The 288,358-nt window shown below is 42.6% G+C and overlaps 1 protein-coding gene and 1 long non-coding RNA gene across 9 annotated transcripts; both read left to right on the top strand.

Annotated features, from left to right (window-relative positions):
- The first annotated feature begins 34,027 nt into the window (after positions 1-34,027).
- On the top strand, positions 34,028-37,603 carry LOC119858226. Its single transcript, XR_005293831.2, has 3 exons — positions 34,028-34,110; positions 36,082-36,239; positions 37,492-37,603. It is a non-coding gene; the product is annotated as an uncharacterized LOC119858226 (long non-coding RNA).
- Positions 37,604-71,571: 33,968 nt separating this feature from the next.
- Positions 71,572-286,898, top strand: TMCC1 (transmembrane and coiled-coil domain family 1). 8 transcript variants are annotated; one of them, XM_043519811.1, is made up of 6 exons: positions 71,572-71,725; positions 79,928-80,173; positions 110,400-110,457; positions 265,871-266,796; positions 278,577-278,712; positions 282,619-286,898. In XM_043519811.1, the coding sequence occupies exons 3-6, from the start codon at positions 110,452-110,454 to the stop codon at positions 282,931-282,933; spliced, it is 1,383 nt and encodes a 460-aa protein (XP_043375746.1). In that variant the 5' UTR covers positions 71,572-71,725; positions 79,928-80,173; positions 110,400-110,451; the 3' UTR covers positions 282,934-286,898. The 8 variants fall into 8 exon arrangements, with proteins under 8 accessions (XP_043375746.1, XP_043375747.1, XP_038266237.1 ...); XM_043519812.1 differs by having other exon boundaries at positions 71,594-71,725; positions 79,931-80,173; XM_038410309.2 differs by lacking the exon at positions 79,928-80,173 and having other exon boundaries at positions 71,601-71,725.
- The last annotated feature ends 1,460 nt before the right edge of the window (positions 286,899-288,358 follow it).

The raw sequence follows: 288,358 nt of genomic DNA, 5'->3' as shown, positions 1-288,358 counted from the left end.
TCAAAATATAGGAGAAATTAGCTGGTTTAAGCATGCTCAAAATATCGTTACCTCATTCTTCCTTCCCCCACAGACCATATTGATCAGATTCAGGCAGCTATTGCAACTTGCCATTAATGGGGATTCTCTATATCCTAGTAAAAAGGAGAGGATAGAAGTTGATAAAATACAGGTAGGAACTGAAGAGAAACAGTCAAATGAAAAAGAGTCCCAGTCAGTTACATCACATGAGGTCAGACAACTAAAAAGTGACAAATTTGATAAGTGTTTGTATACAAATGCTAGAAGTCTAACTAATAAGATAGGTGAGTTTGAGTGCCTGGTATTAAATGAGGATATTGATATAATAGGCATCATAGAAACTTGGTGGAATGATGATAATGGTAATACTAGGGTAAAAAATATATAGGAATGACAGAGAATGCCATGCTTGTGGGGGAGTGGCATTATATATGAACAAAAGCATAGAGTCAAATATAGTAAAAATCTTAAATGAATCAAACTGTACTGTACAATCTCTATGGATAGAAATTCCATGCTGGAATAATAAGAGAATGGCAGTAGGGATATACTACCAACCACCTGACCAGGATGGTGATTGTGAAATGCTCTGGGAGATTAGAGAGAGAAAAATAGAAAGCTCAATAATAATGGGGGATTTCAACTATGCCCATATTGACTGGGTACCTGTCAATTAAGTGCGGGATGCAGAAATAAAGTTTCTAGACACCTTTAATGGAGCAGTTAGTCCTGAATCCCACAAGGAGAGAGGCAATTCTTGATTTAGTCCTAAGTGGAGCACAGGATCTGGTCCAACGGGTGAATGTAGCTGAACTGTTAGGTAATTGCGACCATAATATAATTAAATGGAACATCCTTGGAGGAGGTGGGGAATACAAAAGAAGCCCACCAGAGTAGCATTTAACTTCAGAAAGGGGAACTACACAAAAACAAGGGAACAGCAACAGCTGTACTTTGCTGTGGGATTATCAAAGCCCTGATTTTTCTTTAAAAGCGGCAAAGAGTCCTGTGGCACCTTAACCGAAAATTAAAAGGAGCAGTCACAAGAGTAAAATGCCTTCAAGCTGCATGGAAACTTCTTAAAACAACATAATAGAGGCTCAAAGTAAATGTATACCCCAAATTAAAAAGAGGACCAAAAAAAGGCCTCCATGGCTGAATAACAGAGTAGAAGAAGAGTTAGAGGCAAAAAGGACATCCTTTAAAAATTGGAAGTCAAATCCTACTGATGCAAATAGAAAGGTGCATAAACTCTGGCAAGTCAAGTGTAAAAGTATAAAAAAATTCCACTCCTTTTCACTAGTTGACCTGTTGTCCAGTCAGACTTACACAAAAGTATAGTAAGGTAGGCCAAGAAAGAATATGAAGAGCAACTAAGGCTTTGTCTACACTGGCAAGTGAACAACAAAACTACACTGTGGGCTACACTGTGCGCCTTTTAGCGACACAGCCGTGTCGCTAAAAGCTGCGTAGTGTAGACATAACCTAACTAAAGACACAGGGGAAAAATGTAAGTACATCAGAAGCAAGAAGCCTGCCAAACAATCAGTGGAGCCAACTGAGGTGCTAAAGGAACACTCAAGGAAGACAAGGCCATTGCAGAGAAGTTAAATTAATTCTTTGCATGTGTCTTGACTGCAGAGGTGGTGAGGGAGAGTCCCACACCTGAGCCATTCTTTTTAAGTGACAAATCTGAGGAACTGTCCCAGACTGAGGTATCAGTAGAGGAGCTTTTGGAACAAATTGATAAAGTAAACAGTAATAAGTCACCAGGGCCAGATGGTATTCACCCAAGGGTTCTGAAGGAGCTCATATATGAAATTGCAAAACAACTAACTGTAGTATATAACCTTAAATCAGCCTCTGTACCAGATGACTGGAGGATAGTTAATATGACCAATTTTTAAAGAAGGCTCCAGAAGCAATCCCAGCAATTACAGGCCAGTAAGCCTAACTTCAGTACCAGGCAAATTGGTTGAAATTTTAGTAAAGAACAGAATTATCATACACATAAATGAACACGATTTGTTGGGGAAGAGTCACATTGGTTTTTGTAAAGGGAAATCAATGGGAGTCAGGCACCTAAATAACTTTGAGGATCTGGGGATCATAGTCCAGATCCTGGGAGTTCATGCAGGTTATTCCCTAGCATGTTACTGAGTACTATATCTAGCAGAGCTTTAAATGCCTCCAGGGAATCGAGCTTCCCCTACTTCCACTGGGGCACATTCTAATAGACTTCACCATGAAAAAGTTTTTTCTTATCCACTCTAACTGACCATATGCAGAATGGAGAAAGGTTTTCTAATGCAACAGGCTGATCAATGTGAGATACAAATCTTGGAACAGCAACAGCTGTACTTTGCTGTGGGATTATCAAAGCCCTGATTTTTCTTTAAAAGCGACAAAGAGTCCTGTGGCACCTTATAGACTAACAGACATATTGGAGCATAAGCTTGTTCCAATACGTCTGTTAATCTATAAGGTGCCACAGGACTCTTTGCCACTTTTACAGATCCAGACTAACATGGCTACCCTTCTGAAACCTGATTTTTCTTTCAGAGTAGCAGCCGTGTTAGTCTGTATTCGCAAAAAGAAAAGGAGTACTTTTCTTTTTGCGAATACAGACAGGGTGGTATTTATGTGACCATCGCTTCACTGACTTCCTGAAGAAACTACAGTCCATTGGTGATCTTCCTAAAAACACCATCCTAGCCACTATGGATGTAGAAGCCTCTACACCAACATTCCACACAAAGATGGACTACAAGCCGTCAGGAACAGTATCCCCGATAATGTCATGGCTAACCTGGTGGCTGAACTTTGTGACTTTGTCCTCACCCATAACTATTTCACATTTGGGGACAATGTATACCTTCAAATCAGCGGCACTGCGATGGGTACCCACATGGCCCCACAGTATGCCAACATTTTTATGGCTGACTTAGAACAACGCTTCCTCAGCTCTCGTCCCCTAATGCCCCTACTCTACTTGCGCTACATTGATGACATCTTCATCATCTGGACCCATGGAAAAGAAGCCCTTGAGGAATTCCACCAGGATTTCAACAATTTCCATCCCACCATCAACTTCAGCCTGGACCAGTCCACACAAGAGATCCACTTCCTGGACACTACGGTGCTAATAAGTGATGGTCACATAAACACCACCCTATATCGGAAACCTACTGACCGCTATTCCTACCTACCTGCCTCTAGCTTTCATCCAGATCATACCACTCGATCCATTGTCTACAGCCAAGCTCTACGATATAACCGCATTTGCTCCAACCCCTCAGACAGAGACAAACACCTACAAGATCTCTATCATGCATTCCTACAACTACAATACCCACCTGCTGAAGTGAAGAAACAGATTGACAGAGCCAGAAGAGTACCCAGAAGTCACCTACTACAGGACAGGCCCAACAAAGAAAATAACAGGACGCCACTAGCCATCACCTTCAGCCCCCAACTAAAATCTCTCCAACACATCATCAAGGATCTACAACCTATCCTGAAGGACGACCCATCACTCTCACAGATCTTGGGAGACAGGCCAGTACTTGCTTACAGACAGACCCCCAATCTGAAGCAAATACTCACCAGCAACCACACACCACACAACAGAACCACTAACCCAGGAACCTATCCTTGCAACAAAGCCCGTTGCCAACTCTGTCCACATATCTATTCAGGAGACACCATCATAGGGCCTAATCACATCAGCCACATTATCAGAGGCTCGTTCACCTGCGCATCTACCAATGTGATATATGCCATCATGTGCCAGCAATGCCCCTCTGCCATGTACATTGGCCAAACTGGACAGTCTTTACGTAAAAGAATGAATGGACACAAATCAGACGTCAAGAATTATAACATTCAAAAACCAGTTGGAGAACACTTCAATCTCTCTGGTCACTCGATTACAGACCTAAGATTGGCTATTCTTCAACAAAAAAGCTTCAAAAACAGACTCCAACGAGAGACTGCTGAATTGGAATTAATTTGCAAACTGGATACAATTAACTTAGGCTTGAATAGAGACTGGGAATGGATGAGTCATTACACAAAGTAAAACTATTTCCCCATGTTATTTCTCCCCCCCCACCCCACTCCCCACTGTTCCTCAGATATTCTTATTAACTGCTGGAAATAACCTACCTTGCTTGTCACCATGAAAGGTTTTCCTCCTTCCCCCCCCCCGCTGCTGGTGATGGCTTATTTTAAGTGATCACTCTCCTTACATGTGTATGATAAACCCATTGTTTCATGTTCTCTGTGTGTGTATATCAATCTCCCCTCTGTATTTTCCACCAAATGCATCCGATGAAGTGAGCTGTAGCTCACGAAAGCTTATGCTCTAATAAATTTGTTAGTCTCTAAGATGCCACAAGTACTCCTTTTCTTTTTGCTGATTTTTCTTGCGAGTTCATGGTATGTGCCCACACATCGAAAGGAGCTCAAGGCAGAAAGCTCAGTCAGAATGCATGATAAAGATAACACATCGAGTCACTCATGTACAAGAGACTTCCTTAGAAGCAAAATTACTACAGCCACAGAGGGAAATGTGCTCTATTTAGTTTGGAACTGGGAAAGATTTTCAACTTGGTAGCTCAGTGTTCAGTATCTCTAATGTGTATTAAACTCAGAGCAGGAAAATGTGTGAGGCAAGCAGCCCTGTAAGTCACATCATATGGATGACAAAAGATATGGATTTCCTTCTCTGATGACAGGAAGGAATTAAAACAGTTCGGCACAAATGAGTTGCCTTTGGACTTGTGCACACTTTGCCTGCCTGATCTGCACATACATGTGGTGCCTTTCTGCAGTGCTCTCTGTCTGGTACCAGCTTCACTGCTAAAGGCAGGGGCACGTTGTGGAACCACGATTAATGTGATCCATTCCGATTCACTGACACAGATATGAAAGCAAAGCGGCTGCATTTCCCAAGCTTTTAATTAAGCACGGGAATATTCATTGTGGAAATCTTCATACCATTACTCTCTCCTCAAGTTTTCTCTTTCCTTCTTACGTCTACTTGTTCTGACAAGGTTTTACTGCTGTTTAACTGTGTCTCGGCAATGTTGCATCTCCTGTAACAATAATTTCCTGAACAGATTACAGGGGAGATCCTACTCTGTACTGCACAGGTGTGCTGCGATGGGGAGGGGGAGGGGAAACTCTTCCAAGCATGCAGTAGGAAAGAGTCTTTTCCTATGTCTCCAGAAGGGATTGGCTTCTGTTCACAGTCTCAAAGGGGCATGGATAGAAAGCTAGGAGGCGTACCCAACCCCACAGGCACTTCACAGCATTTAGCACTGCCATCAGCGCCTGAATAGAGACACTGTTTTTTTGGCTTATTACAACTGTCTCTATAACCCATTAACCCCACCCTCCAGCTTCTCCCTCTGAGACTGGAGAGCAGTTAATGGGCTATTTCTCCTTGAACGTGCCTTGAAATATGTGTTAATTACTTATGCTAAAAAATTGGTTCCACCTTGTATTTAACTGTGACCCCCTGAGTACATTTCCCAGACCTGAAGAAGAGCTCTGTGTAAGCTGGAAAGCTTGTCTCTCTCACCATGAGAAGTTGATCCAATAAACAATACTACCTCACAAACCTTGTCCCTCTAATATCCTGGGACCAACACAGCTTCAACACCACTGCATACATAAGAACTAAATAGACAGATACTTAGATCAGTACGGATCAAATAGGACCCTGAGTATTTTTATTAAAGAGTTGATGTATCACATTGGGTAAAATCTCTTTTCCAGTGAGATCCCTCAATATAAGAAAGTGTCAGGGACAAGAAAAAGAGAAAAAGAATACAGTAAAGAGGTTAAGCTCAGAAAAACAATAATCTGACCAGTTTCCTTGTCACATTCTCTTATCTAGAGTAACAATTATTCTCCACATATATTGACTGGAACACTGGGTTCACCAGACCGTTGAAGTTTGGTTCTTTTGTTTTAAAGAATGAAGTAATAAAGTTACATTCCTCTTAAATCCTTAAAGGTGAACTTAAAGAAACGTTGCAGGGTATTTGGAAGATACCTGTAACCTGAGTAGCTTTCTTTCCCTCCTCACACCTGAGTGAAAGGACATGCTCATTCTTCCACGGTCCTTTTAGGCTCTTTGAGGCACAGCATAGATGTTATCTATGTTTGTAAAGCACCACATGAATACACAGGTTCTGATTCCCTTATTCACACTGAGCAGCACCTTACTCTGCAAATAGGCTCACTGAAATAAACTGAAAGCTTATGCTCAAATAAATTTGTTAGTCTCTAAGGTGCCACAAGTACTCCTTTTCTTTTTGCGGATACAGATTAACATGGCTGCTACTCTGAAACCTGAAATAAACTTGACCATTTGTGGAGTAAGGTACTACTCAATATGAATAAGGGTCCTAACTATCTTATAATAATAGCTGTATCTCCGCTGAGATTGATAGCGAGGATCTTCACTGTGAGGTGGACATTTGCTCACTGGAGCAACTAACACACTTAACCAAGGCCACCAAAGAGCCATTAGATGGTGAATGTTGATCATTACCAACCCATGCTGGATTCAGACAAGCCATCACACGGTGAAAGGGTCTGTAACCCATTGCCATGCTCCTGAGCCCAATAAGAAGGAGCGTGATTTTGACACACCAATGAGAATTGCTGATCACTATTCTTGTCTTGTATGAATGATGCTAATGTGAAAACAACTGGAATACTTGGACTGATATTTGCAGTGCATTAGCATGCAGCTCTTTTCATACACAAATCATTTTGTAGCAAGTTCCGGTCTGTGTTCTCAATAATGTAGGCACGCTTCCAAAGGGAAGGAAGAAGAAATTAGATAAAGATGACAAGAAACATCAGAACTTGAACAAAAAGATTCCATTATCACCTGCCATCGTCTCACAGCTTTGAATTCTAAGGACTGTATTAGCCAAAAATAGAGCGCTCTTAAAGGTGTAACATTTCTCTAGGACCAAAGAAGTAGCTTTGTAGCAAAGATGAGGATGTTGCACTGTAAGAAAGTCAGAATGTTGAATGGCAGAATTATACCCAACATCTGTCATATTCGTTAGGTGTAGAGCATCTGGCACTGTTGAGTCAAGTGGAGGGGTGTGGCTGCTCAGACCAAAGAGCAGCTTGTGGGGCTTTGGTCTGCAGAGAGCAGATCAGAAAGTGGCAGGTTGTAGCTTACAGCAGGCTTTGGCTTCTGTGTTATGAAATTGTTATTTATTTGCATTGCGGTACTGACAAGGACCTCATGATGCTGGACACTGAACAGACACTGAACAAATGCTTGAATCAAAAGAATATGATTGTTAAATACAAACTATCATTTCAAAGAACAACGCAGACTGTAGCAGGCCAGTGCAGGTATGGGCAGCCCACCTGTTACAGGTCCATAGCCCTTTAAGGCTAGAGTTTGCCGTCAAGTGGGTCACATGACTGAGGGGTCAAGTGACTGGGGATCACATGGCTGCAACTGTGGACTATATAAGGCAAAGCTCTTGGCTCAGGTATAGTTAGAAAGGCTAGAGTTATGGTGGGGAGGGGGCTGTACAATAGCTAGACAAGTGGTCTGGAAATGGAGTCACAAGAGCTTTAGCCTGGGCAGAGTGTAGGAAGGAGTTAAGAGATGATGCTGAGGTCTAAGGAAAGGGCCTCCTGGACAGGGTAGGAAGTAGTCCTGAGGAAACAGCGAAGTAGGGAGGCAAGGTCTGAGCAGGTGGCTCTTTCATTAGTTGACTCCTTGGCAGTGGTGCTGGAACACTTTTAATAGTGGGAGTGCTGAAAGCCAACCCCTTTGCCCCTGTCTGCCCACCTCCTGGGACTGGGGCTGGGAGCAGGGCTGTGTCTCTGAGTGGGGGGGACCTGGATGGGGTAAAAGGGCCGAGGGTGGGGCCACAGCTGAAGGCAGGCGCAGGACTGGCAGCTGGGGCCCCACATATAACCTGGGGATGCTGCAGCATGCCCCGCACTCCTAGTTCCTGTCCCTATGCTCCTTGGGGCTGGTGTCTGGGGGAGGCACTGGGCTCCTTACGCATTTGTTGTGCCCGATACAAGGGTGGAGGACCACTAGCTGCAATCTTGAGTAAGAGGGCTATTGAAAGCTCGTGGTCTGCTGAGCCTGGGGAAGGATGGGAGAGGCTATGGGTGGAATGCACAAAGGGACGTAGGTGTTGCAATGCTGACTTAGGTTTTCCTATCTTTTAGGCACCTAGAAAATCACAGGAACAAGAAAGCAACCCACAAAGCCTGAGTTTAGGCACCCAGCCTCCCTATACAATGAATGGGTTGAGAGAGACACCTTAGACTGATCTACAAAGCCAACACGCTGAGGGGATGGGAACTGCCGAAGCTAGCCAGTGGGAGATGCTAACCAGAAGGGTGTGCTCAGCCCTATCTCTCTCTTGGAGATAGGCACCTAAGTCCAGGCTGCACGGAAACAGCTATCTCTGTTAGTGATACCCAGACTGGGGGAAGGTGCTTGACCATCTAAATTGTATGCAGGACCTGAAACAAACCAGCTGAGGGGAAAAGGAGGACCTCCCTTTTAACCCAGCGATGAGGGTACTCATCCAGGATGTGAGAGACCCCAGTTCAAATCCACCCTCCACCTAAGGACAGAAGGGATTTAAACAGGGATCTACCACCTCTCAGATGATTGCCCTAACCACTAGACTATGGAATATTCTGATGGGGGTCTCCCACAGTCTCTCCATTTTAATTAAACAATGGAATAATGTTATTATAATAATAAATAATGTAATTATAATAATAATTTTTCCTGGAAAAAATTTTGAAGGAGAAATTAGTTAAGGACATTGAAGTCAATGGTAAATGGGACAAAATACAACATGGTTTTACAAAAGGTAGATCGTGCCAAACCAACCTAATCTCCTTTTTTGAAAAAGTAACAGATTTTTTAGATAAAGGAAATGCAGTGGATCTAATTTACCTAGATTTCAGTAAGGCGTTTGATACCGTGCCACATGGGGAATTATTAGTTAAATTGGAGAAGATGGGGATCAATATGAACATCAAAAGGTGGATAAGGAATTGGTTAAAGGGGAGACTGCAACGGGTCCTACTGAAAGGCGAACTGTCAGGTTGGAGGGAGGTTACCAGTGGAGTTCCTCAGGGATCGGTTTTGGGACCAATCTTATTTAATGTTTTTATTACTGACCTTGGCACAAAAAGTGGGAGTGTGCTAATAAAGTTTGCAGATGATACAAAGCTGGGAGGTATTGCCAATTCGGAGAAGGATCGGGATATTATACAGGAGGATCTGGATGACCTTGTAAACTGGAGTAATAGTAATAGGATGAAATTTAATAGTGAGAAGTGTAAGGTTATGCATTTAGGGATTAATAACAAGAATTTTAGTTATAAGTTGGGGACGCATCAATTAGAAGTAACGGAAGAGGAGAAGGACCTTGGAGTATTGGTTGATCATAGGATGACTATGAGCTGCCAATGTGATATGGCTGTGAAAAAAGCTAATGCGGTTTTGGGATGCATCAGGAGAGGCATTTCCAGTAGGGATAAGGAGGTTTTAGTACCATTATACAAGGCACTGGTGAGACCTCACCTAGAATACTGTATGCAGTTCTGGTCTCCCATGTTTAAAAAGGATGAATTCAAACTGGAGCAGGTACAGAGAAGGGCTGCTAGGATGATCCGAGGAATGGAAAACTTGTCTTATGAAAGGAGACTTAAGGAGCTTGGCTTGTTTAGCCTAACTAAAAGAAGGTTGAGGGGAGATATGATTGCTCTCTATAAATATATCAGAGGGATAAATACAGGAGAGGGAGAGGAATTATTTCAGCTCAGCACCAATGTGGACACAAGAACAAATGGGTATAAACTGGCCACCAAGAAGTTTAGACTTGAAATCAGACGAAGGATTTTAACCATCAGAGGAGTGAAGTTTTGGAATAGCCTTCCAAGGGAAGCAGTGGGGGCAAAAGATCTATCTGGTTTTAAGATTCTACTTGATAAGTTTATGGAGGAGATGGTATGATGGGATAATGGGATTTTGGTAAATAATTGATCTTTAAATATTCAGGGTAAATAGGCCAAATCCCCTGAGATGGGATATTAGATGGATGGGATCTGAGTTACCCAGGAAAGAATTTTCTGTAGTATCTGGCTGGTGAATCTTGCCCATATGCTCAGGGTTAGCTGATTGCCATATTTGGGGTCGGGAAGGAATTTTCCTCCAGGGCAGATTGGAGAGGCCCTGGAGGTTTTTCACCTTCCTCTGTAGCATGGGGCATGGTTGACTTGAGGGAGGCTTCTCTGCTCCTTGAAGTCTTTAAACCATGATTTAAGGACTTCAATAGCTCAGACATGGGTGAGGTTTTTCATAGGAGTGGGTGGGTGAGATTCTGTGGCCTGCGCTGTGCAGGAGGTCGGACTAGATGATCAGAATGGTCCCTTCTGACCTTAGTATTTATGAATCTATGAATACCTAAAAATTATTTGGGCCCAAATGAGAGGTAGAAGGACTTTATAGCCTAGTGGTTAGGGCACTCACCTGAGAAAGTGGTAGATCCCTGTTCCAATCCCTTTTCCCACTCAGGAGGAAGGAGGACTTGAACTAGGGGTGAGGACCCTATCCACTTAACTAAAGATGATAAGGGAGGGCCTGCTCCTCCTCTAGCTGTTTTGTGTGAGGGGCCCAATCCAATAGGTGGACTAAGAGATCTAATCTTTCCTGGTTTGTGAATCGCTCTGTGGTTTAGGTGGGAAATAGCTGTCCAGACACCTATCAAGAGTCAGCGGTGTGCATGCTCAGGCAGAAGATAGGTGCCTGGGCACTTAGAGTGAGGGTGCAGTGTGCACACCCCGAGGAAAAAAACTTGAATGTGCCTAAACTCATTCGGCACCTTCCTGGTTAGACGGAAGCCGAGTGGAATTTTGTGGGTTGCAGTGGTGCCTAAAAACAGGACCTAGGCACATAAGTACATTCATGATCATACCCTATTTGCCTTAGATATTTTGTTTGTTGGTTTTGGTGGTGGTTGTTGCTGGATGGTCTTTGTTATGCCTGGAAGAGGAAGCCTCTACTGGAGAGTCAAAAACATCAGCGTGGCAAACAACCCTGTGGAGGACCATTGACTGAGGCATGGAGCATTGGATACTGGCAGGATAAGCTGAGCTCTTACAATCATCTTTATCTATAGAGCTCAAGGTGCTTTACAAAGGCAGGTAAATGCCATTAGCCTTAGTTTACAGATGAGGAAACCGAGACACAGAAAGATAAAGTGAGTTACCTGAGATCACCTACTAGAAGAGCCAGGAACAGAATGCAGGTAGCCTGATTCCTAGTCCAGTTGCCCGATTCACTAAACCACAGTGGCTCACTTGAAAGCTTTTCCTCTAAAAACAGCCATTTTACCAACTTACAATTTTAGATGGAAGAGGTCCCAAACCACAGCAGTTTGATCCAACTCTACCTCTGAAACACTTCCAAAATCCAGGGGTATCTGGCTCTGGGATGGTAGTTTTGCCCCATCATGCAGAGAAAAGGCACTTGGTCTCTGATCTGAAGTTCTCCAGAATTTAAGATTGTTGGGAAGTGAAGCACTGTCTCTAACAAGCAAGAATTACTTTCTAAAACTAGAGACATGTCTACAGAAATGCATAACGGGCTAGGAACTTGTAAGGGTAATGCTGCTAAATGTCCCTGGTGAGAGTAGCTCATCCCAGGTGCCTACAGTGTTCACTGCCATTCAGTGCACTATGAATTTCAGGGAATTATAAACACAGTAGCAAAGATGTAGGACGTACATTGTTAAGTGAGCTGTAGCTCACAAAAGCTTATGCTCAAATAAATTTGTTAGTCTCTAAGGTGCCACAAGTACTCCTTTTCTTTTTGCGAATACAGACTAACACAGCTGCTACTCTGAAACCTGTTAATACAGTTGTTCATTATGAATGGTGAAACACAACCTGATACTTCCTGCCCTGTTATGTTCTAGAAGAAAACACACTAAAAATCATCTGTAATTTCCTCTCATTTAAAAAACTAATTACTTCCGTATAATTTTGGAAGTGAATGTGTCTGAGCTTTTCGGTACAAACTTTCAGAGTCTCAGGAGACAATGGCAACCCATCTATCATTTTAGAGCTAATTTCTAGAGAGCAGCTCTGCAGATCTCAAAATTAGATCCTGGTCTCCCCAAAAATCTTACCATGGTTATCTTTTACCATCTACAAAGAGCAGCCAGATAGTTCTAGTCAGAAGGGCCTTCACGGTAGGCTGAGAACAACAAACTAAGAGATCAGAAGTGAAGTTTCCATATGAGAAAGCAGATACAGGGCATGATTCTCCTGCCTTGAAACTTGCAAAATGACTGCACCTGATCCTCCTCTCACATACACAGGTTTGACACCGGGATTCAATGGAGATACTCCTATCTTACATGAGTGTGACTGAGAGTTCAGGCCCAGCCTCTTCAGTCTTGTGTATTCCACCCAAGTACATCTGACACAAACACTGCATCTGATCTGGGAATAATGAGAGAACACACATAATGAACATTTCCTTTTTTCGAAAGCGACACACGCAAACCTTAACGTTGGAAAAAAATCAATGATCACTTAGCTGCTCCTGACAGTACAAGATGTCTCTAAATTAAGTCTCTCTTCTTCCCTTGCAAGATTTAAAAACAAGAGCTCTCTGCCTTTCTAATTTATTCCACTAGTCAGGTGAAGTGGAAAGTGGTTTTGATCTGTCATCTGGCCAGACAGCAGACCTGTGACCATGTCCAGGGTACTCTGATTAGTCTGGAAAGCATAGCTTGGGAGATCTTTATCCTTTGGGCATCTCTTGCAGCAAAAGAATCTCTTTCATCCTGGAATAGCAATAATAAAATTAAAATAACTGTGACACCTGGCCAGAAAGGGTTAAGCATCCTGCAGGATAAATACCCCAAATTCAACCTCTAGGAACATATTATTAGATAATGTTTGTGTTTTTGTGTTTACATATATACTGTTAGAGGTTAACAATGTAATCAAACAGTTCCTGTCTATGCTGTATTCTGTTAATTCAGAGATCAAAAGAAGATCTTAACATTTAAATGAACTGTAAATATAGTTTTCAGAGTAGCAGCCGTGTTAGTCTGTATCTGCAAAAAGAAAAGGAGGACTTGTGGCATCTTAGAGACTAACAAATTTATTTGAGCATCCAATGAAGTAAACTGTAGCTCACCAAAGCTTATGCTCAAATAAATTTGTTAGTCTCTAAGGTGCCACAAGTCCTCCTTTTCTTTTTGTAAATACAGTGATATCACTGTCTGCATCTCTCTTTGAAGTATATAGGAAATCACGTGCTGGGGAGCAGGGGAATAAGTGCTGAGTGGCCTGGGTGTGGGTCACAGAGATGTGCCTGGGTTGAGAGGACTAAGAACTGTCAACCTGTGAATAGCGCTACATTGGAGATACAATGGACACCCACAACCAGCCCATTAACTTTTAAAGACCACCAGCCAAGGGCACTTTCTGAAATATGAATTGGCGATTACCTGTCTGACCACAACCCTTCCCCTCTCTGAAGGGGGGCAGGGAAGGGGGCAGTATCTGTGAGAACAATGTGATTGGCACTGGAAACAAAGCAGCCAGGTCTTAAAGGGCTTGTATAAGAAATTTGTGGAAGAATCCCATTACCAACGTGGATTGTTGAACAGGGCCTAGGAGGCTGGCTGCAGGCATGGGGGCTGGCCACAGGCATTTAGTCTGTCTGCCAGTAGATGGAAAAGGTGACTATCTGCTCTTAAAGCAGGAATAGAGGTGGGGAAGGTGGTTTTATTCCTCTTCTGAGTTCCCTCTGTTCTGGGGCCAGCCAGGAGCCACATTGACACATCTCTTTCTCCCCTCCTGCTTCCAGCTGCTACTCTAACTTGTGACCAGCACCTGTGGCCCCAGGGAGTTGTTCTGGGAAATAGCCAGACTGCAGCAGTCATACACCCTATCATCTGGCCATGCTCTTGTACTGAGGTGAGGAAGAAAGGCACTACACGGGCTCTGCACCCCCCATGGATTCTCGTTACCCTGGGAAATTCCCCAGTTACCAGCTCTGATGTGTTTACAGCCCCTTTCCACTGGCAAAGTGGCACAAAGGAGCAGCAATGTGAAATACCCAGCACTATTGATTGGATATGGTTACAACCCCTTTGCACACATGTAAAGGATGCCAGGAGCAGGACTGAAGCATCAGCCCAATGGATTTGTTCTGCATTTACCCAGGTGTCATTGAGACCAGACTCTGGCCCAATAATTCCAGGATTTCAATTAATTGCATTTTTCCTTATTAATAAGTGCAAGAGCCATGGATTGTTATTTGCTGATTAAAAGACGTTTCCAACTGTTTATTTAATTAACTGTGGCTGGTGTGCCTTGCAGAACCATTGGGAGAAGGGGCAGCTTTGCCGTGTTCTTAACATGCTGGTTGCAGTTAGTCAGAACATAACTCAATTATATTTAACCATGGGGAGGTGATGAAGCGTGTAATAAATATTATTGTTTCATTAGCGATCCTGCATTTAATTTAGATAAGTTTAATTCCTCACAAACGGAAAAGCTTTGCTCTCTTTGCTGCCATGGCTACATGACAAAATTTGGTCAATGCAAGTTACATTGGCTTCCAGCATCGATGTTTTTATATGGATTGGGCACCTGCACACTTGGGTGCTTGCATCGGCACTGCATATACTCACCAGGAGTGGCTGCATCAACGTACAATGTAGCGTACCACAGGTAGGTATCCCAGTGTGCTCCATGCCACCATCTGGCTCAATGCAGTGTCGGACATTTTTGCAGTTTTGTGGGATAACAGCAATTCACTGTGGGATTTCGGGAAGCCAGGGATTTCTCCCCTTGCTACTTTCTCCATCCCATAATATTTTTCACATCCCATAATTTTTTTAAACTTCTACAGTCCCAGGTGATGCTTTTCAGTCTCCACCATCTCTCTGACACAAGAGTGGATCCTGCAGAACTCAGCACAATTCTCATGAGTGTTGCTAATACAGGACACATGATTCTCCTGTGTTTGCAGAGCTTGACTGAGTAGTACTTCAATCGGGATTAGGATGAGAAAGATATGCAAGCACAATAACTGAATGTTGATGCACACAGTGGAAGAAAAATGCCAGATTGCTGCTGGCATTCATGGAGCAGCTCCATAGAGTGGATTGCCACTTGCAGGCCTGAGAAGCAAGCACTGGTTGGTGGGATTCCATCATAATACAGGCTTGGGGTGACAAGCAGTGGCTGTAGAACTTTTGGATGCAAAAGGCCACATTCCTGGATCTGTGTGCTGAGCTCACCCCAGATCTCCAGTACAGGGAGCACCAAAATGAGAGCTGCATTGACAGTGAAGGAGAAAGTGGCAATCACACTCTTGAAGCTTGCACTGCTGGACTGCTATCGGTCAGTGGGCAATCGGTTTGGAGTTGAAAAATCCATGGCTGGGGGGAAAGGGGGGAATGTTATCCAAGTGTACATGGGCATTAAGTGTCTCCTGCTGCTCAGGGCTGTGACTCCCTGTAACGTACAAGAAATAATGAATGAATTTGCAGCAATGGGGTTCCCAAACTGCAGTGGCATGATAGACAGCATACATGTCCTATTCTGGCACCAGCCCACCTTGCTACTCAGTACATCAACAGCAAGGGAGACTTTTCCATGGTTACACAAGCACTAGTGGATCAACAGGGATGATCCATGTGGGCTGCTCAGGAAATGGGTATGATGCTTAGGATTTCTCAAAAAACTGCAAGCAGAGACATTCTTCCCTGACCAGCAGATTACCCCGGCGATGAGTAAATGCCAGTAGCAATTCCCAGGGACCCAGCCTATCCCTTGCTCACCTGGCTCATGACACCATACACTGGCTTCCTCAACAGTACCAAGGAAAGATTCACCTACAACCTCAACAGGGGCAGAATGAGGGTTGAATGTGCTTTTGGTAGAGTGAAGGGATGCTGGCACTGTTTGCTCACTAGATTAGAGCTCAGTGAGAAAAACATCCCCATGGCTATAGCTGCATGAGGTGTACTGCATAATAGCTGTGAGGCAAAGGGGGGAAAGCTGCCGCCAGGGTGGAGGGACAAAGTGGACCGTCTGCCGCTGAATTTGAACAGACAGACACAAGGGCTATTAGAAGAGCCCGGTGCGGAGCTATGTTGCTGAGGAAAACCTTCAAAGACTATTTGAATGTAGCCCCAATAGTGTTGTCTGAAGTTTTATGGAAGTATCTTGCATGTGTACTTACTGAGATTAAATATTTGTGGGTCTTTGCCTCCTGCTATGAACTCTGTAATGCTTGGTGGAAATTAATGAAGACACTCTGAATTTAAAAAAAAATAGAACTTTATTGTGTGCGAAGAAACAGACAACAAACTCACCAGGTTAAAAAACTTTTACTGATAGTGTAACAGGGTGAACCATACTTGAAAACCCCAAGTAAAAATGTAAGTCAATAGTGACCATTTATATCCATGAGCCTAAAACCTACTATAATGTTATAGGTTGTTGCTACATAGACTCATAGAATATCAGGGTTGGAAGGGACCTCAGGAGATCATCTAGTCCAACCCCCTGCTCAAAGCAGGACCAATCCCCAATTTTTGCCCCAAATCCCTAAATGGCCCCCTCAAGGATTGAACTCACAACCCTGGGTTTAGTAAGCTAATGCTCAAACCACTGAGCTATCCCTCCCCCACATATACAGCAACCTGTGGTTTTCACAGGCGAGTGTGTGTGTAGCTATTGTTCTCCATGTTGTCAGTCATGGAGTGGTAGGGCTAAGGCTGTACACCATGCTGCACCTGGTATGTTGGGGGATGTAGGGAGATGCAATCAGAAGTTCTCTAGGGATGGGCAAGGCTACCGAGTCCAAGGTCCTTGGGCGTGTAGTCAATAAAGCTCTGCAACATCTGAGTTTGTTGCCTGAACAAACTCATGATGTCCTGGTGCATTTCCCGATATACGTCTTGGTCCTTTTGCCTCCCTTGAAGCAAGTGCTCTCTCCAGTCTCGGTCTCTGTGGTCACGTTCAGATGGCCCCTCCAAACCCAGCATTCACAGTCTGAGGCCATGGAGGAGCTTACAGAATATATCCTTGCTAGAGCTCTTCTTTCTCCTCCCGATCAGGGTCAGACATGGAAGGCGCACCACTCAAGGCCACCACCCAGAAGCTGCTTATTGAAACAGACAGCTACACCATTAGATTTCCAGTCACAGTGGAGGGGGGAAAGATAAGTCTCCAAACTCCCTTAGTATCACCCTAAATACCTTTAACAAGAAATGTCAATTGTCACTTTAGCTTTGGAGCAGCCGTTACAGCACTGTTTTGCAGCTCCAACCACGATAAGAACGGCCTGGGGGGAGGTGGAGGGGGTGCTGTTGCATGGAAACTATAGACGCTGGGTGCCTCTTCCTGGGAACAGGTATAGGAGCAGAGCAATGAATCCCAGCACTTGTTGCACAGGCAGTGGTGATTTTGGCTGATATTTTCACTCCTAAGGGTGACAAAGGCAAGAGGACCAAGCTGCTACTGGCATCTTGAGACTCACAAAGCTGCCCAGGCCCCTATGCTATTAGCCTGTTTACTGCAATGGTGGCATCCGAACTCATTGCAGAGGGGTGTGGGAAAGTCTCCTGTCGCAGTGGAAGAAACAAGCCATAATGAAGAACATTAAAATTGCTTAGAGGTGTTTTCTTTGGCTAGATGATGTGCTCCCATGATCATGGGGATACACATAACATCATGAGGATATTTGCTTTTCATGTGAATTTATTGGCCCAGACCCTCAGCTAATTTAAGTCCATGTGGATCCTGTAGTGTTCAGTGATCACTCAGTGCTTCTAGTGTTTGCATAAGCCAAGAGATCCCTTTATTCTATTTTCATTTCCCACTTCAAACTGGCTGGGCATGAGGACAAGAGCATCACAGTGCCCTTCCCAGACACTGTCTGGGAAGCTCAGCCCTTAAAAGCACAGTTCCCAATACTACAGCTTCATTAAATTCACAGACACAAAACAGCCATTGACTGGTAACAAATTTAACTGCTACTTGCCTGCTGTAGACTGAAACTCATGACCTAGATATGAGACGTTCTATGGCCTACCTTCAATGCTGTGTGCCACAGAATTCATGGCAGTAGCATCTATGGGCCAGCCAGACTGGTGTCCTATTGTTCCTGGTGCTGGATAAACATAGTAAATGGCAGTATGTGCCCCCAAAGAGGTTGCAATCTAAACTGATTTCCATTCATAAAATGCTAATTATGATGCCTATATGATAAGCTTCATCTCTCTCTGTTTCACTCAATGGTAACTGCATTTTTTGGTCACTGGCCAGCCAGTGCTGCATTCCCTTAATTAGTGTGCATGTCCTATTGACAGCTCTTTGACCTGCCACAGAAAATGCAAACTTCACTGGAACAAACATTCTGCCAGGCTATAAAATTGGACTTTCTTTTTTTGTTGTTGTTTTATTTGATGGGCCAAGAGTCTGTCTTTCAGCTTTAATTACAAAGTTCCCTTATTAATCAAGTAGATAATAGGACAAGCTGTGCAAGCCTTCCTGGGAGGAGAATGGTGCATACAAATACACTTGCAGGGAGAGAGATTGCAAAACAATTTGTACGGAAGCGACTGGATACCCTGGCACCCCACAGCACACATTTTGCTCTACAAACCCAGCTTAGATCAATGGTCCATCAGATCCAGTATCCTGCCTACAGCAGTGCCCAATACCTGCTGCTTTCTGATTTTATTTACTTTAAAAACACATTAAAAGCACAACAGCATTAGTATTTTCTTCACTATCATGTAGGAATTTCCTATCAGACCTACACAAATCCTACCCACAACAGCCTCAGCCCTCCTTGAATGACTGATCAAAGAGATGGGCTTTGCACCATGTCCCAGAGCTCCACAGATTCCAGCTCTTCTGGGCCAAAAGAGGGAGCATTCCACAGGAGAGGGGACTTTATGGAGAATGTCCTGTCAGCCACCCCTCTCCTTTATAGAGAGGGAGAGCCAGCTTCGATGCCACTGTAGATTGCAACTGCAGCAGGAGAGAGATAGTGCCTTGGGTTGGAGGAGGGTGGCATGGCGTGGCGTGGCATGCAGTTTAGGGCTCGGTAGGTCAAAACTAACACCTTATACTCTATGCTTAGAATAGCAAATGCCTTACATAATGCACCTAGTGCACTATGCAATGCTGTACATAGATCCTGGCTAGCTTTCCAGTGCTGGCATCCACTCCTAGCAGCCTGATTTTCAGCAGGGCCTCAATCCAGCCTCTCTTTTCACAGGCACATCTCTGCACTCAAAATGAACTATAGGTGCAAGTATTAGGAGTTAGAGGTCTAACTACCTCTTGTACCTGCTAGTCAGTTGGGCACCTAACTACTATTGGTTAAGCCCGCAATCCACTGCAGGCATAAAATACTGGTAGCCACAAAATTGTGTAACAAGTCATAGGTGCTGGAACTATGGATGCCGCCACACACCCTGGCTTTGGAGTGGTTTCCATTATACAAAGAGTTTACGGTTTTGTTCAATGGCTCCCTGCAACAGGTTTAGTCTTGTCTGAAAGTGAGGCCCAGAATAATCAAGGATCAGTTGGTGTACACAGCAGGAACTACAGCTTATTTGCTTACTTACTTCTCCATTCCACTTTGGAAGTTACAGTAAAGCAGGACATCTCTAATGCACCTTCCCTCTGCTTGACTGAATAATGTACTCAGGGGAACATGACCAACAGATGCTTTTAATGTTACCTTATTATGAGCCCAATAAATATACCTTCCTGTTTGTACACAATGCATTATTTCTGTGCGCTGGAACCTAACCATTCCCTGAAAAGAATGAAGATGTGTCTGCTTTGAGCCCTTAATAGACAGATCCAGTGACACTTCATATGGAGCAGAAAAGCTCCTGATAAAGTCTTCCTTGGTTTCACATTAAGTAGTAATGTTGTTCTCTCAACATTTGACTAAATCAATGAGAAAGAAGGCTTCTTTTATGGAGCACGAGCATTTTAGCAGTTAACCTTCTAAAACAAAGGCACCAAATGCCATGTCTGTGTGTCTCGGGTTTTGTTGATGGATTCCTATATTATAATACACCAGTTCTTTATGTACACATAGCTGCTGATTCCATAAAGCATCTTAAACGAAACTAAGAAGGTCCTTGCACTGTAAGTACTTTGGGAAAATAATGATAGTCTTAATAATCTTCTTGGACTCTATGCGTGTGTGAATCTATCTATATATAATCACTGCATCATGCAAAATGAGTCATTGTTAAGAAAAGTTATAGGGAATTTTGCAGCTTATTTACCTTACTAGCTTTTTTGTGCAGGGAACAGGGAGAAGAAAACTGGCAAGGTGTAGCACCCCCTAATCAAATGTTTTCCTAGCTGCCTCTACTGAGCCCTGATAGCTACAACTATATGATGATGAATAGGGACTGAGTCCGCTTTTGATCAAGTTCATACTGTCTCTGCATCAGGTATTCTGGCTACCTGGCCCCCTCAGGCATGAAGAATATCTTGTTACAAATCTAGAGCTAGTTAGGAGTTCATGGTTATCTGTCTCTCTCTCCTGCACACTTGCAGGGACAGTGGGGTTGAAGCCAGGATTCCATGACTCCAAATGCAGTCCCCAGCCCCTTGAACTAAGGGAGACGCACTCCTTGCTCTTTCAATTGTCAGGCATGTGACAAACAGCTGAGCCACTCTGATTCTGTACAGAAGAGGGGAGAGCAGTGGGGTATGTATTTTCACAGCACCATGAATAATTTCAATATTGGCCAGTACTTCTGGCCAGGTCATTACAGTACGCTGCCTTTATCTTTTAGTAGCTCTTCTCAAAAACTTTGAGTACAGAAGGTGGGGGCCTGCAAGGATATTAAATATTAATACTTGCCCCTCCAGGCTTGTATTAAACACCCAGGGTTACAGCTTTTCTCTGACCTTGGTTTGGTAAATGCTGCCACCGCCCAAATGCAAAAAATACCCTTTGGACCCAGGAAGGAGCACTTGGGAATTCCTCCCTGTGGGGTACGCTCAAGCCCTTTCAACCTCCCTCCATGGAAGAGCTGAGAAAGAAAACCAAGGAAATTAGCTGTTGCTATCAGCTAATCACACAATGCACAAACCTCTTTAGATCCAAAAATCCAATCGTGTTCTTAAAAATTACCTTTTTTTTTTTTTTTATTAAAAACAAAGGAAAAAACATCTGGAACTTAGGCTTTTGCTAGATTTTAAAAGAGCAATTTCAAAAAGCAAGCACCCAAAATAGCTTTCTTGGGGGTTAGCTTAAAGGTTACAAGCAAACAAAAACATCTGGGGTTAGCACAGAGGAAATCCACAAGCCAAATAAAGAAATAAACCTGATTGCACCTAGCTAAACATTCCTAATTTACATATTTGGGGGGTTTCAAGTAAGTAATTCTAGGTATGATCTGATGAATTTTCAGACCTGGTTCAAGCCTTACACAGCATTCCTGCTTATAGCATTGCTGCTCTGTCTCCTTCTCTGGAGAACAGACAAAGGGAAAGTTTTTCCCAACTTTAAAAAGTTTACCTTCCCAGTGGGCACTCTTTTGGTCAAGTGCCCACTCCTTTTCTTTTACCTGTGGGCTTGTTAACCGTTTACAGGTAAAGCAACCAGACAACAGACACCAAGAGAGATTTTACAGCTAACTGGCTGGCTGGGTGTCCATAAAGGAGCTACCTCCCCCTGACTTTCAGTTATCACATACCCCCCAAAAATCACAGATGGTGCTGGCAGCCTGGTTTAGGTCAGGTCCACACCAGCTGGGATTTCTTTCTGGAGGTTTAGGAAACAGAGTTAAGATACATGCACCTCTCATTTCACTAATAATTATATGAAGAACTAAAGAGTAATTTTTACATTTCAAGGACTACAATGATTAGAATGCAGCGACATTTTTACGCTGCTGATTCTGGGAAACCTTCCCAGGAAAGTGCAGCCATTTTGTTAGAGGCTCCTGAAATGTGTTGTATTTTAAAATCAAAGTCTTGGAGAGCTAAACTCCACCGAAGAAGTTTTTTTTGTTAGTCTCTGACTGTGTGAAGCCACTTCAGTGCAGGATGGTCAGTCTGCAGATGGAACCATCGTCCCCAAATATATGGGCGTAGCTTCTCCAGAGCATACACAATGGCATTACATTCTTTTTTCTGAGACTGACCACTGGCTTTCCCTCTCAGAAAGTTTTTTGCTGAGAAACACAACAGGATGGAATTGTTGATCTGGTCCTTCCATTAAAACAGCTCCCACACGACGCTTGGACGCATCTGTGGTTACGATGAACGGTTGGTTGAAGTTCAGGGCCCTCAGTACAGGGTCAGACGTAAGGGTCGCCTTAAGATGGTTAAAGGCTCCCTGACACTTCAGTCCACTAAACTGCATTTGGTTGTTTTTTCCTGGTCAGGTCTGTCAACGGGGTGGCAATTTGGCTGTAGTTTGGTACAAAATCATCAGAAATACCCAGCCAAGCCCAAGAAGGATTAGACCTGCTTCTTTGACTTAGGGACAGGCCAATTTTGGATAGCATTTACCTTAGCCTATAGGGGGTTGATAGTACCTTGACTCACCTGGTGTCCAAGATACATTACCTGGTTTATGCCTATTTGACACTTTATGGCCTGAACAGTTAATCCTGCCTCCCTTATGTACTGGAAGACAGCTTGGAGGTGTTCTAGGTGTTCTGCCCATGAATCTGAGAATAGAGCCACATCGAGGTAGGCACCTGCAAATTCCCCAAATCCAGCCAGAAAGTTACCTACCCTCTCCAGAAGGTGGCGAGTGCACTTTGCAGTCCGAAAGGGAGCACATTAAATTCATACAGCCCTACATGGATAATGAAGGCTGACCTTTCCTTGGCTGGGTCATCTAGCAGCACTTGCCAGTACCCCTTAGTTAAGTCTAAGGTGGAGATGAACTGGGCATGTCCCAGTTTCTCCAATAGCTCATCTGTGCATGGCATTGGATAGTTTTCTGGGTGAATTACAGCATTTAGCTTATGGTAGCTCACACAAAAGCAGGAATCCCCATCTGGTTTGGGAACCAGAACCACTGGAGAGGCCCATGCACTCTCAGAGGGGCGGATTACACCTATCTGTAACATGTCTTGATCTCCCTTTCTATTACGGTTTTGGCTTTAGGAGCCATCCGGTAGGTTGGGCTCTAATTGGGTGAGCATCACCTGTGTCAATGGAGTGGTACACCCGTTCTGTCCATCTTGGGGTGGATGAAAACATTGGCACGAAGCTGGTGCCCAGCTCCTGGATTTGCTGTCACTGCTTATGCCCAAGGGTCATGGAAAGGCTCACCTCCCCCATGCCACTGTTGCTTTTTCTGTCATAGTAGACTCCTTCAGGCCACTAAGTGTTATCTCTCTCCTGGGCTATAAACTGGAGAACCTTGGTTTCTCAGGAATAAAAGGGCTTTAGAGAATTAACATGGTATATTTTAGGTTTTAGGGTAGGGCCTGGGAATGCTATGATGTAATTAACATCTCCGAGGCGCTCGGTGACCATAAATGGTCCCTCCCATGACGCTTCCATCTTATTGGCCTGGAGTGCTTTCAGGACCGTGACTTAGTCACCTACTCCAAAGGAACGCTCTCTGGCATGTTTCTCATACCAGGCCTTTTGCTCGTTTCATGTGCTGTATATTTATACCTGTTATTGTATTTTCCATGCCATGCATCTGATGAAGGGGGTTATAGCCCATGAAAGCTTATGCCCAAATAAATTTGTTAGTCTCCAAGGTGCCACAAGGACTCTTGGTTTTTACTGATACAGACTAATATGGACTCTTATCTTCCAAGATGCATGCCCACTGAAACAGCAAGTAGTGGCTCTACCTGATTATGCAGCATTTTGCTACAACTCTGCTCATTAAATCAATGTCAAGACCACACAGGATGTTAAGCCAACAATGCTGTTTGGTCGTGCAGTCAGCCGAGATATTTCTCCAAGTCTTCACTGGTGTAGCTGAAGCCAGCCTCTGGCCTACTGGGAGAGGTGAGTGCTCAGCACCTTTTTGGAGTTAGCTCATATAAAAATTGCTCAGAGCCATGAATTTTAGTCATGATTGTGATGAACTCAGTGTTCCTAATTAGTTCCCCTAGGGCAGCTCAGAGCACGTGCTGGTACATGAGGCTTCTGCTCTATGGACTGGCACACAGATGCCACTCAAGCCTTGCCCAAGATTATATGGCAATTCACTAGCTCAGAATGGACTAACATCCAATCAGCTAGCAATCATCTCCAACCAAACTTATAGCCCCACTGTACTTACTCTTGCTGCTCTTGTTAAGGTCACAGCTTCCTATATATTATTTTAGGACTTTATAGCTCCAAAATAAAAATCCCCTCCCCTCCCCACACCAGAGGTTGAAACTTGGCCTTCCAGTTACAGCTAAGATGAAGAGAAGGCAAAGAGAATAAAGATTAAAAACAACAACAACTTCTGGGTTTGACTTGCTCACTTTTTAAGGCAAAACTCTGGAGTCAGTGGAAAACCAGACCACTTGTTTAGGAGCTTAAGTGCGGGATTTAAAAACCCTAACTTTAGGCACCTGGTTTTTTTGGAGAATCTTAGCCATAGTATATAGCATATCAGTCCATACAAATATCATCAACACCACTTCCTGTAGCACATAAATGAGATGACATTTAAAAAGATCTCCTTACTGCTCATTATCTAGAAAACCATGGTCACACCCATAGCCCTATTTTTGCCTTTGAACAATATGGCAGGGGGAGGAGGAGGGCGGCACCCTGCTGTGTTGCAGTCAGTCTGAGCTCTCCCCCACTGAGCCTGTGGGAGAGTTAATTCTCAGTCCGGGAATAATTTGCATCTTAGAGGAAAGACTATTAGGAATTCTCCCAGCAAAATCATGTAGGCTGCATCCACCCTAGACACCTGAAGCACACTGTGCCTGCTCAAAGAAAGGCTAATCCAACCAGTGCTGTGGGGAGCATTTTAGTACATTAATGTGGGGGTGTGTGACAGAACTGTTGGAGGGACAAAGTGGGGATTACAATGCCAAACTTCTCTAGTCATAGACAAGGCTAGACAGAGTGACCGAGGCTTCGTAAGTTGTTCTTATTAAGGCACAGAGAGCTTATATTTAAACACGGAAATTATTTGTATTTAAACATTACATAACACAGCAACGACAGCCTGCTGTAAGTGTTAGCCTGTCAGGCTGTTCCGCCCCTTGCGATTCAGAGCCCCACCTCCTGAAATAGAGGAGGCCCTTTGTTCTCTGCAACTACCCTCCTCACAACAGTGACAGCTATGTAGGAAAGTGCAGATGAGCACCCTCCAATGCAGTTATCACTGTTGTCTCTAAGCTACTTCTGTGCTCTGCTCAGCTGCATATGAAACCTTAACCTTGAGATTCCCCTGCACTTTCACAGTGTCCTCCCAAACCCATGTGTTCTCTTAAGGTCACTCTTGCTGCATGTGTGGGTATCAGAATGGGTCACTTCAAAAAGCTGACAGCAGAGAGGAGTCTTCTCATGAGTACTTTCAGATGTGTATAGCAGAGACCTAGTTTCAACACCCAGTGTCCTGAGGTCCAGAAGGCGCTAGTCTCATGCCTGTCACATGTAATATTTAGCATCAAGCCCTGGCTGAGTCATCAGAGAAGAAAAATGTTCAGATGTAACAAAGGAACAAAATGATGCATCTGGGCTAAAGCTGGACAAATATCTGGTTTTAAGCAAGCGAGTCCTTTTGGTTCAAAGGAAGTTTGGCCTCTTGAAACAGCATCAGTCCTAAAGAGGAGTGAACAGGCCGGGGGTGGGGAGGGTTAAAGCTGAAAAATCCTCCAGAAATTTGGTTAGTTTTTGAACCCAAACTGAATATTTTCAGTTTGAGAAAAATGACACCCCCACCCCAGTCCAAATTTCATTTGAGTCACAACTAACTTTCCAAAGGTAGTTTCAAATCAACAACATCTCACTTTGGAAACATTGGGTAGAAACATGTCAGAATGAAAGGTCCAAAAAAAAAAAAAAAAAAAAAAGTCAGCTGTAACTATTCCCCCAATTCAGTCTGCACTCCTGACTAGTTTTCCTGACTCCCCCCTCCCCCAAAAATACATTTTTTGGCAGATTTACTATTTGCCAAAAAAGAATTGCCCAGCTCTAATCAGTATTAGAGTCCCTTGCCTCTTTCCCTTTTGCACGGAGTCATTGGTGTGCATAATGCTACCCTCACCCAGTGGGAAGATAAAGGACCCACTACATGGCCAGGAAGGCAATAGGTTTTATGCAATGAAGGATCAGTTGTAGTGCCAGTGGTGCGTATGCATATGCAAAGTCTAGATAAATGTGCAGCAAACGGCTGTGTTACATTAGGGCCTGATCCTGAGAAGTACAGAACAGAAGTCAGCTCACTATCTCTTGGGAACGGGCCTTGAATGCTGAGATCTCAGATAAACTTCAAGTTCCTTTTTTTTTTTTTTTAAATATGGATGGAGAGAGATACATTCTTAGGGCTGCTGGCTAGACAGTTGGCGTGCTGGGACTGCTGCTTAATATGCTACTCACAATTGTTTCACTGTTGCCTTGTCCTTGTGTGTTCTAGTCGGCTGTAGTGCCTCATCATATGCAGAGGTTGTACACTTTGGGGGCAGTGGCTCTTTTTATTACATGGGTGTACAATGCCTGGCAAAATGGGGCCAGGAACCTTGTCTGGGGCATCGAGATGCTACCCCAATGCAAATAAAGAGGCACAGTAATTTTGGTTTATGGGTAATGTAGGCTTGTATTTTGCTTCTGTTATCTGCGTGTGAATTCTTCATCCACATACAAATCTGGAATGAACAGTAGGGACACAAGGGTCCTGAGCATCTCATAATAAAGACCACAAACTGACTGGCTAGTCAAGGGCTTTCTTTTCCAAAGAGCCACTAATTTCTTCAAAAGGAGCCCCAAATCTTGCAACTTCAGCATCTCTCCACTAACAATGGCCCCCAAACACCGCACTGTACAGTCAGCTGCTACTATGGAATACTGTCACCTTTTGGTTGACTAAAGATGCTTACAGCAGGAAATTGAACTGGTAATTGAGCTGTGTAAATTGTGTTCCTGTATTCCTGGTGAAGCAAAAGTATGCCAAGTCTCTGAGAAACAACTGATCAAGCTGTAGTTACATATTTAAATCAATCTGCCCCTACGAGCCATCCCATAAACTTTCTATTCACTTTTATGGAGGCTGCATGTAGAGAAGAAAGTCGGGCAAAAGATGCCTGTATTGAAAAATGGAAGCATCATTGCTGCCTCCCTAAAAACCTAGGAAAAGGGGAGTTTAGTCTTGATTACCAGCAAGGAGATGAATTCATTGGGCCACCAAGTCACTCCTGACAAGCTGTCATTTTTAGTATTGATCCCCTCTTCTTGCAGAGGCAGACCCTGCCGGTTGCTCACAGTTCGGTAACTGGATCAATATTCTTTCTCCTGCCCCCCCGCTGTGTGTTCCAGTGATGCCTTGGCAGCTACCAGTCATCTGTTGTTCATCAAGAACTTGGGGGAATAATTTGCAGCGGAGGTGAGAATGCTGCCAGCCGCCTCACATTCATTTAGGTCTCAGCTGGGACCCAGTGTGCTCTGGACCCAATCTTCATCCATAATGAGATTCATTATCAACTTCACATGGTCCCCCATGTTTAGGCTGCAAGATTTTTCTTCATTGTCCTCCTACACCAGATGTAGTGCTGGGAAGAAGCAGAGATGGCTTCATACAGGGAGAAAGTCCTTTAGCTTCACCTGGCTCCCATGATGAGGATAGATTTAAAAGTCCTCCCTGGCTTTCCCCATCTCAAGTAGCTTAGAACAAACTTTTCAGTTTGGTTCAAAGAAAGTTTTGCAGCTGGACAATGTGTTGAATTTCCACAATCACTTATGTGATCTGAATGAAATAGGTAAATTTTGGGATGGAAACTTCAGTCTGCAGCATTTGCAGCCTCATTATCTCAATACATATGGACAAGGCAAGGTGGGCGAGATCTCTTTTATTGGACCAACTTCTGTTAGACAGGGCAGGAATTTGCCCATGGCCCCCTTCATCAGTATGTGTAGCCATGTTCACACCCTACCAGTCAACAAGCTCCCTTCATTAGAAACTGTCTACCTTCTGTGTGCACCTTTCCCACTGAATCTTTATGATGTCACCTGAAGATAACCATGAATCCAAACTCTAGATCCAGTCATCCTGAAACTTCAGAAGGCAAACCCATATCTGGGCCCAAACTTCCATCTCTGCCTTAACCAAACCCCAAACCCTTCCTCCTAATTCTGAGTTGTTCCAAAATCGGTTTCAGATTCTCATTTAGCAAATCGTCCCATCTCTGCTGTCATCGGTGTGGCTTCTTTCCACTCTAATTTCCTTCTGTTTCTCTGTTCTCATTCTCTATTGTTTCAGCCATTTTCCTGCCCTCTGATTGCTGCAGCTCTGCTAATGACTTTTGTCACATTAATTATCTTTCTTTAATTATCTCTCCATGCAAGTTTCTCTATAATGTTAGTTCTGACTTGGTTAGGTTTCCATTCTTTTTTCTTATCTACTCCTTCTATAAAGCTTATGCAGCAGGGATGGAGAGAGGGCAGGATTGTAAAGCAAATATATACAGTAATTGAGTTTGGATCCAGCCCTTCATTCCTTATGCCCTCACTCATTGGCATCCATGGGAGTTTTGGGGGCACAAACAGCAAGACTGGGCTCATGTCACTAATCCAGCTATCAAAAGGTTTGACTGTCACTTCACCTCTCCCACCCTTTGTCTTGTCAGATTGTAAGCATCTCAGGGCTCTTCCTATTGCTATGTCTACAGTAGAGAGCCTATGTGAGCTGTAGCTCATGAAAGCTTATGCTCAAATAAATTTGTTAGTCTCTAAGGTGCCACAAGTACTCCTTTTCTTTTTGCGAATACAGACTAACACGGCTGCTACTCTGAAATATGCCAGCATAGACTCCTAGTGTAGATGCAGCCTACACTGACAGAAGGAGGTTGTTCTGTTGGCACAAAATGACATTAGCTATGCTGACAAAAGCTCTCTGTCAGCACAACTGGGTCTACACTGGCAGGTTTGTCAGCATAACTACATCAGTGAGAGGTGTGGGTTTTTTTTCCCATACTACTGACCAACAGTGCTGTGTCGATATACATTTTAAGGATAGACCAAGCCAACATGTTATATGCTGAATGGTGGTGTGGGGGCACCATGATGCCAATAGGAGTACAGTGTATAAGAAGGTTTGGGACTATTTTGCCAGTAACAAAAATAACCTTTTCATAATTTTTCAGTGAATTGTATCAGAAATTAGAAGCAGAAAACAAGTCACATCCACTAGGGATCAGTGCAGGATTGTTACCTACAGCATATCTTTGAGTGCTCTGTCCAAGCTAATTGTAAATGATTTCTGAAACTTGGTTGTACTGCTTCACATCAGAAATGCCCCATTGTCAGCCACATCCATAACTGGTGTCCTAAACACAGTTTTCATACAAGTATAACTGCCATTTTGGGGTCTGATTTTTTTAAACCAACCATATTTCTACTACTACACCCTCTAGTGTGGCTGTAGTTACACTGGTATAAAGATATACTGGTATAATTTATTCCTGCAGAGACATTTATACTGGTAAACTGCATCCATCCTACAAGTTGGATCACTTTAACTATACCAGTGTGGTTAAAGCAATACCGCTCTTGTGAATAGGCAATGCTGTAGTCCATGGACCCATGCCAGTTTGACACTAGCTCAGGATCTGCCCCTATATTTAAGAATAACAGTTGAAAACTAAATTAGTATTTAACACATGTAAAAAATGTAGATGATTTATTTGATCACCTCACTCAAATATTCTTACCACATTACTACACCCAAGAGATTGCAGAAATACCTGGGTCTGTTCTGAGAACATGAAAATAAATTTCAAGGCAGCCACAGAGAAAAAACCCTACAGAAATTGAGATTTGAAATATCCTCCCCTCCTTTCTATCACATGAAAGGGCAACTGCATCCCTTGATCACAGAGGGGATCAGAGACTACATTTGTAGAAGGATGATTCAGACTTAAAATTTGGTCTGCCAGCATTGTCTGATCCTATGCATGGATCAATGGATGTAAACAAATCCAACATCCTGGATTTCTTGTCTGTAGCTTGCAGTATATTGTATGCATGCAAGATGCTTGTTTTTACACAAAGCAAGCTTATGTTATGTTGCTATCAATCCACCACACTGTCTCATACAGACATGCCAAACTTCCTTTGTAACTCCCCCAGGAGGCAGCAAACTGCCAATGTCTAGCTTGTGGAAGAACAGTGAAGGGAATGCTTTAGATTTAGGAAACAAACTTCCCTCTTACTGATTCTGCTTTTGCAGAGCAAGGGTTCAAATTGCATCAGAACTAGAGTACAAGACTGAGAGGGACTATGCAAAGTTGGGGCCTTGGAACACACTGCAAAGGAGATCCATTTTAACCACTGCTGTTACATGGCCCATGGAGTTAGCTCTTGGTTTTAAATTGATGGTACAGTTATTTCTAAAGGCCAGCATCTATTTTTAGTATTCTAAGTATATGTCCACACTGCAGTTAGATACCTGTGGCTGGCCTGTGCCAGCTGAGTCGAGCCTGCAGGGCTTGGGCTAAGAGGTTGTTTAATTGTGATGTAGAGGTGGGAGGGTCCCAGAGCTCAGGCTGCAACCCGAGTCCTAACATCTGCATCACAAACAAACAGCATCCTAGTCTGAGCCTAAGTCAACTGGCACAGGACAGCCATGGGTGTCTAATTCATAGAATCATAGAATATCAGGGTTGGAAGGGACCCCAGAAGGTCATCTAGTCCAACCCCCTGCTCAAAGCAGGACCAAGTCCCAGTTAAATCATCCCAGCCAGGGCTTTGTCAAGCCTGACCTTAAAAACCTCTAAGGAAGGAGATTCTACCACCTCCCTAGGTAACGCATTCCAGTGTTTCACCACCCTCTTAGTGAAAAAGTTTTTCCTAATATCCAATCTAAACCTCCCCCATTGCAACTTGAGACCATTACTCCTCGTTCTGTCATCTGCTACCATTGAGAACAGTCTAGAGCCATCCTCTTTGAAACCCCCTTTCAGGTAGTTGAAAGCAGCTATCAAATCCCCCCTCATTCTTCTCTTCTGCAGACTAAACAATCCCAGCTCCCTCAGCCTCTCCTCATAAGTCATGTGCTCTAGACCCCTAATCATTTTTGTTGCCCTTCGCTGTACTCTTTCCAATTTATCCACATCCTTCTTGTAGTGTGGGGCCCAAAACTGGACACAGTACTCCAGATGAGGCCTCACCAGTGTCGAATAGAGGGGAACGATCACGTCCCTCGATCTGCTCGCTATGCCCCTACTTATACATCCCAAAATGCCATTGGCCTTCTTGGCAACAAGGGCACACTGCTGACTCATATCCAGCTTCTCGTCCACTGTCACCCCTAGGTCCTTTTCCGCAGAACTGCTGCCGAGCCATTCGGTCCCTAGTCTGTAGCGGTGCATTGGATTCTTCCATCCTAAGTGCAGGACCCTGCACTTATCCTTATTGAACCTCATTAGATTTCTTTTGGCCCAATCTTCCAATTTGTCTAGGTCCTTCTGTATCCTATCCCTCCCCTCCAGCGTATCTACCACTCCTCCCAGTTTAGTATCATCCGCAAATTTGCTGAGAGTGCAATCCACACCATCCTCCAGATCATTTATGAAGATATTGAACAAAACGGGCCCCAGGACCGACCCCTGGGGCACTCCACTTGACACCGGCTGCCAACTAGACATGGAGCCATTGATCACTACCCGTTGAGCCCGACAATCTAGCCAGCTTTCTACCCACCTTATAGTGCATTCATCCAGCCCATACTTCCTTAACTTGCTGACAAGAATGCTGTGGGAGACCGTGTCAAAAGCTTTGCTAAAGTCAAGAAACAATACATCCACTGCTTTCCCTTCATCCACAGAACCAGTAATCTCATCATAAAAGGCGATTAGATTAGTCAGGCATGACCTTCCCTTGGTGAATCCATGCTGACTGTTCCTGATCACTTTCCTCTCCTCTAAGTGCTTCAGGATTGATTCTTTGAGGACCTGCTCCATGATTTTTCCAGGGACTGAGGTGAGGCTGACCGGCCTGTAGTTCCCAGGATCCTCCTTCTTCCCTTTTTTAAAGATGGGCACTACATTAGCCTTTTTCCAGTCATCCGGGACTTCCCCCGTTCGCCACGAGTTTTCAAAGATAATGGCCAAGGGCTCTGCAATCACAGCCGCCAATTCCTTCAGCACTCTCGGATGCAATTCGTCCGGCCCCATGGACTTGTGCACGTCCAGCTTTTCTAAATAGTCCCTAACCACCTCTATCTCTACAGAGTGCTGGCCATCTCTTCCCCGTTTTGTGTTGCCCAGCACAGCAGTCTGGGAGCTGACCTTGTTAGTGAAAACAGAGGCAAAAAAAGCATTGAGTACATTAGCTTTTTCCACATCCTCTGTCACTAGCTTGCCTCCCTCATTCAGTAAGGGGCCCACACTTTCCTTGGCTTTCTTCTTGTTGCCAACATACCTGAAGAAACCCTTCTTGTTACTCTTAATTGTAGTAGAGACATACCCTAAGATGACAGCTTTCGGGTTTGAAACCCCAAAGCAGCTGGGATAAACTGCCTATTCCACTGGAATAAAAGCCATCATCTTTAGAAGCCTATGTCCTGATCCTGAGATGTGCTGAGCTCAGTAGCTGGTCTCATGTCTGTTATGTGACCCAAAAATAACTGTTCTTGCGGAGTCCTACTGCTTGCAGTTTGAGAATTTAGCATGATGCTGAATTGGGGTGCACTGGAGTAATGTTGTCCAACAGGTACTCTTTGGGGGTCCTCTGAAGATGTTCACCTCAGGAGAGGATCCCAGGGAGCCAAACTGTAAAGAAGTATAGGTCTATCCCATCTTGATGAGTGATTTAAAATGAGCCTGAACAGAGACAATGTATGAAATGGGGTCTGAACTCTTCTACAGTTCAGTGATGTTTGGATCCAGGGTTTTGGTTCAGCTAAGGATGGAGATAGGGCCCAGCTGCAAAATTTGGGTGTAGAACCAAACTTCCCTAAAGTTCAAGACAATCCAGAAGTGGTAGGGTCTAGTTCACATCCATCTAATTACTAGCAGAACAGCAGTAGCCCAACCTGTTGATAATAGCTACAAGTCATATCCAAACCCATGACTAGCAATATTTCCTTAGAAAGGGACAATAGTGTACTTACGGAACTGTCTTTGCACGCTTTGATGTTTGTGCCTCTAAACTTTACTTTGTAAAATCTCAGTTAAACATCTATATACACACCTGTTCCCCCCCCCAACTCATAATACAAATTTACAATAAAAAAAGAGGTTGTTCCAACACTTGAGTCTGATACCCAGCTGTTGTGAATCAACATAGTTCCACTGAAGTCAATAGAATTACACCAATTTACACCATCTGAGGATCTGGCCTACTTAGGGCTGATTTTTTTCCCCCAAAAATTACATGCAAACCCTGTACTTACATGTGCACAGCAGATAAATGTCCATCTGGCCATTTGCACTTGCATCTCTAGGATTTGTGCATGGATCTCCCAGTATCTCAAATCCTTTCCACTCTCCCAGTGCATAAGATCAAAATTCATTAGAACTAGTGCAGATCCCCAATGTATAGCGACTCCACACTCCCTGTGCCAAATAGATCTCTGCTCCAGGGGGCCTCTTTTTGCAGCTATGTGATGAAGGATAAAAACGCTGCACCAGTAAGGAAGGGGTTAAGCAGCTGCTCTGGGCCCAGGCAGCCCCACCCTACCACATCAGCAAAGCATGCATGGCTTGCAGGAGGAGCCTAAAAGCAGAACAAACCAGATCACTCTCAGCAGACTGCGGAGGTGAACTGATCTACTCTGAGCTCCTGCTGCAGTGACATGAACAAACCCAAAGGGAAGAGACTTGGAATTCTCCAAAGGTCTGAGACTTTATCTTGATTTCCAGTTATTTAAGGTCTTCACTTGACCCTTTAGGAAAGAGGGGTCTAGTAGGAAGTGATCCAAGGAGGCAGTAGTATAGCACTTTGGTGGTGCAGGACTTAGCCCATCCCTTCCACTAGCTTCCAATCCAGGACCCAGGGCCTGGATTTCCTTATCCACTCCTAGGGGGTGCCAAAGGCAGCAACTGACTCAGATATAGGGAGTCTCAGGGAAAGAAGGATCTGAGGACAGAAGGTCAAGATTCTGAGACCTCAACCCAAGGGGAAACCATAGCCTAACCCACAGGGCTACCCTGTTACTGAACTCATTATATACCCCAAAAAGGGGTGGACATAAAACATGTCCCCTGGCTGGAGGGCTGAGTCACAGAACAGACCACTGTCAGACCAGTGGTTGTCAACAGGGGCCCCAAGAAAGAAGAGGGCCTGCCCTGCCCGGCCACTGGGTGGAGCTGTAGGGAGTAATCAGAGGAAGGTGAATTAGTAGCATGGTGGGATAGATATAGGAGTGGGGATGGGACAATAGCCAGAGGGTCTAACACTACATGATTACAGCCCTCTACTTCCCAGATAGGAGGCATGCAGGCAGGGCTGGTTAAAAGATATAATGTAATTTTTGCAAAAAAAAGAAGCTGAGATAGGTCCAGCACCCCTTTGTGGCAGGGGTGGATGAGGTGTCAGGGCCTCACCACTCATACATCCCTATGCCCAGCCTTTAAGGGCATCCTGATGTGGCCCAATGACTGGTTTCCTTGTGCTCACCCCCCGGTCAGGGTAGCAGGGCCTAACAGCCAGAGTCTATACATTGCACCCCACATATCTGGGCAGTGTGGCCCAGCAGCCAGAGTCTACAGCTCCCCCTCTCAGGCAGGGAAGTGGAGCCCAATGGTCAGAGTGGTAGGGGACCCAGGCCGGCCCTCTCCACCAGGTCCCAACCCAGGGCTCTCCTATTGGCAGGGTTTCCCCTCACACTTAACTCAGCAGGGATCCACCCACAACACACCAGGCATCAGTGCAGCTTTAACACTTCTTGTCTCTAAAGTCCCTCTGGGTCACTTCCTACCTTCACAGTCATGTTCTCCACTCTAGGGGGGGAGAAGAGGGAGAGGCCTCCTGTCAGGACCTCCATCTGGGATGCCAGGTGCATCCCAGCTTGCTGGCCCCTGGAGCATTGGGTGTCCCTCCTCAGGAGCTGGCAATATGCCTCCTTCTCCTCCAGTGGTCAGCCCAGACTGAGCACCTTTGCAGGCTTTTATACCTATTCTCCAGTTGGAGCATGCCAAGCAGGGCTTCGGGGCAGGGTTTCCTCTGCCAGGAAGGAAGCATGAACCCTTGCAGTACCAGTGCGGGGTCACTCTGCCCCATCTCAGAGGCAAAAACTAAAATGTTGCATGTCAATTTTTTCACAAACTTTCCTTTTTTTAGAGATGAAAAACTTCAGAACAATTTTTTGTGTACTTCTGAATTGGGTGGGGGAATTATTTTGTTTTTTCATTATTAAGTTTTGTGGCTTCCCCCACTTTTCAACGCCTCCCTTCTTTTCCAGTGTGTCATGGGGGGTGTGGGATTAAAGTGAGGAAAAAAGAGAAGGAGAGGATGAACCCCAAACCTTTCATTTAAAAAAAGGACAAACACAAATTTTAATTTGAAACAAAGTAAAAATTCATTCATGTTGAATTCTTTAGTTTACTCCTGTCCCCCCACACCCCCAAAAAAGTATTTTTGACCACACCGAAAAATCTGCTTTTGGTTGAAAAGCTATTTTTCATCAACTGCTCTACAAGCTGGAGCCCCAGCATTCCATAAGCCCCTTGGGCTGCACTAATATGAGTGGAATGGCTCTGTGCAAATCCACACTGGGCCCAGTTGATGAGTTTTAGGAAGCCAAATTATTTCCCCTTAGGCCTTCAGAGATCCCTGAATAATATCTGTTTGTTGCCCTCACCTCAGCAAAGCCTGACCATTGAACCCATAAGAAGCTGCTGGTTCCATCCATTCAAGGAGGAAGAGTGGGGACACGTGCAATCAACAAAGATTCCTCCTTTTTACCAATGCTTCATTCTTACATCTATTCCAGAATGCTCCAGGCCAGTGGTTCTCAACCAGGGGTATGTGTATCCTTGGGGGTATGCACTGGTCTACATCAACTCATTTATATATGTGCCTAGTTTTACAACAGGCTACAGAAAAAGCTCTAGCAAGATCAGTACAAACTTAAATTTCATACAATGACTTATTCATAGTGCTCTATATACAATACACTGAAATGTAAGTACAATAGTTATATTCCAATTGATTTGTTTTATAATTGTATGGTAAAAATGGGGAAAGTAAGTAATTTTTCTGTAATAGTGTGCTGTGACATTTTTGTATATTTATATCTGATTTTGTAAGTAAGCAGTTTTTAAGTGAGCTGAAACTTGGGGGTATGCAAGACAAATCAGCCTCCTGAAAGAGGTACAGTAGTCTGGAAAGGTTGAGAGCCACTGCTCCAGGCCACCAGTTTGAGTTTCTTCATTGCTGTAATGAGGGTGTGACACTCAAGAAGGCTGATAAAAGTCCAATTGTTTTCCCCGGCCTAAGTCACATGGCATGAGTCAAAGCTAAGAAGATCACATGCCAGCAACATGGCCAGGATCAGTATCCATTGTTACATTTCTACCCACCACAAGCAGTTAAATCTGGATCCCAGCTTTCTTCCCTTCCCCAAAAGCACATGGGAAGATGTTTGGGTCTCTCCTGTCTGCAGAAGATGAGTGTAGGTTCAAAGAGATGATACAGAATAATATTCACTTTCAGATTTATATAATGCAAATATCTGAAGCGGGGAAATATGGAATTCGTAGGAGATTCATTGAAACAATACGAGATAATGGTGTGTCGTGACCAGTGACACTCTGAAAGGTTAATTACAGAGCCTGGGAATCACAAATTGATAAGTAAGGGCCACCTGTATAATTAAAAACAGTCTAATTACATAGGTTATATAATCTTACTCCTGCTATAGTCCTGAACAATCTCCTGATGCTTTGACTGCCTGGGTGGGATATATAGATCCTATCACTATTAGAATAGAAAACATCTTTGTATAATATTAAAACTAGGAGTTTTGATTTTCCACTACATCAAACTTATGCAGTCCGTGAGCTATGTTCAAACAATGCAAAGAGAGAGGCTGCTATTCAGCTACCATGAAGAAATAATGATCAGATTGCCCCAAAGGATGCAGCCGCTTTACATTAACAGGGTTAGCTCAGTGGCACGAGAGTTTAAAGTAGCAAGCCTCAGAAAGTTTGAGGGCAATGTTCAGAAGCAAATCTTAAGGGAATCTGAGCTAGCGTAACTTGAACCTTCTTGCAGGCTCCTCGAAGTGTATGCTGCAACAACTTGGTCACCTTCTAAATGCCTGAAGTCATATTTACTGAGACTCACACTCATCGACCCATGTGTAACTTACACCACCATCCCTTGCACATCACGTCTGAGTTTGATTCGGTGAGCCTGATTCTCCTGTCACTTACATTGGCTTTACACTTAATTCAGCAAATCTACTCCAGGCAATAAGGTATACACCGGTTTAATAAGAGGGGAATCAGTCCCTAACTCCTAATGGCACCCGCATGGAATATGCTGTTTTGCAGAGCGCGCCGCTCCGCCCCGCCAGTGTCACATCACACAATGACATCCTCCGTGTGGTGTGCTCTATAAAATGACATCCTCTGGGCGGCATGACCTTGCACGCTGGTGGCCAGAAGTGGAAGCTAGACATTCTCAGACTAAAAGCTAATGTGCAATTTTTTAACATTGAAGGTAATTAACCATTAGTACAACTTACCTAGGGAGGTGGTGGGAGTCTTTAAGTCAAGATTGGGTATCCTTATAAAAATATGACCTAGCTCAGCCAGACGTTGTGGCTTGATGCAGAAATTACTTGGTACAACTTTTTGGCCTGTGTCATGAAGGAAGGCAGGCTTGATGATCCTAATGGTTCCTTCTGTCCCTAAAGTCTATGAGCCTATGATGTTACACTAACTTAAATACACTCATATTGGTAAATTGGTGGGAGTAGATTAAAGGGGATTTACATTAGTGCTAGGGGATCTAAGTTACATCATCTTGCAGACGTCACCTCTGAGTTTCAACCTCAGTTTGGTTCTGATAAGTGCCCTAAAACTTGCCATTTCTCCAATCAACCTGGATCAAACTGGGTCTGTAAAATTGGCTTACAAATCTTATTAGCGTGAAAATTCTGGACATTTCTTGCTTCTGCTAAGCCTGGAAATAGCAGGGACATAACCTTTCTCATGCTATTCTAGTAATACCTGACATGTCTCTAGTACCTTTCATCCAAGGGTTTCTACGTGTTTTACAAAGGTAAATATTATTATTGCCAGTTGACACATGGGAAATCTCCGCCACAGAAAAGTGAAGTGACCCATCAGTGGCTGTAGAACTCCAAATGTAATTACAGTCCTGCATCTGAACACCCTAAACTTAGAAGTTTTGTTCCACATCTGAACTTTGCAGCCTAACTTGTATCAGCACCATTCTTTAGCTTGGTCTGTTCTCTGCCTCAGCAACATTCAGTTCTACATGCCAGAGGCTGTGCGTAAAACTGCCCCTTACACCACCAGCCCATCACCTTCCTGCACACAACACACACGCAGTTAAAATGGGCAGTACGCTGAGCAGGCAACATGGGCCTTTGGCCCATGTGTGTGCCATGTGCTCTGGCACAGACACTGAATATTCAGCTCATATAGATACAGCCAGAGTGAAGCCTGCGCACTCAGAAGTCTCTCAGAAACAATTAGGAAATGCGCAATGTACAAGTCTGTTCTTTGCAGTCTGTTCCGTGAACCAGTTCAAGCATCCTTAATTAAATCTAAGGCCTGCTGCTTCCATATCCAGCCCCAGATGTGCTGCATTTCAGTGGAAATAAAGGGATCCCGGGGGATAGTTTGCATTTAATTTTGTAAAGAACTTTTAGATGAAAATCACTGTAGAACTGTAAGGTATTAATAATGGTTGGCTTGTTTATTGATTATTATCTATCCAGCCCCTGAATCTATTTTGGGCCGGGATTGGTTTAGATAAGGCCTCTCTTCACTATCCCAACCCCCTCCTCTCATTCCTGAAATACCTGCCTGCACCTCAGCTCCACACACAGCCCCATACCCACCAAATGACCCCTCCCTGGCTTCCCTCTGTGACTCCTCTCCCCCGGACTGCCCCAGCCCACTCCTAGGGGACATGCCAAAGTGTGATCCAGCACTGGTAGTTGTTAGAATAAGAGATGATAGTGAGGTATGCTCATGGCAGTGAAGTCTCTGAGCTGAAAACAGACATTGATCAAGTTGAGTGAGAATCACTTGTGCAAAGTCAAATTGATGGGTTCTGTGTTCACCTTTGATTAATAAGCATCAGCTGTAATGTAGCCCTGTATCACATTACAGCAACAGGATGAACTCCAGGGAAGGAGGTCTGTACAGTGTCTATCTATTCCATTTCCCCCACCGCAGAGAGAGTGTCTAGTTAACAATAATGGGCCAGGTAGAGTTGCACTGATTTATTCCATCTGAGACTCTGGCCCCAGACAGCATAATCCAAGGGGAAATTATGTCACTTAGCCCTCTTCCCCGTTTACATGGGCTCACTGCAGAATTGCTCTCCTTGCATCATGCAGCTGGGGTTCAGGAGGAGCGTATAGACCCAGGAATCTATAACAGGGCCAAGAATAAGGCGCTGAGTGAAAATCAAGCACCGCCTGCATCTTGACAGGTCCTTTTGTAGAACTGTCACAGGCTTGGACCGATGAGTTGGATAGGGATGGAGATAGTTGAGGGACCTACCTAACCATGTAACACAGACTGTGCAGCAACTTCTGAGCTCCAAAGGGCAAACACGAAGAAATGATTAGTGTGTAACCTCTGTTAATAGTTATGATGTATACTAAACTAACTAAGTTAGATGGTATGTTCTGGCTGTCTTGCATCACTCAGGAACTGAACAGCAACCATAAACCTGGTTTCATCAGCCAGTTTAGCACCAGTGCAAAGCAGCTGTAAACCCATCATAAGAGCCAGAGTGTACTGGTGAATGAGTTACCACTGGGCAGAGATGAAGTTTTACTGCGGAACATAAAGTCTTATCTGTGACACTGCTGCCTCCCTGTGCTTGCAAAGTGTCATTCCTCTCTCTGATATAAATGATGTAGCTCACAAAAGCTTATGCTCAAATAAATTTGTTAGTTTCTAAGGTGCCACAAGTACTCCTTTTCTTTTGGAGCATGAAGCTCGCTCCCTCATACACACACACACACACAATTGAAGTTGTGCAGAAAGGGAAGTGTCAGATCTAACCTTGCTGACACTCCTTGCAATCTCTTTGCTTTGTAGTGTCTGGGGTTTCTGTTTGTTTGTTAGTTGTTTCCCACAAGGATTTGGGGAAGGGTGAGATGGGGGATATGTTGTTGGTGATATAATGGAGTGGGAATGGATTAGGATGACATGGATGGTTGTCAGGGGGCGTTTGCATTTCAGTGTAATTGTGCATTGTTGTGTTTTAGGTATTGGAGGGGGCACTACTAGTGTGGGAGTTTCAAAAGAGCCCAGCATTAATCTAAGGCTATGTCTACACTACAGACCTTACAGCTGTATGGCTGAACTGCTGTAAGGTCTCCCAGCTAGCCACTCTATGCCAACCAGAGAGAGCTCTCCGGTCGGCATGATTAACCTCTTCCAACGAGCAGCGGTAGCTATGTTGGCGAGAGAAAGTCTCCTGCCAACGTAGCGCTGTCGACACTGGGGTTAGCTCAGTATAACTGTGCTGCTCAGGGGTGTGGATCTGTCACATTCCTGAGGGAAGTCGTTATACCGATGTAAGTTTGATGTGTAGATCTGGCCTAAATTTCCTGCCACTGAACTCAGTGGTAAAACTCCCATTGATTTCTATGGGAGCAGCATTAGGCCAACGCTAGGTGCTTTTGAAAATCCGATCACTAGTGCGGGCATTCTGAAATCAGAAAGAAGGAAATTCAAGGTTTGAATTTCCTGGGTATGTCACTGTGGAAATGGATGCAAGCTGGGCAGCTCTGTGGCTTGTGTAGTACCGTGTGGGAGTCCATGGAAAGCTACAAGGACATTGCTATGGCAACAATTGTATGCTTTATAAAATTCTTACCTATGTTATTGTCAGAACAGAAAGAATTTTTACAGATGAGTTGACTTCTCCCCTTTCTTGATCTTTGTTTATTTTTGGCAGCTTGCTCAGCATATGCAGTGAAATTAGACCAGAAATCACTTTGTGTTTCTCACCGGTTAACACAATGCCCAGTGATTGGATTGCAAACTGCAAGAGGACGTTCACTTGTTTTCCCCTTTTCTGATCTGCCAAACAAATCCTTTCCTCTCCTAAATCTGTTCTTATATCATACTCCTGCAAAGCCTCTCAACAGTGACCTGAATGGGAGTCATGTGCTCAGCACTTCACAGGATCGGGCCCTGTGTGAGCAGAAAGCTTCTAAGTAATGTCGCCGTTTTACTACCAAGAATGTGAGAAGCTTGGATGGATGTAAATAGTTTACAAAGCAATAAAATGACCCATTTCCAAGCCAAAGCACCCAGTAAAGAGAGAGTCTGTCGCAGGGTTACTGCAATCAGAGTAGGGCTGGGTGACCACCACAAAGCATGTCATAGCCTTGGAATTAGTACATTAGCCTCATTGCTCTGGCACAAGAGGGTGGGCAGGACAATAGACCAATCGTGCTGATTTCATTTGCGCTGGTGTCAATCTGAAGTCACTCCATGGTGTGATTCCAGATTTACGTTGTTGCAACTAAGATATGAATCTGTCCCACATCACTGAAAAGAAAGAGGGTGGGATGGGGAAATTTGGGTCGTACTAAAAATTTCACCAGAGAAACATCCCCTGGTAATGTTTTTGTAAACTTTGAAGCCCAATGGATTTAGCATCTCCTTCACCCTTTTTCCCACCCCCTGCAACCGTATCTCTCTGAGGCACTGATTTGCTTGTTTCCAGTTGTCTGTCACTCTTGTTTTCTGTATCTGACTGCTATTCAGCCTGCACCTTCAATCTTTCTCCTGACAAGGAAGGGAATATAATTTTTCCCCCTCCTATCTCCCTGTGCATGTGTGTGTGTATGTGCATGTCTCTCATTCTAATATCTGCCTAGGCATGACCTTAAAAATTGTACCAGGCAGTGGAGCTTCTAAAAGGGAGTGAGGTTATGAATAAGTACCAGTAAGTAGGCTTTGCCCCCGCAAGGGAAATTTCTGGAGTTGCCCAAACACAACTAGCACACTGGGGCCAGATCATGGTTTTAGTTACACAAAGGCTCCTAGACATAGACAAGTCACAATTTGCTTGGAAAACTCTTTCCAGTATACACCATAAGGCCATGTCAGCCCTGGGGTAAAGCATCATGTTAACTAACATGAGTTAAACACAACAGACCCTAGTGCTTTCTGCATGGTTGAATGAACTGGCTAATGTGGACAGGCCCCAAACACTCATTCCAGGTCTAGTCTACAATAGAAAAGCCCCATTTCCAAACCCAGCCTGTTTGGGAATAAACGGGAAATAAATAAACGGGAAAGAAGCTACAAACTTTTCCCTGAAAGGTTCTGGAGTTAAAAATGCAGGTGAGGGCACCTCAGTAGGAAGCCATTCATGTGCGTCTGTTGCTCGAATTGAAAGTCTCTTGTAATTACCATGCAAATAAACAAAAAAAATTTTGTCCACTTACGTTCTGTTTGTTTCTAAAGGAGAGTGTTAGTCAGTGGGTGTTTCCCTTCACTGCTGCTGACGGGCACTGAATTGATTGCTATGGAGACGGAGACTCCTCTGTTTTAACCAAGAACAGGTACAGCATGGACAGGAGCAGGTGAAGCTTCCTCTTTACAACCCTTATGATAAGCCTCAGCCCTGACTGGAAGGACTCAGCTCTATGATGAGAGGGGAGAATAGTTTCCATGGCCCCTTCAGTTCTTTGCCCCTCTACTAAGGCATCCAGCAGCAAGAGAGACAATTAGAGCCCACTGTAGTTATTTATTGTTGGTGTTGCCTTAGCACCGAGGAGCCCAAGTGATTGAGGAGAACTTCATTGTGCTAGGTGCTGTACAAACACAGGACAAAAAGATGACCTCTGCTCCAAAGAGCTTTACAATCCAACGAGTTTTTTCATGAAGATACGTCTAAGGAATCGGGCCAAAACTAGCAACTCACTTTACCTGTGCTGCTGACCAGCCACCAGATGATCTGAGTTTGAACCCCAGTAACCTAGACATGAAAAGAGCACTTTAATTGTATGCATATAGAGCAGGGGCTCAATTTTCCCTGCTACTCTGGTGCAACTCGACTGACATCAGTGGAGCTGCATCTCAGGGAGCAAGAGGTGAATTTGGCCCTATAACTGTAAGTGACTGTTCATTACTTTGCCTAATCTGGATACACTTTCAGACATCTAATTCTAGCTAGCCAAAGGGACAGCAAATATTGATAATAGTAATCCTCAGGAAATAGGACTGTCTCTTGGTGAATGCTAGCAATGGTTTGTGTCCAATTAGACACCCTCATTTTATACATTATCTTTGTCCAGTATTCCAGAGTTAGAAGTTTCTAAGTGCTTTCCTTAAATACCCCTATTTCATGGGAAAATGATACAAATTAGCTATGCCTAGAAGAAGGGTCTCCATGATACTGGGCAGAAGGATTAATGGTACAAAGTTGTCTTTTTTCTGACAGTGGTTTGTATGGGACTAAACACTGATCACATGATATGTAGAAGGTGAATCCCCCATCAGCTGGGCTGAGCCCACCAGAATTTCTAATCAAGACCCCAGACACCTGAAGGGGACCAGTCTGTTTCTAAATTTCACTGCTCCTTGGGTCCCTTATGGCTTAATGCTGACAACACAAAGAGTGCCATGTGGAAAGCTGTTATAGAGGCTGTGGGAGTTAGAGGGGACACAAAAGAACCAGAGTCCAGGTGTGCAGTTTGAGGGCAGCCACCCACTGAGACATCACAGTGATAGTCAGTGGGCCAAACTGACAGACCTGTGCATAGGGGAGAGGCTGGGGTGAGGCAGGGAGAAGCCATCAGGAACCTCCACCCTTGCATGTCCTGCACAAGAACCTGTCACAACTATACCCTGGGAATTGTGCCTCCCTGGGGATGGGGTGAGGTAGGGAAAAGAGAGACCCATGCCCTCACCCCCACTGCACCAGCTCACAAATTGCACTGGGCCGCCCATGGGGCACAGGCTGTAACCTCCTATAGAAGACCGAGGAAGGGATTGTGCCTCTCGCTGCTCCCTGGTGTAACTGAGAGCAGCATCAGAGCCTCTGGTTTCATAGATGGTCTTTGCATCCCACTGTCACGAATGCTTTACAGAGAGGTTTAATGGAGAGAAAGGAAAGGTTCACGTTGGAAAAGAGAGCGTGATTTAGTGGCTCAGAGGCAGTGGGGAGGTGAGCTTCACATGCAGGAGACAGAGCAAGTATCTGCATGATTGCTTTTGGGACAGACTCTGCCAGCAGGGTCTCTCATAGATCTAGGTATTGAGGAAGGCTAATGAGATCCAGAGGAGAACAATGTGAGACCAAGGTTGCCATGGCTGTGTTACGTATTCTAGGTATGAAGTGCATAGGAGGGCATTTTATTTTGCCAGGTGATTGCAGAGAATGGGGATTATATAGAGATGAGCCTGAATCACTATGTTTGGATCTGGAATCTGCTCCAAATCTACATCTCTTATGTCTCTCAAACTCAGAGGTATCCAGGGTTCCACTTCAGATCTTTAAACTGATAGGCCAAAGAGTCAGATGTTCCAATCTGGATCTAAACTGCCTCAAAGATTGGGAGCGGGATTAACTATTCTGATTCAGCTCCATCTCTAATGTGAAGTGTCACTGCCTCACAGGATAATATCTAGGTGGAAAGGAACCTATCCCAGAGTGAAGTAGGCCTAGGCTTTCTTCTAGGCCACAAGAATACAGAAATCCTCATTTCATTGCACTGAGGCTGGGAAACTGAAATTTGTCAAAGTTAAAAGTGAGATTGCGAAAGGCATCATGCTCTTCTGATGGACATGGTGGCCATGAGATAGATGGAGATGAAATAAAATGACTTGTTTTATATGGATAGATATTACTCTATCAATTGCTCAAATCTGGAGCAGTATGTCAACAATAAGGGCATCAGTCACTTTTCTCTGACAGACATGGTGTGCCGTGATAATAATTTGTCTCAAATTTCTCCCAGCCATCTATTTTTTGAAAACTTCAATAAATTATATTTTTATACAATTACATATTCTGTATAATTGTATTCCCTTGCCACCATGACACCTTCCTTCTCCAAGGCTAAAAGAAACTCTGTGACCAACACCGGCTATAGATACATTTAATTTCTATGCAAAGTGGCTTTTCTTTTTACTATTCAACAATATCTTACATTTAAATAGAACAGTCTTAAACAGTCCAAGCACTTCTGCCTATACACATTGTTGAATCACTTCACCTCGCACTGAAATGTTGCCACCTCTGGGATGGAGAGCAGCATTCAGGTAGACAAATGGCTCATGGTATTTTCAGAACAGTTTGGAAAAGGGACCTATTTTAGCCAAGACACAAGGGCTAACTCCTACTGCTATAAAAAACGCCTGGATGTCTTTAATGCCCAGGAGGAGCAGATAGGACCTCGGTTTTTAAGGTCTCCGTGTGACCACTGCCCTACTCCACTGCATGGAACTTAATGAATCAATTGTATCTTAGACTGTGTCAGATCTCCCAGCATTTGAAATTATAGTACAGGGAATCTAGGTGTTTCAAACCTAATGCCATTGTCTCATATGCTCATAGGATGACCAGATGTCCAGATTTTATAGGAACAGTCCCAATATTCAGGGCTTTGTCTTATGTAGGCGCCTATTACCCTCCCCACCCCCTGTTCTGATTTTTCACACTTGCTATCTGGTTACCCTACATGTTCACTGGGTAACTAACTAGGGAAATCCAGAGGGATTTAATAGCACTACTAAGCAGAGACCTTGGACGGGCATGGAGCAGCATGCACATTAATTATGTTAGCTGCATTTTTCAAACCAGTAACTGCTAATTACAGCTAAAGTGCGGATCACTTACTGAGTGGGCTCCTTTACCATCCTTTTCTGCTGCCATTTACATACAGGTGCAGTGAATTCATTATGGAGCAGTCCTAGGAGACACAGGTTGTCTTTGTGGCTGTAGGCTCAGGCATGGGCTCCTTAATGGGCTCTTGTCTGCACACCAGACATTTTCCCAGAAGAATTGAAAGGGCATAAACAATCTTCAAGCCAGCAGACTGAGATTAATGGCAAGAAGCCAACAAGATCATCAGTGCCCTTTCGCAGGTAGAGCAGGATGACAGAAGTAGTTTAATAATAATGGCTATGTCATGCAAAAAAGACAAGAGTAACCCAGATTATTTAAGTACCTGCTCCTTTGGAAAAGCGAATGCAATGTAGAATGACAGAAATGTGGGTTTCCAAAGCATGTTTAGCTATAATTTGGAAGCAACCCCCCCAAAAAGAATGATAGAATGAAAAAGAACTGAAACAAGATGTGTAATGTGACTGCACTTCACCTCCGGTTCCACTGAGGCCACTCTTCTCTCCTTGCTGGATCAACTCTTGCAGGAGCAGCACTCTCTCACTGTGCCCTATTTAGCAGCAGGTGCCTGGCAGCAATAAGGAGGGAGGGTTTTCTTTGAAAAATGTGAGAATGCAAAAAATGGGACACACTAGGCCAAATCCATCCCCAGTGTAACTCCACTGAAGGCCAGAGTTACATCCAGGTTGCATTTGTCCCATTGATTATGGAGAAGTTAACCTACTTAACGTTCCAAAAAGAAGGGAACAAGTACGTGATAGTTTCCCTCCTCTGAAGATGTACACAGTAAGGGTAATAATTCTTCAGAATTGGAGACTGACCTCTTTTTCTTTTCTGCTAATGACTTGGTTTAGCACAGAGGAGATATTTCTTTTTCCCTCAGAAAACAATAGCACCCGCTGTTTAGACAGCACCTCCTGTTTGTATAGCACGATGGGGCCCTGATCTAGATCGGTGCCTCCAGGGACTACTGTAAATCAAATAATAAAAGTAGACCTAGTTCTTAGCGATACAATTGCTCCCTGGTGGAACTCTATTGCTGTAAATGGAGTTCCACCAGGCATGGGTTTGGACCCAGGCATACCACTGAAAAACATAGGGGCCCAATTTCGCCCATAAGTGCAACTCCCACAGTGTTATTGGCACCTTCCGTGTACTTTGCATGAAAGCTCTTTGCTTCCCAGGCTAGCCCATGTCCCTTCTTGTTCTTTTTATTCCTCTCTCCCCCTTTTATATGCACATAGAGAGAGAAATCAGAATTAAATGAATCAGGAAAAAGAGGGGTGAAGGAATGCAAAAGGCTTTTATACAAAAGGGATGGGATCACCAGTAACTCTTACAATCAAATCCTGGAAATAGTTCCTCTTATCCTAAGAAGACAGGGGGCTCCTGTGATAAAACTCAAACGGGCCAGGCAAGAGCTAACAAACTGTTCTGGGTTTGAGCAGCCCTGCCCTACCACCTCTGCAAAGGTGCGTCATGGCAGACCTGGAGGAGAGCGAGACTTCAACCCTCAGCTCCTGAAGAGAAGAGTGCTTGCATGACCGCTGCCTATCCGAGTCCCCTGAGGGGAAGATGGGCCTGATGTTGGATGAATACTTTGGAACTGTTACCCAGTGATTCGCATATGTTCACTGTGTAGGGCTATGGCCTGCCAGTGGCTCCCTGGAGGAAGAGAGGCCTACTGTGGGCTTGTGGCAGTTCATTTGTTTTCCCTTTGGATTTCTGACAGCCTGGAAAGGGCTGGACTTCCATTGCCCTCAACTGAAGGGCAGAGTCTCCCACAACCAGACCTGCAATGTCAACTGCCTAGAGACTGAAGACCCAAGGCTGGGTGAGTTCAGAGCCCACTCATGCCCCTGGGAGAGCCCTGGAGACCAACCCTTTGAGAGCTACATATTGGCACACTCTGTGCAGGTGCCCAAGAGAGGAAGGAGGGAACAAGGAACCTTCCCTTCTCTTGCAGCCCTATAGTGGGGTGAGATTTCCAGAGATGCTCAGGGCCAAATTGTCAATCTTAGCTCCCACAATGGGGGCAGAATAGCTCAGTTCCCAGTTGGGCACCTAAATAAGGTCCAGATTTTCAAAAGTTGTGACACAGCTGATATGCCTGCTCAGGTGGAGAGAAATGGAATAAGTAACGTAGTCACAGATGGCTGTGTAACTAAACCAGGCTTGAGGTGGGGGCTGGGATAAAAAATCAGAGGCCTGTAGATGGCCAAGGGAAGGGGGCTGCAGTGGGAAGCTGCAGAAAGAGAAAGTCTCTGGCACTGGTCCCTGAGGAAGGGAGTTGTGGCTGGGTAGAAGGCCCTGGCTGGACTTTCTGCTTTCTTTTTCGGGGGAAGACAAGGAAGGCAGGACAGGCCTTGTGTCTGAAAAGGCAGCACCTTAGAAAGAAAAGGTTGTGCCAGTTTACGGCCCAGGTAAATGACTCTTTTATGGTTTTTTTTTTGAACTTCATATTAATAAACCAGATCCCCAAAAGGGCTGTTATTGGATTTGTGGATGCGTATTGTGAGTATGTGAGAGGTTCAGCAACGGGAATAGAGACAGGGTGCTGCAGAGCCACCCCAGCCATGGAGGGGCTGTTAGAGAGGCGGCTGACCCCGTTACATCTGGAGACCCCCTCCCATCCAGGAGGGATGATGGAGGCAAGAAGCATAGAGGCCTTTTTCAGCAGGGAGTTGTTCACCCTCCCAAGTTGATGTATGGAGGGATGGCAGCAAGCCCAAGAGTGCCCACTGCAGTAGCCACCGGGGGCCACACAACAGAAGCAGCAGGAGGTGCAGCTAGGTGCACTGCTGAAGAGCTACAATGGAACTGAGACGTGTTCTGATCATGTATTGGTTCAGACCCATCTCCTTCTTTCAGTGGTGCTGGAACATTTTTTATAGTAGGGTTGCTGAAGGCAGAAACCATGTATTTTGAGTTGTTATTACTACTTCAAGCCAGGGGGTGCGGCAGGACCCCTAGTACCCCTAGTTCCAGCACCTATGCCTTCCAGTGTTTGCTTCAGTCCAGTCTTAAACTTCCCCTGGGATGGGTCTTCCCCCTCTTCTCTTAGGAAAATTACTGTGGTCGTTAAGGCATATCCGCATCAGGTGTGAAGTACTGTGCGGCTATATTTCCTACAAGCTCCCCAGTTCCTTTGAAATATATAAAGTGTGTTACATTACAGACACCCTAAGCTTTTCTTGGGGGTCAGAGACTTGAAGGTCTGCAATGCATCACTGTAGGGTCAATTGCTCATTCTGATATATTGGATCCAGTCCTGGTCCTATTAAAATCAATGGGAGTTTAGCCTTTACTTTCATTTGGACCAGGACTTAGTCCATTATGTAGTGAATGCTATGAGAATGCAGAGATGAGGGAAGGCAGGCCCCAATGCTGGAATGCCATGATGAGCATTAACACTTTATCTAGCGATACAAGGAGCTTTTTCATTGAGGCAAAATTGCTTTAATTTCTAAATAAGCAACGCTGCTTGGTACTTTGCCATTTGAGCAGTAGGAAGCCAGTAGTGCTAATGATTTACTTTGCAGTAGCCATTCAACTATTTCCGATACCACCATCATGACAGCGTGAGGCAGAGCTTCATTGGGTTTAGTATGCAAAAAAAAAAAAAAAAAGATCTTCGCCACCTTTACTCTTTTCCACTGGCCGGGGAAAGAAACATGAGCATGGCAGATCCATAATGGCCTTCCTTATTCTCTAATGTGGTGACAGTACATGACTTGATCTCCTCTGGTGTGACTCTGCTGAAGTCAATGGATTTACAGCAGCAAAGAATCCAGCCCAGCTGCTCTTTGCTCTGGCAGATGACTTTTGTGCTAGTACAAGAGGGACTAGGTGATAACGGGCATCTGTAAGAACTATACTAGTTTTGTTGGGCACCTAGTTGACTCTTGATATATTCTCTGCTCCCTTAAGGTAGCCGAGTCAAAATCTCAGGTATGAGGGACTGCATAATAGTAGCACCTTAATAAACTGTAGGAATAGGCCCCTATGTGTAATATACAAATAACCCCTGCAAGTCAATAACATAGTAGGCTGTTCACTCTGTACCTCAGGGTCCCCATCTGTAAAATGGAGCTAATCATGTTTTCCTCCCTCACATGCTTGCTATGAGCTTTACTTGTTTGGAGAGCCTCAGATGGAAAGGGTGATATATTTAGTTAATTATATTAATTACTTTTGTTTTATTAATTTTAATGGCAGGGCTGGAGAGCTCACAAGAGACAGAGCACTTTTAAAATAAAAGTGCATTATTTTTCAGCATACTATTGCATTATACGATTATCCAGGGAGTAAAGTGCACCCTTCAGGGTATTACAGGTTATAATTTCATTGAAGGCTTCCTAGGATTTCTGGATCACAAGAGCAAAGCTGCAGCAGTTTAGCCACAGGGACCAGAAAATCAAATTACAGCTCCTCTAGTACCCAACTGGGGATACTCTATTGCTCTGATATACCCCAGCTGGGATTAAGTGCTTTTAATACATTAAGGCAGGATGGATTGTACCTTTTTAAAGGCACTTCAAATCACAATAGCTTCTCAGAGTCATGCCAGACACCAGGACACTTTCCTGGTCCTCTGACATCAAGGTCAGAGCTCAGAGAGTATCTGGTAATGGAAGCTGGTTGGTTGTTCCTGCTTCTCAAGTCCTGTTCAGCTATCCAAAGTATTAGGAATAACAAAGAGAAGAAGAGCTCAGAAGAAATGTTTTCTGGAATGGAAGGCAGCTGCTGATTTCAAGAATAGTGAAAGCAAAGGTTGGCAGTGTTTGGGGGAAGTCTGTTTGCATAAACCTTTTTCAAAAGACTTCACCATGGTTTACATATAGGGTTTCACTCTCCTTGGAGTGCACTGAAGTACACCAGTCTTTTGCTGCACATCCGATGGGTCTAATTCTCACTGCTGTTTGGGGATAATACATAGGTAGAGTAGGCATGAGAGCTAACGTTCAGACCAAAGTTCAGGAGCATTGTCATAGCCAGAGTTTTGACTGATCCCATTTTAGCAACAGAGGGTCAGCTACAAAGTCTGGCTCCAGATTTGTGTGTCTGAGCTTCCTCTAAGTTTGAGGACTTTCAGTTCTGGCATTTTTCTGTCATTCCAAGCATTTACACCAGGCTCAACCAACACCTTGGTATCCAGGGATTAAGTGAGCCACTAAAGAGGCGTTCTCAGTGGTCCGAGGCAACCAGTACCCAGGAAAGGACAGTTACAACTGGTGGACTTCTGGGTTCTGAGCCAAGAATCCTCCCACTTTATCAGTCTGCTACCTCCTACCACTTTGCTCTGGGTTAGGTCTGGCTTCCGGCTACTCAATAGTTTCTCACTTCAGAACACCAAAAACCTTGCAGTTCTGTCTCTTGTAAACCCACCACTGTCCACTTCCTACCACTGACTTTTGAAAAATCAGCTTCAAGTTTACCCATGTTAGGTAGCATCCAGAGATTTCCTGACTAACTAGAGCATTCTATGCTTCCTTTGGCTTCCATCTCTTTCTTTAAGATGCAACCACACAAGTTTTAATTTTTGCTGAAAGAAAACATGATCTCACCACATTACATGCTCTGGCTTGACTGATATCACCCAGACCCTTTGTAGGGCACTAACTGGGACTTCACTTAGCAGGAGACTGTTGCATGTCTCTCTGGATGTTAAGTATTGGTGAGAAGATGAAGGAAATAGAATGATGCTTCTTTTAGCTATGTTTTCCAGTAGAGACACCCATAGATTACAGATTCACCCTAGAACTAATGGGCCACATTGACAGAGCATTTCTGAAAAATGTGATGAATTTGCAGTTCCTACATTTAAAAAAAAGTCTTTAGTTTACATACTTCTAATCTGGGTGTCATAGCTCCGGGCAGGTTGGCACTGTTCAAAACTACCACTTAGTGACAAAGCAGGACCCCAGCCTTCTCAGGCCATGCCTGGTGCATAGACTGTGTCGTCCAGAATCAGTGATTGCAATGGGTACTGGATGAGTTTGCCAGCTTCCATGATTAATAATCTGTAATTGGTACATAATACAGCAGCCAGGACCCTGAGTTATACTAGGGCAGGTCCATCCCATTTTTGACTCACTTGCGTGTGTTACCAGCCAGGCTTCGCATCACTTATAATGTGCTTGGGTTGACTCGTAGGCTCTCCACAAACAGGGGCCAAGTTACATCCCCAAGATCCAAATCTCAGTCCCTGAACAAAGCTGGAGTAAATAGGTTTGTGCAGGTGACCTGTGCAGTGGGAGTGGAGGGATTTGTGAAGGGCTTGTAAAATACCTTGAATGGATGCTGTCATAAATATAAAGGGAAGGGTAAACACCTTTAAATCCCTCCTGGCCAGAGGAAAAACCTTTTCACCTGTAAAGGGTTAAGAAGCTAGGATAACCTCGCTGGCACCTGACCAAAATGACCAATGAGGAGACAAGATACTTTCAAAGCTGGAGGGGGGGAGAAACAAAGGTTCTCTCTGTCTATCTGTTGCTTTTGCCGGGTTCAGAGCAGGAATGCAGGTCAGAACTCCTGTAAAGGGTTAATAAGCAATCTAGTTAGATTCTGTTTTGTTTAAATGGCTGATAAAATAAGTTGTGCTGAATGGAATGTATATTCCTGTTTTTGTGTCTTTTTGTAACTTAAGGTTTTGCCTAGAGGGATTCTCTCTGTTTTGAATCTGATTACCCTGTAAGGTATTTATCATCCTGATTTTACAGAGGTGATTCTTTTACTTCAATTAAAATTCTTCTTTTAAGAACCTGATTGCTTTTTCATTATTCTTAAGATCCAAGGGTTTGGGTCTGTGTTCACCTATGCAAATTGGTGAGGATTTTTATCAAGCCTTCCCCAGGAAAGGGGGTGTAGGGTTTGGGAGGATTTTGGGGGGAAAGACATTTCCAAGCCGGCTCTTTCCCTGTTATATATTTGTTAGACGCTTGGAGGTGGCAGCAATGAAGTCCAAGGGAAAAAGGTAAAATAGTTTGTACCTTGGGGAAGTTTTAACCTAAGCTGGTAAAAATAAGCTTAGGGGGTTTTTCATGCAGGTCCCCACATCTGTACCCTAGAGTTCAGAGTGGGGAAGAAACCTTGACAGATGCCTTGACAGGATAAGGCTCCAGAAAAACTACAGAGTCGGGGCAAATTGGGAAGGGTACGAGTGGGTTCTCTTTGGCTCTTAAGAAATATTTTGGACGAGGTGGAATTGAAACACACATTTGATTCCATCCTGCTTCATATGGTAAGGAAGATATTTTGCTATGTTGCACCATTGTTTGTTCAGGTCACAGTGAGAGCTTTTCCATGGGGCAGTCAATTCTTCAGAGTGAAATCCAATCCCTGGGTTGGTGCTTTACAGTTAGGAAATCTCAATGAACATTCATGTATTATTATCCACCAGAGGGAGCCTCTACAGCATCTCCTAACAGAATCATGTTGAAACTGATGGAGCATTTTAGAATGGCTTAGGTGTTATATAAGGTCCAATAGTATTCAAAGGAAATGCCTCCCCCAATCCCCTGTTCCTACTTTCTGGCATGCATGCAAAACTGCATGAAAATCAGATTTAATTTACCATATTTACAATGTGCTTTGGGAGTTCTGGAGCATGAACAGTACTAAATACAGCACAGCCACACCTTGGTGTTTGTCTTGTTCCGTGGGATTTTCTGCTTCATCAAGAAAAAGATTAAAAACGAACCGGAATGTTTCCTCTCTGGGCATGTGTTCTCCCCTTCTTCCTGCATAGTAACTCACATCACCATAGAGAAGAATTGCAGTGCATGTACCAGTCCATCAGACACCAGGATCATCACCTAACTGCAGATTGCCAGCAACTTGCAAACCTCAGCTCCATAAGAAACCTCTCCCTCTGATTAACAAAATGAACAATCCTGCTAACTGAGCTACTAGGGTGCTATAGAAAAGCACCCGTTTCTGTGGGTCTGACAGCTTTCTTCCTGTGGAAGACAGTGTGCACAGATGTGTATATATATACCAACCTTGTTAAACCATGACTGTCTAACATGTTATAAAACCCAATGCTCTTTCTCTACACTGGTACTAAGTGGTGTTTAATAATGCATTAATTAGCTCACTTTTCCCATTTAAGCAAAGCTCTGCTGAGAGAAGAATTAACCTCTTAGGCAAACCTGCCCTGTTGTCTGGATTGCGCTAGGTGTCCAGACGAGACAGTCTCAGTCTTGTTCTCAGCCTTATTAAGCTAGGCCCAGGTTCGTCGAAGGGTAACGTGTGTCAATCACCCTCAGCATATTTCTTCCGGCAGCCATTTTGTTAACCATTTCTAATTCTTTCTTCCCCCATAACATGGTCTTCCTCGAAGAACAGAAATACACATCTGGTGTCCTTCAGCGAAGCAAAGGGAATAATATCAGGCATATCTGAGAAGAATGTTGGAAGTTATTTGGGGAGGATGGGGAAGGAAGGAGGGAGATGTGTCAGGATTGAGCACTTTCTGCTGAGCCTGTGGATTAGTCACGCTAGCCTCCTGGTTGATTAACAAGGTCAGCTGGGTTGTGGTAGGATCACCTGATTGGCCAAAGGGAGGCCTGCTTTTAAGCTCAGCAGCTGCGGCCCTCCTCCCCCCCCCCACCCGGCTCAGCCCCATTCTAACCAGTGAGCTGTACTGCCAGCACCTGCCCCTGCCAAAATGTGTAGACTGACTAAATGTATCCAGGTTTTCACAGCCAGGTTTTCACAGTTAGGATTGTGCAGGTTATATAAGCAGAGAATCAGTCAGTGCCCATAATCAAGTATTTTTGCACAAGTGTTGGGCACAGGGCACTTGCACGTGACAGTAAACCCTTCACAAATCTATGCATGCAACTGCACATGGCTGGCTTTGAAAATCTGTCTCTCAAAGCTTTGACTGGAAAATTTTAGAGCCTTTAAAGTACTGGCTGCAAAAGCTTCAAGGCTCCAATGAACTGTCTTGTCTTCAGAGATCAGAGGGAATAGGTTGCTGGAGCTTGGTATTTGCAGGGCAGGATTGGAGGGAGCACTCGCTGTTTGTATAATTCTGCCTATGGAAAGCCCTCCCTCCTAAGGCAGGGAGGTCTTGGAAGTGTAGGGTGACCATACGTCCCATTTTGGCCAGGACAGTCCCTTTTCTAAGCCCTGTCCCAGCCATCCAGACATTTTTTGATCAAGTTGCAAGAACAAATGGAACAAATGCTCACTTTTGTCAAAAAAGTGGGGTGTGGAGGAACGTGGGGGGGGGAGGAGAAAACGGCAATGCCAGCCCTGCCGGGAGAGGAGCGGGGGAGCAGGGCTCAAGCAAACAGTGATGCCAGCAAACAGAGCATAGAAGTCTTTCCTTTACAAGCGCTTTTGACAAGCCACAATAGCGGTTTTAGTATTCTCTTCTACCTGCGATTGCTTTCAAAAAACAAACATACCATTATTTTAAAATAGGATTTATTGTGCTATAATGCTTAGAAAGTCCATGGCCAATAGAAACCTTTAAAATAAATGTTATAAATCTAGCCTAAATTTTCAAAATTGTGTAGTGATTTTAGGTGCTCCAACTTGAGACTCCAGAGAGGGGCCTGATTTTCAGAAAGGACTGAACACCCACCTTCTGAAAATCAGGCCCCTTTTAAGGTATCTTAGGTTGGAGCACTAAAACTGGAGATTCCCCAAATCACTAATCACTTTTGAACATGTAGTCCTAACGTATAATCATGTTCACCTGCTCTCCGGGTAAACAGACTCCCAGATAAACTGACGTGGGTCATGATTCATGGTATCAACGCACACCATACATTTCCTCTCTGCAGCATTTCTCTGAAATCCCGTTTCTCCAGGGCCTGCCTTATATGGATGTGTATTATGAGAAGGAAAGCTAATAATGGAGGACACCCAGGAAGACTGAGGTGTTTATGCCTATTGTGCGTCAGTCTTCATTAAAAAGGTTAATTGTGACCAGCTGCTTAACACAACAAGGGGGAAGGGACTGCAAGGACTGAAAGCCAGAACGGTCTGCAAGGAAAGAACAGGTTAAAGAATATTTGGATATGTGAGTTGTATTCAAGTCAGCAGGGCATAACAAAATTCATGGTAGGATACTTAAGGAACTATCAGAAGCAATCGCTGAACCATTAACAATTATGTTTGAGAACTCACAGAAGGCAGGTGAGGTCCTAGAGGACTGGAGAAAGGCAAACATAGTACCTATCTTTAAGGGGGAAGAGGAGAACACGGGGAATTATAGACCAGTCAACTTAACTTTGACACCTTGAAAGAGCAAATATAGTACCCATCTTTAAAAAAGGGAAGAAGGAGAAGACGGGGAACTACAGACCGGTCAGCCTCAACTCAGTCCCTGGAAAAATTGTGGAGCAGGTCCTCAAGGAAACCATTTTGAAGCACTTGGAGGAGAGGAAGGTGATCAGGAACAGTCAACATGGATTCACCAAGGGCAAGTCATGCCTGACCAACCTGATTGCCTTCTATGATGAGATAACTGGCTCTGTGGATATGGGGAAAGCAATGGATGTGATATATCTTGACTTTAGCAAAGCTTTTGATATGGTCTCCCACAGTATTCTTGCCAGAAAGTTAAAAAAAGTATGGATTGGATGAATGGACTATAAGGTGGATAAAAAGCTGGCTAGATTGTCAGGCTCAATGGATAGTGATCAATGGCTCAATGTCTAGTTGGCAGCCAGTATCAAGCGGCATGCCCCAGGGGTCGGTCCTGGGGCTGGTTTTGTTCAACATCTTATTAATGATCTGGATGACGGGATGGATTGCACCCTCAGGAATCAAAGTAGCAGCCATGTTAGTCTGTATTCACAAAAAAAAAGGAGTACTTGTGGCACCTTAGAGACTAACAAATTTATTTGAGCATAAGCTTTCGTGAGCTACAGCTCACTTCATCGGATGCATTCAGTGGAAAATACAATGGGGAGATTTATATACATAGAGAACATGAAACTATGGGTGTTACCATACACACTGTAAGGAGAGTGATCACTTAAGGTGAGCTATTACCAGCAGGAGAGTGGGGGGAATCTTTTGTAGTGATAATCAAGGTGGGCCATTTCCAGCAGTTGACAAGAATGTCTGAGGAACAGTGGCGGGTTAGGGGGTGGAATAAACATGGGAAAATAGTTTTACTTTGTGTAATGACCCATCCACTCCCAGTCTTTTATTCAAGCCTGAATTAATTGTATCCAGTTTGCAAATTAATTCCAATTCAGCAGTCTCTCGTTGGAGTCTGTTTTTGAAGTTTTTTTTGTTGAAGAATTGCCACTTTTAGGTCTGTAATCAAGTGACCAAAGAGATTGAAGTATTCTCCGACTGGTTTTTGAATGTTATAATTCTTGATGTCTGATTTGTGTCCATTTATTCTTTTACGTAGAGACTGTCCAGTTTGACCAATGTACATGGCAGAGGGGCATTGCTGGCACATATCATATTGGTAGATGTGCAAGTGAACGAGCCTCTGATAGGGTGGCTGATGTGATTAGGCCCTATGATGGTGTCCCCTGAATAGATATGTAGACAAAGTTGGCAATGGGCTTTGTTGCAAGGACAGGTTCCTGGGTTAGTGGTTCTGTTGTGTGGTGTGTGGTTGCTGGTGAATATTTGCTTCAGGTTGGGGGGCTGTCTGTAAGCAAGGACTGGCCTGTCTCTCAAGATCTGCGAGAATGATGGGTTGTCCTTCAGGATAGGTTGTAGATCCTTGATGATGCGTTGGAGAGGTTTTAGTTGTGGGCTGAAGGTGATGGCTATTGGCGTTCTGTTATTTTCTTTGTTGGGCCTGTCTTGTAGTAGGTGACTTCTGGGTACTCTTCTGGCTCTGTCAATCTGTTTCTTCACTTCAGCAGGTGGGTATTATAGTTGTAAGAATGCTTGATAGAGATCTTGTAGGTGTTTGTCTCTGAGTGGTTGGAGCAAATGTGGTTATATCGTAGAGCTTGCTGTAGACAATGGATCGTATGGCGTGGTCTCGATCAAAGCTGGAATCATGTAGGTAGGCATTGTGGTCAGTAGGTTTCCGGTATAGGGTGGCGTTTATGTGACCATCACTTATTAGCACCGTAGTATCCAGGAAGTGGATCTCTTGTGTGGACTGGTCCAGGCTGAGGTTGATGGTGGGATGGAAATTGTTGAAATCATGGTGGAATTCCTCAAGGGCTTCTTTTCCATGGGTCCAGATGATGAAGATGTCATCAATGTAGCGCAAGTAGAGTAGGGGTATTAGGGGACATGAGCTGAGGAAGCGTTGTTCTAAGTCAGCCATAAAAATGTTGGCATACTGCGGGTACCCATAGCAGTGCCACTGATTTGAAGGTATACATGACACTAAGATGGGGGGAGAGGTAGATACTCTGGAGGGTAGGGATAGGGTCCAGAGTGACCTAGACAAATTGGAGGATTGAGCCAAAGGAAATCAGATGTGGTTTAACAAGGACAATTGCAGAGTCCTGCACTCAGGAAGGAAGAATCCCATGCACCGCTACAGACTAGGGACCAACTGGCTAAGCGGCAGTTCTTCAGAAGAAGACCTGGATATTACTGTGGATGAGAAGCTAGATATGAGTCAGCAGTGTGCCCTTTTGCCAAGAAGGCTAAGAGCATATTGGGTTGCATTAGTAGGAGCATTGCCAGCAGATCGAGGGAAGTGATTATTCCCCTCTGTTCGGCACTGGTGAGGCCACATCTGGAGTATTGCATCCAGTTTTGGGCCCCCCCACTACAGAAAGGATGTGAACAAATTGGAGAGAGTCCAGTGGAGGGCAACTAAAATGATCAGGGAGCTGGGGCACATGACTTACGAGGAAAGGCTGAGAAAACTGGGCTTGTTTAGTCTGCAGAAGAGAAGAGTGAGGGAGGGATTTGATAGCAGCCTTGAACTACCTGAAGGAGGGTTCCAAAGAGGATGGAGCTAGGCTGGTCTCAGTGGTGGCAGATGACAGAACAAGGAGCAATGGTGTTAAGTTTCAATGGGGGAGGTCTAGGCTGGATATTAGGAAACATTATTTCACCAGGAGGGATTGTGAAGCACTAGAATGGCTTACCTAGGGATGTGGTGGAATCTCCATCCTTAGAGGTTTTTAAGGCCCAGCTTGACAAAGCCCTGGATAAGATGATTTGGTTGGGGTTGGTCCTGGTTTGAGCAAGGGGTTGGACTAGATGACCTCCTGAGATCTCTTTCAATCCTAATCTTCTATGATTCTATAGTGAAACAAATTATTAAGCAATCAGTTAGAAAGCACTTGGAGGATAAAAAGGTGATAAGTAAAAATCAACATGGATTTGTCAAGAACAAATCATGCCAAACCAACCTAATTTCTTTCTTTGATAAGGTTACTGGCCTTGTGGACAGGAGGCCAGTGAGATACCTTGATTTTAGTAAGGCTTTTGACGCAGTCCCACCTGGCATTCTCATAAGCAAACTAGGGAATTGTGGTCTAGATTAATTTAGTGTAAGGTGGGTGCATAACTGGTTGAAAAAATGTACTCAAAGAGTAGTTATCAATGGTTTGCTGTCAAAGTGGGAGGGCGTATCTAGCAGAGTCCTGCAGGGGTCAGTCCTGTGTCTGGTGTTAGTCAACATTTTCATTAATGACTTGGATAAAGGAGTCGAGAGCATGCTTATAAAATTTGTGGATGACACCAAGCTGGGAGGGGTTGCACTTTGGAGGACAGTATTAGAATTCAGAAAAACATTGATAAACTGGAGAATTGGTCTGAATTCAACAAGATGAAATTCAATAAATGCAAGTGCAAAATACTATACTTAGGAAGGAAAAAAAATCAAAGGTACAACTACAACACAAGGAATACCTGGGTAGGTTGTAGAACTGTTGAAAATGTGCTGAGGGTTATAGTGGATCACAAATTGAGTATGTCAACAATGTGATGCAGTTGCAGAAAAAAGCTAATATCATTCTGGGGTGTATTAACAGGATTGTCATGTGTAAGGTATGGGAGGTAATTTTCCACTCTACTCAGCACTGGTGAGGCCTCAACTGGAAAGATGTGGACAAACTGCAGAGAATCAAGAGGATAGCAACAAAAATGATAAAAGGTTTAGAAAACATGAGCTATAAGAAAAGATTTTAAAAAACCTGCTCATTTAGTCTTCAGAAATGAAGACCTGGGGGGGACCTGTTAACAGTTTTTAAATATATTAAGGGCTGTTACTAAGAGGATGGTGATCAATTGTTCTCCATGTCTGAAGATAAGACAAGAAGTAATAGGCTTAATCTTCCACAATGAAGATTTAGGTTAGATATTAGGAAAAAACTTTCTAACTATAAGGATAATTAGGTACTCAAATAGGTTACCAAGGGATATTGTGAAATCCTTATAATTGGAGGTTTTTAAGAACAGATTAGACAAACACCTGTCAGGGATGGTTTAGATTTATGTGGTCCTGCCTCAGCATGGGAGGCTGGACTAGGTGATCTCCCTAGGTTCCTTCCAGCCCTGCATTTCTGTGATTCTATAATTATAGAGAGAAAGGCCAGCTGTAAAGTTCATGTCCAGATCAATATGGTTCTGAGTATCCCCAAAGTTTGGGTGCATTTGGATTCTGGAATTTTGGACTAATCCATTAAAGAGTTCAAAGTTCACATCTGGATCTGAGTCCTACTTGCTTGGATCACTCTTTAGTTCAGGGGTGGGCAAACATTTTAGCCCGAGGACCACATCTGGGTGTGGAAATTGTATGCAGAGACATGAATGTAGGGCTGGGGCAGGGGATTGGGGTGCGGGAGGAAGTACAGGGTGTGGGAGGGGGTGTGGTGTGCAGGAAGGGGCTCAGGGCAAGGGGTTGAGGTGCAGGAAGGGGGCGGAGTGTGGCGGAGGCTCAGGGCAGGGGGTTGGGGGCTCATGGCAGGGGATTGGGGTGCAGGAGGGGGTGCGGAGTACAGGATGGGGCTCAGGGCAGGGGGTTGGGGTGTAGGAAGGGTGCGGGGTACAGCAGGGGGCTCAGGGCAGGGGGTTGGGATACAGGAGGGGGTGTGGAGTACAGGAGGAGGCTCAGGGCAGAGGGTTGGGGTGTAGGAGGGGTGCAGCAGGGAGCCCAAGGCAGGAGGTTAGGGGGCTCAGGGCAGAGGGTTGGGGTGAGGGGGTGCAGGCTCCAGCCTGGCGCCGCTTATTTCAAGTGGCTCCGGGGTGGCAGCAGCACGCAGCATAGCTAAGGTAGGCTCCCTGCCTGCCGTGGCCCCATGCCTCAGGGACGTGGTGCTGGCCCCTTCTGGGAGCTTGCCTTAGCCCCACTGCGCCACAGTGCTGGCAATCCTGCTGAAAGTCCTGATGGGCCAGATCCAGACCGTTGGCTGCAGTTTGCCCTCTCCTGCTCTAGTTCAAATGTCTGTGATTATTGGGTCTATATCTTGGACCCTTTTGAAGTTCGCTCCTCACCAGCTTATAGCGAAAAAGTCTCAAAAAACCTTGGGTCTCATATTATCTAGTCTCTCCAGATTTACCCAATTACTAGGTGTGATTTTGCCATTAAAGTAAGATTATTGCATGCATATTTCTGAAAATCCTCTTAGTGAACTTCTGACCCCCCTCCTGCTTTCTATACTTTCCCAGTGGCTGGCCCATTTTCAGTTAAACCCTGCAGGACACATTTCTTTTTTTGTAATGGTAAGCTTTGCTGCACAGCAGCTTTTGTTCCTGACATAATAACAAAAGCAGCATTATTATGATTGCCGACAGTTTTGCCGGAATGAGAGTGACGGAAGTAAAAAAAAAAAAAAAAAAAGCTCAAGTGATCGCCATTGTGTTTGCTAACAAGGCTGACTGTGCTGCTTTATTTTTAATTTTAAAAGAACAGATTCTGTCCCCGCCTACACTTGAGCAAATGCTGTTAAGGATGGAATCTGTCAAGGGACGCTGATAAAGAAACACGTTTTGCCGGACAAGATTTACATGTGCAATCGTGCATCTAACATTTTTAAAAAATCAGAATGCAACTGCATGCCTAACTTTGTGCATGTATTTAATATATTTGTATAAACAAATTACCAGAACTGTCTATTTATGTATGTCCAAACATTGTGTGGGACTTTGGGAATTGCATGTGTAACCCATATGGTTGCATTGCAGAATTTAGTGGTGTAAATAAGGGAAGAAACAGTGGGAGGATACACACACATATATGAACCTCTGAAATGCAACCACCTCTGGGGTGGAAAGTAGCAGCTGTTTAGTAGCACACAGCAAAACTACACAACAATCATAGACAAAAAGCGGAATCCAGATGAAACCACAGGGGGATGTACAGATACCAAATGTACTAACTCAATTGGATTTAAACCAAGGAACAAAAACTAATAGCCCAGTTCCCAGGGAATCTATATTATTTGCCAGCATCAAGACCTCTGTCTTTTGTATGAGAAATAAAACAGCACCTCAAACAACAAAACACCCCCAGGCATAAGGACTGGGTATTGATTCTGTCTTGACTCTGAAGGAAGAGTGCCATCTGCTGAGGCATCCGTATTACTTCCTGCAGCCTTTGTTTTCCTTACACGTCTCCCAGTTCGGTGCTGATGTTCTTCATTGAGTTTGGGAGATCTGATGAGCTTACAGCCCAAGATGGCAAGGCTGTAGGGATGAGACCAACGTGGGTGCTGGCAGGAGGTTAGTTCATACCAGATATCTGTGTGTTTTTTCTCCAGGATTTTTCAACATGCTGCTGCCTGGTAAAGGAGTTGTGCGGGGGAGTGGAAAGACTCTGAGGTGCCCAAATACTACTGAGGTAGCAAAGCAAGTTCCAGATTCAATAAGCTTTGCTCCATCAAAGCATGCAGTGGGGTCATTCCCCATCTGTACTGTTCTCTCGATATCCCTTGAAGGGAAGGGAAGGAAGAGGTGAACTGGAGTAAGAAGCCAAAGCAAAGATTTGAGAAGAATACACTTACATAGACTGTTTAAGCACTATTATCTGTTCCAGGTACATCTAAGTGCAATCCAGAAGAGACTCCATTCACAAGCTCTGATAAATCCTGCTAGGTGATTTTGTATGTCCTTGGGTTGTACTATGCTGTGTGCATAGTTCTTATCAGGTCTCTTCTATGCAAAGTAAACACTGACTGAGCAGCTAAATGAAATGACTAATTGCCATTCATTGGTTGCCTGCTAAGGCAAAATTCAGGAACATATCTCCTGTACCCTTTATCACACACACTTCAAAAGCAGACCCAAGAGAACAGACCAGACTTCACCAGGGCAAAGGAATTTCCCAATCCCCTAAGCATTAGTTCTGTTTTGATGCAGTTCTTGGGGCAGGTCTACACTTAAAACCCGCAGCGGCACTTCAGTGAAGACACTGCTATGCTGATGGGAAAGCTTCTCCCATTGGCATAGTTAATCCACCTCCCCAAGAGATGGTAGCTATGTCAGCAGGAGAAGCCCTCTTGTCAACACAGCGCTTTCTACACTGGGGATTAGGCTGCCATAACTGCATCCCTCAGAGGTGTATGGATTTTTCACACCCCCGAGCGATATAGTTATACCAGTGTAAGTTTGTAGTGTAGACCTGGCCTTGATATTTTTGTCAATGAGTCATAATATAGAGGAGTTAAAGAGGGACCCAAGCTGTGAAGTCAGGGTGACCATCTTGATTTCAAACCCTTCTACTTCCAAAGTTTGGTAGAGTTCAGATCCCGCGGTTTATGCAATGGATTTCGTCTCAGTCACCGTTTCTGGCAATACAGCTAATGCATGTTGGAGCCTTCAAAACCATAGCCCAGAAGCCATCCAGTGCTAGTTTTTATAGTGACTAAAGAATTAGGGTTTGATTTGAATGCAGTTTATCAACACATTACATTTAACAATAGCTCCTGGTTAGGTAGGGTGACCAGACAGCAAATGTGAAAAATCAGAACAGGCAATGGAGGGTAATAGAAGCCTATATAAGAAAAAGACCCAAAAATCGGGACACTCCATATAAAATTGGGACATCCGGTCACCCTATGGTTAGGTTACTGATGAGAGATTTCAAGTCCCAGTCTACCATCTACTACTCAGGCTCTTCTCAGCAATTTCAGATGTAAGGAAGCACATATAAAAGTATAGTTAAAAAAAGGTAGCGAACAGCAGCAAAGCTTCCAGAGGAAAGAAGAAGTGAGGATGGATCCCGACAGGTACAGGGACACTTATCTTACTGAAGGGCCTGGTTAACAGTTACCCCTGTTACCGACCTGCCTTTATCAAGGTGGCCTGATGAAGGTTAAGCAGAATTGTGCTTAGTACATTTGTGGATTGCAAGTTAGTGGAATGATTCAGCAGCAAAAAGAATAGTCAGTCAGTGAGGTGTTTTCTTCTAGCAAGCCAAGTAAGTAGCAGAAAAGGAAACATCCCAGCTTTGGGCTCAAGCCAGACCCATCACTGGTTGTGCAGACCAGACTTCCAAAGGCATTCTCCCACCTCTGTTTCCCAAGCAGATCCCCTTATAGGGCTTAATTCAACATTGCCTGACATCTTGGACAGTTATTTAGACTTGAAATCAGACGAAGGTTTTTAACCATCAGAGGAGTGAAGTTTTGGAATAACCTTCCAAGGGAAGCAGTGGGGGCAAAAGATCTATCTGGTTTTAAGATTCTACTCGATAAGTTTATGGAGGAGATGGTATGATGGGATAATGGGATTTTGGTAAGTAATTGATCTTTAAATATTCAGGGTAAATAGGCCAAATCCCCTGAGATGGGATATTAGATGGATGGGATCGATTTACTATAGAAAATTCTTTCCTGGGTATCTGGCTGGTGAATCTTGCCCATGTGCTCAGGGTTTGGCTGATTGCCATGTTTGGGGTCGGGAGGGAGTTTTCCTCCAGGGCAGATTGGAGAGGCCCTGGAGGTTTTTTTGCCTTCCTCTGTAGCATGGGGCATGGTTGACTGGAGGGAGGCTTCTCTGCTCCTTGAAGTTTTGAACCATGATTTGAGGACTTCAATAGCTCAGACATGGGTGAGGTTTTTCATAGGAGTGGTGGGTGACATTCTGTGGCCTGCGCTGTGCAGGAGGTCGGACTAGATGATCAGAGTGGTCCCTTCTGACCTTAGTATCTATGAATCTATGAATCTATTTACACCAGAGCAAGGTGCCACCAAATCAGAATAATCTCTTACATTAATTTTGCCCCGGTATCAATGACTGCTCAAGGTGCAGGGCAATGGTGAATCAATCCTCCAGCCTGCTCTCCTACGCACCTATGTAAGGAGAGAGGGAATCTGGTTTTAGGTTAACCACTTGATTACCGGAGACCAGATAGTGCCCGTGAATTCTTTCACATGGATACTTTAGGGTGGTTTCCTAAAACAGAGGATAGTCTAAGGATGTGGCTCCTTGTACACATTTATACACATGCAGATCTAAAAATCTGACCTGTGTGTGCATGTATGTATGTGTATACACATGAACTGGCTTGATTTTTCAAAGGTGTTTCCATTTACTTCAGTAGCTCTGAAAATCAGGCCAATAAATTCATATATCTATCTATATCTATATATATATGTATGTTGGGTGTAGTATAAGAAGCTCCATAAAATAGAACAGAAATATATATATGAAATGCCATCCATATATTACTCAAAAATGATTACTAAGTACTGAAGCTAAACATTTAAAATCAATTTTACTTATTTATAAATGTACTACTTCTTCATAGATGCTGGTTTTGACCTCTTTTAAAACATAAGTAACTATATCAAAACATGCAATATGTGATCCCTTTATATAGGGTCTAGTCATGTTATAATTACTTGCTTGGATGCCTGGTCTGTCATTTTTGCATAACGATTAAAACCACAGATGATCTGGGGGCTTTTGAATTTTTAACAGGATTGTTGGTGATGTTATTCTTAGTCTGGTGTATATAAAAAGCCAAACTGTTGCCTACCTGAGGTCTGACATCAATAAGTTATTGAATGGTACATTTCTTATGAAATGATAAATACAAACAGAAAAAAAAATCTTATCTGCTTCTCACCATTTATATTGTTTGTTTACTTTGTGTATTCCTCTAGTTTTAGGCAATGAAACTGGACACATCAGTTTCACTCTCTGGTTCTTATGCACAGACACAGTATCCTAATGTTTGGGATTTCATTGCCAAAGAGAGATGTTTACAGCCCCATAAATAGTTTACACTGATGTTTTAAAACATGATAAAAACATTCTTGTTAATTTCTAAATTTGTAAAAACAATAAAGGAAAACAACAAAATAAAGCAAAAACACCCCTACCTTTTGTCCCTAAGTTACTTGACATTAGCTCTAGATCAGTGGCTCTCAACCTTTCCAGACTACTGTACCCCTTTAAGGAGTCTAATTTGTCTGGCGTATCCCCAAGTTTCACCTCACTTAAAAAGAACTTGCTTACAAAATAAGACATAAAAATACAAAATTGTCATAGCACACTATTGCTTACTTTCTCCTTTTTACCATATAATTATAAATACTGTACTTACATTTCAGTGTATAGTATACAGAACAGTATAAACAAGTCATTGTGTGAAATTTTAGTTTGTGCTGACTTCGCTAGTGCTTTTTATGTAGCTTGTTATAAAACTAGGCAAATATCCAGATGAGTTGAGGTATCCCCAGAAAACCTTTGTGTACCCCTAGGGGTACATATACCCCTGGTTGAGAACCACTTCTCTGGATCCTACAAATCCTCATGCAGTGCACAGCAGGGAACCTTAGAGGACTAATCATTTATGAAGAAGCATAAGATGTCTTTTGACTACTGAAACTGGCCACTCCTTCACTGGAGCATGAATGGGGTGCTATTAAAGGGTGAAACTCCCACCATAGAATTCTGTTCCACAGCTCAGCAGTGGCATTGTCAATGGTGGGTATTAGCTTTAGCGTGCAAGGATCCTCAGATTTTTTCTTTCCTGCCTTTAGGTTCTTTTGGCATGTCAAGATCCATGTACTTGCTGGTCCTCCTGTGACTATAAATTCAGCTGGCAGTGCTTAAATTCAAAATGCAGCTCATGCCATTCTCCACACCCTAACACAGCATAGTCAGAGTTCTCTTTTTGCCTCCAGCTATATTGGCGTGCTGTGATTTGGTGGGGATAGGGAGGGGGGACAGAGGAATAAGAGTAGAGGGAGGAATATTGGCCAGCGTAGATTAATATATGTGATTTAAGAGGAAATATGAACGTTAACATCAAAAGAAATGGGTATTATTTTTAATTAGTCATATAAATTTCAGACTTTTCCACCATTACTACATTAATTGCATCAGACAAACCCAGATCAAGGCCACTTTTTTCATCAAATCAGCTTCCACACAAAGGACTACAACTTCTAAAAATACACAGTCACAGTCACATTGGATAATGTCACAGATCAGCTGAATGTAATCTCTGTTGGGTTCTGATCTGTGGCATTGTCGTGAAACAAATCCACCATGTTGCTTTCTTTTCTAAAAGGTACATTGTTTGATCCGTGTATCCCTCTAATCAGTACACCCTCTTGGTGGGGTCTACTGTACAGCATTAATAATGCTGCTCCCACTGCAGAAGGATCTCACATCACAAGAAGAGGAGTAGAAGCAAAGTGCCAGAGCTAAAATACTTTGGGCAAGCTACCGTGGGCCAAATTCATTCACTAGGCCTGATTCTCTATTCCAGCTGAGATGTACTCAACACAAAAAAAGGAAGTGGCCATAAGGCAAAGCTAGCACTAAGGTATGGTCTTCTGAGCCAGGCTGTGTGGGGCCTGCTTGGCCCTGATGGAAATCAGACCATATAATTTATTTGACCAGGCTCCCCATTTCCTCCTAGGGACCTTAGCGTTGCTGGCTACTCTGATGGTGTCTGTCCCATCCCCAGCTCCCAGGATCGCCACCACTAACCATCCCACCCTACTACACACCCTTAGCACACCCATCATCTTCAGGCCTGTGACTGATAGCAGTCATTGACACCTTCCAGCATAACAATATGATTCAGGAAGCAGAAATGCAAGTGATTGGGGGCTACATACAAGGATTTTGTGGGTCCTCTGCTTTCCAGCTGGATTAGAGTTTACATTGAGCAGTTATGGCCTTACAGAAACCCACAAAATAGATGGGTTATGCACTACAACTTTGAGCACACTGTCCATTTACTGGAGAGCACAGCACTTGAAGTTACTTTTGCCTGTATCTGCTGCCCTCTTATTCTTCTTTCTCTTCCAAATATAATACCCGTCTCATCTAAAAGGAGGCTGTCCAGAAAGCAGATGCTTCACTGTATTTCAGGGACTGCCCTCAGCTGCCTAAATCAAGATCTTCAGCATAGCTGGACCAGGACAGCAGAGACAAGAGACAGCTATTGAACTGTTTCAATGTGTGTAGCACACAGCACTATACGTCCATTCTTTAGTGAGGGATGGCTAGAGGTCTTCCAGGACTCAATGTAAATTGCCATATATACCCTCCACCCACAGCAAAAGCATAAAAACCGTGTTGGTAGGTACTTCGGGTAAACATTGAAGATCTCATCCCCACCCCACCCAAAAATAGTGCAGACCAACTCTATCACTTCTGGGTTATCCTGAATAAAGATTGAAACCACATGTGCCTGTATGTGTTCCCTGCTCCTGTCTTGTCAATTGCTGGAAATGGCCCACCTTGATTATCACTACAAAAGGTTTTCTTCCTCCCTGCTCCCCTCCTGCTGGTAATAGCTCATCTTAAGTGATCACTCTCCTTACAGTGTGTATGATAACACCCATTGTTTCATGTTCTCTGTGTATATAAATCTCCCCACTGTATTTTCCACTGAATGCATCCGATGAAGTGAGCTGTAGCTCATGAAAGCTTATGCTCAAATAAATTTGTTAGTCTCTAAGGTGCCACAAGTACTCCTTTTCTTTTTGTGAATACAGACTAACATGGCTGCTACTCTGAAACCTGCTCCTGTCTGTGTCACCCCTCCAGAAAAGCTTCAACTGATTTAAAACTCGCTTCAGCTAAGGTGCCCAGGAGTATTGGGGTCATTTGCAGCTGCAGGAGTTGATGATGCTCTGGGTAGGATTGCCAAGTGTCTGGTTTTCGACCAGAACACCTGGTTGAAAAGGGATTCTGGCAGCTCCTGTCAGCACCACTGACAGGGTCATTAGAAGACCGGTTGGCATGGGGCTGGCAGGCGCCCTACCTGGCTCTGCATGGCTCCCTGGAAGCAGACGGCAAGTTCCTGCAGTCTCTTAGGTGGAAGGATGGAAAAGGGGGTTCCACATGTTGCCCCTGCCCAGAACACTGGCTCCGCAGCTCACATTGGCCGGGAACCGCGGCCAATGGGAGATACGGGGGCAGCGCCTGTGGGGAGGCAGTGCGCAGAAGTGGCCACCTGGCCACGCCTGTGCCTAGGAGCTGAGGGGCATGTTGCCATTTCCAGGGAGCCGACTGAAGTAAGCGCCGCCCAGAGCCTGCACCCCTTACCCTCTCCCACACCAGGCCTGAGCCCCGTCCTGCACCCAAACTCCCTCCTGGAGCCTGCACCCCAAATCCCATCCCGCACCCCAATCCCTGCCCCAGCCCAGAGCCCCCTCCCACACCCAAACTCCTTCCTGGATCCAGCATCCTGAACCCCTTCCTGCGCTCCAACCCCTTGCCCCACCTCAGAACCCCCTCCCACACTCCAGACCCCTCGGCCCCAGCCTGGAGCTCCATCCTGTACCCCAAACCCCTCATAGAATCATAGAAGATTAGGGTTGGAAGAAACTGCAGGAGATCATCTAGTCCAACCCCCTGCTCAAACCAGGATCAACCCCAACTAAATCATCTCAGCCAGGGCTTTGTCAAGCTGGGCCTTAAAAACCTCTAAGGATGGAGATTCCACCACCTCCCTAAGTAAGCCATTCCAGTGCTTCACTACCCTCCTAGTGAAATAGTTTTTCCTAATATCCAACCTAGACCTCCCCCACTGAAGCTTGAGACCATTTCTCCTTGTTCTGTCATCTGTCACCACTGAGAACAGCCTAGCTCCATCCTCTTTGGAACCCCCCTTTGGCTGCTATCAAATCCCCCCTCACTCTTCTCTTCTGCAGACTAAATAAGCCCAGTTCCTTCAGCGTCTCCCCCAGCCCCCTAATCATTTTCGTTGTCCTCTGCTGGACTCTTTCCAGTTTGTCCACATCCTTTCTGTAGTAGGGAGCCCAAAACTGGATGCAATACTCCAGATGTGGCCTCACCAGTGCCGAATAGAGGGGAATAATCACTTCCCTCGATCTGCTGGCAATGGTCCTACTAATGCAGCCCAATATGCTGTTAGCCTTCTTGGCAACAAGGGCACACTGTTGACTCACATCCAGCTTCTTGTCCACTGTAATCCCCAGGTCCTTTTCTGCAGAACTGCCGCTTAGCCAGTCAGTCCCCAGCCTGTAGCGGTGCATGGGATTTTTCCATCCTAAGTGAAGAACTCTGCACTTGTCCTTGTTGAACCTCATCAGATTTCTTTTGGCTCAATCCTCCAATTTGTCTAGATCAGTCTGGACCCTATCCCTGCTCTCCAGTTTATATCTCCCCACAGCTTAGTGTCACCCACGAATTTGCTGAGGGTGCAATCCATCCCATCATCCAGCTCATTAATGAAGATGTTGAACAAAATCGGCCCCAGGACTAACCCCTGGGGCACTCCGCTTGATACTGGCTGACAACTAGACATGGAGCTGTTGATTACCACCCGAGGAGCCCGACAATCTAGCCAGCTTTCTATCCACCTTATAGTCCAGACATCCAAGCCATACTTTTTTAACTTGCTGGCAAGAATATTGTGGGCTCACAGTATCATCCCTGGCCCCACCCCAGAGCCCGCACCTCCAGCCGGAGCCCTCACCCCCTCCCGCCCCCTGTGAAAATGAGGGAGTGAGGGTGAGGGAGAGCGAGCGACAGAGGGCGGGGGCTGCAGTGAGCAGGGGCAGGGCCTCGTAGAAGGGGCGGGGCAAGCGCGGGGCAAGGGTGTTCGGTTCTGTGCAATTAGAAAGTTGGCGACCCTTGCGCTGGGCTTGTCCTGGTTGTAGTTTTTAGTCCTTGGCTTCAGTGTTCGATGGCAAGCGACGGCCAGTGACCGCTGACACTTGATGAAAGCTGGCTGCATGGCAGGAGTCCCCCTCCTCGTTCAGTCAGCTGGGGCCAAATTCACATCTGGGAAACCCAAACCCCCGATAAGGGGCAGGGGTTCTCAAAAGGCGGCTCCCATGAGGGGCGGGGCTCGCGCTGATTTGGGGACAGGGCTCCGCCCACTGTGGGGGGGGGGCGTGTCCTGAGCGGGCCCCGCCCGCTGACGTCACAGCGCGCGACCTATCTCGTTGTCTGCGCGGTGACGTAGCGCGTTGCCGTGGGGGCGGGACGGTTGGTAGTGGCGGCCCCGGGAGCCGGGGATGGGGGAGCCGCCGCCAGAGCAGCCGGGGACCGGGTGCCGCTTCCCGCCCCTAAGCCGGTAAGTGGCCCCTTCCCGCCTCCGGCTGCAGGGGCTTCGGCTTCGCTCGCGGCCCCGGGGCCCGAGCTCCCCTTCTGTCCTGCCTGGGGCTTGAGCTCCCCGCTGTGCCCCCCACCACCCTGGGGCCCGAGGTCCCCTTCTCCCCCCCCGCTCCCCTTCCCCAGGTCCCCCCTGGGTCCTGAGCTTCTCCCCGACCCCGCTGGGACCCTTACATCTCCTCCGGGACCCAAGCTCCCTCAGTTCCCCCCGCTCCACTTGTTCCTTGGGGCCCTTCCATCTTCCCCCCCCCGGGGGGCCTGAGCTGCTCTTCTCCCCCCCCCCCCGGGCCTGAGCTCCCCGCCATCTGCCCCCACCACTCCACTTATTCCACAGGGCCTGGAGCCCCTGCTCTGCTCTGTCTCTCTCTGTCACAGAATCCCTCTGCCCTTCCTCCTCCCCAGCTCACACGTTTCTTTTCCCTTTGGGGGTTGATTCTACTTCTTTTCTCTTCCCAGATGGGTGAATTCTTTCCTGGAGGTCACTAATCCCCTTTCCACCTGGTTGTGTTACTAGCCTCCACCCTTGCTTGGACCTAAGGGTCTCTGGTCTCATTGCCCCAGAATAAAGTGTCTGCTCTGGAGTGGGGGAGGAACAGGCCTTCCATCCAGTTGGAGGAGGGGGAGGATGTCGGGGGGGGGGGGAGTAGTGAGTCAAAGGGAGGAAGCAACTTCTCAGTATTGGGGTGGGGGGTTGTGCCCCATCAGCATTATTAATCAGATCCTGGAATAGTTTAATATCGCTGCCTCTTCTCCCTTAAATCTGTTGTCCAAACTGGCTCTTCTAATCCTATCCCACTGTGTTCCCTGCCATTGGAAACAACTTGTCTCTGCTCTTGCTTTCCAGGGTGGAATACCCATCGCAAGAATAGAACGCTTTAAATGGGCAGAGGAAAAAATGGGACTTTGCAAGGTTGTTTTGTCATTAAACATCAACTGAAACTGTATCATCAAGTTTCAGCATAAACGGCTGGGCAGTGACTTTCTTGTTTGTCATCTCCTTTTTTGGGAGGGGTTGTTTTAAAAAAAAAAAAATCTGTGCTTGACACCTTTATGTTTTGGAGCTGTCTTGAATTTTGCAATGAAGGGAGTGAATAAGGCTGGGGGGAGTAGTAGGAGGAGAACTGTGAGTCAGACGCTAGTGTAGGTGCATCTGAGGAAAAGCAAGGGTTCCTTATACTCGGCAGTGGATTATGGATGTGGTTCAGAGAGTGGAAGTAACTGGTGGGGGCAGAGTTTGTGAACTCCACCTTCTCTAGCTAATAGTTGAAAAGTAGTGACCTGTGTGTGTCGAACTGGGCTTTGCTATGTCTCTGTGAAAGATGCTGCTTAAATCTAAATCAGGAAATTTGAATACTTTCAGTGCCTTCGGTGCCTGTGGTGATGCTGTGGTATCTTCAGATACTGTAGCAGCAACAAGAAAAGGAGAACTTGTGTCACCTTAGAGTAACAAATTTATTTGAGCATAAGCTTTCGTGAGCTACAGCTCACTTCATCGGATGCATTTGGTGGAAAATACAGTGGGGAGATTTATATACACACACAGAGAACATGAAACAATGGGTTTTATCATATACACTGTAAGGAGAGTGATCACTTAAGATGAGCCATCACCAGCAGCGGGGGGGGGAAGGAGGAAAACCTTTCATGGTGACAAGCAAGGTAGGCTATTTCCAGCAGTTAACAAGAACATCTGACAGGTTTCAGAGTAGCAGCTGTGTTAGTCTGTATTCTCAAAAAGAAAAGGAGTACTTGTGGCACCTTAGAGACAAATTTATTTGAGCATAAGCTTTCGTGCATCTGATGAAGTGAGCTGTAGCTCACGAAAGCTTATGCTCAAATAAATTTTAGTCTCTAAGGTGCCACAAGTACTCCTTTTCTTTTTAAGAACATCTGAGGAACAGTGGGGGTGGAAATAACATGGGGAAATAGTTTTACTTTGTGTAATGACTCATCCATTCCCAGTCTCTATTCAAGCCTAAGTTAATTGTATCCAGTTTGCAAATTAATTCCAATTCAGCAGTCCCTCCTTGGAGTCTGTTTTTGAGGTTTTTTTGTTGAAGGATAGCCACCCTCAGGTCATTGAAGAACACTTCAATCTCTCCAGTCACTCGATTACAGACTAACACGGCTGCTACTCTGAAACCTGTAGCAGCAACAGTTCTCCAAATACCTAGATAACATGTTTAAGTTTTTTGGCTTTTTTTCCAGCTTCATGACAATTTCTGATTTCACTGGTTTTAGTAAGGGCTAGTCTACACTTGGCAGAGCTTTAATGTGGCTCTAAAAAAAACTCACCTCCATGACTGTGCTCCCAGCGCTGGTGCACCATCTGCACTTGCACTTTACAGTGCTGAAACTTGCTGTGCTCTGGAGGGGTTGGAGGGGGAGTGTTTTTCACACCCCTCAGTGAGAAAGTTGCAGTGCTGTAAAGTGCTGGTTTAGACAACCCCTAATTAAATACTACATGCCAGTATGTCCATTCTCCTCCCCCCAATTAACTATATTTCTTGTATAAGAAGTTGAGTACTGAATGAAGTCTCACTTAAAATATTGGCAGTCATCAAGGAATTTAAAAAATAGGCTGTAATTGTTTTAAAAATCACTTTCAGGGAAGGGATCAAGCATGAAAGACAGGTGTTTCAGAACACTGAGTGTATAAAGATATTAGGAAAAACAACAAGGAGTCCCTGTGGCACCTCCTTGTTGTTTTTGTTGATGCAGACTAACACTGCTACCACTCTGAAATATATTAGGGTTAGAATAGGCTGTTGGCAGCTTTCACTATTGTGTATAGCTGCTATGACGCATGTAACACCAGAAACACATGATGTATCAAGTGTTTTCTGACAGATATGAAAACAAGGTTCCTGCTTCAGAGAGTTTATGGTTCCACAGTCGAAAACAAAACATGGGAGCAACGGATCATATGTAGTAGGTTGAGGAATCATTGGAACTGACAGGCAGCAAAGGGAGAATTTGAGTTTGTGGAGATTTGGAGTAGGAGGAGGCTGCATGGTGGATGGGAAGTAGAAGGCTGTTGCACATACTGTATAGGGTGACTGCATGAGTGAAGATGTGAACACCAGAGTGGAAGCAGATGAAGGGAGAAGGTTAGGAGAAATGCAGAAGAGGAGAGTAACACTATCAGGAATCAAAATATCTGCTTGCTTTGGTAAGTGGGATGCACATACAGAAGGTTAAACTAGCCATTTCAACAGAATGTAAGTTTTAAAAACATTTATAGCTCTTTCAGTTTCTATAACACTCTGAAAGGGAACGAATGTAATAAGGTCTTCCTGAGTCTGTGAACAGATGATAGTGACCTAATGCTGCCGTTGCTGCTTATAGCTCTTTCAGGGCATGTTTACACTTACCTCCGGAACGATTGATCCACCGTGGGTTGATTTATCGCGTCTAGTGAAGACGCGATAAATCAAGTGCTCTCCCGTTGACTCCGGTAATCCACCGGAGTGAGAAGCATAGGCGGAATTGACGGGGGAGCGGCAGCAGTTGACCTACCACAGTGAAGACAGCGTGGTAAGTAGCTCTAAGTACGTTGACTTCAGCTATGCTATTTTCATAGCTTAAGTTGCGTAACTTAGACCGACTTAGCTCACCCTCCCACCCCCAGTTTAGGCCAGGCCTCAAGCTGCTTCAGAGTGCATTAACAAGGTTCATGATAGCATCACAGTTGAGGAGACAGGGAAATTGATACTCATCTCTATCTCACTTTGAGGCAGCTTTGAACAGCATAAAGCTACTCATGTGGGAGTGGGACATAAAAGGAGGTTAACATAGGTTAAGTAGTAGAGACCATGCCATCCACACACAGCTGGCAGCATACACATCCACACAGCAGGGGCATAGAAGCATCCACTTCTCCTTTGGAAAGGTTACAAGGGTCACGAAGGAGCAAATCAACGGACACCATCTACCTTTGCTGTAGCTACCCAACTGATGCTGAATGGTTCTCCTTTTTATTAGTCTGAGGATGGAATGGGGGCTTCCAGTTTATATTGGAAACCTACTGACTAGTGGTTGATATTACCTGGTCGGAATCCCTGTGCCTCTTTTTTGCTGTGGCATAGCCAAATGTTAATGTTCTCTTGTTGGGGTGTTTCTGTTCCCCCTGGGTAGTAGGTTAGTCCCCTGATAGATGTCTTTTTAACTGTCATACAGTTTTGTTTCTGAGCACCTCCTAATGTAATTTCTGTAGTTCACTGAGCCAATATAATCTGGAAGTGACAAATACATGGAACAGGTGGAAGATGATCCTTTTTGTCACTGACGCTCCCTGACTGACTAGGCTTGGTGATGAGTCAAACAGAACTCTTAAGACTTCACACTACTTTAATAATAATTAAAAGGGTGTAAAGTTTCCTATTGCAGTGATGGCTGTACATTTTTCAGGCTATATGTTGTATGTTAATTGTAACTTTTCCAGCTGGAAAAATACACAATATATACTAAAAAATACCCAAACTAACTAGTTTTTAGCAAGTATGCTAAAGTCATATATATTATTTCAATGCTTCATGTTTCAGATCTACAATAGGTGGGAGTGAGTCTCAACTAAGTGTAGTACTTAATTGTTGGATCCTAAGTTACCACTTACATAGGCTGTTGTAGTAACGAAAATGTGCGGGAAGTTTTCCAAACACAGTGGAAGACAAATTCCGAGAGAATTGTTGCACACTATGCAATGCTTACAAATGGGTTAACTGTACTGCTTTGGCTGTCTGTCTCTGAAATTTACACTGTGACTGAGCTTCCTGTTGAAGAGTTCACACTTTAAGTAGTTGAACTTGCTGTGATCATTTACAGAATAGTGTTTGTTAGGTAAGTCACTGCTGAAAATTGAGTTGAAAAGTAAAACGGATCAGCATCCAAAGTTAAAATTCACTACTTAGATTTCTATACTACCTAGGGGTTTCTTCTGATTTCCTAAGGATCTTTTCCTTCTTCCCACTGTTTTCTCTGTCTTGCATATACCCCCTCATTTATGGTCCAATATATACTCTTGGGGGAACTCTGCGCCATTGTGCTTGTACAGAAATCGTGTCCCCTGCAGATTTCTTTGCTTCCACATAGAAAAATGACTTTCTGACAGGGAAGCCGCAAGAGCAGTCATGCACCCCTCCCCTGCAGTGCGGGTGCTTCATTTCAGGTGCCCAGAGCAGCCAGTGTCGAGGTAAATAAATCACTCCGAGGTGGGGAGCCCCCGGCCAGTGGCTCTTACCCTGCACCAGGCTCAGCTGCTAATCCCAGCTGGGCTGGTGGTGGGGGAGGTTAGGATTTCCATTTCCAGGAGCAGCTGGACTGGGGCCAGGTTAGCCCCACCCCCAGAGACCTCCCCCAGCTGCAAAAAGCTCTGCGCACACACCCTGCCCCATCACTCCTCAGCTGTGGGAGAAGAAGGGTCACTGTACGGGAAGCTGCATCCATGTCCACCCAACTCCTGTGCATCTGGACACCGCCCCCCCTTCTCTGCACCCAGACCCTCACTTCTTACATCCAGCACCCCCCTTGATGAGGACCTTTCTGCCAAGCCTCACTCTCCCTACATCTAGACCCCTGCTGAGCCCCCTCACACTCTGCATCCCCAGAACCTCCATGCACCCAGATCCCCCGGCAGAGCCCCACCCCCTGCATCTGGACCTCCACCATGCACCCAGATCACTCCCTGCTGAGCCCCCCAACTTGAACCCTCAACCCACTGAGCCACACCCTCTGCATCCAGAGCCCCCCGCATCCAGACCCCCAACCCCTGCACCCAGACTGCCCCCTGCACTGGACGACTATGATGAGCCCCTTTACTCCCACACCACTGAGCCCTAGCCAGCTACACCTGGAACCCCATCCCACCAAGCCCCACTCTCCCAGTACCCAGACCTCCTGCTTCATGAAACTAATTTTATCCCCATCCTCTAACTTCAACCTTTCCCTTATTCTTTACCACAGTGAAACTTATTAGAAATGTCTTATTTCACATACCTTTGCAGATTCACACACATCAGTTAAATGAATATTTGTTATAAACCCAAGATTTAGTGGCTGGTAAATCAACTATTAGGAAAAAAGTTTAGAGTTGAAAGTTACTGTAAAAGTTTGCAGCCTGGGAACAGTGATGCATGATCCAAAGTAAGCTTCTGCGTCAAGTCTATGGTCTAAATGCTTTGTTTAGTATTAAGAAAAATCTAACCATTTTAAAAAAAACTGGATATTTGTCTCTGTACAAATCTGTTCAACAAAAAATTAAGAATTTTTAATCCTCAAACTTAATCCTCTGGTCAAGTAGATTAATAGGACAGTAATTTATACAAAGAGCATACAGCCAAAGTCTTTCCTGCTTTAGAAAGAAATTTACATCATCAAGCAGTACATAGTAACTCTGTTGTATATTCTTCTTGAGTTATTTTCATTTAACATGCTGCTAGGAAAAAATAAAACCCAAGGAGGTACCTAGATACAGAAATTTGTAAATCTATGGTTCAAAGCCAATGAATTCAGTAACAAGACTGAAATTCTTGAGTACTTTTGTGATATGGCATCATATGCTGAGTCTCAGGTCATATCCATGCTGGAACTGACTTCCATTGTTTACTATTTCACTCAGCAGTATGGACAGTGATTATTTTATAATGTAGTAGGCTACTCCTTAGTATGTAATGAGGCTTTTTATAGTATGATTCTGAGGGATTGTATGGAATGGCTGCCCAAGAGACTGGATCCTTGTTTATGTGGGCACAATCCTTTAGACATGAAGGAGGAAATGCTTTTAAAACAGTGTGCAGAAAGCTTATCTGTATGTCTGCTTAATGGAAATTATACAGCTGAATCTCTCCCTTTCAGGATAACTTTGTTTCAGGTAGATTGTAAATGAGTTTTCTAAAGGGGAACAATTTTTCCAAAGTAAAATATTTCATCCTATATCTGCTAAATCCTGCGGAATATGAACTGAAGCAGTGTTATTTGAGTTGGCACACAGTTCAGTGCCTCAATTGCACGTTCATAGCTTTGTCAGGCTTCAGTGGTCTGAAACTGACAAATCTCTGGTCATTTTCATGACTGCTGTCCAGAACCCTAAGGGCAGTAGTGAAAAATAAGTCTCCAGTCTGCTGGTGTTTGGTAAACCTGATCAGAAAGAGATACTCGGGCTATTCATAGGGGGAGAGACTCCAAAAGTGGAGATGGCAGAAGAGGAAGGATTGGGGAGACACCCCAACAATTAGAAGCATCTGGTATGGTGAGAGGGTGGGGTAAAAGATAGAATAGTCTCCCAACAGTGGTGTGGAGGGAGACTTGAAATTTATCAGACTGGAAAAGATTAAACCCTTGAGCAGAGTTCAGGGCAGTGTGTTAGTAGGAGTCCAGACAACTTAGGTTGAGGACTAAGGGTTGGGCTTTTCACCAGGGTCTCGTAAGCATGGATGAAAGACAAGACATCTCCTTATTGGGCTCTGAGAGGTTTCTGGTAAAACTTTCAAATCTGTAAATGGGGGGAAGGAGAGGACAAACAAGTTGTTCTTACAGGGCAGTCTGATCTGATCTTTCACTTTTAACTTACTCTTTAGGACCAGATTTAAGAAAAAAAAAATAGGTGCACATAATTTACACAAGCAATTACCACAATTACATTTGCAAACAGTATAGTTCTGTGTATTTATGCACATGCAATTATGAAAATTTTGAGCCTTGGATTCCTTGAAGCAGAGACACTTTTTACATGTCTGTGAAACAAGGTAGTCTGTGCTATGATGGTAACACAGTCCGTAATAGTCACAAATTCTTGAAGTTTAAAGAACTTTTATTCTTCACCCCCTACTTCACCATCTCTACATTAACTCAAAGTGACTGGCTTGGGTGTTAATTTTAATGGATCCTTTTCCTGTCTTTGATTTCAAATGTGGTGTTGCTTAATAAGGCATTAAGTATCAGGGGATAGCCATGTTAGTCTGTATCCACAAAAACAACAAGGAGTCCGGTGTTGTTTTTAACAAGGCACTGGCACTTGCGTCAAAAGCTCAGTGTTCCAAGTAATAGTTAATTTTCTTTCCTGTGCATCAGACTTTTTGACTTAGCAGAGCATGAGTATATGTCTGTGAAACAGCAGCAATCGGCCATTAATGATTTTTCTGTTTGTTGTTATGCTTGTTAATTCCAGCAGGTCTTATTCCTGTACAAAGAAGCATTTTTGTCAAGGTTTGCTCTGAAACTGACCTAAAGTACTAACTACAGCTGTCTACAAATCTAGAAGACAAATCACACCCACATCTCAGACTGTATCCTATTTCCTATGGAATTTATCTCCAATTTCTTTTTAAAATGAAACTTTTTTGTAGATTTTTGGATTATAACTGCGAGCACTTCTATGCAAGAAAAGAAGAGTTAGTGTGGTTATTTGTTGGAGGTATGTATGTGTCTTAGCATCATCTATTTTTAAAAAAAAAAGATAGTGTAAGTCCTAAATAATGCATTTTTTTAAAAAGTGGGAAATAAAACGATGGCACTTGGTTACTAGAGCCAGAAACTGGTGGTGTTACCTTGTAGTGTAGGCAGTGAAACACAATTTCAGTTGCCCAGGAATTGGAAAGTAAAGAAGCTCTGTAGTAAATTGTGTTATAGCTGAACAGAAAGCAAACTCTTGAAACTTGGACTCCCCCTTGCTGTAGTTAAGCAATATTTTTATTTGTGTAGTGGAGGAAAATCAAACTAGAAAGAAAATATGTTCTGACAGGCTTTTTTCTTTCCTTGGGAAAAAGAACCCTTGACATGCAGTTCTTAAATATATATTGCTAAAATGTAAAGAATTTTGGAGAATAAATTGGTTGAATGTGCACTGATGCATTGCTAGCACCAGAATATCAGAATTGCATTATATGTAAGATGACCTCATTTGAACCTACTGTAGGAATCTTCTAAAGGTTTCTTTCAAAAAAGCGAGTTATTTATTTTGTAACTGATGTCCTTTATCCACACATTTTCACTCCTTAAGTTCCTTTAGAACTTTTATAGAGCTTTTAATTTTCAGTGTTTTATTAACATAGCTAATCTCTCAGTGCTTCTCTGAGGCAGATGGTATTTTCTCCATTTTATAGATGAAAACACAAGCATAGAGATGAAAAGTCTTGTCCAAAATCAGAAGGTGTCTGCATTAATGGTGACTAGAACTGGGGCATACCTGATTCATATTCCTTGTGCTAATGCCTTGTCTGTTTGTCAACCATTGAGTCAGAAACAAAATTAAAATACTTTCTATTTCATCCCAAGATCTCAAAGTGGTTTACGAACATTAGTAATCTTCGCAGCACTCCTTTGTGAGATAGGTAAATATTATCCTTCTCTTACAGAATTCAACAGGTTCAGAGAAGTAGTAACTTTCCTAAGGTCACAAGTCCATCAGAGTCAGGACTTCCTATCATGTGTGAGCTACAAGACCATCCTTCACATATAACATAATGGGAACAGGAAAAGAAACTTGATTGTCCCATGAAAATGCCTCAGTGCTTGGGGGCTAGAGAGCAGTCAGCAGTTTACCTGACTATTTGCCTTCCAGTTCCATTTAGCTGAGTCTCTTTCTTGTATTAAGAAAAAAAGAACCTGAAATATATTAATTCCATCCATTAGGTTTGTATCTTCAAGCCTTGAGGAATCACTGCGTGTGCAATGATACTACCTACTGTCTTTTCTCCTTATGAATCTTTATAAATACTACCATCTTTTCTCTCCATCTTGGACTTTCATGTTGACATCCGCTAACAGTGGCAGGCAGGAAAATCTACTTTCACCTCACTATGGTGGAATCTAGCCAAGGCAGGTCATTGTTCTAGAAGAGTGTGATGGTTCAACCTCTTTTATTTGTGGGGGGAGGGGGATGAGAGGAAGAGAAAGAAAGAACTTTTAAAGGTTGGTGTGTAACTGAAATACACAACATGCTACATTACCTAGATCATTTTTACACTAATTTAATACATATTACGGAGCATACTTAACATCCTGACATTCAAATGGGGGCAGAGGCAGAAAATTTAAAATGCTGTGGGAATTAATTTCTCTAGCATAGCAGCATTGCTTAGAGTAGGGGAATGGTAGTCAGTAAGGAGACCTGACTTCTGTACCCATTTTTGAGAGGCAAGTTTATGTAAGTATGTAATTTGTAGCAGAAAAGCAAGAACTCATCATTGGGTGCAGATGAACATTGTTTTTAACTAGGAAAATAGCACACATCTATAATAGTAACCAGACAAGTTTGTTAAAAGAAAGTTACTGATATGGTATTAACCACCTGCAGAAATTACATGCATTACAAGGAAATTGCCTTAAAGCAGAGTTGGGATCCTGGGGGGTTGGATGAGGTGGGGAGGTTCCAGGAGGGGGCAGTCGGGACAAGGAGCTGGGGGGGTTGGATGGGGTGGGGGCTCTGAGGGGGCAGTCAGGGGATGGGAAATGGGAGGGGGTGGATAGGGGCCAGGGCCCAGGCTGTTTGGGAAGGCACAGCCTTCCCTGCCCAGCCCTCCATACAGTTTCGGAACCCTGATGTGGCCCTCAGGCCACGAAGTGTTCCCACCTCTGCCTTTTAAAGGCTGGATAGTCTCTTCTAGTTCTTCAGAACTCTTGCATTCCAGTTATAGGGCATTGAAGTGTGGTGAAATAAGTGATGTATCGACACATATTTATAATTTATGTGAATGGTGTCACAAGATGATAAACAGTCTGGATGTCTGTCGGATTATGAAAACACTGCTAGGAAATAAATCCAGCATTCACTGGTTATGTGAACTAATTTGGTCTTTTCTTATTGAATTCTATTTATTATCTTAAGTTTCTTTACGCTAGTTTAGTTGGCCATGATTATTTCAAGAATACATCAAGAACAGCTGCTCCCAAACCAGATTATATGTACAACTGGTGAGTGAAATTTTTGATCTCCTCCAGGTATGGTGGTTTGTAGTGCCCACAATAAGGATTTGAAAATTTGGGATTAATGGAGAACTCTTCTTTGGAGGTTCAAAACATCTTACAAACATTAAGATGCAGCATCTTTGGAAATAGGTATATTTTTGTGTAAAAACAGGAAAAGTGAGGGAGGAATGGTTGTGGCTGTCAAGGATTACACAGCAGGGGTAAGATGGAACTGATTCAAACCCTGATCCTGACTCTCAGACCTTTGTTTTAACAACTATACAACACTGTGTCAGACAGGCAGATTGAGGGCAGGGGGAACGTCCTTTTTTTCAAAATGCAAAGATGGTTTTCTGCCTAAACAAGTGCTTCACTGGGAACATAGTATGTGTATTAAGTTAGCCAGCGTGTTTTAGGACTCTTCTGGGGTTAACTGTTGTGTCTTTGATGGATAAAATAACTACAGGCATGCTAGATGAAGTGTGCATGTTTCAGTGATGTGAAGATTCTCCCCAGTTTTTTTTAGTTGGGTTTGCTGAAGGTGCAAAGGCAGGTGCAAACTTTCATCCAGAGGAAGAGTTCTGGGTGATGGATAATTTAGTGCAGGGGTGGCTAACCTGTGGCTCCGGAGCCGCATGCAGCTCTTCAGAAGTTAATATGCGGCTCCTTGCATAGGAGCTGACTCTGGAGCTGGAGCTACAGGTACCAACTTTCCACTGCTCAACCCCAGGCCTTTACCCCAAGGCCACCGCCCCTTCCTGCCCCCTCCCTGTGCCTGCTGCACCCTTGCTCCTCCCCCCTTCATCCCAGAGCCTCCTGTACAGGGCGAAACAGCTGATCACAGCGGGCAGAAGGCACAGGGAGAGAGGTGGAGGTGCTGATTGGCAAGGCTGCTGATGGGCAGGAGGTGCTGGGGATGGCAGAGTGGGGGTAAGGGGGGGCTGATGGGGGTTGCTAATTTATTTCTGTGACAATGTACATTGGTAAATTCTGACCCTCTTCTCAGGCTCAGGTTGGCCACCCCTGGTTTAGTGAATGAGTTGCCACCTCAAGCATTTCTCATGTTGATGATCTTTCATCCCCTCCCACACCCCAGAGGCAACTGCTCTGCTTCAGCTGCGGACTGTCTTTATATGGGGACGTAAACAGTGCATTGACTCTGGGTGAGCTTTGGCCAGTTTGGCTTACTGAAATTTTACAGGTGCTTGGAGAATATTGGTTGTGGCCCGTGGACTAGATCTGTACACCCTAGGCTTGTAGAATTTTAGAGGAAATAACCAATCCCCTCTAAGGGAAGAGCAAGGTGCCAGTGTCTGTCAAATGGGTGGTGGTTAGGCCCTTGATCAAGAAACATCCTAGATTGTGATCTTGCTAACTATGTGCCTCCCCAAAGCTCAACTTAGGCCTTGTGTACACTGCCACTTTACAGCGCTGCAACTTTCTAGCTCGGGGGGGGGTGAACCCCCCCTTCCCCCGAACGCTGCAAGTTTCAGCGCTGTAAAGTGGCAGTGTAGACAGTTCACCAGCGCTGGGAGCCATGCCCCTGTGGGGGGTGTGTGGTTGTTTTTTTTTTTTGTTTTTGTTTTACAATGCTGGGAGAGCTCTCTCCCAGTGCTGGTGCTGTGACTACACAGCTGTGGCAGCACTTTAATGTTGCTAGTGAAGACGTACCCTTAGGATGAGGTTATTGGGAGGGTCAGGGATAGACTTGCACGCAGTGGCTTTCAACCTTTCCTTCCAAGACCCAGTGTTACAGCAGAAATATTTTCAAGCCCCCTCCTATCTAGCTGTAAAGAAAGGGAGAATGGTCAAATCAGGACCCCCAAAATCTGCTCAGTCCATTGGAGATGGTGGATTACCCGTGCTCTGGCAATATCCCTCCCACTGTGCTTTTCCATATACAGTTTCAGGCCAAAACTCTCTTGGTTTTGTCATTGGTTTTCTGCTAGTGATGGACAAAGGACATTTGTACAGACTGACTCTTAGATCAGTTGACAGCCTTCATTGTTGCTGTTTACTTTTTCAGGCAGTAGAAGTGTAGACTGGATCACTCAAGTGATTGTTCTTCGCTTTTTTTTTTAAGAGCTACCATAGGCACAGATAACCCTAAGGGCTATCTTAGCATTTCATAGCAATGTATTGTCATACCTCCTGTTACGTATTTTGCATGGTTGGCATAGGTAGTAAATTCTAGGTTTCAGAGTAGCAGCCGTGTTAGTCTGTATTCACAAAAAAGAAAAGGAGTATTTGTGGCACCTTAGAGACTAACAAATTTATTTGAGCATAAGCTTTCGTGAGCTGTAGCTCACGAAAGCTTATGCTCAAATAAATTTGTTAGTCTCTAAGGTGCCACAAATACTCCTTTTCTTTTTTGTAGTAAATTCTACAAATCCTTTTTAATTTGATCCAGTGTAATGGCTCTACATTCCCATTGCCTGTCCAGGATAGGCATTTGGATTAGTATGAGCTGGTTGAAGCTTGACACTGGCTTTTAGTGGAGTGGCTTAACAGTAAGGTCGGGGTGGTATGATAATGAAGGGCTTTGCTGCTGCTTTAAGAAGGCTCATGATTTAGGACTTCTCTTGCATTCCCATTTTCTCTTGGTGTTCCAGCTTGCTTCAGTGGCCAAAGTATTTTTCTGTCTGTACTTGGTATGAGTATTATGATCACTTCCCTCAAGTATGGCTCTTTGCTTAGTTATCCCTGCTTTAATGACCTCCAGATTGGATTACAGTGGTGCTAAATGGGGCTACACAAGCAAACTGTCTAATAGCTCACAGCTTAGCAAGGCTGGCGGGAGGGACTCCATTCAAAACATTGCACTAGATAGTGTGCTGTTGACATTTGATGTTTAATAGCTTACCAAGGCTCCATAGGCTGCGCGGGCTGCCTGTTCACTTCTGGATGCAATTTAAGGTGTTGATCTATAAAGTCCTAGGAGGTGAAAGCTAATTGAAACCTGCTTTTCCCTCTTTAGCAGTTAAGGTCAACAGATAGATTCTTGCTAATAGACCTGTGAGAGAAATAACATGTATGGGAATACAGATCTGATACAAACTCTATTTTTATTGTAAATAGGTTTTATCTTAAAGCTTTGCAGTAACTTTTTTCTATCAAGATGGAAACTTCTAAAGATAAACTATTTGATCTAACATCCAGTTCCTAAAAAAAAACTACATTAATTTTAAGACAATGATATCTGGTCACATGTTCAAATGTGTTAATTTTGATTGATGAATGTTGAGTGGCTGTTGCCAGGGTCCTTTAAATTATTTTTGTAGGACTTTGTGTATAACTTTCAATACACTGGTGACAGTCACCTTTTCACTCAGATGGAGGGTTGATAAAAATTTATTTTTAAAATTTACATTAATACAGTGATTTTTAAACTGTTCAAAGTATGAAGTTGACAACCTATGCTGAGGCCTACATGTATAATCTAATATTTTTTGTATTTAATTTAAAGGACTTTAAGCAGTAAATTGCTGCTGAGTTTTAAAGGAATTTGATGTATAAGATTATAAGAGCTGAAGAATTTTGAACCCCCTGTTATCTTGGGCTATATGTGCACTACAAAATTATGTTTACCTAACTTGTGTCGGCTTAGAGCTACCGCAGTTATTAAATCGCTTGCGTGTGCACACTTGACTCCTTTGTCTGCAGTACATGTCTTTACCAGGCGTGCATGTATCAATTGTATTATGATTGTGGGACTGCTCCTGAAAGCCAGTAACAGTTGATGTAAGCAATGCATGCTATGTCTACACTACCACGGTGTGTAGTGTGCTACACAACTCCAGCTATATAAATAACATAGCTGGAGTTGACGTACAGTAGGTCAAGTTACCATGGGGTCTACACCATGGGGGGGTCTACAGGAGAGTTTCTCCTGTTGACTTACCTTACTCTTCTTGTCGGGGGTAGAATACAGGGGTCGACTGGAGAGCGATCTGCTGTCGATTTGGCGGGTCTTTACTGGATCTGCTAAATCAACCGCCAGTGAATGGATCTCACAGCGTCAATCCCGGCTGTAGTGTGGATGTAGCCTGAGTTTCAACACTGACCTGTTGACCTAATTACATAGACTCTACAGCAGTGGTTTTCAACCTGTGGTCCGTGGACCCCTGGCAGTCCACAGACTGATTTCCAAAGCCCTCCATTTGAAAATATTTAGTAGTCCGCAAATGAAAAAAGGTTGAAAACCACTGCTCTACATCATTCGTGGAGGTGGCATTACTAAATCAGCATAGAGAGGCACTTAAATTTGGCTCCCGCTGACCTAAGTGAAGACACTTGCGTAGCTAGGTTAACTCAAGGCACTTTATGTCGACCTAACCGTGTAGTGTAGACCTGGCCTTATTTTTCTGGTTTTGTCCTTGTTAGCTGAGAGGTGTCCCAGCCTTTTTATTCTTTAATTTTAGGGTATGATGGTGTGCATGATCGTGAATGAGCACTTGTAAAGTCCACACATGGAAGGCACCAGAAAATTACCCTAACTTAAATAGCTCTCAACACAGTCTCATAAAGATAGACTATGTGCTATCTTCTGAGAGTCCCAAGAAACTTAAAACTGTCAGCTGTAAACTGCCAAACTGGTTGTCCCACGAGGAAGTTTTGTAACTGGTTCTGAGGTTGTGGTTCCAATATTAGATACTTCTTTTTTTTCCAGTGTTAAAATATTTAACCATTTCCAAGTTCTGATTTGATTCACTTTGGTAAAATTATTTAGTTAATAAATTGACAGCCACCTCCTTAGATGCTTTCTTTAAGATTTATAAGGGTTATTTGTTGTATTATGCTGATAATTAGTCAAATGTAATTTAATATGAATCCAATATTGATGCTAACTCTGATTTCATCTTGATTGGACAATTGTATTGTTTGTTTTTTTAGTTTAGCGTTACAAACAGTAGCCTAGTTTTAGTGATATCTTTGATTTTTATTTTTTGTTTAATAAATTGTTTAAGACGACATTGAGTCACGTTTCTTTCAGTAAGCAATGTGGGTCCAGAATCCTTGAGTGTATATTAGCTGATCAGCCTACAAGCCTGACCAGTTACCCCAATTAAGCCTGAGCTACACTGCGGGGGGGGGATGGGGTGGGTGGGTGTGTGTTTTCGAACTAAGATATGCAACTTCCGCTACGCTATTTGCGTAGCTGAAGTCAAAGTATCTTAGTTCGAGTTACCTGGCTGTCCTCACGGCGGCTAGTCGACCACGGCGGCTCCCCCGTTGACTCTGCTTACTCCTCCTGCCGAGGTGGAGTACAGGTGTCGATTTGGTGATCGATTTATCGCGTCTAGACAAGACACGATAAATCGATCCCCAATAGATCGATCACTACCTGCTGAGCTGGTGGGTAGTGAAAATGTACCTTTAGCCTTTGATTCTGAAAGGCCTTAGATGTGGGCAGAGTGTTTTCTATGGGCTGCCCTTAACTTTGGAGCTTGCTTCCCACATTGGTCAGTAGTCTGATTATCAGGGCATAGTGAAAGCCGATCTGTTTACTCAAGCCTTCAAATGAGTTTGGCAGATGGGGAAAGGTGTGTTCTTTAGAGATGGTTCTAGTTATTGGTTTGAGACATTGCCTCTACATTAATCATTCCTGTTGTAGCTGTAAGCTTGGAGAGTCCTTATAGCTAGTCGTTGGCATCCTAACACTTACAATTATTTATTATTTGTATTACCATAGTGCAAACTGGCTTGTTGTAAATGCACCTAGGGGTTTATGCAATGGACAAATGACAGGCCCAAAGGAGTATATGTTAGTTCTTTTGTACAATCCTCTGTCAGTCTTTAATTGTTCTTATACAGAGGCCTTAAAAATTGTTCTTAGTCCTTCTTGTTCAGGCACATCTACATGCCTGTCTTTAATATGCTAAAACCCAAAAGATTACTCATTAAAAAATGTGCCCAAGTGAGTGGGAAAGTAGATTTTTTTTTTTTTGAAAGGGCAAGTAGTAGCTTTGGGCATGTTTTTTTTTAAAGGTCATCAATCAGATATGTCTTTGGGAAGATAAATAGTGAATTTGAACTCGTACACTGCCTCTGGCTACATGAGCCATTGCAGCTTCATAGCAGAATGCCCTAATCCAGTTATATAGACCTCCTTTCTCCTCTTGTTCCATGGGCCATACACTTGACTGTTTCTAAAGGATGAAGTTCAGTCTTAACAATCACTAAATACTTTTTTCTGAATGTAATTGATCTGCATTTTGTAGTTCACACCTTGCCACTGAGATTGTCCAACATCGTTTTTTAATATCACTATAGACAATAGAAACAAAAGAAATAGAATAGAATTTTATGTATGGTGGCAGGGAGAGAGTCTGAGATCCAGGCTTTTTTCTCTATCTAGTAATATTTAATTTACTAACAGTATATCACTTTGTCTTCAAAATGCTATACAAATTAATTCAGTATCAATAAAATGATGTAGGAATGTCTCCTCAGTTTCTATAATACTGGTTTGTTTGTAGTAACTTGTATGGTAATTTTCCTTCTAGATTTAAGTGTTTCCAATCTCAAAGTGTAGTATTTGGAGATATAGTCATATCATATAACACTCTTTGCATTCCACTAGTATCTCTGGAGGATGTTAAACAGCAGCTGCTAAAGTTAGACATTTTAAAATCAGTAGGTTTAGATAATTTAGCTCCAAAAGTTTTTATAAAGGCAGTTGTGGAGTGGGCTGGACTGTTAATGTTGGGGTTTCAATAAGTGTTGAAACACAGAAGTTCCAGAAGAAAGTTAATGTTGTGCCAATATTTAAAAAGGGGAAACTGGATGACTTGGTATATAGATTTTGGGCAAGATAATGGAGCGGCTGATACACAAGTCGATTAATAAAGAATTAAAGGAGGGTAATATAATTAATGCTAGTCAACATAGATTTCTGAAAAATAGATCCCTGTCAAACTAACTTGATATACTTTTTATGAGATTATAAATAAGGTCATAGTATTGATGTAATATATTTAGATTTCTGTGAGGAGCGTGACTAGGAGGATATAAAATTAACATGACACATGAAATAGAGTAAAAGCTGGCTGATAGGTCTTGCAGTGTAACTAAATGGGGAATAATTGAACTGGTGTATTTCTAGTTGGGGTCCTGCCGCAATCAGTTCTTACCCTCTTCTATTTAACATTTTTTTTCAGTGATCTGTAAGAAAACGGTCATAGCTGATAAAGCTGCAGAGAGAGAAATATTGAGGGAGTGGTAAATAATGAAGAGGAAAGGTCACTGATTTTTGAGAACTTGGGATCATTTACTAAACCGTGCACAAGCAATGTGTTTTAATACAGCTAAATATATGAATATAGGAACAAATGATGTTGGCCATACTTATTGGATGGGGCGCTCTATCCTGGGAAGCAGTAACTCTGAAAAATGTGGGGGTCGTGGTGGGTAATCAGCTGAACATGAGCTTTCAGTGTGACATTGTGGCCGAAAAAGCTAATGCAATCATGGAAAGCATAAACAGGAATCTCAAGTAGGAGCAGAGGTTATTTTACCTCTGTATTTGGCACTGGTGCAGTCACTGGTGTTACACTGTGTCCAGTTCTGGTGCCCACAATTCAAGAAGGAGTACTGATAAATGGGAGAGAGTTCAAAGAAGAGTCACAAATGATTAAAGATTATAAGACATTCTTTATAGTGATAGACATAGTGCTCAATCTGCTTAACCTAACAAAGCGAAGGTTAAAGGAGAGCCTTGATCGCAGTCTAGAAGTATCTACTTAAACAAATATCTTCTAATAGGCTCTTCAGTCTAGCACAGGGGTTGGCAACCTTTCAGAAGTGGTGTGCCAAGTCTTCATTTATTCATCTAATTTAAGGTTTCGCATGCCAGTAATACATTTTAACATGTTTGGAAGGTCTCTTTCTATAAGTCTATAATATATAACTAAACTATTGCTGTATGTAAAGTAAATAAGGTTTTTAAAATGTTTAAGAAGCTTTATTTAAAATTAAATTAAAATGCGGAGGGCCCCGCCCCCACCCCTGGACCAGTGGCCAGGACTCGGGCAGTGTGAGTGCCACTGAAAATCGGCTTACGTGCCGCGCCGGCTTTGGCATTTGTGCCATAGGTTGCCTACCCCTGGTCTAGCAGAAGAAAGGCTGAAAGTTGAAGCTATACAAATTCAGATGGGAAATAAGGCATAAGATGTTAACAGTTAAATGATTCCAGTGGTTAATAACTCTATCAAAGGTTGTGGTGAATTCTCAAGCACACCATTTTTAGAAAAATATCCATTCTTGACTTAAAGATCTGTTCTAGGAATTATTTTGGGGAAGTTCTATGGCGGGTGTTACACAGGAGGCAATCAGACTAGTAGGCGATTGTAATCATCCCTTCTGGCCTTGAAATCTATGAATCTAAATATAAGCCTACTGATGTTTTCATACTGGATTAAAAGAATAGAATGCTCCTAAATGGATTGTGCAATGTATTTTAATCACTTATGTTAGTTTTCCTATGTCCAGACAGCCAGCTGGATTCTCTTCCGAATGCTTTTTTCCTTCCTGCTAGTTGAAGGAATAAACCCAAGTGAGAGAGGGCAGACTCACTTATTCGATATTCATGAACAAGTGACTTGAGGTATCCGCAGCTCTAGTGCGCTCAAACGCTTCAGGGAGGAAGGAACATACACTGATAGCACTATGTATGGTGCAAGACCTCTGAAAAAAGGAAATGGCTTGCAAGTCGTCTCCTTGGGCTCTGCTGACAGGCTTGAAGTCTTCTACACTGGGAGTTTAGAGCAGAATGTCACTGATTCACATTAATGACTAAAGATCCTTTGGGAAATATTGAATTTTGCAAATCACTGAATAATAGAAACCAGATCTTTGAACTGAAGTGCAGGTTCAAGCATACTGTATGGTAGTGTTATCTCTCATGCTGAAATATTATAATGAAAATGAATGTGCCATGATAAATTACCAGGTCCACAAAGACCATAGAGAAAATAAATGAGAATCTAGTCAATTATTCCAAGCAGGGGTTTAGTTAGTAATTTTCAGGTGTATTTGCTGGGCATTTTCCTCCACCTTACCCATACATGCCTACTGCTTACAACATATTTGGCATTTTCCACAGTAGATGTATTGTCCAATATATAACCACAACCCTGTTGTTGTAGTTAGCTGGTGAGTTGTTGCTGTTCTTTACTAAAATATGTGAGGAATCAAATTGTGAGTTGTTAACCATGGCAGATAGCCCCAGATACTTCAGTGGGGGTAATTGCTGATAAACATCAACTTTTTAATGGTGACCACTGTGTATATCCATAGGATACACGTGGTTTGTGTAGTTAATGTGTGCATTCTTCAAACACCCATCAAGACTAGTCACAAGGAAAATTCAGAGGCATAATCCCCACTGTTAAACAAAAAAATCAAATGAACTAAACTATAATTGTATGAAGGCAGATTAAAACACTTAAACTGTACTCAGTTCAGAGTCAGTAATATTCTGAATAGGCAGCTGCCCAAATCCTAGCTTTAGATTTGCAAATAAAGTATTTAACTGGTATAGAAATAAGGCTGATCAGTGATACATACTGTAATATCAGGGCTACAGGCGTATGACTCTCCTTTAAGGAATCCGCTTTGATTCTAGCCCACTTTGGGCTGTAAACCTGAGCCTCTATTCAGTTTTGGATGAATTCGGGCTTCATTTCAAACAAATCCATTATCCCTCCCATTGCTTTTCTTGGGAAGGTATTTATGGTTTAAACTGTGACCTGAAAGTGAGGAAAATATGGTGGTTTTGCATGGAAATATTGGGTGCATGAACACCTGAATCAAAACATTTACAAACATTTTATCAAGCTCACCTTCTGCAAATCAAAATGGACAAGTTAAGCACAGTTCCGGTGTGGCTACTCTTAACAAATAGTCATTCAAAAAGAGCTAGTGTGGGGATGCATGAGAGTTATTCTCAGTAGCCTTGGTTTGTCCATGAAAATCAGTGGCATCACCGGGGGGCTGTATTAGACTTGCAGGAAGAGACGATGGGCCATAGGCCAAAAACAACTCTAAAACTTATCAGAATTTACTTAACAACATTCATTTTTATAGCCTCTGAGCACCATAAACTCAAGATTTGTAGTCATTCATTGCTGTTACAAAACAACCTGTTGGGACCAATCTACTAGATTGCGTCTCTGACCTTGCAGTTAGTTATTTAAAGCTTTCCAAGTGGAGATGCTGAAAAGCTGCAAAGAAAGGTGACCTGATAAAGTACTAAACCTGGATCTGGGTTCACATACATCAGTAACATGCACGTCTGTGTCACCTTCCACCTAAAGACCTCTGATCAGTTTGGAAACAATTGAATAAATATCAGCATCATTGTGATACATGTGAGTATCCCCTTGGTTCAGAAGGCGAAGCTCAGAGGTCAGTTGACTTCCCTGATGTTACAGAAATTCTGTACTATAGTTGGGATAGAACCCATATTGCAAGACTCCTAATTTGTGCTGTAATCATTATTGGCTCTCCATGTTCCTTGGAAGAACTTGGTGCAAGAATAATTCTCTCCACTCCATGAAGCACTGTATAGATTTCTGAAAGGTGTCTGTGTTGTGCTGCTCTTTCCTGACTTAAACTACTTTTTGTATGCAGCACTAGTGGGAGGGATTCCTTCTTAGTAAAATCAATGTAAAAAGTCCAACCCAAAATTAAGATCTCATGTGAAATTAATTTTAAAAACTTTTTTTAGACTAGACCTATTTTAAATGATGCATTCCAGCCTCATAATGAGCAGACAAGCTTCTCTGCTTGGTTTATTTGGGAAAATTTCAGTCAGGAAGGAAATTTTTTCATAGGGCTTGTCTACACTGGCACTTTACAGCGTTGCAACTTTCTTGCTCGGGTATGAAAAAACACCCCCCCACCCCCCAAGCGCAGCAAGTTTCAGCACTGTAAAGCGCCAGTGTATGCAGTGCACCAGCGCTGGGAGCCACGCCTCTCGTGCAGGTGGGTTTTTTTCTCTGCTGCGACTACACAAGCCATGCACTTTAATGTTGCCAGTGTAGACTCTCCCTTAGAGGGAGTGGTTGAGGATTTAAAGTGGGGGCATGAATAGAAGTGTTTCAGATTCAAAAGTCAGTAAAGCAGCGTAAGCCAGACTTCTATATTTGTTTTGCATATTTTGCATCATGTCAGAAGAAATGAAAATACTTTCGAGGTGCTTTTGCTGCCTGCCAATTGCTTTTCAAATGACAGCTCTGTCTTTCACAGAAGAACTTTAAGGTCCATGTCAACAGTTGTAGGGGAACTAACTCTCATTTGGTAGATTCAAAATAATTCTTTTGTATATCTAGCAGGAGAGCCCTTTAGGCGCATATTTCAAAGATAATTCATAAAGCAGAACCAGCTTAGGAACTGAAGAGGTAAAATAAATGAATAATTTGAGTCTGCAGTGGATATCTTTCCATTCTATGGCTGATTAAGAGTTTCTGGTTCACATTCAGTCCTCTAAGCTGTTTCACGTTGAAGTGGAATGGTTCAATTTATTTTACTAAAGCTATACATCAGAGTTTTTGTACATTTTATATTGACTCTGGTGAAGTCGGCAAAATTCTGTGATTCTGCTGAGCTGTGTGGAAATACTACTCTTGGTTTGAAGTGTCTTCTGTTATTGTCCCCATAGGTAAGTCAACTATTGAGCACTGAAAGATCTAGTAGTGATCTAGGGAGAGGATTTTATTACTTCAGGTGTGGATAGTTTGTGTTTTTTTAATCACTTTGTAAATGTGCTTTCCAAAGTGAAGGAATAACAGCACTAGTTTAAATCATTCATAATGTGTGTTTGGTGGTATATGACTCTACACAATTTCTTCCCCGACAGACAATGATTGCTGTCATTTGAAAAGCAGTTGGCAGGCAGCAAAACTACCACCAAAGTGTTTGCATTTCTTCTGACCTGATGCAAAATATGCAAGACATATTTTTGTTGATGAAAAGTAAATAAGACCTATTACTTATGGCTTTTATGAAAGTCTCTTACATTGTCTTGCTGACTTTTGAATCTAAAAAAACTCTATTCGTGCCCCACTTTAAATCCCTCAGTCATTCCCTCTAAGAAAGCAATTTTCTATAAGTTACGCCGGTATACTATACAAGTCTGCCAATGCAACTCACTTTGAGTTTCTCTGATTCTCTTATTCCAGTCCTGGGTATCTTTAGAACTGAAGCAGCTAGTTCATTCCAAATCATATACTGCCATTGTCACATAGCAGATTCATCTAGGGATTAAAATTAGATTCCATCTCCACACTATCATGAGCAGTGCATTTGAGTATTTAACCAATCCCAAATTCTACTTCTATTTTAGTCTGTAGCCTTTTGTCTTCCCTTGGGAAGTGCAGTGAAGTGCCCGTATTTCCACTGTTTTGTGGTTCATGACATTTGAGTCAGCTTTGACACATTGAAAGTGTCAGTGTTGCCTGGCAGAAAGGCAATGAGGATAAGAGCAGTTTTTCTCTTTGTTCTTCTGAAAAGGGATCACCAGAATCCCTGGCATGGCCCAAGGATGTTGTTACTCCAAAGCCTGTAGATTCTACATTCTGTATCCGGATCCAGAGGAGAGGAAAAGTGAATAGCAAAAGGAAACAATGGGAGCCCAGCAGATTGCAGCTGCAGAATTTGAGTTGCCTGAGGAACTGATAAGGACTGTTCAGGCAAACTTATAGGTAGAAGGAGGGCCAAATCGCACCTGGAGCTGCAGCTAGCAAGAGATGTCAAGAGTAACAAGAAGGGTTTCTTCAGGTATGTTGGCAACAAGAAGAAAGCCAAGGAAAGTGTGGGCCCCTTACTGAATGAGGGAGGCAAGCTAGTGACAGAGGATGTGGAAAAAGCTAATGTACTCAATGCTTTTTTTGCCTCTGTTTTCACTAACAAGGTCAGCTCCCAGACTGCTGTGCTGGGCAACACAAAATGGGGAAGAGATGGCCAGCCCTCTGTAGAGATAGAGGTGGTTAGGGACTATTTAGAAAAGCTGGACGTGCACAAGTCCATGGGGCCGGACGAATTGCATCCGAGAGTGCTGAAGGAATTGGCGGCTGTGATTGCAGAGCCCTTGGCCATTATCTTTGAAAACTCGTGGCGAACGGGGGAAGTCCCGGATGACTGGAAAAAGGCTAATGTAGTGCCCATCTTTAAAAAAGGGAAGAAGGAGGATCCTGGGAACTACAGGCCGGTCAGCCTCACCTCAGTCCCTGGAAAAATCATGGAGCAGGTCCTCAAAGAATCAATCCTGAAGCACTTAGAGGAGAGGAAAGTGATCAGGAACAGTCAGCATGGATTCACCAAGGGAAGGTCATGCCTGACTAATCTAATCGCCTTTTATGATGAGATTACTGGTTCTGTGGATGAAGGGAAAGCAGTGGATGTATTGTTTCTTGACTTTAGCAAAGCTTTTGACACGGTCTCCCACAGCATTCTTGTCAGCAAGTTAAGGAAGTATGGGCTGGATGAATGCACTATAAGGTGGGTAGAAAGCTGGCTAGATTGTCGGGCTCAACGGGTAGTGATCAATGGCTCCATGTCTAGTTGGCAGCCGGTGTCAAGTGGAGTGCCCCAGGGGTCGGTCCTGGGGCCCGTTTTGTTCAATATCTTCATAAATGATCTGGAGGATGGTGTGGATTGCACTCTCAGCAAATTTGCGGATGATACTAAACTGGGAGGAGTGGTAGATACGCTGGAGGGGAGGGATAGGATACAGAAGGACCTAGACAAATTGGAAGATTGGGCCAAAAGAAATCTAATGAGGTTCAATAAGGATAAGTGCAGGGTCCTGCACTTAGGATGGAAGAATCCAATGCACCGCTACAGACTAGGGACCGAATGGCTCGGCAGCAGTTCTGCGGAAAAGGACCTAGGGGTGACAGTGGACGAGAAGCTGGATATGAGTCAGCAGTGTGCCCTTGTTGCCAAGAAGGCCAATGGCATTTTGGGATGTATAAGTAGGGGCATAGCGAGCAGATCGAGGGACGTGATCGTTCCCCTCTATTCGACACTGGTGAGGCCTCATCTGGAGTACTGTGTCCAGTTTTGGGCCCCACACTACAAGAAGGATGTGGATAAATTGGAAAGAGTACAGCGAAGGGCAACAAAAATGATTAGGGGTCTAGAGCACATGACTTATGAGGAGAGGCTGAGGGAGCTGGGATTGTTTAGTCTGCAGAAGAGAAGAATGAGGGGGGATTTGATAGCTGCTTTCAACTACCTGAAAGGGGGTTTCAAAGAGGATGGCTCTAGACTGTTCTCAATGGTAGCAGATGACAGAACGAGGAGTAATGGTCTCAAGTTGCAATGGGGGAGGTTTAGATTGGATATTAGGAAAAACTTTTTCACTAAGAGGGTGGTGAAACACTGGAATGCGTTACCTAGGGAGGTGGTAGAATCTCCTTCCTTAGAGGTTTTTAAGGTCAGGCTTGACAAAGCCCTGGCTAGGATGATTTAACTGGGACTTGGTCCTGCTTTGAGCAGGGGGTTGGACTAGATGACCTTCTGGGGTCCCTTCCAACCCTGATATTCTATGATTCTATGATTCCTACTGGTGATCAGCTCTCACTTCACAGTGCTAAAGTCTGCTCATGCCTAATGGAGATGTTGCTATTCCTCATTGGAGAGACTGTTTTTTCTATTATTCTTTATCCTATTTTTTTTTTGTTTGACCTATATATGAAAAGGCATCTTAGTTCTTGGGGGAAGTCCTCTGTTCCTCTTTATGCATCCAGTCCCCACTGATGTCTCAGTTTGAATCAGTTCAGGCAACCTCCTCATTTTTGATATCACCCACTGTGATTTTTAGCTCTGTAAGGAAGTTTTTCGTACTTTTGGAATACTTCTCACCTGTAGATCTCTCAATGCTTTTACAGAGGTAGGTAAGTATTGCGGTTTTACAGAAGGGGAAACTGAGTTGCAGAAGTCAAGTGAGTTGCCTGAGTTAGTACTTGCCAGAGCTGGGATTAGAATTTAGCTCTCCTGCCTTTCTGACTGGAAACTACTACTAGACCATACCAACTCTTGTCTGCAGAGATGTTTCTTACAGATGCCCTGTGCAATAAATAGTTAAACTTAGAAAACACCTTGTATAGTGGACTTTTTTCTAAACAGAATGGTCTGTAATATCTTCCTGTGAGCTGGGTTTTTTCATTTTATTTACATTTTCAAAAGAGTTGGCACCAAAAGTTCTGATGAAAAGCTTAGCTACACAAATAGCTTCAGGGAAGCAAAGAACAGAGACACTTTTGAAAGGAAGTGCTGTAACTGGCTTGGCTGTCACCATTGTTTGATTTTGAGGGAGGAAAGGGGAGAGGAAGTTATGTGGTATATTTTGAAAGCTAGTCACAAAATAGTGTGAATGTTACAAATGTTCAGTGCCAGGTGCGTAGCTGAATCTGTACAGTTCCACAAGGAGGAAGTGAATCTACTGCAGCCTTGCAAAACTCCTTTTGGGTAAATATTTCTGATGGACAAATATAAAATACCAGTAATTTACTACTCAATTATGATGGTAAAAAGTGAGCAAATAGAGTTCATGCCATGCCAGTGAACTTTTTCCTTGTCCAGTTGTAAGGCTAATGCACATGCACTGAATGCATCAAAAGTGTTTACAGTATTAATAAGGGCTTGTTCACATCTTATGTCTTGTAAAATGTGGAAGATTAAATTTATTTGTACTTGGAGATCTTCATAAAAATCCCAGTGGTGCTAAAAAGTGAAGGTAACTTTAGTTCCAGTACTGCTCTTGATGCTAATAAGGGTTCCATGTTGACTCTTCAGGGGTTAAGGGAAACTCTTTATGGCTGGACCAGTCCTTTTTTAAAAAAAAAAACAAAAAACAAAAAACTGCTCAACTGATGGAACTAGTAACTTGCTAAAAATACAATATCACAGGGGTGAGCAAACTTTTTGGGCCGAGGGCCACATTGGGTGGGGAAATAGTATGCAGGGCAGGGAGTTGGGGTGCAGGGTGTGGGAGGGGGTGTGGTGTGCAGGAATGGACTCAGGGCAAGGGATTGGGGCAGAGGAGGGGGTGGGCTGTATGAGGGGGCTCAGGAAAGGAGGTTGGGGTGCAGGAACAGTGTGGGTGTGATGGGGCTCAGGGAAAGGGGATGAGGTGCAGGGTGCTGCAGGGGGCTTAGGGCAGGGAGTTGGGGTGCAGGAGGGGTGTGAGGTGCGGGCAGGGGATTGAGGTGTGGGGTGGAGGAGGGGTTCGAGCTCCAGCCCAGCGCCGCTTACCTAAAGCAACTCCAGTGTGGCAAGCGGTGCGCGCTAGGGCAGGCTGCCTGCCTGCCCTGGCGTCACACCACGCCACGCCCCTCCGAGAAGCGGCCAGCACCATGTCCTTATGCGACCCCTGGGGGAAGGGGGGTGCACAGGGCTCTGCATGCTGCCCTTGCCACACCTCCAGGTACCTCCCCCGAAGCTCCCATTGGTCGCGTTCCCCATTCCTGGCCAATGGGAGCTGCGGGACGGGGGGGCAGTGCCTGGAGACAAAGGCAATGCATGAAGCCCTCTGTCCCCTGCTCCCAGGCTGCTGGGGCGTGGTGCTGGCCACGTTTGAGAGCGGCACGGGATCTGCGGCACCACGGGGGGTAATCCCTGGGCCGTAGTTTGCCCACCCCTGCAATATCATGTAGTCTTTGTGCTGGAAGCAAAGGCTGTATACTCTTAGAATGCCTGAAATCTTTTACTAGTACTGACTAGTCAACAAGTATATACCTTGAAATAATATATTTTTGACTTTAATCTTGCTGCCCCGCCCTGCCCTACTTTGATTTTGACATGATTTTCATCACCAGTATTTTAATTGCTAGTGATTATAGTTGGTATCCCTGCATAGCTACTAGAATGGCTGAAGTCTTGGTTTCTCTTTCTAGCTATGCTCTAGATAGTGACCTCTAAAATCAGGTAGGTATTAAATGTAAAATAAAACAATATGTTCAGGCCTTTAAAATGTGTCTTTATCTACTGAAACAGGGTACAAAACACTGCACATTTGGGTATGTCTACGCTTTGAGCTGGGATTTGATTCCCAGCTCAAGGAGACATACTTATGCTAGCTGTGATTGAGTTTAGCTGCTGCAGCTCAAGTGGCAGGATAGGCTAATCACCCCAAATACATGTCTTGTGTCTTAGATGGGCATATACTCAGAGCAACTAACTCATCCTGCAGCTTGCACTGCTGTGGCTACATTCTATTTTTTGTGCACTAGTCCAATGAGAGCTTAGTGCGAGTACATTGTCTTGAGCCGGGAATCACAACTTGAAATGTAATCGTACCCTTAGTGCACTTTAAGGATCAGTCGGATCTTCAATGCACTGACATTGGATCAGTGATCAGAAAAACAACTTTGATCACTGGTATTTATGGTCATACTTGATCATACCAATAGACCATCTAGCCCATGCTGCCTTCAGACAATGACCAGTGCCAGATGCTTCAGAGGGAATGAACAAAACGTGGCAGTTATCAAAGGATCCATCCTATCTCGTCCTACCCTAGTTTCTGGCAGTCAGAGATTTAAGGACACCCAGAGCCTGGCCACTGATGGACCTATCCTCCATGAACTTACTGAATTCTCCTTTGAACCCAGTTATACGTTTAACCTTATCGACATCCCCTGGCAACAGCTTCCGCAGATTGACTGTGTGTTGCGTGAAGACGTACTTCCTTATGTTTGTTTTAAATCTGCTGTCTATTAATTTCATTTGTTTACACCTGGTTCTTGTGTTATGTGATGGGGTAAATAACACTTTCTCCACTCATGATTTTATAGACTTATTTATGGTGACCAGACGTCCTGTTTTTAAAGGGACAGTTCCATACTTAAGCCCTCCTGCAGGTGTCCTGACCTTTTCTTAAAAACAGGCAAATTGTCCCCATATTTTTGTCTTTTCTCCCCCCCACACACACCCATAACTACTGGCAGGGGGTGGGCGTGGGGTGCAAACCGGATGGCGGGGCGAAGATGCAGTGTACTGGGCCAGCCATTCCCCCTGCAGGTCTGCCAGCACAGCACAGCTCTCAGGCAGCAGGGCCCCGCCCTGTTTCTGGTGGTGGATGGTTACATGTTGCCTCTGCTGCCACGCATTGGCATTGGCCCTTTACATTCTCCCCCCTCCTTGCTTTGCCCCTTTGCCCCCCCAGCCCCACTGCTCCTCCATCTCTCCCCTATTCTCCCCACCCCCCGCACGGAGCATGTCCCACTCCCAGTGCTGGGTGGAGAACCAGCCCCTGGTAAGAGCTCTCAGCTCACCAACACCTGGGCCGGCAGGCTCCTTCCTTCCCCCACTGCCTCTGGCTAGACTGGCGCCCCAGAAAAGCCCAAAACCCTCCAGCCCAGGGTGCTGGCCAGGAGGAGCCAAGCCCTGCATGTGCCAGAGTCCCACACAGCCCTGGCATGGGGAAGCCTCTCTGTCCCTCAGCTAAGCTCTGGAGTGGCAGGGGGAAAGCGATTTCCAGCCTCTTCATGCCCTGAACCTGCAGACTCCACAGAAGCCTTTGTTGCTCTTCTCTGTATTTTTTTCAATTCTAACATGTATATATTTTCAGATGTGGGGACTGGAATTGTATGCAGTATTCAAGGTGTGGATGTACTATGGATTTATATAGTACCATTATCATATTTTCTGTCTTATTATCTATCCCGTTCCTAGTGGTTCCTAACATTCTGTAAGCTTTTTTGACAGGCGCTGCACATTGAACAGATGTTATCTGAGAACTAGCTATGATGATGATACTTATGTTTAAGGTGTACTGTACGCATCTAACCTAATGATAAAATTGCTGTCCTCTATACTAGCAGCGTAATCGGATACCTTTGTGTGGGAAGCTATGGTTTTGAGGCTTTGATGCTATGTATGGACAAAGAGCCTTTTATTCTAGAACGTCAGCGTTAAATAGTTTCTGAAACATTTCTGAAATAGTACAAGCAGTAAGGTGTCTTTCACTCCTATTATGGCAAAAGAGATTGCACAGTAGCTAGTACTCTTTTACTTGAGTAGTTTGTTACTCAAAGCCCAAGCTTCGAGCTTATTAGGTCTTATGGCTATTTGGGCGGTATGTATTGGTCAGCACTATTATTAAATTAAAGTTATAGCCAGAAAATACTTATGCAGGTGTTAGGATTGGGTAAGGGTGGTGGTGAAAAATTAGCTACACTGAGGCACTTTTTGATGAGTCTCTGAACATGCTGCCCCATATAAAGTAGAAGCATGTGAAGAATTAATGGTTGCAAGAATAGAGCTGATGAATACGTTTCCTGTGTACCAAAGTATAAAATGTTGTGCAGGTGAGCCTTTCTAAATATCATCTGTTAATGGGGGTGGTAAAGGGTTAAGGAGAGGTGGCTTCTTCTCTCCCTCACCCCAAAGCATGAAGATGGTTAATACCCTTCCAAATGACTTAAATAATTGCCCTACCAAAACTATAAGCATTCAGCAGATTTGTCCAAAGAAAATTAGGGACAGGTCTCAGGAGATTTTGAAATCTAATCACATGAGTATAACATAGGATTGTGAGCGTTCCAGAACGTGGATTGTCTGCATTATATTTTTACAGGGCTAAACACATCATTGAAACTTAATGTAACTTTATTTCTGGCTTAAATAAAACCTAGTTATTATGTACTTTGCTGATTTATATACACAAATGGCAATCTCTCCCAGCTAGTTCAATAGCATGGTTCTGTAGTAAGATTTTTTTATTCCTGTGACATCAATACTGTCACACAATAAACTAGTGCCTTGCATAATGACAGGTTTCAGAGTAGCAGCCGTGTTAGTTTGTATTCGCAAAAAGAAAAGGAGGATTTGTGGCACCTTAGAGACTAACAAATTTATTTGAGCATAAGCTTTCGTGAGCTACAGCTCACTTCATCGGATGCATTTGGTGAAGTGAGCTGTAGCTCACGAAAGCTTATGCTCAAATAAATTTGTTAGTCTCTAAGGTGCCACAAGTACTCCTTTTCTTTTTACACAATAAACTAGACTACTTTTATACTATAAATAGCCTTCTAATGTAATTTAAAATACATATTGAATTAACAAAGTATATTTTGTGATTACCTTGGTTTTATAATTGTTTACGTGCTAACTTATAAAATTGAGTACTCTCTCATCATAAGTATGAATAATTAACATAGTGATAAGACTTTGTATATATTTATATTGGTTTAAATGGAAATGCTAAATATTTGCTTGGTTACAGAATATTTTATTCAAGTATCTCTACAACTTTAACCTTAACACTCCTCCCCTTGTTTGGAGACCAGTTGAGTTTTCTCATTTTATAGATGGGAAACCCTTAGGTACAGAGGTTGACTTACCCCAGATCTCTTTGGAAGAGTCTATCATTGGTTCAGCCAGTCTTCTGTCCTTTATTCTAATAACTAGGCAGTGTTCCTGCCAAATCTGTGGATATGTCTACACTACTGCCGGATCGACACTCTAGCAGTCGATGTACCGGAGATTGATTTAGCGGGTCTAGTGAAGACCCGCTAAATCGACGGCAGTGTGCTCTCTGTTTGATCTCGGTACTCCACCCAGAATGAGAAGAGTAAAGTAAGTTGAAGGGAGAATGTCGCAGTAAGTTGAGCTGGAGTTGGAATTGCGTAACTTAGGTCGATTTACCACAGTAGTACAGTATAGACATAGCCAGTAACACAGTTCTTTTGTGGTGAGAGGGAGAGAAGGGGCTCTACAAATTCATATGCAGCACTTTCCTAGTTTTCTTACTATTTTGAATAATTTCAAGAATAAGTTAGGCGAATTTAACAATTTATGGTGAAGATTATGGGAAAATAGTCTGGCATGCTAAATACTAATTTCTTCATGTATTCCAATATTTTTTACATTCACAATGTGGAGGTGGTCTGAAAAATATTTTTATTTGGCTTTAGATCCCTTTGCTCTGCTTTCTCTTCTCTGTTCCCATTTAAACTGTGGTTTCTGCTTTCACTATCTTGCATTTTATTGCATTGAATCAGGTATACAATGAGGCCCAGCCCTCCCAACCCCTGACTGGAGCTGGAAATTTAGCCTGGTTGATCCTCCATCCTGACAGAGGGACAGCCAGGCCAAATTTGAGTGGTGCTGAGACTTTGTGTGCCAGGTCACAACGCCCCTTAGTCATATTTGGACTGGCTGCCCCCCTCTCAAAATGGAGGGGCAGCTGGACCAAATTTTGAGTAGTGTTGCAACCCCATGCACCTGTTTGGCCCCTCCTTTGCAGTATTTTTGGCACCTGTGGGCACCAGGCAACACCAGCTCCCAGGGAAGAAGTGGAGCGGGGGGAGGGGGGAATCAGGAACCTCGGGTCCCTAGGAGGATTGCAGAATTGAATCTGGGCATTTGGTTCTTCTGGGGAAGCAGGAAGAAGGTGGAGTTTGGTACTTCCAGAACTACCTGACCTCTAGTAGGGATTGTGCTCTTCAGGCTCATGGACTGCCTCTCTGGGTGAGAGCTTGGGCTGTGTTTGGGGTGCAGAGATCATGGTGCTGGGTGTAGAGGGGAGAGCTCAGAGCTTCGGAGTTGGGGGAAAATGTGAAGCTGGTTGTGGGGCAACAGGAAGGGGGTGTCTGGATATGGGTGCAGGGGGGAAAGAGTGTAGGACCAGGTGCAGAGGTAAGGGATGGGGGTCAAGGAGGTGTGTAGGGGGAGAAAGCTTGGAGCTAGGAGAAGGATGAGAGGGACTGCTTTGGGGCCCCTACCTAGGGGGTGGTACCTGAGCATTAAATGGTATGAGCTCTCTAACCAAGCCACTGTGGATTAGTTCTCTTGATTCCTCGGTGCATACTGGTTTCCCCTTTCTATTTCATCAGATGTAGCCACTCCTGAGATTTTTTACCCACTTCTGAATTTTCAATATGGTACCTAAAAGGAGGTGGGGCACGCATTACTCATGCTGCAGCCAGTTTGTTACCTCTCACATTTACAGTGGTTAGAGTTTACTAAGGCTTTCTGCCTCTGTTCCTTTCATTTAATCCTTAATCCATTTTGGCAGCACTCCCTTTGTTTCTCTCATTCTGAGTAAACTAATCTCAGGTGTCATGACAAAAGTTTATGTGCAACCCAGATTGCTTTTGGGTCCCTGCTTCTCCTGTGTGTTTCACTTGGGTAATTTAAACACTAGACTTCCAGCAAGTCTTGTCTTTTATGAATCTACATGAGGGGTGGTATGTGTCATAGAAACTGTCTTTGCTCAATATATTTCTTACTGACTTCCCCTTTTACCTCTCTCCCATTAACTGTCCCACATTCTTCATACATAGGTAGTAATATTTTTATAATCCTCCCCCTGACCCTTTTCCCATTTAATGTAACTCTCCAATCTGGCTGCCTTCAAATTGTTCTATTGTAGCACTGTGACCAAATACATCTGTTTTGCCAGATATGTAGTCATTTCACTATTTGTTCACACAGGTCAGTTCACTCACAGTTATGCCCATTGCCAACTTCCTCTGAGTGTTCTCCAAACCCCAGCTCTTTAGAACCTTACACCTGTTCTGATTTCTCCCAAATCCTCTTTCTGAAAGGATTACCAGTTTTGTACACACCCATGGTTATGCCTCCTATATTAGTTTGCTGCTTGATTCTGCTAAACAATGAACCCTTTTGTCTTAATCCCTCTTATCAACTGAAGTTGTTTACCAGTGTTCCTATAATACTGTACTTTATTGTAAGTGTCTATGCATTCATACTGCCTTTCCAGCCTCACTTGTTAAGCTTTATGCTTGGTACAGAATCCCTTTTGGACTAGCTTTTTGGAAATAGACTGGGCTTTTTCTTATCCTCCCTTTCATTTCCTAATATTTTCTCTCCCTGGAAGCAACTGAAGTACAGTGCACTGTCTCCAGCCAGGAGACTGGATAAGTAACTTCATAAAATAGCTGCCCAAATCTAGCAGTTTGCAGTAGTATCTGCTGATTTAGAGTGAATATTTTATGTGAGAAGCAAAAATAACAATAGTGTCTTGGCTAATTGAGCTTGGCCATTGCACTATTGAGGGCCCTAATAATACCTAGCATTTGCAACATATGTGACACTACTTCAAAATATTCTGCAAAAATAAGGCAGAATTTTTTATTTTTTCATGTTGAAAATAAAGGAAATTATCTCTTCTCTCTCCTCTTTATCCTGTAGTTCTATAGAGGTCTTGCTCTTAAGCTATTGAGTTATTTGGAATCACCTTAAGCTGTGTTTCAGCTTTTGCTTGCAAGTGTTTATATTTGTGAGAGAAGAGAAATATATTGGGAGTAAAACTTAACCCTCAATGCAGCAAGCTAACAATTAAATCAGAATTTGTTGGATCAAGAAATTTGATCTCTGCAAAATATTTTGCTAATTTAGATCTCAGAAATCTGTCTGACTTTTGATGTAGTGAGCAAAGAATGGAGGGAATGGAATGTTACTCTTCCTCTCCGCAGCAACACGTTGTGTTTTGGAACAGTCATCACCAGAAATATTTGATCTGTTACAGAGAGAAAAAATTGCCTCTGATATGCAACTGTCTGTAGTCTTTATGTTGATCAGATTGAACTGGGACAGGGCATCTCCATTTATGCTCTCCCCCCATCCTCCCCCATTGGCTGAGTTTTTGACTACTTCTCATGAAAGAAACCATCTACAAGCTGAAGCTTTTTATTAAACCAGTCCCTGTGGAGGTTTTTGTTCATGGAAAATGCATGTAGGAGAAAATTTATGGTTTCTAATGGAAACTAGGAAATATGACTTATCCTTACCAGAGTCAAGAAGGGGAAAAGGCGAGCAACTGTCACAATATAAATCTCCAAATCAGTCTTTAGTAGCTGTGGAAAGTGGATTCTATGATGTGAAGGCTGTACACTTTCACTGAGTTGAATCCTAAGATTCTGTCTACCCACTGAGTTCTATAATGACTTAGCATAGCTGTCCAAAGTTTTAATTGGCAAAAACTGTACAGTTTTTATAAGTTATGGTTTGACTTTTTTAAAAAAAACTTAATGGAAGTTGAACTTCAGTGCAAAAAAATAATTTTAAGTTAAAAGGAGTACATGAAAAAAATTTAAGAAAGAGACCTTATATTTGAATAGCAGGTCATGATTAATTTTTATTGGTCAGAATGGTGTAGGAAGCATAGACATTACTCTACTTTCCTGCACATCAGATTTACAAAATTACATTAGTTTTATTTTTTTCAGTCAGGAAACTATATTTAAAAAGAAAAATAGTTATTTGCAGTTCAAGTTCTTCAGCTAAGATTCAGGGAAGGCTGGGTAGCCATATTAGGTGAACATACTGACATTTTAATCTAAAGAATCAGTGAATCTTTCTCTGAAGAAATGTGCTCTACTGCAGGCAAAACATTAAAGCTGGCTAGATCATCGGGCTCAACAGGTAGTGATCAATAGCTCCATGTCTAGTTGACAGCCGGTATCAAGCGGAGTGCCCCAAGGGTCAAACTTGGGACCGGTTTTGTTCAATATCTTCATTAATGATCTGGAGGATGGCGTGGATTGTACCCTTAGCAAGTTTGCAGATGACACTAAACTGGGAGAAGTAGTAGATATGCTGGAGGGTAGGGATAGGATGCAGAGGGACCTAGACAAATTAGAGGATTGGGGAAAAAAGAAATCTGATGTTCAATAAGGACAAGTGCAGAGTCCTGCAGTTAGGACGGAAGAACCCCTTGCATTGCTACAGACTAGGGTCCGAGCAGCTAGGCAGCACTTCTGCACAAAAGGACCTCAGGGTTACAGTGGACGAGAAGCTGGATATGAGTCAACAGTGTGCCCTTGTTGCCAAGAAGGCTAATGGCATTTTGGGCTGTATAAGTAGGGGCATTGCGAGCAGTTCGAGGAACGTGATCATTCCCCTCTATTTGGCATGGGTGAGACCTCATCTGGAGTCCTGTGTCCAGTTTTGGGCAGTGGAGGGCAACAAAAATGATTAGGGGACTGGAGCACATGAATTATGAGGAGAGGCTGAGGGAACTGGGATTATTTAGTTTGCAGAAGAGAAGAATGAGGGGGGGATTTGATAGCTGTTTTCAACTACCTGAAAGGGGTTTCCAAGGAGGATGGATCTAGACTGTTCTCAGTGGTACCAGATGACAGAACAAGGAGTAATGGTCTCAAGTTTCAGTGGGGAAGGTTTAGGTTAGAAATTAGGAAAACCTTTTTCACTAGGAGGGTGGTGAAGCACTGGAATGGATTACCTAGGGAGCTGGTGGAATCTCCTTCCTTAGAGGTTTTTAAGGTCAGGCTTGACAAAGCCCTAACTGGGATGATTTAGTTGGGGATTGGTCCTGCTTTGAGCAGGGGGTTGGACTAGATGACCTGTTGAGGTCCCTCCCAACCCTGATATTCTATGATTCTATTCTATGATTAATTGTAAGACAACTAGTAACTGAAAAATCCAATGGCAAGAATATATATTAGAACTACTTCAAACTGGGGGCCTAATTCTCTACTGTGTAACACTGGTTTTATGCCAATGTAATTCCTTTTAAGTCAAGATGTTTTCCCTGAACCATTTTACTTTTTGAATTGTTCATATTCTCATAATGTTTGTTTTGTTTTTGTTTTTTTTCCCACTTTCTCTCATCCTACTTCAGTGATCCTGGTGATTCTTTTCTTAATTGCCCCATTAGCAATGTGAATCTGAGGTGTGATAAATCAGTGGAGTACCCCCCAATTTTACTACAAGTGCTCTGTCTTTGTAGCCTTCCACTTAGTGCTAATGTATTCCTAGAGCTTGCATAATTTTTCCCTCTAATTATAATGCTTATGGAAAAGTGCATAGTGGAGGGCACTGAGTTTTGAAGTCTTTAGCTGCAGAATAGGTATAGCATAGGTAGCAGTGGTGCTAGTTCCCCCACACTGTCCTGGAAGGGCTACAGGTGAAACAATAATTCACTTTGAAGGTCATTTAATCCTTGACCTCTTTGCCAAGACTGCCAAAAAGAGGCTTTTTGTTGGGATCCTTCATATGAATTTCCTTCCCATTAGCAGTCTGACTGAGGGAACCACATTCAATTCACATACATCTCCAATGAGTTTTAGTATTAGTAACAGTCTTTGTTAGTTACTGATCACGGTTTGATTTGAACTAGTGACCTAGGAATGAAGGGACAGATTTTCAAAAGACCTCCGGTTTGATTTAGACCCCAAAGTAAAGTGGCCAGATTTTCAAAAGTGCATCCAGCCACTCTTGTTCATCTCTAGGTAACTAGTTAAAATGTAGCCCAGATGGGTAGCTACTACATATTTTTAATAATCCTAAAGCTCTTTGGTGACCTAAATGAATTGTCGAGTGATGGTTAGTTAGGTTAGTTTATTTCTTTTTAATTTTATTTTTTGTCAGGTTCCTAATGGACACGTAACCATACACAAAAAATTTCCACAATGATAAATCTCTTTGGTAGTCTTGGAAAAGAGGCCAAGGATTGAATGGGCCATATAGACTGAATTATCCATTCTCCACCTGACAGGGATGCTTGCACCCTTGTTCTCAAAGGACTTGCTGTATGCTGATCACTTTTGAAAACCTGGATGCTTCATGTAGGGGGTCTAGATGTAATCTGAGCTCTCTTGAAAATCTGCTCAGAAAAGCACTACCAGTTCTCTGAGCCACCCAGTCCTCTTTTCAATGCTGTTTTGGTAGCAAACATACATCCTCACATTAGGTTTGTCATTCTTCTTTCACCTGAAAATGGTAAACAGATTATCAATATACTTTTTAATTATTCAGATGTTTGAAAATATACTATCCTTTCTTTCTGAAAGGAAAACAAGGCAGTATTGGCTGCTTGAGATGTAGCAAGTTCCACCAAGTCTGGACCCAAAATCTTGCACCCATTCCATTTTAGGGCTGCCATTCAAGGCTCCATTAGCAAGTCTTTGTAAAGAGGGCTCAAGCTTCATAGTTTAGGCTTTGGCTACATTGCCACTTTACAGCGCTGCAACTTTCTCACTCAGGATGTGGAAAAACAACCCCCCCCCCAAGTGCTGCAAGTTTAAGCGCTGTAAAGTGGCAGTGTAGACCGTGCACCAGCGCTGGGAGCTACTCCGCTCTCCACGTTAAAGTGCTGCTGCTTTTGTCTTTTGTCAGTTTGTGCTTCCATCACTGGAAAAGGTGTGGAGGGAGAGCAACACAGTTTCTGTAGTGGACTTGAAGATATCTGTTGTGATTCAGGGCAAAGCATTGTCATTGGACTTAACAAAATATCAGTTCAGCCAAAGTGACCGGCACACAAGCTTACTTGATAAATGAGCTGAAAAATGGTCTTATTTCAAACGTGCCTACAGTTCTCATTTAATGGCAGGGGAGCCCAAAATAAACACTGAGCAAAGCTGGTTAACTTGTATCCAGAACATTTTAAAAATAAAAAGGGAAAGAAAAATGGCTGCAGACCAGTCTGTTCTTGCAGACTCTAGCTTGAAATCCAGCTATGCTGTGTACACATACCAAAGACCATAAATTCTGAGAAATAGAGAACAGTCCTTCACGTGAACTTCACAATTAATCTTGTAAGACTTAGTTTAAACTTCAGTTATAATTATCTCTCTTGGGCTACTTTGAAACAGTTTTAGAAAGCTCAGCCTGTTCCTGGTGCACTTAATCTATCTTTTAAATTTAGTTTTAGAACATGCTCATTTTATATCATTCTTTCCACATATGTACATTTATCTCTTCTAAGAGCTAGACCTCATGTCCAATTTCTTTTGCAGCTTCTGTTCAATGGAGGGGCTCCTACCAGTCAGCCATGCATAAGGACAAGTGATGGAGGCAAGTATTAAGTGTTTTTTACACTTCTGAGCTATTTTTGCCAACTGCTCAATTTGAGCAGCTTTACTTTGCAAAGCTATTATGAAATAACTGTCCAATTGAAGGAATATTTGAATGCATTTTGAGATGTAATAAGGAAGGTGTTGTAAAGTGCTCAGTCAAGTCTTTGACAGCATATATGGATTTATTACAAAATTAATTTGATATGTTGCCACCTTTCTTCTCTAATTAATTAACCAGATTTGCAGACTTTTGAGAGGGTTTGTATTTAATTTCCTCCCAAAAGGACAATATGAAGGTTGTTAGGTGAAAAATTTGACGTACTTAAGACAAGATCTACAATATAGATGTTATCTAAAGTGTTATGGCTAGAAATGGGTGATCACACTAAACAACACTTCTGAATGTTCAGTCAAATAAAATGCAGTGATTAACTGTGCTGGTATTCACAGTCTTTCATTTGTGTGTGTTTGGGAGAGCAAGTTTTTATTTGTTCTGGGAAAGTGAAGGCTAGCCACAAGTAAATAGTTGTAAGAACAAATGCATGTCTTAACCATTTTGAAAAGGACTTTTTGCCCAACAGTAGATTTATTAAACAAAAATACAAAGTTAGGCCGATAACTTTAAAACAGAAAAAGGGACTTCCTTATGTTTGCCACTAAGGAAGCAGGAACAAGTCAAGGCATTTTAGTAATCCAGTCATAAATGCACATAGAGAATACTTAGTGACCAGTTTGCAAACAGACTGTGTGCAAACAAGCTTTATTCATCAAACTACGTCAAACTATTTTCAAATATAAAAAGGTTAAAATCATCTATTTGTGGTTAGTTTGTAAACAGAAAAAGAGCTACATTAGTCAGGTAAGTGATTTTCACCAAATAATTCATGCACCTCTAGTTATAGGTGTTTTAACTGATCAACAAAGCTACCAGCAGTAAGCTATTAAATGTGCTATGGCAGATGATACAGATATTATTTAGCGAATAAGTTGGCCATCTTTGTTCAACAAGGATTGCCTGAATAATGAATGTTTTGGGAATTCTTAAAGTAAATATGGAGGTATGGATCATATGTCAATTTAGACGTTTAGTATGCCACACATTTTTGGGCTCTCTGTTAACTACTGAGATTTGTTCACTGAACCATTTTGCATGTTGAATGAAATGGAAAATGTTTTCTGGTTTTGTCTTTTCTTCCAAAATTCAGCCTAAATAGAGACATAGATTTGGACTGGGCCAGCTGCAGGAGGGTCCCCTTACGGATGCTCGGCTGCTGCAGGGGTCGCCTGCTGCTGGCTTCAGCAGAGGTTACTGAGCATGTTGAGTTCATGTGAGCATGCTCAGTACACCCTATGTAGCAAATTCAGTCAGATAGCAGTTTTTCACACTACATGGCGGCTGGTCAGCCATGGGGGGCCCCCAATGTCATGGAGGTCCCTGGAAGTCATGGATTCCGTGACTTCTGCGATCTCTGTGACATAATCGTAGCCTTAGTCATAAAGACACAGGTCACTTGGGAATGGTTTTGTTAAGCAGCTAAAGCTAAGCCACTGGGAGTTGGAGCTCCTAGACTTTATTACTAGCTCTGCCACTGAATTACTGTATGAATGTGGTCAAGTCATTAACCTTTCTGTGCCTCAGTCTGCCATTCAGTCTAAAATGGGGTTATACACTTACCCCCAAAGTTTTTGAGGCTTAATGCTTTCAATATGCTTTGAAATCTCCAGATGAAAAGTACAACACAAGAAAGTATTTGTTTCCTATTAAATATTGTACTTCATTTTGCCTCCATCTGCTAAGGCATCCAAGAGGAGGAGTTTGATGCAGCTCATTTGGTTGGTCTTGCTGTGCCGCCTGCTATAATTTTCCTTGGAATGTCAGTTTAACCCATTGTGTTATGTCTAAGGTGCACAAAACTGTGGGAGATCTTTGATCATAATCCCTTCTCAATCCAGCTATGTTAAGATTAAAATGAATGTTCTAATAAATCCTAAATATATGTTGCATTTTTAATAAGATCATGGTTTTTTCATGCTGTCTCCTGCCAAGATTGAGAGCGGACTTCTGTGATTTGGTGTATATATTTATAGAAGCACAATCAAAATCTTCTCCCACAAGAAAACAACCTCCAATTTCTGTGCATGTGATCTCATTAACTATGGCAATAATGTGAACCTTCCCACACTCACTCCATCCCCCATTAAATATTCTGCTTTTAATATTAAAAGATCCTCTGTGCTCCCTTCCTCATCCCCTTGCTGCATTCCTCCTGCAGTGTGTTACCATCTTAGCACTCAACTGCAGTCAGTGTTGTGTGGGCAACTCCCATCTGAAGCAAGGTGGGAGGCAGGGTTGAGACTTTCTGGGAGAAGCTGAACACTTTCTCTTCTCAAATGGCTGAGCTAGAAATGTCTGCTGCTGCCTCTGCCTGTCTAGTCACTTAGTAATCTGCTTTTAGAAAGGCATTTTTTGTTTGCTCAGATACTTTTATAGACCAAATTATACCAGTTACGCCTAAGTAGCTTCCCTGTCCCCACTTGAAGGCAAGCTTTAGCATCCAGTTACCAGTAGCCTTGATGGAGACTAGTAGTAATGAGCTATTCCACGGTGTATTTGATTGGAAATAAACAGCTGTGGTTGGTAATGAGCTGTGGACTCGTTACTCTTTTTTTCCAGTATATCTAAAATAAGATCGGTGTTAGAACAGCTACTACATTTGAAGATCAGATCGTTGATAAGGAAGACAATTAATCTTGCAGTAGGGATTAATCTGTTATGACATAACTTACGTAACTATGAATATTGAATCTCCGTGGCTCAAGTTCTATCAGGTACTGTTCTGGGCTCTATTGCATGCATACCCTGTTTTTCATGAGAAGCATTTTTAACTTTTTTCTCACTTTCCCCAGCTCCACCTCCTGTCCTGGACATTTTCTCATTGATAAAGAATGAGCAGTCCTTTCATAGCCTCTCTGTTCTGCATACCGCATACATGTTTCTAATATAATGGCTGAAGGATGCTTGAACAAAAGAGACTTTAACAGCATGTTTTCTGTATTGATTTTTTTAATCTGCTAGTTTCTGCATGGATGTGTAATATTGGCTCTTTTGTTTAACATTAGATAAGCATGAGACCTCCGTGGCACAGCTGCATGTGTAGTCGCTCTTGAAGCAATTGCACACCTAATTGGCTGACAATCTTGGCATTTAAAAAAAAATACATAAAGACAGGGGACATCTGTGTTTGAGTTGTCAAATAAACGTGTTGGGTGTCATCTAATGGAGCCTTCTGGCAGTGAACAGATCTATGACGACCCTGATCCTGGAAGCAAATCCCAAGATCAAGATACCAAAAAACAAAATGAATCTGAGCAAAAGTTGTCCAAAATTACTCATAATGCTTTGGAGAACATTAATGTGATTGGCCAAGGCTTGAAGCAACTTTTCCAGCACCAGCGCAGGAGGTCTTCAGTGTCTCCACATGATGTGCAACAAACTCAGGCCGATATGGAGCCCGAAATGGATTTGGAAAGCCAAAGCACCTGTACTGAAATTGATGGTGTCTCCACCCACCCCACAGCTCTGAATCGAGTGCTTCAGCAGATCAGAGTGCCACCTAAGATGAAGAGAGGGACAAGCCTCCATAGCAGGCGAGGCAAGTCGGATGCCCCAAAGGGAAGCCCACAGATCAACAGGAAATCTTCCCAAGATATGTATTCAGGCCGGCCCAGGTCTTCCTCCACCACTGATGCTCCTATTAACCTGTCTGTGCTGGAGATGACTTCTGTTTGTGTATCTGGTGAGGAGTCCACAGCAGCGGAGCGGGTAAGTTACCCAAACCGATCTTTATTTATTATCAGTCTACTTGTAGGTTTTGTTAAACCATCTGAATTCTCTTTTAAAGCAAGTTTTTCTCTTGCCATAGACTAGAGCTACTATGTAAAATAGCATCTTCACCAATAGAGCAAGGAGCTTGAAAAGATTCCAACATTACATCTTTTTTTTTCTCAAATGGTGTGTAACTTATTTTATGTGCATTTGATCAGAACTGGAGAGCTACACTTAGTGCATTATATTGGTCATGTTGTGTTCCATACTCAAAGAAGTAATGGTCGTGACAGCAACAGCTGTTCTAGTTCTGCCTCTTGCTAGCATATGTCATTCTAGACTTCTACAGCAAATCTTTATTTAGTAAGTTGGGTAACTCTTTGGCCTTCTTTATATTACAGAAAAATTGACAGTTTCATTTGTGTGAATGGAACTATGGATCTGTCCAAGTAGACTCTGGATGCTGAGAGCCTATCCCAAAACCTGGGTTTTTAGTGAACTCATTGTGGGACTATATTTAAGATGTTTTCACACTGCCATGTAAACTGATTGATCCTGTTTAGATCAGCCAAGAAGCTGAATTATATTAATAGTGTCTTAGTTTACCTAATCCTATGTGGGAAAGTGTTCACAAGAGATGTAGTCTGTCTAGTGGTATCGGTTCCAACATGTGGTTGCAAAGCTATTTCAGTTAGTGGATTGATGGGGGTAAGGTTGAAAAAAGTCCATCTTGCACTTTTTTCTTCTATTCTACATCGATTTACTCGGTACATTTAAAAGTGCTGACTGAGGAAAACAAAAATTCATCTCTGCCTATTAAACTTCCTCCATTTGAAAAATTAGCCTTCTGATTTAACCACGGCTATTGCCCGGAATATATGTGGTGCTATTTATAAAAAGCCTTCATATGTCCAGATAAGTGTTGTAAGAGGGCATACTTTTTATTCACAGGAGAATAAATGTGATAATGAAAGAACATGCTGTGCTGTTAAATATATTCTGATTTTCATGTTCTTTATTAAAGAAACTTATAAGAATCTAGCTCAGAACAAATCAGATGCAGAATTGATGCACTATTGGATTCATGTTTGTACAATGTTGATAAAATTTTAAGAAGTATAGCTTTTGAAGGATTAGGACCCTAATAATCCAATGCATTAGGGACAACAATTTGGAATTAGAGTTTATCGTTAAAGATATAAGGAATACCAGCCACTGCATTACTACATGTTTCATCATGCTTTGTCAAAGATAAAACAAATACTCTAATTAGGACAGTATTTTCAAGTACACAAAACTGATTTCCAAGTCTAATTTGATTTAATATAAATTACTATAATTAACCAGATGGAGAACTGGATTTCTTTAAGAGCTTGAAGCCATTTTAGTAAATACAAAACCTCTCAAATTAATGGTAGTGGAGACTGAGGTTCTTAAATTACAGAATGGATACAGCAGTATTAGTTGAAAGTTTCCTCACCATTGATGAGACTAAACCTTGTTTTGGAGGGGCCACTTGAGAAGTGGAAAGGTAGACCATGAGTTCTCCCTTGAGACTTCCAAGAATGGTAGTAATTGGTACCAGTTGTGTGTGAGACGTTTTGGGTAGTGGTCACTGCTTACATCTGACTGTTCTATGGTGACAGTTGTCAATTGCTACCAGACATCACAGGCTTTGAATTGTTGACTTATTAGTTTACTTTTAAATGTTCCAAATGACAAAAGTGCAACTACTTTCCTTGGACTATTCCACAGTCTGTCTTGCTGTCTATGCTTTCCCTTGTATTTAGCCAAAAATTAGTGCATGATGTTCTGTTTATATATAGGCAGTAATTAAAGTATTAGCATTAATTACAATTTTATTCTAAGGCAGACGTATATCAATAGAATAAAGCTCCGACCTAAGATAGGCAGACTGCTTCAGTTCCTGGAGCGGTATCTGTTTGGGCTTTAATTTCATGACCGAGATTAATCGAATAGCAATAAATCGTAATGTAGAATGCACATCCTTAGAGTGTTGACTTCATACTTGAACTCTACCAAAGATAGCACCTTTTACTGGTTTTAAATGAGTTTACATGGTGGCTCCCTTTTTGTTGAGAGAAGGCTCAGGGCTCATATTTTGTGTGACTTTAGTGGGAGGTAATAGACATGAGAGCTCCTAAGGATCTAATTACCCAAAGCCAAAAACTATAGTAACACTGTTGGTAGTTTGTTAAAGGTTAAGATGACTGACAGCCTATCACTGGGGCTGATCTTAAATAACCATGGCTTTAAACTTATTTATCTGCAGGAGATGTTGCTTGTGCCTTAGAGCATACTTGCTGGGAAATGAAATGTGATTTATAATTTCCAGTGAAAACATCAAACTTCTCATTTTGTTTTTGTGGTATTGTATACTATATTGTATTGTAAAAGCATTGAAATGTATGTGTACCTGGGCCGCCTTGGTACATATTACTTTTGACAATTGAAAGGCAACATTTGTGGCTGCTCTTTCTACTTAAAGGCACCACATATTGAATAGTGCCTGCCACATAAGATGGCTCTTTCACCAGAAGAGATGGCCCTTCTCTTGTCCCTCTGTCTTCCACCCGTCCTACCTCCCTCCAATTAGTTTTCCTCCTGACCTAAGGAGAATGGGGTTCCTCTTCCCATTCTATTTGGCTGATCTTCCTAATCACTGTTTTGGGGGGAAGGGCAGGAAGGAAGGGCAATTGTTGGATTTGAGTGGTGCATACAAGAATCCTGTGTGGTTTTTTTTTAATTTTATTTTTTATTTTAAACTAAATAAACTTAGCTCACCAGCAAATAGGATCCGTTTGAGAAAATACCACCTCTCAAAACATTTGCCACAGACACTTGGAACATTTTAATTTGTTCCAGAAGCATGGCATATTTGGCATATTTTTTCATAATGCCAGATTGTCGGAGTTTGACTTGCAGCCTAAAGGTAAAATTCTTTCAAAATTTATGGTAAGATTTAGACCAACCATGTTATAAGAACATGAGTGTGCTGTTTTTCACACTTTAAGACAATTGTATAGACTTTTATGTGCTTCTATTATAGGCAGGGTATTTGGGCTGAAACTTTCCTTGCTCTGTGTTTGTACCTGATACATAATGGGATACAGACCAGGGTCACTGGATATTGATTATGTATATGATTTATTTGATCCCTAACTGTGCTGTAACCTGCTAACTTTTTTTGCTACTACTGCTAGAATCAGTACCTAGTGTTCAGAGTCTGTATCCTACCTATTTGTATTCTGGTATCACCCAAAGGTTCCAATCAGTATCAGCACCACACTGTTCTGGGTGCTGTACAGATGTATAGTGAGACTGTCCTTGCCCTGAAAAGCTAATCATCCAAAATACTTTTGACTAGTAAGATTTTGCATATTTTAGCATGTTTTAAATGTTTGTTTTGTCATGGTTTTCTCCCTAGTCTGGGAGCCCCATTCCAAAACCACCTGGTTTACTGAGGATTCTTTTTTCCCAGTCTGAAATAGTGATTTGCTTGACATCCACTAACACTGTCAGCTAACTGAGCCTGCTGACTGAAAGTCTCATTTTGATGAGATTTTTTGCTGCTGGGTTGTCATCTGCCTAACATTCACTCTGCTTTTTGAAGTCACTGTGATTATGTTGGAATGTTAATCTATGTCTCTGCAGATTGCTCCATTAGAAGATTAGCATTATCATGAAATACAGGCATTCCATGCACTAGTTTAAAGTGAGGAATCAATATAAGAATCAAGTCAGGTGTTGTGCTGGGTATTTTGGTAGGCATGGGCTGCCTGTAGCAGAGAGAGACAGAACAGACAATGACACTGTTACCGTGCAGTGTGAACCATGAGGAGTGTAGATTTTCCAGTTCCCCAGAGGTAGCAAAAATTTGTCACTGCTACTGTACATTATGGAAAAAAAATGAACTGCTTGGTGACAAGTGAACTATTGCAGCAAACCCCACTGAAAAAAACTATTATTGGGCAATACCGATTGTAGTCAAGAGGTTTAGCAAGTTAAGACTACTGCAGTGTTTAGACTCATGTTACAGGTCTGTGTTTTGCCACCCTTCCTTTATTGAGAATATTTGTGGAGCAGGATGCTACTCTATGAATAAGGGTGGCAGAATGTGGCTCACAGACTCCATTCTGTGTTAGAGGCATAGCAGATTGAAAGTCACATGTTGTACCCAGTAAAATTATAAGTAATGTGTAAGAGGACTACAGCTGAGAAGTTAGCAGGGAAAAAATTCTTATTTTTTTTCAGTTCACTTTGTGCATTTGCCAGCTTTTTACATTTAGTCAGTTTTACTGTTTTGCTTGTATAATCAGCTTCTCATCTGCTGGAAAGGCAGTTAAAATTATCGGGGGAGCAGAAAAAACACACTTTAAAAAAAAAAAAAAGACCTTTTTAAAAAAAAAAAGCTTCATAGAAGGTGATGTATCAGAATCTGCATTTGTTTTTACATTAGTCAGTTTAAAAAAAATATTCAAGTTGATGTGTGCCTTGAGTTTCTCATTTTAGGACGGGGTATTTGTGATGGGTTGGACTGCCCCCTTCTGGGGTGCCACCTGATGTACTGGGATTTCACTGAGCCTCTCTTGGTCAACCAGCCAGGGTTCCCTCTCCCTGCTTTGCTGAATTAGGCTCTCTGGCCTCTTGCAGCGCGCGCACACACAGGACCACACCCCGCTGCAGTCACAGACTGAAGTCAGCTCTGCATGAGAGGCCTCTCCTAGCACTTATGTACATACCCTTTTTGGGAGATAAACCGAAAATAATACGGTCTTGCACTGTATAGAAAAATCTGCACAGCTCAAGCTAATAAAAGTCCACCCTCTTTCTCAGCATGGAGAGATGTGCATGACGTCTTGCCCCCCAGTTAGAAATTACATAAACTGGGTTTTATAATCAACAAGAAATGTTTATTAACTACAAAAGGTGAATGTTAAGTGGCTAAAGGGATAGCAAACAGAACAAAGCAGTTTACCTTAGTAAATAAAAACTGCAGACTGAGCTTAACACACTACATAGGTAGGATACAAATTAACAGATTCTCACCCTGAGTGATAAACAGGCTGGCAGATTCTTAAGGCACAAGTTGCCTTGGCTTTCTCAGGTTTTCTTACACAGGCTAAAGATCTTAGCTTGGGACCATAACTTCTCACAGTTCAGTCTTTGTTCCTCAGGTATGGTGTCGTAGAGAGAGTGAGGACCCCTCATGTTGTCACTGTCACTCTTTTATATCTTCCCCCCCCACTTGCTGGAAAGCTTTTTTGCTGTGACCTGGGTCAAACAGATCCCACTGTATAGAGCTATCTCTGAGAGGTTTCTATTGCACACAATTCCTGCAGTGGAGGTAAGTGGTCTAGGTGAAATGCAGGAAAGATTAACAGTTATATGAAGGGAAATATGCATGTAGACGTTTATTTTTTTTACCCTTGCTCTGCATGCTTTGTACTATTGGGTGAGTAAATAAATAATGCTTTGTTTGAATAAGCTGTGTTGGAGTTCCATTAACCACCTTGCTGGTCATAGCTACCCATAGTGACAAGAGGTGCCAAAACAGAGCTGGCCCAGTTGCGTTAACATGGTTGTGAAATGGGGGCTGCAGCCCGGAGGTTGTCTGAGAGTCATTGCATAGCATGGTTGCACCCAGAGTGAGGTGCAGGAAGCCTGTTCTGTCACCTCCGAGGTGCGCTTGAGAGATTAAAAGAGGTCTAAGGTGCAGTTTGCCCTGTAACCATGACAACAGGATATGTGGTAATTTTCATTTTATATAAATGTCCATCAGAGTCCTCATGCAAAATATAAACAGTTTTTGAACTGAAGTCTTATCCCACTACAAAAGCATGTTCCTTTGCTTTTCTTGCCAAAAATTACTTCTACACTAACCAAACTCTGCAGAAGGCAACAAACCCCATGGTTTCAAAGGCTGCTTCAAATCTACGGTGATGTCTTTTAGTGAAAGACAGGTCATTAATAAGTACTTCAGTTCTAGGTTTCAGAGTAGCAGCTGTGTTAGTCTGTATTCGCAAAAAGAAAAGGAGTACTTGTGGCACCTTAGAGACTAACAAATTTATGAGAGGATAAGCTTTCGTGAGCTACAGCTCACTTCATCGGATGCATTTGGTGGAAAAAACAGATTTACATACACACACAGAGAACATGAAACAATGGGTTTATCATACACACTGTAAGGAGAGTGATCACTTAAGATAAGCCATCACCAGCAGCGGGGGGGGGGGGCGGGGGGAGGAAAACCTTTCATGGTGACAAGCAAGGTAGGCTAATTCCAGCAGTTAACAAGAATATCAGAGGAACAGTGGGGTGGGGGGGAGAAATACCATGGGGAAATAGTTTTACTTTGTGTAATGACTCATCCATTCCCAGTCTCTATTCAAGCCTAAGTTAATTGTATCCAGTTTGCAAATTAATTCCAATTCAGCAGTCTCTCGTTGGAGTCTGTTTTTGAAGCCTTTTTGTTGAAGGATAGCCACTCTCAGGTCTGTAATCGTGTGACCGGAGAGATTGAAGTGTTCTCCGACTGGTTTTTGAATGTTATAATTCTTGACGTCTGATTTGTGTCCATTCATTCTTTTACGTAGAGACTGTCCAGTTTGGCCAATGTACATGGCAGAGGGGCATTGCTGGCACATGATGGCATATATCACATTGGTAGATGCGCAGGTGAACGAGCCTCTGATAGCGTGGCTGATGTGATTAGGCCCCATGATGGTATCCCCTGAAGAGATATGTGGACAGAGTTGGCAACGGGCTTTGTTGCAAGGATAGGTTCCTTGCAACAAAGGTAACTATTAACCATAGGTAACTATTTCACATTTGGTGACAATGTATACCTTCAAATCAGCGGCACTGCGATGGGTACCCGCATGGCCCCACAGTATGCCAACATTTTTATGGCTGACTTAGAACAATGCTTCCTCAGCTCTTGTCCCCTAATGCCCCTACTCTACTTGCGCTACATTGATGACATCTTCATCATCTGGACCCATGGAAAAGAAGCTCTTGAGGAATTCCACCATGATTTCAACAATTTCCATCCCACCATCAACCTCAGCCTGGATCAGTCCACACAAGAGATCCACTTCCTGGACACTACGGTGCTAATAAGCGATGGTCACATGAACACCACCCTATACCGGAAACCTACTGACCGCTATTCCTACCTACATGCCTCTAGCTTTCATCCAGATCATACCACTCGATCCATTGTCTACAGCCAAGCACTACGATATAACCGCATTTGCTCCAACCCCTCAGACAGAGACAAACACCTACAAGATCTCTATCATGCATTCCTACAACTACAATACCCACCTGCTGAAGTGAAGAAACAGATTGACAGAGTCAGAAGAGTACCCAGAAGTCACCTACTACAGGACAGGCCCAACAAAGAAAATAACAGAACGCCACTAGCCATCACCTTCAGCCCCCAACTAAAACCTCTCCAACGCATCATCAAGGATCTACAACCTATCCTGAAGGACGACCCATCACTCTCACAGATCTTGGGAGACAGTCCAGTCCTTGCTTACAGACAGCCCCCCAATCTGAAACAAATACTCACCAGCAACCACACAACAGAACCACTAACCCAGGAACCTATCCTTGCAACAAAGCCCGTTGCCAACTCTGTCCACATATCTCTTCAGGGGATACCATCATAGGGCCTAATCACATCAGCCACACTATCAGAGGCTCGTTCACCTGCGCATCTACCAATGTGATATATGCCATCATGTGCCAGCAATGCCCCTCTGCCATGTACATTGGCCAAACTGGACAGTCTCTACGTAAAAGAATGAATGGACACAAATCAGACGTCAAGAATTTATAACATTCAAAAACCAGTTGGAGAACACTTCAATCTCTCTGGTCACTCGATCACAGACCTGAGAGTGGCTATCCAACAAAAAAGCTTCAAAAACAGACTCCAACGAGAGACTGCTGAATTGGAATTAATTTGCAAACTGGATACAATTAACTTAGGCTTGAATAGAGACTGGGAATGGATGAGTCATTACACAAAGTAAAACTATTTCCCCATGGTATTTCTCTCCCCCACCCCACTGTTCCTCTGATATTCTTGTTAACTGCTGGAATTAGCCTACCTTGCTTGTCACCATGAAAGGTTTTCCTCCTTTTCCCCCCCCCCCTCCTGGTGATGGCTTATCTTAAGTGATCACTCTCCTTACAGTGTGTATGATAAACCCATTGTTTCATGTTCTCTGTGTGTGTATGTAAATCTCTCTGTTTTTTCCACCAAATGCATCCGATGAAGTGAGCTGTAGCTCACGAAAGCTTATGCTCTAATAAATTTGTTAGTCTCTAAGGTGCCACAAGTACTCCTTTTCTTTTTACTTCAGTTCTAGTTACTCTGATCAATTTACCATAACCTTAACTAAGAGGTAATTCTAAAATGGCAATAACTGACAATGTCATTAGTGTTTGGTTTTTTTTGAATACTGTATGTGTTTAGTGACCATTCTTTTTAGGAAAGTAGACACCCTGCCCTACAGAGTGTTTGATTTTTCAATGACAGTCCCCAGTGCCTATCATGAGGGCCTGGCATGTCACATGTTGAAGATCTTCCAGTAGCTGCAGAACATCAGTGAGACATGCGTATGCTTCTGCCTACTCTTATTATGCAGGAGAGAAGACCTGGGCAGAAGAATAAAAGGAATGGAATGCTCTAATCAATCCTCCTCTGTACAGGGGAGAGAAGCAGAAAGTAAAGTCACCTTTTGTAGACCACCTGCAGTATTTTAAATACTTAAATACCATTGTGGTGGGGACACAGTGTAAAAACCAAGAGAGGGAAGTCATTAGTATTTAGATGATGGGCAACTCCCTTTGTCCCTCCCCTGTCTTTTAATCTTTCTCTAAACTTGTTTTCAAATACTAGTAGGGTCACAAGTGAGAGTGAATTTACTGATCCCATTTGATTTATTGGTTGTTGATTATCCACATCATAAAACAAATCCACCATTTGACCTAATTTTCTATGACTGTTGAGAATGGGACCTTGAATTAAAGTTGCTGTGGGTCAGGACTGTGATTCATTGGCAGAAGATGCCATGGTACTTGCCTGTGCAGTTTCTGGCACTGCACATGGCTCTCTTAATGAACAGTAAACTAGTCCACAGGAATAAAATAGGTAGGGAAAGATCTCTAGGAGGAGCAGCTCCTTCTCTCTTCTCTAAACAAATTTTACACATTACAGGTGAGAAGCCCCACTTGCTTCCCCACAGCAGATACCAATGCTGTGTTACAGACTGTCAGGCAGTGGAGGTTGGAAGAGGTATGCAGGTGCTTCATGCTATCTTAATTCTGAGTTTAAAATATCTCTCAAAGGCAGGGTTGAAGATGATCTCTGTATCCCACAGGACTCTAAAAGGTCTATTCCAATAATGCTATGAAATCTGAATAATTTTACTCAGAGGTCTTACTAGACATATGACCTGCCCTTAAAACTAATCTGCATGATGCGGGGGGCGGGGGGGGGGAGATAGCTTCTGTTCCATTGGAAGTTAAGCAGAAATGTTGCCCTATTGGTTGGAATTTCTAAATGAAAAGCAAAAAAGTTTGCTACAGAACTAACAAGTGAGCAACTTGCCTGGGATTTGCATAAAGGGCTATGTTTGCAGAAATGATGTAGGCGTATTGGTTCTGCCTGAAATAAGAATTTTATTGTAATCTGTTCCATAGATTAAGCATGCAGTCTGAAATGTTAAAATTACTTAAAGCTGCAATATTTGGCTAATGTTACAGTATAAATGTGTAGTGCATTTAAAAAAAACCCTACATGTACATTTCAAGTCATTGATATATGTGTACTAGTAGAGTTCATTGCTTTATGATTCAGTACAACCATAATACCATCATTCAGGCCATTAGTCAAATCAGCATTTCAAAATGTGGTGTTTTGCTGTTTTGAAAAATTAATTCAGCATTCAGTCTGCCCCACTGTGGCCATTTAAAGGGATTTTTCTGCAAGAGTCGTGCATGATTTGTATTGCCAAAATTTGGCGCTCACACTTCTTGCTACAATTTATACTGCAGAATTAGTACAACGTAAATTCAAATGATAGCACTGGAAAGGGGTAAAAAGTGTATTTAATGGAGAAAAAGTAAGATAGAATTGAAATAAAGCTAAAAATAGTGAACCCAATAAATTTGTAAAGCCTGTATTTAAATTCTGCATGTCTGATTTTTTTATGTGCAATTCATATTTTTAACATTTAGTTTTTGTAACCCTCTGTCTAGTCTGACTTGAGACTGTAAAAGCATTGCATCTGGAATCATGGTTTACTTTGTGTGAAGTGAATAGGAAACTTAAGGAGAAATAAGTGGTTCTTTTATAACAAGTGGAAGGCAGCGGTTAATCAGATCGGGGGCTCAGAGTTGAGACTCCTGGGTCCTGTTCCAGCCTATGTCAATTGAGTGTACTTTGAATCTTCTAAAATAATTGCAGTCCAAATAAAAGCTACTAGGAGTTCTTGAACACAAAAGGTAAAGCTATTGTGCTATCTTTATTTAAAAAAAAAAAATCAGTAGCAAATTTCAGATTGAGAGTTTCAAGTAAAAAATACTCAGCAATCTTCTGTGGTTTTGTTTAACTGACCATGTTAGCCCTTTGTGGCCTAAACTCTTTAATAATTTTAAAAAGTATTATTAATCCTAGAAATAATACTAATAGTGTTTCACTTTCTTGATACTGAATGGCAGTGTCTGAGGAAAGACTGTGTACTTTCTTCAAGGGATAATTGCATGCAAATAGCAAGTGAAGCTGCCATATGGGGCTAACAAATTTATTTGAGCATAAGCTTTTGTGAGCTACAGCTCACTTCATCGGATGCATCCGATGAAGTGAGCTGTAGCTCACAAAAGCTTATGCTCAAATAAATTCGTTAGTCTCTAAGGTGCCACAAGTACTCCTTTTCTTTTTGCGAATACAGACTAACACGGCTGCTACTCTGAAATATATGGGGCCTGTAATTTAATACTGATGCAATTACATAATAAACAGGAATTTCAGTCAAATAACACTTTTTTTTTTTTTTCCTGGTTTTCATCTTTTCTCCTCAGTTGGGCTCTCACCCACTTCCAGTGGTCACAGGACAACACTTATTTATTGCTTACAATAGAATGTCTGACATTGTGTAGCTCTTCTGTTTCCATCAGATATGTGGAAGACTTGTTTGTATCAGAGTTGTACAATACTGCTGAGGGTTTTTTGTGGGTGGAAGTGTTTGGTTTGGGTTTTTTCTTGCCCAGATCCTTCATGTGTTTCATGTGCTTGGTTTGAAAAAAATCACTTACTCTGCCAACGGACATATCCTCTCTGGATTCCACATCTTAGATATTTTCTTCCAGTTTTCAGATCATTCCCTTTTTCATTTTGGAAGAATAGTTGTGCTTCCTGTTTTTTTCCAAAGATTCTGTAATAACACTTTAACATGTTGAAATAAGTGGCAATTCACCCCTTTATTTACAGAAATACTAATGTTCAGTTAAATATTGCCACAAAGTCCTAATTCTGAGCTGTGAGTTGTAAACATTTTGCTATACTTAGGCCATGTCTACACTACAAACACAAGTTACATGGGCATACAGCTGCCTAAATTTGTATATCGCTCGGGCATGGGCATACTTGGCTGCTTGCATCAGCGATGCACATACTTGCCAGGAAAGTGTGTGTATCTGTAGAGTGATGTGCAGCATGGGAAGGTATCCTTGTGTGCCATGCGCTGCCATCTGTCACATTGCCTTTTGGGATACTTTTGCAATGTTTTGTGGGATAGTAATCATTAGTGCAGGGATTTCTGGGAGGTAAGGGTCAAGTTCCCAGCATGCAATGTTCTCCAGACCAGAATACCTTCCACGTCCCCTATTTTTGTGCCTTTTTAAAACATCCAACACACTCACACAGTGCTTTTCATTATTTGACAGAAGCATGGAGTCCACTGAGCTCAATATTGTTCTTATGAGCATTGTAAATACAGGAGGTAGATCTCCAAGAAATACTGCAACAACTGGGATCACAATGAGGAAGATGAGGATATCTTTGAGGAGAGTTTGTTGGATGGGAGGTGTGGGGGGGTGGATCCAGGTTGCTGGTGATATTCACAGAGCAGCTGCAGACAGTGGAGCACCACTTCAGGGCCTGAGAGAAGCACTGATTGGTGGGTCACATAGTAATCCAGGTTTGGGATGAAGAGTGGTGTCTATAGCACTTTTGGATGCAAAAAACCTCATTGCAGTGCATGAACAGCATAATGGGAGCCATTTTGGCAGTGGAAAAGTGAGTGCTGATCATGCTGTGGAAGCTTGCAAAGTCAGATTGTTACCAGTCAGTGGGAAATAATTTTGAGGTTGGAAAATCCACACTGAGACTCTTGTCAGACAATTGTGTAGGGATAGGGAAAAGTGGATGATGCTTGCATCTTCAGGAACACAGAAGTTTTCAGAAAACTGCATGCAGGGTCACTTCTTTTCCATGTGGCAGATTGCCACTAGCGATATGGAGATGCCCATAGTGATTCTGGGGGTCCCAGCCTACCCCTAGCTCCCTGGCTCATGAACCATACACTGGCCATCTAGACAGTGCCAAAGAAAGATTGAACTACTGACTCAGTAGGTGCAGAATGACTATGAAATGTTCTTTTAGTGGATTGAAGGGTCACTGGCATATTCTCACTGTTAGATCTCTGTGAGGAAAAAATAATTCCAATGGTTATAGCTGCTTGTTGTGTACTGCATAATATATTTGAGGCAAAGGGAGGAAAGCTGCCACCAGGATGGAGGGGCAAGGTGTACTGGCTGTCTGCTGAATTTGAACACACCTCAGGGTTATTCAAAAAGTCCAACATGGAAGTATGCATTTGAAGGAGATTTTAAAGGGTCATTTTCAGTCAGCTACAATAGTGCTCTCTTGCATGGGCAGCAGGTATAATGCGTGGTGGGGTTTGGCAGGGGAAGTTTTTGCTTTATTATGCCCCATGCAGGTTCCAGGGTGGCTGAGGCAGCAGTATGTGCTATTCAGATTCCCAGGTTCATCACCCTGGACTCCAGAGAGATTACTGCTGAACCCAGGAAGCTGAATAGCACACAATACTTCCTCAGCCACCCCAGAACCTGCATGGGGCATATCAAAAGCTTGTTTGGGACAAGAGGCTTTTCCCTGAATCTGCTTGGGGTCTAGTTAGGGTAGTGCAGCTGCAGCTGTCCCGGGGCTTCTCTGGGCAGGTGAGGCTGGGGATTGGGGCTTTGGGTGGTCTGGGGCTCCTCCAGCCAAGGGGGGGCGCTTGGAGTTCTGGCCATGGGGGATCAGGGGTCTCTGGGCTCCAGCCATGGGGTGGGAGGTGGAAGGGGCTGAGCCGGGGGCTAGCCTCCCCAAAGGGAGCTCCACCTGCTACCCATGCTCTTGCTATATTGAGAGTGCCTGTCCTTTGTAATTTAAATCACGTATTTTTTCTTTTTTGCCTGCTGGTATCTAGTCTGTTGGGCCTCCTCACCATCCCTCACTGTTAGGTGAGAGTTTTAAGCACATCAGACTTCTCTGCCAATATCCTCTCCCCAGTGTTTACTTTGTGTCTTCTTCCATGTTGTCCCTTATGCCTGGACCTAATTTCCTTTCTTTATGTGCAAGGCTTAGTTCTCTCCTCTTTCAGCCCCCTGTATAAAACACAATTCCAGGAAGCTAATCAGGGCTAATCACTGCAAAGTATTGCTTCATATATTAGAGAACACTTACAGGTGTTGTAAATCAATCTTCTGGTCTCTGGATGCTTTGTCTATTGATATGTGAGCTTTTGGGGGCAAGTACCCGTATATCCTCCACAATCTATAGAATGCCTAATACAGTGTCAGAACTTATTAAATCAAATGCTATATAAAAGAGAGAGTATTATTGAAGGCAACAAAATTATCTTGATATTTTTGGTACAATGCAGAAGATTCTTCTTACTGTACCAACTAAGGCATACCAAGGATGCTTCTCTGTATCTGCACAGCATGATGATTTTTTAATTTGGGCCAGTGGAGCTGTTCAGATTATATTACAAGGACAGGTGGTCAGACATGCTGAGAAATAAGTCATAAGTTCCATTCAAGATTTTCTTTAGAGAATTGTTTGTCATCTGCTTCACATGTGTTTTTGAAGAATGGATGAGTGTTACAATGGCTAGTTAATGTCGGCTCAACACTTTGAAGATGCAAAGCACTAGATGGGTCCAATTCTGTGTGGTATGGAGAACCCTCAACTCCCATTGGGAATTGAGGACATTGAGTACTTTGCAGTATAAGGCCTTGTAGGTTCTTAATAATCTTCACTATCTGAACTATTTTTATAGTCTCTGCTGTATTGTTCCATTTTTCTGCTCTGTTTACAATTGAAATAGAAGGGTAATATGTCATCACAAAACCACAAATTGGATTTGTTCTGACATCTCCTTTACATAATTTTGCATGTGTAATATTCCTGCTGCATGTTGTCAGGCTCCATGAAAAAATTGACAAATGTGAGTTTCGTAGCATGAAAGATAATGTCTTATGTTAGACATTTCAGTTGCTTTTATATTTTAAGCAGTGTGAATTTAAATATTTTTGCATAAAACTGTCCTCATCATCCTACTGAGCTGAGAAATCAGAATGGTGGTGTCTTAAAAATGATTGGCATGACATACATGGGATTCTTATATTGGTGTATATGCACAGTTCCTATTAGGGATAATGAGTTAGCCATTGAGTGATGGATGCACTGAAGTCGCCCCATCCCAAAACTACGGTATCCAAGTTCACAATTTGTAGAAAGTTTCTGTGGGCTCCATGACCAGAAGTATCCACTCTGAATTCTCTTAGGGCCATGAGGGCAGTGGTAATGCCTGAACCATTGCACATCCTTCACCTGTATGGTGCTTGTTAATTTAAGGCAAAATTCTCTTCTCATATACAGTGGATCTTGACTGATATTCTGCTCTCTCCATACAAGCACAGGTTTCCCGTTAGGAGAGTAATGTACTGGAAATTAAAATCCACCATAGAGCTCCAAAAGGAAAGTTTTACCCTTGGGACCAGATCCTACAAGGAGCTGAGCAGTTCCTGAGATGATCCCCATCCTCAGTTCCCATTAAATGAAATGGGAGTGCAAGGTGCCAGCTCCAGGCACTTTTTATGTAGCAAATATACTGTCCCTGCTCCCCTCTACTCCCCATCAAGGATACTTGCCCTAGGTGCCGTTAACATTTGCCAAATAGGTCTTTCCTGGTGGATATTGGAGTGGGATGCTTTAATGTCTGTTTTTCCTTCTCCCAACGTGAGGTTCGTTATCTCTGCCTAGCTGGTAGTGAGGGCGGGGGGGGGGGGGGAAGTAGTATTAACACAGTGTAGGTGAATGCAAAATATTCTTGAGTCTGGCCAGGCTCCTGAGATTTAGTCATCAGTGGACAAAAGCACTTGGATCACAAAGGAACCAGAGGTGAGGTGAGCAGAGTAAGAATTACTGACTTTGGTCAAAGTTTACTTTTTTTTTTAAATGTTGTTTTTAAACTATTTTTTGGTTAATTCAAAGGAGGGGCCAGAAAAACAGAGGTAACTACTGTCTCTGGAATGATGAGACGACTTAGAGCAAATACTAACATTGGGTGGCTCCATCAGAAAATAGAGGAGAGGATGCTTATGAACTTCTGGTTGTAGATTCTTCCTCTTTGTCTGGTTTTCATTTATTGAGCTGAAACATTAAACAGATGGACACTAGGCCCATGGAAGAAACATTCTGTCTTCACAAAAGAAAAAATGACTGCAAAAGTGCAACAGCTGTTTCTTTCTAAATAAGCTTCTTCCACCAAATTGTCACCTTTTCATCTTCTGTCACCAAGCCTCAGTCCTATGAAAAGGTGTTACTGGTGTGAATTCATTCATTCAGGAAGTGAACACTGCTGTGGACACCCTTGTCCGCCTCAGTTTTGGCAGACCACTTGGTGGAAGCCCTTGGCTGACATCTTCAGATATTGCCAAGATTGACGTGAATTCACCCTAGCACATTTCTCTGCATGACCTACAGCTACTCACAATTCTTTGGAGTTTTTGAATACACTAATTCTGATACAGCTATTTCAAAACTGTCACTTGGTTGCCTTTCTGGTTAAGGAAAAGTGGGGTTAAAACTAATTAACTTTACAATGACAGCTTTCAGAGTAGCAGCCGTGTTAGTCTGTATTCGCAAAAGGAAAAGGAGTACTTGTGGCACCTTAGAGACTAACAAATTTATTTGAGCATAAGTTTTCGTGAGCTACAGCTCACTTCATCGGATGCATTTGGTGGAAAATAGAGTGGGGAGATTTATATATACACACACACAGAGGTTTCATGTTTCATGTTCTCTGTGTGTGCATATAAATCTCCCCATTGTATTTTCCACCAAATGCATCCGATGAAGTGAGCTGTAGCTCACGAAAGCTTATGCTGTAATAAATTTGTTAGTCTCTAAGGTGCCACAAGTACTCCTTTTCTTTTAACTTTACAATGTTGACAAAAGCTTTGCTCATTCTTCTCAAATTGAAATGTTAATGAGATGAGATTCTGGATTAAGATTAGTGAACATTTTGAAGATTTTTATTTGCTTTTGTCAGAAGAGTTGCCATGGATAACTGATACAAATTCTGTAGACAGTAGGACTTCAAAGCCTGTCTGCAAGTGTAGTTGAATGTACTCTCCTGTAGAGAGACCCTGATATGGCAGCTTTCCAACGTACCATTCGTTTCTCTTGCTTCCTGTTAGAATGTTCTGTATTTGGGGACTGTGTCTTAAAAGTTTTGATGGCCATTTATGTGAATGCTTGAAATAGGTTTGGATTTTTGGTTACTAACTTCAGTCGGAAGTTCATTTATATATCAAGTTTATTTACAGGTTTCAGAGTAGCAGCCATGTTAGTCTGAATTCGCAAAAAGAAAAGGAGTACTTGTGGCACCTTAGACTAACAAATTTATTGGAGCATAAGCTTTTGTGAGCTACAGTTCACTTCATCGGATGCATTAGTCTGTGTTTATGTAGTTTTTCCAGAAATGCTCTCATGTATGCTTCTAGAGTAATGACTTTTTTAAAAAAAAAAAATCTGATTGTGCAGTCTTTCAGTGTAATTTTGAGATGGAGGTGAATAGCATAATTTGTTTGCCTACAACTTTAAACAAGCTGATTTCTAAAATGATTAGTATGTAACTTTATAGACCATTTAGCTCTCCCTTTGACCTAACCCCCCTTTGAGTTCCTGGGAACACTGCCTCCTAAAGATTGTGAGGTAGAAATTTGTATTTACTATTGCTAAACTGATATTTGGAAAAGTTAGTGTGCACTATTAAATGTCTTAATACCAAACTACTATTTTTCAGGCTTAACTTGAATCTTGAGATAATGAACATGCTCAAGGTCCTTGCATCAAACTTTTGCTGTAGAGTATAAATACAATACCTTCCCCCCATATCTCTCTCTATCTCTCTATCGGTGTGTTTGTATATGCGCGCACACCACTTCCAGTATGCAGAATGGAGTTTTATTGAAACCAAAGTAACATGTTAGGGTTACAAGTATAATGGAAAGAAGGCTTGTGTTCATTTTGAAGACTTAGGCAATGTATTGGGAGGGGAAGAAACAAGTAGTTTTGTTTATATCCTGACAAGCACTGCAGTATGGAAGCCTTTGATGGATGGATAGGGAGAATTTCAGGACAGTAGCAGGTAACTTTTACCTCAAGCTAGCGGTGTAAGCGCCTAGATTTATGGATATATGCATCCAGCAAACCTAAATAAACAATTGTGCATGTCTTAGCAAAAATCTGACTACCATACTAGACCATGAGTGTTGTTTTTTCTGAATAATTAAAGTGAATGATGTTTGTTCTGAACAATTAAAAAGCCATGACTGGATGTTGATGGTTGAGAGAGTCTGACATCAAGATAGGATAAACAGTCAAATTGCAGCAAATGGCTTAATTGCAGATTTGATAGGTCAAGAGCAGATGGAAGGTTGTTTTACAAGCTTAGAAATTAATCTTTTAGTTCCTGAATTGCAGTGAAAGACCATGGCTGTACCAGGTTCTGCTGTTCCCTGCCTAAATACAGTAACTTTCGTAAAACATAAGAGTGGGAGTTATAAAACTCTGCAATTTTGTTTAACTGCTAATTGTCTGAAATACTCTTTATATGAGAAGAGAGAATAATGCCTGTTAGAATATTTGTGTTTGCAAGACCCTGATTTTATTTTCACTGTCTCTAGACATAAGTAGATTTCATCCAATCCCAGACAGTTGATGACTCTCAGTATTGCTAAATAATTACTTTGGTACATGGTATCTTTTCATTGCAGAAGACCCCAAAGATACAAAAATGCACAGATTTGTTCTCTATCTGTAGAAATAAGATCTGCCCATCCTTCAAGAATGTGGTAGTTATTGTCACTAACTGCTTTTTTAATTGAACTTTTCTCCAGTTGGGGGATTGAGTTCTGCAATATAGAAATGTAAATCCTATGGGAGACTTTAAAGATCCTTTTTAAACCTTCCCCTACTTGTTGGCAGTGGTCTTTCCTTTCAAAACACTGAAGACTCTGATCTTCTCCCTTCCTTCCGTTCCCCTCATATACCAATCACTGAAGGTTCCAAGCTGGAACTACTATCTTTCCAGCTGAGAAGTAGTGGATGGTGACGCTTTGTGGTTTGTCTACACTGTATTTAGATTCCTGTGGCTGGCCTATTCCAGCTGACTCTGGCTCAAGGGTTTTGGGCTAAGGGGCTGTTTAACTGTGGTGTAGACGTTCAGGCTTGGGCTGTGGCCTGAGCTCTGGGACCCTCCCACTTCGTAGGGTCCTAGAGCTCTGGCTCCAGCCCAAGCCTGAACCTTTACACCATAATTCAACAGCCTCAAGAGCCTGATTCAGCTGGCCTGGTTCGACCACAGGTTTTTAATTGCAGCATAGATATACCCAGAGAGGCCTGGAGAAATCTTTGACCAGTGTGAGATGCATTCTTGAATGAGACTGTCTAATGTATCTAAGGGCTTGTCTACACTTGACAGTTGTAGGTTGTGAATTTTTAAAGTGCAATAGCTATTCCTGAATAATTATTCTGAAATAAGAGTGTCCACATATAATTATTAAGTAGTAGTTGTATTTGAATAACTCCCATGAGTATACAACTCTTTAAAGCTTTGCCTATGTGGAGAAATTTACCAGCCCAAGTATACTAGTGTAACTCCTGGTGTGGATACTTCTTATTCTGGGGAGTTGTACAGTATAATTAGCAGTATAACTCTTACAATTATTGTGGTAAATTTCCCCGGTAGACAAACCCCTAGGATTTCAGTCTAGTTCTTATGTATCTGTAATACCAACTACAAGCAATTACATTTCATACCATGAATCTAACCTAAATCTACAGAAGAACTGGATTTAAGGGTTTAGGCTGAAGATCTGGGCTGGTATTTTGGCCTTAACTATCCTCTTGGGTGGAGGGGGTAGAGGGAGGAAGAGGCAGTTTGATTTACAAGCATCCCAAAGTATGTCATTAGAAACAAAAAACATCAACTCCTTGAACTCTTTTTCTCCATGCCACATTTTGAGCTTACAGTAAATTCTTAGTTATAAATCACCCAAAAATAGGATTCTATAATAAAAATGTTGGCAGGTAATTATAGCAAATGTTACTGTACTGCAAAATATCTCCTCAGATTCTCCTTGCCCCTACCACTGCATCAGACTGTTCCTTCCTGCACAGTGACAGTTGTACTGCACAATTAGACTTTACAGCACAGTGAACTAGGAGTCACTAAATACTTAAATTAAATAGCTTATATGATGCATTTTCTTACTTAGCTGCTGATCTTAGCAGGCTTCTTTTTAATAGGATCCAACCCTGGCAGCATTAAATGAAGACATCCAGTGACTCTGGCCCTCTTTAGTTGTTATGGAGTAGGAGGTGAGATAAGAAAGGTCTCTTACTGCTCTTTGTAGGGAAACAGACAAACATCCAGACATGCCTCATCAAACCCTGGAAACCAGTGAGAAACAATGCTGCTTTTGAATAAGCATTAGGGGCATCCACATGAATTAATGAAGATTCTGTTGTAATTTCTTTATATGAGGTTTTCAAAATATATTTTACAAATGTTAAGTAAGCCACACACTGATGTGAAGTAGTAGGTAGGGCATATATGGAACACTTCAGCCACCTCTGTAGAGGAATGCAGCAGCTGTTTAACATCATATATGCTACACAGCAGTTTAGAAGAGGAATTTGAATACCTTGAAATTCCATGGGACATGTCAGTAGACTGATTATTTGAGTTATAATTTGGACAGCACACTGGGATTTCTCATAGAGAAATCGGAGTTCTTCAAAGACCACAAGTTCTCAGTCTCAGTTTTACCTTTTTTTAAAAGATGAAAGCACCTTAATCTAAACTGGATGTTTCATATCTAAAGTCTACTGACCCAGCCTCATTCTACATTATCCTCAGTTTTCACAGAAACAAAACTTTCAGCAAGTCTTATGGCTTCAAGTGAGTAATATTTGACTGCATACATGTCTGCCTTAATAAACAGAGAGAAGTAATACAGAAAATGAGAGGAGTAGAATGGTTTTCTGAGTATATCCATGAAGCATGAGCAACTCTTTAAAACTGTGTGTGCAAAGATTAGCCCCACAGAGATGTAGATAAGTGGTTCTAAAAATAAAATTGAAGTAATTGGGTAATGTGAAGAGTATGTAATGCTCTCTATAGCTGTTAACACCAAGAAATTGATCAGGCAGAAATTTGCAGAAACTAACTTATCCCGTTACCCCAGGCTTGCTGAGTAAGCAATAGGACCTTGTCTAAGTTGAAGCTAGAATGCAATTGGTTGTAGAAATCTGTTTACAGCAGCAGGACTGATAATACAAGCAATTCTATAACCCATTGTACATGTGTATTAATGTATTACTTCCATAAGAATTGGACTCCAAGGGACAGTGAAATCACACTTCTGTTTTTCAGCATGAGTTTAGTTGGCAACAGCTACATGTAAATTATACAGAGAGGTTTGTGGGTTTACAATAAGGAAGAAAAATGCTTAATTAAAATTTGAATTTGTTAGTGCTTAATTCCATTCCAAAGTACTGGAGAGTCAGTTTTGAGCTCCGTGATAGGAGAAGCAAATCTTATTTTATTGAACAATAAAAGGGCCAAAGCAGAGTAAATCAATTAGATTAAACTCCATTAAATCCTCAGCACAATGTATCACATCTAGAATTACTTTACTGAGCTATAGTAATGACATCTTGGCAGTTTAAAAACACCTGGTGATCAAAGCCATACAACGTAAGGAGAGAAGGATTGATTCCCTGTACCCCTAAGCCTCCCTTTTTTCTACATTTAAAGAGTAATTCACACTTCTCAGAAAATGTTAAATGTACTGTTCAGAAACAATAATTTGTATCATTGTCATCTGTCTTCCCTTAGTCTTTATCATTAAGAAACAAAAGCCTTGTTGTGAAAATATCATGACTGGGACATGTATGCAGCGTATTTGTAGCCGCGTATTAGAGAAACAAGGTAGGTGAGGTAATATCTTCTATTGGACCAACTTCTGTTGATAAAAGAGATGAGCTTTCGAGCCACACAGAACTCTTCTTCAGGTCTCTAGCTCGAAAGCTTGTCTTTCTCATCAACAGAAGTTGGTCGAATAAGATATTACCTCATTCACCTTATGTCTCTAATTACTGGGACATGTCAGAATAGGCCTAAAGCTTAACTTTCATAAAATTGAGGTTTTTATGAAATCTAAGATTGACAGAGGTCTGTAGATATTTGAAATTCCTTTTGGCTTTTTTTGGGTTTTATGTGGAGTTTGGGGTTTGGGGTTTTTGGGTTTTTTTTTTTTTGGTTCAGAGCTAATACGCATAGCTTGTAACTTAAATATCTCAGCATTATGTTGGTGCTTGAGAACCAGTGAGTGAAGCAGATTAGCTTTCCATAGAAGTTGGCTGATTTAACAGACCATTAACTGGCTCTTTTCTTGGACCAGTTTTTGTGCTTCGGTGGTCATCTGAAGACCATGTCCTTACTGAATAACTAACCTTATCTCAATATTCCACGTGCTTTTCAGATTACAGCTAATTGTTGCTTTGTGAGAGAGGCTAAAGATACGTTCAGTAAAGAAGTTACTGCTTTTAAGATGGCATTAGTTTTATGGGAAGATAAATAGATTCAGATCTATAATGCTGTAGGTTGAAACCATAGCAGTGGAATTTAGGGGCTTTCAATGGGGCAAATTAATGTGTGGTGCATCTTTTCCTCATGTTTGGTATGTTGGCTTTTACATAAATTCCCTCACCCCTTCCCTTCTCTACCTCCAAAAATAGAATTACCCATGCTTTACTATATTTACCCAATGCTTTATAAGGATTTGTACTACACTGTTTGTTTGTATTATTATCTGCAAGTATTTAATACAATAAATAATAGTGCCACAGACTGAAAAGAAAAGGTCAGGATGATCAAGGGAGCATCACTAGAAATAACAGGATAAAATTCAGACAAAGGAAATCCAGACTGAATAGCCAGAGTGGGGGTGTTTACTGACATGGAGAATTCAAATGGACAAGGCACTAAAAATGTACTGTAGGTAACAATTCTCTATTGGTGAGGAAGTGGATTGGATGACCTAATAGGCTGTTTCTAACTCAAACTTCTCTGTAATATAGTACTATGATTTTTAGCTCAGAGCATATGCTATTTGTAGTTATCACTTCCTCTACAAATGTCACATCATTGCTCAATTATGAAGTTGAAAACTCAATTTTCTATAGGCAGTATTAAAACCCAGCCGTACATCCTTAGCTGAGGCATTTCAGAGGCACAAGAAAGTGAATTGCAGACGCACGTAATCGCTGGTAACAAGACAACTTTCTTGAATGTCTGGCGTTATGGGCAGTTACTTCCACTTCAAAGAACAAAAGACCATCCAAAACCATTCAGGTCCAAAAATTTTTACCAAGAACTAGATTGTACTTAACTATTCAAACTACCTGAAATCTTAATTTCATTTAGGTGAGATTATTTTCTCCATATTGGTATGAACTGTGGTGGCAACAGATACTGTACTTCCGTTTCCCATTGCTTCCAGTGGCAGTACTGGTATATTGTAGCGAACTCACTAACACACACATTTCTGATTTACCATGAAATTTGATCTTCCATGTAGTTCTTGGTAAAGTGTGCCCACCCATCTGATTGTGCGGTATTGTTTTTCTTATACATATACTTTTGTAGCACTCATCAGTCATATTTCAATACTTCTGAGGCACAAAAGTTTTGTAATTGTTGCAACCATTATATAAAGAACCCAGCCTGAATTTTGAAAAGCAGATGTACGTTACACTGTAGTTAAAACGCCAGTAGTCACTGGCACCTTGTCGGCGCTAATTTACCCACCATTACTACCGTTGATAAAGATGCAACTGTGTGGGGTAGGGTGAGGAAATCCTCCAGTATGTTTACCCTAGAAACCTAAGTCAGTTGATTATTAGGTTGACATACAGCCACTGCAGTAATTACTGCAGTGATGCATGTCCACACTACCCTCCTTGAATCTGTAGTGCGTATCCTCTTCAGGAGAACTTCCATCAACCTAAGAGGGGCAGCGTGGGGAGCTGAGAGCCCGGTTTCTGAGCTCTGCTGGCAGCTACCTGCTGGGAGTCTGGCTGCCCCACAGGCTCCCAGAATCCCAGCGAGCTGCCGCTCTCCCCCCGGTTCCCTGTTCCCCGCTGGGAGTGGGGAAGCTACCTCAGGGGGGAAGCTGCCTTGGTTTCTTGCCCCTGGGGAGTGGGTTCCAGTTGCCCCAGCTTCTTGATTCCCCTGCTGAGAGCCAGGCAGCCGTATCAATTTCCTAGTTGAGCCGTTAAATTGACAAGACTGCCAACAAGCCGATGTACGTATGCACTGACTCCACAGAACTGCATTACCCTAATTACACCGACATAAGCCCTACGTCTCTTGTGGAAGGGGAGTTATTTTGTTGGTGTAGTACGGCACTTTAATCTGTGGGAGCAAAGCTGAAGTGTAGAGACTGACTTAATTAGGTTGAAGTAAATTGCCTTAGGTCAACCTAACTGTAGCGTAGACTAGTGGTGCTCAACCTTTCCACACTACTGTATGCCTTTCAAGAATCTGATTTGTCTTGTGTACCCCCAAATTTCATCTCACTTAAACATACAAAATCAGACCTAAAAAGACACAAATGTCACAGCACACTATTACTGAAAAATTGCTGACTCTCATTTTTACCATATAATTATAAAATAAATTAATTGAAATATAAATATTGTACTTACATTTCAGTGTATATTATACAGAGCAGTATAAACAAATCATTTTATGTACCAACTTCATTAGTGCTTTTTATGTAGCCTATTATAAAACTAGGCAAATATCTAGATGAGTTGATGCACCTCCTGGAAGACCTCAAAGTACCCCTAGAGTAAACATACCCCACTGGTTGAGCACCTCTGGTGTAGACCAGACCCTAGTGTAAACATAACATTACTTTCCAGAGAAATCAAGGCACATAGGCTTGCAGCACAACCTTGTGTTTCTTGCATGTTGCTTGCAGCCAGGAGCCTTCAATGAAGAAAATTTGGATCTAAAGTGCAATAAAGAGAATTTAATTTACTGGGACTCATGGTAATAGTGTCTCTTTCAGTGTCTGTTTATAAAGGTGGGGTAGTGGGGATACTATGTTTAGAGATGAGTAAACTGAGAAGGTATAGTGATATGTCTAGGGTCAGTGGCTGGAATAGACCTGGTCTCCTGACTTAAGACATGTCTACACTGCCCTGTAGTTCAGACTATGGGGGTGTAAATAGCAGTGTGCACCAGAGGGCTGTGCTGTAACTCCCCCATGTGGATGCTATGGGCTCAAACTTTTAAGGACTGGGAATGCAATAATGTAATCCTGTTTGAAGAGGAGCTTGTTTGCAATTGCAGCATTCACATGGGGGAGTTATAGCGCAGCACTTTGGTACACTAATTCATACCCATTCCCTCCCACCTCACCCCGTAGTTCAAAATGCAGGGCAATGTAGACATGCTCCAAGTCTATTAACTTAAATCCTCCCTCCCACCATTGGTAGTGACCTCTTAATTTTTTTTAACAGTTTTTAGCAGCAATATGAAAATTCAATGTTTATATCCTGTGAACTGCATTTTTATACAGTTTTGTGTGTAGGGCAGACAAGTTAACAACAAAACAAAACAACCCCACCCACACCCAAAACCAAACCACCTGCGACAGAACAAAATACACTGGGCAGGGAAATCCGAACATCCTAGAGGTGTTCGTATTTTGTTTTGTTTGCATTAGGTTTCTAGTAAAGGAAATAAATGCTAATTTGAGGGAGCTGTGCCTGTTGGTTAAAATTTGAGATGAGGAGGCAAGAGATCTTTTTTTATTCTGTTACTTTTTATGTAAATTTTGGGGAAGTCACTTCTGTACCTTTTTCAGATTAGCAGCTGTGTTAGTCTGTATCCGCAAAAAGAAAAGGAGTACTTGTGGCAACTTAGACTAACTAATTTATTTGAGCATAAGCTCACGAAAGCTTATGCTCAAATGAATTTTAGTCTCTAAGGTGCCATAAGTACTCCTTTTCTTTCTGTACCTTTGTTTGTGACTGACCTGGAAATAACACTACAACACGAAGTGTAAGTAGTGCTAACCGGAGGGTGACTAGAACAAAAATGTTAGTTTTTTTTTCAGTAAGTAAATTGAATCTCTACAGCAACAACACTGTCAGTAGCTGGAATTCTTACTTTACTCCAAGTAAAAGTGTCCTGCAGAGTGGGTTATTTAAACAAAATGGGTTTTTAAAAAAAAAAAAAAAAACAAAATTTTAATTGATGCTTCCAGAATCTATTCTAAAATCAATTCCGCAGCAGCACTTATTTTGCCAAAAGAGGGAGCTGTGGACCTTTTCTGAAAATTCATGACAATATAAATAGTTCACTTTACCATCATTCTAAAAATAAGTTCTTTTGAGCTAATTTGGTATTCAGAGATAAACTATGCTAAATGACTATAGTATAGGTAATATTTTAAAAGTAAAGTTATCTCCCTACAGCAGGTATGGAAATCCATGTACATTTCTCAGCAAATGACTAGTAATTATAAAAAGGATTTAATTTTAAAATGTTAAAAAGAAATTTGTGCAATTATGTTTTGAACAGAACACTGTTTTCCTAAACAAAATGTAACCGTATGTGATATTAATAAATTTAAAATATACAAATTATTGTAACTTTTTTGTAATGTGTATAGGTCTTACATTTCATTGAACTACAGGAAAAGTAAGTATTTTTATGTGAGTATATATTTGATTACATTAAGAAATCTTATCTTTTTACAAAAAGAAAAGGAGTACTTGTGGCACCTTAGAGACTAACAAATTTATTTGAGCATAAGTTTTTGTGAGCTACAGCTCACTTCATCGGATGCATTTGGTGGAAAATACAGTGGGGAGATTTATATACACACACACAGAGGTTTCATGTTTCATGTTCTCTGTGTGTGCATATAAATCTCCCCACTGTATTTTCCACCAAATGCATCCGATGAAGTGAGCTGTAGCTCACGAAAGCTTATGCTCAAATAAATTTGTTAGTCTCTAAGGTGCCACAAGTACTCCTTTTCTTTTTGCGAATACAGACTAACACAACTGCTACTCTGAAACCTATCTTTTTAAAGCCTCTCTGCTTCTTACTCAAATAGAAAGTTACTGTATCTCAAGATTAGCCTGGCCTGTCATCCCACTGCACCATTTTATAACACTTTTTTCCATTAAGATATGGAGCTGTTCATCTGCGTGTTTAGAGATAGTGGTGACTTTGCTTTCTTACCTAAACTACTTGCTACTCTTTTCTAAAGCTAAGAATTGCTGCTTAAAGTATCTGAATTGTGAGGCCAATGCCAATGCAAGTTCCCAGCAGGAGGCAGATTAAGACAGAAAATTCAAGTCTCATTAGAAACATTTGGAAATGTAGTCTAAGGTAAGTTGTGTTTTTAAATCACTATATACAATATAATCTGTCTTCGAGACACCACTGACTTCCTGAGGAAACTACAATCCATCGGTGATCTTCCTGAAAACATCATCCTGGCCACTATGGATGTGGAAGCCTCTACACCAACATTCCACGCAAAGATGGACTACAAGCCGTCAGGAACAGTATCCCCGATTAATGTCACTGCAAACCTGGTGGCTGAACTTTGACTTTATCCTCACCCATAACTATTTCACATTTGGGGACAATGTATACCTTCAAATCAGCAGCACTGAGATGGGTAACCGCATGGTCCCACAGTATGCCAACATTTTTATGGCTGACTTAAAACAACGCTTCATCAGCTCTTGTCCCCTAATTCCCCTACTCTACTTGCGCTACATTGATGACATCTTCATCATCTGGACCCATGGTAAAGAAGCTCTTGAGGAATTCCACCATGATTTCAACATGATTTCCATCCCACCATCAACCTCAGCCTGGACCAGTCCACACAAGAGATCCACTTCCTGGACACTACGGTGCTAATAAGCGATGGTCACATAAACACCACCCTATACCAGAAACCCACTGACCGCTTTCCTACCTACATGCCTCCAGCTTTCACCCAGATCACACCACACAATCCATTGTCTACAGCCAAGCTCTAGGATACAACTGCATTTGCTCCAACCCCTCAGACAGAGACAAACGCCTACAAGATCTCTATCAAGCATTCTTACAAATACAATACCCACCTGCTGAAGTGAAGAAACAGATTGACAGAGCCAGAAGAGTACCCAGAAGTCACCTACTACAGGACAGGCCCAACAAAGAAAATAACAGAACGCCACTAGCCATCACCTTCAGCCCCCAACTAAAACCTCTCCAACGCATCATCAAGGATCTACAACCTATCCTGAAGGACGACCCATCACTCTCACAGATCTTGGGAGACAGGCCAGTCCTTGCTTACAGACAGACCCCCAACCTGAAGCAAATACTCACCAGCAACCACACACACACACACACACGAACCACTAACCCAGGAACCTATCCTTGCAACAAAGCCCATTGCCAACTCTGTCCACATACCTATTCAGGGGACACCATATAGGGCCTAATCACATCGGCCACACTATCAGAGGCTCATTCACCTGCACATCTACTAATGTGATATGTGCCAGCAATGCCCCTTTGCCATGTACATTGGTCAAACTGGACAGTCTCTACATAAAAGAATAAATGGACACGCATCAGACGTCAAGAATTATAACATCCAAAAACCAGTTGGAGAACACTTCAATCTCTTTGGTCACTCAATTACAGACCTAAGAGTGGCTATTCTTCAACAAAAAAAACTTCAAAAACAGACTCCGATGAGAGACTGAATTGGAATTAATTTGCAAACTGGATACAATTAACTTAGGCTTGAATAGAGACTGGGAGTGGATGGGTCATTACACAAAGTAAGGTTTCAGAGTAGCAGCCGTGTTAGTCTGTATTCGCAAAAAGAGTATTTGTGGCACCTTAGAAACTAACAAATTTATTTGAGCATAAGCTTTCGGTTTGTTAGTCTCTAAGGCGCCACAAGTACTCCTTTTTCTTTTTACACAAAGTAAAACTATTTCCCCGTGTTGTTGCCCCTCACTGTTCTTGTCAACTGCTGGAAATGGCACACCTTGATTATCACTACAAAAGGTTTTCTTCTCCCCCGCCCCTCCCCCTCCTGCTGGTAATAGCTCATCTTAAGTGATCACTCTCCTTACAGTGTGTATAACACACATTGTTTCATGTTCTGTGTATATAAATCTCCCCACTGTATTTTCCACTGAATGCATCCGTTGAAGTGAGCTATAGCTCATGAAAGCTTATGCTCAAATAAATTTGTTAGTCTCTAAGGTGCCACTAGTACTCCTTTTTCTTTTTGCGAATACAGACTAACACGGCTGCTACTCTGAAACCTAGAAATATCAAATTTACTTTAAACAACTTTGAAAGTCTCTTCCAGTGGTTTCTACCTAGATCTGAATTTTCTCCTACCTCAGGATATGAATACAAGGACAAACAAACTGGAAGCTGCTTTTTTGACAATCCATTTTAACTTTTTTGATTATATAGAAATTAGAATCTTTTACATTAAATTCCCATTTTCATTTAATGAAATAGTTGAGTGAATTTCTGGCATTGGTGGAGTATTTCTCTAAATTACCACAAGTGGAGTAGTAATGTCCACCCTGAAGAGTAGAAATTATGTATATGGCAGAAAATATATGCTGCTGTTACAAGTCACTGATACATATCAGAAGTGACTGTTAGAAACCAGGTTTCAGAGTAGCAGCCGTGTTAGTCTGTATTTGCAAAAAGAAAAGGAGTACTTGTGGCATCTTAGACTAACAAATTTATTTGAGCATAAGCTTTCGTGAGCTACAGCTCACTTCATCGGATGCATTTGGTGGAAAATACAGTGGGGAGATTTATATACACACACACAGAGAACATGAAACAATAGGTTTTATCATACACACTGTAAGGAGAGTGATCACTTAAGATGAGCCATCACCAGCAGCAGCGGGGGGAAAGGAGGAAAACCTTTCATGGTGACAAGCAAGGTAGGCTATTTCCAGCAGTTAACAAGAACATCTGAGGAACAGTGGGGTGAGGGGGGACAAACAACATGGGGAAATATTTCAGAGTAGCAGCCGTGTTAGTCGGTATTCGCAAAAAGAAAAGGAGTACTTGTGGCACCTTAGAGACTATCAAATTTATTAGAGCATAAGCTTTCGTGAGCTACAGCTCACTTCATGCATCCGATGAAGTGAGCTGTAGCTCACGAAAGTTTATGCTCTAATAAATTTGATAGTCTCTAAGGTGCCACAAGTACTCCGTTTCTTTTCATGGGGAAATAGTTTTACTTTGTGTAATGACTCATCCATTCCCAGTCTCTATTCAAGCCTAAGTTAATTGTATCCAGTTTGCAAATTAATTCCAATTCAGCAGTCTCTCGTTGGAGTCTGTTTTTGAGGTTTTTTTTGTTGAAGGATAGCCACCCTCAGGTCTGTAATTGAGTCACCGGAGAGACTGAAGTGTTCTCTGACTGGTTTTTGAATGTTATAATTCTTGACGTCCGATTTGTGTCCATTTATTCTTTTACATAGAGACTGTCCAGTTTGACCAATGTACATGGCAGAGGGGCATTGCTGGCACATGATGGCATATATCACATTGGTAGGGTCAGCATAGCTGAGGGTACAGCCATAATGGACACTATATGCATGAATCCTGTAAACATAAACATATATATGTTTTAATATGTAAAGTTATGTATGTAAGTGATGACAGGATTGGAGACTCGTTCTTACATGGAAAACATTCAGACACTCCATGATGGGGGAGCAACGTTTCCTTGGTAAGCAGCAAACTGAGGAGAAGGAGAGTGGAGTTTACATTGTTAAAGAGCTGGGTTGTTGTTCCATAGATGGGCTAGTGCACTTTCACTCAAATTGAAAGTTGTACATGACCTATATATAAAGTGCATGTGTATATATGTGGAATCCCGAGGAAGGTACATTAGTGGGGGAAAGTCTGTGACAAAACTGAAAGGAGAAACTCGCTTCTTAAAGGTGTCAGAGTAGCAGCCGTGTTAGTCTATATCCGTAAAACGAAAAAGTACAAATTTTTTAAGAGAAAAGGAGGACTTGTGGCGCCTTAGTCTAACAAATTTATTTGAACATAAGCTTTCGTGAGCTACAGCTCACTTCATCGGATGCATCCCTTTTGCAGATGCACACTAACACGGCTGCTACTCTGAAATTTAAGGTGCCACAAGTACTCCTTTTCTTCTTAAAGGTGGCAGAACATCTAGCCAAAATATTGTGGTTTGGGGTTACCAGTAATTCTCCAGCTTGGTGAGGGAGCTTGGTGACTGATAATGATAGGTATTAGAGTTGTCTGGAAATGGTTCTTCAGTCATTACAAAAATGTAGTTAACTTTTAAAGTAATAACAAAACCCCAACCTAATAATCACCTAAAGCAGGGGTGGCCAACTTGAGCCTGAGAAGGAGTCAAAATTTATCCATGTATGTTTCCAAAGAGCCACAGTAATACATCAGCAGCCCCACATCAGTGCTCCCCCCCCCCACTCCCAGCGCGTCCCACCCACCGGCAGCCCCATCAATCAGCACCTTCCCCCTCCCTCCCTGCACCTCCCGATCAGCTGTTTTGTGGTGTGCAGGAGGCTTTGCGGGGGAGGAGCGAGGGCCTGGCGGGGGAGGGGGCGGGAAGGGGTGGAGTGAAGGCAGGGCCTGTGGCAGAGCCAGGGTTTGAGCAGTGAGCACTCCCAGCTCATTGGAAAGTTGGCACCTGTAGCTTCAGCCCCAGAGTTGGTGCCTATACAAGGAGCCGCATATTAACTTCTGAAGAGCCACGTGTGGCTCCGGAACCACAGGTTGGCCGTCCCTGACCTAAAGCATACTAGATAACTAATGTGTGGTGCTTCAGGTTGTTGAAGGAACTTGGCCTTGTAGCACCATAAGATAATGTTGGTATCTGCTACACCGTATATTGTAATAGGACAAGAGTTCTCAGACTGTGAGTTGGGACCCCAAAGTGGGTTGCGAACCCATTTTAATGGGGTCGCCAAGGCTGGTGTTGGCCCTGGGCCCCAGCAAGTCTGAAGCCCAAGCCCCATTGCCCAGGGCTGAAGCCCTTGGGCTTCAGCTTTGGCCCCCGCCCGGGGCAGCAGAGCTTGGGCAGGCTCAGTCTTTGTTCTCCCTGCCTGGGGTCGTGTAGTAATTTTTGTCAGAAGGGGGTCATGATGCAATGAAGTTTGAGAACTGCTGTCACAGGATAAAACTTATTTGCATGCAGAGGCCTTTTCAGAGGCCTCTTTGGGTATGTCTACACAGCAAAGAAAATCCTGTGGCTGGCCCGTGCTAGCTGCCTGGGACTTTCACAGGGCTCGGGCAGCAGGGCCATTTCATTGCTGTGTAGACTTGCAGGCTCAGGCTGGAGTCCAGGCTCTGGAACCCTCCTATCTCTCAGGGTCCTAGAGCCAATGCCTACAAAGCAATGAAACAGCTTTGCAGCCTGAGTCATATGAGCCTGAGTCGGGTGGCACAGGCCAGCCGCAGGTTTTTCTTTGCTCTGTAGACCTTCTCTAAAGGGATCTAGAGGTGTGAGTTCTACGCACAATGGGTAGGGGGCCAACTTTCTAATGTGTGAAAACTGGGCGCTGAGTGCTGGAACCTCCCCTGCTCCACCTCTTTTTCCCTCCCCACTGTTGCTCGCTGCTCTCTCCACCTCCCTCCCATTGCTAGCTAAGCAGGGCTCTAGAGGTGACTGGGCCAAGGCCGGGGAGGGAGAGCCATGCTCTGGGGGTAGGGAGGGGTGACTGGGGCAGGACGGGCGAGCCACTGGTATCTCTCTCCCTCCCAGAGTCGTTCCTGAGTGCTCCTACAGGCTCCAGTGGTAGCTGCTGCTCTTCCCACCACCACCCCGCTCGGTGGCAGAGGCTGGTTATCAGGGGTAACCAGACTTTCTGGTCAATAACCAGATACCTGGCAACCCTAACAATGGGAGTATTTTTTCTCACATTAACTACATGTTTTAGATTCCTTTTCTTAATCTGAATGGAATCTCCTCTTCTCTTGTTTTACAACTTTATACTTCAGCACAAACGTTCTTAGTAAGGTTATCCTGACCACTCCTTGTCACTAAAGAGCACATGGTGCATTTTGCAGGAGTTGTAGCATATTAGTCCGGGTGACCTGGTCAAAATTCTTTTGCTTTTGCTATTTACATTCTGCTTCCCTAAATTCCTCCTGTAGTTTCAGCTGACTGGGGCAACCTTCCCTTTTTGACTTAAACAATTGTGTGGTGGTTAAACAGCTGCTGTTTTTTGCTGCAAAGTGGTTTCATTTAAACAGTGTAAATTAATTCAGACACTATCTTAATGGAAAGTATTTAATTAGCTCACACCAATTTCTTCTGTAGTCCTATAATTTTTAGAATTTGATGGTCATTGATTTAAGCCATGAAAAAAATCTTGCTGTGTGGCTTGAGACCTGTAGTCTGCTAAAAGATTTATGATGTGATAATCTTAAACCAGGAATACCAAATGGTGTCTCCTATTAACTAAAGGCTGTGCTGCAATCAGGATTCCTGTCTTTGTTTCTGCCAGGCTTGATTACGCAGCACAGTCTTGCTGTTTCTCTCCATTTGGCTGGCTTTGTTGGAAGAGCTCTTAATAAGGCCCTAAATTCTGCTGCAAGGGTTTTAGACCTGTATAAACTAGAGGGAGGGGAAGAGAGAGAGAGAGAGCATACCCTCTTGTGTAAACCTTAATTGCCTAGCTTTTGCTAAATATAGCATTGCTTTGAAAGCTTTTTCCACCTATCTAAGATGATCTATGTCTAGTACTGGAGCATTGATAGAATGTAAAGTGGGTTTTGTTTGGCCTGTTCCTTCCTGGTGAGTCTATTTTCTTTTCCTGCCCCTCTTCTAATTCATCTACTACTGTTACCAAATCTGGGTGCCATGTGCATGTTGAAATAACATTAGTTGTCTTTGACAAAGACGTTAAGTCCATTAAAGTGTTTCAGCTCCTTGGTTTGCTGGTTTTTCCTGTTTCCTTCTGTCATCCTATTATTTGCCTCCATGGAGTCTGGGGGAGGCCCATATGTTTATGGCATGTCCAACTTCCTGGGTGCAGAAAAGTTGGGGTTCTGTTATTTAACCTATCAAGGTTAGCTAGTAAACTTCGTTTTACAGTGACAAGAGCATGTAATGAGAAGTACATTATTATTATTATTACTTGTGATGGTTTTTGTGTTCTACCATCAAGAATTCTAAACACTGGAGTGTAATGAATCTTGATCTGTATGAAACAATATAGAAAAAGTAACTTCTAGCCAGTGCAGGTCTCTCTACTGTTTTTAGCTGTAACAAGGGAATGACTTGCCATTTACAAGTGTAACCAATGACAAATCGCAAGTAACCCAGGAAATTTGGGGCTCTGGAGTAAAGTGCTGCAATTGAAAGTCTTGGTTTCATGCTAAAATGTACAATTGAGTTTAACAAAATCTAGCAGTTTGTAAAAAGGAAGATGAAGCTTCATTCCTCCCAGAAGAGAGCTCTTGATGTGTTGAGCCACAAAGAAAATGTATTTTTAAACCTGTTGGTAAGTTGTTTGAAGCACATCTATGTTCTTACATGTGAATTTTTTCATACTTTGAGAAATTGAAGACACTTTTAGTTACTTTAGCAAAATACATAGCTGGCAGAGATGCAAGTAAAATAACTAAAACTTCTTCCCATATAATGCTGATAAATCAAAAGGCATATCACTCACCTCTGTTTCAATGAGAATGAAGCCAGTGTTTGAGCATTGATTATTCTAACTTTCCTTTCTTCGTTCTGTAGAAGGTATGATGTAGGCGTTTGTATGTATAAAATGTGAAAGTTATGATTTGACATGCATTAGAATGTTTTTGCACTCAACATAAATGTTTTTTTTTAAATTTTTATTCCATTTGTAAAATATGTTGGGGGTGAGGGGGAGGGAATGTTTCTTCACAGATGTGTTCTAGACTCTTGTAACAAGACCATGTCCTACTAGAAAAGGATTTACTTTGTGTTATGAAACATAGCTGCATATCTAGAGCAGAGGTACTAGGGGAATGTATCCGATGAAGTGAGCTGTAGCTCACGAAAGCTTATGCTCAAATAAATTTTGTTAGTCTCTAAGGTGCCACAAGTCCTCCTTTTCTTTTTGGGGTGTTAACAGGTTGTTTAGGACTGTATTTTTGCCTCTTGACTTGAGCAGTTAGCCAATATTCAGGGCCTTGCCAGGTTGTTTCCATTAAGAGGAGAAATTGATTGATTGAGTCGGGTATTTCTTTGATGCAGTCCAATTTATTTACAAAGTATGTATGCGAAGTTCTGTTTCTCTGAACCAGTATCAGGTTTACAGTGGCACCATGCGCTGTGTCCTGAGGCCCCACCAGCATGCTGGCTCCTCTCTGCCTCCTGGTCCCTCCCCCGCCCACTTATTACTCCTGTTGGCTTGCAGGCCGGCCAAGGGCTACTCTCCACCCCGGGTCAGACGCCAGTGCAGCTTTGGCTACAGGTGGTCACTGCTGCCCACCATCTGTGGGGGCCTCCACCTGCCTCTGACCCCAGAGCCGAGCTGCCTGGGACAGATGGAGAAGCCGGGCCAGTGCAGGGGCAGGGGTAACGGATGCAGAGGGGGGCTTGGCACTTGGCTGGGCCCCTCCCCGTAGGGTGACCTAACTTCCCAGCCAGGGACTCACCAAACCACCCTGCACTGGGCTCGCCAGAGACACCACCACCCAGGGCTGACCCCCCCCCCCCCCCGGGGCTAAAAGCCAGAGCCCCGTGCTGTCCAGCTGGGGCTGCTGCTCCTTTTCCTACCCACCCCCTACTCCACGCTGCTGGGGGCTGGGGCAGACACCCTTCCCCCCCCCCCCCCCCAGCCCATATGCCACTCACCGGGGCTGGGGCTCGCTGCCCCACCCCAGCTCTACATGCTGCTGCCTGGGGCTGGAGCCGACCCCCAACCCTGAGCACTGTGCCACCCAGGACTGGGAATGACCCTGAGCCCTGCTGTCCAGCACCGCAGATATACAGAATAAGGAGCAATGGTCTCAAGTTGCAGTGGAGGAGGTCTAGGTTGGATATTCGGAAACACTATTTCACTAGGAGGGTGGTGAAGCACTGGAATGGGTTACCTAGGGAGGTGGTGGAATCTCCATCCTTTAAGGTTTTTAAGACCTGGCTTGACAAAGCTGTGGCTGGGATGATTTAGTTGGTGTTGGTCCTGCTTTGAGCAGGGGATTGGACTAGATGATCTCCTGAGGTCCCTTCCAACCCTAATATTCTGTGATTCTATGACTGGCAAGAGCAAACAGGACAAATGCCCATTTTTGTCAAAGTCAGGACGGCCCAAGGCCAGGACAGAGCTTAAAAAGTGGCCTCTCGGGAGCTAGGCTCCCTCAGAAATCAAGTGATTCTCCAGCAGGGCTGGGGATAAAGCAGGGGGAATAGGTCTCTGGATGGACCTCCATCCAGACCTTTGGTGACACCTCGGTCTCTCCTGTTCTCTGCCTGTGGCACATCAGAAATGACTGTGAATTGCAATGAATAGTCACTGGGTCAAAGAAAGAGAGAAGCACTTTGCTGTCTGGGGGTAGGGCCCTCACCTAGAACATGGGACACCCAAACTTAGGTCCCTGCTCCAATGCCTACTCGTCTGATGCAAAGTGAAAGAGCATCAACAGGAGAGACTGAGGCATCCCTACACCAGACTATCCCCTTAGCCCAGGCTAAGCCACTCTCCTGCCACATGGGCGGCCCAAATGCAAATCCCTTTCCCTCCTCCTACCCGGGGGAAAATTGAATGGGGTCTCCACAGCTCAGGTAAATGCTCTAATCATCAATGAAAGGTCCCTCCCCATGAGTGTTCTGTCAATCTGCCCCTCCTCCACTTTTGTCAAATGCCCGAAACCAAATGGAAGATCAAAATTCCTTCCACAGACCTGAAGAAGGGCCCTATGTAGTCTGAAAGCTGGTCCAGTAAAAATATTACCTTAGCTGCCTCATGTCTCTCATAATCCTGGGACCAATACAGCTAGACCAACACTGCAAACAGCAGTGTTAGATGGGGTGGGATCTGAGTTACTACAGAGAATTCTTTCCTGGGTATCTGGCTGGTGAATCTTGCCCATATACTCAGGGTTCAGCTGATCACCATATTTGGGGTCAGGAAGGAATTTTCCTCCAGGGTAGATTGGAAGAGGCCCTCAAGGTTTTTCGCCTTCCTCTGTAGCATGGGGCACAGATCACTTGCTGGAGGATTCTCTGCTCCTTGAAGTCTTTAAACCATGGTTTGAGGACTTCAATAGCTCAGACATAGGTGAGGTTTTTCGTAGAAGTGGGTGGGTGAGATTCTGTGGCCTGTGTTGTGCAGGAGGTCAGACTAGATGATCATAATGGTCCCTTCTGACCTTAGTATCTATGATAGGTCTGATCTGTGAAGGGGTGCTGGGCAGTGGGGGAGGTCTGTGGGGCGCTGTGTAGTTGTGGGGGTGGGAGGTGGGAGATGTGTGTGTTGGGGTGCTAGGGAGAGGGGCAGTTGTGGGGGATCATGGGCAGGAGGGCGCTCTGCAGGGGTGGTGGTGTACAGGGCGCTGTGCAATAGTGGTGGAGGGTCTGTGGGGGGGGCAGCGCTAGGCATAGCGGGCCTGCGGGGTCTTGGGCGGAGGGGCTGTGTGGGGTGGCATGGGCCTGTCCCCGAGGGGAGGAGGCATGCTGGCAGCACAGGGCTGGGCAGGCCAGTGTGCGTCTGGCGACTGCCAGTTTGTAAATGGTGCCCTCGCACTGGATGGAGCAGGGCCACCATCTGAGGTGCCAGGTAGCCTCGTTGCCCCGGCCAGCCCGTCGGTCTGGGGACTGACCTCCCTGTACCATGCTCTATTGCATGGGGGCCCTCAAATATGTTTGGTGCTGGGCCCACAAAAGGTTAATCTGGCCCTGATCTGAACACAGCAGGAACAGACAGGCAGTTTCCTTGCTCAGAGAAATCTAAGCCTGCTTTCCAGCCAGTCTTGTGCGGAAAAGAAACTGTTTCCTCCCAGTCATGTTCACCAGTGATTCTCTGGCTTTCTGCTTTTTCCTTGGCTTTCTGCTGGCTTTCTCCTTGTTTTGACCCACAAACAGACACACAGAACCAATCAGTGCCCAGCCCCTGCATTTGCAATCAGACCCCAGGAAAAAACACACTCTTTATCTCTGAGTTAGTTTTGTTCAGGCCTTCCTCATGCATTCCAGAGCCTAGGACCATGGCTTCTGTTTCAGCATTTATTTCATAAAGGAGATTATTCTTCCCTTTAGTTTGAATGAAAGGTGGCAAGCATGCAGTGGTGGTGCAGCCATGTGGGCCCAGGATATTTGAGAGAGAAGGTGGGTGAGGTATTATATTTTACTGGGCCAATTTCTGCTAGTGAGAGAGACCATCAGCTTTAAGGAGCTATAGACTTAAGAAACTCAATCCATTTAGCTTAACAAAGAGAAGGCTAAGGGGTCACTTGATCAGTCACTTGTAGGTCTGTAAGTACATACATTGGGAACAAATATTTGATAATGGGCTCTTCAGTCTAGCAGTTAAAGGCATAGCAAGATCCAGTGGTTGGAAGTTGAAGCTAGGCATGTTCAGACTGGAAATAAGCATAAATTTTTAACAGTAAGGGTGGTTAATTATTGGAACAACTTACCAAAGGTTGTATTGGGTTCTTCATCACTGGTGATTTTTTTAAATCAAGATTAGACAGGTTTCTAAAATGTGCTCTAGTTAAACACTGGGAAGTTCTATGGGAAGTTTCTGGGAAGTTCTATGGCTGTGATATATGGGAGGTGATCCCCTTCTTGCCTGGGAATCTATCCATCTAGGAGGTTGTGATTGCCTATAAATCAGAGATGCCTGCTGGTAGCAACCAACGCCTTCTAGCACAACAGTGTCGTAAGGGAGGGAAAAAGAAAAGGAGTACCTGTGGCACCTTAGAGACTAACAAATTTATTAGAGCATAAGCTTTTGTGAGCTACAGCTCACGTGAGCTGTAGCTCACGAAAGCTTATGCTCTAATAAATTTGTTAGTCTCTAAAGATGCCACAAGTACTCCTTTTCTTTTTGCGAATACAGACTAACACGGCTGCTACTCTGAAACCTGTCGTCATGTAAGGGAGGGAGCGGCTGTCAGAAGAAACACCCAGCCAGCTCTTGTCCCACTGAAAGGTTCATTAGATTTCAGCCATAGTTATGGTGATACTTACTTAATGCTTCAAAACTTGAGGACACTGTGCACATATTAACTTACTTCCCAGCACCTCTCTGAGGCCAGGAAATAATTTCATTTTACAGTGACGAAAACTGAGGTATAGAGTAATTAAAGTGAGTTGCTCAAGGTCGCACAGCAATTCTGTGATAGAGCAAAGTAAGAATTTGAGTTCTTGATTTCCAGCCCATTAGTACATGCTGCCTACACTTGATAGTTAATGGCCTCTAACCTATAAATCTGAGTAGGCTAGACACTTCTAAAGATCCTATTACGTAGTTTTAACACTTCTTGTATTATGCATTGACCAAGAAATCTGGACCTCAACAAAAAGGTCCACTTAAGGAAAACTGTCTCAATCTCCTGGCCAAAAAGGATTGAGGGGAAAAAAGTAGAGCAGTTATCCAATACTGTTCCTTCTGTTGAGATAGGGCTGAACACAGGAAAATATAGATGCAAGAGTTAAAAGGGTGCAGTGACCCTAATGGATGTGTTGCTACTACACTGTTTAAATTGGCTAATGTGAGTATATCTAACCACACTTTCTTCTCAAGCTTTGTTATTGGTAATCTGTTTCCACGTTTCACTTGGGAGCTACCAGATGTATTTCCAGCACAAATCAGAGCTCAATATACTATGGAGAAAGTTCATCAGAGAAGTTGGTTTCAACCATAGGCACCAACTTTCCCCAGCTCCAGTGGGTGCTCGTGCCCCGGTCCCGCCCCCTCCCTGCCCCTCTTAGACCCCTTCCCCAAATCCCAGCCCTGGTCCCACCTCTTCCTCAAGCACACCTCGTTCCCCTTCCTCCCACTCCCTCCCAGTGCGTGCGCTGCAAAACAGCTGTTTCGCAGTGCAAGCACTGGGAGCTAGGGGGAGAAGCAGAGCCTGGAGCACTCAAGGGAGAAGGTGGAGTGGAGGTGAGCTGGGGTGGGGTGGGGAGTTGCCGGTGCGTGCAGAGCACCCACCAATTTTCCCCCATGGGTGCTCCAGCCCTGGAGCACCCACGGAGTCTGCACCTATGCTTTCAACCCAAGAGATACTGCATCAGGAATGCTGAAAAGCCTTCTGGTCTTAACAGCAATAACTTTGTGGCTATTTTCCAACTAGAGAGTAGCTAAAATATATCTATTTCCTGCAATAAGGATTTAATGGAATATACAAGGGCTTTGGAATGCAATCAAACTGCAGATCAAAAAGATCTGAATCCACTGCTAAAGGCAAAATGGTGCACTTACTATATATGGAATCTAGTGAATGTCTGGTATGTGCCCCAAGAATCTGAGGATTTTCTAGGATTTCAGTTCTGTCATTTACAGGTAATTCCATCACTATGGACCCTTTGCATGACAATTACTAACTGTGGTAGTAATTGGGTTGCATGCTACTTTCTTTTGCGGTAGAAAAGAGAACATTTTGAAAAGCGATTTGGAAGGAATACCTTCTGTATGTGCTATATGGGGATGGTGGGGAAATTGATATTGTTTCCTGCCTTCTGAAACATCATGGACTTGCCACTGCTAGAGGCAGGATGCCATTGAACGGTGGTTTGAACTGGGATGTTGCATCTGAAATTTAGATGCTGAAATATGCATAGCATGAATTTTTAAATGTTAATCCTGGATTATAGTTACATAAACACCTGTATTTAATCACTTTCCTCAATTTTTCCTTAGAGCACTCCTAGAGAGAGGAATGTAATAACCTTTCCATAGCTCTTTCCTAGCGCATCCAAGTGCCTTTTAGACTTTAGACACTGTTGTTTGAGGCTTTGAGAGTGGCACTCTAGCCTTAAACCCATCTAATTCTTGCATGTGACTTTATGTAAGCATATTTGGGAATATAGCATACCTCTCAAGTGTCCCTCATTTTGAGAGATGAGGTCATTTATTTTAGTTCCAAAGGTATCTGTTTCACACATTTGGCATCCAATCAATTTTATTGTTAACAGTTGTTTACATCAGAAATAAAGAATCTTGAAATGGTAGTGTTAGGATTTACTTAGGCCTTGTTTACATGGCATAGTTATATCTCTACAGTTCCATATGTGGCCACTCTTATTCTGGTTTAAAATGGGTTTTTTCTCTCAATTTAATGTAAACTCCTTCCCAAGTGACATCAGCTAATTTTGAAGATTTGAAGTAAGGCACTCTTATACTGCAATAAGAGTATCTACATGGAGTGTGTGTGGTGGGGGGGAAGGGGCAGGGAGGCTATAATGCTCTAGCTTTATTGGTTTAAAGTCACACCTTAAGTTATACTGAGAACTTTCTTGTGTAGACAAGGCCTTATGCTAAAGGAAGAATTCTTGTAGCATTTAAAATGTCCTGTATGAATGTGCCCCTCATTTTGGGTCTTTTTGTTACAGATGGTGTCCCTCATTTGGGTTTTGGCAAGTTGAGAGATATGGAATGTAGTGCCATCATCCATAGACAGTGCTTTGAAGAAAGTGGTGTATTCGTATAAAGTTGTATCTGATCCTTAAGTTCCCAGCAGGGACCCTGAGGTTATAGGCAGTTTTCTCTATCCTCTTGCTAGCCTAAACCGCAGGTGATGGATGCAGCAGTAGGTGGAGACAGGAGAGCACTGGGCATTTGGTGATATCATAACCTCTATACAAAGCATCTGGATTCTATTGAACTTGTTCCTTACTCCAGCATTTGAGCGGAACTTCAGTTGGCTACTCTGAAGCATCCAGTATATCTTCACCACATAGTTAGCTTGGTTTTCTAGTTTAATCGTTCTAAATTTCTTGCTGAAACTGTGAAGCTGTAAGTGACTCATTGTTTTTCTCCATTTTCAGGGTAAAAGATAATCCAAAATCTTTCATGCTAAGGTAATTTCCATATGAGTGGAAGTTAGACACCATCTGTGTATCATTGGACTTCAGATATGTGAAATACCAATATATTCAGTAAGGAAAGACATATTGTACTTTGTAACTACGTGCTAACCGCAGGTAAATTCAAACAGCATTCAGATGGCCCCCAGGATGGTGATGCAGAAGGTGTGTTTTGTGGGTAAGGATGTTGAAAGGCAATCATGAGTGCTTGTTTTAATCTGCTCAGTAGCACATCCATCTCAAGCAAACTTCATGATCTAGTTCCGGATGCTTGCTTCATGTTCTTTTGAGCTGAATAATGAGAGCCTATTAAAGGTTTAAGTTTTATTGGCAAATAAGTATGTGTAGCTGGTGCTGAATAACTGCTGCTATTGTGGATGATCAGAGAAATCTGTTTAAACCCACAGTGGTGTTTGAAGAATACAAAATTTGTTTAATTATATTTGGAATAATTAATCTTTCACAGCGGTTGGTAGCTTGCTCTTTGCTATCCCACTCCATCATCCAAACTGGTGGCATGTCTTTCTTGGGTGACCTTAGTTGTACAACATATGTACAGTGAAGAGTCATCAATCTTGGAGTTCAAAAATGCGGCGTGAGAAAATGAAAGTAGCCCAGAGGTCTGACAAAATAAATGGGTTAAGTCTGAGCTCTGATACCTGAGAACTTATTTTTTCAGGTGTGTTCTATAATGAAAATATTGGAATATATTGTTTGGACAAAATATTACTGAAGCCTGTTTCCAACATCAAAAAAGAATCTGAGTAGGTTTTTCAAATTCATCTAGATAGGATTTCTTTTCTTTTTCATCTTGATGATCACATTTGAAAATTTTGAATTGAAATATCCGACCACCACATCAAAACGTCAAAATAGCACTAATGTAGGTGTATAATATTGGCCAATGACTTTGTAAATATTGGGGGGGAAAAGTAAGGGGCAAACTGTTTTGCATTCCCGGCAGAAGTGTATATGTGGCTCATCTCGCCACAGGTAGTGTTTTGAAGGCAAGCAGTGCATTTCTTAGATTAGCTTTTCATCATTAAGAACTGTCAAGCAACACTGAAATAAGACTATAAGGAAGCATGCACTATCTCTTTCATCTCTCTGCGAAAAAGACATTGAACTGAATTGCAGTGGAAAGCGAGTGAGGCTGAAAATAAAGCAGAGACGTTTTGCCTTTTAACAGAAGGCGGCTTTATCACCTGCTGAGATTTTAGTGTCCAGTGTTCCTTCACATGACAAGGCAGCATGAGTGAGAGAACTATCCATTAGAAATGAGAGCTCAATGCTTAGAAATGTCATTTTATCTCCCAGTGTTGTGAATTTTGCCCATTTTCTGTGTTTTGCATTTCTGGTGGTGGACAAATTTTAACACCTTGTTTTGTTCCATCCGGCTAGAAATCTGCTCGCTGCATTTTTAGCTAGCATGGGTTACCTCAGTCCTGAAGTGAAGGCCAGGTCTACGCTACATGGTTAGGTCAACGTAAGCTGCCTTGTGTTGACCTAACCGTAGAAGTAGCTTCATTTAAATTTAGCGTCCGCCAGCATAAGTGCCTCTCTATGCCAATTTAGTAACACCACCTCCCCAAGTGGCAGAGTCAGTGAACATAATTAGGTTGACACAGTGTTGGTGTAGAAACTGCATTGCTTACATAGACTGCTAGTGGCTTTCACAAGACATTCCACTATGCCCCACACTGACAATACAATCCATACAAGTGCTCCTGGTGAGGATGCACACCACTGACACAAGGATGCAAGTATGCACAGATAAGCAATTTAATAACTGTAGTGGCTGTATGCCGATGTAAGTTAGGTTGACAAAATTTTGTAGTGTAGACATGGCCTAAAATTTGCTATTGTTTCCAATGAGGAGGCATAAAGAGAGGATTAACTGATATGTGCATAATTAATGTGAGTAACCTCATTACCTTATTAATAACTCGATTTTCCCCACTCTTTGCTGCACTGACTTTGTTGTGATGTTTCATTTAGATTACATGCCCTTCATGATAGTGAATTACTATTGTTTGTTTGAAGTACCTAGTGCACTTGTGGTCACTAAAATAATCAAAAACTGTTTCCTGTGACGCAGGGCATCTTAGTACAAGACCAAAAGCCAGGAACCCTGGTTTTCAAATCTTCTAAACTATCTGTTGTAGATACTGAAGTATGTTAGTCAGTTCTTCTGCCTATTAAATGTTGCATCTTTTTAGTTGCAATTCACCTTCCATCTAGTTTTATATCTTTTTAAAGGCAAAATTCTGCCCACGTGTCTTTTTAAAGCAATCATTGAATGAATGACAATGGGATTATGAATTTTCCACTATGGCTGGTAGTGCAAGACAATCTGGATAGGAAGTGGTGATATATATTTTGTCCCTTTCCCTTTTTGCGGGGAAGGGTGTGTAACTATTACATTGTTTCAAAATATTACAACGTGACCTCCTCCAGAAGTTTATATACATGTGTATCTATATCTACTAGAAGTGATGTTTATGAACTGATAACATCAGAAACTTGAATTACTGAAAGATTAATTTTGTCTATTTGCAACGTGGAATAATAAAGTACCCACCCTTGCAGAGTGGGTTTCTCCCAACATACTGCCTCAGTATTGCGTCAGAACACTGGTGCCGTCTGAGCTTCCATCTTTGGGTACACATTTGTACAACAGCTGCCGTTCATGCAAAATGTGTAAACTACTTACAAATAGGTGGGCAAACTACGGCCTGTGGGCCACATCTGGCCCATGGGACCATCCTGCCCAGCCCTCGAGCTCCCAGCTGGGGAAGCTGGCCCCTCCCCTGCTGTCCCCTCCCTCCCCCGCAGCCTCACCTCGCCGTGCCACCAGTACTCTGGCCCGCTGCTCCTCCCGGGCAGCACAGCGGCGTTGCTGGCTTCAGCTGGGTGGCAGGGCTGCGAGCTCCTGCTGCTCTGAGCGGCATGGTGGGTGGGGAGGGGGTTGGATAAGGGGCAGAGAGTCCCATGGGACAGTCAGGGAACAGGGGGCAGTTGAATGGGGGATGAAGGTTTGGGGGAGGGAATCGGGGATGGGGGGAACAGGGATGGTTGGATAGGCGTGGGAGTCCTGGGGAACCTGACGGGGGGCGGGGATATGGATAGGGGGTGGGGGTCCCGAGAGGAGGCAGTTGGGGACAAGGAGCAGGGGGCATTGAATGGGTCAGGGGTTCTGAGGGGGGGGCAGTCAAGGGCAGGAAGTGGAGGGGGCGAATAGGGGGTGGGAGCCAGGGGCCAGGCTGTCTGGGGAGGCAGAGCCTTCCGTACCCGGCCCTCCATACAATTTCACAACCCCAATGAGGCCCTCAAGCCAAAAAGTTTGCCCACCCCTGCATTAGTCTTGGATACCAAGCCCCATTCAGCCCAGTGCATTTCCGCGTACACTTACCATTCTTAGGACAAGAATTTAATTGAAGATGCCACCCACCTACCTCAACGGGTGGGGGAACTTGATGGGGTTGGCAGTGAAAGGGAACAGTCCCAGCAGCAAGGGAAGGAGACGCGCACCAAGGGACACCAGGTAGCTTTCCTCCTACCCCCCCAGAGTCTTTGGTACCCATTACCAGCTGAGGGGAAGGATTCTGATTGGCCAGCATTCCCTGGCTCCCAGGATTTAACCTGGAGTGGGGGTCATGTGGAGTCTTTTTTGGCTCTGTTCCAGTAGCCCCACCCTGAACTAGGAATGGGATGCTGCAGATCTAGCTGATTGCCTGTTTGGCGAGTGAGGAAGGATTTTTTTTTTTCTTCCATGGACCAATTGGCAGAAGACCAGTGAATTTTCTGCTTTCCTCGCAGCACCATCTAGCCACAGTGGTTTAAGTAGGAATGTGCTTAGTACATTACTGAGGTAGGTGGGTTGAGCTGTTAATTTGTTAGTTTGTGGCCAGTTTCCAGTGTGGTTAAAAGAATAACATGAACAGTCCCCAGAGGTAAAATGTAGGATTTTGGCAGTGGGCCTTGGGCTCATGGGATAGCATGAGACCTTGTGGCCTTCATGAACTGAGGTCAGATCTTGTGGCCTTCATGGCCCGAGATCCTCATCCTTCTGCACCTTCTGTCTCTCTTGTGTGGATGAGGGACGGTGGGTAGGATTTCGAGAGCTGAGTTCTTGGAGGGTGAATTAAGGAGAGCTTACCCTGAATTACAAATATACCAAGGAGCCCTGTAACCCCTGCACTGGAACCAATTAAATTCTTGATATTAGAGAGTATGGGTGATGGGCAGGTGGCTCCCCTCCCCTTTGTTAAAATATAATTTTCAGCCTGCTGCTTAATTCCATGCATGTCTTGTCCTCATTTCATTGCAATGTCTGCATCAATGCATATTCTGTTGTGTAATGTGATATCATTATTCCAACTTTGCAAATGGAGAAACTGGGTCATAGAGATGAGGCAACCTACCCATGGTCACACACAAAGTAGTAAGTGTTAGCAGGACAAAGCCTAAAGATATACCAGACTGTAACCAAGTCCCAAATAGGCAATGTCACATTAAAATTTCCATTTTAGAAAAATTTCTTCACCAGTGTTACTAATACTACCTTAGATGATAAAAAAAAAATTTTTTTTAAAATCTTTTTCACCACGTGTGCTATTTGTGGTTTTTTTTCTTCCTTCCAGTTCTCTAAGCTGAGCACATGAATTAGTCAATATTTCAGAGACTGTTCACCAAATCATTTTCACTAGCTAGTACTCAGACACTAGCAAGATATTCCAGTTGCAGCAGTGGCTACAGAATATTATACTTTTATATTCTGTCACAATTTATAAGAAAAATCATGGACGCATTCTATTTTTAATTTATTTTTTTAAACAAACCTTTATTCTGTGTTTAAATTTACATGACATTGTATCAAATTGTTGCATACTTCCTTTAATGCAGCATTGTGGAAAGACTGCCTGGCATAAATACATCTAAGAAGGGACTAGGATAAGGTGGGAATTATAGTGTAAGGGCCTACTTGGAAGAAAGCATGACAAGAAGAATGGAAGAATATAAGGGATTTTAGGATGGGGAGTAGGAGGAAATGAGAGCAAAGTTGTAGGTAGGAAGCAATTACAAAGAGTCTCAAAAGAAAGGCCAAGCAGTTTGAATTTGAAAATATGGAGCTAGGATTATATATTGGAAGGTCTGTGTTTAGACTATGAGAAACTCACTTATGTCCAATACGTTTTGGGAACTGATTGTATTTTACTTTTTCATTTCCTCCACTTCTCCCCACCAGGCAGCATCCTGGTAGAAGTGTTAGTTGATCCATTAAGATCTGGTTCCTTGTCTGTATGGCGCAAACTGGAAATGCACGTGCCTCTGATTTTTTTTTTTTTTCTTTTAAAACTCTGCTCCCTTCAAAAGCATCACTGCAGGCTATTATAACACGCTATATGGGCATCTGTAATCCCCATTTTATTTACTGCCCCTTCTCTGCATGTGGATAGTATTGCCTATCCCAAATATAATCAAGAGGACAATTTAAGAACATAAAAACCCTGATTTTCCAGGGCGTTTACATGAATAAGCTGTAGCTCACGAAAGCTTATGCTCAAATAAATTTGTTAGTCTCCAAGGTGCCACAAGTACTCCTTTTCTTTTTGCGAATACAGACTAATACGGCTGCTACTCTGAAACCTACATGAATAAGAGTATCCTGAACTAAAGGTTTCTTTTTTTGCTCTTTACATGTATGTTTCCTTGCTGTAAATTTGTAATATGTAGGAAGAAACCGAAATCTCTGCTGAACATACCTGGTACATTTAGAAGCCCTTTGATTTCAGTGGGAGGGCTATTAAATCAGAAGCACTTGCAATAAAGGTGAGGCAGGGAAAGGGTTGTAGTCAAAGCATGATGTCCTGTCCTGAAGGTTTTTAACCATCAGAGGAGTGAAGTTTTGGAATAGCCTTCCAAGGGAAGCAGTGGGGGCAAAAGATCTATCTGGTTTTAAGATTCTACTTGATAAGTTTATGGAAGAGATGGTATGATGGGGATAATGGGATTTTGGTAAGTAATTGATCTTTAAATATTCAGGGTAAATAGGCCAAATTCCCTGAGATGGGATATTAGATGGATGGGATCTGAGTTACCCAGGAAAGAATTGCGTAGTATCTGGCTGGTGAATCTTGCCCATATGCTCAGGGTTTAGCTGATCGCCATATTTGGGGTCGGGAAGGAATTTTCCTCCAGGGCAGATTGGAGAGGCCCTGGAGGTTTTTTGCCTTCCTCTGTAGCATGGGGCATGGTTGACTTGAGGGAGGCTTCTCTGCTCCTTGAAGTTTTGAACCATGATTTGAGGACTTCAATAGCTCAGACATGGGTGAGGTTTTTCATAGGAGTGGGTGGGTGAGATTCTGTGGCCTGCGCTGTGCAGGAGGTCGGACTAGATGATCAGAATGGTCCCTTCTGACCTTAGTATCTATGAATCCTGTCACCACTCAGTAGCAAAACTCCTATTGACTTCAGTGGGACCAGGATTTGAGCCTAAGGGATGTCTACACTGCCCGCATTACAGGGCGGCTGCGGCCGTGCTGTGAAATGGGCAGTGTAGTCATGTTTTATTGCTGGGGAGAACTCTCCCAGTAGTGATTAAAAATAAATAAATAAAACACTTTGAATGAGGGGGTGGTAGCTTTATCACCGAGAGCAACGAGCGCTGTCTATACTGGCACTTTTCAGTGCTAAAACTTTTGTCGCTCGCGGGGGGGGGGTATTTTCACACCCTGAATGACTAAAGTTTTAGCACAAAGTGGCAGTGTAGACACAGCCTGAGTGTCTGCATTAACTCTGAATTGCTTTTATTTCTATTGCAGTAGTGCCTAGAGGCCTTAACTACATCAGGGCCCTATTGTGCTTGGTGCTGTATGAACATATAAATTACAGTTCCTGCTCCTTAAAGCTTTGTAGGCAGTGATAACGGTAGCATAACAGTAGGTAATTCATGGGCTAGACCAGGTGTGGGTTAAGAGGGTGCTTTTAGGAAACCTCTGTTCCTGTCATAGGAAAGCTTTTTACCCAATGAATGAAAATGTTGAGATGGCCTGGCTACCTTACTGGTCATCCATCACACCGAGCCCTGGACTGATCAGCCCACTTTGGGTTGTGGCCATGTTTCTAGCTGACACACGTGTGCTGTGATCAGTAGCATGTGTTGCTTTATTTCCAAAGAATTCAGTGCCTCGTGGCTGCCTTCCCTGAAACAACCTTTGTGCCAGAAATTTAGGCATGCAATTTGGCACTGCTCCATTCATGCCCCTTCATGGCTCACTCACCTAATGGTTTAAGGAGTATGGGGGAGTGTGCACAGCTAGTAGGTTGAATTGAAGTGAATTTTTAGCTTCCACTTTCATATGGAGGTGGTTTATTTATCATCTGGAGTAACTCACAATGGGATTAAATCAAGAAAGGGTTGAGGGGGGAGGAGGGAGTTAAACTGATTAATTGTAGTAACACAGTTTATAACTTCAAGCCCTTTGTTGCCTTCAGGATGGTGGTGGTTTGGCTTTCCTGTCACTGTGCTTACTGATGCATCCGATGAAGTGAGCTGCAGCTCACAAAAGCTTATGCTCAAATAAATTTGTTAGTCTCTAAGGTGTCACAAGTACTACTTTTCTTTTTGCGAATACAGACTAACAGGGCTGCTACTCTGAAACCTGTGCTTACACTGACATGTTTTGTATTAATCTTTCTCTAGTTGCTAAACCTCCAGAACAAAGCAAACATCTCTGGAGTCAGTTCTTAGGTTTGTTTAAGGAGTCAGAGTTGAAGTCACTGCTGTAATATGCATCCCTGCACCTGATATTCATTCCTGAAGGGCTGCCCCTCCCTATGAATAAGAGGAAACCTCTAGCCAGTTGTGTTAAACAAAGCCTTGCAGCTGCTGAGCCCAAGAGTGGGAGTGAGTCGCTTCCTCTAGCCACAGTAACCCTTTCTTCTCCCGAGAGGGGTGAGCTGATTAATTTGGGGGGGAGGGGGTTGAGGAGGAAGCTGTTGCTTTTTGAAGCTGACAGCTCCTGGGGGGGATGGGGGGGACGATGGGGATTTAATCACTGGGAGGATTATTTGGTTGCTGGTTAACCTCCTTATCTGCACTTCAGACAGATGCTTTGCAAACCCCACCCTGCAATAACCAGAGTAGCCAGTCAGTCCCTAAAAGGCTCAGGTGGCTCCAAAGCAATGCTCAGCTAATGAATCTGAGGAGGGGGTGGTCCGACTGTCTGTCTGGACCCCTCACAGCTGACTCACAGGAAGTGCTAAAAAAGCTTGGCACAGGGTGAGCAGCTCCAGGCTTCTGCCCCTCCCTCTTTCCCTGCTTGTAGATTTCACAGGATCTCTTTAAAGAACAATGAAGTGGCTTTAAGTTTTAGGACTATCAAAACATTCACTTAGTCCTGTCCCTCTGACAGCCTGAAGGATGTGTTGCTTCAGACAATTATAGGTAGCTGTCAATCTTGCCCTTCTTCCCCCCCCCCCCACTTCCCCTCCTGTGGACTGCTTTATCTGAAGACAGAGGGTGACCATGGTTCAACGCTTTAGCCTCAGGAGGCAGCTATCAAAGGTGGGTTGTATCTGTAATTGATATGCATGACACTTATAGCTTCCTTTTCTGATTACAGATCAGTAAAACCTCTGCTTATACAGAGGTGGGTGAGTCTGTGTGGGAGACGCAGCCCTGCCTTTTGTTCTCTTCTCTTAGACAAAGGTTTTTAAGGCGGACTGCCCATTGGTAGGCACAGGTTTTGTTCCCTTTAGGCTGGAACTGGAGCTGTAGATTTGTGGGAGGCTGCAGCTTCCTCTCTCAACTTGAATTGCTGATATGTTTGGGGTAGAGGGGGCTATGGGAAAGAGGGAATCGAATTAACAGTTATGCCAGCATGTGGACATACACCAAATCAAAACATGATGGTCACTTTAAACATGTGCTTTATGTCGGTTAGAGTTTCAGTAGTAGGGATAGCCAGTAGGATAGACCACAAAGTGTCCCAGGCATCCACCTGAAAGCTTGTACTCCTCACTTTGAAGTATTAGGCAGGGTTTTCTGACTATATTAAGAACAAAGGAGTTGTTGTTAAGAGATTTTGCTGCTTAATAACTATATATGTGTGCCTCTTTGTTTTAAGAAGTGATTCTGGAGGAGTGAGTATTTAATCCATGTTTTGTAGATTTATCATAGAATAAATCCAATGTGTTTAATCTGAAAAACACTTAAGTCTGCTTCAGGAAAATCAACCCATGAATAAAATGAGGGTGTACGGTGCCCTTCAGGTGAGTATGCTGGTGCTACAAGCCAGACATAGCAACCCCATTCTTTTCTTTCTAATCATGTAGATTATGCAGACTTCTCTCTGAAGAGAGATATTACCATAGTTAACCTTGTGTTTAACATTTTTTTGACATTTGAAGCTCTTTTCTAAAGTGTGTTTAAAGGGTTTTTAACTTAAAAAATGCTGTGATCAGCAGTTAAAATAGGTCAAAACTTGTTCTCTGCAGACAGTACGTTGGGAAAGGCTATGATGTTGCAATAAACTTTATTCTTTATGTCCCTTGGAGTTCATCAGCATCTGTAAAATACCGAACCATGGGCATTCCAAGTGGCCGTGAAAAGGAGAAACCTACATCTTTTCCCTTTAATTGTTCATGTTGTTGTTTCGTGCTAGGAACTGTACCTTCAAACAAAGCAAATCTTCAGAGGCAATACACGGATTTAATTTCGCCCTAAAAAATGACTGTGTGGTTAATAATGAGCCTAGCATTTTAGTCATACTCAGACTGTTTTTGCCAGTTTGATCTCTGTTTTAAAAGCTATTCTGGCTAACTGAGCCAAACAGGGTGATGGGATCATACTGTTTAAACAGAGTTCAACTTCTAGCCTAGGAAAACTGTTCATAGGGGTGTTAAACGCATCTGGCCCTTTTCACACTGAGTGGCTTAATAGTGTGTTAAACTGAATTAGTCTGAATTGTATCACCTGTTTACAGAATGGTTCATACAGTGTTCCTTTGCCCCAAGTGGGACCTGCCTACTCGCATCATAGGCTTGTTAGGTTTGTTTGAAATCATAGTTACATAAAGGAGCAATCAAAATGGATCTCACTCTCTCGTGAACTGGACTGGGACTCTGGAGAGCTGGGTTCTGTTCCTGGTTCTGCTAATGGCCTGCTGGGTGGCCTTGGAGAAGGCACTTACCTTTTTTCTGTGCCTCAGTTTCTCACATCTGCAAGGATGGGGAAGATACCCTTTGTAATTCACTCTGAGATCAGCTAAGTGCTATATAAAAGCTAGGTGTTATTTATTATGAGCAGATTTGGCAGCAGAATGACTGAAGCTGGAATGTATAGTTCAAATAAAAGAATAGTTTTACAATCCGTTCATACTAAGATCTCAAAGCTTTACATGGCAGTTTAACCTTAATGTATATAAAGTAGGCAAAGTGATATAGGTATTGGCTAACCCATCATTGACAGGCAGTCACCTCTTGGATTAAATGTGACATGTTAAATGGGTGTATAGTGATGTCATGTAATCTTAAAGTCATGAAGTAAAGATAATCTCCAGATGAATCTGAAGGAGAGGAATTTAAATTGGGAGAATGGAACAACACAGAATTATGATTTACAAATGCCGAGAAATTTTCATCACTGAATATAAAACTAGAAATGGGAATCTAGAGCCACAGAAAGGGAGAAAAGGTGGCCCTTTGACACAGGACTGAGAGTCAAAGAGCTGGTTTCAATTTCCAACTTTACCATGTCCTGCATGACCTTTGGGCAAGTCGCTTAATCTCTCTGGGTCTCCATTCCTAATCTGTAAAATGGGGATAAAACTCCTTCCCTTTCTCAATTAGGTTAACTAATGGTTATGTGGTGCTCGGATACTATACTTATCAGAGCCATACAGTACATAATGTTGTATTGAACTATGAAATGTCCTCTCCACAAGAAAAAGGTTTTACCAGAAGAAATCAATTTTGTTTCTAATTCCTTTGAGTTGCATTTATCATGCACTTTAAAAGACCAAATATTGGTGTCTTTTTAGGAGGTGCATATTGATACTTGTGTGTAACTGCCTGTTCTTTTTTCAGAGTAGCAGCTGTGTTAGTCTGTATTCACAAAAAGAAAAAGAGGACTTGTGGCACCTTAGAGACTAACAAATTTATTTGAGCATAAGCTTTCGTGAGCTACAGCTCACTTCATTGGATGCATTCAGTGGAAAATACAGTGGGGAGATTTATATACATAGAGAACATGTTACCATACATGTTACTATACACACTGTAACCCATTGTTTCATGTTCTCTATGGGTAATAGCTCATCTTAAGTGATCACTCTTGTTACAGTGTGTATGGTAACACCCATTGTTTCATGTTCTCTATGTATATAAATCTCCCCACTGTATTTTCCACTGAATGCATCCGATAAAGTGAGCTGTAGCTCACGAAAGCTTATGCTTAATACATTTTAGTCTCTAAGGTGCCACAAGTACTCCTTTTCTTCTTGCCTGTTTTTTGCATCTTTCTGCCAATGTGAGTGTCCGTATATGGAATTTTGGACATCCTAGGAAGTCTCCTGTGGTAGAAACTGGGGCCTTAGTATATTGACCTTTCACTGTAAAACCTTAAAAAGGCAAAACACTTAGTGGCATGTGAATTTTTCAATAAATAGCTGTGTGCCAAATTCCAGTTATGCACTTGGTTTTGGATAAACCTTAATTTTTGCCTTATAGTGTGGAATGCTACAAAAAAATATTTTCTTTAAGCCTTTTCAAGTATGTTAATTTCCATCGCTGTCCTCCATTTCTTTATTCTTTGAAAACCCCTAAACGGCTAAGAATTACTGTCAGCCCAGTAGCAAAATCTCAAGAAGTGCTCCTCCTGCCTTGTTTGTTGTGTGGGAATTCCTTCACTCTTGGAATGATGGAGCACAACTATATCCCCCTTTATGTGGCTTAACTTTGTCCATATGTTTAAGCCCAGGTTGTGAAAGCAAAATAATGGAAATAAATGGAACAGTGTTCAAGGAAGCATCTTCCAAATAAAAAACATGCCATTTCATTTTATGTATACGTCTTAGGTCTGCTTGTGAAGAAAGATTGAGGGCTTGTCTGCACTACAAAATTAGGTCAACTTAACTTAGGGCACGTCTACACTGGCAAAGTTACAGCGCCGGCAGTTACAGCACTGAAGGAAAACTGCTATTGTGTGTTCATACTGATAGCTGCCTGTGCAATAGCATGTTCATACTTGCCATGCTATTCGGAGGGGTGCACTCTGGGCAGCTATCCCGCAGAGCATCTCTTTTGTCGCTAAGACTTGTGGGAAGGTAGAAGGGGTTGCGGGGCATCCTGGGTCTTGTCCCAATGCCCTGTGATGCATTGCTCGCATCCCAGCAATCCCTGTGCTTCCATCGCATTTGGCGCCATCTTTCAACTGTTTGTGTACTGCGCACCCTGCCCTGCCTCTTTCCGGCTGCAGGAATGGATCCCAAGCTATTGACAATGCTGTTCACGCTGACCAATATGTCACGAGTGGCAGTGGAGTTATTCCTTAAATTACAAGGTCAAGAGGAGTGTGATGTTGATCTTGCCACATGTAGTAGCTACTACAAGAAATTACTTTTGGCATTCATGGAGGTGCTGACCACACTGGGATGCCGCTTTTGGGCTTGGGAAACAAGCACTGAATGGTGGGATCACATTGTGATACATGTCAGGGATGATGAGCAGTGGCTGCAGAGCTTTTTCATGAGGAAAGCCACATTCATGGGACTGTAATAAGCTCGCCCCAGCCCTGAGCCGCAAGGACACGAGAATGAGAGCTGCCCTGCCATTGGAGAAGCATGTGGTGATAGCACTGTGGAAGCTGGCTACTCCAGACTGCTACCATTCGGTCGCTAACCAGTTCGGAGTGGGAAAGTCTACTGTTGGACTTGTATTGATGGAAGTGTGCAGGACCATTAATTGCATCCTGCTCCGAAAGACAATGTGACATTGTGGATGGCTTTGCACAAATGGGCTTCCCAGACCGTGGAGGGGCAATCAATGGCACGCACATTCCAATTCTGGCACCAGACCACCTAGCCCCTGATCACAAGGGGTTTTTATCAATGGTTCTCCAGGTGCTTGTGGACCACCGTGGGTGTTCCACAGACATTAATGCAGGCTGGTCTGGAAAGGTGCATGATGCGTGCATCTTTTGGAACACTGGCCTGTTCAAGAAGCTGCAAGCAGGCACTTTCTTCCTGGACCAGAAGATCACTGTAGGGAAAGTTGAAATGCCCATTGTGATCCTGGGAGATCCCGCCTACCCCTTAATGCCCTGGCTCATGAAGCCATACATGGGGAAACTTGACAGCAGCAAGGAGTGGTTCAACAACAGGCTGACCAAGTGCATTTTGTGGACTGTGGAGTGTGTGTTTGGCCATTTTAAAAACCCGCTGGCGATGCCTGTATGGGAAGCTGGACATAGCCGATGACCATAATCCTATGCTTACAGCTGCATGCTGTAGGCTCCATAATATTTTGTGAAGGGAAGGGCGAAAGCTTCACTCAGGGCTGGACCGCAGAGGCTCAGCGCCTGGAGGCTGAGTTTGAACAGCCAGAGACCAGGGCTTATTGTGGGGGGCACAGCGCGGGTCCATAAGGATCAGGGATGCTTTGAGGCAGCAATTTGAAGTTGAAAGCCACTATTTGTTGCTATGCTTGGGATTGCAGTGCTTGTTTGAAAGCAATCCTTATTCTATTAAGTGAAAGCAAAAAGAGCACTGCAAAGCAACACAAAATTAGGTTTCTTCTCTGTGGAATGCATCATATGCACTAATCCTAGCATTACAAACACAATTATTTTATAGAAAGACGACAACAACCAGAGGAGAGAGAGTCAAATAAAAAAATTATCAGCAGGGTGGGTGATGGGGGAAGGGAAGGTCTCAAGAGGAGGAGCAGTCCCAGGACTGCTACAGATTTGTGTATGTCCAGGGATCATACCCAACTTTCTCCTTTGGAGTATGATGCAGCGGGTGCTATACTTCAGCAGGGCCAAACTGCAGATGGATGGGTGTTGAGTGCAGTGGGTAGTGAGTCCACACTGCTGGACTGTGAGGAGGGAGGAGTGGAATGCTGCGGGTAGATTGGAGCCAGGAGGTTGATAAGAGTGTGTTGGCTGTGTGTGTGTGGGGAGGGGGGTGCATGGGAAAGAGTTTTGCGACAGTGGCTGCGGGGGCGACGCGGAACTGCTCAGTTTGAAGGGCTGGTATCACCCGAGCGTGTCTGCTTGGTGCTCCATAACCGTTAAGAGCCGCTCCGTGGCTTCTTCCTGGTGTGCCGTGTTCTCCTTTCGGTCCCTCTTCTCACTGTCCTGCCACTCCTTCAGTTCTTTTTTCTCGGCTGTGGAGTGCATCATAACCTCATGCATAAAGCCCTCCTCAGTTCTCCGATGCTTTCTGATTCTGTGCAGCCATTCTGACACCGATAACAGAGGGAGACTGTGCTCCCAAGGTCATCTCTGTAAAGTTTAAATGCAACATTTTACAGAAGCAGTATTGTTTGCAACACAGACAACACTGTTTCATTGCTTTAAAACTGTCAGTACTCACATACCTGTCACTAACTGGCTGACCCCAGGCAAGCACACATGAGGCACAAGACCCCCACAATGGTGAGTAGCCGCAGGGGCAGGGTAAATCACTGTTCCAGGACCCTGCTGTACACTGGGCACATGGCTCTTGGGCACTTGAGGAGAGCCAGGACTGTAGGCTGGGGCCTGATAATCATTCCTGTCCCGGCCACTTTCCACAGGAGGTGGTCATTATGGAAGATTTCTCGCTGCTGAGAGTGAGCAGGGAATCAAGGGAGAGTCTTCTCCAAGCCTGCGGCTTCTACCCTGGCACCTATTTGGCTAGCCTGTGTGCAGCAATGGTTTCCCTTCTTGTCCCATCCATCCCCTCCCTCCCCCGTGATGGCAGTGGTGCAAGAAAGTTACCGTTAATGGGGTAGGAAACAAAACAGTTCTGCCGAGGAACCTGCGGAAGCAGATGGCTCAGTATCTCCATGAGAGTTTCCTGGAAATCTCTGAGGGAGATTCCCGTGAAGTGAGGGAGTGCATCAACAGCCTGTTCCACTGCTTAGGTGAGGCATGATGTGGGAGACAAGCCTGCTTTCTGCAACCCTCCTGCTCCCAACAGCTAGCTTCAGCAATTCCCAAAATCAGATTCACTTATCAGGAGCCTCCTCTCCTGTTTGCGCTCGCCAAGCTCCGACTGCTGTGACTGGCTAGGCTCCTCTGGGGTAGAGCTCCTGACTGCATGCATCTCTGGCCTCAGAGTCATCCTCTACCTCTGGGTCACCCTCCCTCTCTTCATCCAAGATTGCCTCCTCCCGGCTCGGTCCACTCTCAACTGACACGCAAGCCAGTGAAGTATTCACAGGGTCCTTTGCAGTTGAGGTGGGGTCGCCACCGGGTATCGTGTCCAGCTCTTTGTAGAACCGGCAGCTCGTGGACACAGCACTGGAGTGGCGGTTACCTCCCACGCCTTGTGATAGGCCTTCCGCAGCTCTTTCACTTTGACCCTACACTGTAGTGTGTCCCGGTCATGGCCCCTTTCTGTCATGCATCTTGAAATCTGTCCGTAGGTATCATAATTCCTATGGCTGGAGCGCAGCTGGACCTGGACAGCCTCCTCTCCTCAAATGCTGATGAGGTCCAATAGCTTTGCATTGCTCCAAGCGGGGGATCACCTTGTGCATGGAGCCGGCATGGCCACCTGGAAAGATGCACTGAGACCACTGCACGCGTCACTGAGCAAACAGGAAGGGGATTTTCAAATTTGCAAAGGAGTGTACAGGGTACGGCGATGGTTTGGTCACCTGAGGGCAGAGCTGTAGCATTTAAACTGATGGCCAAAGAGGCAAGAACATGCATTGTGGGACACCTCCCGGAGGCCAATCGCAGCGCTGTAATCACCACGGTGTCTACACTGGCACTGTAGCCCCAGCGCAGAACGCTCTACACCTCTTGTCGAGGTGGGGTGTTTTGGTTTTTTTAAGAGCGCTGCATCTGCACATTTTCTGCACACTAAGTGGCTTGGCAGTGTGTACACCTCGGGAGTTACAGCGCTCAAAGCTGCTTTACTGCACACATTTACTGCCAGCGTAGATAAGGCCTAAGGTTGACCTACAGCCACCACAGTAATTCAATCAGCTGTTGGTGTCCACATTGCCTGCCGTTTGCTGGTGGAGTATATCCTCATCAGGAGTGCTTACGCTGACTGAAGTGGGGCACTGACAGCTGAGTGTGGGGTGACAGCCCCAGCTGTGAGCCCCACAGGGGCTCAGTTTCGCAGCACAGAATCTATCAGCTGTGAAACTGACATTCTTTTCAATTTCACACTGCTATTGTCTCCACTCAGAGCGCACACACTCAGATAGCTCTAGGAGCACTCTGGGGAGCTGGGAGCCCAGGCTCTTGGGGCCTGACAGCTGGGCTTGAAGTGGGGAGCCCAGGCAGCAGCTCGGCTGGGACCAGGTAGCTGGGAGCCTGGCGGGCAGCAGGGGTCCCAGTGTGGAGACAGGAGCCTGGGCAGCAACTTGCTAAGAGCCCGGGGGGGCAACTGGTCTCTAGCTGGAGCCCCCCCATCCAATCCGGGGTGTGACCAAGCTGTGAGCCAGGTGCAGGGTTCCTACCAGGGAACCTACCACCCTTTCTTGTCATTTCAGGGCTCAAGCAGGGAGCTGTGAAATTGACAAGCTAAAATTTGTCAGCCCATGTAAGTAAGGTAGCATCTACACGGCCACTGCATTGCCCTAACTAGTCATCATAAGCCCTACACTTCTTACAGAGATGGAGTTATGTCTGTGTAAGACATCGGCAGGAGCAAGGCTGTAGTGTAGACACTAACATAGTTAGGTTTCAGAGTAGCAGCCATGTTAGTCTGTACTCGCAAAAAGAAAAGGAGTACTTGTGGCACCTTAGAGACTAACAAATTTATTTGAGCATAAGCTTTCGTGAGCTACAGCTCACTTCATTGGATGCATCCAATGAAGTGAGCTGTAGCTCATGAAAGCTTACGCTGAAATAAATTTTAGTCTCTAAGGTGCCACAAGTACTCCTTAACATAGTTAGGTTGACATAGGTCAACGTGACCAAGCCTTAGATATGCCAAACGCAGCTTTTCTATGTAACTGCACTTTGGTAAGTGAAGGACGTTACTAATTTTATGTATGACTTAGACCCTTCCTTGAAATGGAATGGTATTGAGTGAGTTTAACCAGAATGTGCAAAGTCTTGGAATGGCCCTGCATTTTTAAGGCACTTCTTGTGGATAAACAGGCCTCTTAAAAAGTGGCCTATCACTACTTTGCCCTGAAGCAGCGAGTGGGTTATCCACATCTGAGTTTTTGCTTTCTTGCTCATGTGGACCAAGTTTTACTTGGGGGGCTGGAACCTAAACTGATCATGGCAAAATAAAGGTTGGGATCACACTATGATAAAACTGTAAGATGTCATGCTTAGTCACTGAAGGAAGTAATATTATAGCTGTAGCGTTGAAGAGCATGAATTTGCTATGTTGCTCCTAATGTGGAGTTTTACATTCCTACTTTCTCATTTCCATAAGCAGGTTTTTTTCCCCTGCCATGCTTACTCAGAGCTGCTTTCTCCACCTTATACTCCTTTCTACCTCATTGAGTTTGACTCTGGACAGGTAAGGCAGGGTCAGTTTTATGCCAGTTGTCTACTGATCATTTCCGTCATTCTGGTTGCTACTGATCTGTTTTATTAAACTAGAGCACTTGAGGGGACTCTTTCAATACACTCATCTCAGCCCTTCTGGAATATTGTGCAGAGGAATGTAGTCTAAACCTGGGGATTCCTGTAATTTAAATTTCCTCGATACAGATATTCACTAGCATACGATATTGATTATTTAAGAAAACCCAGTGATTTTACATCATAAAGGTGGGAGGCATTGCCCATGCAGAGGAGGAATGAAATATTTTATAGGAAGATCTGGATGACCCAGAAGTCTGAAGTGACAGATATGGGATGAAATTCAGTAGTACAAAATGCAAGGTCCTGTACTTAAGGTCCAATAATAATTTCTGCTATTAGCTGGGATCTTCTCAGTTGGAAGTGACAGAGAAGGAGAGAGACATGGGTGTGTGGGTCGATCGCAGGATGACTGAGCCACTCAGATGTGATTCTAAGGTATATCAGGTGAGGCATTTCCAACAGAGTTAGAGAAGTATTAATGCTATTGTACAAGGTACTGTAAGACCTCCTTTGGAACACAGTGTACAATTCTGGTCACCCACATTCAAAAATGATTAATCGAAACTGGAACAGGTGAAGAGAAGAGCTACTAGGATGATGAGAGGTATTGGGGACTATCTTATGAGAGAAGACTGGAAGAGCTTGGTTTGTTTAGCCTAGCAAAAAGAAGGCTGACCGGGGATGTGATTGCTCTCCATAAATACATTAGGGGGATAATTATCAGAGAGGGTGAAAAATTACTTAACCTAATCGACAATGTGGGCACAAGAACTGGATTTAAACTGGCCATGAACAAATTCAGGCTGGAAATTAGAAGGTTTCTAACTATAAGAGGGATGAGGTTCTGGAATAACTTCCCATTAGGAGTTGTGGAGGTAAAAAAAAAATTAGTTTTTAGAGAGAGCTGGGCACATTTGAGTGTGATTGTATAATGGGGTTGCTTGTAATGGTAGGGGGCAGGGCTCAGCAGCTCTGGGCTCACTTTTGGCTTATGTTTTATGTTCCTAAAAGCTCATGCTTCAGGGTTTCAGCTGCACGCCATCAGGGGGTCAGAAACGGATTCCCCTCCCACCACCACTGTATTCTGTGTTTATCTCCTTCCTCCGAAGCATCAGGGATGGCCATGGCTAGAGATAGGACATTGGATGAGGAGGGTTAGGCCTTTGAATGACACTGAGCAGTCTCTGTCTCAGTTGCTTGGCTGACTAACTGTTGCTTACATGCTCAGGGATTAACTGATCACCATATGTGGTGCTGGGAAGGAATTTTCCCCCAGTCAGATTGGCAGTGACTTTAGGATTTTTCTCCCTTCCTCTGCAGCATATGAGTGCAGGTCACTTGCCAGGATTATCTGGGTATATCTCACTTCTTTGTCATTAGGGGCACTGGGCTACTGGTATACCTCCTTTCCTCTTGTTCTGTCTGTGGCACGTAATAGTCTAGTCTGCTGTGGGCTGTAGTGTTTTGGTCTAATTTTGGTTGTTGGGTTTAGTGTGTCGTGTTGGGTGGTGGTGGTGGCCTGTGATATACAGGAGGTCAGACTCGATCTAGTGGTCCCTTCTGGCCTTAATCTCTGACAACTACAAGCCTGAAATTGGAATCCCTAACCAAAATATGTTCTAAGGTGGAGATCATGATTCTTAAGGAGCCAGGAATCCTTTTGTGTAGGGGGAAAAGGGAAATCAGTCCTTTTTCAAATTGCCAGAGTCAAGGACTTGAACTCTTTACATCTCTGTCTGCTTGTGGCTTGAAGAGTTTGTAGTGTGAAAATAAATCCGGCTCACTCATTTTTCATCAATGGAATAGTCTCCCAGTAAGTTAATGGTAGAGTGGCTGCATTCCCCAGGGTTCAGGAGCCAGGGCTCATGTGGCTGTCTTCCATCTGTCAGTGTTGTTATACCATGACAGCAAGCTTGGGTGTGATTTCTGATTTAAGAAATGCACTTACTTGTACAGAATCCATTTTTTTAAAAAATTGGTACTACTTGGCTTTTAAGATGAATCTGTTCCTGGATGAAGGAGGCTCGTTTTTCCAGTGGCGATTCATTGACAAGCCACCTTGCCCTCCCTCCCTGTCCCCCCATTCCCGTCCCCCCCCACGCATGCACGTGCGCACACACCCAAGCACATTGTAAAAAACTGGTCGTGCCAGCTGGCCCGGCAAAGCAGAAACTCTGGTAATATTTAATACCCAAACCATAAATTACATTCAGGTGAGGTATGATCTCACTCAATGTTTTCATGTCAGATGGCTGGAAGAGAGACACTTCTGTTTATTTTGACATGCTGGATTTTGTGTTTATAGCATCAAACTTGAAAATAAATTTTATATATATTTATATAAAATATATATATAATAATTCCAACTGAAGCAGCATCTTCACTAGGGGAAAGCGTGGCAAAAAATTTCCCGTCATTTGTCCACTCACGTTAGCAACGGTGGAAGCCCTAGTGGAGACAAATCCATCAGCTACTACCAGCTTTTTCAGCATCATGTCAGATAATGCTATTAACTGCATTAACACTATCTAATACTGTGTTGTGGACATCAGTTGATGACTGGACAAAACACTGATCTAAACAGGTTTGGCAGGTGATGGGATACAAATGCTAATGCTCACAATGGTGGAGCTAAACTAGTGTAGTCATGGCTCCTGAGACTGGGAATAACCTCCATTGCATACTCTTGCTCCCAGGAATGTCTAGTGTTAGTAGCAAATTCAGCTCCTGAAAGGAAACTAGTATCCTCTCCATCCAATTAAAGGAGCAGGATTGACAAGTTTTGAAACCCTGAGACAGGACAGAACTCCCAATACCGATGGCAGAGTCTTGGATGGAATGATGGTGCAGAAATAGGTCCCGATGAACTCAGAGGAGTGCTGCCTCCCCTGCTCCATGATGCAGGTATTTAGCAGTTAGAGGCAGGAATATATCAGTCTCTGCATGTCTCTAAGAAAAACTTTAGATAATCCAAAGAAACCCCATTACACATTTACATACCAGCTGGAGGTCTGGTAAATTTGTATATGATGATTCATTGCCAAGTAGACTTATAACCTCAATGGATATAAACACATTCCACTTGTAGTCTCTTAAACTAATGCATTTTTATAGTGATTTTTTGCTGCTCATGGTTGTTTACTTTGTAGAATATAATCATACATTGTAACAGATGCCTGTGGGGAGGGTGGATAACAATAACAATTGGAATTTCCCCCCTACAGTGATCAAAGGAAGTATTAAAAAGGGGTGCTGGAACAGGTTTTTGTAGCGGGAATGCTGAGAGCCATTGTACTAATCTGTAACCCTGTATATTATGGAAACCACTTCAAGCCATTTGGTGCAGCACCTATGAACAAAGACCACCTTATGATATAACTGGTTTGCCTTTTTCCACAGCTTGTTTCCAAACTCTGCGGATGGGTAAGATTTTGATCTTAGTTGGCTGTTTGTTACCTTGTCTTTTTGCGGGATGGCTATTCAGGATCTCTCTCTCTGTCAGTCAGTCCTGTTGCAGAAAGGATGGGAAAGATCTTTGATGGAAAGGATAACAAAGCCCAATTCTTGATCTTTAAAAAAACAAAAAAAGGAACAACTTGTAGGGTACAGGGGAGAAAGGACTTGATTAAAATTTGTCTTACACTTATTTGACACCCAGTTTTAGTTAGCATTGACCAGTAGTTTGGATAAGGTGCATGATTAGAATTGTGAGAATCATCTAAATAATTCTGGTTACAGGTGTGTTTGTGCTTTTGTAAAAGGTGCTTGCTGGTTAGCAGACAAAAGACTTTCCAAAGCTTCAGCTGTGAGGAACTGTGTGGTTCAGGGAAATGGTGATGGGATCCAGAACCTCTGACCCTCTACATCAGCAGTTCAAATATGGCCCAGATTTTTTTTTAAAGTTATAGTCTGAAGACTGGTGTTCGTCCTTGAAATGCGTTGATGGTCTCAGTCTCGTTCCTCATAGATAAATGGCCATATCTTTAAAAACAAACGGGGGGGGGGAACCCCTACCATAATTGATGCCCTTCTAGCAGAGTGGTCAGTATCTGAATCAACCATAAAACCTTAAGTAATTCTTTCACACACACCCCAGAGCTTCTCCCTGCAGGTTATATTTATATTGGCAGGGCACTGGGGCCATTCCTGGACTGTGCCTTTTCTGTCTGTTGAATAGGATTTGTCTCCAGGGCTATCAATGGAGGATACTTCGTCAGCACTAAATTCACTTATTTATTTTAAGACCAAGAAATATCCAGTATAGGCACTTTTACAGTGGAAATACTTCCCTGTCTTGGCCTCAGGTCTCTTATGCCTTTGAGGTCCTAGGAAAAACGTGCAGTGTGTGACCCTCTCTTTCATCCTCTTCATACATACATCTGTTCTTAGACACCCAAAGGAAATCTCCAGTTTTTCAGTAAGCAAGTTCACTGATGTGGACAATCATAAGTAGGTTAGCATCCAATAAACTGCTTCTGGGAAAATAATGAATTAAAAAGTTTCCCTTGCATAACAAACATAGAGTAAGTAATAACGCAGCACATAAAACTGCCATGCGTGTTGACAGACCAAAGGGAACCTTTAAAATGTTAGAAGATCCTCTGCAAGCTTTTCTGCCAGATTACTTGAAGATACCATCTATACTGGGGAAGGTGATGTTCTTTTGCTGCAAGTAACTACTGGACTGTAGATTGTAAGATATGTGACTGTTTGAGAACACAGTAGTATAGCCCCTGAATTACAGAGCTCGCCACAAATCTGCATGGTAGCATCTTTCTTTGCATCGGTGTTTGGCTAAAAAGTGAAATTCTTATCCACAGCAATCTCTTTTCTGTCCCCTCCCTAAATAAAACACATGTGGGAAAAGCAAATAAATCAGACAACTGACAGACTATGCACTAAGAGCTGAACTGAAAACCTAATCTGAGTAAGACAACTATGTGCAATTGCAAACATTCTTTCTGGGTCCTTGCTGGGCCAGAATGTTTCTTGGCAAGTGTTTGCACTCTTCTGATTCTGATATATAATTTTTTAATTCGGTTTGTTGGAATATTAACAGATGAAATAGCAGCTATTTTCCTGACCACCGAAGCAGATGTAGCTGTCAATCTTGTCCCATCAACTCTGAAGTTTATAGAACATAGAACATCTTTTCTATGTGCTGTAATTTTTGGTGACCTGGTATTTAAATTTAAAACTATACAGCAGTGGTGGGGTTTGTGGTGGGAGGGAGGATACAAATGCGTCCCATGACAAAGACCTGAATTTGGTGGAGCTCTGTTGGTTAAGTTACCTGAAAGACATTACTTTATTCTAGTTTTCATCTTCTCTGCAGTTCCATAGCTTTTCTTTTGTGATTATAAAAAAGGTTTCATCTGAACAGCTGGTTTAGCTTTACAATAAGTAAAATGTTCAGAAAGCACTGATATTTAATTACTATAAATCTTCCCCTCTTTCACAGAATCACAGAATATCAGGGTTGGAAGGGACCTCAGGAGATCATCTAGTCCAACCCCCTGCTCAAAGCAGGACCAATCCCCAATTTTTGCCCCAAATCCCTAAATGGCCCCCTCAAGGATTGAACTCACAACCCTGGGTTTAGCAAGCCAATGCTCAAACCACTGAGCTATCCCTCCCCCAATTTTAAGAGCGGGAAGCAGTCCAGGCTCCAAATTAAAGTCCCTGTAAATAAAGTTCATGATAGGATGCAGATTTGAAAGTAATCATTTCAGAATCATTTTGTTACCAAGAGATAATTAAAACAAAGGGAGCTCTTGTTACTCTGAGGTAAATAAACTTGAATGCACAGTTTGAGGTAGACATTTCAATCATTTGGGAACTTGCTTGTTCTCTAAACATAGACATTCATTTTATTTAGAGGCACAAGCCGAGACTCCAAACCATTTGTTGTGCTAACATAAAAACTATGGTAATAAAGTTTCATACAGTCATTTAAGGACTAATCTAGAGCCCATTGAAATCAATGGGAGCGTTTCTGATAATTTCAATGGCCACTGGATCAGGAATTGAGATTACAAACATTTTGGATGTTTTTGCTATTTATCTGAATTGTGAGGCTTTGGGAATCTATAAAGTTAATGGAGAAATTTGATAAAGAAATGGAGCAAGATTTTAATCGCTTGAGGTATTGTTACAAACAGTAGCATGTTTTAAAAAGAGGGGAAAATACATTCTCTAAATTCAGTCTGCAATCTCAAGTAACCTATTACAGCAACACAGGGTAGGTAGTTGCTAACATTTGAGATTCATAGTAAGGGTCATTCAAAGAGTATGTCTGTGACAAGTTAAGGCCAGGATCATAAGAATTCAGAAGTGGGAAAGTTATAAGGCTCAAGATCGAAGTATTTGGCTTCTTCCATATCATCTGTATATGTGTTATTTAAATCACAAAAGGCAACCCGGGTTGTAGGAGTAGAAAATTCACAACTTTTAACACCTCTGAAGTGGTAAAAACTGTTGAAAACAAAATTTGAAGAACTAACCTGTTCGAAGGTTAAACATGGCAAACCAGTTCTACAGTCAATATTGATTCTCGTGCATTGAAAGACTTGAATACTGATAGAGTAAAAAAAAAAAAGAGTACTTGTGGCACCTTAGAGACTAACAATTTATTTGAGCATAAGCTTTCGTGAGCTACAGCTCACTTCATCGATGCATTCGGTGGAAAATACAGTGGGGAGATTTATATACACAAACAGAGAACATGAAACAATGGGTTTTATCATACACACTGTAAGGAGAGTGATCACTTAAGATGAGCTATTACCAGCAGGAAGCGGGGCGGGGCGGGGGGAGGAGGAAAACCTTTTGTGGTGGTGATCAAGGTGGGCCATTTCTAGTAGTTAACAAGAACGTCTGAGGAACAGTGGGAGGTGGGGTGGGGGGGAGAAACAACATGGGGAAATAGTTTTACTTTGTGTAATGACCCATCCACTCCCAGTCTCTGTTCAAGCCTAAGTTAATTGTATCCAGTTTGTAAATTAATTCCAATTCAGCAGTCTCTCGTTGGAGTCTGTTTTTGAAGTTTTTTTGTTGAAGGATAGCCACCCTCAGGTCTGTAATCGAGTGACCGGAGAGATTGAAGTGTTCTCCGACTGGTTTTTGAATGTTATAATTCTTGACGTCTGATTTGTGTCCATTTATTCTTTTACGTAGAGACTGTCAGTTTGACCAATGTACGTGGCAGAGGGGCATTGTAAATGGACACAAATCAGACGTATTGGGCCATATGCACTTCGTGTACTTGTGTAACTTCTGCCCCCATCACTACAGTGATGGGAATCTACTGGGCCACCAGTGTCTCTCACTGCCAGTGTGGGATGGTTCTCTAGAGCATATCTGTGCTTCGACCAGTCCAGCAGAAGTGATAAGGCACCCTGAAAAACAACATTCTATATTTTCATCACCATTGGATAACTGCTGCTTAGTCCTGGGTGATAGTCTCCTTACACACAACTTGTAAAGCACTTTGGAATCCTTCAAGAATGAAAGATGAACATTATTTAATGTATTGGCTTGTTTTGCTAGCTAAAAAAATCAAGGGTAACATGAACTTTGTATATGGTGTGGGGAAATAAAAGTGGAAGATTAATCGTGATTTTGAAAGAGTTCATTGTGAACTTGTCATCTGCCTTAAGTGTCCATTGTCAGCACATGGTTTAACACACTTAAGCATGTTGACTGTATGGATGGCTAATCGCTACAGCTAAAAAAAATATTTTTGAAAGAGGAGAAAAAATTTGTAGTGGATGTTCATGAAGTTGGATACCAGTGTACAATAGTTACATAAGGGAACTTCAAAGCAGCTTGATGGCTGAAGTGGCTTATTGTACCATTGTTTAAATACTGCTGATATGGAAACAACCATGGTCGTGGGGGGGGGAGGAAAGACCCTAGAGATAATATTTTATTAAAACGATGTTGAAGTAAAAAGAAAATGGTACAGACTTTAAGCATCGAAGTTTCTGGTTATTGGGGAATAAGGTACAGATTATCAAGGGGTGCGAAATTCAGTTTAGGAACGGGTGGCGTAAGGAATACATAATCTTCAATCTCCCCGATTGGGGGTAAAAGGTTAATGGGTCAAAGTAAAGACATTGAGATATGGGGGTATGTTCATATAATAGCTAAAAAAGATTTGTAGTGGATGTTCATGAAGTTGGATACTAGTGTACAATAGTTATAGAAGGGAACTTCAAAGCAGCTTGATGGCTAAAGTGGCTTATTGTACCATTGTTTAAATACTGCTGATATGGAAACAACCATGGTCGTGGGGGGGGGGGGGGGAGGAAAGACCCTATATATAATACGTTGCACTCTGTAGCTGTTACTGTTTTTAATGAAAATTTTCCCCAAGCACCCGCAAAACACTAAAATGTCTCCTCAAATTATCCACACTTAATTGCTAAAAAACAAATGTTTCTTTCTAGTTGCAAAGACGCTGTGCTCAGAAGCCTGAATGTGCTTGGTCTCTTTTGGTTTTTGCAAAACTTCAGATGGGAAAGTGGTGCTAAATTTTTTTGTTTAAGTGTGCATGCCTGTAAAGTGCACTGAAGCCCACTGCCTATGTCGCCAATGCAAAAGAAGCATGGCCCTGTTGGTGGAGAACAAAGGAGTCATGGGGAAAACCACCTTCTTCCAGCGGGAATAAATTATTTTAGTCTGATCACATGGGCTGTGGAACAATAGAAGCAGAGGAAATGAAAAGCTTCAAGTTGGTAAGGAGGAAGTAGTTCATTTGAGGTTGGATTGCAAAATGAAATATTAGTCCAGAACTGTTGCCCATTTGTCTTCAGTGTTTGGGCTCAGTGTTCTGGAATGGGACTGAAACTTGCAAGCATTTCTCTTGTTTTAAAATGAGCTTTTCATAGGAATGCCCTTGTTTCAACAGGATTTAGATTGTCTACTTTTTTTTTTTTTTTTAACATTAAGATAAAATCAAGACAGGTTCTACTCCTGTTTTGGATAGCAGGTACAGCATTAACTATAGTCTGAGTTGTGGGAGCTTGGCATCTCTCATGATCAGGCACATTAATATAAGAAACAATACCTAGCCTATAATGAGGCTGAGGTGTCCTGAGCCCTGGAGAAGTACTTCCTACTGTAGGAAGTACATACTTCTAATCTACAGTTGTAGAATACTGATCTTTTCAAGGAAGGAGAAGCTATTGTAAGTTGAAGTATTTGTGAAATTAACAGCTCTTCTACAAGGGTTCAAATTCAGACTTCTCAGTGTAAAGAGTCTTAACAGAAAAACAATTTATTGCTAGCACATATTTTTAAAATACTTCACTGATAATTTTGTCTGTACTCTTCCTAACAGTTTAAAAATTTGAGTCACGTTTGGTATCACTAACCTAGAAGCTGCAACTCGCTTGTTGTTGTGTAATATCTACAGCAATTCAGATTGTGCTATAGCCTATTGTATGCATTCATTCGGTCATACGGCGTGTAAAAATGATCCTTCCATAGCAATGTAACACAACTAAGCAGAGAAGCATGATTAGATGGTGTAATAAAAACTGGGTAATCTCCTCAAAGTAGCAGGTGGAAAAGTTTATCCAAGCTATGTAGATAATTGGGCACCTCTGTTTTGAGAAGATGGCGGAGGCTCATCCACTGAACAAAGGAATGTCTTAAAAGCCCATTTTTTTTCATATGCTGTTATTTTTAGACATGAGAATTCCCCAGCTCATATGGTCAGTGCCATTCTAGAGAAAATCTAAATCACTTCTGACTCTCCTTTGCTAAGTGATAGCAGCCCTAATTAAACAAATTCCTAATTCTGAAAGAGGAGACTGTGTTGCAAATAATCCTTCCATTTCGTACGGTCATGTCTCCCTCTAATTGTATGTGCCTCAGATACTATCTGTAGCCAACAAAGATGTCACAGATTTGAGCAACTGCTGCATTGCTCAACTGAACACCATTTCAGCCTTTTTCACATAGCTTTTATCTTACCATACAGACCTGAATGACCAGAACTGATACCAGCTTACAGATGACACATGAATCTCTTTTAGTGCTCCATAATTTAATAACTCATTTTTTAAAAAAAAATTTAAAATAGTTCAAAAATCATCCTAGCTTTTTAATACATTTAAACATTTACTATTTTCAGGATTTTAACAGTAGGTGCAGCAGCATTGAAAGACGATTGAACCGTAATCTGCTGATCATGGGCCAACTCTTGCCTTCGGTCACATTGCCATTGACTTCATAGCAATTGCATGGGTAGAAAGAAAAGGAGTACTTGTGGCATCTTGGAGACTAACAAATTTATTAGAGCATAAGCTTTCGTGAGCTACAGCTCACTTCATCGGATGCATTTGGTGGAAAAAACAGAGGAGAGATTTATATATACACACACACACACAGAGAACATGAAACAATGGGTTTATCATACACACTGTAAGGAGAGTGATCACTTAAGATAAGCCATCACCAGCAGCGGGGGGGGGGGGGGAAAGGAGGAAAACCTTTCATGGTGACCATCAAGGTAGGCAAAAAGAAAAGGAGTACTTGTGGCACCTTAGAGACTAACAAATTTATTAGAGCATAAGCTTTCGTGAGCTACAGCTCACTTCAGAGTGGTATGATCTGGATGAAAGCTAGAGGCATGTAGGTAGGAATAGCGGTCAGTAGGTTTCCGATATAGGGTGGTGTTTATGTGACCATCGCTTATTAGCACCGTAGTGTCCAGGAAGTGGATCTCTTGTGTGGACTGGTCCAGGCTGACTTAGAACAACGCTTCCTCAGCTCTTGTCCCCTAATGCCCCTACTCTACTTGCGCTACATTGATGACATCATCATCTGGACCCATGGAAAAGAAGCTCTTGAGGAATTCCACCATGATTTCAATAATTTCCATCCCACCATCAGCCTCAGCCTGGACCAGTCCACACAAGAGATCCACTTCCTGGACACTACGGTGCTAATAAGCAATGGTCACATAAACACCACCCTATATCGGAAACCTACTGACCGCTATTCCTACCTACATGCCTCTAGCTTTCATCCAGATCATGCCACTCGATCCATTGTCTACAGCCAAGCGCTACGATATAACCGCATTTGCTCCAACCCCTCAGACAGAGACAAACACCTACAAGATCTCTATCTATTCTCTGTGTGTGTATATAAATCTCTCCTCTGTTTTTTCCACCAAATGCATCCGATGAAGTGAGCTGTAGCTCACGAAAGCTTATGCTCTAATAAATTTGTTAGTCTCTAAGGTGCCACAAGTACTCCTTTTCTTTTTGCAAATACAGACTAACACGGCTGCTACTCTGAAACCTGCATGGGTAGAATTAGATTTGCCCATTAATCAATCCAGAGGAAGGTTGGACAAAAAGGTCAGAGTTAAGGTTACAGGGTGGGTCTCAAACATCTCAAAATCGGGAAATAAAGAGTTACGTGTACGTATACCTGACATTCTGGAAGGGTACAAAGTTTGTCAGCAACTTTAACTCTGCCTTAATAAAGGGTTTGAACAATGACTATGTGAATCTTGTATGTGGGAACCTTTGATGGCTAAGATGCAGTTCAAATCCTCTGGAGAAAGGGGCCCAAAGTCTCCCAATTTTTTGCCTTTATAGTGTCTTGCAAGTTTGAGAGGAGGTTGATTTCCTCCTCCTCTCCTCCCCCCCCCCCCCGTCAGAGAAAAATAGGACCATCACAAAATTTTGCAACCACGATGCAGCCTCCAGGCTGTCTTGTTAAGAGATGTTAAAGTTCTAGCATTCATTAGCATAGAAATCAAAGCATTCCTTAGTGAAATCTTGATAGTACAGAATTTGAAAAACATGCAGTATATTGCGTGTAATAGACCGATACAATAAAGCCATGCATTTTTCTTCTAAATCTAGATATAGTAGTTATGCAGAATGGAGAAGGGACACGCTGTGCTAATTTCACATCAGTAACAGAGGGCAACTTTTCTTAAATACCATTTTCTGGCAGAGAGGTATGTGCAAGTGGTTTGTGTCACATCACAATCTGAGATGGAGAACCTACAAAGCTTAATTTGACATCTTGAAGACTGTCTGGAGAGAGAACATTTTTTATGCAAATAAAACTTCAAGATCAAAGAATAGAATCACTGCACAACTTATCACTTACCATTCCTGCTTTGATGTGGAAAACCAATCATGAACAGTGGTTGTGGGGCAAAAAGTTGCAAGGTATTGGTTCCCCAGAATCAGCAACAGGTGGCAGTGCAAACAAACAGCACTGGTGGGAAGTGGAACATGGCGGGGAGGGGGGGGGGAAAGCCATCCCTTGCACAGAAGGTGGAAATGTAGGATTTATAATGACGCATGAGGGCCACAAAGATCACTTTCAGTTCACCCAACACCAGAAATGGGTTAGTTATCTGAACATCAGGTTTGAAACACCTGAACACCCTGGAACAGGTTTCATTCAGCACTTCAGTCTTCCAAGGTAGGTAAACTGAGTTCCATATAGGACTACAGAAGGACTTCATAAACACAGGTCCTATCTGCTGTGGATGAACACTAGAGATTGCATGGCATTCCCTACTTCTTCTGCCGTCATGCTTTTGTGCAGTGTACTGTGGAGTGGTGTTGGACTGGCTGCTTCCCACGATCCCAGGAGTGTCTACACTGCAATGATGTGGTGGTGCTTGTTTGTATATAGTTCCTCAGATGCTTTGGGATTTTTGGGGGATGTAAGATTCTGTGTAAATGTAAAATGATTGTTTAAAAACGTTGTAATACCCATTGCCAGAGTTGTAAAATCACTGAATGTGTCTTTTAGATTTCCTTTTGACTATTATTTTTACTAGAATTAACAGTAGTGTTGCTTTAGTTAGCAAAATAATCACATTCATATCACCTTCCTGGAAAACTTCTATAAGACAACCAAAGAAATCATTATAGTCTCACTGATTCTGTGTGTGTCTTTTAAAAGCAAAAACAAAAGTTCAGGTGTCCACAGAGTAAAAGAGCCCTGTCTAGAATAAATTATGCTAAAATGGGGGGGTGGTAGCATAGAAGAATGGCACTGTCAGTGGCTCTTCAGTGCTCTCTGGGGCCTTAGTTCTGGCGTGTCTGGTTGTTGCTCAGTTATCCAAGAGGTCCTCTGAGCTGCAGCATACTATGTTCAGACTTTGAGGGAGGGGAAATTAGTATATAGCGTAAAATTTCCACATAGCATCAACATCTGTTTTTAGTTGTACCAGTTGGATTTCATGGCTATAGTAGCAACCTTCAGAGAGATCAGGAGCATAAAACTGTCCATTTGGATGAGTATTTAAATAAAATCAGTTACATTGTTTTTAAATGCTTGTTTATAAGGTGAATAATACACCAAAAATACAGAAGCACTTTGTTTGTAGAACTTAAAGTTCAAATAATGAATGGCAGCAACTTGAGGTCAAATTTTCCATCTATGGGGTGGTCACTAGCAATTTTGGCTGTTGAGCACAACCTCTTAGGGACTCTTGCACAAGTACATGGGTACTTTGGATTGAGTGTTCTGTATGTTTCATATCTTTGGCCCTTGAGATTAATTCTGGTTAACTAAATACTGTTTCCAGTTTGGACTACTGCACATTAATGCATGTTATTGTGTGGGCCCTCTCTGCTTCCCCCTCCTTACACCCCAACAAGCCAAGTTGCTTTCATTGAGTTTTTCCATTATCACATTCTGATGATTTAGTGAGTTGATAATTAACTGAAGGTTCATGCTTCAGCAGACAGGCCCATTCCTCATCTATCTGACTTTGTGAACTAGATTCAAGCAGAATACGTAAACTTGGGGCCCCAGTCCTTGTATCTATTTTGGGTGCACGTAGAATGTCCACGAAGAGGACAGCCCCTGCTATTCTGTTAAAGGTGGTATTCTGTTAACAACCAAACTGCGGTGTAAATCTTGAAATGATGTTGTCTTAGAGGGTTAGTGAGAAGGCTATGTTCGGTACACAATTTAAGAAGAATCTCTCTATTGTCTAGTTTGACAGTAGGAAATGAAATCGAATGTCTCATGTTTGTTTCTCTAAGGAAACCCACAGTCAAAGGATTTTAAACCCATAACAGAAGACAGACTTAAACTGTATAACAAATTGCAGTAATCCCTCCTTTCCATAAGAGGGAGTAAGATGTGGCTATACTGTGCCATTTGGCATCTGCTACAGTCTATAAAGAGGCGATTATATATAGCGCATTATGCAGTTGTATTTTCATCATGAATGAAAAAACTTTTTTTTTTTTTTAAGACTTGCTTCTAGAGTCTTGTTCTTCGAGTGACACTAAAGAACCGCTGGCTTCAGTTTCTGTTAAGTTAAGACCTAATCATTCAAGACATTCAAGACTATTTTAAAAACACTAAATGTTGATTAAATCACTTCTTTAGTGCTCAGTTTACATCTTGACAAGATTTATAGACCTATACAGCCCTTGCATCTGAAAATCTGAGAACTGTAAAGTTTTTAGAAGTTTTGTGTGGTTTTATGATTTAAATTTCAACTCTATTCCAGGAAACTTTTTACAACTTGAGCCCAATGCTGAAGAATTTACTTCAGTGTGATCCTCTACATACTTGAATCTGTCAGTTTGGAACCCAATTCTTGAAAAAATTTTAGTCCTTGTTTCTCACTGGATTAGCACTCCCTCATTTGATGGCAAAATGGACCAGCTTCTCTATTTAGGAGGTGATGAGGAAACAGATCTCTTGCTCTGTTAAATTTAGAGTTCATTCTATGCAGGCATTCATTTTTGAAGCCCTTTGGAATCCTTGGGAATGAAGGTTACTGTAAGGGTTGGTGGGGTTTTTTTTGTTTTGTTTTTTTTAAATCTGAGGCTTGTGAGACATCCATGGCAACAGATTTTCATTCCAGCGTTTTCAACAATATCATGTCTGTTGAGAGAGAATGTAAGACACTTTTTCCAGGTTTTCTTCAGAAGTAAAAATCTCCTCAAAGCACCCCCTTTCTCTCCCATTGAAACAAATGAACTAAAATGTGGAGGAACGAAGGGCTCCATTTCCAAACGTGCTTGCTATTCACTGACTTAAACGAGTAACTGAACATTTTTAGGGGGTCCTATTAACAAGCTTGTCTTAGGCAACTTATGCGTATTACACAATTGTGTTTAATTGTGTTTAGGCCCGTCTAGCGATTAAAAAATTAATGATGATTGATCGTGCGATTAAACAATACAATATTTATATAAATATTTTTCACATTTTCAAATATATTGATTTCAATTACAACACAATACAAAGTGTACAGTGCTCTCTGTATATTTTTATCAATAACTGCACTGTAAAAATAAAAATTTTCAGTTCACTTAATACAAATACTGTAATGCAATCTCTTTAACATGAAAGCTGAACTTACAAATGTAGAATTGTGTACAAAAAAATCCCTACATTCACAAATAAAAGTGTAAAACTTTAGCGCCTACAAGTCCACTCAGTCCCACTTCTTCAGCCAATCGCTAAGAGAAACAAGTTTGTTTACATTTACGGGAGATAATGCTGCCCGCTTCCTGTTCACAATCTCGCCTGAAAGCGAGAACCGGCGTTCGCATGGCACTGTTGTAGCCGTTGTTGCAAAATATTTACATGCCAGATGTGCTAAAGATTCATATGTCCCTTCATGCTTCAGCCACCGTTCTAGAGGTTTCAGAGTAGCAACTGTGTTAGTCTGTATTCGCAAAAAGAAAAGGAGTACTTGTGGCACCTTAGAGACTAACAAATTTATTAGAGCATAAGCTTTCGTGAGCTACAGCTCACTTCATCGGATGCATTTGGTGGAAAATACAGAGGGGAGATTGATATATACACACACACAGAGAACATGAAACAATGGGTTTTATCATACACACTGTAAGGAGAGTGATCACTTAAGATGAGCCATCACCAGCAGCGGGGGGAGCGAGGGGGGAGGAAAACCTTTCTTGGTGACAAGCAAGGTAGGCTATTTCCAGCAGTTAACAAGAACATCTGAGGAACAGTGGGGGATGGGGTGGGGGGGAGAAATAACATGGGGAAATAGTTTTACTTTGTGTAATGACTCATCCATTCCCAGTCTCTATTCAAGCCCAAGTTAATTGTATCCAGTTTGCAAATTAATTCCAATTCAGCAGTCTCTCGTTGGAGTCTGTTTTTGAAGTTTTTTTTGTTCAAGGATAGCCACCCTCAGGTCTGTAATCGAGTGACCAGAGAGATTGAAGTGTTCTCCAATTGGTTTTTGAATGTTATAATTCTTGACGTCTGATTTGTGTCCATTCATTCTTTTACGTAGAGACTGTCCAGTTTGACCAATGTACATGGCAGAGGGGCATTGCTGGCACATGATGGCATATATCACATTGGTAGATGCGCAGGTGAACGAGCCTCTGATAGTGTGGCTGATGTGATTAGGCCCTATGATGGTGTCCCCTGAATAGATATGTGGACAGAGTTGGCAACGGGCTTTGTTGCAAGGATAGGTTCCTGGGTTAGTGGTTCTGTGTGTGTGTGTGTGTGTGTGTGTGTGTGTGTGTGTGTGTGTGTGTGTGTGTGTGTGTGGTTGCTGGTGAGTATTTGCTTCAGGTTGGAGGTCTGTCTGTAAGCAAGGACTGGCCTGTCTCCCAAGATCTGTGAGAGTGATGGGTCGTCCTTCAGGATAGATTGTAGATCCTTGATGATGCGTTGGAGAGGTTTTAGTTGGGGGCTGAAGGTGATGGCTAGTGGCGTTGTTATTTTCTTTGTTGGGCCTGTCCTGTAGTAGGTGACTTCTGGGTACTCTTCTGGCTCTGTCAATCTGTTTCTTCACTTCAGCGGGTGGGTATTGTAGTTGTTGGAATGCATGATAGAGATCTTGTAGGTGTTTGTCTCTGTCTGAGGGGTTGGAGCAAATGCGGTTGTATTGTAGAGCTTGGCTGTAGACAATGGATCATGTGGTATGATCTGGATGAAAGCTAGAGGCGTGTAGGTAGGAATAGCGGTCAGTAGGTTTCCGATATAGGGTGGTGGTTATGTGACCATCGCGTATTAGCACCGTAGTGTCCAGGAAGTGGATCTCTTGTGTGGACTGGTCCAGGCTGAGGTTGATGGTGGGATGGAAATTGTTGAAATCCTGGTGGAATTCCTCAAGGGCTTCTTTTCCATGGGTCCAGATGATGAAGATGTCATCCATGTAGCGCAAGTAGAGTAGGGGCATTAGGGGACGAGAGCTGAGGAAGCGTTGTTCTAAGTCAGCCATAAAAATGTTGGCATACTGTGGGGTCATGCGGGTACCCATCGCAGTGCCGCTGATTTGAAGGTATACATTGTCCCCAAATGTGAAATAGTTATGGTGAGGACAAAGTTCAGCCACCAGGTTAGCCGTGACATTATTGGGGATAGTGTTCCTGACTGCTTGTAAAAAGAAAAGGAGTACTTGTGGCACCTTAGAGACTAACAAATTTATTAGAGCATAAGCTTTCGTGAGCTACAGCTCACTTCATCGGATGCATTTGGTGGAAAAAACTGCTTGTAGTCCATCTTTGTGTGGAATGTGGGTGTAGAGGGCTTCTACATCCATAGTGGCTAGGATGGTGTTTTTAGGAAGCTCACCAATGGATTGTAGTTTCCTCAGGAAGTCAGTGGTGTCTCGAAGATAGCTGGGATGCTTCCATGCTGATGATGGGTTCTGCTTGATAATGATCCAAAGCAGTGCAGACCAATGCATGTCTATTTACATTACCTGAGTCAGATGCCACCAGCAGAAGGTTGATTTTCTCTTTTGGTGGTTCAGGTTCAGTAGTTTCCTCATCAGAGCTTTGCTCTTTTAAGACTTCTGAAAGCATGCGCCACACCCCATCTCGATTAGATTTTGGAAGGAACTTCAGATTCTTAAGTTCGTCAAGAAATATAACATTCAAAAACCAGTTGGAGAACACTTCAATCTCTCTGGTCACTCGATCACAGACCTAAGAGTGGCTATACTTCAACAAAAAAGCTTCAAAAACAGACTCCAACGAGAGACTGCTGAATTGGAATTAATTTGCAAACTGGATACAATTAACTTTAGGCTTGAATAGAGACTGGGAATGGATGAGTCATTACACAAAACAAAACTATTTCCCCATGTTATTTCTCTCCACCCCCCACTGTTCCTCAGATATTCTTCTTAACTGCTGGAAATAGCCTACCTTGCTTGTCACCATGAAAGGTTTTCCTCCTTCCCCTTCCCCCCCCCCCCCCCCCGCTGCTGGTGATGGCTTATCTTAAGAGATCACTCTCCTTACAGTAAAAAGAAAAGGAGTACTTGTGGCACCTTAGAGACTAACAAATTTATTAGAGCATAAGATTTCGTGAGCTACAGCTCACTTCATCGGATGCATTTGGTGGACTACTTACAGTGTGTATGATAAAACCCATTGTTTCATGTTCTCTGTGTGTGTATATCAATCTCCCCTCTGTATTTTCCACCAAATGCATCCGATGAAGTGATCTGTAGCTCACGAAAGCTTATGCTCAAATAAATTTGTTAGTCTCTAAGGTGCCATAATTAGTTTTAATTAAATCTTTCTTTCCCTACCTGCTTCCTTTGAAATGATCATATGTGCACTCTATGCAAGGGGCTTTTCAAAGGGGTGTGTCCTTTTGGGATCTAGTGTAAGCATCAACAATACATGCCAAAACGGGAGTTGTGCAGTTTTTATTCACACTGAGCACATCACAGGTATCTTAACTGAGGTTTGACTGTGTGCAGCACCAACATCTGCCTTGGAACTTGACTAAAGCAGACTATGAATTATTAACTATGATTCAATCAGATAGGAGGAAAATGGAATGCTGCTTTCTTTGGTGTCAGAATTTTTAGCCTAGTTTTTTTATTGTTGAGATACCAATTATATCTTTTCTTCCTTTATGAAACTAGTTCAGACTAGGCTGATATTTTAGTCCTGTTCAGATCTATTTAGATTTTTTTTTGGGGGGGGCAACCCTTTTATAAGTTTTTTCTTTAAAAACAAAAGAGAAAATATTCCTTACATGTTCACTGTTCTAATTGTATTCAGATTCTTGTACTGTGCTCATACATTAAGCAACATGACTAGCATCTATCACCTCTGTTCTTTACAGGAATATGCATCTAGAGGAAAAGACTGCATGGCTCAATACATTGTTAATAGGATAATATCTTTTATCTCATTCAAATCCTGCCCAGGTCACCAGTGACCAAAAGACCATTACTATTTGATAGATGCTTAGTGGCTTAAATGAAAGGAATGTGGAAAAGTGTCCACAGAGCAACATATCTGCCCAACACATTAAACAGAACTATGTTTGCAGAGAAATTAGAAAATTGTGTTTGTGTGATATGCTTAAAGTTCTGTACATATGGTATTTTTGTACGGGTATTTGAAAGTAGGTTTTTTTTTTTTCATTAATCTTACTTTCAGAAATCTTAATTTCATTAAGGACCTCTGCTGCGTATTCTTAATAATCAGAAGCATTTTAGTACAGCGGTGAAGAAACCACGGCTAACGAGGCCAGGGGCATCAGATATTAGATGTTACGTCCAGCATTGAAATTGGCTACAGTTACACTCATTTTTGAGCATTGGCCTGCTAAACCCAGGGTTGTGAGTTCAATCCTTGAAGGGGCCATTTAGGGATCTTGGGCAAAAATTGGGGATTGGCCCTGCTTTGAGCAGGGGGTTGGACTAGATGACCTCCTGAGGTCCCTTCCAACCCTAATCTTCTATGATTCTATGATTTTAAAGCTCAGGAAAATGTAAATGATCCTCTTGGTCTCTTCTCTCACATCACTGCTGTGTGAACTGTGTGGTTAAGGGAAGGTTCTGCTTACAATTGTGATTTTAAGTAGAGTTGCTGCCAAACTGCTCAGGTGATAAGGCTGACTTCTGTGTAACTGAATACACTTTTAAAAACAAAACATTCCACACACAATTATGCACAAACTCTTATTTGTAAATGGAGGCCAAGGGACTTAAGGATTGTAAATCTGATCTTCTCAAAATCAAATATTAATTTCACTTCATTCTCAGACTATGCTTGGGAGCAGAGCGTTTTGAGAGTTGTAAAGAAGTTCCATATTAAGGTATGAGCAAAGGTTGGCTATAACAAATCCTTGTAGGAGTTGTGCATGCTGCTGCTGAAACCATACACTAAGCCAGTGGTCCCCAAACTGTGGGATGCATCCCGCTAGGGGTGTGTGGAGAAATATCTGTTGGGGGGGCACAGGAGGGTCCAGACCAGTCCCCACAGGAGGGCGGGGAGGGAGCAACACCCAGTCCCATTCTGCGTCCAGCTCTGCTTTGGCCCAGCCCAGCTCGGGCCCTGGCCACAGCCTCGCTCCCGGCCCCAGCTGTGGTTCCCAGGAGTGATGTGGACAGGTTCCATTCCATAAGGAGGTACACAATGGAAAAAGTTTGGGGACCACTGCATTGAGCAAACACCACCACGGTTTATTAGCACAACTTCCCTGACCAACATTTACAGGAATTTCTTGCTGGGGTCAGTATTTACTACTACTATTCATTTTGATTTATGTATTGTCCAAAACATACTCGGAGCTTTCCAAGCAAAGGGAGGACAAGTCCCTGCTTGGAAATGAACACAGTCTAAATCATGGCTTCCAAATTTAGAAAACCTTGCTCAGTGATATGCACTAAAAAAGAGAACCTCATTTTGGGGAACTCTGCTACAATACAACAGTCTTGAGAGTGGTTCAAACTCTGGCAGCATAAGTTGGATCAAGCCATGCATTAACTTTGGTCCCCAACCATCCTTTAGCCCTCTAAATGTCCACAACTATAGCACAAGTCAGGAACCCATAAAAACATGATTCATTCCATCCCATGCTGCAGGATTTGTATTCTTTTAGCCATGTCCAGAGCTACTATGTTCTAGCAGAAAGAAAAGGAGTATTTGTGGCACCTTAGAGACTAACAAATTCATTAAGAGCATAAGCTTTCGTGAGCTACAGTGAGCTGTAGCTCACGAAAGCTTATGCTCTAATGGCATCCGATGAAGTGAGCTGTAGCTCACAAAAGCTTATGTTCTAATAAATTTTAGTCTCTAAGGTGCCACAAGTACTCCTTTTCTTTTTGTGAATACAGACTAACACGGCTGCTACTCTGAAACCCATGTTCTAGCAGATTTCCCTAGTCTAAATTTTCTTTTCTTTTCATTGTAGATTGAACTTGAAGCATGGTGGTATCTGTTTAAAAAACTGCCAGCGCTGGTCAAGGAAACTGGACTAGCCACAGATGTGTCTGAAATATTTGAGAGGAAGCCTGGTTAAAGCATAAAACTGAGTTCAGAGACTTGGGTTGCATTCCCAGCTCTGACTTAGTATCTCTGTGACCTTGTGCTTCATTTTTCCCCTCTGCAAATAACACCTACCTTATGAGTATTAAAAGGTTTAATTTAACAATATACAAAAATTTTAAAAATGCTTTGAGATCTTTGTACTGAAGATGCTATCAAATTGCAAAGTATTATTAACCATGATATAGACAGTCTTGGCTTTGTATTCATGGCATTTCAGATAACTGGTATTTCCAAGGAAAAATAATAATTCAAGGGTTTTGTCAAATTATTTGTCCAGGTACACTTTGGCTGTTAAGTTCTCCGGTGTGTTGTTTTTTGTCTGTTCCTTTACTCCATCCTTTGCAGTGTAACTTAAAAGCAGATCAGCCCTCTTGAAGGGAGTATTTGTTAAAGGTCTCTCTTGAATAAATATCTCCTATAATCCACAGATAAACAGGCAGATCCACTTCACAATTGCTTCTTGAATAAATGCAGTCAATTTAAGCAGCACACTTCTAGCATGGAAAAGAGGCTGCTCAGAGATGCCCTTTGAGTGCCCAGAGGGAGTTCAGTAAAGTTCCTTTGTAGAACTTCTTTTCCTTCCTCTGATTATTTTCCCTTTGGGGGGGGGGGGGAGGATGAGGCCAGTGCACCCAAACAATGATAGCTATACCTAGTATTATTGTTTCAAGGAAAGGTCTGGTAACATTCATATGCCTCATTTTATAACCAGCTGGAGTGGTTTTCCTCTGATCTGTGTTTGAGTCTTGCTTAACCTGAAGACTCACCGTGATCTGACCTGAAATATCCCATAAAAACGATTTGGGGGGGTGAGAGGATCGAGAGTTGGGGGATTGAGAGGAATAATGGGGTCAAAATTAAATAGCTCTTAAATCAAACCAAGTGCATTTTTTTGTCATTCTTGTTTTATTGCTTCTGGGGCATAGGTAACAGATCTTTTCCAGGGAGAATTAGAATTTCCTATCTTTCCTATACGTCAGTCTTCTGGTTCTTCAATATGACTCCCAAACCTTTTACTTTTTGTCAGTAAACTATTGATAAAATATTAATTAATGTATTCTATGCCGACTCACCTTCCCTTTGAAGATCTTCATGTCTCTGTCCCTGCCCACACCCCTGCTTTCATATTTCACCCAGCCTTCCTTACCACTCCTCTCGTCTGTCAACTCTGGATCTTGTTCCATATTATCCCAGGTGCTTGGAACAGCATTTAACCCAAGACAAAGCAAGCTTCCTTCCATCTCCTCACTTCAAAATTTCCTAAAAACCCACCTACAAATATTCTCTGAAGCCTTCAAGTTCTAATGGCCATGCTCCATTTTGTGTGTATTGAGTCTTGCTCTGCATAGCTTTGATTAAAACCTTGAGATGGCAAATTCTTTTGGGGGTAGGAACTTTTCATGTGTTATGGTGCACCATGTACGTTTAGGTGATAGGAATCATCAATACCAATTCAAAACCTTTAAAAATACCTTAATCACAATCTAATGCAGTGGTCACAATTGAAAATAATGTGGCTCTGTGAAAATTACCCCATTTGTTCTGTGCTCTGGGATACTAAAATGCATGTTGGCTCAAACCATGGAGAAGATTACATGCAAGGTATTTCATGCTTAATGTGCAAAACTACTGTACAGTTGGTTAAGTTTGAAGAAATGGCTGTCATTGTTACAAATACAGTAGATGTTAAACATCTTACCACCTTACAATGGCTACCTACTGAGAGTTGGGCTGCTCAGCACCCTGCATAAAGTCCTTAGTTTGCATAGAACCAGTCGTAATCTGCTTGCGGACGTTTAGTGAATAACTTTTCTTTAAAAATGAAGCTTATTTGTGTTTGATTTAAAAATGTTGTTGGTTGATAATATTGAATAACCTGAAAGAACTGAAATGAAGAATCTGAGAGCTTAACCTCTCACACTGGTAGAAATTAGAGCAGTATTAAGAGTGCCCAACCTTATTAGTGTTGTCTAAAGATGGTGCAAAATAGTGTAAAAGTGCAAAAGCAATTGCATATTTTTAATAGCTGTAGTTTGTAATCAGACATGCACTGTGACCCAAATCTTACACTCTGCTGAAGAAGCTGTTAGCAGGTGGAGATATTGTTGTTCAGTTTTCCCAGCACAGAATTTTTTTATGGAGCAGTGTTGAGAACAGTCAAAACCAGGATGTTTAACTTCCCTAATCAGAAAAAAGACAACTGTGTTACTGTTTATATATTGAAAGAGAAATACCATGTTTACAGTGACCCCTTATCTACCTATGACTAAACTGCAGATAAAATTACATTATGTGAACTGTGTTTGAACTCCAGCTGTCAATGCAAGTCCCTTATTTGATTTTTCTAAACAAAAATCTGCTATGGTTTGCAGTAGAGGGTCTGACTATGGTTTAATAGGCTAAAATAGAACGGGTATCATTTTTCTGAACGTTTGTCGTTTAAATTGCTTTTTGGTTGCGCTTTTCTTTAAGCGAGTTTAGAATACACTCAGTGGAAGAATATCGGCTTCCTAGCCCAGGAATAATGTTGATGAATATGACTTGAAGTTTCTTGGGGAGATTCTGATTCCCCTATAAGTTCTTGAGATTTGTTGCTCTATCTTGGGTAAATAGCTGTCTCATGTACAATCCCAAGTATTGTTGTGGTATGTAAAATTATTCATTCAACTTGTTGAAGGAGGATGGTAAGAGAAATTTCTGTGATATTTAGGAAATAATCAGGCTTCTCAAATTTTAGATCACCATTAATTGAAAGTCAATAGATAAAGAGAAGAATTGGGACCCAGGACAGTTATGAAGATCCCACAAAGTGCCTTTCTAAATAGGCCTGGACGCAAGCATTTTGCCAGCTAATTAAAATTCTAGACTACACCATATTTCTTGTATCTTATTTACAGGGCCATTGATGGGCATGATATTTTACAGGAAGACAAGGCTCCTGAAGATCTTAAAATATTCGACAAATCCATTAACACAATTGATGCCTGAAGTAGGGAGAGGAGACGATCGTAATTGATGAGAAAAGAATACAGCAGGTCATATACAGGATGTTTTCTTTCATTTCTGTACATCTGAAACCTTGTTACTAAGGGCTTGTCTACACTGGCACTTTACAGCGCTGCAACTTTCTCGCTCAGGTGTGTGAAAACACACCCATGAGCGCAGCAAGTTTCAGCATGGTAAAGCACCAGTGTAGACAGTGCACCAGCGCTAGGAGCCATGCCCCTCATGGAGGTGGGTTTTTTAGAGCGCTTGGAGAGCTCTCTCCCATTGTTCTGCCGTGACTACACAAGCCATGTTAAAGCACTGCCATGGCAGAGCTTTAATGTTGCCAGTGTAGACTAGCCTTTAGATTAAAGGAGAAGATCTGCTTATGTACATGAAAGAGTACTTCGTAGTGCCAGAGTGGTACTGGATAGAGAAGGCTCAGTAATAGGAAAATGGGGCTTTTTCTATTTGTCAATTTGTCAGCTGTAGGCTTTCACACTATTTACTCATTTCTTAAATTTTTGCTAGAATATTTTTGCCTCAGTACTTTCTAAATAAAAATGCCTTAAATAGTTCAGGTCCTAAACTTAGAAATTGTTACACTGGATCACACCAGTGGTGTCTTTTAGGTCTACAGGAGGCAAACACTTGATGTTTATTCAGTTAAATGCCTGTTTAATTCCTTTGTGGCCTCACAGAATGGAACAGGCTTCAAGTGAAGGGTTGGAGCTACTGCCTTAAAAGCAGAGCTGTGATTTCTGTGAGAAAACTAGAGAGCAGCTATTGTAAGGCATCAGTTTGGCGTTGCACTTATATAATAATCCTGCTATTACAAGTTCATCGTTTTTACAAATTTTCCTTGTGGTGTTCAGTCCTTTGTGCCTGTTTCAAGATTCCTTTAGCCTGCATGAATTAGCACCTATAAAATAGAATTTTCAACTCCCTAAAATAGCTGTTTGAAACAGCTTTTTGGAACAGATCCTATTACTAATGCTCCGTGTTTGTCACGGAGGTCATGAAGTCACTGATTCTGTGACTTATAGATTCATAGATACTAAGGTCAGAAGGGACCATTCTGATCATCTAGTCCGACCTCCTGCACAGCGCAGGCCACAGAATCTCACCCACCCACTCCTATGAAAAACCTCACCCTTGTCTGAGCTATTGAAGTCCTTAAATCATGGTTTAAAGACTTCAAGGAGCAGAGAAGCCTCCCTCAAGTCAACCATGCCCCATGCTACAGAGGAAGGCGAAAAACCTCCAGGGCCTCTCCAATCTGCCCTGGAGGAAAATTCCTTCCCGACCCCAAATATGGCAATCAGCTAAACCCTGAGCATATGGGCAAGATTCACCAGCCAGATACTAGAGAAAATTCTTTCCTGGGTAACTCAGATCCCATCCATCTAATATCCCATCTCAGGGGATTAGTCCTATTTACCCTGAATATTTAAAGATTAATTATTTACCAAAATCCCATTATCCCATCATACCATCTCTTCCATAAACTTATCAAGTAGAATCTTAAAACCAGATAGATCTTTTGCCCCCACTGCTTCCCTTGGAAAGCTATTCCAAAACTTCACTCCTCTGATGGTTAAAAACCTTCGTCTGATTTCAAGTCTAAACTTCCTGGTGGCCAGTTTATACCCATTTGTTCTTGTGTCCAAATTGGTGCTGAGCTGAAATAATTCCTCTCCCTCTCCTGTATTTATCCCTCTGATATATTTATAGAGAGCAATCATATCTTCCCTCAACCTTCTTTTAGTTAGGCTAAACAAGCCAAGCTCATTAAGTCTCCTTTCATAAGACAAGTTTTCCATTCCTCGGATCATCCTAGTAGCCCTTCTCTGTACCTGCTCCAGTTTGAATTCATCCTTTTTAAACATGGGAGGCCAGAACTGCACACACTGTTCTAGGTGAGGTCTCACCAGTGCCTTGTATAATGGTACTAAAACCTCGTTATCCCTACTGGAAATGCCTCTCCTGATGCATCCCAAAACCGCATTAGCTTTTTTCACAGCCATATCACATTGGCAGCTCATAGTCATCCTATGATCAACCAATACTCCAAGGTCCTTCTCCTCTTCCGTTACTTCTAATTGATACGTCCCCAACTTAAAACTAAAATTCTTCTTATTAATCCCTAAATGCATAACCTTCCACTTCTCACTATTAAATTTCATCCTATTACTATTACTCCAGTTTACAAGGGTCATCCAGATCCTCCTGTATAATATCCCGATCCTTCTCCGAATTGGCAATACCTCCCAGCTTTGTATCATCTGCAAACTTTATTAGCACACTCCCACTTTTTGTGCCAAGGTCAGTAATAAAAACATTAAATAAGATTGGTCCCAAAACCGATCCCTGAGGAACTCCACTGGTAACCTCCCTCCAACCTGACAGTTCGCCTTTCAGTAGGACCTGTTGCAGTCTCCCCTTTAACCAATTCCTTATCCACCTTTTGATGTTCATATTGATCCCCATCTTCTCCAATTTAACTAATAATTCCCCCTGTGGCACAGTATCAAATGCCTTACTGAAATCTAGGTAAATTAGATCCACTGCATTTCCTTTATCTAAAAAATCTGTTACTTTTTCAAAAAAGATTAGGTGGTTTGGCACGATCTACCTTTTTGTAAAACCATGTTGTATTTTGTCCCATTTTACCATTGACTTCAATGTCCTTAACTAATATCTCCTTCAAAATTTTTTCCAGGACCTTGCATACTACAGATGTCAAACTAACTGGCCTGTAGTCACCCGGATCACTTTTTTTCCTTTCTTAAAAATAGGAACTATATTAGCAATTCTCCAATCATTCGGTACTACTCCTGAGTTTACAGATTCATTAAAAATGCTTGCTAATGGGCTTGCAATTTCAGGTGCTAATTCCTTTAATATTCTTGGATGAAGATTATCTGGGCCCCCCATTTTTTAGTCCCATTAAGCTGTTTGAGTTTTGCTTCTACCTCAGATATGGTAATATCTACCTCCATATCCTCATTCCCATTTGTCATGCTACCATTATCCCTAAGATCCTCTTTAGCCTTATTAAAGACTGAGGCAAAGTATTTGTTTAGATATTGGGGCATGCCTAGATTATCCTTAACCTCCACTCCATCCTCAGTGTTTAGCAGCCCCACTTCTTCTTTCTTAGTTTTCTTCTTATTTATATGGCTATAGAACCTTTTACTATTGGTTTTAATTCCCTTTGCAAGGTCCAACTCTACTCGACTTTTAGCCTGTCTCACTTTATCCCTACATGTTCTGACCTCAATTAGGTAGCTTTCCTTGCTGATCCCTCCCATCTTCCACTCCCTGTATGCTTTCTGCTTCTTCTTAATCACCTCTCTAAAATGCTTGCTCATCCAGCTTGGTCTACAACTCCTTCCTATGAACTTTTTCCCCTTTCTTGGGATACAGGCTTCCGATAGCTTCTGCAGCTTTGATTTAAAGTAATCCCAGGTCTCCTCTACCTTTAGATCCATAAGTTCTTCAATCCGATCCACTTCCCTAACTAATTTCCTTAATTTTTGAAAGTCAGCCCTTTTGAAATCAAAAACCCTAGTTGCAGATTTATTTTTGTTAATCCTTCCATTTAGTTTGAACTGAATTAGCTCATGATCACTTGAGCCAAGATTGTCCCCTACAACTATTTCTTCTATGAGGCCCTCGCTACTCACCAAAATTAAATCTAAAATGGCATCCCCTCTAGTCGGTTCAGCAACTACTTGATGAAGGAATCCATCAGCTATCACATCTAGGAAAATCTGAGCCCTATTATTATTACTAGCACTGGTCCTCCAGTCTATATCTGGGAAGTTAAAGTTCCGTGACATCCATGATTTCTGTAGCAGTAGGCGCACCTGGCTCTGAGCAGCTCAGGCAGCCCCTTGGCCAGGCACACCGGCTGCTGCTGGGGCAGTCTCAGGACCCCCCACCAGCCAGCAGCAGGAGTTTGGGTTGGGGGGGCTCTGGGATAGGGTGCAGGGGGGCAGTGCTTACCTGGGGGAGCTCCCCAGAAGGGTGATGGCAACTCCCTCCCTCAGCTCCTAGCTCCACGTACTATCTCTGCCTGCAGGCACCGCCACTGCAGCGTAAGCAGAATCCTCAAAGATATTCAAACATTAGAAAGTGTCCTTCAGCTCTGCATCATGAATGAATTGGAGAACTTGGAGTGGAGAGTGCTTTCCATGTTGTAAAGTGTGACTGATGTTGTCCAATTCGACGACATCATTGAAGTCGAAATATCCCCATGTGTCCTAGTCCAGTGAAGGTTCATACAATTGTTCAAGAGTGTTTTCCTGTCTGCCGGCAGCTCGCTAAGGTCATACAAAAAAAAACCCAGGTCTTCTCATGGTGCTTCATTTGTCCAAACTTTTCTTCGATGGACATTTGAGCAGTGTCAATGAACAAGTAAACAAAAAATCTCCCTCTTGAATTTTTCTTTCAAGCTTCCCATCACCTCATCTCTGCCTTCGTAACCAAACTGTCTCGGACAGTATTAGGGTGAGCAAAAAGTCTATTCCTCAGTCATAGAAAGTCATCAAATGTTGCGTGTTAAGCATGGGAAAAGAAGTTATGGTATTTCTTTTATATTGTTGTGTAGATAGAGGTTTGATAAATATCTCTGGCATCTCATTAAATATGTCCTTTTATTTAGAATTGCCAGATGTCCGGTTTTCGACCGGAACTGACTGGGCCTTTAAAAGTCCAGTCGGCAGTGCAGTAGGGCTAAGGCAGGCTCCCTGCCTGCCGTGGCTCCAGGCAGCTCCCAGAAGCAGTGGCAAGTCTCCCCTCGGGCTCCTAGGTGTAGGGTCAGCCAGGGGACTCCATGCGCTGCCCCCTTCCCAAGTGCTGGCTCTGCATCTCCTATTGGCAGAACTGCAGCCAATGGGAGCTGCCAGGGCGGTGCCTGCAAATAGGGCTGTGTGCAGAGCCGCCTGACCACACCTCCACGTAGGAACCGGAGGGGGGACGTTCCACTGCTGCCGAGAGCTGCTTGATATAAGCGCTGCCCGCAGCCTGCACCCCTCCCACAGCCCTGAGTCCCCCCACACCCAAACTTCCTCACGCCCCCTGCCCTAGCCTGGAGCCTCCTCCTTCACTCCAAACCCCGCTCATCCCTGGCTCCACCCCAGAGCCTGCCTCCCCAGCGGGAGCCCTCACCCCCTCCTGCATCCCAACCCACTGCCTCAGCCCGGAGCTCCCTCACACCCTGTACTCCTCATTTCTGGTCCCACCCCAGAACCCACACTCCCAGCTGGAGCCCTCGTCCCCCTCCCGTACCCCAACCACTTGAGCCAGACTGGAAAAAATGAGCAAGTAAGTGAGGGTGGGAGAGAGCGAGTGACGGGGGGGGGGGGAAATGGAATGAGCAGGGGTGGGGCCTCAGAGAAGGGATGGGGCAAGGGTGTTAGGTTTTGTGCCAGTAGAAAGTTGGCAACCTTACCTTTATTAGTCAATACTTACACTCTTCAAGTCTTAAAACACAAGTACACTTTCAAAATTGCACAATAAAACAAGATTCACAATATCGTAGCTGGGCTCCGACTTCACTTCATTCTTATCTCACTGTCTGACTGGCGACGTTCCGCCCCTTATATACCCACAAGGGCATGCCCTTGAACATTCTAGGAGGTTCAAGGAAAATGTAGTTCTCAAAGTCTGGAAGGTTCCACAACATTCTACAAAAGTCCAGAACATTCTGGAAGGGATTAGTGGAAAAATGAATCCACATACAGAATACCTGAAACATGTTACTTCAATCATTCCATTGTCCCTTTTGTCACTAACAACAAAATGAGCACCCCAAACCCAGTGCTCCCCAAGCCCGGCACTGCAGACGGTTGCCTGGGTCGCCTGCCCCTAAATCAGGCCCTGGTTTGGGTGTGAAAAATCCACACCCCATAGCAATGTAGTTATATCAACCGAGCCCCCTGTGTAGATAGTGCTATGTTGGTTGGAGAGCTTCTCCTGCTGATATAGCTACTGGCTCTTGGACAGGTGGATTAACTACACTGATGGGAGAACTCTCTCCCATCAGCTTAGAGCACCTCCATTAAAGCACTACAGCAGCACAGCTTTATTGGTGCAGCTGTGCTGATGCAGTGTTTTAAGTGTAGACTTGCCTTTTGTCCTCTATCCTCATCTCCCCAAAAATGTGATTTGGTTATTCTTCTGAAAGTTACTTTTACTTACTTACTTGCTTACAATAATGTTTTGGCTTTAATTAATCTTTTTCATTAAGACATTTGCATTCTGGTGTTTTAAGTAGATTAGAGTTTGTTGTTTTTTTATAAAATGGACTGAAACAAAGCTTGCACTGATGTTTCCAGATAGGTTCTTTAGAGTTTTAATACACTTTTAATCAAGATATCTTATTTTTTAAATAAATCCATCTCTTGGGGGGAAGAAGAATGCTATTTTAGTTGCTAGTTTAATATACTTTAGTTTCTTTGTACGAACAGTGCTTTGAAGTCCATATATGCCTCCTCATGTTGCAGCAGTGCAGTTTGATGTATTGGTGAAAGTACAGTTATGGAGGTGGAGTGGATAACGTTCAACGTTACGTCATGGTTTTTAAAGTGGAGGAAAAGCTTATGGTGGACAGACTAAGTTTGTAAACCTTCCCCTCTATCCCCCGGCAAGATTGATTGTTTGATACTGTGTGCTGAATTATCTCTAGTTCAAAAAGCTGTCTCCATTCTTACTGAGGTCGGATCAATTTCTTGCTGACAGCTGTATAGTGCTGGATTACCCAAGATATGATACACCCCTGAAGGGGTGGGAGAGCTTGTCTTTCATTACCAAGTACTGGAGTAGTATGCGGGTATTGTAAATGACCTGATGTGGTAACACTCACACAGGATGATTGGTTTCAGAGTAGCAGCCGTGTTAGTCTGTATTCGCAAAAAGAAAAGGAGTACTTGTGGCACCTTAGAGACTAACAAATTTGAGCATAAGCTTTCGTGAGCTACAGCTCACGGATGAAGTGAGCTGTAGCTCACGAAAGCTTATGCTCAAATAAATTTGTTAGTCTCTAAGGTGCCACAAGTACTCCTTTTCTTTTTACAGGATGTTTGGTTTCAGAATAAAGGAAGCCAAGTTCCCCCTACTGGCACGACTTGGAAAACTTTTGGTGGTGGTTGTTGTTGTTGGGGAAACTGGGAGAATCCCTGATTGAAAAGTATATAAAGAAAATAATCTCCTGCCAACACAGATAATACCTTGGTGTAGAAATTAAAGGGGGAACTTGATCCTTAAGCTTTCCTAAAGATGACTTAGCTGTGAATACAAAGTACAGCTGATTATGTACTGATTCCTGTGTCATGTCGTATGTTATAAAAGCGAACTCACGTTGCAAAAGCTCTTTGAACTATCTCAAGTATGAAACAAGTATTTAGTAAGTTAAATGTATAATTACTTGAAATCAGGCAGCTTACACTACTGGCATTTTTGGTGCGCTGTCCTTTTGCTGAGTATGGTGCCTTAAAATGCTTATTCCAAGCTATTGTGCAATTTCTAGATACAGTCTTTGAATTTTCTGTGTCTTGTCACGTTTCACCCTGTGGGTATTTTTTCATTCTGTTATACTATTTCTCAGGAGCCACCCCTGTTATCTCACTTATGCCTAAATTCTTCAGTATCAGATTGTATCAGTTGTGTTTGTCAGGATAATGATACTAGCCAACCTAAAATGTGACCTTTGCTCCTCTTTACATTTTGTAGTTTAATTTACATTTTGTTAAAGAGAAATTGTAACTAGTTAGTTTTGCTCTTCAACACTTTAACGTTACATGCACCCCTTAAACAAATCTTTATTTTCAGTATGTGCTTAGTATTCTCTGTCACTAAAGGTACTCTATATTATCAAATAACTTAAGGGGCACTGTGTGGCATTTGAAATCTCTCATTGCTGCTCTTTTCTAATCTGATGTTAGGTGGTATGAAACTTTCAGTTCCATAAAATCAGTTTCTTCACAATTAATGATGCTATGTAGCAACTAATTCAGTTCAATCATTATCATTATTGATAAATGCCCATCTGATGCTTGAGTGAGCGTGGCATTAGAGCCTACATTACATAGAGTAATTAAAATTCATCCCCAAAGCCTGTAATTTTGAAGCAGTCCCATTAACTTCTCTGACTTTTGCTGGATTATAATGGATTCCCAGCTTCTATTATTCAGTCTTTTTTTTTTCTCTGCTTTTTTTTCTTCTCCAGCTCAGTAGTTGTATTTTACAAGATGGCTAAAGCTACATCCTTGTGTTGTGATCTCATGGGCAGGATGGGTCTGGGTCAGTACTTCAATAAGAGACCTTCAAGAAATAGTCTCATTTTTATTCAATAGGTGGTGCTTTGTTCTGTAAGTGTTGAAAATGCCACAGTATGTTGTGTTCTGCCTTAAGGCACACTACTACATTGTTATAAAATGAAAATTTAGGATTGGGTAGTATAACACAATTTTTAATATGCATTCTTCAGCCAGCAACAAACCTGGGAGCTTTCTCTGATATTTCTAATCAAACTTTATGCTGTAAACTAGCTCTTGGGTGTTTTCAAAAGTAACACAATTGCTTTTGACAGTGGGCCTTTAAGAACACCCCGGAACAGTTGTTTCTGCATGCCTTTTCCAAAGTTGGACTGTGTATATGCCCTTTGTTGGCTCCTTATTAAATCCTCCTGATTAATTGGTCAACAGAACTCCAACAGTGTCCTACTGAGCAATTTATTTCCTTCTCCTTCACTTCCATGTATTTGGCATCTTCATACAAACTGTCCTGAATATACCATTCCTCTGCTGTTTTCTTTTGCAGACCTGTGAAACAGCGTGTACGTTTTCAGCGTTGTCTTTCTTCGTTGTGCTGGAGTTACCTCTGGGAGAGGCAACCCTTTGCTGCTAAAACCTCCCTGGGATACCTACTCGCCTTACTTTGTCTGTTTCCTTGAGTTTGTAAAAGACTTTGTGCTTAGTCACCTCCTCACCATTCAAGTCATCTGTATTTGTTCAGTGAAACTGCATAATATTTGTACTATTTATTATTATGGTAACTCTCAAAGGCTGCCTCTGTTCAAGCCTATCCCATCATCTTTACTTTCTGAAGATTTTTATGCAGGAGTGAACTGTAATTACTGAAAGTGATGAAATTTCAATGGGAGTTGGACACCTAACTCCCTTAAATTCCTCGGTAATGCTACTTGAATAAAGTAGCTGCTGTAAACAGACAGACTGTGCATCCCTTACAGTTTATTGTTGGTGAACTAGAAAATCCTTTACAGATAGCTCTGGTGACCTTACTCAGCCCAGAATTTGGATGTAGCAATGCTGAGAATTTAGCATGATCTAAGGTTCAGTTAGCATTAGTGAGCACTATTTTAAAAAATAAAAATAAGCACCATGATATTTTTCCCCACCAATGTATTTTGAACACTAATCAAGGAAGAGAAGGCCTGTCGAATTCTAAAATCCTATGATTTTTTTTTCATACAACTGCATCAACGTACTGCATCAGGAAAGTAAAATGGTGAGAGATCAGAAAGACCGCAACCTCCCTCCTCCTCTTCTTTCCTCCCCCCCACCTCTCTTCCCTTGAGAACCAGGATGTCTGGCAACCCTGCACCTAGAGGCTGATCACTGTAGCTGTAGGTTTCTTTTTCAGAGCAATTTGTACTGCTGAAAAGGATTCCGCTGAAAAGCTGAGCTGCGATGTGCACTAAATCTTTATTGGTATAGGCTGGTCTTCACTATGAAGTCCCCTGCATTAGCACCACAGCATGACACCCATGACACCAAGCTGTTCGCACAGAGGCAAGGAGGAGAAGTTCAGGACCAAAGGAAGCTAGAGGGAGAAAATTGTGGGAGGCTGCAATGAAATGCTATGCAATCCAAAACTGCCAAGAGAGAGACATGGTAAGTTGGAGCAGGTTCCCCGAACACTTGAAATATTGCACTGAAATAATACCGACTTGTCTCATTGTATTTATCATTGATTGGTCTACAATTTCCTCAGACCAGCTTGTATTTCCTGTTCTCCAGTGGGTCTTTTGGACTGGATTTCCAACACTACCTTACATCTAAAGTGGGTTTGACATCTTACCATTGCTAGATTGTGCTTCATTCCTCTGCTGCTAGAATAGCTTACGTCTCACTCATCAGTGTGGTTTGAAACATTAACCCTAATAAAAATATTATTTTTTTTTAATATAGTACTTGGGAACTAGAAAAAAAACTGTTAGATCAAGTCATTCCTCTTTAAGGGCAAGATGTAGTACCCCAATAGAGGAAGAATCTGATACTGATATCAAATACAGTGTTATCTTTTAAGAAAATAAAATGGTTCCACTTCTATTTTAGGATTCACCCCTCCATACTGCTATCATAGAATGAGAGTGTTTGAGGGGCCTGATGTCAGATTGGCCTGTTAGCAACCAGCAAGAGATCAGTTATATCTCTAGTCCGGCTCCTCTCCCTCCCTCTTTCCTCCCCGGCTCCTATACTGAGTGACTGTACAGGCTCTTCGCAGCAGGTACTTTTGTACATAGGGGAATAAACATCTCAGGTTATCTGAACTTCAGATTAAAGAGCCTGTTTGGCATTGGACTGCAAACTCATGCTGTCCATTCATTGCACAATTTACAGATGAAAGTCCTATCTATGCCTAGTGGTGGAAAAATGCCTTCTATGGGAGCTCTGATCTTGTAGAAGCTAGTTTGTGTGGTGCCTCAAATAATTTTTGGTCAGTATGTGATCATTCTATGAATATAACTTTTTTGCCAGGTTTTGGGCCTGGGTTTGAAAAATATTCCTTAGAGCAAGAAAGTTGAATTTCCACTGCAATTACTTTCTCTCATTTACCTGCCAAGTCAGGATTCTGTTTCTCCAGTGATACCATCAGTAACTCCTAAAGCAGAGCAGGGAGTTCAGGTGTTTTAGGTGTCAGTGATGTCAGATATTTGTTACAAGATTATAAACATGGAACCTTGAATTCAGTTTTTTGGCAAGTTAAACATCTTTTCCATCCACTTTCAGGTCATTGTGACTTCACTTTGGCATATGGGTAAAGTTTGCTAATCATATAAGCCCCTCAACTTGTCCCTCGGAGTCCTGTTCTGAATTGTTAGGTTGATTATCCAGATAAAAGCAAAGTTTCTTCTTGTTCAATACAATGTAGCAGAAGAAAAAAACTCAGACCTTTAATGGTTGCTGTGTACTGCCTGCTACATCTTGTGCTTCAGCCTCTAATTTTACTGCAACTCTTCCTAGTCTTTCTTCTATAATAGTTTGCAGTTATTTAAACATACCTTTAATAAAATAAAAGTAATCACATTATTGATGGCAATCAGCAACAGAAATGAGAGGAAATTAAGGCAACTTTGTGAAAGTGGAAAAACTAATAACTGAAGTCAAAGGGGCTCTTAGTTTGGTCTGGCAACTATTCTGTGCTAGCTTTAAAAGGAGCCACCTCCAGAATGCAATGAGTCTAGCTACAAGTGCACAAAATCAGGAAAAATGTGTTCCATCTGGATGAAGGCTCCCCACCAACTGAAAAAGTAGCTACATGAGATCTAGACTTCTCTAGAGCAGAGATTTCTATGAATGTACTTTACAGACTGAAGTAGTAGCAAGAGGCATCCTTTCTGGAAGAGTTTGTGTTTGTCATCTTGCCTCTAATATGAATGAGAAGGGAAATATAATTCCATTATCCACAGTGGTGTGGAGAGTTTACAGAAAGGAAATCTACTGGTCCAAATTGCCATGCATATAATTGCCTTTAGGCCCTGAACTTAGGGTATTGTGTGCTTTGGAAATGTGGGTCGATAATTTTTTTTTTAATGTGGTTATACTTTTGAAAATCTTTCTTAAAATGATATCATGGAGTTCCATTTTTTTCCCCCTTAGTGACTTCAGGATCAAATTTGGCAGTTTATAAATGAAAATGTTTTTCTAAGCGTTGGCCTGAAACCTGGGATCTGAAAGTCAAGCTGGATTTTTGATGGCGCACACGTTGCCAGCTAAATTCCCTCTAAGCTGTGCTGCCAGGCGGCAGGCTATCAAGAGCCACACAGGCAGGGAGAGGCACCTCTTGTCCCAGGCTGCTGTGGCATGAGAGAGCTGGGGGGGGATTCATCTCTGCCTGCTACAGCCCCCAGGAAGTCCTGTACCCCAAACCCCTCATCCCCAGCCGCACCCCAGAGCCCTCAACCCCAGTCAGAGTCCTCACCCCACCCCAACTCTGAGCCCCCTCCCACACTTTGAACCCCTCAGCCCCACCCCCGCCACACATCACCTCCATATCGGTGCACATGACAAAATTCATTCCACACATGGATGTATAAAATTAGAGGGAACATTGATTACCAGTAATTCTGAAGTTGGAACTTGCATGATTATATGTGAACTAGAATAGAATCCAGCTCCCGTTTTGTTCAATATCTTCATAAATGATCTGGAGGATGGTGTGGATTGCACTCTCAGCAAATTTGCGGATGATACTAAACTGGGAGGAGTGGTAGATACGCTGGAGGGGAGGGATAGGATACAGAAGGACCTAGACAAATTGGAGGATTGGGCCAAAAGAAATCTAATGAGGTTCAATAAGGATAAGTGCAGGGTCCTGCACTTAGGATGGAAGAATCCAATGCACCGCTACAGACTAGGGACCGAATGGCTCGGCAGCAGTTCTGCGGAAAAGGACCTAGGGGTGACAGTGGACGAGAAGCTGGATATGAGTCAGCAGTGTGCCCTTGTTGCCAAGAAGGCCAATGGCATTTTGGGATGTATAAGTAGGGGCATAGCGAGCAGATCGAGGGACGTGATCGTTCCCCTCTATTCGACACTGGTGAGGCCTCATCTGGAGTACTGTGTCCAGTTTTGGGCCCCACACTACAGGAAGGATGTGGATAAATTGGAAAGAGTACAACGAAGGGCAACAAAAATGATTAGGGGTCTAGAGTACATGACTTATGAGGAGAGGCTGAGGGAGCTGGGATTGTTTAGTCTGCAGAAGAGAAGAATGAGGGGGGATTTGATAGCTGCTTTCAACTACCTGAAAGGGGGTTTCAAAGAGGATGGCTCTAGACTGTTCTCAATGGTAGCAGATGACAGAACGAGGAGTAATGGTCTCAAGTTGCAATGGGGGAGGTTTAGATTGGATATTAGGAAAAACTTTTTCACTAAGAGGGTGGTGAAACACTGGAATGCGTTACCTAGGGAGGTGGTAGAATCTCCTTCCTTAGAGGTTTTTAAGGTCAGGCTTGACAAAGCCCTGGCTGGGATGATTTAACTGGGACTTGGTCCTGCTTTGAGCAGGGGGTTGGACTAGATGACCTTCTGGGGTCCCTTCCAACCCTGATATTCTATGATTCTATGATTCCCCCATAGCTGTTCTGGCTTTGCAGCGCTATCAGGAGTGAAAATGAGTCATAAAGCTATGCCTCAAAACACCCACAGGGAGCAGATCTATTGATCTTTACTACATGGGTACTTTGCTGATCATACTGGCACTTTAAATATTAATTCCTTCCATACGTATTCCATGACTTCACACTGAACAGTTTCAATACAGGTGAAGCTTAAAGATGTTTAGTAATTCTCACATTCTGATTAGCGGCATAAGCTTCTAATGAATGGAACCCAAATAAGCTGGTGACCTTTTTTTAACTAACCTGTGTGTATTTTTCTCACAGTAGTATTGAGGTCATTGTAGCTCCATGAATTTCCTTTTGATTGTTTTAAGTAATTTGTTATAGTAACACAGGAGGTTACAGGGAGGCCCACTATAGTGAAGGGTGAGGTTGGGTGCGAACTCTGTTGTTGTTTTAATTCCTCATCCTCTCTATCCTTCACAAATGGACTGAAAAAGTGAAGTTATGAACACTGGAAGGAAGGGGAATGGGAACAAAGAAAAATACGTTGTTCTTGGATATAGGTCAAATGGAGCTGCATATAATAGTACATAGCTGTTTATCTTAGATGCTGAAATAAAAAGTAAGGTGGTCGTTGCTATAATATTCCTCATGGAGATGGCCTCTGTTTACATACTGGCCTTTTGAAGCTTGCCCAAAGAGATGAATAGCCCAGAGAGACTGAAAAAGAAAACTTCACACAGTTCTCAAAAATTCCACCAGGGATACAGAAGAGGGGGCAGGTCTGAGTTATCATAAAAGCATTATATTTTATGTATTTAACTCACAACAGGGGAAAAAATCCCACATGGTGTCAAGTACTACATTGTCATGCTTTCTAGCCACATATTTCAAGTTACTAAGGATTAACAGTCAAGAATTCTTCTTCTTCCTTTCTGAGCAAACCTGATTTCTAGATTAAACCACAGCTCTGTTCCAAGGGCTAATTAATTGAAGGATTAAATAGCCTGTTTGTAAAGAATGGTGTAGATATCTTGGCAGCCTTGACGATATTTCAGCAAAGGCTTCTTATGCAGTATTTAAAGTGATATAAACCTTTTCTTCCCATTAATGCCATTACTGAATAATTAGCAACCAATATTTATTACATTTATAAAAAGACAAATTATGCTTTTTTATGCATTATGCAGAGATTTTATGCATTATGCCAGAGAAAAGTGCATTTCAGTTATGTAAGTGGGATCAGTGGATATTTTGATTGAAACTCCATCTGCCAATGTAGAAATTAGTTCTATTTTTGACAGCATAAGAAAACCCCTGTGGAATTAGGCACCAGACTGAGTGCATTTTCATGCACCACTTTTGACTCTCCTGGGTAAGGCTTAAGTGTGTAATTTTTCTTGTATACTCTTAGTTGTTAAAGTTTATGATTAAGCTTTTCAACTAATCAAAGGAGCCATTCCTATTAATAGCTATGATGAAAACTCAAGTTAAGGAGCAAGTACGTATTTGTAGACATAATATATTCTCTGCTTTGAAAAATCCGGTTTGAGACAAAAAGTTGTTAAGGAGTTAGAACAGGGACTGGAAGTCAGGACTCCTGGATGCCATCCTTTAATATGCCACTGACTAGCACTATGACCTTGTGCAAGACTCGCACTGAATTTACCCCTTTGGAAAATAGAATACTTTGGATGGAAATCACCATGTCACTCCACTCTCTTTTTTTTTTTTTTTAAAAAGAGTATGTCTACATAGCAACTGGGAGATGTAATTCCCAGCACAGGAATTCCTCCGTTTGAGCAAATGCCTAAAAATAGTGGTGTGGCCAGGCTGTGGTGGCTTAGGCTGGCCATCCAAGTACAATTCTGTCTGACCACCTGGGTACGTACTTGAGCTGCTAGACTGAGCTGCCACCTGTGCCACTGCTATATTTAAGCACTAACTCAAGCAGAACTAGTGCATGTATGTCTGTGTGTGCTGGGAATTACACTTCCCATAGCCTAAGAATATTTGGCGTCTTTCAGTCATCCTCTGTCTAGACTATGCTACTGAAGATGGCTATTATCTTCATGGCAAACACTGATAAATTAGTTGTTCAGAGCTAATCTCCATAGCCAGCAGATTCACTTTAGCTCTAGGACTAGGTCTTTTGTCCATTATGAGGTTGCCTTCTCAGACCCATACTTGTGAGGCCGGTCATGCAATCATGGAGCCTTCCTGAGTAGTGCATCCCATGTGAGGTTGTGTGCATATCCTTCAAGCCTAATATTCCATTTTCCAAAAGTGTAAATATCTTGGCTTCCATAATAGGATTTAAGAAATCCTCTTGTCTTGCAAAAATGAGTCACTACAGGCATATAACTTTGCAGACCTTTGCAAAGGACTTTCTTTCGAAGGTTTTGTTACAGGGTTAGGGGAAAGTTGAGGCAATATTACGCATAACTTTATTACACTCCCTGTCTCCTGCACCTCAGCTTAATTCTTCGCTGAAGCACAGACAAGGATTGTCCTTCTTCTTTTTTTTTTTTAAAAAAGGACTTTCCTGAAACCATTACACAAAGTTAAACTTAAGGGCTGTTTTACTTATCATGGCTTTAAATGTGTTGTTAATTCTCAGTAGACTTCAAAGGGACTGCCATATAGTTTCTTAATTTCTGTGTGCATTTAAGATTTATTTATTATCATAAGTAGTATAAAGCATTGTAAATAGTATTTGGAATACTATGGCTAACTTTTAAACAAAAACTGCTAGGCAGTAAGTCTGCTAGTGTTCCTTGCATAGATTTCTCCACTTTTAGCATGCATATGCACATACATACACATTCCCCTCTGATCTTACAGAATTATTTCAGTCTTTATAGAGTGACCATAATATCACAATCCTTTTAAACTCTTCAAAACCCTGTTGGCAAATAAACAGTCGGGATCTCCACAGCTTGCATCATTCCAGCCCTCGAGTTAATAGTTACTACATTAGTGGTGAAACAGAAATCGGCAGCCTGTATCCAAAGTAATGACCCACCCAGCCCTCACATCAGACACATCTCTTGCTCTCGCATCAATCAGCCTCTGAGTTCATAGGGCTGTCTATATTTAGAAACTTCCAGCCATCCCTCAAGATGCTCTGAGAGGGTAACTGGTTGTGTGACTTGTGTGATGACTGACTGACTTTGAAAACTACCTGTACAGCTTCAGAAACAGTTACTGAGTAGCATGGCTAGTAGCTGCCAACCACTAATTTGCTGTGGTGGTATAACCATGTTGGTCCCCAGGATATTAGAGACAAGGTGGGGGAGGCAATATCTTTTATTGGACCAACTTCTGATGGTGAAAGAGAGAAGCTTTTGAGCTACATTGAGCGTTTCTTCAGATATAGTTCTGCATGTGTCTGGGCCCTTCTGAGTTGCCCCATCCTGCTCTTTGTATGTGAGCAGAGACAGAGTATTTGAAGGTTTCAGAGTAGCAGCCGTGTTAGTCTGTATTCGCAAAAAGAAAAGGAGTACTTGTGGCACCTTAGAGACTATCAAATTTATTAGAGCATAAGCTTTCGTGAGCTGCAGCTCACTTCATCGGATGCATTTGGTGGAAAAAACAGAGGAGAGATTTATATACACACACACACACACAGAGAACATGAAACAATGGGTTTATCATACACACTGTAAGGAGAGTGATCACTTAAGATAAGCCATCACCAACAGCGGGGGGGGGGGGGGGGGAGGAGGAAAACCTTTCATGGTGACAAGCAGGTAGGCTAATTCCAGCAGTTAACAAGAATATCAGAGGAACAGTGGGGGGTGGGGTGGGAGGGAGAAATACCATGGGGAAATAGTTTTACTTTGTGTAATGACTCATCCATTCCCAGTCTCTATTCAAGCCTAAGTTAATTGTATCCAGTTTGCAAATTAATTCCAATTCAGCAGTCTCTCCTTGGAATCTGTTTTTGAAGCTTTTTTGTTGAAGTATAGCCACTCTCAGGTCTGTGATCGAGTGACCAGAGAGATTGAAGTGTTCTCCAACTGGTTTTTGAATGTTATAATTCTTGACGTCTGATTTGTGTCCATTCATTCTTTTACGTAGAGACTGTCCAGTTTGGCCAATGTACATGGCAGAGGGGCATTGCTGGCACATAATGGCATATATCACATTGGTAGATGCGCAGGTGAACGAGCCTCTGATAGTGTGGCTGATGTGATTAGGCCCTATGATGGTATCCCCTGAATACATATGTGGACAGAGTTGGCAATGGGCTTTGTTGCAAGGATAGGTTCCTGGGTTAGTGGTTCTGTTGTGTGGTGTGTGGTTGCTGGTGAGTATTTGCTTCAGATTGGGGGGCTGTCTGTAAGCAAGGACTGGTCTGTCTCCCAAGATCTGAGAGAGCAATGGCTCGTCCTTCAGGATAGGTTGTAGATCCTTGATGATGCGTTGGAGAGGTTTTAGTTGGGGGCTGAAGGTGATGACTAGTGGCGTTCTGTTGTTTTCTTTGTTGGGCCTGTCCTGTAGTAGGTGACTTCTGGGTACTCTTCTGGCTCTGTCAATCTGTTTCTTCACTTCAGCAGGTGGGTATTGTAGTTGTAGGAATGCATGATGGGTATTGTAGTTGTAGGAATGCATGATAGAGATCTTGTAGGTGTTTGTCTCTGTCTGAGGGGTTGGAGCAAATGCGGTTATATCGTAGCGCTTGGCTGTAGACAATGGATCGAGTGGTATGATCTGGATGAAAGCTAGAGGCATGTAGGTAGGAATAGCGGTCAGTAGGTTTCCGATATAGGGTGGTGTTTATGTGACCATCGCGTATTAGCACCGTAGTGTCCAGGAAGTGGATCTCTTGTGTGGACTGGTCCAGGCTGAGGTTGATGGTGGGATGGAAACTGTTGAAATCATGGTGGAATTCCTCAAGAGCTTCTTTTCCATGGGTCCAGATGATGAAGATGTCATCAATGTAGCGCAAGTAGAGTAGGGGCATTAGGGGACGAGAGCTGAGGAAGCGTTGTTCTAAGTCAGCCATAAAAATGTTGGCATACTGTGGGGCCATGCGGGTACCCATCGCAGTGCCGCTGATTTGAAGGTATACATTGTCACCAAATGTGAAATAGTTATGGGTCAGGACAAAGTCACAAAGTTCTGCCACCAGGTTAGCCGTGACAGTATCGGGGATACTGTTCCTGAGTATTTGAACTAATCCTTGTCTCTGCCCCACTGTTTCTCTCCCTTTCTTTGCGCCAAACAAATCAAGTATTGCAGTACAAAGTCTTGCATGGTTTTCTGTTATGGTGAGCCAAGAAAAAGAGCTAAAGACTTGGGCGTTCCTTATTCAGGAGACTGCGTTGGCTGAGGGATCCTGATAATCTCTGTGCCCTTGCAGGCCAGCTCCATCACCTAAGGCATCTTCTGGTTCCAAATAAGGATCTTTAAAATACGCACAGCGGCAGACTTCGTCCCATCTACTGATCCAGGAGTCATAAACTTGCAGATCATATATTTCTATCAAAGAACATAAGGCTTCAGGTCAGTTTGTTTTCTTGAAGATACAAGAGGACTATAGATCTGTCACAAAGACAATTAAATAGTCTCATACAGAAATACTCCAGGCTACTAGATCCAGCAGTCGGATCAAATCTTGTGTGGGGGTGTGGTTTGTAGAGAATGGAATTGAGGGATGGTTACAATGGGTGGATATTTATACCCATGGAATATAGGAATGTTTAGTTCAAGGGATATTCACTTGCCTTCTTGTTGTTCACTATCCCCAAAGCTTCTGTAGCCAGTTGCTCAGACTCTAATCTTCTACAGCATACAGCACTAACTTCTGAGAAACAGCTGTATCTTGGGTCTTACCAAGGTGATCATTAAAACTGAACTGCTCGTAATCTGCAAAGTGGGATGAGAGGAATAGTTACTTTAATTGGGGTGGATAATTGATTTTGTTAGACCATGGAAACATACCAGTGTAAACTGTACTAACAGCATTTTTAATTTGCTGTAATTGCTGTTTATAACATGTTTTAAATACCCTTTGTTCATACAGAGATATTTAGAGCTTCCTGATCTAAAACCGCCAGTGTTTACGTTTCTAATTGGCTAGAAATATTAAAACCTAGCCAACTGGAGACAGAGGTGAAAGCATTTCAGCACATTGTAAAATGAAGAGCCTGCCCTGAAGGATTGGCCACACAGCATCTGGGCAGTGAGACAGGATGAGGTTCCCTTCAAAGTTCAGCAACTTCATCCTTGATCATCCTGCAGAGATTGCTATGGAATAGTGGAAAGTGGTTACCACTATGACAGAGGTGTCATTTCTCACTTCTTCTAAGACCTGTAAAACCCAGAAAAGGTAGAAGGTGAGGCAAAAGATCAGGCTTGTGTTTTGACATGGGGAAAACCCATGTGCTTGATATTCTAAGCCCATGGTTTTTTGAGTCATCGGTTGTGTGAAGATTTTCTGATGGTGTTCCTGGGCTTGTCTTCACTGCAATGTTAGCACAACTTAGTATGTATCTGTTACTACACTCAAGATAGCTTAGCTTCAGTGAGAGAGGCCACACTTCAAAACAACACAAGTTAAAATGAGAGTATGTGTACACTGCAGTTAGACAACTGTGGCTGGCCCATGCCAGCTGGTTCAGGCTAAGGGGCTGTTTCATTGTCGTGTAGACTTCAAGGCTCAGGCTGGAGCCTGGGCTCTAAGATACTGCAAGGTGGGAGGGTCCCCAACCCTGTGACACCACAATGAAACAGCCCCTTAGCCTGAGCCCTGCAAGCCCAAATCAGCTAGTATGGGCCAGCTGCAGGTATGCGTGTAGACGACCCTGAATGATTGTATTAGCTGCTGATGAGTTTGTAACTTGAGCTGTTGCATCACAACTGCATTACTAACTCGAGCATCAGCATCACTCGAGCTTCAAAACCCAACCCCACCACCCTTAACTGGCCAGTTAGCTCAAGCTTAAAGCTCCACTTAACTTGAGCTAGAGATTTTTGTGTGGACGGAGTCAAGTCAGGGTTAACACTCAAGATATAGCTCAATCTGTCCATTCTGTGAAGAGATTACCTGTCTTCCAATATTTGTTTCTCTAAATTGGGGCAATTGCTCATGTTACTATTTGGCAGAGATGCTTACCAAATGTGGAAATTTGATTGGTGGGAATAATTAGCTTGGCATCAGAGTGTACCGTGGTATGGAGCTCTCCAAGGAGCTGAATGTGTGCATTTCAAAAGTTTGTTGGAACCACTGTGAAGTAGATAATGGTTACAAGCCCTGAGATGAACCAGTATATGGCCTGTCCACAGAGCTGGTGATATGCTCCTGAATGAGGGAAGTATATAATGCACTATGTTCTCTTGGCACTGATACCCACCTCCATCCTTTGATTGCATACATTACTGACAGCCAAGCTGATTAGCAATTAACTGAACACAGGTGCTGTGTTCTGGTTCTGTCTGGACAATAAATTAACGTGTCTTAAAATAACTTCCTCTTTTGGGATGGGTCTGCCCTTTGAAGGGGTTATTTGAAGGTCATTTATCATTGAGCAGCTGACCATGAGCCCCCCAAAATGATTATAAGTCATTGCCTCACTTTCAACTAATGATCCCCTAAAACACATAAGGCACCCATTAGTGTCCTAGTTAAGAGGATACAGTTCTTGTCTAAATCCTTTTCCTCTTGGAAGAGGTCTGTATCCATTTTAGAGCCCTCAGAATCTATTCTGTTCTGTCTTCCTCAGAATTAAGACCTTCTGGGAACAGTTAACATCCTGGCAAAGGAGGACTGGAAGTCGGTTCCAAGAGCTTGTTGGTGTAGTTTCTAGATTGCCCAGAAGAGGTCATTGCAGAAGTACTTGCAGCCTCTGTCCAATTGGGTAGTGAAAAAGACTGAGATTAGCGCTGGTTTTACCGCACTCAATGACCCCATTTTCAGCCATTCAAAGCTTTCCATAAATGCTCTGATTATAAATAGCATAATATTTTCAGTTCTGGCAGAAGGGGTGACGGTGATTTTGTTTGCCAAACTTGTCCGTGTAATTCACAACTTTCCACGCTGTAGGTGCTTAAATCTACTTGATTTCTCATTTCTCCATCTGTTAAAGGGCCCGGGAAGTAAAGAATCTTTCTCTCCCCCAGTGCCCCCTTTATAGATGGAGAAACTAAGGCAGGGGATACAGTTTGCCCACATTTCCCAGACGAAATTGATATAAAGTGTGGGGTGAGGATTTAGGAGCTCTGGCTTTCAGTCCTGTACTCTGATCATTTGAACTACCTGTGTTTCAACAAAACATTATTTCTTCCCCCTTTATAAAACACTTTTTTATAACTGCCCTGATCACTTTCAGGTTGACAAGGAGCGCCTTCCCTTTTGCTTTATTAATTTTCAGAGACCAAGAGCCTAACTTCAGATCTCCTCCTGACTGTGTCAGTGACTGGAAGTATTTTTAGTGGGCTCAGAAATGTTTGTGATGTGTTCATGTGACAAGGGCAGTTCACTTGTTTGGAATTGCTGTTGATTTCTAGAATATCCATTCAGGGCTTTTGCCAACATACACAGGGTACTCCTGTTTCATATTACAGTGACACTGCTTTGTCAGGGTAGAATTCAGCCCAGCATGGCTGGAGCCTGTCTCTGCTAACCTCATTCCATAGTACAGCATGTTCAAGCTAAGGAGAGGCATTTGTGTAGACTGCAAATTCCTTCACTTACTTCAGGACCAGTATGGAAACCTCATTGACTTCTTCTGAAACAGTATGTTTTTTCTTTTCCCCTCAAATGTGATATTGAGTTGTAAATATGGCTAGTTTGCTAGATAGACATGAATAGGCAATGAATATCTAGGCTCAGCATTTCTGTCAGGCACTGCTTACAACTTTGGTATTTGCACTCTAAAATTCTGTCTAATAGCTGCTATTTACTACTACGAATGAAACAAAATTAAATAAATATCATGTACTTTCTCTTGTGTAACTAAATAACCACATTTCTTAATTTCTTTGGATTTGTGAGGAGAGAGACTTGGAACTTGTATATTGCCGTATCTGTTGTTGCCCCAACTCTGAGTATTAAAAACTAGAAAACCAATTGTGCTATTGATGGACTACTTGTTTTTAAAAGGTTTGTTCAGTTTTACTGTGTGGGTGGCTCTCGTGGTGAGAGATGACTCATGTGCAAAATAAAGCTGTTTTGGTTCCATGACTTATTAGAAATCATTTTTTAATTCAAAAGGTCTTCTCTTTTGGCTCCTTGTTAGGGCTGTTTCAGCTATGGTAAGTGACTTTTTTTTCCCCTTGATAGCTGAAGTCAGACTTTTCTGTAGCAGAGATGCTGAACTTGCATCTCAATCAACATAGAATGTTCAGAATTTGACAAAAAATGCAAAGCGCAGATTTGCCTGCCAGTAAGTCCAGAAGAAGCAAATGTACTTGCATTAATATTGAGGATTGTTTTTTTTTAAATAGCATAAAAATCTATTCTTATCCTTGTATGTAGGCAGTTTATTCACATAACTCCTTCCTCTTCAAGCCAAGAATCTACCTCTTCTGGCATCCCTCCACCTGTGTCCTGGTTTTACAAGCAGTCTTTATGGATGACTTTGAAACCAGGTGCTTGAACAATAGAACAGTGATGCTTCTCCGACTCCTGGAAAGTAGTACTGTCTTCTTAAAACTAGATGAAGATTAAGTTATTTTTGCAGTAACTAAAATTGTCAATGCTACTGGCAGTGAAAATACTCAATGTTTACTAGTTTGTGGGATCCAAATAAAGATTTTTCCACACGGTGAGTTTAAACTTAATTCATTTTCTGTCTTAATGGTTAATTTTTTCAATGTAGGCTTTGTTTGAAACAGTTGGGTGTTTTTTATGCTCCTTCTTTTGAGTCAGCAATACTGACACATCTCCATTTGTTCAGAGGTTATAAAAGGTCAGCCTGCTGTGGCTGCATCTAGCTTAACATCCAACTACAGCTTGTATCAAGAAATATCAGAGAGGGAGGGGTAGAGCAGTGGCTGCAAATAAATGGAGATCCATAGGAATGAAAATTACATACTGTATTGGCCTCTGTGTTCTTGCTTGCAGAGCACAGAGCTGCTTTGTTGGGAAAGAACGTGAAAATAGCCAAAGCATTTAAACTATTGGCTTTTATTTGAGTATGCTTTCTTTTATATTGCTCTGATAAATCACCAGACTAGAGTGTTGAGCCATTACAACCCCAAAGGTGACTTGCAAAGAAAGAAAGTGGGCTTGTGCACATATTGGTTTTTATGATCTTTATAAAGAAGGCCTGAAAATTTAAAAAATAATTGTTTTGATGTTTTGAATTAGAAATTCAGATGATGTCTAGGCTGGCAGGCTGTGACTGGAGAACTAGTGTGAGACTAATGAAAGCTGAGTTGTTTAGTCCATCTGCTAAAATCTTTTTGGTGATACCTATGTAATTTAGTGAGTCATATTTTGACTAAGGAAGTTTTTGTTAAAGATTCAGCATATTCATTCCATTCAACTGAGATCTCTCAATAAACAGCCTACTACTACTAATTCTCTCAGCATCAAGAAAGATCATCCTTTGCAGTCCTCATATTTCTAAAGTTTAGAAGAAAAAGGGATGGGGAAGCACTTTGAGGTCACCTCTAAAGAAAGGAAAATCATTTTATTGCTGAAAATAATTCCAGAGTTGGGATCTGTGCATTAAGAAAATGTTTCTTTGGTGTTGCAGTTCTGAGATATTTATACTAGGTCACTAAGAAGTCTCAGCACAGGACAAGGCCATGTTGTTCATTGCTATCTGCCGTTACAAAACAGGAATTTACAGCTTCCTTATATTGGTGACTATTCATTCTGGAAAAAGAAAAGGAGTACTTGTGGCACCTTAGAGACTAACAAATTTATTTGAGCATAAGCTTTCGTGAGCTACAGCTCACTTCATCTGATGAAGTGAGCTGTAGCTCACGAAAGCTTATGCTCAAATAAATTTGTTAGTCTCTAAGGTGCCACAAGTACTCCTTTTCTTTTTGCGAATACAGACTAACACGGCTGCTACTCTGAAACCTATTCATTCTGGGGATTAGTCTCAATTTGAAGCCATAGTATTAGTTCTAGTCCTGTGGATCTAGTTGATAATTTGCCAAATAGTCAACGTGAACTGTAGTCTGGTTTTCCAGAGAGTGTAATATCCAGTGTGACTCACTGTTTGCTAGTTCACATTACCATGTGCTTTTGTACATGGTACCATGAAACACTATGGAGAGATGATCATAAACTAAAATGAGAAGGAAATATTTAAACACCATATTTAAAACGAGAAGTGACTTCATTGTTTGTAGGGTGGCAGGAGGGGAAGTTGTTCCAGGGATGTGGAAGAAGCTCTAGTAAGAGCACCCTTCTTACATGTTTTGGAAAATTGTGGGAAGGGACCTGAAGGGAGACCAAAATAGGAGAACCGGTTTGAGGATGCAGGGAGTGTGATCTGGTAGCCAGACATAAAATGCAGCACACCCTCATGAAGAGTGTAAGATCATTTAGAATTGGATTTAGAGCCAGACGGGAAACAATGACAAGTATTCGTACTGTATGGGTATGTCTACACAGCGAAGAAAAATCTGCAGCTGGCCTGTGCGAGCCAAATTGGGCTAGGGCTGGTGGGTTGTTTTGTCGCTGTGTAGATTTCCAGGCTTGGGCTGAGGCCTAGACTCTGGGATTCTCCTACCCGGCAGGCTCCTAGAGTCCGGGCACTAGCCGAAGCCTGGAGGGCTCCGCAGCAATGGAACAGCCCTGTAGCCCGAGCCCCACAATCCCAAGTTGACTGGCACAGGCCAGCAGTGGATTTTTCTTGTCTGTGTAGACGTACCCTAAAGGTGAGCTGCTGCCGTTGCTGCTTCCCGGAGTGAAAGGAGTGTGGCCACAGCACTGAGGATGCTTTCTTGGGGCAGAACTGAGATTTAGGGCTTGCCTTCACATACAAGTGGAGTGGCTGCACTGGTGTATTTGCATCACCATAGCACTTTATTGAAGACTCTACTGAGCTAACAGGATAGCTTCTCCCATCGACATGGTTAACCCATCTCCCTAAGAGGTGGTAGCTATATAAGACTGTACAATACAAGTCTGTATTGTAGACCTGGCCTTAGAAAATCATGAATGGATGGTAAAGATTTAGAAGTGGGGTAAGTAGCAGTTCTGGCAATTTTCCAGAGATAAGATATCAGCAAGAAACTGTAGGAGAAAAAGGCATTTCATGGTCAAAGATGACTCCAAAGATTTCTGACCTTGAGAGTGGAGATGAGAATGACAATCAGACCAAAGGACTTTTTACCTAAAGGAAGACTTTGTCTCATGAAGTATGCAGTAAGTTGTGGTTATGATGCACTCCAAAGCTCACAAGCAGATGGGGGAACAGAACAGATAACCAAGGCTGAAACTAGTTTGGAGATATCCCAGAGGAAGATGGGAGATGGTTAAGAGTACAGAGCCAAGAACAGAACTTTTATGCTATTCCATCAGAGAGGGGAAGACTTAAAACCTAATCCATAAATGAGAGGAAAGTATTTGAAGAGCTGGGATTCAAACCAGTTGGAGACAATGAGTTCTTGTTTACTAATCCATAGTATTGAAAACTGTCTTGACATGGAGAGTGAGGAGAGAGAAGTAAAACCTGATGTCTCCTCCTTTATCAGCATCTGAATTCCACATACATCATTTTAGAAATCTCTTCTTTGTCATGAATGTGTCTGGCTTGCATTTAAATTCATCTACACTTTTCCCTGTGGACCAACAGTTATGTGGGATGAAGAGGGTGCATATTTTAGGGAAAGACTGGTGGAGGAGGAAAGGGTTAAAGAAAAACAGAAAAGAAACATATATTTTAGATAATCTGAGGGCCAGTCAACTTTACAGCCAATGAGAATGGGATGGAACCTCCTCTGTCAGTGAATTGCATTTTAACAGATCGCTGGTAATAGCTGATCTTATTGACAACTTTTATCAGAGGCTTTTGTCCATGTCACTAGTTAGTCAGGTAAAACTTCATACGCTTCTGGGATAACGCCCTCAGTTCATAGTGTCCTGTCTATGCTTAAACTGCTAGAGCAGCACAGCTAGCTGTTCTCCTGTTGGCATAGGTAATGCATCTCCCGGAAAAGGTAGCTCTATTGACAGAAGAATTCTTCCATCAGCCTAGCGCTATCTACACCAGAGGTTAGGTTGGCATAATTACATTTCTTGGGGGAGAGGGGTTGATTTTTTCCCCATGCCTGAGAGAGGTATCTATGCCAATGTAAATTCTCAGTGTAGACCAGCCCTGAGTTTAGCAATTATGCCACGTTGGGGATTAATTCAGCAATGAAGTCTTATAAATTATTCGTAATCTTTTTTTTTTTTTAAGAAAAATTTGAAGAGAAATTACTGTATGCCAGTCACTGACTCCGACAGCCTATTGCATAATCCAAACACTGGCCATGTAAAGAAATTCTGATCGATACTTAGCACTGAATACTATCTCTGAAGGTTTGCAACAGGAACAAAATTTTCTGATATTCTCTATGTATCAGTGTCCTAGTTTATAGTTTAAATTCACATGCTTGGTTTTTGATATCTGAGGTAATGGAGTCTTTCTAGATTCATTCATGGCTAATTTACAGCTCATAGTAGATCCTTTAGACTGGCATGAAGTTATTAGCAACTAATGCATGGTCTTAATCAAACGTTAGTTTAATTACAGTGAGCAACTCTGGCAAATGGACTTTGGTTAATGTGACAATTACTTGCTGACGTAAAGATTTCATTAGTCTTCCTGCTAGTAATATTTTTGTAGAGATTTGCTCTGCGGGTACCAATGTTATGCTGTATATCTAACAAAATTATCTGTTGCTTCAGATTTTCACTTACACAGTATTTTTTGCCCAGTTCATTGTTGGTAAAACAGCAGTCATGTGAACATTAACTAGTGCAACAGAAAAAAAATAAACCCTGTACTGATGCTTTGCATGGGAATTCTGGCTCCATAATCTTTGGCAGGGACATGGAACTTCTTTAGAATCATAAAATAAAAGATGCTCCCAGAAAGTTTTTCTACTTTTATTAGAAAATTCTCTAGTTACTTACTTTTAAGCAAATCTGAGTAGTATTCATGAATGTAAACTACACTGCACACAGCCTAGGAGCTTTAATTGATTGTAGGGCGATTTTTGCTTCCTTGTCTTAGAGCAGAGGTTCTCAAACTGTGGTCCGCAGACCACCAGTGGTCCACGAGCTCCATTCAGGTGGTCCGCTTATAGTTCCCTCTAAGGTGTGCACCTGGGTGGCCGCACACGAGAGAATGAAGGGCCTCCCACCATTAGTGGAGCTGCGCAGGCATGGCTCCACTAATTAGGTGCCTGAACCCTGGAGAAGATGCAGATATAAGCTGAGGTGGTGGCCTTGAGAGAGAGAGAGAGAGAGAGGGTAGGTGGGAGTTGGCAGTGGGCTGAGAAGAGGGGGCGGGGGAAATTTGGGACATGCAGGGCTGCGGCAGCCAGAGAAAGAGGCAACTTTCCCCAGCTCCAGGGCTGCGGTTGCCAGGGAGAGAGGGCCCGCCTTCCCAGCTTCAGCTCTGTGGGGGGGGAGAGAGGGCACATCCATTGCATTAGAAAGGTAAGACTACTGATACTAAAATGAGTTGTGTGGTTTTTATTTGCAGAACAAAAAACTTTAATTTTTTTAATATAGCGCTTTACAATAGTTAGCTAACGGTACAAACAACATTTGGAAAGATAATTAAGTGGTCCACCGAGAACCTCACCAATTTTCAAGTGGTCTGTGGGGGGGAAAAAAAAGGTTTGAGAACCACTGTCTTAGAGCATTCACTCTGCTCTGTGCCTCTTGTAGATGATCAGTGAATTCAGAAACTGAAACGGTCTTCCTTTCCCTCTAGTAACTCTCGTAAAATATAATATTATGGCAAGTCTCTATTAGAGGAGCAGAGCACAATCCATATCAATTAGAATTGTGTTTAGACTCCACAATGAAGGATATTTCAGAAATATCTAGGGTAGAAATGAAAGACTAAACCTATTGGGAAATACTTCATCCCATCACTGTAGTGTGTTAGGTTGCAACTTTATTGGTAACTGTAAGTCCCTGGCACTATTTGAATAATATGTAGTCATTTATACGGATAGACTGGGCATCTAGTCTTGACTGTGGCTTCTGCGAGATCCATGGTGATATTACAAAGTATGCTTTAAACCCCTGTTTTGTGTTGTACAGTGTAAAGAATTACTTGCTTGTGAGGAAGGATGGAAAGAATGTATACAGTATGGCTCTGATAGGTTAGCAGTCTTTCAGTCCCAATGAAAAGGTCATCTGTAACTTAACTGTTTTAGTTTTTGAAGTTTAAAGACTATGGACTCATTTTCAACTTGCTTATCTAAATAGGAACCCTTAAAAATATACCTGAAATGGAAATTGGGTAACATTGCAATTTGATTGCTCAGTTTTGGAATTGGGTGCTAACTATGATAAATATTGAAGCTAAAATAGAGAACCCATAATGATGAGCATAAAAAAGGTACTATAAATCAGGTTCTCCTGTTTGCCCCATTGCATAATATCAGAGCATCCAATGAAATTGAAAGGTAACAGAGGAAAGTCTGTGGAAAAGGGATTTCATTTTTATTGTGTTAAATATCTTGTAGCAATGAATTCAATTGGTTTATATGAAAGGCTTTTTAGTGGGATTAAAAAATTATATCCTTCTGTAGGAAAAATGAGAACATCCACAGTTGCATTTAAATAGGTTCCAAAAGAAATGTAGGCGTTTATCTTTTTGGGGAAACTATTGCAAAATAAGCTATGTTGAGAATTTAAAGCACAATAGCTATTCTGTATTAGCTTTCCTGCAGGTACTCCTTTTCTGTGCTAAAGATATGACTCTGCAGCCCAGTAGTTCAGATTCTGGAGAGAGGGGAGTGAATTGCAGCACACATTAGTGTGACCCCACTGTAATTCCCCCATGTAGACACCACAGGTGCGAAATAAGATACCTGTTTCTGTTAAGGTAAGTTCCTTTTTAGTTCATGCCTCCAGTGATCATACGAGTGTTACAGTACAGCATGCTAATAATGCACACTGCAGTTCACACCCCCATAATCCAAACTACAGGGCTGTGTAGACAAACCCTTTGTGTTCACTTTTTTGGCAGTTTAGCTTTAATCTTCTTACAAAGTGGATTAAACTAAACTGCAGAAAGGTACATTTAGCCCTGGTCTACACTATGAGTTTAGGTTGAATTTAGCAGCGTTAAAGCGATTTAACCCTGCACCCGTCCACACAACAAAGCCATTTTTGTCGACTTAATGGGCTCTTAAAATCGGTTTCTGTACTCCTCCCCTACAAGGGGATTAACGCTGAAATTGACATCACCAGGTCGAATTTGGGTTAGTGTGGACTCAATTCAACAGTATTGGCCTCCAGGATCAATCCCACAGGGCTCCATTGTGACCCCTCTGGACAGCACTCTCAACTCGGATGCACTGACCAGGTACACAGGAAGAACCCCACGAACTTTTGAATTTCATTTCCTGTTTGGCCACTGTGTCGTGACCACACAGAGCTCATCAGCAGAGATGACCATAGAGTCCCAGAATCGCAAAAGAGCTCCAGCATGGACCGAACGGGAGGTACTGGATCTGATCACCGTATGGGGAGATGAATCCGTGCTATCAGAACCCCGTTCCAAAAGACGAAATGCCAAAATATTTGAAAAATCTCCCAGGACATGAAGGACAGAGGCTATCACAGGGACCCGCAGCAGTGCCTTGTGAAACTTAAATAGCTCAGGCAAGCCTACCCAAAAACCCAAGAGGCAAACTCCTGCTCGGGGTCAGAGCCCCAGACATGCCGCTTCTATGATGAGCTGCATGCAGTTCTAGGGGATGCCCCTACAACTACCCCACACCTGTACATGGTCTCCTCCAAGGGAGTCTCACGTAACAGGGATGAGGAAGATGATAGCGCACTCCAGGCAAGCGGAGAAACCATTCTCCCCGGCAGCTAGGAACTGTTTGTCACCCTGGAGCCAATACTCTCCCAACCCGGGCTCCTGGACCTTGAAGGTGGAGAGGGCACCTCTGGTGAGTTTACCTTTGTAAATTATAATACACTGTTTAAAAGCAAGCATGTTTAATGATTAATCTGCCCTGAAGACTTGGGATGCATTCGCAGCCAGTACAGTTACTGGAAAAGTCTGTTAACGTGTCTGGGGATGGAGCGGAAATCCTCCAGGGACATCTCAATGAAGCTCTCCTGGAGGTACTCCCAAAGCCTTTGCAAAAGGTTTCTGGGGAGGGCAGCCTTGTTGTGTCTTCCATGGTAGGTCACTTTACCACGCCAGGCCAGTAGCACATAGTCTGGAATCATTGCATAAGAAAGCATGGCAGCGTGTGGTCCCGGTGTTTGCTGGCATTCAAGCAACATCCGTTCTTTATCTTTCTGTGTTATCCTCAGGGGAGTGATATCGTTCATGGTCACCTGGTTGAAATAGGGGAATTTTATTAAGGGGACATTCAGAGGTGGCCGTTTCTGCTGGGCTGTTTGCCTGTTGCTGAAAAGAAATCATCCCCACTGTTAGCCACGCAGTTGGGGGAGGGGTGAAGAGATCATCCCAGAGAGAATTGGGTGTTGGGGAGCGGGATGGGGGGGTTAGTTGGGTTTGTGCTGCACGTTAACCTGAAAACATCAGCCCCTCCTTTTAAATGGCCAATGTGTCTTTTTCAGTTTTACTCTCCCTTTTTTTTCCTCCTGCAGCTGCAAATGTTTCAATGCTGCCACCAGCATTTCCATCCCAGAGGCTAGTGCAGATAAGAAGGTGAAAAAAACACACTCACAATTAAATGTTCTCTGAGCTCATACAGTCCTCCCACACTGAAAGAGCCCAGCAGAATGCGTGGAGGCAGACAATGGCAGAGTCCAGGAAAGCACAAAACGAATGCGAGGACAGATGGCTGGAGCAACAGGAAAGGTGCTGGCAGCATGATGAGAGGAGGCAGGATGCAATGCTGAGGCTACTGGAGGATCAAACTGATATGCTCTGGCATATCCTGATATGCAGGAAAGGCACATTCCGCCACTGCAGCCCCTGTATAATCAACACCCTCCTCCCCAAGTTCCATAGCCGCTTCACCCAGACGCCCAAGAGCGTGGGGGGAGGGAGGGGGAGCGCTCCGAGCACCCAACCACTCCACCCCAGAGAACTGCCCAAGCAACAGAAGGCTGGCATTCAATAAGTTTTGAAGTGCAGTGTGGCCTTGTCCTTCCCTCACCTATGTGGTCCCACCAGTCTGTCTTGTTTGCCGGGCCCAGAATTGTCATTCCACGTCATGAGCCTGCCCCATTGCAGCCAGGATGGCACTCTCGTCACCGCACTGCCATTGCCTCCTCACCTGCTTTTTCAGGTTCTGCTTCTGCATATACTGCACGATGTGTTTACAATGCTCATAACTGCCGCAGTGATCTGAGCGGGCTTCATGCTTGCCGTGGTATGGCGTCTTCAGGAGAGCAGAGTTGCAGGGTAAGCGGTGGTTGGATGACCAGTTTTGCAGACCTACTGCACCGTCTGCTGCCGGGACACAACAGCTGAGCGGGCTGCACGCTTGCCCTGGTATGGCGAGACAAGAGCAGCCGAGCAGAGTTGCAGTGGAAGCGGCCCTGCGAGACCACCAGGAGAGCAGAGTGCCAGTGGAAGCGGTGGATGACGACGACCTGCGTACAGAGGACCTGCGAGGTGGATTCCTAGCATCAGGATAGCAGGAGAGCAGAGTTGCAGCAGAAGCAGTGGTTCGATGATGACGGTTAGTAGTCCTACTGCACCGTCTGCTGAAAGCAGTATGGCGCCCACACGGAAAAAAGGTGCAAAACGATTGTCTACTGTTGCTTTCACAGAGGAAGGGGCAACTGACGAATGTACGCAAAACCTCCGGCGACAATGTTTTTGCCTCATCAGGCATTGGGAGCTTAACATGGAATTTTTAATGGGCGGCGGAGATTGCAGGAACTGTGGGATAGCTACCCACAGTGCAACGCTCCGAAAGTCTACACTATACTCGGTACTGTGGATGCCGGTTTAATGCGCTTAGTGGGGACAAACACAACTGACTGTATAAAATCGCTTTCTAAAAAATTGACTTCTTTACATTTGACCTAATTTCGTAGTGTAGACATAAGTGTTCACACAACCAGCTATGTTAGGATATAGATATTCAGGCCTGTCTGTAAAGGCCTATACACTAAGAATTTAGGTGTATTCTTATTATTTAGCTAGTTATAGAGGTATAAAAGAATCAAAATCACTGTCTGCCAGTGTAAGGGCCTTCTCTCACTGTGACAGTCTGAGGCCCTGTTCTTAGGCTAAGGCCTTTGGCTAAGTAGCAGAGGCAGCCATAAGCTGGGATGTGAACGGTCACATCCTCACATTCCAAACTAGTCATATTGAAATAAGGTGCTATTTGGCTGTTAGGCATTATCAGGACAGGATTGTATTCCTATTACCTTCGGAGAAAGGGAAGTGCCTAGAAAATGTAAAAGGAGACTTAGTTTGATAGCATTCTGTTTGGCAAGAACTCACTTATCAATAGCTGGGATGTGAAATCCTCATTTCTGTGGTGTTCTATCACTGTAGTCCATACTTTTCTATTGTTTGTATAATCTCTGTCGGTTCTGTGATTGTTTTTGTTTGCTGTATAATTAATTTTGCTGGATGTAAACTAATTAAGGTGGTGGGATATAATTGGTTAAATAATCGTGTTACAATATGTTAGGATTGGTTAGTTAAATTTCAGTAAAATGATTGGTTAAGGTAAGGCAGAACTCAAGTTTTACTATATAGTCTGCAGTCACTCAGGAGGTAAACGGGGAACAGGGAATGGGGGTGGGGAAATTGGAATCATGTTTTTCTAAGGGGGGGAATGGGAACAGGGACCCTGGTGTAAGGCACTGTGGTGTCAGAGCTGGGAAGGGGGACACTGAGGAAGGAAACTGGAATCATGCTTGCTGGAAGTTCACCCCAATAAACATTGAATTGTTTGCACCTTTGGATTTCGGGTATTGTTGCTCTCTGTTCATGCAAGAAGGACCAGGGAAGTGGGTGAAGGAATAAGCCCCTAACAAGCTAGTGCAAAATAGCTATTCTGAGCCTATTTCCTGTGTAAGGAAGCCCTTAGAAGGGAACTAAAACTTGTTCTGTGGCATTAGCTAGTTTCTAATTGAGGGTGGGGAGGGAGAGGAGGGAGTTCCCCTATGGGCAAGTTAATATGTAATTATCCACTGCAGGTTTTCTTGCACCTGCTTATGAAGCCTCTGGTGTACTAGCTACTGTCTGATCCAGGATGGCAATTCCTTTGTTCCTATTTAGAATTAGAAGGTTGCATACTTGATTGCTTCTGCAGGCCGCTCTCATTGTGCACACCAGGGGTTTTCTGTCTCCCTCCCTGCCCCCATTCTTCTCCATTTCCCCTTCATCTCTTCCACCCCCACCTCCTTACCCCACCCCGCATTATTTCTTTTTTCTGACTCTAAGATAGGCCATTTAGGGTGTCAACATTTTAAAAGCTCTTGGGATGATGGGCAGAGCTGAGCTGGGGGGTGTTATGATAGAAGGTGTTAATGGTTTCATCCCTGGGTCTTTGATCTGTATGCAGTCACAGAGGTGGTTGAAGCTGCTGAGTCTAACCAAAGGCTGGGGCTCAGCATGTCTCTCCCTTTTAGTTTTCCTATTTTCAGCAAAATCAATACGATTCTGCCCACTGGTGTCTAGACCATGTCCCTAAAATTGTGGAATTGATTGGATGCACCATTCAAACATTATATTACATATAAAGAAATATCAAGTTGAGTGTAGGGCCTCAATTCGCTTGGCCAATTAGCCCACTTACGTAGTGTATGAAGAGACACATTGGAGGAATCCTATGTGAGTATAGAGATTACAGTTCATTGATTAGAAATTCCTGGAGTGAACAGTCTCATCTTGGCCAAGCAATGTCTAATCTGAAATGATTAATGGGTCACTTTGTCTTTTGTGAACTGCAGGGATTAATTAGCTATTAAGAAAGTAATAGTATAATGCGTGTGGGGTGAGGGGGTGCAATCAGGCTCCAAAATTTAAGTAAGTGACCTGTGATGATGGGCCATTAATCCTTATTAATAACAAAATTCAGTTGTATATCACTACACACCCACAGATTTCCATGCATTTTACAAAGGAGGATTTTATTATTTCCATTTTACAGATGAGTAAACTAAAAAACAGGGAGGAGGGAGGCAAGTGATTTCCCAAATTCACAAAGCTAGTTAACTGCAGAGTGGGGAATAAAATCCAAATAATAGCCAAAAGGGATAGAGATTTTTATGTTGCCAAATGACAGTTGTAACAGATAGGTGACATACAAATTTTTCACATTGAGCTGGAATCTAGAAGTGTGATAGTGATTCCATTATGAGCTCCAGAAACCAGTTTGGGTATGGGAAGGGAACAAATTTGAATATTGACTTTTCACTCCGGTCAGTAAAGAATCATTAGTCTTTCTTAGGAGATATCAGTTCACTCCACAGGAGCTGCTTAGCTAGCAGGAAAGGGAAAGAAGCCAGAAAGTTCCATGGCAGTTGGAAAGTTGATTGTGGTGAGGGTGGACTCCATCATCAGCAATGCACAGCCCAAGACGCACCCTGAGTACTGACAGTGGGTATGAGGCCTCAAGTCTGGAGAAATATAAGGTAATTTTGAGATGCCTCCTTCCAGCTAATGGAATTATAGAAAGTTATAAAATTATAGAAAGTGGATGTATTGTAGGTTCCAGCAGTAACAGACAAACCTGTCTGAAGAGACAGCCACTATCAGCTTAGTATCAACATTAAGATCATAGTAAAATAAAGGACAGCTATGTGGCTTGAAGGCATATAGCACTAGGCTGTGTGTCTAGGAAATCTCAGAAAGCTTTTCAGTTGTACCCCTTCAGTTAGCTGGGAATTCAGCCCCTTTCTTGAAGCACTACCTTCTCTCCACCTGGCAATTGCTGAACTCTGCAGTTCGTATTTACCTTTAGATAGCAGGCTTGGGAGACAACCAGCAGCAGCTCTAAAGTGGTCATTTTGCGGCCTCTTGCTGAAGTTGCAGATCTCTTTCTGAGGAAGGCATGATTTTAGCTCTATTCATGTTCTCTTTTGACTTTCTTTCATTGCTGTGGAGGTAGCAAGTTCAGTACTGCCTCTGAAGCAAGGTGAGCTGGTGGATCCCATTACTGCTGAATGGGGATTTGGTTATGGTGAAGGAGAATGGGTTTACCTTGCCTCGCCTCTCCAGGAAAAGAATGATGAGAATGGGACGACCCCTAAAAACATTGGCGGTAGTAGGGATTGCAGGTCACTGAATTCTCCTCCCTCTACCACTAAGACAACAAAAGATCAGGATATTTAGGCCCGTTGGGAATGTTTTGAGCAGGGAAGTTATCAAACAGGCCCATTTCCAGTCCCAAACAGAGCAAGTTCCCAAACCTCAGCTGCCTTTTGGATTGGTATTGAACCCTGAAACTAGAACTGAAAGGTCCCAGTGAAAGACTTCTTTGTACTGTAGCCAAATGCTATTCTGCATTATGCCTATATACATTATTTGTAGAAAAATACTGTAATTGTGTGTCTGAAACAGAACTTCAGCAGCACTAGTGATGCATCTTGCACATACTGTGTAGTAATCAGGACCTTCACAACCCTGGCCCATCTATACTAGAGGAGTTTTTCAAAAATGTCTTGGCTTTGCTAATACTGGTTCAGCTCCACTGGCAGTCTGCAACATCAGAAATCCCTTATTTAAACTGGCTGCCAGCATTCTGAAGCACCATGGCAACTAGATGATCTCCTGAGGTCCCTTCCAACCCTAATATTCTGTGATTCTATGAAACCAGGGGTGGGCAAACAACTGGCCACATCCGGCCCATCAGACGTTTTAATTAAGCTCCCGCTGGGGAGAGGGGTCTGGAGCTTGCCCTGCTCCAGCACTCCAGCCGGGGAATGGGGTCGGGGGCTTCCCCCGCTATGCGCAGCTCCCAGAAGCAGTGGCATGTCCCCCATCTGGCTCCTATGTGTAGGAGCAGCCAGGGGGCTCCACAATCCACACACTACCCCCGCCCCAAGCACCACCCCCACAGCTCCCATTGCCCAGGAACTGCGGCCAACGGGAGCTGCAGGGGCGGCGCCTGCAGACAAGACAGCATGTAGATCCGCTCGGCCAGTGCTGCACCTCCACGTAGGAGCCAGAGTGGGGACATGCTGCTGCTTCTGGGAGCTGCTGGAAGTAAGCAGCGCACAGAGCCTGCATCCCTGACCACCAACCCTGATCCCCCTCCCGCGCCCCAAATGCCTCATCCTCAGCCCCACACCGGCACCCTCATTCCCAGCCCCACCCCAGAGTCTGCACCCCCCCACACACACACACACAGCCCCCTGCCACGCCCGGAGCCCCCTCCCGCACCCTGAACTCATTTCTGGCCACAACCCCAGAGCCCATATCCCCATCCCCAATTTTGTGAGCATTTGTGGCCAGCCATATAATTTCCATACCCAGATGTGGCCCTCGGGCCAAAACGTTTGCTCACCCTTGGCATAAACCCTGCTCAGAACATATCTAAAACATGATCAGCAGCCAGCTATGGTGGTACTCCCAATTTAGCTAACACTGGTAAAGTTGAACTGTTAGCAATGATCAGGAATATTTGAAAAATTCCCTTGTATAGACAGGGCCTAAAGTGATCTGCCTCTTTATACAAACTTTAGTCTCTTAACTTAGTACAGGGAGCCCTCTAGTGGCTAATTATAACCATAACCACATTTTGTAGCTTGAAAGAGGGAAATTAGGTGTCCCTTATTTAGACACCTGGGATAGGAATTTGTTAATAAAGTACCCTCCCTCACTCCCTTGATATTCAGGGTGTTGCACTGTGACTCAAGCTAAACTAATTATTAAAAACACTTTAAAATGCAAGAGGGACACCTTGCTAAGATCTCACAGACCAGATAAGAGAACTGTTTATGGGAGGCTGTACAGGAAGAAGGGACAGGTTCCATACATGAGACTAACCATAATTATATTTTTTTAAAAAACTTTGAAGATTAGTGCAGAAAGGGTTTCATATGGGGATTAATAATGGGGTGAAGAGACTGGGACAGATGACTAGAAGCAAGCGCCTGAAATCCTTAAAAGACAGATGGAGTTCACTATGAATGTCCATCTCGATAAAGTTCAAGGAAAAAGTCCCTGATATAGTGAGAACCCTAAATGTCTGATCTTAGATTAGAAGGTAAATATTAAATAATGTGAATGTTTAAAGTTCTCCAGACTAAAACTCCACCATTTGAAAGTCTACGTAATAACTTAATTATTTCTTGTATGCTGTTTCCTAACTTGCGCATATGCCAGTGGGAAGTTACAGGGGTTTGTTTTTAGGCCTCTGTAGCCTTTCTGGGTTACAATAAGCATGGAAATAGACTGTCATCTTTGTGTTTGAGGGGTTATGTGGGTCAAAACCAGATCTTGGTGATTAGTTCCTCTTGAAACAGTGTAAAAATGTGCTAATTACAACATGATTAAACAAAGCATTTTACAAGATGTCTGGTATCACTGAGATAGACCAGTCCTTGCTTACAGACAGCCCCCCAATCTGAAGCAAATACTCACCAGCAACCACACACCACACAACAGAACCACTAACCCAGGAACCTATCCTTGCAACAAAGCCAGTTGCCAACTCTGTCCACATATCTATTCAGGGGATACCATCATAGGGCCTAATCACATCAGCCACACTATCAGAGGCTCGTTCACCTGCGCATCTACCAATGTGATATATGCCATCATGTGCCAGCAATGCCCCTCTGCCATGTACATTGGCCAAACTGGACAGTCTCTACGTAAAAGAATGAATGGACACAAATCAGACGTCAAGAATTATAACATTCAAAAACCAGTTGGAGAACACTTCAATCTCTCTGGTCACTCGATCACAGACCTAAGAGTGGCTATACTTCAACAAAAAAGCTTCAAAAACAGACTCCAACGAGAGACTGCTGAATTGGAATTAATTTGCAAACTGGATACAATTAACTTAGGCTTGAATAGAGACTGGGAATGGATGAGTCATTACACAAAGTAAAACTATTTCCCCATGGTATTTCTCCCCCCACCCCCACCCCCCACTGTTCCTCTGATATTCTTGTTAACTGCTGAAATTAGCCTACCTTGCTTGTCACCATGGAAGGTTTTCCTCCTTTCCCCCCCTGCTGTGGGTGATGGCTTATCTTAAGTGATCACTCTCCTTACAGTGTGTATGATAAACCCATTGTTTCATGTTCTCTGTGTGTGTGTATATAAATCTCTCCTCTGTTTTTTCCACCAAATGCATCCGATGAAGTGAGCTGTAGCTCACGAAAGCTTATGCTCTAATAAATTTGTTAGTCTCTAAGGTGCCACAAGTACTCCTTTTCTTACTGAGATTATAGATGCTGTGAGTAATTGGGTTTATGATTGTTAATTCTTTGTGGACTATCAGAGCTCTAGTTACTGAAAGGTTTCAGAGTAGCAGCCGTGTCAGTCTGTATCCACAAAAAAGAAAAGGAGGACTTGTGGCACCTTAGAGACTAACAAATTTATTTGAGCATAAGCTTTTGTGAGCTACAGCTCACTTCATTGGATGCATTCAGTGGAAAATACAGTGGAGAGACTTGTATACACAGAGAACATGAAACAATGGGTGTTTCCATACACACTGCAAGGAGTGTGATCAGGTAAGGTGAGCTACTACCAGCAGGAGTGTGGGAGGGAAAAAACCTTTTGTAGCGATAATCAAGGTGGGCCATTTCTCCCCCTCACCCCACTCTCCTGCTGGTAATAGCTCACCTTACCTGATCACTTTCCTTACAGTGTGTATGGTAACACCCATTGTTTCATGTTGTCTGTGTATATAAATCTCTCCACTATATTTTCCACTGCATGCATCCAATGAAGTGAGCTGTAGCTCACAAAAGCTTATACTCCAAATAAATTTTAGTCTCTAGGGTGCCACAAGTCCTCCTTTTTCTTTTTGCTAGTTACTGAAGGCATTCTTGTGGCTATTAAACTCTCAGTAATCTGTGTTCATTGTAAAGTATGATAGTAACTGTTCATGAGATGTCCTGTCACTTGCACTAGTGCAGTACTGTGGTTCAGTTTGTGTCCTCTGTATTTAAAAAGCATTCATTTCAAAGAACTCGGTTGTGGCATTTTTAATAATTTTAATATACTTTCCCCTTCAGTTGTTTGTAAATAACATCTTAGAAGCTTGAATCTAAAATCTGTGTTTTACCAAAATTGTGTTTCTCATCTTATACATGGGTTTGATGTTGAGTTGCAGTGGCTTTTAAATATTTATTTTGGAAGACAAACAAATTGACTTTGCAAATATGTCTAAAAAGCCAAAAAGATCAGATCCTGGTTCTTCCAGTCTTTTGATAGAATCCCTTTAAAGATAATGTGGTTTGTGAGTTTTTTAAAATGTGCCAGATCCTTAAAAAAATAAAATAAATAAAAAGCCCTGGAGGGTTTTCTCCAGAAAAAGTTCTTTACTTTTTAAACTAGAAATATCTCTTGTTTTTTCTTGGATTCTGTGACTAACTGAAGAACCAGTGGGGTTATGGCACCAGAGATACTATGCAAATAAAAGCTAGTAATTTTTATTCAGATAGTTTTAAACTTTTTAATTAGCCTCTATTTAGCTCAAGTTCCACACAGGAGAAAAGATTCAGCATCTCCATCTCTTCATTAGTTGTGGGCTGAGTAGCCTCATAATACACATTCACAGCCTGTGAATCCTCCAGCAAAAAAAAAAAACACAGGAGATCAGACATGATATTCTTGATACTTCTAACGTTAAAACTGGGCAGGTGAAAAAACCTTTTATGCCTTCTTTATATATCATAAAGAAATAGAAAGGGGACAAACCTGTTTATTCCTTGGCAACTCCTTTGTCATTCACAGTATCATGTACAATTTGGCAGCTACATCAGGACTTGTTAAAGTTTAAATCAAAAGACCTTTTGAGAGGAAAGCTTTGTTTGTTCTTATCTGTTCCCTGCAAAGTTAGATGGCAGATGGTGAGTGACTAATCTGTGATTGGTTTTAATAGGCGCAGCAACCATTAGGTGCCTTTTTGGTTAATTTGTGTGCAACTTTTCTTTTTATAGTTTAAGGTCTTCAGAATGGTTATGTTTGTACATAGCAGAGTGGGGCCTCAATCCTGATTAAGGCCTTTAATCATTATTGTAATACAAGCAATTATAATATATGTTGAGTTGATTGTTGCTGCTGCTTATAACACTTTCCTCTCCATGTAGCATACAGGCCACTTCTGCCTCTTAGAAAAGAAAGGAAAGCAATTGTTCTGTTTGTCCTGTGAATAACCCCAATTTTGGAAAATCAAGCCCATATAGTTTAGATTGTTTTATATAAACCAATGCAAAATTCTGTGTGGATGCGCCTTATATAGGTTTAGCATGCATTGGTAAATTACCATGTGCAAGCTAAACTGCTGTAAGTGTGTCCATACATGGTTTGTAGAAGTTTAGCTAAATCTGTTTTCAAACCAATATTTAATATTACATATTGCAGAAACAGATTTACAGATTGCGAATACTATACGTTTTAAAACAAAACTCCATTTTCTCCTTCATTTACACTGCCAAGACCTGATCTCATGATTCTTTGTCTGCCCTGAGACAATGTAAGGTATCAATATTGCTGAGGGAGATCAGAAATAAAGCTCACTGGACTGCTTAAAGTGCTAGTAAAGTTGTCAGCGGTTGAGGTAGGGGACACAGAACCCTGACTTGCTATCCTGTCCTCTTCCTGGCTTTTCAGTTCATTCTGAGGGGCTTTAGTAATTCCGTATAGGAATGTCCAAGTGCATTAGATATAATGTTACAAGGATCATATCACATAATCTACTTCAGCGAGAAATAATAGCAGCGTGTCCCTTTAAAAAAAAAAACAACAACTTTGCATCATTTTATGCTACAGTTATCCCTTTTATTGGTCCAGTGAATAAATTCCAAAGCATAAAGCTATGGAACGTGTATCCTTTTCTAGACAGTGACAATTTATTTTAAACAAATGATGAGAGAGACTCCTGAAGCATGAAGAGAGGACATTTTTGGACCTCAAACTGCTGTGCATTAAAATATTAGCTCCAACAAATGAGATCCAATTATCTACCTGGTCACTTTTCTTCCTAGTATCAAGCAGATATTTGTATCTCCTGCATGCAAATGGTACCAAAGTCTGTGTCTCAGTCTGTGAATTAACTAACCTGTTAACATCTACAGCACTCTTATTGTGTGTATCTATTTATTGCTGTAGAAATGTGTTAATAGAGCAAAAAAACAAACAAACCAGCAGATGTTTCAGTATGTTACTCATGCAAAATGTTTTATGGAAGTAGCTAATTTCAGTTTTCTATTGCAGTGCACAAGCAGTGTCCCACTTAGAAGATTTAAATCCAGTAATTTAGAGGTCACATATTTATAACAGGCTGGCTAACTGCCCCCTTTGCTCTTACACACAGGCTGCATGTACTACTCTGGGGAAGACTAAGAAGTGTTAGTGGAGCCAATGATGCAGCACCGCTAGTAGTAGCAATTGTGACAGTGGTAGTGTGGAAAGAAAGACTCAAGTGTTTTCCCCACCATGTCACCTACCAGTGCCTACAGGAATCTGTGTTAAAAATGACTGAACCGTGTCTGTATTACAGCTTCCATCATTGCTAACAGAAATGGAAAGTTAAAGGGCCCAACTGTCCATTAGACAGGGCCATAGATTTGAACTGCTGTTCCCAGTCTCCAACAGGAATGGTGGGGCAGGATGCAAGTGCATGAGTTTTGTATATTGGGTTCCAGGACTGTGGCTCTCACTCACTGCTAACATAGTGCAGATTTTGAGGGATACTGCACTCTTATAGATGCCATCCTTTGGATAAGAAAAACTAAGTGCCCCTTCTTTTCATATTGGTGGTTGTCATGCTAAAACCTGATTTTTGAAGCTCAGATTATCTTTGAGTGCACTCTAATGTGGGTGACTCTGGATGGACTCTTGTATAAAATATAGTAAAGTCTTGTCTTTACTGGTGTTGTTTTTACTTGTTTTTACTACTAAGTGACTGGGAGTGGGGGAATCCTGGTTTTAATTTGAAGGCAGTTGAGCCTTTTGAATTTTGAATTTATCAGTACAGTGATGCATTCTTGAGGATTAAAAAACACTTTTCCTTTTGCACCCCTGAAAGTAAGTTGATTTGTGTCAAGAGTCTGGCAAACCCAGTTGAAGTTGGACAGGGTTCACTGAACTGGAACTGAGGTTTCTTTTAAGGCTTTGCACTCCGTATGCAGTAGCAGAGCAGGCCATCCTTTGTTGTATTCAGGGAAAAAGCAAATTGGATCGAACTGAAAATAATTTGATAGGAAAATTCATTTGAAAAACAAGAAACAAAGTTTGCGGTGATTGTGCTATCTTTACACTGCAAATGGATCAGACGAATGCTTATATTGCACAGTTCATGTATACACAAGTAGGTAATGAGTAGTCATTGTTTGGGTATAATTTATTAGGTATGGACATTGGCAATATGCTCAATACTAAAAAGACATAAATTTAGACAGTTGCTGATTGTGAGCATCACAAAAGATCCAGGACCAAGATTTTCAAAAATACAAGCCTAACACAAGTCCATATTTAGGCTCCTACTGAAGTGACCTGATTTTAAAAAAAGTTGAGTATCTAGCATTGACTTCTCAACCTGAGGTTCCATTGACTTCTCAACCTGAGATTTTAGGGGGGGAATCTTTATCTGTAAAGAACAATGGTTACGTTTTTTCTTTTGTGTCACTGGGAAACAAAGTGTAATGAATTTACACTTCCAGGGCATACTGTCATATTTAATATTATACATCTAAAACTTTTTCTGTTACAAAGACCACCTTAAATTGTAAAAACAAGATAAATTTAAAAAATCTAATTTACTTTTCACTTTATGGGTGGGCTTTTTTGCACTCTTTCAGTTTGGACAAACTAATTTCTGGTGAATTTCACATTCAAGTTCTCATGCTGTAGCAGAAGCTACAATGTTTGATTTACAGTGAGAGAGACATGTTTGTCTGAAAAAAACTTTCAGCTGGAATTAAGGTATTTTTGGTTTGTTTATTTTTAAGGTAGCCTCTTTGGGTTTAATTCTTTTAAAACCTTATTTTACACTGCCTACATTTTGGTTCAAATTAGACCTCCAATGTCACTTCCAACTATAGGGAATACCTCTTTTAAAAATTAGAGGGAAGACGGAAGTATTAATGTGGCCAGATAATTTCCTTTAACCTCCCAGAATATTAACTCCTTGTATTACTTCTCTGTATGAAGGGTGGAATGAGATTTTCTTGAGTCTCAAATGACATCCTCTGAACTTTTGTTACGCATGACCCACCTTGAGTCTGAACAGATCTAATGTTCAGAATCATTCTGACCTCTTGCTTCATTAATTCATTAACATACGCTATGACAAAGTGGGAATTTTCTGTAATATTTTTATGAATCCTGTGTGCCTCAGTTTCCCTCTGTACTTTGCATTGCTACTCAGTGGTGCAAAAGGGTTAAACCTGCTCTTGGAGCAGAGCAGAAGACAGGAGGTGTGTGTCTCATCCAACCAACTGGAGTGGAATGAATGGGTCATTTAAAGAACTGGTCAAAACTGACGACAACCAACAGAGGTTCCAGAGAGACAATGAAAAACCCAAGGATCGAACAATCAACACCTAACAGGTGGAACCTGTGAATTCAGCTGGAGAACAAAGGGGAAAGGTGGCAGATGACTGTCACAAGGGCAACCCTCTGAAGAGACATAGGACCATCACCTTGAACTGACACGGAGTTGGAGGGAGAGGACCCAGAAGTAGTGTGTGTATCAGCACTTATGGGGTCGGAATGGACTCTCCCTAAAGGTTATGCTAAACTAAGGACTTTGCAAGACTATCCTTACAGTTGGCTAATAAATCCTACTGTTTTGAAAAGGCTTCAGGCATCACTGCAAATACTTACTATGGGGCATTGGTCCCTGAAGGGCATAAAAGTCTGACCAGGAGTCTATCTCAGTTTGCCAGAGCTCCCTACATGAAACCAGAGTGCTGGAGCCTAGAATCTCAGACTCGGAGGCATTAAGGCCATGGGGCCTACCCTTAAGGAAGATTGGGACCCCTTGGGGGTCTCCCACACAGTAGAAGTTCCTCCAAAGGACATAGTACAGATCCTGTGGATCCATGACTCACAACCATTCTATCTGTCTCGATCTTAACTCACTGGTGTCACTTCGACCCTCAGCTTCTGCTGAATGTTGTTCATTCCCTGGAATTTTCTGTGCATAAGAGGCAGTCATGCATGTTTCCCTAAAGACCATGCTTCCTTTGGAGAGTGACTTTGCTTCATCCATCTGTATCTGTTCTTTCATCTTGTGCAGTTACATAACACATTTTTGAGGGGTTGCATGTTCTGAAAGCTGTAGCATCCATATTTTGTGTATGTACAAAAACCTTAGGACGTAAATACTAATGTGTATAGTAAGTCCTTCTATTTGAAGGTTTCAGAGTAGCAGCCGTGTTAGTCTGTATTCGCAAAAAGAAAAGGAGTACTTGTGGCACCTTAGAGACTAACAAATTTATTTGAGCATAAGCTTTCGTGAGCTACAGCTCACTTCATCGGATGCATTTCTATTTGCACTTCTATTTGAAGTAATACTGTTCGGGACTTTTGGAAACAGCTGCATAAGAACAGTTTGATTCCATAGTTAGACATCTGAATCTGCAAGCAGTGTTCATGTTACACTGCTGCTTTTCAGAACAATCACAGCTGTAGACTTTTCCTTTGTACACTTAACTTGATTCCCAGCGACCTCTTTATTAAAATTCCTTTTACAAGTACGCTTAGTGGTTCTTATGCAAATTTCCTTTGATATGATAAACACAAACTACTATACAGGAATCCTCTTCCTCTGTACTTGACAATTTTTGGCTGTCTCTTATGGCTTACAGCAATGGTTCCCAAACTTTTTACCAATTGCGTTTTGTCCCTTTTTTTTGGTGATCCACCATTACATATGTACACCTCCACCGCAGTACTAAGGTCCTAATCCTGACCCAGTGTGGAGGCAGCTGGACCAAACCTGCATGGTGCTGCAACTCTGGACCAGGTCACAATGCCTGGATCAGAGAGGCCCAGGCCCAGCTTCGCGGGACTAGAGCTGCCACTGCGGGATGAGCATGGGGCAGCCTCACTCTCCAAAACAAACATGCACACTTGTGCGCTCTCTTCCCCAGCCAGGGGCCAGCCTAAACCAGAGCCCAGGGATGGGTTAATCTCGCTCTGTATATGGCCATCCATCTAGAACGTTGACCTGCTGTTCGGGAAACACTGGTTTATAGCAGTGCTTACACATTGGTCTTCTGTGGCACCTCAGCCTCCACTTGTGCACATACCGTTTTGCATGTGTTCACTTTGTGTGCATTGGCGTCTCATATGCAGTAACAATTTCCGAACTGGGTGTCTTTTATACACTTTTATGTGTTGAACAAAAAATTGGTTTTGATATGACTTTATCCAGGCATATTCTGTTGCCTGAGCGTGGAAGTCATAATGCACAGAAGCACAAATAAAATTGCATGTATGAGAGAGAAGACCTACGCTGAAATCAGTTCCTTAATGTGTTAGGACTGTGTGATGTATATCAAAGTAAATTCTAATATTAATAATTTGATTCACCAAGTGTACACACTTTTTTTTCCCGCCTATGGCTTAGTCCATACACCCTCTTGGCTTTACCAGTCTATCTATCCTCCTTCCACAAGAGAACTGGATGCAAGTGTCTTGATTCCTCAGGGATTGCAGCTCTTCTGGCCCCAGGCAATGGCAGAATGGGACTGGGTACCACAACACAGGTTCATTCACTGAACAGCTTGGCACAAACATAGGTCAGCCCTCTAGTAATCCATCCTGTATTATTGAGAAATGGAAAGAGTCTGAATATAGAACTTCAGCCAATCAGTGCTTCCCCCTCCCTCCTCACACCTCCAAATCAGCTGTTTCATGGCATGCAGGAGGCTCTGGGGCAGTGGGGGAGGACATGGCAGGCTCAGGGGAGGGGGCAGCAAGGGGTGGAGTAGGGTGAGGGCCTGTGGCAGGGCCAGGGGTTGAACAGTGAGCACCCCCCGGCACACTGGAAAGTTGGCGTCTGTAGCTCCATCCCTGGAATCAGTGCCTATACAAGAGCTGCATATTAACTTCTGAGGAGCTGCAGGTTGGCCACCCCTGCTGTAAGGTCTCTAATGTAAAGATTGAAGTATCAGAGCATCACCTGTGGTGCTATATACAAATACTTTCAACGTGCAAAATGCTCTGGATTCTTGAAAAATCACTCTAAATAGATCTTATTTCACATGTTAAGCATCACTTTGGGGAAATTTACAATACAGTTTATGAGTTTAACTCAGCTCTGAAGTGTTCCCTCCGCTTCTCCGCCTCTTGCTGCTACTTGATTTTTTACATTATTTAATTTTTGGCAACAGCCAGCTTCCAGCACATGCAGTACTTTAGCCTCTATCCCCCTTTTCTAAACTAATTGGGTTCAAGCAGCCTTGGAAAGAGGCCTCCTCTTGTTACTGTAGTCATATGAGCATCTAATCTCAAAAGTTTTTAAGCCGCATCAAAATTCATGTGCTTTGTTTTCTCAGCCCTCCTCCCTCCACTTTCAGTTCCACTAAGTGACTTCAGCTCAAAGGAAATGCTGCAGGCAGACAAAGACAGTGACTCTTCTTTGGGCCTCCTGAGTCCCTAATTAAATTAGGGCCTCACTAGCTGGAACCGGACTCTGAGGGGGGAGGGAAAAGAAGAGGCCTTTTGGAGTATACAAGAACTACGCTCAAGCTGGGGCTTTTTAACCGAGGTGCTTTCATCACATAAGACCTTCTGAATGATCTCTTCCCTAGCATTGCAGAGGCTATATATTGATTGATTAGCCTTTTTCTGTTTTTGGCTTGGACACATGAAACATTCATGTCCCTGATGTTAGTTAAAGGCTTGATCAAGTCATCTGGCTTCTGCTGAAGTAGTTAAACTGCTGCAAGCAGTGTCTTCCACTGTACATGGCTTCATATTGAGAACAAAGGCAAGAGGGAAGGGGTGGGGGGAAACATGACAATCAGCAGTGAAGCACTAGACTGGAGAATTCATTGCAGATGTGAAGCTTTACGTACAGACTGCCAGGTTACATCTTGTCAGTGAGTGGAAAGAACCTTTTCAATTTTGTTTATAACGAAGACTTGTTTCTTGACATTCTTATAAAGATGTTTCAGTACATTTGTGAAGGTAGAAATCCATTCTTAATGCCATTGCATAACTAAGAAAACTTAAAGAAGAAACATGCCCTCACCTTGAATGGGGAATGTGACTAATTTTCTCAATGGAGGTGATACTGAGCCTGGTAGGTTGATTAATTTGTTTAATTTTGCAATAGTCGTTTTATTGTCCTGTAAGATTTAGGAAGACTCTCGATACTATGATGATAGGGATTATTGAAGAGAGGGTTTGGGGGGTGGTTTGCACTTTTTGTTCCTGCATTATGGTGAGTCTAATCCATAGGGATTCCAGTGCTATCCAAACTAGGTTTTTACCAAGCAAGACTGATCTTTTTCTTGTTGTCCTGTAAGGAAAAACTAAAATGAGGTGCTACCAAGAGACTGAACAGGGACAGGGCAAATCTTCTCACAATTGTCATTTCATCACATCTTTCTATATACATGTTTTAATGAAATCTGTTTTACTAATGAAGTTCCATTTAAGAAATGTCTTTGCTGAAAGAATTTTAGAACTTTCTCTAACCCAGGCACAGTTTAACTTTTGAAAAGAAAACTATATGTAATTTTCACTGAACTTGTTTGTTTGTGATACTAAGTACACAACAGTGGTGATAGCATCTGCCCTTGTACCAGCTTTAAAACTGAGACTGGATGTATTTGAATTGATTCATATTCTCAGTTGTCATGTAACACAGCTGAAGGGGGGAGGGGAATCCTACATTTAGTCAAACTACTGGGAGAATACCGTGGATTACAGCTTTGTAAAATTCTTCTCACTTATGCCTCAGATAAGCTTTTTTTTTTTCAGATGAGAAAAATATCATCATCTGGTAAAGAGCAAAGAGTAGATTTTGTGTTAGCTAGAATACTAGCTTTTTACCCACAGCTTTCCTAGGGTCCCTTCTCTAGGGGTTTGTTTACATGGTGCAGAAGGCTGATTCTTAAATTCCTCTGCTGATGCCATGTGGACCCTGCTGGCACTCACTAAAGGTACCTTGTTTGCATTAACATAGTCCTGTTTGAAACCTGTTTCAGCAGGATCTACAAAAGGCAATTAGAGGACAGCATGTTCGTGTGCTTTACAAATCGCACCCTCGAGTGCATTTGCTGGCGCTGTATAGGAAAGCCCTAGTTTAAATGCTGTACTTCACTTCTTAGAGCAGTGCTTTCTAGTGATCAGAGTGTCTCAGCTTTTCATATCTCTGATGATCTTTTATCATTTACAGTATTTTGAACAACCTGACTAAAGATATCAGAGCTTTTCCAAACTAAGCAAGGAAACAGTAAAAAGAACATCAATTTCATGAAATTATTCTTGCATCTTCTATTCTTGAAACCATTTTGATGGCAACACACCTTTCTTATTAACGTTTTATCATGGTTGTGCCTAGACTCAACAAGGTTGGTTCTTTATTCTGCTAGGTGCTGTATAAATGTATAGTAAATTATACTCCTTTCAATTGTTTGAGTACTGAAGCTCCCCTGCACTGTTGCTGGAAGGAAGGCTTTGTGGCAATGTAGTGTAGAATGAGGTGAGAGAGAATGAGGTGAAGTAGTGCAGCCGCAATAATTGTTTCTAGCTGTTCAGACTAAGCAAAACCGTTGTAGACTGTGCTGTACAGCCAGACCTACAGTAGGGTTGCCAATCCTCCAGGATTGTCCTGGAGTCTCAAAGAATTTAAGATTAACCTTTAATTGAAGATTATGTCATGAAGGAATATCCAGAAATACATCCAACCAAAACTGGCAACCTAACCTACGGTAAAGATCTGCTTCCTAGTGTTGCAATGAACACTTGTAAAACACCCAAGATGGCAGCTGTACGTAGACACACGGTGCTCTACAACTGTTTTGTGTTCCAACCAGTGGGTTTTTGCATGGTATAGACTCCTCTCAGGACTCAATGGCATTGTGTACAAAAGGGGTAGCTATTCCTGTAGGAAGGGGGAATAACAGTCATACCAGTATAAGGCAACTTTATACTGATATGAATGCATCCACAATTGAGCATTATATCAGTTTAACTATTTCAATAGAAAAATAAGCCTCCTCCATAGTTGAAATAGTTAATCTAGAGTAAACACTACAGGTAGACAAGGCCTAAGTCGCATTTCTCTACTAATCATATTTATTCTCACTGGAGATAATGTTTTTTTAGTTGCATTTAAGTTGACTTGGTGGCAAGGCAGAAGTAGAAATTGGTTGAAGTTTAATGTCTAAACTTTCTGAAAAAGTGCTTGAGCAACAGAGCTCACCTCTTGTCCAAGTACCTGCTATCATGTACATCATTCTGTATAAGGAAATTCTTGCGTTAAGTTCAATATACAGTAGCACAGCAGGACTTAGACACAGATACCATTGTTTGAAAGTTTGATAGGAATTCTTTCTATGAGGTCATCTTCTTGTGACAATCCCAATTAAAGGTTTGAACTTCCACCAAACAGAAATGAAATAACGAGGAGGCTTTTCATCCAGAAGTTTGCAAGAAACACGTGTCCAGCAGGCCTCCAGTCTTGCATGCCTGCATTTGTGCACAAAGAGGTTGGGTGCTCGACTACTCTGTGTTGAACCACCCATTCTGAGTCTGGGCTTGAAATAGGTGGCCCATAACATACCATTGCTTTGTATGCCTACTAATTTTTTCTGACTCAAAATGAGGAATACATGCTAGATAAGCTTTCAACCCGAGGACTAATTTTACAGCAGCTTCTGTGAAGCTGAAGTACCTTTTAACTTCTTTATAACAATGCTGTCTGTTTTTTTTCCTCTGAATCTCAACAGACTTCCTGCTGCTGCCACCCCAACCACTCTTTCGGTCTCTGTCCCCCTGCAGGCACTTGATGCTCCTTCCCTGTAGTGCTTGTCTAGTAGCACCATCTCAAATACTAACATAAACATGCATTAAGAGGACACGGCCAAACCTTTTTTTAAAATTCCTCTTTCCCTCAGTTGAAAGCTGAAAGTGAATTTTTCCCCATGTAATGTTTTCCTTCTCGTTGCTCATATGCTGGTCTTTGAGAATTTGCCCCTTAGCTGGGTTGTTGGGTCTCGTTTTTATAAACTAATTGTAGATTTTCTTCACAGCACAAAGAATTGCATGTATTTTTACAAAACAGCATAAGGAAAAAAGCTCAAAGTTGTGTTTTAGCTTGGCTAATATACTCCATGCTTGTATAACTCACGAGGGTATCTGCAGGTCAGCAGAGTAGTCTAGAGGATAAGGAGCAGAAAAGAGAAGCAAAAGAGTTGGGAAAAGCTGTATGTCCTTGCATCCACTGTGACTGCAAATATGCTGCTGTGGCTAATGCAGTGGCAATCTCTTGAAACCCACTTTCCCTTCCTGTTGGTCCCTAATACAGCTGGTGTCAGGAGCCGTTAGCACATACAGGACTGTGGGCTCTTCAGCAGTTCACTGCCCATGCTCAATTATTCTATCACTGTACATAGCTCAGGCTCAACAGCATGAGTTTCAACCTCATAGAGCCACTAATATGAGCCTCCCACTCCCAGCAGTAAGTAGCAGGCTGAGTGACAGACTGGGCCAGGAAGCAACCACGGAATGGAGATGCAAAGACCAAGAAAGGGGGAATTTTTTTTAATAAAGATGAGGCTGGTGTAAGGTCTGGAGGAAGAAAATCGCGGGGGAAGAGAGGGGAGAAATATGATAACAGGGAATGGTGTGAGGGGATATGATAAGAGTGCCTCTTCACCAAACTCTACCACAGATTATTTTAAATTTTTTGAGCACAATACAAAGAATGATTGATTACCACACCTCTGTAAGGTAGCATCCCCTTTAGCAGATGGAGAAACTGAGGTGTACAGGATGAAGTGACTTGACAAAGTTTTCTCTGCATCAATTACAGGGCCAGGATTAGAACTCAGTTCTTTCCTTCTGATCTGTGCTTGGCCCACTAGACCAGCAGTTCTCAAACTGTGGGTTGGGACCCCATTTTAATCGGGTCACCAGAGCTGGCATTAGACTTGCCAAAGCCCAAGCCCCACCGCCCAGGGATGAAGCCCAGGGACCAAGCCCAAGCCCCACCGCCCAGGGATGAAGCCCAGGGACCAAGCCCAAGCCCCACTGCCCAGGGACAAAGCCAAAACCTGAGGGCTTCAGCCCTGGATGGTGGGGCTCAGTTTACAGGCCCCCCACCTGGGGCTGAAGCCCTTGGGCTTGGACTTTGGACCCCATGCCCAGGGCAGGCTCAGGCTTCATTTCTCTCCACTCCTGGGGTCCTGTAGTAATTTTTGTTGTTAGAAAGGGATCACAGTGCAATGAAGTTTGAGAACCCCTGCACTAGACCATGTTACCTTGATACCAGAGTTTCTTCCTGGTGTGCTGTCATAAGAATGGCCATACTGGATCAGACCAAAGGTCTGTTCAGCCCAGTATCCTGTCTACCGACAGTGGCCAATACCAGGTGCCCCAGAGGGAGTGAACCTAACAGATAATGATCAAGTGCTCTCTCTATCCTGCCATCCTTCTCCACCCTCTGAAAAACAGAGGCTAGGGATGCCATTCCTTACCCATCCTGGCTAATAGCCATTAATGGACTTAACCTCCATGAATTTATCCAGTTCTCTTTTAAACCCTGTTATAGTCCTAGCCTTCACAACCTCCTCAGGCAAGGAGTTCCACAGGTTGACTGTGCGCTGGGTGAAGAAGAACTTCCTTTTATTGGTTTTAAACCAGCTGCACATTAATTTCATTTGGTGGCCCCTAGTTCTTACATTGTGGGAACAAGTAAATAACTTTTTCTTATTCACTTTCTCCATACCACTCATGATTCTATATACCTCTATCTATCATATCCCCCCCCCCGACCTTAGTCTTCTCTTTTCAAACTAATTTGCTGAAAATTATTTCAACTGATATTTAATGGTGTGTGTAATTTTTATACCCTGCTGTGTGGGTGGGTATTGGGGGGGTATTTTTTAATCCCAGCTCAGAATTTTCGTGTAAACCCAATATTTTGCACTCCCTCAGGGATACCAGTTATCTTGTTTGTACAGCTGATATTTTTACTTTACTATATTGTCAGTTTATCTTTCTCAGTGTTTTTGAGAGTGCTGCATAAATAAAATGTAGTGTAATTAATATAGAATTGAATGCCCTGTAGCTTTAAATCCAACAGTCCCAATGCTTTTGTATGTAAACAAAATGCTCCCAGTGGGGCTGGAGGAGAGAGGCATATACTGTGCATGAGTGCTGAGTGTAACTGTTTGCATCAGCAGCACTGGAGGTCTGCACACAGTGATGCTTGTTTTGGCAAAGGCTTTCTGTTTAAAAGGCAAGTGTCCAGAGCCCTCTCTCTCAGATGTAGGGAGCAATGTAGTCAGTGTGGGAGACTGTCCAAGCAGTACCTAGCACGGAGGAGGACTTTGCAGATTGGCCATGCAGTGATGTTTATGTGGTGCTGCTGTTGTACCTGTATGTGCTGCGACAAGCACTTCTGCGAGCCGGTGAAGGTGAGAAGATCATGGAACATCCGTGCATCCTATTTGGCTGTTTTATTCAGATCTCCAGTACAGTAGCACTTGACCTCATTTATAGCATTATTCTTGGAAACCCTGTTTTCCTCCAAGCTTGACTGTTACATTCTGTGGTCTTATTTTTATATATATAGTTTTATTCGTCTTGGAAGCTGGCAAGTATGGAAAAGGCTTCTGTCTGAGTGAGTGTTTCAATTTATAATCAAGATCAAGTACATCCTTGCATAGTACAATGAAGTATGAAAACTAGGGCTAGTAAAAGCAGCCCAGTATCACAGGGGGTATTTTAATCAGGCATATCTTTAAATAGGAATGCATGCTTGGCTTTTTCAGCTGTGTAAAAGGCATTTCCAGGAGGACATAAACATATTGCAGAATCATATCTGACACTAGGCAAAGAAATCGCCATCTGGCTTCTCAGAGTGCCTGGTGACCTTCACAAACAAATGTGTAATTCTTTGGCCTTTATAAGTAGTGTAATCGGGAATCGCCCCCTTCACAAAAGTGTGTTACAGCAAGATCTATTCCCCACTTACATTTATGAGAAATCTATAGTGGAGGTTGGGAGTCTGATCTTCTATGAAAAATGTGTATAAGTTCTTGCCCGGTGGTTCTCTGATCTGCTGTGACTCCAGTGTACAGAAAGAGGAAGGAGAAACACAGGAGCCTGACATTTTGGTTTTATCATGTGGGGGAGGAGGAAATATTTTCCTTGGATTTATTACCAGTCCTAAATACATGATGCACATATTAAGCAGTAGCTTGTGCTGTGTTTGAGGCATATATATAACCCCACTTATTGCCTAGACCCCTCATTTTCTTTAAGAGCAACCAGTTCTTGAGAGAGGCACATTTTCTTTTTCTTACTGTGTTTGTCCGTCTCTTTAATAAAAGTGACGTAGACGTGGCTACTGCTAATACCTGTTAAAACAAAAATTGAGAGCTAAAATTGTGCAGGAAGTAGCTTTGGGGGGTGGACTGAGGGCAGGAAAGGGTTTTGTTTACCATTGACACTAGCATTTTATTTGTATTCAGCTTTCAGGGGAAATACCTGCTGGACTACAGTTGGATACATCAGTGTCTGTTCTTAATGAATGCAACACCTGGATCTTGTATAAGACTGAAGATTCACACCATATTGCCTTAAGTACAGTTTTAGAATCTGTTGCCATTATTGCCTCTGGTGCACAGTTCCTGCTTGTTCGTAGATCCTCTTCTAATATTAGCAACAGTACTTGTTCTTAGCAGGGCCTCCTGAGATGGAGTTCCAAATCTGCCTTTTTGTTTGTTGCAGATAGTTTTCAGTAAACATATTGATTTTAGCTTTCTGTTAATATAGTATTTACTGTAGACTTTTAAACATGTTTCTCCACTGCCTTTCTGTGCTGGAGACTCCCACCTCTTGAATGAAACTTCCTCATTAAATATAGCTTGTCAGCCCAGCGGAAGGTGGCAGGCTTTCTTTGTTCTGTAGTGGCGTATATTAGCTCTCCATTGTCTTTGACTAGCTGAGCTGGTTTTTTCTTTGCCACTTCATTATCTCATGACTCTAGCATGATGTTAGGGCTTGGCTACACTTACATTTTATAGCACTCAAACTTGCTGGCTTGGGTGTAAAAAATCACCCCCCTGAACGCAGCAAGTCAGAGCGCTTTAAAGCACTAGTGTAAACAGGCTTTGAGCGCTGGGAGCTAATCCCCTCGTGGAGGTGGATTACGAGGAGCGCTGGGAAAGCTCTCTCCCAGCGCTGGTGATGCGACCACACTCGCACTTCAAAGCGCTGCCATGGGAGCATTCCCTCTACAGTGCTTGGAAGTTTCCAGTATAGCCATGCCCTTAGTGTGGCTCCCATATAGCATTTAGAGCTTGAACAGCAAACTGCAGATTTTGGTAGTAAAGGAACCTCTGCAATATCCAAACTATTGCGTAGCTTCCTGGCAAATAAGAAATGTGTTGCTGTGCACTCTGTGTGTATTATAAAGGCTTAAACGAAGGGTTAATGTATTGAGAAACTATAGATACAACTTCCAAATAATGCAGTGACAGGACACGTGAATCTTGTTGCAGTTTCAAGACATTTATCTTTTAGTAAAGTGGTTGATTACATGAATCCAGAAATAAGGTTACAGAAAGGCTTTTGATTACAGTGGAGCTCAGTTAAATGACAGTTATACCTGCAAAAGAAACAACTTCTAAAAATACGTTCTCAGTGTATCAAACAAAAACATGTATGGAAATGTAGTTGAACCCTTCAAAATGACAACTTTATGTCGGAGATGAATTGCAATAGAAAAGATCTGTTAAACGGTAACATAAGACAAATTAGATTTCAACAGAGAAGACTCCTCTTAAAAGGGGGGAAACCCCTCGTTTTAAGTGTGGTTGTACTGTGTAGAATGATCCTGTAAAAATGACCTTGTGAAGTTGGATATTTATGAGCAAATTGGATATAGAATCAGTGAGAATAAATATCCAACTTCACAAGGTCATTTTTACAGGATCATTCTACACAGTACAACCACACTTAAAACAAGGAGTTTTAAAACTAACGTAACTTGCAGCCTGCAATCTGAAAACCAAGCTCTGTTCTTTACTGTGCCTTACACATTCACCACTAATATTCTGCATTAGTTTATTCAATAACAGGTTGATGTGTGAGACAAAATAGACTATACTGGCTCTGCAATGCTAACAATAGTAAAAGCTTTGTTTTGTCAGTAAATTAAGCAAATATGACTCAGATACACAGGGGAGACTGGAATAAGAGAAAAGAGTGCCATTTTATGTAGTCATTCCTATGATTATACCCTGTATTTCAAATAAATAGACTTGTTTTCAAGATATCTATCCCTATAATTAAAATTCGTCCACCTCTTCTCCAGTTTTTATTAGTGTAACCGCCTGCTCCCTGGACTTCCTGACACCCACATGGTTTCCCTTTGGTCGATTTTATTTTTATATATACATATACATACATACATACATACATACATACATACATACATACATATATATATATATATATATATATATATATATATATATATATATATATATATCCATCCTTTAGGAACTCCTGTTTCATAGCACATCTATTGGCAGTTTGCCTTAAGATATGGTTGTGTATGTTCCTTTGCACTGTGTGGGAAAACCTTGTTAATAGAATGTCTCCATGAATAATTCACTTTATCAATTTCTGGACCTTCAACCTGTTCTTGCATTGATCCAAACTTGCATGTTAACAGAAATTTCTTCATTCATACCCACTATTTACATCTATACTATAGGGCCCCTCCTTGATGTATATGGAGAATCTAAGAATGATTAAGTCTGGGTGTTATATAAACAATGAACCGGAAAGCTGGTGACTGAGAATGTGTGCAGTTCTGCACTGGACAAACAAAGGTTTGTGATAGGGGGTCCTCTTACCGTTAGAGAAATTTTGTGCAGATTTAATAAGCAGCCTCCAAGAAGCAGATGTAGCATTAAAAAAGTGAAATAAAACATGGGACTAGAATAGCTCCTTACACTAACAAAGTTGTTCTTCTGTAGTTCATGTGAATGTTGTTTACATTAAAATCTAGAAAAGTCGCACCTAGTGTGTTGTGCTTGCAGACCCGGGCTGTGTTCAGTTCTGATATTTCACTGTTGCACACATTAATGCACCGTAATTGTACTATTCCATCTGAAGCCAGCCACCTCCATGACATTTTCTGATTATCCTTTTTTGATATCACAGAGCACCAACACAATGCCTAGCCTGTAGATTGTTGCAACCCTATCTGTCATGGATACCAACTGGGTACCTTTCATGCTCTATCAAAAGGCTAACTGTTGAATAAACGCTGAAGTAGCCAGATAATTTCTCAGACCACTTCAGGTGAGCCGTAATGTCCCCTCACAGACTATTTGCATTTCTGACATAAAATCTGAGTAGATGGAGCACCAAAGCACAATCTGAAATTTTTTTTCATTGTGATTAATAATAATGCCAAGAAGCCTTCTCACAAAGTGAAATCTTGCAGGAAAAAATGCTGCTGCTTCATGTGATGGTCCTTATTGTATTCCACTGAGAGGGTTACGCCTGCACAACATGCGTCCGGAGTCAGAGAATTTGAAAGTAATGTCCACCGGTCCCTGCATGCACCCGGCTCGCCCTACTTTCAAATTCTCCGACTTCAGACACAGTGGAATACAGATAGGGATCACACATTGAAGAACCTCCAATTACAGGTAAATAACCTCCTCATTCCTTCTCTGTGGAATGCAATTGGGACTGAAGAGAAGAGTTTTATTACACAAGTAACCTGACTTCAGTTAGGATGGACAATTTAGTAGCCTCAGTGCATATGTCAAAGGCTTCCCGGTGGCATATAAAGTTTGTTTTACTTTTACTTTTGCATTTGAATGTGGTTATTTGTGCCAGCCTTGCAGAGCTGAGATTAACTAGATTAATAGATCAGAGGTTTTCAGATTTTTTCATATTAAGGACAACACAAATAATGTGAACCACACGCTCTTCCTTTCACAATATTATGGAGTATCTTTACTACCATTCACGGTTGCATAACATCCCTGTGGCATATACAGCAATTGCCTGCTGTATGGAAAAGTAATGGAAAAGTAATATTAGGAAAGCATGTAATATATTTGAGCGGTCTTTTAATTCAGTTTAGCAGTGGCAAATGAGGAAGCACGATGTGATCAGCCAGCTCTCTTCAAACCACCTGTGGTCTGTAGACCACAATTTGAAAACTTCTACCATGGAGGTTGACGGTTTTTCTGTCTTTCTCACATGTTATTAATCTTAAAATGTGCTGTCTTTAGGGCTGGTACCATCTTAATCCAAACATTGCTCAACTAAGGGAAGAACCACTTGCTGTAAGGTTTGTGGTAGGTGACTGTCTTCCTTCTGTTGATCACAAATTATATTTGTTTGTTTTGAAGCTGATTTATAGTAATCCCTGATATTTGCATATCTCTTTTCATTCAGAAGGATTACTATGTGCTTTTTCATGTAGTATGAGTGGGATGATCAAATAGAGATGCACAGTCATATATGGGATAGATGCTGTCATTTCTGTCCTATGCTAGGAATGCTACAAAAACTAATTGGATTTAGTACAGGGCATTGGGGTTAACTCTTCTGTTTTTGCAACAACTGTTACGGGATTTTCAGCAACCGCAAGTTGTCAGGATTTCAGTCTTACATCTAGGGTGAGACTGCACCTCACAAGCACAGCACTCCCTAGAGCCATACAGGGGTATTGGTTCATTACTGATTCAAAGGGAACAGTGACATCTTCAAAGAGACCAACACAACTTAATGTGGCACTTGCGGTTTGTTGAATGGATATCTAATATTGCCTGTTTTTCATTAACTGTATTATGTAATTAATAAGATGTGAAAATTTTGCTTTTTAAGGAACGTTGCTTGTCAAAATAAGAAATGCTGATCTTAAAATGGAACAATGGAACAGAGCAACTAAAGCTAGATCAGAGAATCATGCCTGGTATATGTTTCATTTTAAACAAACATGAGACCCTTTTGTAAAGTGTTGGATCCATGTCATTTCTCAAACTCAGAAATGCCAGGAGTGTTGAGATACAGCTGTATCTGTTCTTCCTCTTTAACCTACCTCAGTACAAATAGCCATGTTCTATGTGTTCTTAGAGGTTAAGATAATATATGGAACATCCAGGAGGTCAGTGTGGCCTCATGGTTAGAGTACTTGTCTGGGATTCAAGAGACTCTTCTATTCCCAGCTCTGCCAGTGGGCTGCTGGGTGTCCTTGTGCAAGTCACTTCGCCCCTCTGTGCCTCAGTTTCCCCTTCCATAAAATGGGATAACACTGACCTCATAAAATATCTTGAGAGCTCCAGATAAGAGGTAGGCATTAACATACTTGGGTCTGAATCCATTTGGAACCTTACAGTTTACCCATATTCCAACCAGTAGTTAGTACACAGAGAAAAGCAATAGGTAAACAGAATTTCCTTTTGCCTTTTCTACCTTCTGTAGCAGCTACTTGGGACTGTGAGGTTTAGTCCCATATAGTGACTCATGCATAATACTGCAGACACATGCCATACAGTAACCAGATCAGAATGCAAGAGGAAGTGTCTTAGTCAGGTGATGGCAATGATAATGACCCTGGCCACAATTGACTCCTGATCCTCTACACCCTAATAAAAACAACAACAATACATACACATTGATCGTGTGTCTTGCACTGGCCCTCTGAAAACACTCTGCCAAAAAATCAGAAAGCTGCTACTGTTTACAATGCCTGTCTAATGCAATCATTTCAGCTTTGCTTGAATTCAGTCATAGCCACTTTTTTTCTTGTCCAGGGTACTTTAAATCTTTAAGATGATGAAAGCACTCAGTCTATTCGACATCAGTGGTCTTTTGACTAATGTCAGATAACTGATTATTTTAGTACCATATCTTGGCATTTTTATCTGTCTATCTATCCCCACACACCCCGTCTGTCTGTATGTCTGTCTATGCCAGATTCCCAGGAATGGGATTACAGCATATCTTTTCCCCTTGTCACTGTAAAAAGCTAATTAAAACCAACTTAAAAACTGAGTTTATATACACAAACCTTACTGTTCCCTGGGGACACCTGCATTTCCAATTGCATGTAGAAAATGGGCTGTGATTTGTACAGGTGGAAAGATAAATCTGTCTCTTGTAATGAATGAAATATTTTCAAAGAAACAAGTTTTATCAGATTTTATGGTAAAATACTTTGTTCTCTATAAAAGCCAGCAATCTCTTAAGAATAGAATAGCGGTGGGTTTTGTTTGTTGTCTCCTACTATCTCATGCTTTGTCTTCATGACTTAAAAAAGGTTTATTTTGTTGTTTGGGCTTCGTTGTCATTTTTAAACCCCAGGGTAACAGGTATTAGCTATCCCACTGTGTTTAAAAAATACACTACCTTTTTGGCAGTGAAGGCTTAGCCGAAAAGTGCTATCTGAAACCATTTAAAAGAATGTGTCAACTCAGAGAGGCAGAATGTAATTACTCACACTGAACATTTGGTTGACAGTTTTAACTACTGCAGAACTTTACCATGGGAGATCTAAAGACAAGTGGTCAGGACCACACTTTTACATCTCATCTGAAAGACCACAACTCCAGGTGTCCCTCCCATGACTCTGAGGCCCTGGTTAAGTAGTGCTAGCTATTGAACTGACCCTTAATCTGGCCTTTTGCTTTTGGGAATTGATGAGATTACAGTTTGAGGGGGTGTGGCTACAGACATAAATCTTTAAAGAGCTATAGGCTGGCGATTCAGCAAACATGAAAAAGGCTTGTCTTCGTGTACGGCGCTACAGCGGCTCAGCTGCATCACTTTAGTGAGGATGCTCCTGCGCTGATGGGAGAGCTTCTGCCATCGGCGTAGTTAATCCACCTCCCCGAAAGGCGGTAGCTGTGTCAACAGGAGACATAGTGCTGTCTACACGGGGTTGGAGGAGGGGGTTAGATCAGTATAACTACATCACTATGAGTTAAGGATTTTTCACAGCCGTGAACAATGTAGTTATACTGATATAGGTCTGTAGTGTAGACCTGGCCAGAGATTTTTTTCTCTCCTCTTTAATTTTTGTTCCCCTAAAGACGATTACAGATCTCACTTTACTAATGCATTGACTGCCTCTTAATCATCAGTGGGATCCCAAGAGTCTATACTCTCCTGTGTGCTTTGAGGAAAGAAGACAGTCTGTCTATTCCTTGTGAATTTGTTAGCTCTTGGCTACTAGGAATTTCAATACCAATCCTCCGATTCTCTCTCCACCTACTGTATATCCATTGTCTTAAATGTACTTTAATGATCTGCTCACTAGAGAGGAAATCAGACTCATGACTTCTGTTTTGATCCTGTGGTGGTGTGGGGGGGGGGTTTGGAGGGGGGTGTGGTACAGTGCAAACACTTCTTGAGTATTTAGTTGTTGTGAATGTTTACAATGTATGGAGAGATCTTGATCATCAGGAGACATGACTTATCCAATCTGCTCAGAAACCAGTTATGCACCTTCCCAGAGCTACTCCCAGCAGAGTCATCCTTCCCTTGCAACAGCCAGATCCTCTCTCACCTTCCCCTAGTTTTTTTATTCTAAGAAAGACAACACTTCTTGGTCACGTTTTCAAAGCTTCAAGTGGAGAGGAGGAAATAGAAGCTACAATAAACGGCTCCTAAAACCATGTGTGCCCGGAGCACTGCTGTTACTGGTTTAAAGCCAGCTGCCCTACTTGGAAACAAAGTAAGTCTGGATTTTCAATGAGTCGGCAGGTACCTTTGTGTGTGTGAAATGTTCCCACCAAGGTTTATTAAGACCCACCACACTGTAAATAAAACTGTGTATATATAATCTATAGAAAGAGTGCGGGGGAGGAGGGGGAAAAACGGATTCTTCATAGGCTCTGCACTGTGGAGTAGATATGTAGAAAAACAGTTGTAGGGGAGTAATCCTGGCAATTTAAACAGTAAGGAATTAACAATGAATTGAACCCTTTAGCTAAGGCATCCAGAAGACAATCTCCACCTGTCAAGAGGCAGGAAAAAAAACTGGGGTCATCATGTGGCCCAGTCTCCTTTAATAGTGGGGACAAAACAGCTTTCAGGACATTTCTTGTTTTCATATGCTGGTAAGAGGTCATACTAACCTGTCTGGACTGACTTATTAGGACATTGGGGAAACACATTTGCGATATGAGCAATTGAATGTTAACTCACTTTCAGGTGTTCACACTGAACATATTATATTCCATCCACAGCATCCCTATAGCATCCAGCCAGGGTAGATTTTTCAGTAATTCTACATCATTAGTTTTAGACACCAGAACTCCCCAATGTTCTGAAGGATACAGGTTTTGCCAAGTGTTTGGGGTTTCTTGACCAAACTAGCTGTAGTACAATAAAAAAATCAATTTCATTCCAGAATAGTGTCCACACAAGCAGCTATTCTGGAATATTTATTCTGCTGTAGCTATTACAGTCAGTTTCCCCATGTAAACAAAGCCTTAAAACCCTAAGGAATCTTGATCAGGCTGGTGAAAAGAAAACGACCCAACATTTCACTATGAAGTTCCACCACTGACATCCTCTCCATGAAAGAAAACCAACTTGGACTGTTAGAGGAAGAGGTTGGGGCATTAGAATGATTTAGAGCATCTCCTAGTGGAACCAGCTTACAGTGCACCAAAATCTAGTGAAATTATTTTTGTAGTAAAATAGTGTTTAACATCCCATATTGTTTCATTGCATTGAAATGTGCAAATTGCTGTTATGGTTATAGTAAAAGCTCAGCTTGGGGAGAAGCTGATTTGTAAAAAACAAAAACAAAAAAAAAACCATAATTGTGTTGCTCTGTCTCTTATGTCCTGGATAGATTCCACAACCGCTCACTTTTAGCACCTTATGCTCTTGAGAGACAGTATTAATTAATTGAAGAAATTGATCTCTTTCAGAACCATTATTTTCTGAGAATTTTTGCATTAGTTTTCAGTTTTTCATTTTCACATGCACTTGGTATTAGTTTCCCTAATCCAGCAATAAGGGGTAAATCTTTGTGAACAGTTTAATAAAGACTCCTCTCACTGGAGCTGCAAAGCTACTGTATAAGGCAATTGAGAGGAGTGATAAGATCATATCAACACACTGAGTAAGCAGGGCTGTGTGTTGGTGCTTCTGTAAGAATGTCAAGTGGGAGAAATTGTAAACTGAACTACAACTGCATGTAAAGTATTTGTTGATTCGGTTGGGGATCCTGCACAAGGTCCTTGTTTGATGTACAGCTTGATGAGGTAATCAGATATCAGAGCTACAGTCCTAAGGAAAGATTGATGAAAATCACGAATTCCAAGTAGAGAAACTTAATTACATGCTCTTCCAAAATACATGTAAGCCTGTATCTCAGAGATTTAATATTCTCTGTGCAGTATTGCTAACCTGTGTGCTGTTAGCAGAACAGATTAATACTAACTCTTGGTACAGCCTAGAAACCTTTTTTTTTTTTTTTTTAAACCAGTATCCCCTCTTGATTACCAAGCAATTTCTATGACTAAGGCTTCTTCAGTCAGTAGCTGATATTTCCACAGTCACCCCAGACTGAAGAATAATAATCCTAGGTTTCCAGCAACCAGAATCCTTTAGAACATAAAATGAAACGTCAAACAGTTTAACTTCCAAATGTCAGACAAGTTTTTGTGTAATAATAAACAGTGAACTTCAGTGCTAGCTTACTAGCTAGTGGCCCTGCTGACCCTACCCAGCACTAATTTGTGTTATGACAGTGCAGTAGATTGCTGATTGCTATCTAATGGAGGGTATTTATTACAACTTACTGTATGTATACTGTATTGTGTCAAAGGTATATTAACTTCATGGAGGGAGGAAATCTATCTCTGAAGCTTCATTCTAATAGCTTTGGGGTTTTTTTGTGCTTGACAAAGTGCATGTTCTTAAAATGAATGCAGGAATGTTTCCTGTGGTGTTTACAGATTGAGATATAAATTGGATTAAAATAATTATCTAAATAGCCTAGTGAGGGGTGCTGCCAAGTGTTTCAGACAGTCAGCAGGCTAGTCAGGGAGAAAAGAATGAGCACCATTATGATGTTTGTAATCCATGCTTCACAAATCTTTCAACCTATTACGTAGAGTTTTAAAGGTCACATGAAGCCCAAAATGCAGGTTTGTTTTTACACTGCTTTAGTCCAGTAGAAATGTTTCACTGATTCTATTTATTCCAGTGGAAGCAGTTTATAAAACATTATACCAAACACAGCCACATTGTACTAGTGCATAAGAACCTGATGGTGAAAAAGTCTAGAAACAAAACGTGAAATGGGCTTTTCGTTGTTTGCTTTTCCTGCAGCTTGTATAACAAAGTTTCAAGAATGAGAAAGGAAATAGATTGTTTTAAATGGATGGGTTACCACTGTGTGCCTCCTTTTTATACAAATGCTGGACATGAAGGGAGTAGCAAAAGAATGGTTTTGTTTCCCAACCCTGAGCCCAAATTCCTGAGTCACATAACCTCGGCCTCAGTGTCCCCATCTCAAAGAAAGGGGGGGAAAAAACAAATTGCCTAGTCCAAGGGAAGTGCTCTTTACTTAATTTATGTAGCACTTTTAATCTTCAGAATGTGTTACAAATAGACATTATTAGTTATTAATGACTGATGGGCCAGTTCAGGAATGCTGTTAACAATGGCAACTCAGAGCAATTCACTCTTGAAAAAATTTCATCTGTCCTTTTTTGAGCTTTCATATTATTCATGGTTATTTGTTTCTTTACATCCCATCATTTCCTTATGTTCAGATGACAGACTTCAATAAAAATATGTGGCTCATAAATTGATACATTCTAGGCACAGAGCACTGGACGGATTATAGTGAGAGCAATGAGAAAGAAAAAGCCCTCTATCAAAAAGAAAGCAGTCAAGTCTAGGGGACAGAGCAAGAGTTACATTTTACCTAGTAACCAGGTTCCTGAAATACACAGCCCCAGGGACTTCTAAGGAAAAACGTTGACTTCCAAGGAAAGAGAGTTGTTAAAAGCTGCATTGTTTGTCATTCTCCACTGTTTCGTCACTGTGACCGAGGAAATGTATTGAATGCTATGCAGGAAAAGAAATGCATCTGGAAGGCTGAGGCTTATAATTGCCCTGCTCATTGATAAATATTTCCTAGAGGGTGTAATGGGCTTTATTAAATAAACTTCCCACCAGGAGTTTGGGCCAACTGCTGTCATCAGAAGCAGCAAAAAATAGTCGCCCAAATTAAATTAAACATATTTTCCATTGTTTTCTCTTTGTCTAACTTGTTCTATGCTGGTGTCCTGCATGGCAAATGCAGGAATAAACAATGCTGTGACCTTCCTTTCAGCAGTGCTGTATTAATACTGCTCTTATCAGAGTTGGGTAATTTGTTCTGTATGGCCATGACACTGTCATGCCCTTTGTCTTATGTGGCTCTTGTTTTACAGCATAAACTGTGGGGAAGGAGCATGACTGGTAGAAAGAGAGCAAACTTTGCATTGTCTACATTTCTAGCACTTTTTGCTCCATGCAACCTAACTCATAGCAGCTACTTTGTATCTGAAAATGGGATTGCTCTTCTATAATTACACAACTGAGTCCAGTGGGTAAGATGGAAGTTCATGCTTTTGGATATTGCCATCTATGTGCAGGCTTGCATTAATGCTTTACTTTGAATGTTATAAAAATGAGCTGTCCCTTTAATATTTTTTTCCATGGCTGGGATGATGTCATGTTTTTATTTCTTTCACCCCCAAGCCTTATGCAGGGATAATGCCTTTCCTCTTGAAGGGGAGGAGTTACTAAGTAATTACATGATTCATGGTTTCAGGTAGTGACTAGTGAGCTACCTTCAGGCAACTGATTAGTTTTGCTGTACTCAGATCAGAACAAGAGCTTGGCTTTTAGTAGAGCTGTTTTAGGCATGTTAACTCTTCTTTGTGGAAGCCATGCACTGGGAAAGGTTATTGCGTCTCAGAAAAGCCAAGGTAGGCTAGATGAGAGACAGCACATTCTTGTACTTGCGGGATGGAGGGAAGGGAGTGCAAAATCTAAAGGGTTTTTCAACTCTAAGCGTTCAGTATTTTCCACTTTATTAGGAAGCTATGTAACAAACACTCTTCTTAATTCTTCCTTTGCACTTTGTTGCCAATGTAGATCAGTATATGTCTGCTTTATGAATTAACTTGTATTGCTTCCTCCTGAGGATAATTTCAGTGTCTGTTTCTATCTATTGTCATCTCTGCAAATCCATGGTGTGTGAACAAGTATATTGATTTAAACCATAAATGTTCAAAGATGTTAAAGGAAACCTCCTGTACGGGTCGAAAGTCGTGTAGTCTCTGCTCGAAAAATCATCATGTTTATGTGTACAGCTATACTGTATACACTTGGTAGGCAATTTTAAGGATACCAGATAGAATTTTCAAAAGTTACTAAGAGATTTAAGACCCTAGTCTCATTTTCAAAAATGATTTAGGCACTTCGGAGCAAAACCACATCCTAAATGCATGTCACTTTTGAAAATGGGTCTAGACTCATAAATCTCTGACACTTTCAAAAATGTTAGCGTACACTGAAACCAGTTTCCACCTCCTTCAGGAGTTGTAACAGTGCATTAATTAGTTGTTGGTTTCTTTTGATTGACAAATCTTTGTAGCTGTTAAATTCCTTTTCTTCCAAAGTGAAAACTCTTAGACTAGTGGTTGGTGCTCTACACTTAAAGATGTGCTGTGATGTCTCCTTACAAAGTGCATACAAACAGTAAGAATGTTGAAAGGATTGAGGCAGGAAAAACACTGAACATGGGTTGTTAATGTTGGAGATTCTGTAGTGAAAATAAATTTTATGCTTTTATTTTTCTTCAACATTAAGACATTTTTTCAAAGGGAAGTAAGTTGGAGTTCTGATTACTAAGCAAACTGCCATTAATGTGTATATATAAGTGCTGTTGGTACTGAGAAGAAATACTTTAGAAATTATCCATTCGCTTTTATTGCTATTGGTATGTTGGATAGTTACCAATAGTGTTTCTGCAGATCTCAGTCTGCCCCTGCTCATTTTTCAACTCGCGTCATTTTATTGTATGCTCAGCATTGATCCAAACCAGTCTTAGTCTTTGGCAGAATAAAAAATAGTCTGAATTCAGAAAGAAAAGTGTGATGCTTCAACTCAAGGGCACTGGTCCTCACCTGTTCTGAATGGAAACAAGGCTTGGGACTTTTTCTGTCCCATAACTGTTTAAAATAATTTATTTACTGCAGGCATTCAGAGTTTTTTAAAGATTCCAAGTAAACTATATTTTTGAAATGCTGGCATTTCAGGCCATGGTCTGTCCCCCCGCAGGAGGAGGAGACTGTGGGCTCACTTTAGGACTTGATTTGACTGCTTTATTGTTACGATAATAGCACATTTCGCAGGACTGAGAATATGAAGTATATATGTGAATATTTTCAGTAGCTTACCTTATGTTGTCACTTGCATTTATTGCAGCAATAAAAGTTGTTGTGTCAGGAATTGCCTCAGTTCAGTATAATGTATTTGAAATAAGTGGGTTTTGGCCTTTCATTCTGAGCATCATCCCTTTTAGATGCCCATGAACTACATAGGGCTCACAAATGCTTTTCTCCCACCATTGTAGGATGGGAATTAAAGAGAAATGGAAAAAATGAGATGTGGGTGACAAGGTGGAAATGACTGATTTTAAAAATAAAGTTAGAGTAATTTTTCTGTGCAGTTTCAATGACTCTAAGCAAAATTTTTTTGTTTTGAAGATCTTGGAATGTAGTTTATGATCATTGACGGTTACTGCCCAGCAAAGTGAATGGTTTTTGAATTAGGATAGCCAATGTTTTTTAACCTTCACATTCTTTCCCCCTTTGTCTAGATTGAGCGGTCAGAAGTAAGCAGCCTAGCACAAACCCCTAGTGCAGTGGCCTCAAGCACTGATGGCAGCATCAACGCAGATTCTGTTGATGGGACCCCGGATCCACAGCGGACAAAAGTAGCCATCACTCACCTGCAGCAGAAGATACTGAAGTTGACAGAGCAGATCAAAATTGAGCAAACAGCCCGGGATGACAATGTGGCAGAATACCTGAAACTAGCCAACAATGCTGACAAGCAGCAGAGCGCCCGCATCAAGCAAGTGTTTGAGAAGAAGAACCAGAAATCAGCCCAAACCATTTTGCAGCTGCAGAAGAAGCTAGAGCACTACCATCGGAAGCTTCGTGAGGTTGAACAAAATGGAATCCCTCGGCAGCCAAAGGATGTCTTCAGGGATATGCACCAGGGCTTGAAGGATGTGGGAGCAAAGGTCACTGGCTTCAGTGAAGGAGTTGTAGACAGTGTTAAAGGTGGGCTTTCCAGCTTCTCCCAAGCCACGCATTCGGCAGCAGGGGCTGTGGTCTCCAAACCCCGGGAGATTGCCTCCCTGATAAGGAACAAATTTGGGAGTGCGGACAATATTGCTAATCTAAAAGACTCTTTGGAAGAAGGCCAAGAAGATGGGAAGACTCTTGGTGTTATTCATAACTTTCAGTCAAGCCCAAAATATGGCAGTGAGGAGGACTGTTCAAGTGCCACATCTGGTTCAGTGGGAGCTAATAGCACCACAGGGGGTCCAGTGGGAGCTTCTAGCTCCAAAACAAACACTCTGGATATGCAGAGTTCAGGGTTTGATGCAATACTACATGAGATTCAAGAGATCCGAGAGACACAGGCAAGACTGGAAGAATCCTTTGAGAACCTTAAGGCTCATTATCAGAGGGATTATTCGTTAATAATGCAGGCTCTGCAAGAGGAGCGGTACAGGTAGGCATTTTATTAATTAGCCCCCATATTAAATACTGAGGAGTTACAGAGCAGTAAAAATCTAAAGCACACAGTGGACTATAAACAGCTTAGGGCAGGCAATGTATTGTGCCTTTCCCAGGACAGTGCTAACTGAGTATACTTGTGTAGTGGAAATTCCATCATTATGGTCCCAGTATAGAAATCAGGGTTAGAAATTGAGACAGTGGGAATGCTTTTGTGTGGTGCAGATCTGCATTTATCTTTTTAAAGTATTTTGTGTGGAAATATCTATCTCCAGGAAGCCACCCTGCAATACTTGTTAGCTTCACCAAGGGAAATGTTCTTTGTGATCTGCACCAGTCCAAATATTCCGATTATAATTCTTCCCAGCCAACACATGGAGACAGAATAAGAAGTGGTAGATACGCTGGAGGGGAGGGATAGGATACAGAAGGACCTAGACAAATTGGAAGATTGGGCCAAAAGAAATCTAATGAGGTTCAATAAGGATAAGTGCAGGGTCCTGCACTTAGGATGGAAGAATCCAATGCACCGCTACAGACTAGGGACCGAATGGCTCGGCAGCAGTTCTGCGGAAAAGGACCTAGGGGTGACAGTGGACGAGAAGCTGGATATGAGTCAGCAGTGTGCCCTTGTTGCCAAGAAGGCCAATGGCATTTTGGGATGTATAAGTAGGGGCATAGCGAGCAGATCGAGGGACGTGATCGTTCCCCTCTATTCGACACTGGTGAGGCCTCATCTGGAGTACTGTGTCCAGTTTTGGGCCCCACACTACAAGAAGGATGTGGATAAATTGGAAAGAGTACAGCGAAGGGCAACAAAAATGATTAGGGGTCTAGAGCACATGACTTATGAGGAGAGGCTGAGGGAGCTGGGATTGTTTAGTCTGCAGAAGAGAAGAATGAGGGGGGATTTGATAGCTGCTTTCAACTACCTGAAAGGGGGTTTCAAAGAGGATGGCTCTACTGTTCTCAATGGTAGCAGATGACAGAACGAGGAGTAATGGTCTCAAGTTGCAATGGGGGAGGTTTAGATTGGATATTAGGAAAAACTTTTTCACTAAGAGGGTGGTGAAACACTGGAATGCGTTACCTAGGGAGGTGGTAGAATCTCCTTCCTTAGAGGTTTTTAAGGTCAGGCTTGACAAAGCCCTGGCTAGGATGATTTAACTGGGACTTGGTCCTGCTTTGAGCAGGGGGTTGGACTAGATGACCTTCTGGGGTCCCTTCCAACCCTGATATTCTATGATTCTATGATTCTAAGTCTTTTATGACCTATCCTCTTGTAACAGGGCCCTGACTCTGCCCTCGTCCTCTTCCTTCAAGAAACCACATTGATTCCACTGGGTGTGCTCGCAGTGAAACTTTATTGCAAATGCCCTTCACCAAGATCACCACAATCCCCAATGCTACTGCCTATTTACAATGTTGGCCGATCTTTAGCCCTCTCAGCAAGACCTGAGGGGAACAGAGGTCTCCCCATTCTGAGGCCTCTGTATGACTAGACTCAGCTAGTTCTGTTCCTCCCTCTCTCTCCTTCTGAACTTCCTCCTTGTATATCTTTTATCAGCCCTGGTCTCAGGGGGCCAACTGAGTTCTTAACCCACCCAGCCCACCAGCCTGATCAGTTAGTTGCCCCCAGTCAGCTTCTCCTGGGGCGCTACTTAGCATCTAAATGACCAGAGAGCAGACTCTCTCCCTGCAGTGTGTCACCTCTATATGTGGGTCTGGCCATCTCTGGAGCTTCACTTAGTTGGAAAACTTGTATTCATCAGGCAGACTGCTAAAAGTCAGAAACCAGCCCAAGAGGTGTAGGACCCCTTCACCATACATCTGTATATAAAGCTGCTACTATAGCTTGTGAGAGGAATCAGTGGCCTATAGGACCTCAGTCCTACATGCTCCAAGCTTCCTCCCTGATATCATGGCTGAACTGAATAAGGGAGCCAGGGCCTTCTCCAGCATATGCATATGTTGCCAGGCCCAAACCTAGCCAAGCATTGCAGTATCCTTCCAGAGGCACTGGAACTAGGAGTGCTGGGGAGCTGCAGCACCCCCTGGCTTGAAGTGGTTTCCATCATATACAGGGTTTATAGTTTGGTTCAATGGCTTTCAGCACCCCCACTAAAAAAAAATTGTTCCAACTCCACTGTATCCTTCTGTACAAACTGAGGATTTTGAGTTTTGAATCTGTCTCCTTTGTTCTTATGTTATGAGACAGGGAGAACAAACTCTCCATTTACAATATTTATACTATTTGTTATTTTATATACTTGTTCCCTTGTCATCTCCCTTCTCAGATAAACAATCTCTCATCAGGGAGTTTTTCCATGCCTCTAATTGTTCTGTGCCATACTCTGAATCGGTCTAACTCTGCAGTATACTTTCTGAAATAGGGTGGCCAGATCCACGCATGAAATTATAGGCACGATCTCACCGTTGATTTACATAACATTTTCTATGTTCTCCATCCCAGTCTTATGCATCCTGGTGTCTTGTTTGCCTTTTGACTGCAGCTGCCTATTGAACAGAGATCTCCACTGAGCTGTGTACACTGATGAGTAGGTCCTTTTCCTGAGTTGATGCAGTTAGTTTAGAAGTAGTATGAGTAGTTCAGAATTTTCCTTCTAGTGTGCCTTACTTTGCCATTTATCAACGTTTAACTTCATCTGCCATCATGTTGCCCATTCACCTCTGAAGTTCCTCATGGTCTTCTCGGACTTGACTGTCATAAATAAGTCCTATAAATTCTGCTCTGCTCCTCTTTCCTGATCATGAAGTGAATAGCAGGGAAGAGTCTCCCCTTACAGAGCCCCTCCAAGGTAAGCAGTTAACTAAAGAGGTTTGGGGGCAAATGTACTTCAGGACTAGCGCTTCCTACCTCAGTTGTAGTTATCGAATCCCTGCTCTCCCCTGAAAAAACTGTACCTGCTCCCAGGTAAGGTAGAAGAAACCCTGCCTCCTCCAACCATTGAGACAAGGACCTGCATTTGACTATGAAAATGGGAACAGTGAAGCCTATCCCCAACCCTTCCTCCCATATATCCAGCAGCTCTCTCAGAAGGCATGCTATTGTCAGTGTATCCAAAGAGCAGGGTTCTGTGCTCCCCTGCTCCACAGTGGCAAAGGAAGATTAAATAGAATGTATTGTCCACCATTCCACACAACAGTTGCATTCCTACTGCAGAGACAGTGTGAGTGTGGAAGCAGCGGGTATCCCTGTAGTTTACATATTCCTTGTCCCCCACTTTGCAGGGGGCAGAAGGGTGGTGGAGCCATTCCAACAGCAGTGTCTCCTACTCTCCAGTGCCTTAAGCTCTACAGGTTTCAGAGTGGTAGCCATGTTAGTCTGTATCAACAAAAAAAACGAGGAGTACTTGTGAGTGGAAAATACAGTAGGAAGATATATATATACACACACACACACACACACACACACACACACACACAGAACATGAAAAAATGAGTGTTGCCACACCAACTGTAACAAAACTAATCAATTAAGGTGGGCTATTAGCAGGAGAAGAAAAACTGCATGCATCCAGTGAAGTGGGTTTTAGCCCACAAAAGCTTATACCCAATAAATAAATTTGTTAGCTTCTAAGGTGCCACAAGTACTCCTCGTTTTTTTAAGCTATACAGCAGTGGTCCCCAACCTTTCTGTGGAAATAGCACATTCCTATTCCCAGAAGACTGGCAGGCGCCAGACGCCCCGCCATCGAAATGCCGCCGAGAAGCGGCAGCGGAAAGAAGCGTTGCCACCGAAATGCTGCCGAGAAATGGCAACGCTTCTCGGCGGCATTTCGGTGGGCAGTTCTCTGGCGGCCGCACTCGGTGACAGCATTTTGGCGGCGCGGTGTCCTGCAGGCGCCCACAACTGCCCCGGCAGGCGCCATTGTGCCCATGGGCACCACGTTGGAGACCCCTGCTCTACAGAGTATCAGCCAAGAAGAAGGTGGAGAAAGCCACCGTGGGGAAGTAGTGGGTACCATGGCTGCACTCCAAAGGCCTCAGTGGAGCAACCCGGAGGAGTGGCAGCTATTGCAGCAGCACCTCCCTCAGCCAGTGCCACAGATACAAAGAAAAGGGTGCCGAAAGGAGCCCACTCCTCTCCATCAGTTACAGGTTCCACCTACCAAAGCCAAGCAGTCTCCCCATCAGAACACTTTGGATCTTACCCCTCAGGCTCTAGTACTCCTCCCCTGCCAGCCTCTCCAGGCTTCACAGCCCAGATCTGATTGAATTCTTGGGCTGTGCCTTCTAGGGTCTCTGAGGAAAAACAAGAAATGAGAAGGGACCTAACTCATCACCCCAAAGGGGAGGACAGCAGCCAGGGATTAGTGTAGATGTGCACAATGTTTTCAGTATCACCTTCTAGTTCTCTTAGAGATGCTGGTGTTCTGGAAGCCATTTGAAAGGGTTTAGGCTACTGTAATCTTGAAGTGGCAGTGAGTTTTCTGCATGTTTTGTTGTGATGGGGCTTTTGAGTGATACCAGAGCCCAGAACAGGAGCTCTAGTTTCCAGTGCTCATTATTAGGGCCCTACCAAATTCATAGTCCGTTTTGGTCAATTTCATAGTCATAGGATTTTAAAAACCGTAAATGTCATGATTTCAGCTATTGAAATCGGAAATCTCATGGTGTTGTAATTTTAGGGGTCTTGACCCATAAAGGAGATGGGGGGGACGTTTTTGCAAAACTGCTTCCCTTACTTCTGTGTTGCTGCTGGTGGCAGCACTGACTTCACACCTGGGCAGCTGGAGAGCGGCGGCTGCCGGCAGGGAGCCCAGCTCTGAAGTCAGCGCCACCGCTTACAGCCGCACAGAAGTAAGGCTGGCATGGTATGGTATTGCTACCCTTATTTTTGCGCTGCTACCGGGAGATCTTGGCCCTCAGTCAGCAGCTGCCACTCTCTGACTGCCTAGCTCTGAAGGCAGCAGCGCACACGTAAGGGTGGCATGGCATGGTATGGTATTGTCACTCTTACTTCTGCGCTCCTGCTGGCGAGGCACTGTCTTCAGAGCTGGGCGCCCAGCCAATAGCTGCTGCCCTTCAGCTGCCCAGCTCTGAAGACAGTGCAGAAATATGGATGGTAATACTGTGACCCCTCCTAAAATAACCTTTTGACCCCCCATGCAACTCTCTTTTAGGTCAGGACCCTCAATTTGAGAAACACTGGTCTCCCCTGTGAAATCTGTATAGTATAGGGTAAAAGCACACACAAGACAAGATTTCATGGTCCGTGATGCACTTTTCATGTCCACGAATTTGGTAGGGCCCTATTTATTATCCTACAGTCCCTTAGCAAAGTGATGTGGAATCTGATCTGCCAATCCATAATAAAGAGAGGTTCTGCTTGTTTGTTTCAATTTAGTATTTTGTTGGATGACATGTAGCACTAGCCATCCATATTTAGTAGGTAACAATGCTGCATACAAACTACAGCACAAGCAAAATGGCAGCCTGAACTAATACAATAGGATGCAGTCGGGCTTTAATATATTGTCAGCTGAGCAGTCAGCTAGTTAGTCCTGCCCTGGAGGCATTTAGCAAAGTTTACTTGTAATTTGGGGCAGGGGGAACTCTTGTCCACTAATGTTCAGTAAGAACAAGATATTATACAAAGCCCCATACATCTTAGGAAACCAGCTTCCGGCAATGTCCATATTCTGCCTCTTTTAAATACTCATTCTGCTGAATGCAGGGGACAATAGGGTAGTGGGGGAGACTCAGAGATGAAAAGTTAATAATTGCACAGGGAAGTGTCTGATCTGGAAAGATCTGAAAGACTAAATCACAGCAAACTAAATTAGTTCATTGTAGTAATTGTGACTACTGAATTTATTATTAAAACCTACCACTTACTTGACCTTTTAAAGCATCCGGAAGACAGAAGCTAACACTTCTGTGAGAGAAGACTGAAGAGACAAAATGCTTTCCCCAAGGCCATAGAGGAAGCCACTGTCCTAGCTCAGATTAGAACTCTGGAATGCCTGACTCTAGTCCTGTGTTTGGACTGTAGTCCACTCTTTTTCCTTAAGAGAAATCCTCCAGGGAAGATGGAGACACAGATTGTGGTTTAATTTGTCAGGGTGGGGATTTGTATTGAACATACCTGGCTTTAAAAGCTATGAATAGCTAACAGGTGTGTGCTATTTCTGGAGAACCTTTCAGAAACTAGCACAAAGTGCAGATGTTCTAAAATATTTTTTTTTAAGAGAACCACTTGCTGAGTGTTTTAAACTGTCCTGGCAATTGGAAGATGCAAGCGCCATAATCTTTTTCCATCAAACTTCTGTGTCCAACTCAGTCTTCTTAAATGTCCTCCCTACCCCCACCCTTTTTTTCAGGTGGATGGCCTTTGTTTTATGTTGCCTTAGTTTCTGTTTACCAGCCAGTACTTACCCTACAGGTTTTCTGTGACCTGCCTGATTCCCTCCCCTTTTCAGCTCTTGACTATCAGTATAGCTCTTGTGCTAATTAGCCCTGGGGTGGGGTGCTATTAGTGCAGTCTCTCCAGTTCTTCCTGTGTCTGTCTTTTTATTTCTCCTGCACTGCAGGTTGCTCCAGCTGTCCCAGTGTACACATTGCCAAGGCTATGTGAACGACTATGCTACCTGCCCATTGGCCAGCTGATATGGCCCCAGACAGTTTAACCACCCGCTCTTAGAACTGAATCATCGAACAAGGAAGATCCTGGTTTTGTCCTCCGCAGTCTTTTTCAGCTGGAACAAACTCCAAAATAGCCTGTTGCTTATCTCATCCTTTGAAAGGTGGCAGTTGTTTACTGAGAGAAGCAGGGACTTTCCGTTCTGTAGAGAACCCAAAATAAAGCGCCTGCTGAGGTTTTTTTTTTCATGGTTCCTGTCCCATTAGGGGAACCTGTTTGCAAACAGCAAAATCATGAGCTCATATAATTGGGATGTGTCCAGCTCCCTCACACCAGTGAGTGTTCAAGCCAGCAAATTTATTTGAGCATAAGCTTTCGTGAGCTACAGCTCACTTCATCGGATGCATCCGATGAAGTGAGCTGTAGCTCACGAAAGCTTATGCTCAAATAAATTTTAGTCTCTAAGGTGCCACAAGTACTCCTTTTCTTTTTGCGAATACAGACTTAACACGGCTGCTACTCTGAAACCTGTTTAAGCCAGCGTCACTGGAAAATACAGTTAGCTCTTGCAGGATCCTGCTATGAGAAACCCATCAGCCAAAATGCCACAACATAATGCTTTAATTGATTCTTTTATAGTTAGAACTGGTTGGACCTCATACTAATTACATTTGTTTGTTTAAAAGACTACTTGCTGGGGTAACCTTTGACTTCTAGAACTACTGGGCCAGATTTTCAGTTTTATGGTTGGCGAGTAAAAAGAAATGGCAGCTCTTAGAATCTGCTCAGGGGTTAGGAATGTTAAATAGCCCATTGAGGAGTAGTACAGATGAGGCAGCCAGATGTCTGATAAATGAAAACTATCACGTGTTACCACCCTCACATACATGGTGTGGGTGGGTGTGTGTGTATATATCTCTGTGGGTGGGTGTATGTATATGTGTGTATATATAAGCCCCTCTTTACAGATGAGTTTACAAGGGACAAAATAAGACATTTACTTTGTAATACCACCAAATCTAAACTTCTTTATCTTTTCTCAAATAAATTTTGGTTCCCAGTCCTGCATTTTTGTCATAAGACCAACTCTTAATCTTTTCCAATGTGATAGACTAAAACCCCCCAACTCTTAAACTCATAGATGTTACAAACAAAATAAGAAATGAAAATCAAATAAACAGAGTAAGGTTAGTCCCAGTAAGTATATCTAAAATCTGTGTATTGGACAATTGTTGAGTTGGAGTATGGGAACAAATCAATCTGCAAAAGCTGTGGATGGCTCCTCGCTGTAAGTGGGGAAAGCAATGTTAAGTTAGCAAGCAGGAATCACATGAAGTTCATTTTGGTTTTGGAATAAACCAGTAGCTCTGCATTTCAGGGTCCAGGAAGCATGATGCCAGCTTCTTTGCTAATTGTGTTAGCCCAAATCCTGAAGTTCACAGATTTGCAGGGTTTCCTTATGTTTCCTGTAGATTGATATATATTCTGAAGTTATCCAAATCCAGTTGTTTGTAATAAAACAGGATTTAAGATTCTTGGCAACAACTGTTGTATGAGCATAAGCTTTCGTGAGCTACAGCTCACTTCATCGGATGCATTTGGTGGAAAATACAGTGGGGATTTATATACACACTCAGAGAACATGAAACAATGGGTTTTATCATACACACAGTAAGGAGAGCGATCACTTAAGATGAGCCATCACCAGCAGCAGCGGGGGGGAAAGGAGGAAAACCTTTCATGGTGACAAGCAAGGTAGGCTATTTCCAGCAGTTAACAAGAACATCTGAGGAACAGTGGGGGGTGGGGTGGGGTGGGGGGAGAAATAACATGGGGAAATAGTTCTACTTTGTGTAATGACTCATCCATTCCCAGTCTCTATTCAAGCCTAAGTTAATTGTATCCAGTTTGCAAATTAATTCCAATTCAGCAGTCCCTCCTTGGAGTCTGTTTTTGAGGTTTTTTTGTTGAAGGATAGCCACCCTCAGGTCTGTAATCGAGTGACCGGAGAGACTGAAGTGTTCTCCAACTGGTTTTTGAATGTTATAATTCTTGACGTCTGATTTGTGTCCATTTATTCTTTTACATAGAGACTGTCCAGTTTGACCAATGTACATGGCAGAGGGGCATTGCTGGCACATGATGGCATAGATCACATTTGTAGATGCGCAGGTGAACGAGCCTCTGATAGTGTGGCTGATGTGATTAGGCCCTATGATGGTGTCCCCTGAATAGATATGTGGACAGAGTTGGCAATGAGCTTTGTTGCAAGGATAGGTTCCTGGGTTAGTGGTTCTGTTATGTGGTGTGTGGTTGCTGGTGAGTATTTGCTTCAGGTTGGGGGTCTGTCTGTAAGCAAGGACTGGCCTGTCTCCCAAGATCTGTGAGAGTGGTGGGTCGTCCTTCAGGATAGGTTGTAGATCCTTGATGATGCGTTGGAGAGATTTTAGTTGGGGGCTGAAGGTGATGGCTAGTGGCGTTCTGTTATTTTCTTTGTTGGGCCTGTCTTGTAGTAGGTGACTTCTGGGTACTCTTCTGGCTCTGTCAATCTGTTTCTTCACTTCAGCAGGTGGGTATTGTAGTTGTAGGAATGCATGATAGAGATCTTGTAGGTGTTTGTCTCTGTCTGAGGGGTTGGAGCAAATGTGGTTATATTTTAGAGCTTGGCTGTAGACAATGGATCGTGTGGTATGATCTGGATGAAAGCTAGAGGCATGTAGGTAGGAATAGCGGTCAGTAGGTTTCCGATATAGGGTGGTGGTTATGTGACCATCGCGTATTAGCACCGTAGTGTCCAGGAAGTGGATCTCTTGTGTGGACTGGTCCAGGCTGAGGTTGATGGTGGGATGGAAATTGTTGAAATCATGGTGGAATTCCTCAAGGGCTTCTTTTCCATGGGTCCAGATGATGAAGATGTCATCAATGTAGCGCAAGTAGAGTAGGGGCATTAAGGGACGAGAGCTGAGGAAGCGTTGTTCTAAGTCAGCCATAAAAATGTTGGCATACTGTGGGGCCATGCGGGTACCCATTGCAGTGCCGCTGATTTGAAGGTATACATTGTCCCCAAATGTGAAATAGTTATGGGTGAGGACAAAGTCCCTGCTGCTGGTGATGGCTCATCTTAAGTGATCACTCTCCTTACAGTGTGTATGATAAAACCCATTGTTTCATGTTCTCTGTGTGTGTATATAAATCTCCCCTCTGTATTTTCCACCAAATGCATCCGATGAAGTGAGCTGTAGCTCACGAAAACTTGTGCTCAAATAAATTTGTTAGTCTCTAAGGTGCCACAAGTACTCCTTTTCTTTTTGCGAATACAGACTAACGCGGCTGCTACTCTGAAAACTGTTTGGTGTCTCTCTCTCTTATAAAGACATAATCACTGTATTTTTCGTAAAAGTTCAAATCCCTTTTTGTTTAACAAACCTTTTGGAAAAGCTTGAAATTTAAAGTATTAAAATGCAGAATACTTTTCCTCCTAATTTATGCTGCACTTAGGGGTTTGTGTTGATTTGTTTTAATTGGGGGAGGGTGTTAATTTTGATCCTGAGTGCTTGGCTGGTGGCAGACTATTTTTTAATTTAAGTATTTTTGGGACAGGGAAGTGGGGTGCGAGCAAGCAGCTATATTATAAGTAACTGGCCAAACTTTTCACCAGTCCATCTCTACATTGCTTCTCATGTTGTTTGATTCCCCAGTCCTGACAAGGTGCTCTTGTTGTTTTTCCCAATGGTGTATCTTGACAATGAAGATGCCTGGGAACTTTTTTCAGAATGAGCAGCGTCAGTCAGTGATGTGCTCTTGCATCCCAACTGGTTGACTATGTATGATTGTCATTGTTTGAGACTCTCATGTGCCAGAGCTGTCTGTGTTTCAATGACAGACTATTTTTAAAAGTCAGGTCTTTAAGTAAAGCCCCACTATTTGAGATAACAAGCATCAAACATCTTCTGAGTTTTGTTCTTTTCATTGCAAAAATGTAATGCTAAAGGGTAGCTCAGGTTCACAGTCAGAAGCCTGTTAGTCAGTCAGCCACTATTTGTTAGTGCACCATCAAATATTAACTTTAAAAGGAGAGTAGAAGATTTATGTTGCATTGTGAGTGTTCTCACAATAGCTACCACTCAAGCAGTTGAACCAGTGGCAGTAATGGCGGGAAACTTTAGAGGGGGAAAAAGGCCAGCCTAGACAGTGCCTATGACTTAGGATTTCTGGATCCTTGTTCTCTGTTTTTTAGTTTACTGTTCAGAAAGTATGTGAATATTTTAACTCAATTCACAGGGGGTATTGAAACCTAATTGCTTGTAAAGCACTTTGAAATCTTCAAGTGAAAGGGCTATATATAAATGCAAAATACTTCACATTTGAAAGGTTACAATTGCTTTGTGGGGTTAGTACTGAACAATTACTGCATGTTTTGCTAACAGGAGAGACTTTTTTCACCTTTGGAATAACTCACATTTCAAACCTTTGTCCCCCAATTGGGAATCACTTACAGTCCGCTTGCCTCTGGAAATCTAAAAAATGAGCCTACAGGCTAGTGATTTACATGCTCTTCTCATAAATAATAGAACATGGTAATTTTGCCAGTCAGAAGGAATCACTCTCAGAAGCTAATGGGGGGGGAAAAAATCCATCCATGTGACCTTACATGTAGTGATGTAATGCCAAACAAGCCCGTCACATTCTCTGACTTCGACATTCTTACTCAGTCTTATTAATTACTGAGTTGTTACCCTTCACATTGCTTCACTGAGTATAGCTGGGGTGGGGGGAGAAACTGTGTGTTAGTGTTGTATGGAGGATGATTGGTGATTAAAACACAAGACTGAGAATGAGTTCTGAATTCTATTTCCACATCCTTAACTTCCTTTGTAACCTTGGGAAATACATTTAACCTCTCTGTGCCTGTTTCTCTCTCTTTAAAATGGGGCTGTTTGCCTACTTCATGGGCAAGATTTACCTCTCTCACAGTGAGGAGGCATAGTTTGTTGTCCGAAATCACTCTGAGATCCACAGAGTGAAGGGGCAAGGAAAACGTAAATAATTTAATATCAGCCATGCTGATTTTCAAAGAAAATCTCCACTATTCATCTCTTGATTCTTGTTGGTGTAATTTTACCTTTGTGTTCTCACTGAAATAATTCCCCTATGTTTCTCACTTCTAGATGTGAACGACTAGAAGAGCAGCTAAATGACCTGACAGAGCTCCACCAGAATGAGATCCTTAATCTAAAGCAGGAGTTGGCCAGCATGGAAGAGAAAATAGCTTATCAGTCCTATGAGCGAGCTCGAGACATCCAGGTTGGTGAGAGGCTGGGCTTAGCAAGTTCCTACTTTCACTTCAGAATACTCAAGCGCACAGTAGCAATGGCTATTTCCCTAGTTTTCCAAAATGTTCTTGGTTCCATATGTGTGTGTGTTAATAGCAGTATAACAAAGGCTAATGGGAGAGTTGTGTACCTTGAGCTTTCAAGAGCACCTTAATCTACCTTTAGCTCTCACAGGCCATTGTGTATTTGCCAACTATATATGCATGACTGTTCATGCATCCATATTCAGAGGAACCTGCCACCACTCCCATCATGGGATTTTTTTTAGGTTGAGGCCCAGTGGGAACATACTCCCGTCTTTGGTAGTGGCCATAATACAAGTATTTGCACATGTATTGGAAACCAGTGGGCAGAGACATGAGCAGGAAGTTCTTATGGTAGTGTTCTCAGTAGACTGCTCCAGGGCGTGTTCTAATTTTAGAGCAATCAGCACAGATATTGAAGGGAAAACAGTAGTTGGCTTTATGTATCCATTGTGTTCAGTCAGGAAAAAATTGATTCTGTTTTTCACGCCCAAATATGGAGGTGTTTGTAAGAGAAGTTTCCTTCAGTATGTGAAGTATCTAGAATCCAGTAGCCTGTAGAAATGAGGGATTTACAGATTTGGAGAAGCTTCTGCAGACAAAAGTCAAGTGAGCTGGGAAAGTACCTGGGCTTTAGCTAAGCCTTATAAAGGCCCATTTAGAAACGATCTCTAAGCTATTTTAAATTCTCATTGTTGGTTTAAACAGGCTCCTCAATTTTGAGGAGAGGACTTGGGATATTTTTAGTGTGTGTGAGGAGAATTTTAGGTCAAAGTGCAGTCTGTCCTTTGCACAGATGAGTCTTACAAGCTGGTTCCACCAGACAAAGGCAGTAATTTCCTTTGGGCTACATTTGTTGACCCAACTGCAGGATTGGTTGAATCAGTTTTGTCTATTGCTTTCAAATTATGTAACCCTCGATAAGTTTGACCTCCACAGCAATATCAGAGTTTTACGCAATAGCAGAGAAATGTAACAAGTAACAATGACCTTTCTAGAGTAAAGCTAAAATAAATAAATGTCTGGAGACAGTGGTACCATGGCTTTTACCCTATCAAATATCAGGATTTCACTTTTAGATGTGCTAAACAGATCCGGCTGTACACCCCTCTCAGATTTACCCAGGCAGGAGAAAAAAGTAGGACAGGAAGCTTAAAATGAGGTGGGATTCATCAGTAGCCTTTTTCTTAACCTCCATTTCATGATTCATCATTTCTGATGTAAATTTTCCATGTTGATGAGGCACTTTGCAAACATGACTTAATCTTCAACGCCCCTCTGTGAGGGGGGTAAATATAAGTCCTATTTTTCAGATGAGGAAACTGTGTTAAGTAATTTGCCTGAAGTGACAGAGCAGAAACTATAATTCAGGAAATCCTGGCTCTCAGTCCACTAGACGGTGCTGCATTCTTCAGCACACAAGATTTAGGTAGGATGGTGACATGACACAGTTGGGAGAGATGGTTCATTTGGCTAAATAGGAAATAAATGTACAACTTCTCGTAATAGGGTATTGAAATCTCATTTTAAAAATAATAAAGTGGTAGGTAGAACCTGTTTTTCCCTGGACTCTGGCCTAATGGTTGCTCTGTAGTCTGCAGCACAATGTAGAATACCTGAGTTCAGATTTATCACAGTGGAAATAAGATTGCTCAAAAGTGACCCCCAAGCCAATTAGGGATCATCTCTGAGAGCTGCTCAGTTCAAATGAGGGGTTCCTCAGGGTTGTGAGAATGATGGCCAACCGGGGAAAAAGAGGAAGAATCCAAGAAGATATTTTAGAAAGTGTTTGTAAAAGGAGCTTGTAGCGGGGTGAGACTCACCCCTGCAGTGCCTCCTGCTGGTTGTCCAGGGAATTAGCGTTTCCAGCCTCCAGAGCACGCTCTGCAGGCTGGTGTCCCACTTGCCGCTGGGCCCCGAGTCCCTCCTGGACCCCGGTGCCCCTTTCATGCCGGGGTGCTGCCCCCTAGCAGTACCTCCACAGATCTGGGTCTCTTTCCCTCCCTCCCTCCCACCCCTGTGAAACTCCCACCCTCTATCTCCACCTCCCCTCAGTCTTTGGCTACTGCCAGTCACCATCTAGCTCCCTGGGGCAGACTGCAGTATAATTGCCACTCATCATCAGCAAGGAGGGTCTGGACCTGCTGCTTCTGCCTACCCTTGGGCTGCCCTCTGCAACCTCAGTACCCTTTTCTTAGGCCTTCATCAAGGCTTGCAGCCTGGGGGTTTCTCAGGCTGGAGCTCCCCAGCTCCTCTGGCCTTTCCCCAGCCCTCCTCCATTTTAGGTATCCTGCTCAGCTCCCAGCAGTCAGGCCCCTCCCTCTCAACATCTAGAGAGAGAGACTGTGTCCTCCTGGCCCACTGCCCTCTTATAAAGGGCATTGGGTGTGGCTGCAGCTGTGGCTGTTTCCCCAATCAGCTGAGGCTTGCTGCTTTCCCTAGCAGCAGTCCTCTCCCAGGGCTGATTTCAAGCCCTTCAGGGAAGGAGCAGGTGACCACCCCACTACAGAGCTAGATTAACAGCCCTGGACATTGAAGTCCTCTCATTCCAAAACAGGCACAGTAAAGGCAGAAGTAATGCAAGAGTCTCTTACGTGAAGGGATTACCTCTAGGAACAAGACAGGATAATTCAGTTTCCATGGCCCATTCAGTCCTACATGTCTCTGAGGTTGCCAACAAAGATAACACGAGTGCCACACACTCATTTTACATAGGATGCTGTCAGATGGTAACTACTGACCCAAATGGCATTAGAACAAAGGAATAAAAGCTCCCATCTCTCATCCCTCTCAGCAGAATCTGGTTTTGACTCTAAAATGTCTGATAGCACTGAAGAGGTGGAAAATACTTTTGCCTCTGTTACAGCCCAGGCTGAATTTCCCCTGGTGAGCAGTCACCAGGCTGGGGTATTAGACCCAGTCCACACGGGCGCTCTGGGAACTAGGTGACGGTTACAGGAAAAACCCAACGGGCTTTGCAAAGTAGCTTCTTAAACACCCACACACTAAACTATTAGGAGGTACACGCGATTTACAGATCTGTGGAAGAGTAACAAACACCTGAACCCAAGACCCTCCATCCAGTGTCCTTGCCATTCCTGAATATCATTTCGATTTTGGTCAGTGTCCTGCAGGGCTCGAGATCCCTCCCTGCCAACCTTACTTGTTCTGGCAGAGTGGGTCTCTTTTTAAAACCAGTTTCTAACACCTCGTGGTCCTTCTGGTGAGTTTTTCCATTCTCCCACCCTCTGTGGGATTGCTTACACAGGTCCATTAACGGTCAACAGAGGAGAGCCTCCATCATCGTAATATGGGAGGATTATTCAGTTTTTGACGGTCCTCTCATTCAGGGTTAGACAGCTACATGCTAGGCTTCTCCGACACAAGAGGGATGATGCAGTCTAACAAAACTGTTATAATATACAGCGAAACACAAATTAACACTCAAAAGGGAGGCTGAAATAAAACATAGTGGGTTTTTTCCACAAAATCAATTTGGGGAAACAGATATAACCCCCAACTTGTCACACACATGAAAACCACAGTAAATCAAGAATTAACTCCACTGCAGTCAGTGGAGAAACACTCATAAATGAGATCAGAATCAGGTATTTTGCTGCAACCTGCAGTTCCTACTAAATGAGGGAGTCATATAAATCGTGAGAAATGACATGGGGTTCCTCTTCTCCTGCTGCAGGATATGAAATCAGTTTGAGTGACTCATATCCTGCAGCGGGCAAGCAGGACCCAAAGAATGTAGCTACATTACAATAGGCACCAATTGAAGTCTTTAAGTACCACTGTGATTCACCATGCAAACACTGAAAACATAACCGTTACATTCTTCCCAACAGGAGGCGCTAGAAGCCTGTCAGACCAGGATCTCCAAGATGGAACTTCAGCAGCAGCAGCAACAAGTGGTGCAGCTGGAGGGGCTGGAAAATGCCACTGCCAGAAACCTGCTGGGTAAATTCATCAACATCCTTCTGGCCGTCATGGCTGTTCTCCTAGTCTTTGTCTCTACTGTGGCCAACTGCGTTGTCCCCCTCATGAAGACTCGCAACAGGACGTTCAGCACTTTATTTGTGGTGATTTTCATCGCCTTTATGTGGAAGCACTGGGACGCCATCGCTGGCTACTTGGAACGATTCTTGTGGCCCCCCAGATGATGGCACAAAGAATCAGCTGCATCACCCCACTGACCCACCCACCCTGGCGCTCGCGGGCAAGTGAGCGCAGCAAAGATTAGTCAGCAACTCTTCCGCTGAAATTTTAAAGTGTCCGAGTGAATTTGTTTACATTTAGAATAACATTTTTCTCTGCGAGATGCATTGCAATAGTATTTTTTAGATTTTATTCAAGAACTCTTTTTGGCAAGAATCCTGGATAATTTTTATGTAGCATGGTTCTCTTTGGATGCAAATCTTAAGATTCTTTAAGTGTACAAAAGAATAAAATAAAAATTTGGAGCATACCAATGGGCAATTTAAATTATGGCTTGAACTACAGTACTAAACCTGTTAGGAAGAGGAGAACATGGTTAGCTTAAAAATAGCGAAGATTAAGCTAGTGTGCACAGCCTTGTACAATGGTACCACAGCGAATCTGTAACGCTAATGTTTACTGTGAAGCCTGCTCACATTCCATGTCCGAATGTATGGATTCAGGGTGGCTTGTTTTTTTCCTTAATGAGAGAAAAAACAATGCATGGATCTCCCCCAACTCAGCTTCTGTGTCGGCCAGTTGTGCTGACCTGGCATACAATAATTTTCTAGAAGGCCTGTTAAGTCTTGCTAAGCATACAAAGTGGAAGCGTCATGCTGTACACAGTAACTGCACAGTCGTACTACAGTATTTTGAAGTAGCCCTTTAAATACTTATCTTTAAGCAAAAGCCCTTGGTCGCACTTTTAAGGTTTTTTTATATATGTATATTCACAGATTTAAAAAAATCCGAACAGCATACTTGAAGAGTGTAATACTCAAACTCTCAGTGCTTCCTTATTGTTTCTATAATAGGATTTTTTATTATTATTATTATTATTATTATTATTATTATTATTAGGGGTTTTTTTGGAAGGGGTTGGGAGGGTCATTATTTTCCTCTTTAATAAAGAAGTGATGTTTTTTAAATGAAGAATTGTGTGAATAATTAAGTGTGAGCAGTTTTGTCCTGAAACAGTTTTGAGGAGGGCGGAAAGTAGTTTCTATTGACACCGGTCTGAGGAAGGCATAGCTGTTCCCATGCCATTTAACTGTCCTCCTGGGCTTGCAGATGCAGCATCATGAATAACTTCCTCCTTCTCCACACATTTTTGTCATGCCATTTTTTTTCCTGTCCTTTTTGTGGGTGTGAGGGAGGCATGGGGTGTTAGATTTCTCACTCCCAAATCTGTCCACCTGGCCTCAGAATGTTTTCCTTAGAACAAGGAATTTCTCCTCATCCCTTTTTTTGGGGAAAGACAGATTCTTAAAGAGAGAATAACTATTAAAGGGATAGTTAATTCAAACGACTGATCCTCTCATAAATATCCCTGATGATTTATTTTTAAATGTACCTCTGATAACTGAAACCAAAGTTTGTCATCCCATCAGACTGTGGTAAGATCATTGTCTTTATATTTAGAACTTCTTTGTATGCTGTGTATCCAGGTAGCATGCCACATAGAGCCCCCTTTCCTGCAGCCATGAAGGCAAGGACTTAATACAGTTCCGTTGTCAAAGCACTAGAGAAAATGTCAGTTACAAATATGACTCAAGTCACAGCAACATCTTTTCCAAGTGATCTTTTGTTACTGGCAAGTTTTCATATTGAAGGATTTTTTTTTAAAAAAATCTGGCTCAGTATCTGTTTCCACTGGAACAAAGTAAAGTTTTTAGTTCCAGTGAAAGTCTTTGTAGCACAAATAATACTCGTGGATTCTCTTTCACTTGATTTGCAGTATTTAATCAGACTTCTTGTTCTCCTTCTCCCTTGGCCTAAGTTCTATGTAGGAACCAAATTATGGCCAAGTGACTTAAAATGATATGTAATAGCAAGTATAGGAATTCATGCTATTGTGCCTACCAAACCCCAGGAAATTCTCCAGATCTAGGTTAGCACCTCCCTCTCTGCTGGGATGAAGGTCTTAATATTCTGATTACTGCCAGCCAGGAGAAGAAAGTTCTCTGCTGCTCAACCATCCTTGTTCCTCCTTCAGAGATTCAGCATGTCACCTTCATAGCCACACTTCTGTCTTTAAACTCAGGTACCCTGTGACAATTCCAGCACACCTCACTTTGTCACTGTGCACTAATCCACTACTGTCCTTGTTAAAAACAAGTTGCCAGTTGCAACTGACTCAAGCCAAAAATAATCATTTCTGTTTCCACAAAAGTTGCAGATAGAGAGCATGTATGTATAAACAATTCCCTTAACAGATGACAGTTGCCAGCCATGGCAAAACTTGATGGGGTTTAATGCCTTGTCTGACTAAATTAGATCTATAATTTTCATCCACCCATTTAAAAATACTCTGTTCCTGTTAGGTTTCCTCAGAAACAAAGGTAGGGAGATCAGAGTAATAAACCCTTGACACACGATCTGAGAGCTTTGTTGCCTCAATATTTCTGAAGCCCAGTCTTTGCACCTCTTTATAGTTTAGGTCACACTATAAAAGTGTACAGTTGGTTTAGTACATGAACAAACTTGGGAATGAATTAAAAGCCAACTGATTTTTACACTCATTCATCCCACCTCCTGGTAATGTCTGAAGGAAGTATTTGCCTGTTTTCTGCTAGATACCCTACCTTCAGTTACAGTCTCTCAATGATGTGTTTAATCTTCTTTAGTAAAAAAGCAATTTGCCAGAAGTAATGGACTTAATAGAAACGTTCACCACAAAACTGTTTTGTGAAGGCCATTTACTTGGTCCTGGACAATGTTGTCTGTCTGTGTGTCTCTCTCCAACAGTTTTCCATTCCAAAAAGTTGCCTGCAGTTAATGCCATATATGATGCTGCATCCATTTTTATTTTTTAATCTTCTAACAGGACTAGCATGAGGGTTTTTGCCTTTCATTAGCAGAACACTTGGTTTATTTCCTCCCCCTTCAATCTGAAGTTCTGTGATGACTTTTAATAGTTTAACAATTATTATATTGTTGAAAATGTGACTCTAGCTTTAAAGCTCCTTTTCCTTGTATGTGGGTTGTGTTCGTTCTCTTTAAGGTGAAGCATTCCTGGATGACTTGTAGAAGACAGTATCTGCCATGGATGTGTGTGATTGTGAGCCTTTTATTATCCTTTCCTATGTATGTAAACTTGTGTGACCATTTTGAGTTGCAGAACATTTCATGTTGGGAGTTGAAACAATTCTGGAATTGCTTAGATATGTTTAGCACATATCACGGGTGCATATAAGGAGGGAAAGAATATAATGAACTGCATTAGTTCAAAAAGAAGTGACTGATAAAAGATATTCCATGGTTCAAATGAAGTTCACCTGCTCCCCCATTTCCTGTCTCCTTGTGTTTTTTTAAAAAAAGTTGCTGTTTTTAGACAGGTTTACAAAATTCTCCTTCCCTTGAGCTTCATTAATTTAATTATGCTGAGCATGTTCACAGCAATTACTTTATTGGTTTATTCCAATCTAGTGAATACTTAAGATCTGATCAGATTAAATGGTGAGTTCTGTACATTGTTGCACTGGGCCAGAAGAGAGACTGTCTTTCAGCTTTGAAAAATATGCATTTTTAAAATATTAAACAAAAAGCAGCATTATAACAGAAGAAGCCAAGCTATGAAGGGATCTGTGTTGAGATTGGATGGCTTTGCCAGTTTTAAGTGAATTCTGAATGTGGCTAAAGAGATAAAAGCCCTATGTGTGTCTGTGTTGTGTATGCAAGGTGGTATCGTAGTAGGCAACTGACTTAGCTGTAAGTGTGTTTAAGTGTAAAAAAAAAAAAAACAGAAAAACTCACTTGCACGGGATGAAAAGTACAGAAATGACACTTGTGAACGTAACACTGTAGTTTATAGATCTTAAGCTGCTAATTGTTGAGAGAGATTTACATATGTCTTGTCTGATCGTCACAGATTCATCTGTGACACTTTTACTGTATATAAAAAAATTTAAATAAAGACCTCAGCTATTAACGGTGTGTGGTTTGGTTGTTTTCAAAGGTAGTCTGGGTGACTGAAGACAGGGAAATGGTGAGAGGGCCTATTGTAATGCACTGAGACGTTTCATAACCACATAGAATTCAAGTCAAGTGCTCCAGAAGTCCCCTAACTGGACACCACCCTGTAATCAGAGATATACTGGACTGTCACACAGGAAGAACAAGAAGCAATGTGTATGGAGTCTTGGCCATTTCCCTCTATCGAGCCATCTAAGGTATTTATCTGGCCCTCATTATGGTGGTAGGATGCCCCACAATCTTTAGTGTATTTATCCTCACAACACTGTGGTGAAGTAGGGAAGTACTATTATTATCCCCATTTTACAGAAGAAGAGATGGCGTGTCCACACTGCAGCTCAGAGTAAGCCCCCTAGCCTGGATAGACAGACTTGCGCTAGTGCGGATCATGCTAAAAATAGTCATATAAATGATGTAGCTTGGGCTCTAAAGTCCCTCTGACTCCGTAGACTTGAGAGTCTGAGCTGCAACACCTGCACCACTAGTTTTAGTGTGCTAGTGTGAGCTCATTCCCAAATGCAGTGTACACATGCCCGGAGAGGCTAAATTACTTGCCCAAGGTGTCACAGCCTATGGCACAGCAAGGAATTGAACCTGGTCTCGTAAGTTCCAAGCTAGCACTCTAATCACTTCACATTTTTTTTTGGCCTTCCTAATTATATTTTTACATTTCATTTGCCAGAGTTTATGCTCCTTTTTATTTTCCTCACTAGGATTTAACTTGCACTTCTTAAAGGATGCCTTTTTGCCTTTCACTGCTTCTTTCATTTTGTTGTTTAGCCATGTGGCACTTTTTTGGTTTTCTTACTATGTTTTTTAATTTGGGGTGTACATTTAAGTTGAGCCTCTCATGGGTGGCGAGTTCTATGGGCCCGTGGTGCCAGGGCTCCGGGAATATTCCTGGCCCAGGTGCCCGGCTCCAGCAAAGTTTCCCACCTGCCCACCCACCCCTGCGCACGTCCCCTGGCCCTGCCTGCCGCCCCCGGGCGATTTAAAATAGCCTGGGAGCTCCTGCTGGCAGTGCAGTGGGGCTGAGCGGCTTCCTGTGTCATGTGCCGGCTTGTTCCACGTCATTGCCGGCACATCCTTGCAGCCCAGGGAGAGGGGGGAGAGGCTGTGCTGCTGCGTGCTGCCCCCTCCCTGAACACCCCTGCAGGGGCGGTGCCTGGGGACAGCAGCGCACAGACACCCCCCCCCCAGCCTTCCTTGCCTAGGAAGGGGTGATCCAGGTACGCACCGAACCACCCATCCACTTCCAGAGCCTGCATCCACAGCCCCTCTCCACACACCCCCTCTGACCCCCAAATTTCCTCCTGCACCTCCACTCCCTGCACCCTCACCCCCTCTTCCACTCCCACCCTCTGCCCCAGCCCAGAGCCAGCACCCAAACTACCTCCCAGAGCAGAGGTGGGCAAA

Source organism: Dermochelys coriacea, chromosome 7 (genome assembly GCF_009764565.3).
Source record: "Dermochelys coriacea isolate rDerCor1 chromosome 7, rDerCor1.pri.v4, whole genome shotgun sequence".
Taxonomy (NCBI): Eukaryota; Metazoa; Chordata; order Testudines; family Dermochelyidae; genus Dermochelys; species Dermochelys coriacea.
This window is presented reverse-complemented; position numbering and strand designations above follow the sequence as displayed.

Excerpts from the sequence above, each read along its gene's own strand:
- TMCC1 (XM_043519808.1), top strand. The coding sequence starts at position 113,737 with ATGGAGCCTTCTGGCAGTGAACAGATCTATGACGACCCTGATCCTGGA. Across the intron at positions 266,797-278,576 it reads CTGCAAGAGGAGCGGTACAG|ATGTGAACGACTAGAAGAGC; the intron begins GTAGGCATTTTA and ends TCTCACTTCTAG. Across the intron at positions 278,713-282,618 it reads AGCGAGCTCGAGACATCCAG|GAGGCGCTAGAAGCCTGTCA; the intron begins GTTGGTGAGAGG and ends TCTTCCCAACAG.